Genomic DNA, 273,633 nt, shown 5'->3' on the forward strand with positions numbered 1-273,633 from the left:
CTCAACATAAATAATCTGTTCTGGGAATATACAAACGGTGGAAAAGTTTGATTCAGGGTCAGACTATAGAACAACGTTCCAAGGCGTGAAAGTCTCAACTTGCTGTTCAATCCATCATCTCAAAAATCCTTAGTGGGACAGTTTCATCTCGTCACAATCCACGTGAAATAAGTTTAGATTTGTTTCTGACCATATTTTGTAATCATTTAAAATGGGCAGCATCTGCAGTACTCTTCAAAAGTTTTGCAAGTGTGTATTAAGTGTTGTAGTTTTGCATACAAGTCTACATAAACATGAACAATTCTCACCACTGTCCCTGTTCAATGTGTGCTTTAAATTTTCTGGTTAATTGCAGGTTTTTGCAACAAATTGCACTCATTCAACGCATACACACACACACACACACGCACGCACACATACAAAATGTACACACATTTATCACAGTCAAAACATACCAACCAAGGACCCTTGCAGTTCTGCTATGCTCACAGGAATGCAGGGAAATGGGGAAAAAAGTTCTTCTTTGATAAGAAGCTGTTTTTTCATGGTGGGTTAAGGGGCTGAGAGTGAGTCTTCCTATCTTGTTATGTTTTGCATTTGTTTTAGTCTGCAAGAACATGTGATGTGATGAAGCTGGTATCTGGTTTCCCATTACAGTATGTTCTTTGGTGCCATGGGAACAGGGTGCCTGCCAGTTGCTGATGGAAAAGAAATCCTGCGCTTGAAGATGTGGTGGGGTACTGAGTTTAAATGAAAGGTGGGAATTTTCCATCTTTTCTTTTTCTCCTGAACATTAGAAAAAAAAAAAAAAACCACTGGCCTCCCCCCCCCATCATTGCAGGGATGCCGCTTGTCTGTGCTGAGGGTCCCTGACAAAAGGAATTGTGCAAACGAGCCCTTAAAATCCCTAAATGGTTGTGGTCTGCTCACAAAGGGGGCCAAAGAATGCATTGCCGGACAAAGGCCGGCCCCGGCCCCAGCACTCTGGCCTGAAGTGATGAATCCGAACGGACGCATGAACGTGGGCTGAATCTGAGGCCATGGAGGCACCACCTCGCCCCCCACTGGGCCGAGCAAAAGGAACAGACTTCAGGGATACAACGTATACTAAGGGGGCCTCAAAACAATCAAGACTTACTAACTACCCTTAACATCCATAGGCCTTGATTGATATGGGAAACACATGCTTGCTTCTCTGTACAGCACCCTCCATCACTTTTTATCATCCTCAGTGCCTAAAACTATCCCCCCTTTCAAAGCACACTTTACAAATCAGATGAAGGCAGCCATTATGTACTGATTTTATGAACAAAACAGGTTTATATTAGCAGATAAGTCTTGCTTTATGAGTGTCCAACGTGCTCCATAGGGTCAAAGGCTGTAACGAATGGCAAAGAAATATGAAAGAATAATCGGGAAATCAAAGCACTGTGAAAAATGTATAGTAAGTCTTTCACCAAAGAGTACTGTCCCTCAACAGTACAAAATACAAAGAGAACTAGGTGATTTGCATAGTTTAGAAGTGTAGAAAATGGCTTGACAAGCCAGATTAAAGCGCTTTGAGGAACATTTCCACTGTAAAGGAAAATAAGAACACTTATTATGAAACCTTGAGTGGTTTAGAGCAAAAAACTTAATAGTGTCACTATAATATATCCACTCTTCCTCTCGGTCAGTTCACTCTTTCTTTTGTTTTTTTTTGTCAATTTGCATCTCCACTTCTAAGTTGCCATTTTGGCAACCGGCCATTTGCTACCCATGTTCTTAGGCAATTGTAAATGAGTTTATTTTTCTCTATAGTACTTTAATTATAAAGATAAGTAATCTAAAAATGTTCCAAGCTAATGCTTGATTTGAGTTAAGAGCACAATATTTCTTAAAAACTTTGCACTACATCTTTTTTCATTGACTATGGTTCTCATTTCACTTGAATCAGTTTCTAAACTACCTCCTGTTTAAACTAATAAAAATTGGTTTGGACAGATACAAAAAAAAAAAACATTTTGGCAAGTTTGATCTAATGCACGGTTCCCACAAAACTGAACAGGTCCCTTCTTTGCAGCTGAAATTGTTCTTGAGCAAAACGTGTGCAAATGTGAATGTCTGTAAGAGTGGATGAGTGATTAAGTAAGTACCCTCTGTGCTGATACGTTTTTTTTTTAAACCTAAACCAACTTCCCAGCAATTTGAGCTGAACTTCACTGAATGCATCAGACAACAGACGTGAGTCTTGTCAACAAGCCTTGGCTCCTACAACAGCTGCGCTGCTGAAGATGAGGCGAGACAGACATAACAATATCATATTAGGGCTATGTTAGAGACACTCAAATCCTTGTGATTTGTCATTTTTCTGGTTTTAGACCAATCACATTGAGGAACTAAATATTTACTCATATTTCTCTTATTGCTATGTACCACAACTGGGATGTAGCAATTATTTTTTTTTACTTCCCTGTCGCTAATCATAATTTTATAGCCAGTTTAGCTACAAGTATCTCACATAAAACTGAAACGCATTCAATCTAATTGGGTTCCTTTCTGCATCAAACTAGTTTCTCCCATATTAATACTATTTTTGCATGAAACAATCTCACTAAAGATCTGCAGCTGATTTCTCAGAAATAAATAGCAGTAAACAACTTTACAGTGCACAATTAGTGTTCATATGTAGGAGGACAAAGAGTACTGGATTGGAATTATATTTTTGAAACAGTATGTGCTGCTACATTGCCAAACGATTCATGTTTGGGTGTAAAAAAAGAACATGTGATTTTATTACAGGACCTTCAAGCAATTTGTAGGGTGTTTATGCATCAGTTGAAGAAGGCTGTAGGTCAGTGTTCCCTTACTGGAAAATGAAAACAAGGCAGTGCTACTTTATTTGGCCACAAAAATAGATAAATCTGGCCTTTATTAAAAACAAATAAGTTGAAAGAGGAACGTCGTTACTGCCTTACAGTCATAAGAACTAATGCTTCAGAAATACCCATGTAGGACACAATACTTGGACAAATTAAGGTCTTCTTGTAAGAGGATACCAAATTTGAACTTTCTAGTCTACATGCAAAATGTTGGCAGACAACTAACCCTGCACACACCCTGAGTGAAACATAGCAGGAGTGAAATCACATTGTGGGCATGGTTTAATTTATCCGGGAAAGGCTAGCTGGCTAGCGTCAAATGGAAAGATGGATAGTGCGAAATACAGAGCAATATGGGAAGAAAGCCTGATTCAGACCCCACAACATTTGGCTGGAAAATCACCTGCTATAGGGTGAAAGGCCGTGACATACCTTTCTTTGTCCATCTTTGACCTGACAGAAAAAGCAGATCCTCCGATTCATACTATTTTTTAAGACGTTGTGTTTTTACAATGATTTCTGTGGGGGCAACAATTCCCTGATTTATACAATGCCTATTCAGAACAAGAGAAGAAGACAAAAAATAATACAACTGAATTTAAATACAGATTTTTTTAATTATTATTACTGCTTCCCAGATTAATAATCCTCTCATCAGATCCCCCCTCACTGTTCATTTAAAATGTGATTGACCCTGTCTTTCTTCTTCTCAATGTCTGACCTAGTATTCTCTTCATCCTTAGTGTGACTGGCGCCACCCTCTGACTGAGACCATTACCGTCCCTTCAGCATGCATTGTAGTGTTTTCGCAAAATTCGGTTTTACACAATGAACATCTGCAGAGACCTCTAGTGGACCATAGTGGACAGATACGGATGACAAAAATTACTTTCACACAAGTTTCGCTTTGCCGTGAACTTAGTTCACGGCAGAGTGAACTAAGTGGTATAAATTGGGCATAGAAATACAAGTAAGGCTACAATGGAATGGTCTATATCTAAGTATTTTCACGTGTCAGAATGGTAAAGTCAAAGCCAAAGCTAAAGAAGACTTGAAAACTGGTGTTCACAGATTCTTCCTACCTAATCTTATTGATGGGGTGTTATTTTGTTACAAAAATAGGAAAAGTTTGTTCTCCAGATTTGAAAAGCTGCTGGAGACTTACACCACAAGACCTACACCTGTTCTAGCAGTGAAGGTTGGCTTCATTAACAATATACAGGGGAACATTTTTGTAAGATTTTTATTGTAAACAAAAACTGAAAAAAACAAAAAACAAAACATTTGTTCATAGGTTTCACTTCACAATCCTAAAACTATACATTTTGTTGCAATAAACATAAGGTAACAAAGTATTAAAAGTTGAGTGTGCATATTTTCAGAAAGTACAACAAATAAGTGAAACTTCCAACAAAACTTTGTTACAGATATACTGATAAGATATAAGAAAGATTGAAAATAATAATTAACATTTTTTTCGTCTAATGTAAACTGTAGTAGTTTCTTGCTTGTTTATCTTTTTTTATTTTTCATCATTGTTGGTAGCTGAATTGTGTCTCAGATGCCACAGAGAAGGATGTTAAAATTACACATGTGTCAAACAACCAAGTGACAGTCGTCTAGTTAATTTGGAACCACCAATTATCCCTGCTTGCATGTCTTTTTGGAATGTAGAACAAACCACAGAACTCAGGAAAAGAAAAGTACGCAAGCATGTGGAGAGCAAGTAGTTTTCCACGTAGAAAAACTTCAGTAGTTGAGATTGGTGCTGGAGGTCTTGTCCATTCCAAATATTACAGAAATGTTGATATAGGTCTAGCAGTTACAACTTGTCTTCAGTAGGATCACATGTTAAATGCTATTATCTGAAGAGGATCCTCCTTTTGCGCATTCAGTGAAAGCCTTAGGCCTATATTACTCACAATAGTGGTATTTACAAAGTCCTGACTTCATATCCTGCCTGGGTTTTTTTGTCTTATTTGACTTGGGGCCCAGATTTTCTCAGCACATGCATCCTAAACTAAAGAAATCCCTTTTACATACCTCTTAAGAGGCTTATTGATTACAAAACGTGAAGAGTTGCGGCAGATTTGAGCAGGCTCAGCATAAAATGCAAGACATAAAACTGAAATATAATCTCGCCATGTTTAATTTTTAATTCGATACAAAGCCCATTCATTCACAAAACAAGGAACAAAGACAGTTAAACCGTGTCCTGTTAATGGTTAATATCTCACTTGCCACTTTGCTTTCACTTCTTGAGGAGGAACACACATGTTCACACACAAAACACCGCCTAGCTCTTGTTTTATTGCTTTTGAGTGGGTGGCGTTAGCGATACCTCTCTGATTCATACCGCCGTTTGAAGTGGGATCATTTTTCCAGCAGCATACATGCCATTCACCCAGGTATCCACCCACAGACAAAGTAATTTCGCTTTCTTCCCACCTTGTAGTTTACCTGGAAATTCACTTTGATACGTCGTAAATGACAAGGGTTCAACATTTTGTCGCTAGCATCAAATAAAATATGTAATACCAAAGGTATGACGAGCGCAGGCTAGCAGATAACAAACCACGGGAAAAAAAAGTGAAGGGTCTTAAGAAAGTATATATTTAATTAAGGCTAGAAATCAATTTGATGGATCACTATGAATGTACCATTGTGGGGAAGCATTTGTCCTTGGCACTCTACCAGGCCTATCATGCAGGTAGTTCTCATAAATGGCACCTGTTGTCCAAACCTCACCCATTTTCTAAGCTGATTCTCGTTAAAAGCTTGACTGTGGAGACGTTGGTTATGGCAGCCCACATCTACAGTCAGTTATGTCTGAAGCCTTCTTATCCAAAAAGGCTCCACAATATCCTACAATAGTATTTGTGAAAGCTAAGACTAGGTGGCAACATTGACTGGAAATAGATTTTTTTTTTTGTATAAATTGACATCAGGTTTTCTCTTATGGATATCAAATGTATGTATAATTTAAAATGTGCAGCAACAACAGCACATTGCCTTGGATAAGCATATTTACAGTTTTCTATTTGTTTTTTCATAGTCTCTTCTTAATGATCGCAATGGTCGAAACCCTTCTAATGTTGGAAAATGATCAGGTAGCGATTGACTCAACTGGTCAGAAAAATTGTCAACTTCTCCACCACATGAGCCACTTGCAGAGTGTGGCAGAATGAAGAGTGTGCACCTTGGCAGCACCATGCCTTGCTTTGCTTGTTTCCTAATGTCATCTAATTTGGGAGATATTTGAGAAATCTTGTAGTAAAACCACATGTAGCTGTGCATATGGCACCTCTAAGCTGTTATACAAAGTCACAAGCTTTTTCAACATATAACAAAATCCCCCAATGCCATGGCAGCGGGTGGCTAGTTTGAGATTGCTTTAAATATGCAAAATCTTCAGAAACAAAGGAAGACAATGTCTCTGCATTACTTGCGTAAATCCCTGTTTCTCCATATGGCATCGAAACACAATGAAGATAATAGCGTGATTAGGGCATTCCAAACAATTTGATGGTATTGTTAACAAAGCTGGTTACGTCCCATTTTCTTTCACTGTGTTTAGCTCATTTACAAAATGCAGGAATTCCACCGCCAAGCACAGGAAGCTTCTTAAAAGAGGATCTAAAGCTACAAGCTATGAATGTTAGCCGCACAGGCCAACAAAAAGTGGAACAAAAGGTACATAACACCCCACTCATTCCTTTAACACAAGTCATGCCAAAAAACTGTGTAGTGCAATAAATTAATGTCCGATTAAAAATGGCTATCTCCCCTGCCAAATTGTCATGGAGTGGCACCATTGACGCAGGCTGCAAAACCAAGCACATCACCAATCACCCACTCGCTAAGAACTGAAGACAACATTCTTGAGTAGATCCTTCTTTCACGGGCTTGATTAGGGCTGAGACCAAAGTTCTGGGGTATGTAAAGCGGGCTGCACAGGACGTTACAAAGGAGCAACGAAGGAAGGGCCACCCTGACAGCTTTGGTGGAGCAGTTTTTTGAGGGGGTACAGGGGTACCAGAGGGATGGAAGACAGAAACCGGGAGGGAGGGGTGTTCGCCTCTTCAAAGCCTTTCCGCTGGTTCTGTGGAACTGTGGATGCTGAATGTAGGTGGGGGGAGGAAGGGGGAGGCAAATGAGAGAAAGAGAGCATTAGGAAGCCCTCTCTTTGTCGCTGGGATCGGTAGGGGGGGTTAGACACTGAACGCCTCAGGAAGATTAACCGCCAGACCCGGTCGGAAGCTGAAGAGTAGGTGGGTGTGTTGCAGCGAAACATAAAGGAAGCCCGCTTTGTTTCTGTTGTATGATTGGATGCTAAAGAGGAGAGATGGAATGTAAGAAGTAGAGATTGATTGATTGGTACAGTGGACAGCAATGAAGAGAGGGAGTTGGGACGTCAGCGCTAAGCCTCAAGTTGCTCCCTGATTCTAATGTGGTGAGAGAAAAGGGTAAGAGCCAGTGACTTGAAAAAGAAATATGGAGAAAATAAGTCACAAAGGAGATGAATGGTGGGAGTGTACAAGATTGAAAACTGACAAAACTTAAAAAAAAAAAAAAAAAGAACATTGAAGAATGTTATGGTGGAGAGGATGAAACTGGAAAGGAAACTTTTTATGCTGGAGGTAGTGGGCTTTCCTTAGTATGGATTAACGGAGCTCTGCTGTGAGGAGAGGCAGGACGGGGTTAGAATGAAGGGAGGCAGGATGGGATGAAAGTTAGGGTGGGATGGGGAGGGTGAGAATAAAGAATTGCCATTCGCTTCACTCACTTCACTACGCAGGAACAAAGCATGATGGGAGGTACTTGACACAACACTCTTCCAGGCCATGTACTTGTACGCATGTGTGTGTGTGTGTGTGTGTGTGTGTGTGTGTGTGTGTGTGTGTGTGTGTGTGTGCGTGTGTGTGTGTGTGTGTGTGTGTGTGTGTGTGTAGTTTAGCTTCTCAAGAGGTACTGTAGCTTAAATGTGAAATTTTATCTAAAATCCTATCTGGAATACACAATATTTGAAAGTAAACATCCATCTATTCCAAAGCTCTTTCATGAGTCTCGACTACTGTTTTATTTATAGTGAAATATGAGTACAGTTTATTTAACTTGTTGCTAAACACTCGAGGAAACCAAATCAAATTAACATTTCTGTAAAATTTCAGAGAAAGATCTTTGAAACTGAAAGCGTAACAAAAAACCGAGTGCCACGCGGTAAAATTGTCATCTTTACAAACATGTAAATTGTTGCAGTTTCACTCGTACCATGAATTACAAGAGTCTCGAAAATGTACTTGTGTTAAGGTTTCTAGTAGTCTATCAATAACAAGACTCCTTCTTACTGAACTCCACTGCATTATTTTAATGTTTATCAAATCCTGTTTCTGTTTTGGACCGTTCAAATAAAGTTATGTTTATTTTAATGTCTCTAATTGTTTATTATTTTATGTATTTTTCTACAGGATTTACCTGCAAAGTGAGGACTGATTTTCGGAATGATGTCACAGTCGTGTTGAGCGTGTTGTTTTTTGGATGTTGCAAGACCAGCAGCTAACTGTTGTGTTGCTAACTGTGGTCAGCAACACAATCCTACAGCATTTCCTTTACATGTGATGCATTTAAACATGGAAAGAACATACTAACAAACAGAGAATGTACAGTAGTGATTTGTGGGATTTTGAATGATGAGACTGTAAACCTCAAACATGCAATCGACTTGTCTATTTCAGTGAGGGTTTTGTTTTTTTACGAGCAGTCGCCAAACTAAATTAGAACTCAGAAATCTCCAACTTTATGTCAAAAATGTTGACATCATGGGTCATTTTCTTAGATTTTTCCCATCTCAAACATCAGAAATGTCAACTTTTAAGATTATGACAAAATGGTGCAATGGTGGCAACGGTGGTAGGAGTTTGTCTAGAAATCGGTGGGTCACAGGTTTCAGCCCCCTTTCCATCCGCCGTTGTGTCCTTGGGCAAGACACTTCACCTGCCTTGCCTGATGGTGGTGGTCAGAGAGCCCAGTGGGGCTGCCCCAGGGCACTTGTGGCTACTATCCAGTAGCTTGCCGCCATCAGCGTATGACAGTGTGGCTGGTTTTTAATAGGTGAATGACTGAATGTAGTGTGAAGTGATTTGGATCCCCTAGATTTGATAAAGGGCTATACAAGTACACACTGTTTTACTATTTTTATTTAAAATAATAATAATAATAATAATAATAATAATAATAATAATAATAATAATAATAATAATAATAGTAGTGCTTTCTTTCCTTTGCCAGTTCATGTCAAATGTATGTGTGTGCTGCTGTATGTTCATTTCTTGCCCACAACAACAAAACAGTTCATATGAACCCTTCTTTAGGCTTAACTTTCTCACTCAAGCCAGTGAGATGTTGTGGCCATGTGTGTTTAGAGAAAGCCAATGTTGTGAAACCAGAGTGTGGCAGCTGAGCCCTTGGCTAGAGGTGCAACAGTTGCATCCAGATATTTACACCAGTCTGACCTAGACAGCAGGAAGGCATCTCAGGTCCAGCTTCATTATCTTTTGTAAAAAGGAATTTTCTTTTTATTTCACTTACATGCAAACAAGCATTGACAAGGAAACAAGTTGTGTTTTTAATTTCATGTCAGGCCCCTATGTATACATTCTCTCCACAAATCTACCTGAAAAACTTTGCTATGTTGTGTATTAAAAGTTATTTGACATAAAATGACTATTTGATGCACAAGCCAGCTTATCTGCATCATGTGCAAATAGTGAGGTTAGTTGTACATTAACTATGCAGTTAAGTTAAATAAACCTTTGCTAATTCTTGTATCAAAATGCAAAAACAGTAACACTAGGTTTTGCATGCTTCTGTTTTCAATGGGTGTTTTGAACCAAGCAGGAGAGAATTAAACTGCCATTTCACATTCTGTCGTGCTAAAAAATGTATTGCAGTGTAATGCAAATAAGGAGGGAGCAATTAATTAAGCAGGTATTTATTAACCACAAAAACCTCTCCACCTCTACCCATTAACTAGCAGAAAGAATAAAAGACGAAAGCAGAAAAGACCCTTGAACCAAAGGAGAAAGCCTTTGAACTTTTGCAGCAAGTCTTTTTCCCCCAAACAAAAACAAATTCTTTGCCTATCGTCTTTTTTTTTTTTTTTTTTTGTCCTGAATTTTTTTTTTCTCACTTGTTTTGGTCCTCTGTAAAGTCACTGGTCTTCCTCTTTCTAAAGCACCTACAGCCCCCAGCTTGCTCCTATTGGCTCCTCTTTGCTTTCCCACTCTGAGTGCTCACGGCTCCTGAAGTGATGCTCTTTGTGTGGGGTTCAGGGGTTTTGCCTATTAGCGTGAAGAAAGCCCTGCTGAGCCTTATCCCGACCCGGACGAGAACGCAGGGCTCTTTACCCCAACCTCAGTCCGGCCAGCCCCCTTCCTCGAACAGGACACTTTCATCCTTTTGTCAGGAGGTCAATGAGCAGACCCCCGAAGGGGAAGGAGGGCCCCCACCAATAATGATATGCATGACAGTCATTGTATGACCCCTATGGGGGGGGTCATGGTTGGTTGATGTAGGTGGGACATGGCATGGAGGGCGGGCTGCTAACTATTGATGGTTATGAATTTCCACAGGATCATCTCATATTTCTACCATGATCAAGTATGAGAAACGCCGGAGGCAGCAGAGGAAGCAACATTCTTGGGCCAAAACTCGTTGTTGTGTCATTTTTCTTTACGCTTTCATTCTGTTCATTCAACATAGAGAAAAGAAGAGTAAGGTTTTATTAAAATCTAAAAAAAAAAAAAAAAAAAGAGTCCACCTTACCTGAACAATTTTTTTTTTAAATAATTGTATTTGTTTCAAACTTTAAACACTGTTAGGTTTCCTGGCTCTAGAATACATTAATATGTTGCATTTATATGAAAGATGGAGAAGAAGTCAAAGCCAAATTCTCACAGGTTGGAAAAGGCAAAAAACAGTTCTTGGTATCTGTTACTGGATTTGAGACAAACCATTTGATCTTTTGAGAGTCCACATAAAAAAATAAGATTTTCAAACCAATTTTTTGGTTAAAAAGTTGAGATTTTTTTATTGTTTACAACATCGGTTTTATTTCTCTCCATGCTTATTTTGCAAACCATTTCTGTTAAATGTGGACAGGACCTAAAGAACCTGATACTGTACTACAGTATCAGGTATAAAGGAGATGACTCTGTGCACTGCTAATAAAATCTTTTCTGTCCACGTATTAAACTGACTTGAGCTTTGCCCAAAGAATCAACAGAGATTGTATGTGCAATCTGAAAGGAGTGTGTGTGTTTGTGTTTGTCTGATTATTGTGGTCTAGTGTAATGTTTGAGCAACTGCTTCAGAACAGTTCTCGTTTTTGTGGCTCCTAGATCCTTTCCACATCACTTCCTACTCTGCGTGAACTAGAAGTGGCATTTCAATTGATGCAGAACAAGCCCTTAGATTAAAGTGATTTCACGGCTGTTTTGCAATATGATCAATTTCGCATCCACATCTGAAACTGTACAACATGGATCCTACCGAGGTGCAAAAGTAATACAGAAAGCCTTTGCACTGCACATCAAGTGAATAATACAACAAACCTACAGATTCTTTACGTGGTACCTGCTCAAACTAAATAGTGCAAATACAGTATAAAAACTTATGTAAAAGTAGTAGCGTTGTAAAGAATTGTTATATAGTGTCCACGTGAAAATGTTGTTTTAAGATTGTGGTAATCTGCATTAGAACATCACGCTTTGAATAGTTTTCACATCTGCGTCTAATTGGAGCTTTGTGTTTCTCAAACCAGTTCAGACTGCCCTTCACTGCTGTCGAAATGTTTGAGTTTTAGAATATAATCACAATCAACTATGTTTTTTGGTTTTGTTTTGTTTTGTTGGTGGTCAGTTACAATAATGTAATTATAACATCTGTCATTAAAAATAACAGTTTATATGCTTTAGCTAAAGCATATAATGATTATTTGAGGAGATCTCAGCAATTAATGAGATACACAGTTTTATAATTTGATCCCCAACCTGCCCTCTAAAAATTTTGAACAATCATTTCACAAATCTGTGAATTTATAAATTAGTTTAACTGGTGTTTTTTTTTTCATGACATCTCAGGCTGATTATGTTAAGATTATCACCAAAAGAGCAAACATAAACACCCTAGGTTTCATAGACGATACTATTATAAACTAGTACAACCTTTACACTACAGCACCTAAAGATGCTCTTTCTGAAACTGTGCAACTGTGTTAATTAGGTGAGAATGACAAGATGGGACAGCTTGTTCTTCTCCTGCCAGTAAAATTATTTTCTTACGCCTTTTGGATGAGTGACAGAGGGACCACACTGTCAACTCTGTCTGTTCTCTTGCTGCGTGTCACCTTCTCAAGACAGATCCAAGACCGGTGTCTGCATGCGTGTGTGTGCGTGAGTGTGTGAGAGAGAGAGATGAGGATGAAGAGTATTAGCCAGTTCCCCGCTGATAAAGCTGCGAGCGTGAGCTGCCAGAGGAGAGGGGGTAATTATGGGACCTGTTGTGTTGAAGGAAAGCCAGGCCACCGAGGAGGGATTAAGGCCGTCAATCTTCTGTTTCCCTTCACTTTGGTCCTGCCTTCACCCTGCTAATTTTCAGCGTTCCTCTGAGCTGCTCCATTGACTCGGACGCAAAATTAGTAATTTCAGCACATTATGAAGTGAAGACGTTGGCTGAAAATATATATAGATGTGGTGGACAAAGACAAAGCCGATGGGTAGCAGATGTTGTAAGCTGTTCCTAAAATCCTGAACAAAACCACCTCTCCAAATAAAAAATAAAAAATGCCAATTGCTTTAGGAATTTTAATTTGTAAGGAAGGAAGGTTATGTTCCCTTTTCAGCTACGTTATACCTTTCTTTTTTGTTACACACAAAAACCCTTTATAAATGAAAAATCAGAAGAAAGCTGATGTGTATTTGAATTCACTCCTACTAGGTCAAATGAACCACGTTTTTCTATTAGGACAGTTTCTACCAGTGTTACCCATCTAAAACCTGAAATATCTTCCCATTCTTCTATGTAAAATAGATGGATTTCAGTCAGATTAGTTGGGAAACATAGACAAACATTTAGAATCTTACCAATGGTCCTCAGTTGGATTAATTGCTGGACTTTGTTTGGGCCCTTTTAGCGCACGGATTTGCTTTCAGTATTGGTCTGTACATTTCTTGCTTAACTAAACATACCCCACAGGTATGTGAAAGCCCTACACCAACCATACACACAAATGCCATTGTGCTGAGAAAAGGGAGTTCTTTGACAGCTCCATTACAAACCCCACACTAGCCAATTATCTGTTTTAGGGTGATTGTCTGCCCTCCTCTACCATCAGACCGCCTTTGATCCCACTCATTCCTCCCTGTGTCACTCTAGATCTGTGCACAGGTATAATATTTCCACCTGGGAGCCTGAACACTCCTTTTTAAAGTTCCACTTGAATCATCCTTGCTGCCTTTGGAGGCACGGAATAAACTACTTCCTCCTTCTTTTTAGCTCCTGATGAATCACGGATCATTTCTCCCCTCATCATCTTATCCTCTCTTTCTTTTTATCTTCCCTATACCCCGCTGCCTGGGCCACTGAAAATTGGGCGTCTTTGAATTATGCTGATTGCAAGTGGCAGATGGCAATTAAATAAGATGAGGAAGTAAATGCAGAGGGGAAAAAGGGAAAAGGCCCCCCCGAAAAAAAAAAAGTCTCAAAAGCAGCAAGAGGTGGACAAAGGAGAAGAGACGGGGGGAAAAAAGAGTTAGAAACGTAAAGTAGAAGGGTGAGAAAAGGAACAACAGAGGTCCCTGCTGGTGGTTTGTTTGATCAGACTGGTAGTCATCCCAGGCTCTTTGTATGGTTCAATCATCAGAGTTGATTCATCCAAATGGATACCAGAACACAGTAGTTCATCGTACAGTAACCGTCTTCTATCCCTCCACATCGTCCTAATACAAACCAGACTCCTGTAATCGTTCACACATTACTTTTCACTGCATATGCGCTTGTCAGCTTGTCCTCTGTGTCTAATTCTGTTCTGATGAGGGCGTCATAAAAGCGTCCGAAAAAGGGCAAATTGTCTGAAATTACTGACTGAATAAACTTGTAGAGCAATCTGCGTCTCTTTCTATCATAATATTATCAGAAAGTTCCCAACGGAGGAACCTTTTCCAGGAGCCAGAGTGGTTTTCTGGGGCTATTCGCTTATTCATGTTGTTTCCACTGATGGAGCCAGAGTCCATTCAGATTACCTGTGCAGAAATCTACCTCAGAAAGCAGCGAATCAGGCCTTACTAACCCTATTTTAGACAAATTATGCTGAGCTAAGATCACAGCTCGAGTTAGAGATGTGAAGTTTAAAATATTTCAGGTTGTGACATCTGTTGAGGTGCTAACTCGACAGTATTTACCTTAATTAAGGGATTTAGTTGTTTTAAAAGTTTCCAATTGGTATAAATTCGATACAGTTCAACAAATATTTTGCCTGATTTTGCACACCACAGTGGGAATGCATGCAACTGGCTGCTAAAGGCAGATGTAAAGATTTCTGCATATTAAATTTAAGGGTAAAATTTGTTTCGGGGTGCGTGTTCAAGTCAGTCAGAGGCTAAATCCGTGGAGAATGGCATCTCTTGCTGCTCTGCTTTTTGTGTATGTGTGGTACAATTGTGCGAATGTGTCCGTTGATCATCAAAGGGCAGCTGTGAAGACACTGGAGCGGCAGGGATGTGAGCATCCCCACCGAGGTGTAGCGACACACAACCAGAAAGCATCAAGCACACAACCCTTTTTTTTTTTTAAAGACAGTGAAAGAACATCATGCCACTTCTGTTCGCCTGTAACCCGGGCAACTCTGGCACCGAAAGGCACCGTGTCCCAACCCGGTGCCCGTCTTCCTAACTGACTCTGCTCATCACCCCACCAGCAGGATCTTTTCGGCTCTATCCAGCATCATGTCAACTTCGCCACCTCTTGTTACCCGGCTTCCCAGCAGGCTCTTGACTCAAACTGGCGCAAAACCGATGCCAAAGAGAGGGGCAGATCCAACCCGACGTGGGGTTTGCCTGTGTGAGGTACATCTCAATCAGCAGGGGCACAGACCAGAGAGGCCCCCTCTTTCCGTCCCTTCACCACCTCTTATTGGCACAGCACACTGTCCTCCACCCTCCTTCCACCCCTTTCAGCTGCCCCCACTGTCCTCATATGAATGCAGGGAATCGCACTCGTCTCTCCCCAAAACGAGGAGTGACGAAACAATGCCAGGCTGAATAAACACTTTGATAAGTAGACAGAGGTTGAGGAGGACAGACGACAGAGGGAACGGCAGGGCTTAACAGGGACACTGATGGCTTTATACAAGAGTGGAAGAAAGTGTTCCTTCCCTCGCACACTTCTCTCTGTGTCTGTCACCCCGCCTGGCTGCGTCTGCCCTTGCCGCCCATGGCAGAAGCAGAAAAAGTTAAGACTGCAGAGAAACTCGCAGAACAGGAGGCCGGAGACGGGAGGGTGAAAGCAGAAAGGATGAGACCAGACAAGGCAGGACATTATCACAGCAGGGGGCGAGGAGGAGAGTAAAGAGGATGATGCTCAGGAGTCGCATTCCCCTGCCCATCTCTTGTTATAATTATTTTATTCCACTCTGCTTAAACCTCTTGTCCTCATTTTCCTTCAGAGTGTTCTTGTAATAGCCTTAAATGAAAGTTTAAGCCGCAAAACCAAACCAGAAAGACGAGCAATATTTGACTGGTTAGTTGTAAGTGACAGGAGGGATTTATAATGCAATGCGACATACTTCAATGAACTTTAAAAGCAAGACCTGGGCACACAAGCAAAAACTTATTGTGAACCTTCTTCAATCCATTCAATCTAAATAACATACATACACCATTACAGTTTCAAAATGTCCTTCTTTTTACACACTTTTTCTAGCCCTTAACAAGGTTATCTCTTCATGATCTGCAGAGCTTAACAGTTGGTACAGTATTCATGGGTTTAAAAGCTTCATCTTGATTCCTTTAAACATTATTGTTGTTCTGTGACTTAGTCTTTCGTTCTTCTCGAACCGACTTATAATTCTCCAGAAGGTCTATTTTCCATACGGTCAGTTGCAAATTTTGGTCAAACTTAAATGTGTTGCCTTAGAGGCAAGCCCAAATTGGTCAAAAACGTCCCTGTCCATCTCACTTTTAATAAAGCTCAGTTCACTGTGGACATTGACACTGGTGCTCCTGCAGTTTCCGGTTTATGATGGAGGGATTGTGGGTTGTTCAAGAACAACTTTATCAATTTATTTCAATCTAAGCAGAGCTATTTGCACCAGATGTTTAAAACTATTTTTTTTTATGTGTTTGAGATGTAGTTTCTTAGGAAAATCTAACCATATATTCAAGCATGTAAGTCTATTTTTGAACCTGTGTGAGAAAAATCTACAATAAATTATTGCTACTGATAGAAATCATGGAAGGTGCAAATTGTACAATCAGCGTCAATACATCATCAGATATTGAGATTATTCTGATATGCAAGCTTCTTTTGCTGTATGTTAACTTGTTATCTGAGATAAATCTGGCGTACAATATACCATCATCAATATGGAGGATTATAATACACACACTGTTTTAAATTTGGCATACATCAAATAAAAGAGTAAAGGTTGGACTCTGGTGTGTGGAACTAAGCACCTTGTTTTTTTTCTAAATAACTTTTGTAAAGTTAATAATACCTGATTTGTCCACAAACACTTAATGGCTCTTGCAGCAGCTGTCATACATGATTGCTTCAGGGAAAGCGAAGTTGCTCACTGGTTCAGTTAGTCTTAAATAACTTGTCGGCAGATGAAACATGTTAATCATTACCATACTTCTCCAATCACAGACTCGTCCCTGTTTGTTTCATTCCTGGTAACTTTTTACAGGCAACAAGCAAGTAAGTAAGGCAAATCTTACTGATGTGTAAAATATAAAACATGCAGAAGAATATGTACATATGTCAATTGATTAAAATATCACAACCAATTTGTATGCTGTCCATAGTTAACTGGCAACTCATAATAAATTGATTGCATATTTTTATAAATGTTTTTATGTACACTTGTCTTATTCAGATATACTTTTATCATAACTGCAACAGTACCAAATATGACAAATATTATGAAGTCATTTCTACAGTAAAGCCCATAAAGGCGCCATATTCTCTAAAATAATTGCCATAGAAATATAGTCTTATGAATATACCTCCACACAAAAAACTGTGCTTTACCTTTTCTGGAAGAAAATGACCAAAAGCAACAGATTTTAAGTGGTATTAAAAAAAGGAAACAAAGTATAAAGCGTAAAATGTAACAATGGGGAGCATAATGCAGAACTAGGAGTCGTAGTGTCTAACATATCGAAGCTATGAGACTGTATGTCTGGAGTGACAGAAGGAAATGTATGAATGCAGAATTTGCTCACAGTCACTATGGATGTGTGCCTCTGAAAACCCCTGCTTGGATGTTCAATTTACATAAGTACAATAAAAGTTGACAGCAAAGTGAAATAATATAAAATTAGGTTTGACTTTTTAGTACTTGTGCAAAGCTGTTACTTGATTCTAATGAATAGTTGATATAATCTGGTTTGATTGTATCAATAATTCTAGAACTCAGCATAAAGGGACATTTTTTAAATGATTTTTATGATTCTTGATATTAGATGTGCAGGGAATAACTGTGTTCCCCCTCCTGTCTACTGTTTACATCTCCTCTCATCCTTCACACACACACAGTCGCCTGTAGCCCTTCATGCATCCTCAGCTGCCACGAGGTGTTTCAGACCGACCCACTTTTTCCTTTAAGTCCAAACAAGCCTGACGTCTGACTCGCAGCGTGAAAGCTCCAAATGTGTGTCAGCAAAAACTAAATCGATAGCACTTATGGAACAAACAGCCAGTGGTTCTGCATCTGAAATCATTTAGTAAATGTGTGATAAAATGGCAACAAATGAAAACAGAAAGACGGAGAAATGTAACCTTGCGCTGAATTTCTATTGTTTGTGTTTTTTTGTGCAGACAAGGCCATATATTCAGAAGACAGCTCTGTGATTAATTACATTTTCCTATGCGCATTGTGTCCATAAACCAGTGCTTGTGAGCCCCGTCCTGTCCTCTGCTCCCCCCTTGGGTGACGGGTGTCATTGCTGTCACTGTCACAGCTGACCCGCTCAGCAGCGGCACAGACTGAGTGCCGCCTGTTCAATGCAGACATGTCAGCAGATTTTCAGAGCCCCAGTGCTCCCGTGAAAATGTGAATGTGAGTGTGTGTGCGTGTGCGTGCGTGTGTTTGTGTTTGCCCTTGCCTACCTCTGTGCTTTCTCTCAGCAATGCATGGAAAATGAAAAGCGCTGCGTCGGGACATTCTGTGGCCCAGAGTTTCCATGTGTGGATGAGGGGGGTTTAACATGCATCAGTAGCTTCTCACTCCAATGCCGGATCTCTGCTTAGAAGACATTTAAAAGCTGAAATATTTGCCATGCGCCTCTGGTTGTTGATCTCGTCATGTACCGGAATTAAACAAGTCGCAATTACTCTCGGAGTCATCAGTGTGCAAAAAGCACTTGTAATGCAACACTTAGCGACAAATGTGTGAATTTTCTTTTGGATTTTTTTTTTCTTCCCTTTTTCAGAATGTATTTTTTTTACAGCCATGTTTTGGAAAATGGGAGCAACCGTTTTTCAGAGAGTGTAGCAGGAAACTTTCCACTTTGTACCAATAAATCTCAAACACAATGTTTTTCTAAGTAGGGACCTACTCCGACTTCGTCTTACACTTTACAAAACTATCCTAGCTAACCAGAAGCTTGTTGTATTGGTCAGTATTGCTCTGCTTTACCCATTTTAAAGGTGGTTTTAATGTGTGTTTGGGGTTAAACTGTAAGATCACTCAATTGTGTTCAAATTTTAGCTGTCTGACCCAAAATGTCACCAATAGACGGGCCCTGACACTGTCAAATTATGATTAGGAATACTGTTTTCAAAAAAGGTGAAGAACAATATAAGCCTAATATTGAAGTTGCAAAAATCTGAACGATGGGGGGACCAGGACCTAATGAAGGTGACCAAGAACCCAATGGTCACTCTTTCAGAGCTCAAGTGATCCTCTGCGTAGAGACGAATCATCCAAACAGACAACCGTATCTGAAGCAATCCACCAATGAGGCCTGCATGGTAGAGTGGTCAGATGGAAGCCACTTTCTTGGTTTTCTTTTTTTTTTTAATTTGCAAAACTGACCAAAAAAAAGTATGTTATCACAATGGGATATTTGTGTGTAGATGTTTGAGGAAAGAGAGTAATTAAGTACAATTTAGAATGAAGTTGTGACACAACAAATATTGAAAAAGTAAAGCACTGTGAATACTTCCCAGATGCACTGCATATAGGAGTGAGGATCTATAGGTATGTGTCTCTTTTGCATGTGATAGCTCCATGTGCTAACCACTGAAGGCTAAAATAAACTGCAATGCAAATATGCCTTTTAATGGGTAAAAATAATGCTCTTTTTTACCCATTATGACACATTATGACATTAACAGTTTTTTTGTTTTGTTTTGTTTTTTTCCATGTTGGCAATCCCATTTGTTTCTTTTTCCTTTTTTCAAAAATGTGGAAAATCTGTTTACCTAACAACGCTGACATGGAATCAATAAATTGCAATGCAATGAAATAAAATTGCAGAAATTGAGTTGTCACCAGCCTTGCGCAACTGTTTTATATAATTCACTCAAAAACTAATGAGCCCAATTTCACACAGTGCCTAAATTCCCTAGCCGCTTTCTTGCGATGCAGTCTGTTAACAGCCCCTTGGGCAATGTGTGTCCGTGTGTGCTCATGCAGTCTGTGTGTTACGGCGCATTCTGTTCACTTGTAGTACTGGGCTCCTGCCGGAGGAACGAGGCTTGGCGTTCGCAGCAACGCTTCGCAGCCAAACACAGAAAATGTTCTGCCAGCTTTATCTAATGTCTTTTCAAACACTTTACATTCCATCTTAACTTGCACAACAACTTCTGCTCGAAACACTCTTTCTCCTTCTTGTATCTCACCCCTGCTGCTCTGCAAGTTGTTCACAAAACCTCTATTGTTCCTTTAGGGGTTTTTGCTTATGCATAAAAATTTTTACAGCGTACCTTTGTGATGCACACGCATCCTCAGGGTAAAGCAACTGACGTGAGTAGGCCTTTCAGGGAGGGAGTAAAAATGTTTTGTACAGTACATTGTCTTCCAAAAGTATAAAATCCCTTTAAAATTCAATGTACTTTATTTGGATCTCATGCAATAAAGTAGCACAAAGTGCCACATAAGTGCTAAGTAGAAAGAAAAAGACGTGGAGTATATTTCTCAGCCCCACTTGAACTTGATACCAATAAGTAAAAAACAATGCAACTGGCTGACTTGAGAAATCATGTAAATTAGTAAACAGAGTCGATATGTGTTGAATCTGTTCAAAGATAACTATCAGTAGTGCACTTCACAAAGCTGGCAATTGTTGAAAAACAGCAACACAAATGCTATTATTGAAAAAAAAGAAAAAGTTCATGTTGCTGTCTACGTCAGGCCACAATGTAGATGGATATGGATGATAGATATGGACGATGCCCCGCTCAGATGAACAGATGACCTAAACATTTTGGGTCATACACAAAATGGTGAGTGTGGTGGAAAACACATCACACTTAACACCACTGTGAAGCATCTTGGTGGAAGTATTATGCTGTGGAGCTGTTTATTTTCAGCAGGGACAGGGGAAGCTGTCAGAGATACACGCAAAAATACATGCATTCTTCATGGATACCCATACAAGTAGAATGAAACTACGTTTACGAAATAAATTTGATAAAATAAGGAGATGCCGACCCTGGCTGTTAGCATCTTCAAACAACCTGTTGGGTTCTGGTCTGCCTCCATTAAGATTCTGTCAATGACCTCATCCAAATGGAAAAAAAATAAAATCTCATAGTAAAGAAATAGGAGCAGTTTAAATTCACATCTATACATGCATCCCACGGATAACTATTTTTTCTCAGTACGTCGTCTTTTCACACTGTCTGCTAATCCCCGATGCCAGAGACACATCATTCTTATCGGAGATCAGACTTCCGTGCAGCCAACTGTGACGCCTGGAAGTCAGAAAACCCAGGTTCACTGAGGCCTTGGGGAAAGTTTGTGAACATCCGTCAGCACCCGCAGGACAGCAGTTTATGAATCTGAACCAATCAGATAAGAAAGGATTATGACACTGATGTTTCTCTGACTGTTTGGATAAAGCCTTAAAGTTTTGTTGAAAACAAAAGTATATATATATCACGTCTTGTTCAGACAGAAACAGAGCTGCAGCAAAAGAAAAGAGTGTTCATCCACAGTGCACAGGTGCTGCCACTTGTCTCTTATCTCTGAACAAACAGCAAAAAAAAAAAGACAGTAGGAATGCAAAACGGGGATGCAACTTTGCTCAGCTCCACCACTCCCTTCTCTTGGGTCATTGTGCTTGCAAGGCATCAATCATGTTCGTGTCACCTCGCTCACATTTTACAGCCTTTACGACAATGGAGTTGAGACACAACATGGTAATCAGCAAGTCTGAGGAGCGAATGTAACCTGGTTTTAATACGAGAGGCTGACTTTAGTGGCCCTTTGCCTGATTTATACCTGACTGCAGGTTAATGGGGTCTTTGTGTCTAATCCCCTCTCATTTCCCACACATAAGACCTTGTCCTTTTCTACATTTCAGCCTTCCGTCTCCATTTCCTACATTTTTTTTTTTTGATGTTCACCTCTAAGTCTCTCAGTCCATCTGTCATCTTCCTCCTGAAGAGCGCAAATGTGGCTACCGTCCCCATTAAACGAGTCTGTCTCATTCCACTCTCTGTCTCATCATCACTTTTTTTTTTTTCTCACACACACCCACATACCATCCTAAGAAATGGCAAGCTCCAGCCCATCCAGCCTGTTGCATTCTCTCCCCTCACTTGCACCGAGCGATCAGTCATATTATTTGATGGGTTTTTTATCTCAGGGTCTGTCTTTTCGGGTCACGGGGCAGGAATCCTTATGCCAGCTGATAGGGGCCGCTCTCAAAACTCGACATGATTTATGATCAATTTTTCATCCTCGCAAAGCAAATGTCAAACAAGTTTTAGCTTCCAATCTTAAGGCAGCAAATATCGTACATGAAAAAGTGTGTTTATTTTGTGGGAGGAAAAAAGAGCCCGAAAGCCCAGCATTCTCAGTTTACTCAGGAAGAAAGTGAGTCAGCTAAAGCAGTAATCTAACAATACATGCTATGGATCAGCACAGAGTCTTCAAAGAACTCAATATATCTCAGGTAAAGGTAATGGAAGAAGGCTGATTATGTTCCCGGTGAATCACTTCTGTCCAGTTTTGGCTGTTTTGTTCTATTATCCTGCTAAAAGACCCAGAAATGACATATTTTCAGCTTTTTGTCACATTTTTATTAAAACATTTCCTGGTAGTTCCCCTGGTCATTGGAAGAGAAACAGGGCCACAGCATCACACATCCTCCACCATATTTACCAAGGGGTACGAGTTCTCTCTTTTTTTTTGCATATTGAATCTTTGTTTCATGCCAGACACATTTAAAGGCAGAAAACTTGGTAACGCCAAAATGCCAAAATCTCACCAACATAAAACATTTCACGCAGTTATTTAAGAGTTTTTTTGAACTGCACACAACTGATATTTTTGATGCATCTTACCATAAGATTTGTTCCTCACTCAACAAATGTTGGATTTTTTGTTTTATTTATTTTAAGGCTTTTAACACATCCTTTCCGGAGGTGTCGACACCTGTCTCCTGCATTTGCCCGAACTCACTTGAAATACAATGTACCATTTATCACCCCTGTGTCAGGTAATGAGGTGCAACATATTGTTCTGTTACCTAGGGCCTTAAGAAGCCCTCTCACGTTGCAGCTCCCAGGTAGGGAGCATCTCCTTTTCAAGTAGAGTAACATGAAGACAGTTCCGGCGAGCCAAAACATCCACATTTCTGCCGCTGCGGCAGGTGAGACGCTGTTTGGGAATGCAACCCGCGATGCTGGTCCATTCAGCTCCTGCAGACTGTGGTAGCACGGATGTGATTGATTAATGCCCTGAGCGCTAACAGAGCAGCCTTGATTTACATTGCAGCGTAAGTACCGTGGCTCCTGCCTGCGTCTGTGCCAGCACACATCCATCAGAGAGCCAGATCCAGTTCTCCAGCCAACCCTTATGGATTTTACCAGCTTTTTAACAACCTGGACACCGCTCCTCCCAACTGTTATCGCTGGATTCCTGTGGGCTGTTGTTTTCTTCCACTCGGTTAGCTTTTGTAATGTGAAAACTGAAGCCGGTATGTTTTTTTGTCACACAGCATCTCTTGCGATCCTTATGCAACGTACTCTATAGTATACAAGTGGGTGTTTTGCGGCAGATGCTTTGCTCTTTGAAAAGAATGTGAATGATGTGGAGACACAGCTTACCATGCTGCTGGAGCTTCGAGCTCTTCCGCAGTTAAAATCACACCACACCTATTTTTGGCCAAAACCTGAATAACAGCGTGACCTTAGACTCTGACCTTTGCACAGGGTGACCTTCTCAGCCTGTTAATGGAAACAGGAAGGTATTAGGGGTGTGGAAAAGAGAGGAGCTTGGCGGGTGCAGGAGGTCATGCCCAAAATGATGCACTCTGATGCATTGGACGCAGGAGATGAAGGGTGCCGTGTTACCCCCTCCGACAATAAGGCCTCAGTTATTGGTCTATAATTTAGCTAATTGATCAGCGCGGTAATTGTTACCATAATGAGCTGGTGTGGAGAGCGGCCTGTTTGTCGGCGTGTTTGCGTTTGTATTTTTGTGCTCGAGTGACTGTGTGAAACATCACAGGTGTGTCTTTTGCAATTTTGTCAAAGCAGGAATGTGGACGCGCAGTTATGCTATGCTTGCAGCGCAAGTTTATGAAAATGTGTTGACCAGATTCCTCCGTTTGAACGAAACAAACTTAATGTCATCATGGTTGAACAGACATGTAGAAATATAACTGATGTTATAGTGGATGCGCTATTACAAGGTGACGAATTATTTCTCTATTATTTAATGTTTATTGACAGTGATTTTAATGTCTGACCATGCGAAATGTAACTGTCTTTGTTGTATAAAATGTGCCTTTACCATCAAGGCAATTGATAAAAATGCCAAAGGAACAATTGAAGTATGCTTAACTGTTACATTTGAAACATTCTCACAGCGTCCTACTTATTTGCCACAGTCATCTTAAAATGACACATCATTGCCTCATTGCAGAAGTTGCATTTTAACAAATTTTCCACTATTTTTATAAGCTAAAACTATGATTTACTCTTATATTAGCGTAGATATATATCTATCCTTACAGAAAAGGGCTTGGTAATGTTTTTTCTTCAATAAGTGGAGTAAATGGCAAGTAAATGTTTTGTTTTGGGTTTTTTTTTTTTTTTTTTTTTTAAAAGCTCTTATTGGTTCCTCGTGGTCTTACCTCGTTTTTAAAGTTTTGAGTCATTCAAAGGGATGCATTTTGGGAACTTGGTAAATTTAGACTGAGAAGTACAACGATCTGAAACCATTTATTTAATTAACTAAAAATATCTCGGGGGGGGGGGGAATAAAAAAAATAGGAATGAGATTATTAATCCAATATTTTATTACACAGTTATAGTTACACAATCAATGACATCCCAAGTGTAACCACTTTATATTTTTGGGGTGGAAAAGCATTTTCTTCACCTTAATTATGATGCATACTGCATTTGGACCTACATGTCAATCATCAATAGATTTTGCTGTATCCAGTTGTTTTATATTTTATTTTGAAACTGTTATTACCCTTATTCTTTTGTTGCTTCGTGAAGCTGTTTTCACACAGTTAATAGCGTCACTCATATTATTCCCTCCCTGGGTGTCCAAAGTAGGAATGATCCTCAGTGAATATATTCAGCGTCACGTTTATTCCTGGAAATAGAGAAGTCAGATTTCCATCATAAGCTCATAATTACGAGCCACCTGAGAGCGCCCTCTGTTTATTCGTAAATCACATGTGGATTCAACAATATCCCACACAGCTGTGAGTTTTCAAAAAAAAAAAACACAAACAAACAAACAAGCAGTGCAATACAACGGGAGGTGTCATGCAGAATCGACATCAGCGCTACAGATAAAAGCAAGTCTTCTCATATTATTGTCTTTAAAACAATAACGGCTCAGTGCAGCGATCCTGCCGTTTACCGTGTCCAAGTAATATTCTACTGTGAGAATTCTACTCTCACTGCATCGGTTCTTCCACAAACCACATGGAGACTGAAAAATGCTACTCTAATCCTGTCTTGAAGTGCTATGGGAAAGGGGCTTAGGTTTCATTATCATTAAATAGTCTACATTTAGAGATTGATGACAGTCACGGTATTGCGGTGTTTCGTTGTGACGTTCCAGCTCAACTAAAGAGATCCCCCTCACTGTTGTTGTCCTGTGAGTGTTTTGGATGTTTAAAAGCTGTACAAATTGTACTTTAATTCATGTTCGCCACAGATTTTATTTGTAACCTCACATTGACTATAAAACATACAAATATCTCCAGTAGGCCATCATAAAAGCTACATTTGTAGCCTGTATTGCTATGTATGTCAGTGATTTGTGCTTCACACACAGCGTGAAGGGAAGAAGTGTTTCTTGCACTGCAGGATCTAAGTGAAGTTCGACTCAGGGCCTGCTGGGTCCCCTGCTCTGCCGGGTACATCCAGAACCAGAGGAGTCCTCAGATGCAAGCAAACAGATTAGAACTTATCAGGCATAACAGATGATACCAGCTCTGATTAGCACACAGAAGGGGTGCAAAGACTTTGCATGTGTGCAAGCATGTCTGTTCCTAGAGTAGGTCACTGAACATGTCAGCATCAATAGTAGGGGGTTGTGCATAGTTCACTGGTTTCGGCCTGAGAGGTGAACTAGGCTGGCAGAAAAACGTCTTATTTTGACTTTTTGCAAACAAGCTAATCACTGAAATCTGTTAACCAAACAGAGCTATTCCTGTGTGGTGTGTTTAAGGACATACAAAACCTATCTGGAAAGATTGTGCATTTTGACAAAGTGCAAGATAAGAGGGAAATCACATTTCATCTGTTACTGAAGCCGTCTTTGTCTGCTTTTTTTTCACCCTGTCTGACTTCCTGAAGGGTGCAGGAATGCTGTCTCATTTTCAGATTTCCTGCTGATAAATCCAGGTGAGTGACAGGGATGACACAGCCTTATCCCGATATTACAAGAATCTCCTGGAATTCCAGCTCCATCAAAGCTGTGGGAACTTCCCAGGCTGAAGCTACCGACATATGAAATTCTCAATCTTCCTACCTAGAGTATACTTATAACAACAAAAGGGGAGGGTCAATAATGGAGAAGCTTTGCGCTGGAGATATATCTCCTGTTCCACCTGGCTCTTAAAGAAAAATCTGTGGATTCAACAGGAAATAGGAAGCTGATTTCCATAATACAAAACTTGATATATTATAACACTCTGCTTTGGTTCCCAAACATAAAGTTAGCAATCGCAAAGATTTGCAGGACTGAAAAAAATAAATAAATAAAAAATCCTACTTCATTTGGTTGTAGATGGGAAATGAAAGAAAAGATATGAAAATGACTTCAAGAACAAAATTAGTAAATAATTAATTGATTTGACTTATATGAGTTTGACTAAAAGTCAACTTTTGAATAATAATCTATTTTGGATGTAAGAATAAATGTGTACAGTTCCTTGTAAAACTCTTTCACATTTTGCTACATTGCAATCTTATACCAGGGTATTTTGTTCGACTTTTATGTGCTACACAATAACACATAACTGCACACAGCTGAGAAATTAACAGTGGTTTCAAAACGTTTTCCATGTTGTTTTTCTGTACAAATATAGCTGTTCTGTAGAGAGAAATTGGCAAACGAGCAACATCACGGGGATTAAGAAGTGCAACAGTGGTGATGTGAATGGTTAGTTAATAAAACATCTGGAGCTTTGAACAGCTCATGGAGCTCTGTCAGTTTTATCATTTGAAAATGGAAAATCCATGGCACAACTGCAAACCTATTAAGATATGGTTGTCCACCTAAACTGAAAAGCTTGACAAGGACAGCATGGAAACTCCGGAGAGGCTGCAGAAACCCACAGTGTTTTAAAAGAGCCGGGACTGCAAGCACTGCAAGTAATTGCAATGTGACAATGTCCTACTGTAAATAACTTTGGTTTAGTTATCTATCAAACAGTGTGAGAAAATATACCAGAGATTATACAAGAGCACAGATTTTAGCTCTAGTGGATTGTGATGTCAAGACCAGGAAACATTTGGTCACAGCAGTTCTCCTCTTGCACAGCAAGTGCTGTTACCGAGGAAAAATAGTTAAACAGCAGGAACTGCAGAAACTTGTCATAAAGATGATCCATTTTTCACACCCAAACATAGTTACAGTTTTATCTTATCTGTTTTGTTGCTTCTTTTCAAGTGCCCGTAACATTTGAAATGCCATTTGGTTTCTGGGATTTTTGCCGGGCAGATGTCTGGACAAACAAATCTGCTCGCAGACTGGAGCATAGCCTGCTGCTCGTCTGGTTTTTACACAGAATTCACAAAAGTGGCTAAAGAATTGTACAGCCAATTTTTAATCTCATTATTAATTTGTGGGAAAAGCCATCGCTGAAAAGAATTTCACCAAATCCTTTACAATTTAAACTTTAATATCAGAATAAGGATTTACTGAATGAAAAAAGACATGACCATCACCTTGTATAACATGGCTTATCTGTTGCCACATTTCTTAGAAAGCTGAGTTTAACTTCACCTACTACAACGCATCCTGATTTCTGTCAGACCTGTAGAATTAATCAAGATCGCGATATTTCACTCTGGAAATGGTTACAAAGGTCTGGGCACTCTAAAGAACCTCTGGACAGCTTTGGTCCACCGATGGAGGTGGGAAAACATGGCGGATCTTCCCTACTATGCCAGTCACCAAAAGAGCACACTGACGAATCCTTCAAGAGGCTATAAAAATAATCCAAAACAACACCCAAAGCACTGCAGGCTTTTGCTGCCTCAGTTAAGCTCAGTGTTCATAATTCTTCAGTGTTCAAGAAATATTCTTTGGACTAAGGAGATAAAACTGAAACATTTTCAAAAGTAGGAGGGAGTCGCGTGAGATTTGGAATTAAGCTAAGAGGACAGAAAAAGATACTGACAGTTAAATATAGAGGTGGTGGTGTTATAGTTGGTGGCTCCTTTGCAGCTTTAGGACCAGCCTTACTTGTTATAATTGATGGAATCATTAGAAATCCCCAAAAGGCCTGAAAGACAATGTCTGTGTGTAAGACCGTAAGCACAACTAGAGCAAACCTAAAGCCATGCGAATCGCTCATTACCAGTTACTGAAAACACTTGGCCTGCTTTTTTTAGGGAGGTGTGTGTGTGTGTGACTGCATCCACTCTGCAATTCACTGTGTGTTCTCACTGAGCAGAGGACTTCAGTCAGTTATACACATTCACGGGCAAGAAAGTGCTAAATTCTCCACTTCCTGTTCGTCTGCGTCAGTCTCCACAGCTGTGACCAGACATGCAGCAGGCCAGTAGACAGCACAGCATTATAAGGTCCTCCTGAAAGGATATGCAACATAAAGGCCTATTCTTGATCCTGAGCTAAAACCTCTCTGTCCTTCCTTCTCTTAAATACATGTTCCCCTCTATTTTAGGCACCTAAAGAATGTTACCAACCAAAGATGAGCTTCCATACCTCTGTACCCATGTTGAGTACCCCACTGACCTAAAGTACAAATGAAAAACCCCTCACGTTCTCCTTCATCCTCTCCGCACCCCATTACTTATTGAAAAGACTCGTACCTCACCCTCCTCCTGCCCTCTTGTCTCCTTCCTCCTCCTCTTCGTCTTTACTGCCCTCCCTCCTTCTTCGGTAGCCCTCCTGCTGCGATGCGGTTGGCTCCTTTGATCTGGCCCAGCGCTCTAATTAGAAGGAAGTGAAGTGTAGGCCAGTGAGGTCACCATTACCCGTGACCCCTCTCATCGACCACTCCAAATGTCGTTAGGGAGCGAGACGTTCTCACGGCGTTGACCCGCTGGCCGTGATGGCGGGGGGATCTGGATTGCGTTAGGGACCCCAGTAAAAATCAGGCGCAATTTACATCTAATTTGAGCCGCTGCAGAGGTCAGTGTGCGGCATCTCGTTAGTGTCCATCTGCGGCGGGTTGGGAGGAGCAATATTAATACCGGACGAAACCACTAGGACCTTTGTTACGCCGGCACGAATGGCTAAGGTTAAAACTTCGTCATAAACAAAGCTACATGACCCAGATTTGACACTTGAAAGTTAGAGTATTTCTTGCGAAAACCCAGACTGGGGGGGGACATACTTTTGGAGTTCAGCCTAACTAGAAGCATGAGGTCTTGTGCAGAGGATTCATTATAAAAGCAATAACCTGGATTTAAAGTTTGAAACTTCTCATAAACGTAATGACTGGCCTTTGTTTGTGGCTGAGACTGATAAAAGTAAATGTAGAACTAGCGCTTTTGATCATGGCCGTAAAGTAGCAGGATCTTACTGTGTGTGTGTGTTAAGGGATAATGTGTCATTACATGAAGGATGTGAGTCACCAGAACAGATCGGCGAACACATAAACCAACAGACTTGAGGGTAAAAGAAATGGATGCTAATCACACTTTGACTCTGCTTGTTAAGGGTATTTCCTCTTGCTCACTCAAACTCCCAGGGTGGGTAAAGCTCCCAAAGCTTCTACAATCCCTGTAGCACATCAAGAGACTCTGGCAAGTTGTGTAACATTAGTTGCTTCATGTACACTCATATGCATAAAACAACACACACATACTGTACTTTGCAGAAGTCTTAAATCGTCCTTCAGTCCTTTGTAGTTTACTTCCCAGAGGCCAAGGTTATAGAAGGGCACATGGCATAACCGTTTCCATTCCTTTTCAATTGTGTTAATCTTTGTGGTTCATGATAGTGACATTCATTTCTGAAGACAAAAGAAAAAATGTAATCAGACAACACAACTGACACTTGCTGAAGATGTTACAACATCATATTTTGTACAGATGATCTTCAGATTTAGGTGGGTATCTTAAAAGTGAGCTTGTAAGGCAACAATTTATGTAGCAATTTGTCCAATCAAAAGGAGAGTTAAAAAAAAATAAAAAATAGGGCAAGCTGCATCACATTTCAGATTGACCAACTGTTACAAAAACTGCAATTTAAATTAAAAAATTCTGGGAGTGGTAGATATAATTTCTGCTTCGGCTTGGACGAGCTCTGTCCCTCAAATCCAGGCGGTTGTGCGGCACTCCCTTATCTTCAAACACTAACTAAGCAAGACTCCGACATATTCAGCTCAGACGCTGAAAAAAATTTAACAAGTCGACTGCTGCATCTAATTAGCGAAAGTAAGCATGAAAGGGGACCATTTATTTATTTCAGAAGTCATTTAGCACTGATAGAGGTTAGAAAGAGTAAAAAAACAGGGTAAAATAAACAACTTCATAGTCACAAACGATGCCTGTGGCCAACTCAGTGGTCTGCCTGCTGACTCTGCTGAAAGTATCAGTTGTCGCATAAAACTGTGCTGTGTCCTTGCCTCTGTTAAATCTGTGTCCTTCCACTGAAGCCAAGTTAGCCCTTGTTTCATGTTGCTCAGGCTAAAAGTTTTTTTTTTCTAACAGAAGTTGAGGGGTCAGGAGAAATACTCTTTCTCGATTGTTTAATTTTGTGAGCTTATTTCTGTATTTGGAAAAAGTGTGAGTTTCAGCTTGATATTTATCCATGTGGTTGTTTTCTGTTCTGACAAATAGGCAGCCCGTACATGCTGTTACATTTACTACAACACCCATATATAGTGCATACTACTGTTCTTGTTTTAGAAAGGTGATTATCCAAGGGCTCTTTTTTGTCACGAATGTATTTTTGACACAAGAACTCTGACAATATCCTGTTCTTTCTTTGAGGTCCTGTCCAGAGTAACCTAAATATTTTGTAAAAGTGAGATTTTCTGTTGTTTGTTAACCTGCCATTTCCATAAAGAGATAACATAAACTTTGACTTTTTAAGTGGTGTGGGCACGAATGTTTAGATTTGATACTTAAGAGATTATTAAAAATGATGGCACTTTGCACATTACTAAGCTATCTTCCTGTGCTAGTAGCTACACCATGAAGCCGTTTTTATAGGTTAATCCAGATTTACCTCATTTATTCCTGACTCATGTTTCAATTTAACCTAAAATGTAAACTAAAAAAGATAAAGACTATGAAGAAAAGATTGGCTGGTGAAGAGCAAAAGACAAAGCGCAAAGGATCTGTGTGAATTTTTAGCCCGGCAAAACTTTAGCTATTCCAGGATTATCTTGTTTTTTTTTGTTCCATTTGAATGTAATAAACCATTATTGTCAGCTGCTGGTCACATTTGTGACTGGAGTGAAATAGATCATTGACACAATAAAAAAAATTTAAAAAAAGAAAAAAAAACTGTAATAAGTGTCAGAGGAATAGTGAAATAGCAAGAACACTGGAAACGTACGCTGACAGCATCTCTTTTATCTGATGGTTAACTTGGCGACATGGTGACTTGATTGTGCTATAAAATTGCCCTATTTACCTGGATAATACATAATACTGCCTCTTTAAGCCAGTATTATGCCTTAAAGAGGATGGATGTTCTACAAAGTATCCATCCATCCATCCATTTTCTTTACACCCTTGTCCCTTGGTGGGGTCGGGAGGGTTGCTGGTGCCCATCTCCAGCTAACGTTCTGGGCGAAAGGCGGGGTCACCCTGGACAGGTCGCTAGTCTGTCGCAGGGCAACACAGAGACACACAGGACAAAACTATGCACACACACACTTACACCTAGGGACAATTTGGAGAGGCCAATTAACCTAACAGTCATGTTTTTGGACTGTGGGGAGAAACCGGAATACCCAGAGAAAACCCACACATGCACAGGGGGAACATGCAAACTCCATGGGAATCAAACCCAGAAGGTAGAACATATGTATGAAAATATCTCAAGTCCAAAGAAAACTTCGAAAGACCTTGAGTTAGCATCGAGGGCTTTTATCCAAACCCACTTTAGAAGACCGAAAAGTACGTCTGGGTTGTTGAAAGTAAGATAATGTCTAATTTATGAAGGGGTGGTTTAACAATGTTTCACAGACTTGAAAAAGAAATGACCATCATCTTCTTCCATGACGTCCACCAAGCCAAGCATGTGTGGTCACATGATCACTCATATCTTACCAGATGAAAACAAAGATGGGGGCTGGGGGGGGGGGTAACAGTGACACATCAAAGCTTGATGGATATTTTACTTAGGATAGCATACGAGGCATAAGAGCACATCAAACAACCAGAGCAGTATTCCTCCCCTCCCCTTCCTTGTCCCTCACTCTGTATTGTATTATACTGAAATTAAAGGGGCTGGCCAAAGAAATCCATATATCTGAAAAGTAAATGACTGCTTCCTGGCAGTTCAAAGACATTTCCAGGTTGAGAGGGCAATGATTTAACGTGCAATAAAAATATACTCCGACCAATCCACTCATTATACACTCAATCCTAAATTTGGGTAATATTAGCAAATTACTAGGTGTGTTGAAGTAGCCCAAGGTGATAAGTGATAGTAAGGTGCGTGCAGCTGTGCTCATCTATTAAAAGACAGATAGATCTTGATTTACAAAAGAACCTCAAAAGTGAGAGGGCGGCCCGTGTAATTATGATGTCTAAGGTTTTCTCATATAATCTGGGAGGAGGGGACGGCGAGAGGAAAGTATGCGTATTCACTGTTTGCTAAGAGTGTTCAGCGTCTGGCTGTCATCCAGAGAGTTGATTTAGGTGGATTATGTTAATCCATACCAGGTTCGAGTCTGTCTCCTGATGATCTCAGAGTCGGCTACGGGTAGAGCGAAGCCACCCTCGTTTATAGGGCGGAAGTTCCCTGAAACCAAGGAACACCAGGGGCTAATAAAAACAGCAAGCCGAGATAAGACCCCATAAACGCATTGCAGCAGAAGATCTGTTTGTTTGCTTCCTAAATATCCCTGAACAGTCGGGATCCTTGCTCCCGAGCTTTCAAAGAATTGCAACAAATGGAAAATAACCAGAGGTTTGGGAGGTGCTCGGAGGGATTTAATGGATATTCTAGTTTCCATAGAGGGCTGCTAAATGCTCTTGAGCAAGCAGAGAACTTGTTTCAAAAGTTTTGCGTGAAACCTCTGCGTGTTAATTCCCATCAACAAATCCCTGCTTTAAACAGCTTCTCCTTGAACTCGCCACCTCTCCTGCGCTTGCTTTCTCTGTGAGAGAATTATTATCCCCGACGGATAAAAGAGCAGAGTCCTTTGCACCTAATCCCGGAGCTCTTGTTTGATCCTGATGAACGTCCTATAGGTTAGATAACTCCCACACGTGACACACCCACTCTTTTTTAACCAGCAGCAGGAAGTTATTCATTCATTCTGATTATCAGGTCAATACCACCGCTCCCCGCCGCTCGCTTTCGATGGAATGTGGAGAGAAGGAAAACTGCCCATCAAAAAATAAGAAGACCACATGAAATGTTTTAGCAGTTATGTGGTATTGATGTATGCCAGTGTGTTCAAATGCAACAGCAGCGTTGCTGTATTTGTTTTGAGTCTTTTAAAACTGCTGCCAACGTTATGCTGGTTCTGCAGAAATGTATTTCTTTTTATATCAATCTAAACAGCATGTTGCATTCAAAACCGTTGCACGCCCAATGATGGCCAGTTTTCAAAGAAAATCTGAGGCAGCTATAGTACATTTGACAAAACATCAAATTCCGGAAAATAAAAACAGCTGAAGACGAATGAGACAATAAAAACGGCTGTGCTCAAAAGTTATGCCATTCACATAATACCTGACGTTACACATTAAGATGATTTTTTTAAACTACAGAACAGGCACAAGGTTCTTTAATAGCATCAAATATTTTCTTTCCTATTGTCCCCTTCTCCAACCACTGCTTGCAGCATGGAATCAAAAGGTGTTTCTGATCTGCAGTTGATTTCTAACAAAACCAAACCAAACTTTTAGTGGTGACACAATGATTCTATAAGGTTATTGTAATGCTATTAACTTTTATTTGAGAGCTTATACATATATTTGTTGTTTCATCTTTAAATTTAAAATCATTTTAGAAAGTGTGAAAATCTCCAAAATTACATAGAGGAATTATGCAGCATATAATTGTTTAGGCAGAAAATACAAGTACGCCCCATTATTTTTATGACAGCATAAAAAACGATACATTTTATTGAGCTGCAATTACGAGAGACCTTTATGAAGCCAGCTTCATCATTCTGCCATTTCTCCTTCTCCTTTTTTCCGTTCTGTGGCAGGATTAATACATTATTCATTTGCATTTCAAGCATATGACATGTGGTAAATAATTAAAACATTACTTAAAAAAATAACCTGTTCTAAAAAAGTTTTTGATTGTAATGGCAGTAAAACCAAGCTATTTAAAACAATAACACTGGAGGAGATGTGATCTATTTAAATAATATTTTGTGCCAATATCAGCCAAAAAACTAAAAAAATAAAACTCTATTTGGCTTTTTCTCACAGTGTTCTTGCGTTCCTCCTGTGTACACCCCTGTTTATATGTTTACGTTTTTGTGTTGCTTTTTGACATTGAATCCTGTCATAGGACCCCTGGCTACTGTTTTCTGAACTTCGACCTCCACCACCTGTCGCCTGCGGGGTCCTAGCTGCCTATCGGATCCCCCACCTCTCCTCCGCTTCCTCCCACCCTCTCCAGAGGTGAGGTGGGTTAGTGCTGAGGGGCGCTGTCAGCTGACTGAGGCAAAGCTGAATAACATCTGCAACAGCAGCAGAGACGCCCGCACATTCAGAGTCTCCTGCAGCCTCTCACCTCTGATCTCTGAACACCTGATACAGTTGAGTCAGGTCCTGACATGTTTTTCATCTTTTTTCTTTTTTCTTCGTTTTTTCTTTCTTTGTTATTTTTAATGAACAGCCTTAAGCAGTGAAAAAAAAAAAAAAACTGCAGTACCTCTGACAGATCTTTCTTTGTTGCCATAGATTATTTTATTGGACATAAACATAAAGGACACACTTTGAGAAATCACTCTCACACACACACACACACACCCAGCTGCATGGATCAAACACTTTTTGTTGCGTCATAAAACTTACAGCACGGTTTCATTTTTAACAGATTAACACACCCAATTAAACATCCGTTCTCAGGTGCGCAGGTTTTTTTTTTTTACTGCACACAGAACAGGTGAGATAGAGGTGAAACAAAACTGTCTCCATTACACCTCTCATACAAATCATTTCAAACAGGTTTTGTCTTTTGTCATGGCATAGCCAAAGTACATACACAAATCTGAGCACATAGCCAGACCTGAACATGGTCCATTTGTGTGTTAATGATTAGGGGATGGAGCAATTTCCTTGTGACCAGTGGTTTTCTAAGTGGTGCTATCTGGGTCACAGGGCCAAGGCTGCAGAGTTTCGGTGTGTGAGCATTTCTCAGCTGCTTCACGTGGGAAAGAAGTCCTTCACTTTATCATGTTTCAGACTTTATTTTGTTGTCCAGAAAATTCTAACATTGCCTGAACAAGAAAGCTTACCAGAAGTGCATCAATTCTTCCGATGTTAAGTAGTGCCAAAACAGCCACCTGTCAGTCCTCAAAACTTGCTCACTAAATACCACAGAAATTTGTTTTTTTTTACTCTAACTGGTAAGGACGATAACTGAAATACCCAAGTACAATAATGTATGGTAAGCTCTCCTCTGGGTACTATACGAGTTGTGCCATGGAAAGTTAAATTTAATTCAAGAAAATACCTGAAAAAAATACAAATAAAGTAGGTGGAAGCAAACAAGCAGCAGAGGCTGGTTGGCTCTTTACAGAGGGATCTGGGGATTTATTTTGTCTAAATAAGATTTTAGGAAAGCATATCTGAGTGATATCATGTTAAATTGCTTTCGGTGGATAAGAAGATGTAGATGTTAGTTCCGACTTACAGAAGTTACACCTTAAGAATCGATATTTAGGAACATTCTACCTTAAACCTCAAGCTTACAGTGGAATGAGCAAACGCTGCTGTATGTCGACCTTTTCTGCTTTCTTCTGCACGTTTAAGACTTGGTATGCAAGACTTATTTCTGCTTCATGTCAAGAGTTCTCCTCCCTGAGTCAGTGAGTGCATGCGTGAAGCTTCCTGTGATTAAACTGGGCCTCTGCCTGCGAGCACAGCTCTACATATTCACAGGCGTGTGAGTGACAGCTGTGTCCGGGCCAAGTGACGGCGACCCGTGTGAGTGGTGAATCGTAGTGACAGTGCACTGAGAAGAGGGAGCATTACGGCTCCTGTGGACAAGCGACCTCTGACCTGATGTGTTAGAGCATCGCCAGACAATAGGATCAAGAGCTCTATGTGCGGTGAAGAAGATTAAAAAAAGAAACAGCTTGAGGTCTTCTCCGGCTTCCCTGATTCATATCAATGTGTCCATCTCTGACACTAATGCCGTCCTAATGAGGCCCGCTGATAACGCCAGCTTAACCACAGGGAAATGCCAGGAGGGGAGAGGTGAGAGGTTAATAGGAGATGGGGGGTGGAGGGGAGGGACTAGGAGAACATCAGAAAAAACCAGAGAAGCAACCAACAAAGGCAATCACAGGTGTTTACAGGAGGAGTGTTGCTGATAGACTCGGGTTTGTTACCTGAATTTCAGCAGATCGCGTGTGAGCCCTTACAAACTTAATACAAAATGCATGTCAGAGCCCAAATGCACACATATGCGATCATAAAAATATTACGTCTAGATGTGGAGGTAGTAGTTACGAAGAGCAAACTGAATGTATGTGCGCTGAAACAGCAGGAGGAAGCTGCAGAAGCTTCTGAAACTTGCGTGAAATTTAATAAACACCATGCTGCAAGAGAGCTCTGCTGTGGGATTCATTGCTCTGAGTAAAAAAAATAAATAAATCATCTGCAGCAACTGTGTTTACTTTGTGATACACCACAGATCATCAAGGTCTGCAGAAGGAAACTGTTGGAATAGACACGGTCCTACTTTTTTATCTTTATGCATTCAGTCATTTGTTTATTTATTCATAAATATATCCCCTCCCCTCCCAAAAATAACCAAACTAAATTACGCAAAAAGAGAATTTGTAGTTATGCAAACTATCTGACCAATAAGATTTAATACTGACTGCAAAATCTAACGCAAGCCCCAAATTGAACTTGGTCATTCAGTGTTTTTATATCACCACACAACATATATATCTTTATGCAAAACCTTCCCGTAGACTTTGAGCCGGAAACGCTTGTACCACGCTGTGACCAGAAAACTCAATAAAAACATTAAGGGAAAAACAGATCAGAGAACACTTCTTATCTTATTTGTGCACTTTTTTTTATTGCATTAATGACTAATGAGCTCACAGCATGGATGTAAAAGTTCAAACTTGTCGAGCTTTCCAGTTGCGGGGTTATGCACCCAGATTTCTCTTCAAACTCATTTAGTGCAGCACTTTACTCATTATTCCTGAAAAGGGTTTTATAGTCTATAAATCCATGCAATGTACTAACCACATCCACAGGGAGCTGTGTGTCTTGTCTCATTGCAGCGCAGATGCAGCAATGTTAAATAGCTGATTTCGCCCACGTTGAGAAGCTACTGTCTGCAGTAGGATTTAAAACAGGGACCTGAACATGCTCAGTGGAACTGTACCGCACATCCTTAGTAAATTAAAGAAGAAATGTTTTGCCCTCCGTGCAAAAACTTTGTCTAACAGACAATGAACGCTGCACAGCACCCTGGACACACTATCCAACACTGAAACACAGTGGTGGCAGCGTCATGGTGCCGATTTTAGACATGCTCTGCAAGAAAAAATAATAATAAACAAAAGCCACTCGTCAAAGTTTTGACTTATCTGAGGTCTGCAAAGTTACACGTAGTTTTTCAAAAGTTTACACAAAATTATGGACTGCTGCTTTTTTGTTTTAAATTGATTTTTGTGATGTGAGAAAATCTGAACAAGCTCACATGCGTCTTGAAACATATTATACACAGATTCTCAAACGAAGCTCAAACTACAAACTTTAAACTCCCCTTAAAACTTCAAGATTGCAGCATGACATACAATAACACTGTTTAAAGAGTCCTTTTTCCACCTGTCCATATCGGCCTCTATGTACCTAAAGCAAACTCATCACTCAGGCTGGAATCTGCTCTATCTGCACACTTGTCTCTTGAAGCAGGGAGAGGCTTGCAAAGACAGACCCAAGGCTGGAATATTGACTCTCTGTTCAGGACATTATCACGGTGAGAACCCACACAGATGAAGAATGAGTTTATAGGGCGGCAGATAAGATGGCAGGTAAGCGGAAGGGTGATGGATACAGGTGGTAAGCTGTGGTAAACTGTAGCACTGCTATATAAACTAGGCATATATATATATAAGTGTTTTGTCTCATTCCGCAGTAGACAAAGGTCAGACGCAGCGATTTGCAAAAAGAATGGAGGCAGGAAGCTAAAACTGGTTAATCTGCCTTTTAAGAACAAGTTTGCCACAACGAAACTGTCAGAAAGCACGTCAGGCCACTCAGTAAGTAAAGAAGGTGCAAAGAAGGACATATAAATACACAAGAATGCATGTGCACGGACACACGCTTTGCACACTGAGTTCAAGAGGCCACAGAGTGCAGGGCAGTAGGTGTTAGATTACAGAAGCAGAGCCATCCAAAGTACCGCCTGCTCCTATCTTTATTTAACCGCTGATTAGAGCAACTCTTTGAAGGCCCCTTTAAATTGCCGTAGTGATAGGGCTCTTATAAGCGGGAAGGGTTTTTTTTTTTTTCCTTGCCTCTTTTATTGATTTCTCCACTCTTGCCAGCAATAAAAAGACGCCCACGCTCCAACACACACGGCCGACAGTTGCATCATCGTTCTGCACTTTTCCTTCCCTTTCTCTTTTCGTGAAGCACTCCAATGTCGTCTGACTTACTCTCATTTCTCTTGAAATGCAACAGGACCTGCGAAAGCGTGGCTTCAGACAATCTAGCAATAACTTTGTTAAAAAACAAACTGCTCTATGTGTAGATTAGACTCAGAATAGTAAAGAATACAAAGTGCTCAGGCGACGCATAATCATTTTCAAGGTTAATGAAAGCAGAATTTTTGTGCAGTCATGGCTTGGCCCAAATCTTTCATTACAGGCATATTTATCAAATTATGTACTTTTTTTTAAGCCACTAAAATATTTTGGAAAGTATCTGAACTTTTGTAGTGCTTTTCCAGTCATACGGATCACTCAAAGGGCTTTACACTAAAACCATCTCAAAAATCTCAAAAATCTTTTGCCTTTGAGGGAGGGAAGAAAAGCCTCCAAGCTCTTTAAATTGTGGCTTAGTGAGGAACTAGATAATATCAGATCAGGTTCTCTATGCCGTCTCAAACACATTCTGTACATGAACTGAGTGGATGTTTTGAATGCAGATCAGTAGAGATGCTGACCAACAAGTCAAACAGATTTCTGTCTGCTTCTTGACATGTGACTCAACTCCTTCATTGACATTTTCTTGGAAACACACAGCAAAACTTATATATTTTAGTAAGGTTGAAATGATTAATACTTGACTTGTTAATTGGTCTATGATATCTTAACAAAGCTTCAGTACTTGGACTGTTATGTAAGATCATTTTGTTCTCCAGCTGGTGACATATTGCTTCAATCAAAATGAACAATCTAAAATTAAAAATCATCCAAGAGTGCAACCCAGTGCCCATTCATGTAAAGGAGAAACAGGCAGACTGTCATTTAGCATGAAAGGCTTAATACACAGAAAGGATTTTTTTTTTTATATATATATACTCAAATATATTTATAGGAAACTTTATGGCTCTGGACGGAGCATCTGAGTCCTTTAACACCTGTCAAAAAAAAATGTCATAATGACAGTGACCGCCCCTTTACTCTTGTCATATCCTGTTTCATTGCCCTAATAGGACAGTCTACTGGTCATCCTGCTAACAACAGACATGACTTATGGCTGTTTGTAGATGGAAGAGAAACTGTACAAGGCCTCGATCCTTGACCTTAAGCCCTGCTGGTCAAACCCCCCTCCCACCGATTCAGCTGTTATCTTCGGCTGGGCCACTATTTCATTTGGCCATGACCTTTGTTGTGGCTCAGTTCCAAAGCCATGCACATACATGGGTTCCCCGTTGGACTGCTGCTTACACATGCATTGCTTTTGAGTTCTTTGTAAAGCCTAATCTTCTAATATCGACAATTCATGGATGTTGTTTGTACGATGCTGCCACGCATGATACAAAATCGTGTTTATCTCCCAATTTGGTTAGTTAATACTTCAGCTTAAAAACTGTCAATCTGACAGGTCCAGCAGCTGTTTCTGACTCCATTCCAAGCAAATGGATTCTGTTTTGGTTCCTGTTCTGCAGCATCAGGCCTGGAATTGCATAAATTCAACTCTGATTATTTAGAAAAACCAGGCCGACATTGAGGCTTTAGATAGATCAGATTCGGTGCCAGGCTGCAGCGAGGCTGAGAAAAACCCATTACCAACATGCAATTTCACACTCCTGAGAGCAATGTAACATTAATGATGTAATTAGAGTATTAAAAGGGAGCTAATAATGCAGTTCGCAATTTCTGTCTGAAACAAGGTGAATAAATGTTTAACACCGACTTTCACACGCAGGCTTAAATGAAAAACATCCTGTTTGATTACGTCACACCACACAATCGCATCGCTTTTGAATCAAAACTCATCAAGAAATCAAATCTGAAATCCGGCCAATCCTCTAAAACGCCTCCGATTCGGCTCATGCTCGTCTCCCTCTCTTTGGAGCTGAAGGCATGTGGTGTGACAGCAAAGTTAGAGGCTGGCACCCTGAAACAGATTAGAGGCATGTAATTAGGGATTCCTCATCAACTTATTTACAGCGCAATCCCCTGCACACGGCAGGACCTCTGACCTGACCCAAAGAGCTCTGACATGCTCCTTTAAACCCTGGACTGCAAGGACTCCTAATTGTGGTGGTCATGGAGTGGGCGGGGTGTGGCGGTGGATGTGCTATGGGGTAATATTAGGACACAGTGGGGATTAAGGCCAAAAGCTAATTCACCCAATCCGCACTTCCACTTGGCCTTACCTCAATATGTTTTGTGCATTCGAAGGAGCGATATGGGTGGACTAAAGGCTTTTTTTGTAATTCAAGGGAAGATGATTATGTTAGATGACTTGTTGCATACATCACACAATGCTTTTCAAACTTAAATAATATATATATTTTGTCTGATTTTACTTATTAGACAAACACAAAGCAGCACATGGTGTATTTTTTTTTCAAAAATTATCCAAATGTTTTGCCCTCTTTCCTCAGACACCACCGTGGAATCCAGTGCAACAATCGTCACCCTGAACAGACCAGCCTTACATTAAAGCCACGGTGATGGCTGCATCATGCTATGGACAGGATTTTTTTTTTTTTATTATTCAGTAGGCAGCAGGTGAATAAGAGTAGATGAGAAGACTGATAAAAACTCATTTCAAAGCAATTTTGAAAGAAAACTTGCAAGTCCCTGAAAAATAATGGGGCGGATATTCATCGTCTAACAGGACAACAACACTAAAGATGCAGTCAAAGGCCCAGTGACGTGGTTTAGATCAGGCACACCCAGCTTCGATCTGCCCTGATAGATGTCTCCTTGGTACAACTCATCTGTTTCAAATGGCCAAATTATTCAAAAGCACAAAACAAATCATAAACACAATCTTGTAATTGAGTTTTATTCAGCTCCTTCAGTAGTCCACTGGATCTAACTTTTTTTTTTCTTTTTAAATCACCCTACTGTCAATAGAAAAAAAAACTTGATATTGAGACTAACATCAATTTCAAGAACAACTTCTCCGTGCGGACTTTTATCCTTAAAGTAAGAGGTGCATAATTACAACCACCTAACTTGTAGTCGGCATAAGAAAGGAGTAAAAGGCTTTGTTCAGTAATCCTGGCCCTGACCTGGTTTTATAAGGTTAAATAATGTTGTCAGGGGATCTGACTGACTCAGCCAGGATGCAAGCAACCCCCTCAGCTACGGCCTTTCCTAACCCCTGTCAGCTGATTGCCACGACCCCCTCCCCATATACTGAATCAGCTGATGGACGCAGCCTTTCAGACTGCTGACCGGATCCCTCACTCTCCACAGAACACGCCCTGACATAGCCAGGGCGTGGGGAGGGTACGTCTGCTGAGACGTACCCTCCCCACGTCTCAGCAGTCCACCTGAAAACGACTCAAGCGATTTCGTCAAACTGGGAGTTTTATGCGCAATTCAGCAGCATCTGTTTTCACACGTCACCGCATAAAAGGAGCGCATGGCCAAAAGACATCACACAAAGTGATGCGTGAGCAAAGGTCCAAATGTTTGAAGGAGGTGATCACCGTAACAGACAAAACACTTTTTTTTTAATCCTTCTTGTTATCCCCTCCCGGCTCAGTCAGGTTCAAATCTGAATGGGCTTTTGGCAAGCCGGGTCCACCGTGCGACGTGGACGTTCTTGCAGTGATGAGGGCAGGATTAGAGCATTAGTATGTGGGTTAGGGACACTACACACTCCATCTGTTGTTTTGCTTTTTTTCCCTCCACAATGACCACATGCGACGCTACTAACCCCACCTCCCCCGCTTTAAGTGATTCTTCATTCCTGCAGAATTAAGCAGCCAGTTTAAAAACAACAGCAGAGACAGTGAATGGAGGGAAAGAAGCATGTTGTCATGTCTTTGCGATAGAAGGGGAATGTGATTTTCAAACTCTGGTATGGTTTTTATTTTATCTCATTCATTGCAAAAAAAAAAAGAAATAAACGTTATAGGAAATAGTATAATTTTTTTTCAAGAATCCCTCCTTCTCCACCTTTTTTTAGTTTCTTTATCCTGAAGACGAGTAGAAAAGACACTCGAAATAAATTGTCGCACAACAGCGTTTTTGCTGGCAGCACTTTGTTTACATGAACAAACTAATTACGTGAACAACAAGGAAGATAAAACCATACCTCATGAACACATTCAGATGGCTGTCACTGCAAACGTGTCAGAAAGTTACGTAACTGGCAGCGCGTTGAATTTACGCATGCAGCAGAAAGGTCACAGAGGACTCCATGTGCGCAGAGCGGCAACAGTCAACAACAACTTTGCAAGTCGCATCAGATCAGACAATCCGATCGATCTATTAAAAGCGATCCAAATTATACACAAAATGGGGGAAATCCAAGGATGAAAGCATTACCTGGTTTCCTATGAAAGACTTAGCTTATCATTTCAATCCTTAATTACGAGATAAATGTTTTCATTCACATTCCTGGAGATTTACACTAATCTTTCCCTTTGGTTCGTTTCATATTTGGTAGAAGATTAATCAGATCTAGTTATTCTTTCCTTTTTGGATAAGTACAGGAATCATATTGTTTAGTCTCTGTGGCCTTTTGCAAAGTCTTACTTGCCTGTAAGACTTACTGGGTGTTCAAGTAGCATTTTCATTATCTAGTTATTTACCAAAAACTGGTAGAGTCTGCCGTTAACAGGACAAAACAGAATTTAAAAAATAAAATGAGTTCATATGGATAGAGATCCAGCTGTGCATCCAGCTGCATTTGGAGGTTTTGCAAAAATGTTATGCGATACAGAAATCCTTGTTTCTGTGTCACATAACTGGGTATCTATCTATTTTTTAAAAGAAACTTTATTCTGACTTTTTTTTTTTTTCAAATCTAGAGAAAGGTCAAATTTAAGGAATAACTTTAAACACATTCTATATTGCACACATACTTCTAATTCTCATACTACACACAAAGGAATATCTGATTCTAAAATAGCATAAATATTTTAGAATTTATATGGACGTGTCACTTATGTAACGTATCATAGCTTCCACATTTTTTGTTTTATTAATTCAGTGTTTGCTTTTAATTTACAGTTTAATTAGACACAAGAATGAATCATTCCACATAATTGGTATACATTTGGATAACATTTAGACACACAGGATGGACTGCCATGCACACAACACATACAACAGATAGCATATATATGTGCAGCGCAGAATGTATTGTGTTCTGTTTTGTGGGGACTGTGGTTTACTATGAGTGTGTCAGAAGCATATTTTTTATTTTAGACAGATGTAATTTGGGTAAAAGTTTAAGATACGTAGAAAATATATTCTATCCCACAGCTCAAGTCAGTCATGCCACAGCAATGCCATTTGCCAAGTAAATCGCAGCCAGGACTTAAGAATGTGTCTTGGCTGCTGTTCACTTGGCATGTGGTAAATATAAAAAATGACTGAGTATATCTGCCCATGTGGCTCTACACTGTGTCTTTTTATAGAGGCAATCTTACACCACTGACACAAAAGAGGGAAAATCAAAGAGAAACAAAAGGAAGAAAGGATAAATCAGAGCGGAGGGAAGACAAAGACAAGCGATGACACTCGGGGCCCCCTCGGCCCTAAATGTCATCTTGCCTCTGCTTGGGGTGACGGAAGGGAGGGGAGAAAAGAGGAAGTCGAGAATTTACCAGAGGAAAGCTCTTTTTTTTCTGGACAGCTGAGTGTCTTATTATAGAATTAAATTTAAGCAGTGCACCTCTACTCCCCTTGGAATGCAGAATATAGAGCTGCTGGTAATGGGAGGAAGAGTTTTGGGGGATGATGTAGATCGGGAGTGAGGCTTAGGGGTGGGCCAGGCTGTGGGATAGGGTGCCGCTCGTTGGTGGTGTCGGGGTGGATCAGGGAGACGTTATGCGGGAGGCCTTGGCAAGGCGCCCAAGGTAGGGGGAGTTGAACAGGGCACAGCACAGGGGCCCCTCGTGGCACTTTGCCAGCAGTGCAATTACTCCACATTCGGAACAGCTGGCACATAATGGGTATTCGGGCACTTTAGTCCTTCAAATAGGACATGAATATACCGGGTTGTCGCCCCCTCACGTGCCTGAGCATAACGCGGTGACCACACATCCCTCCGCCGATGTGTTCCCGTCTTGCCAATGGTGCCAATCAGAGAGTGTGGGATTGATGACATCAGGTAAATCCCCGCCTCAAAGGAAAAGAAAAATACTCCTCACAACTCCTGCCGCAAGTAAGTGCAAAAGCACTGCAAGCACAGGCACACAAATGCATCAAAGTGAAAAGATCGGTCCCGTCTGTGTTTGATCCGCTGTGCTGCGCTCGCAGGCTGAGACCCGTGAGTTGAGTGTGGGGGAATTCTGTGTTTATAAAGTCAGTCTGTTTGAAACCCGTTCCAAGTTTATAATCCACCCACTGTGTGGCGGCTTTGTGCTTTCCCTCCGAGTGCTTGCACAATGTAAACAAAGTGTTTTAAAGGAAGAATTTTTTTATATTAGCTCTTAAACAAAGGGAGCACAGGAAATGGACTCTGTCTTGAATTGAAAAGCAAACAGACCCCACCGTCACTCAAGCTCCTATATGGCTTTGCGATGTCATGGAGGGGCGAGAAGCAGGGGCCCGCGCTACCGGTACCGGTAGGCTGGCGCACATGTTGAGCAAATGTGCGTGGTTCAAATGAAGGCTGCATCCGTTCGCAGCCCAGCTGACTTCCTGCCTCTTTGTCAGGTGGTGAGGAAGATGGCAATGATTGATATCTCCTGCGTGGTGACCGGGAGTTAAATCACCCAGGCTGAGAGGCCACAACCGCTCGCAGGGTCTTTGTGACAAGCATCTCCTGCCCCTCCCTCAGAGGATCACAAACAGGAAGCCAGCAGCCCATCAAAGAGGATGTGTAGGTTGAGTCGTAATATTGATAGCATTGTCTGCATTCATATGTGCCTATGCAACTGTGTGGGGTATGAAAACAGATGAGAGCCTTATGCTGAGCATTATAAAACACTCAGGCCATCTGATAGAGTTTAACTAGCATGTTCCACTTCACTGAAGGGCCAGCAAACACGGGGATGTCTATGTGCTGCTAAGTCAACACAGGCCTTCCCCCCTTTACTCTTCAGATGTGATTACAATATGTGTTTGTAGTTTATTTATCCTGCTGTATTTTCCGGCTCCTTTGTAATACGTGCACTTCTTGCATAATAAACCTACAATGGTGACTATGTATGATGAGCACATGGTGGTCATTTTTTGATGCGCAAACGTTTATGTGGAGAAGAAGTCCTGTGGCAAACGCTGGTCAGCCATGAACGAGCCACGCAGTCACTTTAAAGCCACTGGAAGCAGATGACTTCATGACACCTCACTGGTGTATTCTGTCAAGGTAGGCGTAAATATTTTGTGTTTGATTTATTGCAGCTTGATGCTTTGCCACTTTAGGAATATCATCGCATATCTGTGTTACTTAAATGGTATGTCCTCCCATTTTAAAGAGTTGCTATGAGAAATGGGCTTCTGTGCCACAGCTAGTGGTGGAGAAAGTACTCAAAAAATGTACTTAAGTAAAAGTACAAATACACAGACAAAAATGTACTCAAGTAAAAGTAAAAGTACCACATTAACATTTTACTTAAGTAAAAGTGAAAAAGTCCCGACTTTTAAAACTACTTAAGTATTAAAAGTAAAACTACTTGCTGAATGCATTACCTAATCACTAATATCATTAAGTGAACCGATCGTGTTTAATTTTAATACATTAGAAATGTGCCATTTTAATGAACAATGCCACAGATAAAGCATGTTGTGTTTACTCTGTAACATAGTTTAGACTTAGATATGTGATTCTATGCATCATAATTTCAAGGATGGAAACATCTCGTCTCCTGTCCTAACATAGCATGAACTTCACTTTTTTTGCCACACATTTATTTTGAAAGAAATCCAACTGGCAGAGGAGGACATGGAACCAAGGAGCCTCGTAGCAGAGTTGTAGTCTAGACCACTGAACCCAATACCAAATCAAAACCAGCACCCCATGCTACATGACAATAACATTAAGTGCACCTATCAAAATTGGTTCTCAAATTGATCTGAAAGATTCACTTTCCCATAAAAACACCTAGATATTAAAAACTAAGAGCTGAAATAAATTTAACCAGTATCAATTCAAACTCTTCTTCATTCTGTTTTACTTTCATCTCTGTGCCACAATACACAGAGGTCTCCTGGCATCCCTAAAAAAATAACGCCCATATTGCCAATGTCAGAAATAATAATTGTCTGCACCATTAAACATAGCAATTAACAACGCTCAACTATGAACACTGTCCAAGGCCCAATAAGCAACAAGTAACCAAGCAGGAGGAGCACCGTGTCTGTTCTCAACCTCCCTCCTGCTGCAAAGTCTGCCACCATGACAGGTGATGAAAACAAAGAGCAATGAGCATGTTCTGCGTTCTTACGTTCTTGTTTTATTTATTCGCCAATTAAATATAAAGATATTTTAATGAAATAAAATAGCTACTACAGTGTACGCAGAGCATTACAAGAACAAAGAACGGCTCTCAGTGAGGCTTCAGTACTATAGGAGTTAGTCAAGATCCGTCCAGAAGAATCGGATCGTTCATGAATGTCATATTACTATATTGCACTTTGGTCACAGCGTTGTCCCATATATGTGACACCTCAGTCAACACCTCCACACAGTAATTCAGCACAACTTTTTTTCATTGCAGATGCAACATGTGTCTCTGTACAGCTAGCTTAGCTAGCATCACATCCACAGTTCTTACCTTTCTTTAATCTTTCCTTCCAAGTGACGCTAAAAGTTGGACGAAGTCCCACCGTCTGTAAAGTGAAGCGCTGCTGATTTTACATGTCGCCATATCTTATGATTTATGCAGCGCTATTATATTACTGATGATTAGACAGAGATCGCCTCCCGCTCAGAGGAAACCACTGCGCATGTCTGGAGCTTCGCGTGCGAGTAAAGGTGGAGGCGATGGGTGACAACAGACACTAAGTCACGTTATTGCTTGGATTTTACGGCGCCACCTTAAGTCCCTGAACTTCACATTTTAAAGGAAAAAAAGAGCAACGTGACTTGGATGTAACGAGTAACGCGACACTTTTGTAGAAATGTAGTGAAGTAGAAAGTATAGGTAATTACTGTAAAATGTAGTGGAGTAAAAGTAGAAAGTATCCATTATTAAATCTACTTAAGTAAAGTACAGATACACGAAAATTGGCCACTGGCCAGAGCATATCCATTTTAAATGAATACAAAGGGATGGGTTACTAAATAAAAGCTCCAAGAAATACTGATTTGTTAAAAAAAAAAAAGTAAAGTCTAAATCATAAAAATCCTTTGAATAGATTTATTTTTTTATATTTTTGGTCGGTTTCGTTAGAAATATGTGAGGAATCAGCAGTTTGGTTCAAAACATTTTATTAAACATTTTGCAAAATAAATATTTGACGAGTGGAGAAACTGGTTTCTGTGCCACATAATTATTTTTGCTAAATAAATCTGTTGAATAAACTGGGTTTTTCCAAATTCTTTAGATTTGAGATGATAGTGTGTGAATTTGATGTGAAGTTTTTAAATCCATCTCAACCAGACGATCCTGTACATTAGAAGGATGTTGCACAATGAAACAAATAGTTATGATGTGTTCTAACATTTCTTTTCATTTTAAACTCTACACACGACAACATATAGCTTTACAGTACTAGTTAAGTTTTGTCACTATTGTCCTGCTAATGCAATGTGGGAAGGCATATGAAAACATTTTCAGGACATAGATAGCATTTCTACATGCTTCAAACACCACAATACATCAAGCGAGGTATTTATGAGTCATAAGGCCTGGGTTGTCATACATACACTCTCATGTGATGCAGTTGTGTAAAAAAATGTAAATGTTTTCAACTTGCTTAAGCTTGTTGCGGAATTGAGGTGATAAAGATTTCTTACTGGCATCTTACTCACTGAGCTTTTATTGAACTTACAGTAACAACCCTAGTTGGCACTAACTCTAACGCCTCATTACAATTTACTATAAAGCTACTATAAACTATGCCAGAATGCTGTCAAAAACAATTATGACACATTTTTCAGCTTACTTCACACCATACATCAAGATGCTGCACAATGCAGGGCATCAGATACAAGTGTTAGAAACTAGTGACTTCGTGGTACATTGAAAAAAAGCAGCTAACCTGAGTCAACGCAGATCAATAAAGCATCATGAACAACTACGTTTTTATAAATAAAGAAAAGAAAAATCTTGTCAAAATTCTGACACTGGTAGATTTGTAAAAAAAAAAAAGAACCAGATATTATTTTATCACGATTCTGTTAACATCATTCCATTGCAGAGCACAGACAATCCGATGCTTCATATCAGCAGGAAGCATGCCAAGAACATCAGCTTACGGTTCACTGTAATATGATTAGATGCACACAACATAAGTCATCGCCTCCCTGGGATCATAACCATGACTCTAATGCCCATGGGTGTGATTATGCAAATATAAGCCAATTTGTGTGTGTGTGGGGTGTGTGTGTGTGCGTGTGTGTGTGTGTGTGCGTGTGTGCGTGTGTGTGTGTGTGTGTGTGTGTGTGTAAAATTGCATGTGTGTGTGTGGAGCCTTGTCTTTGATACATTGTAAGGACCATTTTCCTGACGCATGCTATGACGCTGAGTCCCTCTGAGAACAGCTCTTTTTGGGTTACGGGTTAGGATGTGAATTAAGTTTTAGTTAGGTTTAGGGTACGACTCCGGGTTAGGCTGTAGAAATGAATATAAGTCCCTGCGGAGATAGATAAATATAACACGTGTGACCGCGTGTGGTGTGTGTAATAAAATGGCAAAGAAAATGTTTGGACCGGGATGAAAAGAGGCCCCAAAGCCTCGTCTACTTGATGGTTCCTTCACACATCTTGCCTCCACACTGTAGGCTTTTTGTCACTCCCCCATCCTTCATTGCCTTCTCCCCTCTTTATTTCTTTTCTCTTCCTCTTCTTTTGCCTTTCATACTTCGCCTTCAGGATTAGGTGGCCAAGACCTCAGCATCTGCCCCATTGGCACTGAATCCCATTGGCGGCAGCCAGCAGAGGCTCAGAGATGTCAAAAGCACCTCTTTCATGTAAACCTGCCGAGTTCACAATTTCCACTTTCTAACTTGCACTTTGCTCCGAGTCTTCAGTGATGTGACTGTCTGTAAGATTTATTTATTTAGTATTAGTTATCTTGAATTAGAATATTTACCATTGATTAGCAGAAGACAATCAGAAGAAGAGACGGCTGGATGGGTGAAACAACTTAGATTAACAGCATTTTATTTTCTCTCCTTACTACATTTTTGCAGTGCCTTGCAAAAGCACCTGAGTGATGGACATGGACAATTTCTGTCTGCAGGGTCCAAAGGACCCGTATGCCTGTAAATTCAGCAAAAGTTGTTTTTTTTTTCTATGAACACGAAGAGGTTGAATGAATATGTACATCACACATTTCAGATTTTTCTTTTTTTTTGTTATCAATTTCCCCCTAGCTCCATGCTCGTTACCGAATATATCTTCTGGGAGACTGTAGCAATAGAAAGAGTTTACAGCAGCCTTAAATTAGCATGAGTCAGTTGGGAAAATTCACCACTTAGCTGTCCTACATTAGTGGTGGTCAAGAGTATGTCTCTTAAGATGCAAGAACTTCTTGATTAGGTTGACCCACCAGTACGTTCACACATCCAACCAACCCCATGAAAGAAGGACAGCTGTTCTCTTTCACACACTCTTCTCAGGTCTGGTAACCAGAAATTACCACCTAATACAAAGCACTGACATCTCTTAAACACTCAACGTGACACAAGCAAAGACTAACCTCAGAAGCTGGGCGACTCCAAAAATTGACCCAGCCAGGGTCAGAAAGGTCAAGCCCAACACTGGCTCTGGCTGTCTGGGTGCCTTTATGACGTCGGCCGTATAGATTTACAGCCATAATCTGAGAGGTTATTCAACCCCTCAGAGCTTAACAACAGTATGGGCTTTGATGCCGTATATTGTTATGGCATCTGACCGCTTTTCATGGCTCAGAGTCGTGATTGGATTGTGTTGCTGGCTGCACACCTGCGTGTTTTCCAGGGAGGATAAATGGATTGTTGACTCTACGTGCGCCTGGGTGTGTTTTTTTTTTTTTTATGTTTCTGACCCGAGAAGAAGTAAATTCTGCCAGCAATTCCCAACCAGTCAGACTGAAATTTATACACCGCACTCCCTGTTCTGATTCTATGTCCACTTGGATCAAATGCTCCGGGACGGGCAGATTTATGAGTGAGCGTGACTCACAAGGTGAAGGTGCAAGTTATTGCTACAGAGGAGGAAGGCTGTTTTCATCACATGCTCATTGTCAACTGAGTTAGATGTCATGACATCCCTGAATGTCTCGGAAGGCTTTTTTTTTTCTCACTCTGCCTCCTTATTGCCCTTTTTCTAATAGCACAGAAACATGGAAGCTCATTTCCATTTTATTCCCAGAGGAATTCTAATTTAGCTACATAATTACTTTGGGGACCTGAAATTTGCCATTTTGGTCAGTGGGGTAGAAAAGTAGGCTAATATGTGAATTAATAGGACCATTGCTGTGTTCTTTGCACTATGTTGGTGTCTTTTCAGTTCCTTCTTCATGCCTCTCATAAAGATATAAACATCTGAGAGTTCCGCTTACGTGTTCATTTTTTTTTCTGGTGTTTCATTGTTTCTCATTGTGTATATACTTTGCAGGTCAAAGGTCCCAACAGGAGGTCACAGCGCAATGAAAGTGTCCAGACAGCTCAGTTTTAATGCCTTTTTATTGGGGATGCTTGAGCTTTTATGGGGGCTCGTGCATATAAAGGATACATAAAGGATACGGAGTTGGGGATCAAATGGTTTTACTGCCATCAAAAGCAGTAAAAAAATATATATATATACTGCAGTGCACTTCCGGGACATAAAAATGAGGCACCGTTGATAATGAGAGTTAAACAAAAGCAAGTGAAAACTACAACAAAAAAATGTAAAAGAGATGGGGTTGGGTGACTCCAACCCCATGAAAGGATTAGTGGCGTTTTCAAAAAAAGAGCATGTATGCTGTCTTGTTAAAGTATACTGACCCTGCTGTACTTTTCACATTTTGTCACAATATAACTATAAACTTAAATCCATTTCATTTGAGTTGTAGGAAATTGACCTGCACATAGTAGCCCAAAACTGTAGTGAAAGGAAAAGGTTTCATTTTTTTTTTTTTTTTTTTTCTTAAATCAACATCTGAAAATACTGACAGTTCCCAGACAGTTGTCTCGTGTAAACATGGCCTCAGGGTGGGTGGACGACCTGAACCAGTTCTTTAACAGGTTTGACCAGTCACCCAGCTGGCCCCCTGCCCAGTCCCCCCCCCCTGCTGTTGCCTCCGCTTTCTATGATGACTGCCAGCTTTTCTTCTCAGGACCTCACACCTCTGAGCTCTCCGCTATCATCCACCCCCTTCACTTCAGAGGTCTCCGTCCCACAGACTCCTCCCCCACCTCCATCTTGACTCCTTCAACACATCAGGTGAGAAACGACCTATGAAAGATCAAGATGTGAAAGGCTGCAGGTTTGGATGGCATCAGCAGCTCCAACTGCTGGTCGACTGAGTGGCATCATGTGTTCAACCCAAAGCTGGGGAAAGTACTACAACTGTGGAAGACCTCCTGTGTGGACCTCCTGTACCAATGAATAAACATCCGAAGGACCTCAGCAGCTAGTCCCGACCTCAGATCTGATGAAGACTTGAGGTTGGTCCTCAAGTATATGAGGACACAGGCTGTGTCCTTACATACCTTACATACTGTAATCATAATATGACTAAATACAAAAATGTTAAAAAGTCACAAGTATTTTCGTAAGGCACTATGCTGCTTCTAAAACACGATGCAGAACATAAGGTTATAACATTGCATATTTGGATTTAGCTTTGGATTTAGAGTGTGCAAACTGCTAAACCGTCACCATTCACAGTTGATGTGCAGATGCCGACACAGAGGTAGCAAGAAGGAGGAAAGGGAAGTGCTGGCACAGTTGGGGGCTGTTAAATTCCCCTACATTGAAACACAAAAGAAAAGGGGAAGTGATATAATCCTCTGCTGGACATCATCCAGCGACTTCTATCATCCTGTGTACTCAGCCTTCAGCATCTTATTCAGCTATGTTTATGTCTTCCTCTTGCTCCTGCAAGTGCAGAGATCACAGGCCTCTCCAGACCATCCTCGCGTAATTTACATGCTATTTTCATATGTCTTCCCTCCTTTGTATCTTCCTCCAAGTGACCAGAGATGACGCAATTAGACGCTAACGAGGCTAACGAGGCACACCCGGTAAAAAACGCAATAGTAAAAGAGCAAGGAGGCCCGATGTACAAAAACTATTAATCAGAGTAAAGCCGAAGCTCTGAGGTTTTTAACAATACCAGAGTCACCACGCTACGTGCAAAACTCACTGAACCAGCAGCTAAAGAAGAAAAACAGAAATAGCTCATTTCACGAAGGTAAAATCAAAACTCCAGTCCTACCTTTGCCGTTTCGTGGTCATAATCCATATTAGAGTAAATATTTCCACCTGGTCCGATAATCCCTTTTCCCTGAGTACATCTCACATGGTTTTTGGTTCGGCGCAGAGGCATTTCCGTGTTTTATGTGGATTCGTATTACGATGGGTCAAAATTGGTCAATTTACGTCACATGCCTTTTTTTCGCTGTAATTGGTGAATAACTTTAGTTTCCGTATTAATGTCAACGCCCTCAGATTCTATTGGCTCTGACGGTTCGAACGACATGTCAATCGTCAAAATTGACCAATGGGTTCCCGAGAAACTGCCCCGCGTAGTTTTGAAAAAATGAATGGGGAATTGGGAGGTTTTACGCACAGAGCGCAGAGCGCAGTTATTGTAATGTAATTATGAGATATATTAGTTTTTCCTTTGATCATATCATTTTGACAACTTAGGTTTCATTGCTATTTGCATTTTCATTGTTGTATAATTCTATTTGAAGTGTTATTGTGAGTTAATCTGTTCCATTTTCAGTCTATTACAAATTGTCTATTTTTTTCTCTTTTTATGAATGAATGCAATGTGGATTTTTCAAAAGAACCCCCAAAAACAATTATTAGATGTAATTACTTATTTATGATAAATAATAATTTATTATATGAAAAGAATAAATGATTAAAACAGACCCTACAGAAATAAAAACTAAGAAAGTTCAAATGGCACAAATTGTGCCAAAATGGCTCATTTGGAAGGTCCGCCTAGATTTTTATCTAGTAGCACCTCTCTAAAACTCATATGATGACTTTTTTCATGAACTTGGCACAGTAAAGGTCAGATTGTGTACTGTTGTTACTACTTTTTTGCTTCACTGCATTTTGAAAGGCATTCATATTGATGTTTTTTTAGCGGAATTGATTTTTTCTTAATTCTGCTGTTTATCATATTAATACTTTCCCATAACAGCAGGTGTTTTTAGAGCTGTACATTTCTTTTGCTTTGTTTGATACCAACATTAAATAAATCTGTAGTTCTGAGATACATTCAATTCATTTTGGATTTATTTCAGCCATATTGCTCAAAGGCTTGAGTCGAAAGTAAAGCATAATAGAAATAGAGTCGTGATTGGATTGTGTTGCTGGCTGCACACCTGCGTGTTTTCCAGGGGATAAATGGATTGTTGACTCTACGTGCGCCTGGGTGTGTTTTTTTTTTTTTTATGTTTCTGACCCGAGAAGAAGTAAATTCTGCCAGCAATTCCCAACCAGTCAGACTGAAATTTATACACCGCACTCCCTGTTCTGATTCTATGTCCACTTGGATCAAATGCTCCGGGACGGGCAGATTTATGAGTGAGCGTGACTCACAAGGTGAAGGTGCAAGTTATTGCTACAGAGGAGGAAGGCTGTTTTCATCACATGCTCATTGTCAACTGAGTTAGATGTCATGACATCCCTGAATGTCTCGGAAGGCTTTTTTTTTTCTCACTCTGCCTCCTTATTGCCCTTTTCTAATAGCACAGAACATGGAAGCTCATTTCCATTTTATTCCAGAGGATTCTATTTAGCTACATAATTACTTTGGGGACCTGAAATTTGCCATTTTGGTCAGTGGGGTAGAAAGTAGGCTATATGTGAATTATAGGACCATTGCTGTGTTCTTTGCACTATGTTGGTGTCTTTTCAGTTCCTTCTTATGCCTCTCATAAAGATATAAACTCTGAGAGTTCCGTTACGTGTTCATTTTTTTTTTGGTGTTTCATTGTTTCTCATTGTGTATATACTTTGCAGGTCAAAGGTCCCAACGGAGGTCACAGCGCAATGAAGTGTCCAGACAGCTCAGTTTTTAATGCCTTTTTATTGGGATGCTTGAGCTTTTATGGGGGCTCGTGCATATAAGGATACATAAAGGATACGGAGTTGGGGATCAAATGGTTTTACTGCCATCAAAGCAGTAAAAATATATATATATACTGCAGTGCACTTCCGGGACATAAATGAGGCACCGTTGATAATGAGAGTTAAACAAAAGCAAGTGAAAACTACAACAAAAATGTAAAGAGATGGGGTTGGGTGACTCCAACCCATGAAAGGATTAGTGGCGTTTTCAAAAAAAGAGCATGTATGCTGTCTTGTTAAAGTATACTGACCCTGCTGTACTTTTCACATTTTGTCACAATATAACTATAACTTAAATCCATTTCATTGAGTTGTAGGAAATTGACCTGACATAGTAGCCCAAAACTGTAGTGAAAGGAAAGGTTTCATTTTTTTTTTTTTTTTTTTTCTTAATCAACATCTGAAAATACTGACAGTTCCCAGACAGTTGTCTCGTGTAAACATGGCCTCAGGGTGGGTGGACGACCTGAACCAGTTCTTTAACAGGTTTGACCAGTCACCCAGCTGGCCCTGCCCAGTCCCCCCCCCTGCTGTTGCCTCCGCTTTCTATGATGACTGCCAGCTTTTCTTCTCAGGACCTCACACCTCTGAGCTCTCCGCTATCATCCACCCCTTCATTCAGAGGTCTCCGTCCCACAGACTCCTCCCCCACCTCCATCTTGACTCCTTCACAATCAGGTGAGAAACGACCTATGAAAGATCAAGATGTGAAAGGCTGCAGGTTTGGATGGCATCAGCAGCTCCAACTGCTGGTCGACTGAGTGGATCATGTGTTCAACCAAAGCTGGGGAAAGTACTACAACTGTGGAAGACCTCCTGTGTGGACCTCCTGTACCAATGATAACATCCGAAGGACCTCAGCAGCTAGTCCCGACCTCAGATCTGATGAAGACTTGAGGTTGGTCCTCAAGTATATGAGGACACAGGCTGTGTCCTTACATACCTTACATACTGTAATCATAATATGACTAAATACAAAAATGTTAAAAGTCCAAGTATTTTCGTAAGGCACTATGCTGCTTCTAAACACGATGCAGAACATAAGGTTATAACATTGCATATTTGGATTTAGCTTTGGATTTAGAGTGTGCAAACTGCTAAACCGTCACATTCACAGTTGATGTGCAGATGCCGACACAGAGGTAGCAAGAAGGAGGAAGGGAAGTGCTGGCACAGTTGGGGCTGTTAATTCCCCTACATTGAAACACAAAAGAAAAGGGGAAGTGATATAATCCTCTGCTGGACATCATCCAGCGACTTCTATCATCCTGTGTACTCAGCCTTCAGCATCTTATTCAGCTATGTTTATGTCTTCCTCTTGCTCCTGCAAGTGCAGAGATCACGGGTTAAGCATAATATGCAGAATATCTAAGCCATTTGAATACAATATGTTTTTCGTGTATCTTTACCTCACCCACCTGAAGTCTTTGTTTAGAAAAATGTTATGAGCTTCTTGAACAGAGAATAAAAATCACATTTGTGAATAGTTGCCATGTCAGTCACCCATGGAGCAGACTGAAGAAACACTGGCTCATTCCAATGTCTGCCTGATTTAAATGGCAAGGCTCTAGTTGTCAATTAAGCCTGATTTGGCACAACACAACAACACACCAACACCTGTTCATCAGAAAGAGCTCTTGTCAGGATAGTGCTATTGTCCTCAATGTCACTTTAGACATTCATCTTCTCGATTTAATTTTTTTTGTTGTTGTTTCCTGCCTATTGTGCTCACACCTATATTTTCACCATATTTGTATTTTTCCCTCTGTCTTTTCCTTTTTCCTGTCCATTTCCTTTTTTTTAAACTCATTTTCCTAAACCCCTCAAGGTCCCAGAACATCCCATTGTGTTGTCTCTCTCCATCCTTCTCACTTACTTCATCATTCTATACATTACTTCCTCCACCTCCTCCTGTCTGTGTTAAATCCTCTATCTTTCTTTGTTCTCTTCATTTTTTCCCCTTCCTTGCAGTCTCTCTCCTTACCCTCCCTCCCTCTCTTGTTCACTCTCCTTCTTTTCCTCCCTTGTGTGTGTTGGTGTTAGCTGGTGCCAGACTGTTGTACAGAAAGACTGCAGGCGGTTGATGTTCCCGCCAGCCGTTAGACACACACACACACTCTCTCTCTCTCTCTCTCCTACGGAGTCAAAGAGGACAATGTGTCTGGGCTGGGAAGAAACTGGGCAAAAAAAGAAAAAGATGCATGATTGGGCTGCCATCCGGCGGTGACTGCTGGTATTGCTGCGGCTGGGGGTCATCGAGGGGGAGACGAAAGAGGATGATGAAATACTGATGGCTTTTCAGTAATGGCAGAGCCGAGCGAGAGCCCGGTGGGTGGAGCGTGCAGCTGTGAGCTCACAGAAGCTATTATGCAAGAGAAAGGAAGGGAGAGATGTGAACAACAAGAGGCTCAGTAAGGGTGGAGCACCCGGCGGGATGATGCACAGAATGTCATCAGTGTCGGCGCCATAAACCCCCCCCCCCCCCCCTCCAAACACATGCACACACTTGATTTTTCACAGCCCCTTTAGTCTCTCGAAGTGGGGACCCCGTTTTCTTTCAGGTGGCATTACTGTGAAGATGAGGGAGCCGGGAGCGTTCCTCTTGCCAAAAAAACAGCAGTCATCACAATGACGAATGGCGATGTCCCTGGGCGAAGTAGGCAGATAAATGTCTTTAATTAATCTGTTTGAACATAGCTTCCAGATATCTTAACCGATGAAATACGACAAAAAAAACAAATTCGGTTCAAAAGATATGCAAATACTCAACTGCAAGGCAAATTTATGCAAATTCGCACGATTTCTTCAGTTGGGTTCAAAGGAGGACAACTTCACACACGTAAAGCAACTCTTAGACCGTGACTCAGACGCAGCTCTCACGTTATTCAAGAATGTGCATAAGGGCTTTAATTGCATTACTTCCTTATTGGAGTTTCCCCTCTTTTATATTTATTTTAATGCACGATGGAGGCGATAAGAGTGACAGCCAAGGGCAAGCCAGTACAGTTAGGATGGTATAACAGAACCCTGAGGAAGGCACGGATTCCAGGGTGGAAGTGTTTTGGGGTTTTTCAAAAACACCAACTACAGGTCCAAAAGGTTCTTCGCATTTCTAAAAGAAAAAAGGCATTCATCATCCAGGGAAACGCAATTTCAATTTTTAAGATGGAAGAATAGAAAATGTATTCACCCTGACCAGAGCTGTCTCCTTTATTTGTGCTTACGCTTCATTTCTATGACCCTCCACTCTTTGCTCCACAGCCACCACCCCCTCCTGTCAACACACCTGCTCAGACACACAAAAGTGACCTTCAGGAAGGGGAAAAAAATAGCAAAAATGCATATATTCATGTCTTTTTCTACAAAGAGAAACAAAGGTCAGACACTATTTTAAGCACGTTAATTAAGATAATCAAAACAGAACTGGAAAAATGCAAAGAAGCCAGAAAGCTATACAAAGCAATAGCTTTGAACTTAGAAAAGAAAATCTATACCAGGGATCTAGTATATGCTGTTTGCTTAACAACAAATTTCTACATCTTCTATGTTTCCTGCTGGTTGCACCTGATTTCACTTAAGAGGTATTGGTTGAAAGAGAATGAAAGATTCCTGTACTTTTTCTATTTTTATTTAAGACCTTGCTGAAGCTGAACCGAAAACTTGGTAACTGATCTGCTTTGTATTTGTCCATCTTATAAAATCCCAATTAAAAAGTATGAATGCTTTTGATGGCCTCTGTGTATATATTGTGTTTCTCCGTAAATTGGTGTCAGGTTAGCTTTACATTCGTTCGAGGAGTCCGAACTTTCCCAGAGCCCTGTCTGTCCAATCAACACACAGTCTGTGAGTAGCATGGGAAAATGAGCAAAAAAATAAGAGCCACAAAGAGCAATCAGTTGCAATACAATCAAGGACTTTGGGGACAAAAGGAAAGAAGACAGAAAAAGAAGAAACATTTTTCTTTTCAAGGCCCTCTGAGAAGACGGTTTAGATGTGCAAAATTTCATGGAATTGGGGTCGACAGGCTTCTCTGAGCCCAGTGGGAGAACTTATAATTTGTTTGGGGACTAAAAGAGGGAAGGGGATGCAGAACAATGGTATTGTCCCCTGTTGCACTGGAAGCTTGAGCTGCCACTACAGCCTGCCTGCTTGCAGATTGTTAGCAGTAATTTGCTTTATGTTGGGTGGAAGTGGGATTAGGGATGAAGCGAGGCATGTTTTAATTTCTCAGCGGGGGATCACATGCTCTTATCAGTCGCCAATCACAACTCCTTCGGCGGAGATTACATAACCCCTTACAGACCGGGAGCGACCACCCATGGTTGGTCTGTCCCTTTGCCAAGTTGTTTACATCAAAAGCAACTGGCATTTTACATAAAAGTCTCAAGATCTAAAAGAAATTTCACTAGGCATATGCAGACATAAATAATCCTATTCAGTTACTGGACCGCAACAAAAGTGCTGGAAAAGCAAGCAGAAAATCCAGTACAAACTTTTAACTGTATGTAGCTGTAGACAGCATTCACTGTGCTTGACTCATTACTTTTTTGCATTTTATAAATGTACTGCATCCATTTCTAGTGGTCAGATAAATATTTGATCACTGTGGTTAATCAGAAAGTAGGCAATGCTGTCAGTTTCCCTTTGTGTTTCAAGCATCCAGCATGTTGAAGTGAGTAAAGATTCTTCACTGTGTGACATTCTGTAATGTGATCATTGGGTAGTAGCTGCATCGGTTATGTCGCAGTAGTGCACATGTGCAGCACACATGGCACATGGGAATGGCAACATTTTTCTGACATGTAAAAGCAATTTCTTTTTCCAAAGTCATCATGTCTTCCTTCCTTGAAACAAAAAGGCACATATGCAACAGTGTGACAGTCACATTTTTTAAGGCATTTTGCATGGAGTGCAGGTTGATATGCATTACCTAGTATTTTCCTATTTTAGTGATGAGCAATGCTTTTTAACATGGTCTGAGCGCCATGTTAGGTGGTAACAGTTATTATTACTGAGTGACTAAAAGACACTGAAATTTTGAGTTTCTGGTCAGGAAGCTCTCTAGCTCATCCCATCGAGAACCGGTGGCCAAATGTCAAAAAGAAGGTGGGGAAAGAAAAGAACATTCTGGCAAACTCGGAGCATTGCTAAAGCAAGATCGGGCCTTCAGAAGTCAGAGTTTGGTCAAGAAGCCGATACCCAGAATACCAGGTTGACTTGCAAAAGCCTAGAAAAGAAAGGATGACACTATAAATATGTGTGCTTTGAAAAACATGATGCATTTCTCAAGACAAGCTTTTGAAACTTGATGATCATTCAAATTAATTATAAAAGAAATATTTGACAAACAAGCAAATTTAGCAAGCATTTACTAAATTTCTATGAGTCTCAAATCTTTGGTGCAAGTAAAGGTTTAGAAAATATTCCAGACATGAATTCTTTGATTCCCATGAAATAACATTCATTTATAATATCTGCAATAAGAAAGATCAATAACTCAAACAAGAGAAGAGCAAGAGGAGTGTGATATCAATAGCTGTTGATCAGATTGGTTTTACCATAGCACAACTTTAGTCTGACATTCAGTTTGAAAGAACTTAAGCGCAATGAAAAATTTCCCATGAGATCCGTAACTGAAAATCTGTCCGTATGTGTCCCGCTGACTGATATCCACCATCTTCATTCAGTCTGACTGAAGAAGGGGAGGGGAAGAGATAGGGAGAGAGCAAGCAAAGTAAAAATTAGACACAGCTAATGTAGCCGGACAGTGGCTTTGTACTAGTCATTGTGTGGTGTGCCATGTGATAGCTTCCCTGAGGCCTCTGTGCCCTTCGTTGGAGGTAATTTGCTCTTGTCACATTCGGTTCATATCAAAACTGTTCAACAGTCCACATCATATGAAGAGACTTCTATAATTTCCCTTCTGCTTTCCCGCGGCTGCTGGTCAGAGGCCCCCCGACGTGGGGCTCAGGATAAAGCAGCCCAGTTTATGAAGGGCAGCTCGGTTCAAAGAGTCCTCCAAAGGTTCTCGAGCCAGAGCAATACAGACAGCTGTGAGGGGGCCTGTGTGAACAAGAGGGAAAGGCCCAGGGCAGAGAGGAGGTACATATTTTGATGAAGGGGACTTTGTAACCACCCATCATTTCTCATTGCCCCGTTAAGAAATAAGGGGCTCGGCTCATTTTTCTTTGGGGTTCACGCAGATCGGCGTTGTCATGCTGACAATATCAAAAGAGCGCTGTCTCTCATGCGGCAAACACTCCCGTTGTTCTCCTCATCCACATCTATCAGTAACACTTTTCAGGAACTGGGGGCCATGGGGGCTTTTATTCTGTCTCAAAGCTCTTCGAGGTCATCTCTGATATTGAACCCTGAGTGCATTTAGACTCATCTGCCATGTCTGCAGCATCCGCTCAACTTTGATCTTCCACTTTTCTCTCTGCCGTGATTGATATTTGCATTGCATTAACAGTGAAATGCACATGAATGCGGGTCCACATGTGAATACAAACAGCCCATCACAGACCTCCCAGAGAGGTCGTAACAAACGGAATGCATTCTGTTCAGAAGATGAGCTAGTGCGTTGCATGGAAAAAAAAAAAAAAAAAAAGCAAGCTCCAGCATCTATTCCAAGGAAGTAGATTGATAAGAAGTGTAGAAAATAAAAAGAAATAGAAATGCAGCAAGAAATAGGGCAGTACAGGAAAGTTAACAGACAAAGAGAAAGAGAGCTGAAGTTGAGGACAGTTTACTGCAGCAGCAAAATCTGCCTGAGTAGAGCGGCTATTACTGTAATGAGAGCAACCGCATATGTGATGTAATGCATGTGCGGCACGTGCTGATGTATAGGACAAAGAGTGGGAAGGAGCCCCAAAGGGAAAGGAGGGGCTTGGATGACAAGAAGAAGCGCAGCACATAAAAATGAGAAGCACTGAACAGGCCTGGAGACAAAGAAACCCCCAGTGGGAAAATTAATTTACACAGGCTCCTCCCACATCTGATTTGCCTGCTTTGTTGAGTCTGCAGGTGGGAAAATAAGACGTCTTTGCCCACTTCCTTCATCCTCCCACTTTACAAACCCACTCTGTACAAAACACTCCACTCCAGTTCACAAAAACTACATTCACACACACTCATTAGGATAATGAAAGCTGTGACAAAATGAGAGAGTCAATTATCAGATTTTGCGATCATAACTGAATGCCGCTTAGCTTTTGCTCGCTGAAGTACACACACTGCCACTTCTAGACTGGAGCACAAGACCCAGATTAAAGCATGCATTTATCAAATAGGGTGACGGAATTATGTGGCAGTCCTGTAAAGTCTTGAGGTAATATGTGGAAGATTTATGAGCACCGTTAGTACACAATCCTACAGTTCTATATTCACTGGAAACTGGGACATGTGAACACAAAAAAAAGTGTCCACAGAGCCACTCTGAACAGCTGGTGGTTAAATGCTTTTTTAAGGGCACCTCTAAAAACAACCATCCTTTTTCAAAAAGCAAAATATTATTCAATATTGCGAAACAGAAATATGTCAAACACAGAAGAAGCATATGAGATAAAGTAAAATTTCTTGTCTCATTGACCTCAATATTTTTGAATAAAAGAGAACAGATCTTGTCGTCCCAATGATGACATTCTTTGAAGAACAGGGTAAAAGTTATACTTTTAAATGAAATTTTACTCTATTTTACTGAAGTCACATGTTTTTTTTATGTGTATTAATGAAAGCATAAAAATGAACAATAGATTTTATTCAGCCATGAATAAAATAAAAATGATAAAACCAATGGGAGAATCAGGGATTTTACCCAGTAGCGTAGATAATTGAATATGACTTTGCAGAATCCCAAAGAAAGCAGTTTTACTGATTGATTCTACCTAACACTTTTATAGACAAGTCAGTTCTCTAACATGTGTCTAATGCAACAACACTAGGGAGTGGGCCCAATGGACGTTTGCAGCTGAAGAGGGAGTTTTTGAGAAAGTCAAAGTATCACACATGCAAATTAGCCAGTTTGTCGTATCAACAGAGCTGAGCGCTGGTTGATGTGTTGTTTTTCCTACCTCCCCTCCAAGTAACGACTGGCAGGTGTGCTCCTGCAGCTGACGTGCATCTGGTGCAATCAGGCAGAAGCATAAGAGGAACAGCCTGCCCAGACTCCAGATACTTCCACAACATTGGTGGTAATTAGGCCTCCTCTCATTGTACTCCTCACTTACCTTCCTTATCATTGTCCTTCTAGGAAACCTACCTGGGTACTCATTCACTCCTGGTTCTGTGTCTTTGTCCTCCAAGCCCACTCTAGCAATCATCTTCAGCTACTGTCATGCATCACTTCCGTGTTCGTCTGACAGATCACCATGGTTGGTCCTGTTCAAACTCTTCCTCTGCAACCTCTCCACTCACCTGCCTGTCCAACCTCCAGCATTCCTCCGTCGGTTTCACATCTATATGATGGAGAGGAAAACAAGGGGAAACATTAACATCAAGGCTCCACCACCAGTCAATCCTAGCCTCTGCAGACAGACCCACCTCCTTATAGGAAACCTCCATTTTCCTCATGTCTTTTGTCAGTTTACTTCTAAGAATTAACGTCTTACTTTTCATTCTCAGTGATGTCCCAAAACAGAACAAAACAAAAACTATTTTCCCATATCAAACTGTTGAAGTGCCTGTTTCACAGATGTTTGCGAATTTAGTGTCATGGCACAAGTTTATTTAGTGTTAGCAGATTTACATCTGCCCCTTAGCTCCAGGAGTGGTGGTAGATCAAAAGGTTGGGGTTCATCCAGCTTCCAATGGGTTGCTGGAACCCCACCTCTGTCGCTTTGCCACTGTGTCCTTGAGCTAGACACTTCCCCAGATTTGCCCCAATAAAATCTATAATGTAGTTTACAACCATGACTGACTGCAATGTAAAGTGCTTTGGAGTTATAGGACAAAATAAAGCGCAATACAAGTACAGGCAAAAGTTTTTTTGTTTTTTTTTTGTACAAATTGTCTAAGCAAAGTTTGGTTTTAAGTCTTTACTTGAACGCCATGCAGTCGAACTCCTGCATTCTTATTCTAGAAACCCGAACAAAACAATATCAGCAACATCCTTCTTCTTCTGCTGCTTCTGATCACCGACTGCAGCTGAAACACAAGACACTTGTCTGCGGTATATGGCTAACATCTCCACAGTGCAACGACACAGAAGCTCTTTATTATAAGCAGCCCAGGCGGGAGATGACCCGGAGAACTTCGAAACAGTGGGGCCTCCTGAAGGCGACCATCCCAAAGATATCCCTGCTGCTGGCGCTGACACTGTGAAAGCTGCGCAGGAATTTACCGTGACAGAGGAAACAGCCTCAGGTGGAGGTTCACAGACAGAGCCAGAACAAACACACATGCAGACCTTAGCAGTGAACCGTGCTGAAGCTTTCCTCCCCGTAACCTTGAAGGTGGGATTCAGTAGAATGTAAACCTTTTGTCACCTTTTGATGTTCAAAGTGTTCACAGCCCGCTGTGTGGGGGGGCCACCTTGTCAGCCCACAGTGAAATTAACGCAGGCATTTCTCCAAAGGGTTGACACGTGCACTTATTTTAAAACCGGAAATTTTTGGTGTCCAAAGATGGAATCTGTCGCAATATGTTACGTGTCTGAAAGTGTGCAAGTTGTTGGGTTCCAGAAATTCTGTTTTTTATTCATGCTTGTCATTTTGGGAGTGACATGCCCACTCGTGCAATTGAAGAAAAGTCCCTGCTAAAGAAGCCCACCATGCCATGATGCTGTTACCACCATGTTTCATTGTGGGCGATGTGCACTGTTAGACTTTCCACACAGCATGGTGTTTTGCATGTAGATTAGAAAGTTAGATTTAGAATACTGTTAGAAGAGCACCTTCTTTCAATTGCTGGCTGTGTCCCTTACATGGCTTGTGGTTCATTTTAAATGGGAATTCAAAAGGGATTTAATTTTGCAATGACTTTATTGTTGCCACTTTTCAATACGTGTCACATTTGTAAAGTGCGTAACTCATCATTTTTGCCTGTGAACATATTTTATTACCTGAGCTGGCAATGGATTTCTGCACTGTGTCCAGTGTGCCTCTTGGTTTCTTCTCTTATAAATTAGATTATTGAGAAAGATTTAGGAGGAGAGCCAAGTCACACCTGAACAGTGTCCAGTGGGTCGTTAAATGCTTCAAATATTATTTTATAATTTAAACGTTAATGAAGGATTTTATCCCTGACCTACAGCATTCCTGACCTACAGCGTTCCTTAATGTTCTTTTAAAAACCTCTACGGCTTTCATAAAATATCTCGATTTATACGCAGATGAAATTGTACACATGAAATCTCTAATTGACTGACTTCAGAAGGGAGTCGGTTCGGTTACGCTAGATTTTATTTATGGGTGCCAAAGTTAAGGGGTTGAACACATACGAATGCCAAACTTTTCCTATAAAAAGATTTTCCTATAAAAAACTGTGCTTTATTGTGTGTTTCCTTCCGATACACAAAAATGCACAATCCCATTAAAACAAACCAAGATTGTGGTAGTAACCAAGGTTGTGGTAGTTATGCAACAAAACGCGAAACGGTCAGTTGAGACGAGGGTGCTAAGGCACTGAGGTGTTCAAAACGATAAATGAGAATTTATGAAATAGAGTAATTCAGCTTCTGTTTTTATCCGGGACTCCAAAATGAAATGTGTCAAGAAACCATAATATGGTACGTTTGCTCCCATCAACTGAAGGGGCCTATCAGTAGGAGCCTGGCCAGAGTTATACATTAGCCACAGCAGATCTTAGACAGGACCACTCTTTGGTTCTGATCAATCAGAAAGGCATGCCTCCGAAGGAAGTCTGAACTCTAATGACCTGGCAGTGCCGCTTAAAACAAAACGCATCCTGCCTTTACTCTCAGGTATTTCCGGAGCGTACCTTGAAGTCGCGTATCGGCTTTCAAATTGAGAGTAAGTGAATTTAGGATTCCACGCACATGACTGCTTTTGCACAGTCCTCACATATGCAAGTAGTATGTTCGCTCACATGTGTTTCTGATGAGTCAATATAGATCTGCATTTCAAATAAAGATAATGGGAAGCAGAGCAAGAGTGAATGAAAGGGAGAGAGCGGGCGAGGGGGTGGAGAATGGTATCTATAGCTGAGGAAGGGCGGGGAGGGGGGGGCGGCATTCCTTAGGCCTGATGTAGGAGGTAAATTAAAAATATCCCTGGCTGCTTGGAGGGGGTCCAAGGGCGGCTGACACAGACCACTCAGTCAGGGAGCTCGCTGCTGATCCACTAAGCGCTCACTCATGGCCAATTATGCCTCCTGTGATGTGTGTTCCACACACACATATACATACACCCTCCTCACCCGCGTTCACAAATACCCACTACCCAACCTTTACCCCTGGAGCAATAGTAGCCAAAGAGAAAAGGCTGTCAGAAAGTCAGGATCAAACCTCCAATACAACACTGGCTGTCACATGCCCAGGTGATGATTAATGGCTTATATTCTCTGACCCAGAGAAGAAAGGAGAGCAGAGAGTGAGCTACAGATGGGAGTTCTCAACTCATTACGAAGCACAGCAACATGTGTTGAGAAGACCAAGCATCCTCCCGAGTTCGCACAGCTCGGGAGCTGGCACCGTTACGCTATTATTACGCCACCGAAAGATGAAAGTCAAATCTTCTTAGAGAGTGAGACTGTCAAGTTTTTTTGTTTGTTTGTTATTTTTTGCTTCCAGGCAAACTTAACAAATTAGATTCATGGGGGTTCACCTGGGTTCCGCTTTTCTTGGAAACAGCCAGAAGTTCTCACTTCGTCTCCCACACACACACTAACAGTGAGTCTTGCTGCTGGCGTCCAGCAGCGTTCGGCGGTGGAAACCAAACACGGGCCTGTTTTGACTGGATGTGATCCTTGTTTCCGGGTAAAACGCTGCCAGAAGCAGATTGATGGCTCTCACCCGGAGGGGGGGCTTTTACAGGAAAATCCGCCTTGCTGGAATTCTTCTTCTTCTCATGCCGGATTCAAAAACGCAGTCATGGTGAGCGACAGGGCAAAGTACTCCCAAAGTGATGATGAAGGGATTGTTGCTGCGCATGTCACACGTCTCTTTTAAACCTTCACGGCTCCAATTTTATGCCTAAAACAATGACCAAAGGACAAAATTGAAAAAATAGTTTGAGGTTATTACAACTATAAACAATACATCAGTATTCTGGTTTTTGCTGGAAATGATAAATGATCTTTGATGTTACTATTAAACAACAAGGATTATGAACAAGCATGCAACTTTGTCATTTTAAAGGCTCCTAAACCCAAGCAGGGTAGAACAAATCTGTTTAGGAATTTCAGACTTTTTCAGACGTTATATTTTGTTTCCAAGAAGTCAAAGTTTTCTCATTGGAGGTCTTTTAAAGTTTTTCTTTGGACATTTGCCGTTTTTATTTTTATTTTCTGCCTGGTTTACAACCTGACCATAACAGGATATTGCACAGAATATGTTGAAAAAAGTGAACAAAGGAAAACTTTCATGCTGAGATCATACGTCCAGAAGATTAGCATGATCTGACATGCATAGCTTTTGGAAAAAAGGACAAAAATTCAGCCAAGACCTGACGCAGGATGTGTGTCAAGCTTCAGCTGATCATCAACTGTAAGCCACGTATTCAGCTAACAGCTCTTTGGAAATCAATGTCGTACATGTTTCATTTTAATGGGGAAAATTATTTCTTCACATGATATGTTGGTGTGTAAAGGTATTGGGCCCATAAAAGTTTATTATTGCTTGTTTTGCTTTTTTGACACACTTAAACTGTTTTTTCTTTCTTTTCTTTTTTTTAGTCCAAAACAGTAATCCACTCAGTGCATGGCTTTCCCTCCCCACCCTGGGAATACATCCATACTGGCTGATAACATTATGAGGTCATCATTCTATATGGACAGTACCATTACACAGAGAATGACAGCCCATTAATTATTAATCTTTTTAAAAACAAAAGATAAATAATTAAGCTGCAACCTAACACTGATGGACTGACCATTAAGACAACAATAAATGAGGCATGCAAGCTTAGCTACACATTTTTAATTTCTGTTTATTTTGAAATTAGGTTGATTGATGACCTTATTCCACAATTAAATGCTCCAACCATGTGGGAATCTTTTATTTTATTTAAAAAATAATAATAATTTTGTTCAACATGCAATTTGTAAGACACTAAATCTTAGTCCACGAAAACGTCTTGAAATAAGCAAACGTGAGTAACTAAAACCAAATATTTCCATACACTTTATGAAAAAATAATAACCTTCTTTTTGACATTACATCAATCTTAGTTTTTCATGTTTCAGATCAGTTAAGATGATTTAACTGTTAATCTTCACAAGATAATAAAATATCACTTTTTTCACAAACTTTCTTAAAATTTTATAAGCGTCCATATTTTGCACCAAAACATGTTAATCACTGGGACACAGAAGGAGATCTCTGCCATCTAAATGGTGTTGATGACTAGACGTTACCACACTGTTTAAACTTGTAGACATTTGCTTGAACAAATGAACTTGACACATTCAGTCAACTGGGAGGTTGAACCCAAGGATGCATGTGACTTCTGGAGGTCCCCAATTCTCTTGGTGATATTCTGGTTGATTTCTTTACAATTTTCTTGATGTCAAACATGGAATCGGTGCGATTGAGATTGAGCCTGTAATTACATCCGAAAGTGTTCCTTGAGTTCTGGCAAATATTGTGAATTGGATCGCCCTCGGTTTCTGAACTGGTCAGAAATGCAATGAAAATGTCAAGTTACAAATACCTCGGTAACACTTTATTTGAAGGAGTGTGCCTCTTTACCTCCTATACCTCTTATACCTCTTTTAAAAATCTATTAAATTAGAAATTTCTTTTTTTTAAATGACTTTAAACAAGAACAGTTTAGTCAGAATTGACCTCAGACATTTACAGATTCTACGCCAACATGTTGGTTTCTGCTGTTTATGATTTGGTTCAATAGAACTGGAAGATGTCACATCCACAAGTGAGAGAGAAGAGGGTATTTTGACTTCTGATTTCAATAATGTTTACTTTTAATTTGTTCTTCCAACTCTACCATTACTAAAAAAGTACATGAACCATCCTTATCCTGCACTTAACTCTGGGGGGAAAAAGAGATGATGGTCCAACTCTCTGAACCCCACTCCAGCCCTAAGGGCCACAAAACGCCTACAATCAGCTTTGACTGCCCACAAAGAGACATGTTAAAGTGCTGCCTGAACATATATGTACATATTCTACGTTCATTCCCACAAAGACCTTCAGTTTTTGACCACAAAATATACACAGACGGGCAAAAAAAAGGCCTTTTTACAAACATGTTACAGAGTGCCTCATTCAGGATATGTTCTGGTGTACCAGTTGTATACGCATACGTTAGTTGAATCCATATGACTGAAAAAGCCAGTCTGCCACATTCCTCCTCAGCAGCAGCATGACAGACCAGTTGCTTGTGTAGAAAATCAATAGGACAAAAACCGTGATATTAAAGAAGCACTGAAGACGGAATGAGATAAAATCAATAAGAATAGGGAGGAAGGGAAGATGGAAGCAGTAAAATATGTTCCTGTAAGGTATTTTACAATTCTAATGCGAAATACTCTGAGTTATTCATTCTTTTTTTTCTTTCTTTCTTTTTAGGAATAACAGAAGATTAAAAAAGAAAATCCTGAACAGGAACTGGAGATTTATATGAATAAAGACGAGAATGCGAGAGCATAGAAGAGGGTGGGGGGAGGATGAGATGGAGACGGAGAGTGGTGACAGTGATAGAGAACAAGAGGACTCTTGGGACAGCAGAAGAGACAAGTTTATCGATCCAGGACAGCAAGCTGGCTCACATTTCACATCCTCAGCAATAACACCAGCTCTCTGCCATGGAATTGAGCCCTGCATCCCGTCTGGACAGGGTCACCTCCACCCTGTATGCATCTGTCTTTGGGTGTGTGTGTGTGTGTGGCTTTCATTGTGTGTCTGGAAGAGATGGGGCAATGTTTGGAGGAATATTTTTCTTTCAGTGGTTGCATATGAAATATGTAGTGATAATTTAAGGTGCAGTTGCTACGCCTGACAGTGTATTGTAAGAATCTCAACATGCATTAAAAGCAGCTGAAGAAAACATGCACGGCTCGTCCGGTCGTAACCGGAAATCCGTATTTATTCCACTGTTGTGCAACTCAATGGCATCCAAATAGTTTATTAAATCAGGAGGCGCATGCCAACCTCACCAGAGGAAGCCTGAATGAGTTGCATCAGCAAAAGTGGCAAGCTGGAAATGGGGACTGGACTTGGCTCTCAAAGGCCTCCACTGTCATCTAAGAGGGCCGAACCGTGTGACAGACGACCGAACATGTGGCATCTTCTTGACCCCGTGACCTGTCAAACCTTCCCCTATCTGCCCCTGCTGTGGCTAAGGGATGGCCCGCAACCTCAGCAACCACTGACCACTGGGACTCCTTTGTGCCCAGAGTCCGTCACATCAGGAAAGGGCGCCCAGAGGTCACATAGCAAACAGGTGAACTTTGACTCTTCAGTGCGGATCCTGGGAGCTGGTATTTGGATATGGTGTGTAGAGACTCTGATAAGATTGAGACGTGTGGACAGATGAGAGATAAGACTGATACATTAACGACGGGTACATCCATGAAAAAAGGCCACACAAAGAAGATAAAATACTCCAACTTTCATCATGCAATTGTCTCTTGATAACCTAATTCCAAATGGATAATTCAGGTAATGTGATATAGACAGCATACACACCAACTCTGTGAAGTATAAATTTGCACTAACCAGAATTTTACATACTCCTTTTTCTTCTCACTGTCTGAAGTTAAATCAGAACAAACTTCTCTTGTTTTAGGTCAGACAGACTTGCCAAAATGATTTCTATTTGGTAAATGCAACAGTGATGAGAGAGAGAATACGTGAGAGATATTCTCATCAAAATCAGAAGTTGACATACAGAACGATTGCTATCTCTATATTGAAAAGGGAAAGCACAAAAAGACGATGTCATGGGTTTCAAAACCTCTGATACTTTAACTGATACATTAGAGTTAATTGGAGGCACCGTTAGACAGAGAGGGGAAAGTGACAAAAAATCAACCAAGACATCAGGAGCTATCAAAGTCTGGTTCAACATCGAGAACAATTTCCAGATGCTTTAAGGTTCATCTATCCAAACAAGTTCAAGCAAGTATAGATATGATGGGAATGTCCAAACTTCATGGCGCTCAAGGAGATGGATTCTGTGAATGTGTTTTGGTTTGAGTGTAAATGGATCACAGAACAAAAGCAAAAGACTCTGCTGATTAAACCTGGTAAGGCAGACTGTCCATAATGAGCACCTTTACATTTTGGAGGAAAAGGGGGCTTTAGTTGTTAAAATCCGATTACTACCTAATGCAGTTAAGATAATGATTACTCATGAATACTCACTCCAACCCCTATTTAAAAGAATATGTTGTTTTATGGAACTGTTGGATGTCTGAATGTCAGTTGATAAGGAAACCACTACTTTAAATTCAGTTGAAGTGGTCATTAAGGTATGTTTGTTCAATTAGTCTGTCACTTATGTATGATAAGTTATTTCCAGTCTTGTCGAGTGTTTCCAGGAGAAGCCTAGCGTCCAGTTAAGAGCTTCTGGACCTGTCTCCAAATACTTTCAGCACCAGTTGGGTTTATACTTCCCTGACAAGCATGACCACCCACCCAGCCAAGTGCTGGCATTTCCAGTGAGCAGTTTCAGACTATTAGCCAGCATCAGATTCTCAAGCTCCAGAACCTCGTGATCAACATGACCAGCAGGTCCTGGATTTAACTGAATGGCAACTTCCATTCGCCATCTCCCCTCCGTTCGCAGGAACAATAAAAACTCTGTGTTATGTAAGGAAGAAGAAATATGGCTCTTTGGGACTTTTTATGATCATTCTACTTTGTGCTTCTTTTCTTCCATGGAAGTACATTCAAAACGATTAATCATGAGGAAATTACAACTTTAAGTATAATCTTAACAGTGTGTATCTCCAACAACATTCTGTGTCAAAGAAAAACAAAGCTGATGTCTCTTGAAATAATTTAAGAACGGCTAAGTTTGCTCCGACGTTCAAAAAATGGCAAGAAATCATATCAGTTGTTCTTCATAACTTCGCTGCATCCTGGAGACGTTTTCAAAGAAGTGCTGCCCAACAGCGGCACAGTCTGAACTTCTGAACTCAGACCGATCCAAAGGAAGGAAAAAAAAAACCCACAAAGGACTCATCACACGTGTACCCTAAATCCGCAGCCCACTTGTACCACAGACTTCAGAACCCAGGGGTCACATCTTCAGCTCTGCTAAACTAACATCTTACTGACTCGGGTCAGAAAATAAACACAAGAGAAAAGAGCAGCCACAGCGTGACTTCAGTCCGGAGCAGACGCTTTTTACTGGCGGTTTATTTTCATTTGGAGCCACACGACTCAGGCACAATCAAAACATCCACGTGCAAAACTAGATGAGCACACACTCAAACGTAAACACAGGCATTAGTGAATAAAGAGGACATTTCTATTTCTCCAACAATGTTATGAATTAACACAACTGTACTGCAACAGTAGTCATTAATCTTTTTACTTATTAGAGAAATCGCATACATGGCTCTGTATGAGATGGACCAGTTCAAAGTTGCAAAAAAGAAAAAAAAAACTGCGAACGGGAAGACATTTTTAATGTTTTTGTTTTGTTTTTTGCTAAATATGAACATTTATTTTGTATTGAGCCTCCCAGAGTCAAACATTGTGCAGAATTACCCGTCACTGCATTTACTTTTATTTGCATACCTAGAGACTGTAACAATTGCTTACTTTTATTTGCAAAACAGTTCAAGCTCAGTCAGACTGGATGGACAACATCTCAAAAAATCACCATAGATTCTCAATTTAAGTCCAGACCAAAGATTTTGATCTGGACTTATGACAAAAACATTATAAAAAAATAATAATAATATGATTTGATTAGAACCACTGACCATTGACTATTGCCAATTTTATTTGCTCTCTGTGCTTAACATTTTATTAGTTAACCTGCACAACAACTGCAGACCAATCACTTTTCATATAGCACTTAGTCCCACAGACTGATTATGACTTGTAATTTGTGATCAAAACAAAATAGAAGATGAATTTCTACATTTATCTATCTACGTTAAAGATAAATTAATTTATTTGACCCATACAGCTCCAGTTGTTGCAATTTTCACATTTATAAATATCAGTTTTAGGTCTTTTAAGCACTTTTGGCTTTCCATAAATGGCTCATATTTGACTTATTTTGGGCTTCTGCTTTTGCTACATGTTAAAGTTTTCAACTCCAAAAGCAACCCTGGCAGTTTGCCACAGGCCTCCTGCCTGTCGTATAGGATGCTGTGAACAGGGTGTTATGTATTTGTCTTTAAATATGGAGACAGTCGCTGCGCTCACATGACTGAAGCGTACTTGGCGAGGATCTCATGCCCTTCAAAATGCCACACTGGTCAAGGATATGACTGTTAACAGTGGGCTGGTTTGAGTTTTTGAGCACACAGCAGCGTGTAAGTGTGTCACCTGATTCTGGGAAGCTATTACACCCCATGCCTTTGACACACTGACTAATTAGCACAATGTACACAGGAGTAGGGCAGCCTATAAAAAGCCCAGCTGGAATGGGAGCAGGGTTGTCATTGTTGTCGCTGGAAGTGATAGCATGGACCTGCTGCACGGGAGCTGGATGATAATGAAGCGCTGGTGCCAGTGAGGAGACGGGGAGGGAGGGAAAGAGTCAGGTCCGTAGAAGAGAACTAATAATAGCAGACAAAACTGCGCAACTCCCAACACACTTCTAGACACACACGCACACACATATGCAGACACACCGGCTTGGCACCGAGCTTCAACGGTAACCTGATCAAGCCACCGCAGAAACCGAAGCAATCAGGAATCAAAGCAAATCCTCCACGCGTACAGTAGGAGTGTGCATGTGCAGAACAAATGTCAACGCATGGGGAATGTGTACGTGTGAGAGCCCAGGGAGCCAAACATAAATGGAAGCAGAGCTTGGTGGAAACCACTTTTTGTCTCCGTAAAGCGAGCGAGCGCATGTCTGTAATGTGCCCTACCGGGGTGGAAATAGTGAGCCTTTCCTTCGGCGTGAGGAGATCTGCCTCTTTTACCCCAGCCCTTCATACGCCCCCATCGTCTTTGCTCCTCACAGAGCATCTGAAGCCCATTCTCTGCCTCGCATCTCCTCTCCTTCACCCGCAAATACAACAAAATCTCCCTCTCTTTCTCTCTCTCTCTCCCCCGACAAGACAAAAGACTTCTTGCTCCTAATTGTGCCCAGCTGTCACAGAGACGAAGGAGGTGAGCAGCTCAGGAGAGGAGAGGAGCAAAGGGGGGGCTGGTGGAAAATAAAGCATAGACAGGCGTAGAGAGGAGTAGGTCGGGGAAGAGGAGCTGAGGAAGAAATGAAAGATGTGTTTGTTCAGCACCGCAACGCTGACAAGTCTCTCTTATCTCTTGCCCAGCCAAACCATATGCCCCTTTGGCCCAGAAAAGAAGGGTGTGTGGACAGAAAGTTGAAGTAGAAAAAGTTAGGGGTGGCCCAGGCATTATGTAAAAAAGGCACATTTTTAATAAAGAGTTCCTTTAGGTAACCAGAGGAAGAAGAATGAATAGACAATAACAGAATGAGGATACCAGCTTGAGCTGTGGGAGCTTCTGCCATGATCCCCCACGGCATCTCAGTCCCCCCGTTGACCACACACGCCGCCTGGCACGGCTCTGACACCAACGCCACACGACACAGAGTCACCATCAAAGCCCCAGACACTCCAGCAGTGGGAGGCATCACGCCTGGCTGCGTGGCAAAAAGAAAAACCCGAAATAAATTTGACTGCACACAGGCTTTTCACTCCCGGGAAACAAAAGTGGACACAAATTGTGAATGTCAAACACAGTCTGGAGCGCTACTGTAATTTGGGAACGGTCCTGTTTAAAGCAGTTTTCTGTTACCGGTTACCGATATGTTAAGTCAGAGGGCGAAGTAATATACACAGAAGTATCCGTGAGAGAGTGGGCTTGTATGTGACCAGTCTCACATGTTCAACTCTCATTGAACCACATGTCCGAATCCCCCTTGTTTATTGACTAGAAACTGATACCTTTAAGGACTTCATTCATGCTACATTACAAGAGGTAAATTCAATAGCTCAGGCATTATGGTTGGGTCATATACTTTCTTACCATGAGTTTTTTTTTTTTTTTTTTATGTTGGATGTCTTTGTGAGCTGTTTTCCCCTCACAGAAGACGCTCTGTTTCCCAGAGCTGCGCTGCTCGGCAGTTTATCAGCAACACCTCCAGTTATAAGTGCCCAGAGGGCTGGGGAAGTCGGTTTTATTTTATCCAGTGTGAGTTTTATGCAATTTTAATAGTAGCAGAGGTTTCATGTGCATGGGGACTTAATCTGATTGATTTTCCAATGTGGGAGTTCACTTTACAAAAGCACTATTAAACGCAATACTGCTTCTAGTAAAAGACAACAGTATTCATTCCCCTTTGAACATTTTCGGGGCGCTTTTATACATAGAACACAAACTCCAGCGTATTTCATGAGGATTTTTGAACACAGAGGGGAAGGAAAACCTCTGTCTCAGTCTTGTCTTTAGCATCCAACAGGTTATTGGACTGTGTGTTTACTTACATCCATCTCCCCATTAACTCTGACCAGCTTTCCTGTCTCAGTTGAAAGAAAAAGTTTCCCACAGCATGATGATGTCACGATCATGTGAATCAATATTGTGTTTGTTTTCCAATACTCATAGCATTTTGCACATATCTTATATGACTCAAGCATTTAATTCCACACATTTTCTGTGTTTTCTGCAGTTGCTTTGACATGGAGTGGCAAGTTTTTGGTTACCAGAGTAACCAAAGAAGTTTATAGTTTGAGCTTCACTAGATACAATCAGAGGCAATTATTGTTAAGTGTGATGTGGCTTTGTGCCCAGGGAGGTATTGGCTTGGGGGCGGGGGGTCACCTAGATATGAAAAAGAGAATGTTTTCTGCTAGTTGTGCCTCCTGAAAAAATATTTTAGGTTATGATTCGATGTAAAATCAAGGGTTTTTTTTTTTTTCGGTGTCTTTAAGGAGACTGTTCTGTAATTACCCAGTAATGGTTTAGAATTGTAGCATGAACAGCATTCTTCTGTTCACTGGTCAAACTTTGACAAAATTAGCCGTCACTGATGCCGTAAAATACAGTTGGCAAATTGTAAAAGCTTCTATTCATCTTTCTAGATGAAGTTATATCAAATCAACATTTCCCATTCTTTACATTTATGATAGGTTACACAATTGTATAATTATTTTTTTGTTGTTTTTTTGCAGAATTGATTTGACTAGAAGACTCATTTATTGATCAACTGTGATTGGTTTCAAGTCATACCAAAAATCCAAGAGGCAGAAGAGACGTTTTCAGTCTGAAGATTAGAGCCTCTTCCTTTGAGAAGAGGATTTCTATATTTACTTAGTCCCAAGAGATATGTGATATATCTAGTCACGCCTTTAAACATGTTTCATACCCATTAGGATCCATAATTAAGTCAGATCAATTTGGTCGTTTTCTTAAAAGGATATCTTCTTTGATCAAATCCCGCCGAGCTGTTTGGTAATTTATCACTTCTGCCTACGATTTGCGTTAGGAAACTCAAGCCTTTTGGCAGGGAGGTGTTTAAAGTAAAATAGCTGTCGCAGCGACTGGTCAGCATCAATATAATGACTTTCAAACCAGAGCAGCCTTCGCTAAACTCGCTCTGAGGCCCATTTTGCTCCTTTTATGTTGTAATCATGTCATTCTGGGAACCTTTTGACTTAATTTATCTGTCACCCAGTAATTCCGTTTCCTAAAAGGAAATCTCATGGAAAGCTTGCCGGACTTCTGTTCGTGACAGGCTCTCACCTCTGGCTTAATGCGAACCAGATGTGTCGGAAGATGAATTGTCTCCACTCTTTCATTCGCTACCGACGGATGCTGACCAGGGGGAGGTGGGGGGGGACGGGGTGGGGCGTCACGGCAGCACCGGGTCCACCTTCCTCCATCTCTCCGCCTTGGGGACGCTCAGCAGCTCCAGCGTTTAACCCGGTGATTAATCACGCACACGGCGGCAGACGTGCAGTGCCGAACACGGCCAATCACCTCCATTAGAGCGGGGGAGCTCCGGTGGACACAGAGAGCACTTTGTGTCGGGATACACGGGTCATTGTCTGCTGCGACGCCCGGACCGGTGGGGAGACATGAAGCCGGGCTTTGTGCGCTTGTTTTCACAACCTCGGTTAGGTTTCCGAAAACCCGCATGAGAGGAGGCGCATTTCCCATGTTATATATCCTGGTTTGGTTAGCAGGATTAGACGGGATTACAATAACATATTACTTTTTCCTCTCTATTTAGTCTTCCTTTGATCAATTAAAGCGATCCCACCAATTTGCTATTTAAAAAAAAAAAAAAGAAATTGATTATTTAAATTGTACCTAATTTCAAGACCTGAGTGGTCTCTACTGCCCTCTAGTGATTAAGGAAGAAACTGTCGTGCTAAACCAATCATCCATACATTATGAAGACAACTCAAATCATCAGGCTGAAATTGATCAGGTTTATTTAGTAATAAAACTACCTCAATCAGATATTGGTGTGTTTTCTTGGGTGTCAACTACCTGGACTGTGCTTGCATAGATATATTTATATGCTTATGGCTGACATGTAAGGGCACAGAGTATAGAGTTTTTAAATCATAAAAGTTAGAAATGGTTCTAACTTTTAGTTCAGTTCAGTCTTGCAACACCTTCAGAATCATAAAGTTAAGAATCTCTTACACATCCTGTATTATATTCCCTGGTAATTACTCCAATATTGCGACAATCTACAGATCTGGACAGTTTATTCTATTATATGAGGGGCTTTTTCAGCTCTTTATTTGAATATCAACAAAATATAATGTTGAGTTGAAGGCATAATATTTATGACTATATGGCATTGTTTGTGTTATAAAAGCATGCCTCAATTTAAAAAAGATTTTGTTTCAAAATAACTCAGTTTAGACGTGCCAGATACAACACCGGAGGAAACAGGTTCTCCCTGGCTGTATTGTGTCTGTTTCCTTTGCTTTGCTGTGCATTGAAGGTCAGCTGTCTGAAAGAAGGCTACACATACAGAAAATCTGCTGTAATATTTATGATAGCAAAAAACATGGTCTATATAACACTGACATCTAGAGGTGTAATTTAAAGGACTGTCTTGTATCCCTATTATTACACGAAAGCTCACTTGGTAATTAGCTTAGCTGTTCTTTTTCCTGTGTACTGACTTAACTACTTACTGTGTGGAAATGTTTCCAATTATATATATAAAAATGTGTTTTTGTTGTAGTGCATATTCTAATTTAGATTGTTTATTTAAATATATCACCTACATATATAACTAAATGCATATAGTGTGCAAATCAGCTACAGTGTATAAACATAATTGGTGATAACACTGACCTCTAGATGGGGGCAAAGTTCTTTCAGTACCACCTTTGGTATGTGTAAAATATGCATCAACAGGCATAACTGAATACTGTATACGCCTCCTAAACTGAGTAGAAGATACAGAGTTTGCAATGGAAACTGAAAGCTCGTCAAGATTTCAAAATAAGTATAATTTAGATGTCATTCTTCCTTCCTTTCTTAACGCTTTATTAACAGGACTGTTATTTTCTAAAGTAACTGTAAATATGAATAATAATGACATACACTTCTGCTTGCATTACTTTTGTCTCATGATAATATGCTAACAGATTACCATCAAAAACAATCTGATGGTGCATGTTAGTCCTTCCCATTGTGTCGATGTCAAAAGTTAAATAGAAATTTCCCCGATTGCAATCCATGTACAGACAGTAAGAACTAGCGAACCAATTGTTTTTGGGGGCAGAGCCAATCAAGAGAGCTGTCAAAGACGTTTTTCATGAACCCAGCAGGAAGATGGACAGCAGTGTCCCTGATGGAGACTCTTCAGCCTGGCAGACATACAGGCGGGTCCAGTCGGGTGAGCCACTTGGCACTGGTCGTGCAGCTGGCTTTCTGGTGGAATAGGAGCTGGCACCGGGAGCAGGCTGGCCTCTCCTCTGGCAGAGATGCAAGGCAGAAACAAACACGCAGACTCTGCCACACTCCTGCAGAGGAGCAAACAGAGGCTGGCAGGGAGGGCTGCTCTTCAAAAGCTGCTGTTGTCTGGAGATGCCTTTCATGTGAATGGGAGCCTTAATAGGCGTTGTGTGATGGCTCTCGCCGCACACTGGGCACCCAGTGAACCTCTTCTGTTGGGTTTTAATTAAAAAACAATGTTTGAAAGCCACAATGCACTTGGAGGGACAACACAGTGACTTCTTGGTGGCCCTGGTGCTGTTTGTTTTGGACTTGTAGTCTGGCTCCCACCGAGTTTACCACATACACTGGGAGGTGAAGACATTTTTTTTTAAACTATGTCCCCTTATCCAGTAGAAGGGGGGTATTTTGGTTCAGCACAGCGCAGTTGCATTACTAAATATCGTCAGCTACTGTACTGCAGGCAATAATTGTTAAATGTCAAGGTTAAACTAAATATCCACATCCTTGTGAACATAATTATAAACAAGTATAAGGCTGAATTTCTATGCATGTTTTGAAAGGAAAGCATGACCCAAATTCCATGATTGCTGAAAAGACGCCTTTTTTTGACTAAAATAAAAATCAGTTGATCCCATTAAAGATACAAAAACAGTTTTTTGTAAAGTTTAGTTGAGTTAAATTCAGATTCACTTTTCACAGAAATAAATATTTCACTGAAATATTCATAGCTTAGTTTATTGCCGAGCACGTGAACAAAGATTCACATATTTTTCATGCACCTTTAATTAAAAAAATAAAACTCTTATTTTTGTTGTCCACAAACATTTTCAGCTTGATGATTTTGTACCATGTGGCAAGATGTTAGGACACTACTGATGTAAACTATGACAGAAAGTTTAACTACGGGTCGGTATGAGACTGATGATGCGATTGTGCATATTTATTTATGCGATTGTATTTACCAAAACATTGCATGTGACTAAATTGGATATTTTTTTTATACTTTTAGTGCATCGGTTCTTGCATTTTTTTTCCCCACACATCGACTTCTATTGGCCGTTTGTCTGCTTGTTTTCTTTTTCAACTAAAAGCTGCTGTGACAGGTGAACTTCCACCAGTGACATCAATGAAGGTCTGTTCCCTTTCGATAACTTTATGCAAAAATGCCAGTCTCTTTCTACTTAGAATATTTAAAACAACATTAGAAGAGTCTTATTTATAGGCGAGGCAGGAAGTTCAGTAAAAAATATAATAACTTTGTAAATTTAGACGTAGCTTTAACTGCTTATTGTGTGGAGTTACCTTTTTGCTTTTTTTATACTGTAATAGGTGCAATAATCTGACGTTGAATAGAAAATGTTTGTAGTGTCTTTTCTGGGTTATTATAATGTGTAAATCTAACCAATGACGGTGACAGAGCAGCTGTATCTACACTACAAATATACACACATTCACTGCTGCTGACTCAAGTGCAGTAGAAATGTTTTGGGTGGAAATAATCATATCCTCCTGACTACCAGGAAAAACAATATTGTCCAATCACCATTTTTTTTAAAATCCCACAGTCTTTGTAAGGTAATAAAATGTTTTATGCACTTACTTTGTCTCTTCCCATAAAATGTGTTATTACTGATAAATGCCATTTTTATGAATTAGAAAAAGGTATGTACAAAAGTCCCACCCCTTCACATGTGGTATCATTGAAAAGCCCTAAATGTCCTCTCCAGATACCAAAAGGAATTAATTAAGTAGAATGCAGGGGGTGGGAGACATTCAAGTTTAGAAATGTCCTCTACAGAGGACAAAAATGAACTACTGTAGTCAGGAGAATATACCAGCTTTTCTATGCACCTAAAGCGCCACCTGGTGGATCATAAGGACTTCAGCATCCAACAATCTCACAAAACTGGTTTCTTTAAAGCTGAGAGGACGATTTGACACTGTTCAATTTGCAGAACAAGCAGTTTGAAACAGAATAACAATTGAAATGTTAATGTGTCAAAACAAATCTTCCATTTTCCCTGCACTGTTCTTTTCTGCTCTGCCTTGGCATCGTTCTGGGAAAACATCAGCAAAAGACCAAATCTTGGATACAAAGAAACACCGACTTCTCAGGACAAAGATAGGGGACATCTTACAGGAAAGATCATTTTTAATGGTCCCAAATTTTCCGAACAACTAAGTGTACACTCTTGAAAGGAAAAGAAATGAGAAGATATGACAAAAAAAAATCATCACATCTAGAATTCCACTCAATCTTTAATCAAGATGGGATTACAAATTCTCCAAAAAATCTGCAGTTTCAAAGGGCAAAAAAGGGTAAAACTAGCTCACCTACTGAGGTCTTTAAAAACCTGTTCAAGTGTGACTGAAAACGTCCTGAACATTTAAAGGCAGGTCTTTTTTTTCTTTTGTTGTCATTTACAAAAAACAGGTGGAAGAGACAAATAGAGAACAAAAGGAAAATCATGAAAAAAAACTGCTGGCTTTTTTTTTCTCTCCAGAGAAAGAACGTCCACTGAGGAGCAACAACAATGATGACATCGAATGACAACAAGGGCAGCTGTTTGCCTCGTGCTGCCTCCCATCTGGTCCTAGAAACTAACTTAAAAGGGAACAAAAAGCAACCGACGAAGAGAAGGAAACGAGAGCAGAAGAAAAGGAAGCAGAAAGGAACAGTGAGGAAGTGAACTCTAGGGAGGGAATGGGGTGCAATAGGTGGGTGTGGGTCTGAATTGGCTGACCCATCTGGATCGCTGTGATGTCCTTCCCTGAGTGGGGGGGGGCAAAGGGTGGGGGCAGTGGGTTATGGTCCGAGCACATATGCTCTTGTGTGTACATTTGTATTAGTATGTGGTTTTTTTACTCCAGTTGAGAAATCACCAAACAACAGCGAGGCTCTCTCGTGGGAGCTCCATCATCCACCAAAGTGTTTCACGTCCACTCCACTTCTCAGACGGTGTTTGTCCACTCCTGCTCTCCTGATTGGCACTTCTATGAACTGGGAGAATCTGAGGAGGCTTTATATCCATCAGCAGTCTGCTCCTCGTTGGGCCGCCCTCTCACAACGAGGGGCGGCTTTCATTCATTCAATTTGTCTGCAAGTTTGATCATTCCTGTGAAGAGTCAATGTTCCGAGACTGTCTGAGCGGAGCAAAAGCTGCAACAGTGACTCTTTACGAGCTCAGTTTGGATTTTTTTGTGGGCGGCAGAGCATCCTCTTTACTTTCTCCGTCCTCCTCTTCTTCCTCCTCTTCATCATCATCCGGATAGTCTACCAGTCCCACTAAACCTCCCTGCAGCAGACAAGCAAAATGCCATAAATCAAAGGGCCGTACATGAGGAGTTTATGATGGAGTTCAGCAGTTGCTGTTGGCTTTAATCGGTGTTTCCTCAAAAAGCTGCCGCTAACAGAACTTTTATTTTGGTAACATGTTTGTCTAAACGGCATGTGATTGTTTTTTATGTGTGTATTATCTGTTAAAAAAAAAAAAACTGTAAAGTCGTCCAATGACACTGCTCGTAATTGCAATTAAAAGCAGGTTCTGTGTGAAAACTAACAGCTTAGGTGTGAAGCTTCATAGTTTTTACAAGTTTTATTCACTCTCTTATCTAGAGGGTGTTCAAAAGCCGTGCTAATTAGTTTTTGAAGTGTTTAATTCCTCAAGTTTTTTTTTATTTTTTTTAAGTTTTAACAAATACCTTTGTGGTTACAGCTGTCATGGGGGGTGAGCTCCGTGCCCCTGAACCGGGGGACCCTGGTGATCCTGGAGAACCTGGGTTCAGTGACGCTGATGAAGGAGGACTGGCCAGGCTGGTCTTAGTGGATCCGGAGAAGGAAAGCTTGAAGCTGGGATTCTGCCTGCCTGACAAACTCGACTTGCCCAATACTTCTTTATCCTCCGTGTCTTTCACTGTGGGTAAACATGACAACGTGAGAAGTTATTCTCACCAAACTACTTGCATTTTTCAGGGTGAGGAAGAGACTAAGATGCGCTTTACCCTAAACGAGAAAAACACAGGAATTATAGACCAGCAGTTTGCACATTAATATCTAGACATCGGCTGGGTTACCAGTATGAAAATACTCAACGGTTTCAAAAGTCCAGGTTTCAAAATTGCTAAAATTTGTTTAAGATAAAACCCCAAAACACTACTAAAAATACATTTTTGTAAAACAGTGAAATTGCCCCTCAGAGAATCTCGCATGTCTACTAACAACTAGGGATGTTTCTTCAAACTGAGCCTATTTTGGTCCACTTTAAAAATGGATGAATATATTTTGAGCTCATGGATTCTATTTGAAGATTTTATTTCTTTTGATTAATGGCAAACAAATATATACACCAAACTGAAAAGAATGCATGTACAGCTGTTTGGTAAATACAATTAAAATGCATTTTAAAAAATTAACAAAAGCTCTTTACTCAATGAAATCAAATTCTGATTTAGTTTATTAAGGATGTTTTTATTTATAGTTTTCTTTTGTTGAAATACACACTATGTACACACATACTAGACCTGCAACAAATTAGTCAGTGCAATAAACGTTAGCTATAAAACATTGTTGACACATCATTTAGAATCACTTTAGTGTCGTTTACTTAAGAACTACACACTGTAAGAAGTTGTGGGGACTGCATCATCTCCATCGTCTTCCAATAATCTATTAAGTGTTGCATTGGTATAAAGATGTGGTAATTTTTGACCAGGCTGGCTCATAACTGATGTGATCTTTCGTTTTGTTTCTCTTGGTTACCAATGTGGTGGGAGTAATGGTTAAATAACGCCAGGGTTTCCATCTAATTCAGCACTTTCTCTGTTTTTACTGTTTAGAATAATCAGGATTAACATGCTGCATGCAAAGTCAAAGCAAAGATTTTGTTTTGATTTTATTTCCCAAAAAATATGTAGTTTGAGTTGTAGTTTAAAGACTTTGCAAACAATAATTTATTTTAGGTTTGACTTAGGAATTTAGATTTGAAATTGAACTGACCAAAACTAAATGTACTCCTGTTTTAGAAATCTTTATTATTCACCATGACCTTTAATATACCATTAAAATGGCTAATCTGCAGAACACATTTACTATAGCTGGTCCTCTAATTTCTACAGCATACAATAATCTTCAGGCGTTCTGCAGAGCCATTTTCTTATACTTACATTTCTTTCTCTCCATGAATTTGCTAATAGGTTCCATGAGGTCTTCTTCGCTCTTCATCTTGTCAGAGGGAGGAACAACGGCCTCGCCATCCTCAAGGTCGTCTTCATCTGTGTTGAACCACATCTCCTCCTCATCCTCTAACGTCCGCGCGTCGCGACGGAAGCGGTGGTTCCGCAGGATGGAGCGCATGCTGTCGAGATTCAGATGGGGGGGGGAAAATTAGCTCAGGAATAAAAAGTGTTTAGCAAGTCTTTTTTTTTTTTTTATGACCAGGCACCTTTTAGTTGCCATGCCAACCACAAAGAAAAAACAGATAAACTGTATAAAAAGTAAATAAGAAATCATCTAGGTTCTGTTTGAACAGACTCTTACAGCCGGTAATTATGAATGAGTAACAATTTTCAGCATTGCTTTTCATTTTCCATCTTCAAGTTTGTGTTTCCACAATCTTAGTCATCAATGTACCCGAAGTATTGAGATAAAAAAAAAGTCAGCAGAAAATTATGAGGAAGAAAATAAGCAATCTAAAGCAAAGCATCTACTTATAATTGTACATATTCATGCTTTTTAACCTCTGAACGAAGAAAGAGAAATCACAAAAACATTATTAACTTTCAAGACAAAAACAGGTTTTCCCAACAATTCAGTCTGGAGTAGCAGTAATAACACTGCCGCGCCTTGATTTTCTCACCTATCCAGTTTGGGGTTGTCTTGTCTCTCTCGCTGCTGTTCGTATCGCAGCTTTAGGCCTTTGAATGTCTGGACGTAGTCTACATCCTCCAGAGACTTCCAGTAGTTCTCCACAATGTGAGCGGTCAGAGACTTTATGTCCTCCTAGAATGGGAGGCAAAATAAATCTATTAAATCACAGATGAAAAGAAAAGTATAGAAGACTGATGACTGATGATAAACTTCTAAGCACAACATACATCATATTTGTTGAACTAACTTTAATATCACATGAGTAATTAGATACTATTGGAACTTCTATTGCCATAAAAAAACTATTTCTTTTGGTTTCTGAGGTGGGTAATCCATGAGAAAGTGTTACTTTTTTGGTTATTTAAACCCAAGAGAATACTTCTTTTCTCAATTTAATTAATTTGACAGGAAAAGTAAACAAATTTTTAAATAGAATTTCCAATTTAAGCAGAAGCAATTTTGTGGAAAGTATTTCACGTGGGAACAATACTCACCACACGGACATATTCAAACATCTCAATCATAGCTGAGTTTAATAGGTTGTAGCGCGATCCGTTGTTTCGGAAGGCTTTAACGACGGGCTCAAACAGGAAGTTTCTCATGATGTACCGATTGTAGAACTCGTCCTTCAGGCCTACAATCCTCCTCATGAAGCGCAGGGCACCTGAGAAAAAGGAAAGATACTTTCATGCAGAGCTCCAAACTTGCACAGCTTAGGTACAAATAGCGTTACAACTCACTGGTGTGGATTAAGGGGAAAACACAAGCATTTGACACGCAAGCATCAATACATCTCTTAAGTTTCAATCACAGCAATCCACAACAGGAGCAGCAAGAAGAAATCCTTTCAGAAAACATTCAAATATCCAGCAACACGAAACTAACAGAGAAACTACAACCAACAGAGGCACAAAAATCTGTTTTCTTTGCACATTTTAACTCAAACTCATACGGCATGTCTTAAAGGAAAGAACAGACACATGTCATTACACATGTGTCAAATGTATAAAGGTTAACAAATTTTTTATGACTGAAATCAATGTGCCATCAACGACCCAACACATAACCAATATCTGAGACACTTGCTAAATACAATTCACCCTTTACCCACAATTCAGTTCAGTCATGCATTTTTTTTACAGCAGAATGCAATTTGATGTGATGTGTTAAACTGGCACTAAAGCATGGAATCATGTCTTACAATGAATCGAAGAAAAATTATTATTTTTGGAACTACGTTTCACAACAAAGTTTTGCGTCATAATTTCTATACATGTGCTTCACACCTGCATTTAAACTCATGAATTAATCCGCTTCAGTGCAATGTTTAACAACAGCAAAACATAACACATTTTCATCACTCTTTTAATTGCTCAGTATTGAGCAGCTGTTCTTTTACATTATGAACAAGTTACTCAACCAAAAAGAGATTCATTTACTGGAACATTCCCATTAGAATGAATGGTATTGTAAGCGAAAATACCTTCCTGTCATAATAATAATCATGACAGTAAAATGACTTAGCTGTGGTGAGAATTTAAAATGGAAAGAGACTGAAATTATTCAAAAATAATAGTGAAATACAGCAAAACAAAAATCCCATCGGTCACGGTGTCAGCATTGTAATTTCCCCACATCTTACGCATTAAAGTCTGTCTACAGGAATGTTGTTCATGATCAGGGTGAAGGAAACCTTAAACACTTTTCCAACATTTATCATCGCATTCTGTAGTTTACTATGAAAAATGCTGCAGTTCCACAACAGCACAAGTAACACATTTCCTTTTAAGTGGATCTTTCATCTAAACAGGTCAAATTCTACGGGCAAATTTTTAACCTGATTATTTATATTTCTTTCAGAAACTGCATCTAATAACACGAGTCAAACATATGTATCACTACAACGGTAGGAATATTCACAACTCATTGTACGTAGGTTACCAGGCAATGACTAAAATATTCATGTTGAGACTTACATAGTGCCAAAAAGGCGTGTTGAGAGGCAGTGAGAACCAGTACCCTCCTTAGGATATCTTTGTTGATGATGTAGTTCTTGATGTGATACGTGTGATGCTCAACACAAAACGTTAGCAGCTCCAAAATCAAGGCAAGCAACTGGGCTGTTTGAAAATCATCTACAGACAACAGAAAATGCAGACAACTAAATAAAAAAAAAAAACGCAACATTTGTAATAAAAATGCACATTTGCCAGATCTTAAAAATATTCAGTACCTTTGCTTGGTTTTTCTTCTGTTGTGTTGGCTAAGAGTGGAGCAGAGAGGACATGCATACAATGCTTGTAGAAAAAGCTCAGGAACTCTGTCTTTTCTGTTTTCTGGGGAGAAAAAAGAAAGGTTTTAGCATTATTTCACTAATTTCAAATGTCCTGTCTGTCTACTTCAGATCACTTGCAACAGCTGAAAATACGTAAGTTTGGTAAATTCAATTCTGGTTGTGAGAAACAATTTCTGCTTGTAAATCTATTTATTGACTTCTATATTAATGCCACAACTACAGACTAAGCAAAACATGTAGCTTAATAACCCACAGTTTGTTGGTCAGCAGGACAAGTAGCATTGTCATGTCAGTCTTGGAAATGACTGTAAAACGTAAATATTATTTGCGGAAAGCAATTATACAAGAATCCAGCATGTGTCAGGTATGTAAAAATGTATCCAAAATGGCAGGCATAGTGGCCGTAGTGATTAGGTTGGGAAAACTGAACTCATTCAATTAGCAAAAGTAACTTCAATTTATGGAAAATGTAACTGTATGTTCTTACATTCTTTAAATGGTCACAGAGTCTGCTATGAATTAACTCATGGTATATTTTCCTTCAAATTAATAAAAGTTTGTTTCTGGACATAACCTCCACAGCAAAATTTACTTCATTTCTCATTTTCACATCCGTCAAAGCTTCTCACCACGACAAAAATTGTGCTTCTACTAAAACATTGTTTTATAAAACAGATCTTGCCCCTGCTTTGAGTAAAATTACAGTCGTCTAAAACCTGATGTTGGGATGGGCGATGTGGACAAAATATTTCAATCAGAATATTTTGTGGTATCTATCGCAATAATGACAAAAGAGATTGTTTTTAATCCATCACACTCCTTTCTTAACAGTTTCAACACGTTTGATAGTGATAGAAGACATATTAGCCAGCCCTTAAAGTGAAAGCTGTGAAAACTCACATTTGCGGTTGCCAGCATGTTCTCTGGGTCCAATAAAGTCCGCAGCAAACCCATTAACTGGACAGCGCCGCCAAGTTCTGGGTCGGTATCACAGATCATGTGTTCTATGATCAGGTTGATGAGAAGAATATCCTGGAGAACAAAAAAAAGGGTTGAGTTTAAAACCACTTGTGGGAAAGTGCTATAACTTTCATTTAATTTCAGAGTATTTTTCATATAGACTCACATCATCATTTTGCTGAGACTCCTGCATGACAAACTCTCGTACCATGGAGGGGTTATACTCCACTAGATAAGAGAAAATATCTGTGGCTGCCCCACGAACCTGAACGTCATCCATTCCCTGTTGGGCAAAGAAGGGTCTGTTAGTCATCAGCTTCATTATTTCAACAAATAAAATACTATTCTAAAGATTAAAATAGAAAACGAGAAAAAAAATTTAAAAATGGAATTAAAATTTCAAACTGCTTTAAGTGTTTTTCTGATCTAATCTCAGCAGGTGATCAGGCTTATGCAATTAATCATTCTTATATCTTTCAAAGTCAGTTCCAATTAAAACAAAAATCTAATCTACAATAAACTTTTTCATTTTGCCTGTTTTGATATTGATCAAAATAAATACATAAACTTCAAAGCGCGTTTTTATGCTTTAGGCGTACTAGATATTTGATTTTGCTTGTATGCATAACTTGATGTGCTAAGGTTTATTAATTTTTAGAAAAATGCAATTCAAATAGGCCAAATATTGTTGGAGCGTTGAGCCAAAGATTCACATTCCTCCCTTTCTGTCTTAACGTTTACAAAGAAAAATACGATGTGAGCTCCAAAAGAAGTGGTGCCGCAGAAGAGCCAAAACACTGCAGCTAGGGATTAGTCATGAGGATCAACAAAACCAAAATGTTGTGACGGTTATGTTTAGAAAGACGGACCCAGCGTAGCATTTACTCCACCAAACAGAGCAACTAAAACACGCCGCTGTCCGCTTGTTTAAAACAGGATTTAGAAACTTCACTGGTGAAATACGTTTATAGTAAAATATGAGACAAACTCTTCATTCTGAGAATATCAACTATCTTGCTGTATTGTAGTCCTTGACAATAACAATACCAGCTGAATTCAAATAAAGATGCTACTCCTAAAGCTTTTTAGCCACGGTGAAAAAAACATGTTGCAGCTACCTTCAGCTATCACTGACGCTACTTTAAAAAAAGAGATTAATTAAAGAAACAAACATTAAGACGTACATCAGGAATGCCAGATTTCCATTTGTGCCTCTGATCCTTAAAGGAACAGTTTACACCAATTGGAGAAAAGCTACTAAAGATGAAAAAGTACAAACTTCTACAGACAAAATATACTTTTGCTGTAGCAACCGTTTTTACAGAGTGAAACAGTATTCCCTCACTCAACAATAAAGTAATGTATAAGTGACGGTTCGAATGTCACTGTTGATGTTTTGTGTATTCCCTCTTAGCTACAGCAGCAACATTACAGAGCAACATGACTGGGAGGTTTAAGGTTGAAAACATCTGAGGTGGAAGATTGAAAAATGCTAGATTTTGAAGAATTAGAGCATGTGAATGTCCCAAAACAGAAAGCTCGTGACATCCAGTACATTTCTGCTCCATGATTTAACATCATAAAAAATATTTCACTTTCATCTTTTCTCTTTGAGCTTTATAAACTTCATGTTGCAAGGCAACTGCAAACACGCATTCAAATCAGTTCTACAGGTTTTATTGGTCTAAATACTTTATTTCAAATTTTTCGCATGCTTTGTTTTTACTTTAGGAAAATGTGATAAATTAACGACTGATGTTACTATAAAATCTAAACATCAATAAATGTCATTTTACTCACCAGTATGACCTCTAGTGCAGGTAAAATGCCCATGTTTGACAAAGTCTTGAAAAAAGCGTCTCTGTTTTGAGGTTGTAATGTTTGTGAAAACGCACAGAACTCCTTTAAAAAGTTTACCTGAAAGAAATACAAAAACATAATTATTTGAACCATGAAGAAAAAAAACGACATCTGTCTGATTTGCATTACAAGTTGATAATTACTAATTCATTTTTTGGCATACCAGTTCTTGTCTTTTGTCATCATCTGTAGCCTCATCTGTTAGCTGTGCAAAGAGGTCTGTCAGGAACTTCTCATCATCCTGACATTAACAGGGCAGAGGTTATGAAGTGGTGAGTAGCAAGTAGATAATATGATCACAACATCACTTTCTCCTAAGACAGTCCAACATGCAACACAGCAGCTGATTAATCCCGATCGTGAGATGTCGCTAACAGAAACAAAACATCTTACAGATTAAAGTATATATAAAGGTTGTTTTTTTTATTACTTTTTGATCATGTGTAATTTATCAGAATATAATGTGAGGTTTAAAATGTTTAAACGACAAAAATAAAGTGATATTAACCAAAGTATTCAACCTGTTTAAACAGTAAAACTTTAATTTAGCTTTATGCTAAAAGGTCATATGCACAGTGTCCCTGAGTCAACAGTGAATGTTTATATGCGTTTTAGTTTGCCTCTAGCACAGCCACACTGATTTACACAACACCTCTCCATCTCTATGGAGACAGCAATACATAAACACTGGTGAGTTGACATGGTGCAAAAACACAAAGGTCATTTGATCATAAAAACTCAGATGACTTCATGCTGAGGAAAGCATAACAAATGTGTGTGTTCTACGTGTGTTTAAACGTTTGTATCTCACCTGTAGCATGCCCACTATCTCCACCTTATTGAAGAAGATGAAGGAGTGCAGGGTGGACAGCATGTTTTCCTCAAATACAGAGGGCGTGGGCAGCACCATGTCCTGAATGTACTGCACGCGATATGTCTGGTGTATTTTCTGACGCAGTTCAGGATCGGAGATGGGGATCACCTCCTTAAACCGCGCCGTCTTAGTCAGAAACTCTCGATGCCGCCGTGGCTGCGGCAGCGCTGGGTCGAATTCCAGGCAGCCGATGACGTCCATGATGCACTCGTCAGAAAACATCACCTCGAAGAGTGCGGTGCGATTTAGCAGGAAGATGCCTTTAATTATTTCGTACAGTTGGTGCAGTCCTTCTCGGTTCTCCAAGTCCTCACACACACGAAACAGTTCCAGAAGCTTGCGAATGTAGCCTTCGTTCTCCACTGCCAAAGCCAGTTTCTCGCGCCGCAGCGGCGACGGGAGCGAGGAGGCCACCAGCTCAGCGAGGTCCTCCAGGCGGTTTAGTTCACACGGCGGCAGCTCCAAACCTGGGGAAGACATGTCATCGAAGCGCTCCTCCTCAGACTCGTCCACGACTTCTTGCGTGATGTCCACTGAGGGGTCCTTTCCTTGCACCTTGATGATGAGGCAAACAAATGAGCAACAGATATTAGAGCTACATAAACAGTATATTACATTTGAGCCAGTTGCAAAGAATGTCAAGACATTCACTAGGCCCTTTGATAAATTTGGTGGTTTTTAACTAAGAAGTAAAAGAGAGAAGAAAATGATTATGCACATTTAATCGTGTATCGCTAACCTTTCATATTTTTGTTTTACTGAACATTAAACTACATGCTCTTTGTTTGTAGGCAAAGAATGGTTGAATTCCTTAGTTTTGATGCATTTTTTTGAACAGGTAAAAAAAAGGAAGACTGAATGATACTAAGAAATCTTGCGGTGGTGATATGCAATGACAATATCAGCCGCAATATCTGCATGTTTTCTGCTTGCCTCTCTTTCTCATATGTTCTTCCTCCAGTCTGTGACCTTTACCACTTTGGGCAATGTCATTTATGTTTGTTTTGAACATCTTCTGCATGAGACTGTCAAACTGGCTAAATATTATGTTAACAAGATAAAAGCAAGTTCATAACACTTAGAATATACTAGCTAACAATTTTTGCACTTCAAACCGTCCTTTGAGATATGCATATTACACATGCGATGATATATGTGTGATAAATTGAGTAGCATTATAATTTTTTTTAATTGCCCTGCCATACATCAGTGAAAGCAAACCAAAAACGGGCTGATTTTAATTTCCGCTTCACTTATTAGTGCATATCCACTACACACAATGACAGAAAAGACAAACACGTACAAAAAATAGTTACCTGACATATTTTCTCCCAGATTTCATCACAGCCAGCCTTCTCCTGAAAGCTGAGTGCTAGATCATAGTTCTCAGCTTCTGACCATACTATCAATGTGTCCTTTTTAAAAGAAAAACAACCCAAATTTACAACCTGGACTCATCAGAAAAGAACGTTTCTTTTTCAACCAAGTACTGTGTTGTGTACTGACCTGCTGTTTCTGGTACGCTGTATTTGGGTTGATTTTGGACTCCAATAGTAGTGAGCCTGCCAGATTAAAAAGGTGACACATATGTGTTGAAAATGTGCAACAAAGCCTAAAAAAAGAAGCTACTTTTAAAAAAATGCTGTTACTGTACAGAAACAAAGTACTTTATTAATCCCAGAATGGGAAATCTCAAAGTTGTAAAATCACAATCAAAACCACACTGTACAATTAACATAAAAATAATTACCAAAAAGGTAAACATTTGTACAGGGGGGGGGCGGGGCTATATAGAATCTGGGAGGTTTTTTTTTTTTATTCACCCTTCAGTTGTTCACTTACCATCACTCTCTGCTCGAACCAGGAGAGAAGTGCCTTTTAAACGCTCCACATAGCATGAGGAGACATGCCCGGTTCCACGGTCATCCCACTGTCTGTCCTCGTTGAGGGTATAGACTTTGACTCTCCTACGAGTGTCCGTCATCTTGGCAGGTGATTGTAACCGGTGTTCCCTTCTCCGAACTTCTTTGAGTCTCACAGTAGGGTTTCCTCACCTAGTAACACAACTGCAGTTTTACCCCCAACACCTGTCCACTTCTGAAGTGTTAAAAGTCTTTTTTAAAAGGGCTTGATCTTTACTTTGAAGATCGTCAGAGGGTTTTCGTAGCCTTCTCTGAAGGATTTTGCATTTACAAGTTTTTTGTTTTAGTTTTGCCAAGCCGAGTCGAAACTTATCTCACCAGGGATACAGGCAGTGCGCCTGACAGAAACAGCACAGAAACCATTGTGGCAAGGTAACGACAGTATAATGAACTGAACGATGGACAACTGACGTCTTCGTCTGTTTTCTACAAAAAACAATGGAAAGACATAACAAACTGTACGCCTACAGCTGAGACAGACACATTCAAAAATAAATCCAGCTCAACAAAACGACACTGGTTTCCTCTCAGTACAGTTTGTACGCTTGCAGGTAACGTTAGCTAACTAGTACGCTCGCTGCCTACGCTCTATATATTCACTATAGAGCTACAGTCTAAAGCAAACTCACCGCTGTTCAACACCGATAACATTATTTTTTACTCGCGAACAACAAGCCCTGCTTAAATCAAAAACAGCGTCTCCGCTCTTCTTTAAATATTACGCCAGCTAACTAGCATTAGCTGGTGTCTCTTCCCCAAGTATTCCGCCATGTTCTGGCTCGGGGCCGCGGAGAGACCTCTCTCTCATTTCTAATACTCAGACATCCCCCAAAATTGTGCAGACTAACAAAGTGGAGCAGAATAATTAATCCAAGATAGCGCTTTACATTATACTGTTATTTGCCATTCATTTCAGACGTCTTGCTCAGATAATTGCTAAGTGCCCCCCTTGAGTTTTCAGCCATCTTGGGTCCCTTCACAGGCAGTACGGGGTTTCCGACACTGCAACAACAGGGCAGCCCGCCACATTTAAAGAGACAGTAGCAAGACAAAAAAAAAGCAAAAAACTAATTTTCTACCATCGATTTCTTTTCCCATAAAAATGCTTAGTATGACCATTCGACCATTTGAGTAATATCTTCACTTGCTTTGGAACAGCTATATTTCTTTATAAGTCACAATAGTAAATTTGTATCTTTTAGAAAAAGATCTTTTAGAAATGTAAAAGCAGCAACAGTAATGTACTTACTGTGATAGGTCATATGGGCCGTGCAGTATCAAGCTATAATATCAATTTAACCATAATTCTTTCATTAATCTACCATCACAAGACAATTTTGCAAAAGATGAGTTGTGGTACAATGTGAAAACATTTAAATAAATACTAACACTGAAGAAAAGATGGAGGATCCTCCACATACAATAATTGCAGATTAAATAGACTGAAGTCAGAAAACAACTGTTTATTTTGTTTAACTCAAAGATAACAGACAATAGTTTAAAAAGTCTGACATTTACATTAAACAAAAGATAAAAACAAAATTTCTACCATAATGGCAATAAAAAAATGAAATGAGAAATAATAACCTTATGAATGTTTTCACTTCACTCTAATTCAGACATAAATCACCTGCATGTAAAGCCAGCAGTGAATCCAGAAACAAACCATCTAGCCATAATGTAAAACATTTCCAAAGGCAGGTACTGAAGAGAGAAGTTATCCCTCCAGCCATTACCCCAATTCTCAATGTGTAACAAATTGGAAATGCATGTAATGGAATGACAAAAAAGATCCTAGGCATAGCAAATTGTCAATATAAAGCCCTGAAATGTTTTTATCACCCCACCACATTTTCCAATGTATACACAATTTACAATGAAACCCTTGGCAGCACGAGGGTGTTGTCCTTGTACACATATCTGAAGCACTCTGCAGTTACAGGGGTTTAAACTCCTTTCAGGTGCATGTAGAAGGACAACATGTCAAACATGCTTTTACTTTGCCGCTTGCTGAGCCTGGCGCCGCAGCAGGACATATATCTTCTCTTTAATCCAGTCTTTGTTGTAAGGTTGGTATGTCTGCGTGTCAGCTCTGTACCTGTATTAAAAACAAAATATATATATATTTTTTTATAGAGAGCAATCAACATTCCACAAAAAACGTACAGCCTGTTCTTCTAGTAATCCATCCTTACACAAGACAGCTCAGATCTGCCAGGTCATCGATGAAGTCAAACAGCTGACTAATGTCGTAAGTAATGGATGGACTGTTTGGATTCATCCTTTTCAGATGCTCTTCATACATTTTGCAAACACCTGGAAGACAAGGCACAATAGTTTTAAACAGCAAGATATGGAAGGAAAATATAATAGTGTGCTAATGAAGATTAAAGGAAAACAGTAACAGTGTCCTGATGTCTGTTGATATTGAGTAAATTAAAATTTTCTTTGAAGATGTTGATAAAACATGTGTTGTGGAAAAACCTCTACAACCATGGTGAACTTGGTTTCTGTAGTACTGAAAACACTGAGCACTAAAAACATATCTTTTTGGTTTATTTAAATTTAATCTGGTATATTTTATCCTCTTTGCATACCTAAAATTATTAAATCCGGGCCACAGGAAATATTTGTAGTTATTTAAAAATACATTTATTGTCATTTTAAAATGTTGGAAAATTTAGAAATATTGAGAGTAATTTTTTTGTCTAAAAAGAAAAGTGAGTTAGTAAATACGATTATGTACCATAACGAACCGTCAGTATTGCTGAGCGGAAAACAACAAATCGCGTACGATTTCAGTACATACAGTAGTGGCGTTAGGACTCCATTTTAGGCTAATAAAGCCTAAAGACGTACATTTCCTGTAATAAGTTCAATTGAGGCTGGTCTACTTCCAAACAGAAGTTAACTATACTCTTGTATAGTTAACTATACTATACACACACCAACTCTTTGGTGTGAAACCGGACTGAGACTTGCTCAAAAAGAGAGTCTGGCTCCGTCCATTCAGATTATTCTATAAAATTTGATACAGGTCTTCATCTCTTAGTAGACAGTTAACAGGTCATTTGCATTATACAACAATAGATTTTTAGAATTCGGTCTCACAGAACCAAACACTGTATAATGTTTAATCAAATCTTCTCTCGTCTGTCGCCCTACAGATGCTTGGTTAAAACGTGGGTGAACATCGTGTTGCTACAGTTCCCTTCTATCACTTTATAGTATACCGATTCGGCATCAAATTTCATTTGTATAAATAGTTAAACTTAAAAAGAGAGGAAAAAATATACCTTCCATGCATTCGTTTACCGACTCGTAGTCCGCATATGTGCGGCCCTCTGGTCTCTTGGTCGGCTGGACAAGCAAAATTGTGTGCGACTGAAAAACACAAGTTTAAATTTAGTAAAAACATAATAGTATAGCAATGTGCCACAAATGATATAGTCTAAAAATGGATTTCATTATTTACTCTAATGCCAAAGATAAATAAGGAGGGCTTCTGACAGTCATTTCCAAACATTACGAGTGTAGACCATTTTTGGTTAAAGACAAAACGCCACGACTCTGAATAAGTACATACAACATAAAAAATACAACAGACACCAATCCAACAGAAGCAAAATTATATAACAAGTATCCAAGCCGTGGGTTAATTTCAAATTTAAATCAATCTTGTAACAGCAAAAAAATACATCTGACAGATTAAAATTAGTAGCAAGTATTAGCGTCGCAGCTTGCTAGCTTAGCAAAAACAGAATAACTAGCAGTGTCGCTTATTATCAGTGTTTCTTATATTTCAAACCTCAGTGGAAGCAACACTTACCATATCTGCCCTCACTACAGGTCCTCCAAGTTTACAGTGGAAGCAAACAAAGCAGGGAAAATGAATCGCTTAATCTACTTTTCAGGTTGCCCGAGCAAAGCAAGGATTCTAGAAAAAAACACTTGAAGGAACTAACGCAAATGTGTTTCCGGTTGTAAAACATTACGGCTTCAAAATAAAAATTTGGTTTCAAAATAAAAGTAAAACTGAAGTCAAATGAAATGGTAAAATATTTATTTTTGTAGCAACTGGAAACTAGTTAAGCTAAATAAGTTCTGATGTAAACCAAAAAGTTAATGCTAATGCACTAAACTACGTACGGATTACTTGTCTTTAAGAGTTGGAAGCTTACAATCTTTAATCATTTTCTTCAGAGGAGATTGTTAATATTAATACTGACCTATAATAAACTACTCATATTATTTTTATATAATTATTTTTAAAATTATAATAGATCTAAAGACTGAATGCACAAAACTTACTTTTACCAAAGTATGAAACAACTTTTTAAATTATGGTTTGCAGTTTTTAATGCAAGTGTTTGATCCCTTTTTACAAATTTCCCATCTACAGATATTGCATGACCACACTATCACAGATAAATAACACCAATTGCAGGAGCATCAAATAACACTTTATTGATTGGGCCTACTCACAGTTTTACGGTATGTCAATGATCAATCAACATCACAAAGGCATTTGCAGAAGAAAACAAATAAAATGTAAAATCAGGACAAAGATTTGTAAGTATATATCATTTATTATGATAAAATCTCATGTTGATTTGACATATAGACCTGTGGCATATGAACAAAATCCTGTCCATCCACATATTCCAGTATTAGGTAGTAAAGACATATTTAAAACTGATGGGAAGAACAGAACCTAAAAAGTATAAAGCATACAAGCCAATAACTGGGTTTGTAGAATAGCGAGCTTTTCAGTTACTATTTTGAATGAATTCAAATAATTGAATATTTCACTTTACTTTTATTATTTTCAGAAACAGTTCTAAAGACTTCAAGAAGCATTTTCATTTGAAAATATTGATCGGAGCAATAAAATTGTACGGTACTGCTTTGAAAAATATTGTAATAATTTACAATCTCTTCAAATTAGTTTAAAATAATCTCTACATAACAGTATATATATTGTATCTTACAATTCTTTTTCTATTCTGCACGCTGAATACGTGAGCGCTGAGCCCTTGCCCTTGCAATGCTTCCAAGTGATCCTCTTCCAGACGCCCCCCTGGCAGGTGCAGGCCCTCTTGAAACGCCCTCGCACTCCCTCCTGCAATCTTCCATTGACCTGAAGTTGTTGGCATTGCCATGGCAGCCTCCGTACCAGAACTCCTTGCATTTGCCAGTGCTGTAGTCATATATAAACCGAACCATCCAGTTGTCACAAGGACCTTCATCACGGGGCAGGAGGCAAACGTTCCCGCTGGATGGATCAGCAGGGTGAGATGGACGCAGCTGTTAGGAAAGAAAAAAAAACAAAAACTAATGATGGCTGTGGTTAAGGTTAGAATGCAGGAAGTGGTGTATGTAAATTGACATTAAATACATAATTTTTTAAAAATTCTGATATAATTATATGGGTTTTCACATTTGTTTTCTATTTGTATGCACTATAAGAAGAGGACCAGACTGGAATGAAAGGATGTCATTTTTGAGTACAAAACAATAACATCATCTGCTATAGCTGCCAAGAACACCTTGTGTTTAACATTCATTCATCCATTTTCTTACACCCTTATCCCATTGGGGTCGGGAGTGGTGTTGGTGCCTATCTCCAGCTGTCAACTAGTGAGAGGCGGACAGATTGCCAGTCCACCGCAGGGCTAGCATACATTCAAGCCTTGTAGAGCTCTGCTAATGAGCTAATATTGAAGCCAGGTGTGCTGAAGCAGAGAAACATTTAAAAGTTACAGGACTTTGTCCTTTGCGAACTGGAGGTTGAGACCATTGATTTAGATCAATTTGCTTTGCGAATCCAGTACAGAAACAAATAAGAGCAAACCATCTGTGGAGAATGGTGGAAATGGCTACGCTTTATAAATTTCACCTCAGTGTGTTAATGTAGGCCACACATTTCCTTCCTACCTCAGTCGTTTGAAACTCAGGACATCCGGCCCTTCCGACTCCTGGAGCTGGAGTCACTCCATCCAAACAACAGCCATATCTATAAACAATTTCTCTGTTAGAAACATAATTTCTCTGGATGTTATTAACTAGTTTCAAAGCTCAGATGAAGACAGCAGGTTACCTGCTCTGAGCACAGTCATGTGGGCAGCCCTGGCTCCTAAGTCCAGTTGCAGAGGTGTGGCCATCAGGACAGCAGCCGTACAATGACTGAGCACAGTGAGGACCGTACACAGGAGGGTAGGGACCCCTCTCACTGTACGTGTCTGGCCTTGGAACTAAAGCAAGAAAACATGACATCAAACACAGCGTACTCATTATAGCCACCTAAAATGCCATAGACGTTTTGTTTCGATCTTTTTTTGTGGTCTTCTGCATTTGCATATTTGTTCAACATACTATTGATTTAAATTTTCACAATGGATTAGATCAGAAATGTCAGTGGTTTTGCATTTTTGTTCGAAAGTTTAGAATGCAACAAAATCAAATAGTAAACCATGTCCACACTTTGTTTTTCTGGTAGATTTACCAGCCTGGATGCTAAGAGGCAGAGTGACATTTTTACAAACCTGAATGATGTCCCGGAACATGTGGCACAAATCTTCTTGGGCTTTCTCCGGCCTCTGGATTTTGAACACTCGGAACCGCTAAAAAATATTTGAAAAACTTATCACACGAAATAAATGCAAAACCGAAGGTTTCAAAAGAGGTTTTTTCTCACTTTGCACTCCTGGACAGGTTTGTGTGTTGCATGACTCTACAGAAAGAGGTCTACTAGCTGCTCCACATCGTTCTTCTGGGTAGGGATTGAGATCTGTATCAAAGCAGCCGACCTTCCTCTCTCTCACGCCACCGCCACAGCTTCTGGTGCACTGCAAGGACAAAAGACAGAGGCTAACAAGGTAGAGATAACAGCAGCAATAATGATGGTGAGGATGTTTTCGCTTAAACTTACAAGTCCAAACTCGGTCACATGCCAGGAAATGTGCGTGTGACAGGCAGTTCGGCGGCAGGTCTGGACAGAAGCAGGTCTGGCCAGTCCTCTGCAGGCGTGGTCAGGCAGGTGTTCCCCTCTCGCTCCCACACAGACCACCTCCCTCGTCTGCTGCCCTTCCCCACAGGTCACTGAACACTGACAAAAGGCAAAACCACATTCCGCTGAAATAAATCCATTTATCTTTTGTCGTCAAATTAGCCAAGAAGGTTACAGCGTAGACCCTGTAAAAACATCTACGAATGACTGTTGACAGTTACTGAGAAATAGAAAACTCTCAGCTGAAAGAAAATGTAAAACTGTTAAGAGGATATGAGCAAACAGCATTCTAGCAGGAACTCAGTCACTTAGGCCATATAGCCTAGGGAAAAAAAAAACCTTGCTTCGTACGTCAGTTTTACAACAGTCTAGCTTAGGGTGATGGTTCACCAAACGATGTGATAGATAGACCATAATTTGGAGTGAGATACTAACCACACTGAAGCTGGAGACGCTGTACTCTGCAGCAGCACAAGCATGTCTGTTGCAAGGCTGCTGACTGAGTGGCCTCTGCAGACGGAGGGCGATGCAGTAGGACTCGTCCACCACTCTGGGGTTTGATGGGTCCTGAACCAAACACTCCACGCTGCGGTACTGCACGCCTCCATCGCAGGAGGCAGAGCACTCGCTGTAGACTCCAGCCCTGTAGATGTATGTAAGGGTCTCTCTTGGACCCTGTCATCACATCAAATAAAGTCAGGTGATTTGAACATAACACTTCAATGGAGCAGACTTTGGCATCGGAAGCTGAACAATTTTGTTTTATGATGTCTTTGGGTATTTGCACTGGTTGCCGTGTAGGTGGTACTGTATGGCCTGAAGTCCAATGAAGTGACTTTTATTCAAATTTACACAAAAATATAGCAAAGTTAAAAAGTGAAGGTCTAACCAAGTCAACCAAATTTGAGTCCTACCCCAGGTGTTTGGTACTCCGGACATCCAGCCATTCCAAACCCTGTAGCTGGTGTCACTCCATCTAAACAACAGCCATATCTGAGGATGAGAAAGTCTTTCTGTTATAGAAAACATTTAACGAGTACAAAGCAACTTACTTTAGTCAAATACTGGTTTAAATGGCAGAATCCAGAGAGCACATTACCTGCTACGAACACAGTCATCTTGTGTGCAGCCCTGGTTCCTGGGTCCAGTTGCAGGTGTGTGGCCATCAGGACAGCATCCATACAGTGACTGGACACAAGGCAGACCTAACACGAGAGGGTAATAATTTCACTGAATGTTGCTGTTCTTAAATCCAAAGTAATCTGCATTGGGAATAACCATTAAATCTATCGATATCGAGTAGAGATCCTGGGATCATTTAGTGGAAAATAAAAGTTTTTTTTTTTTTTTCTGAAATCTACTTAAAAATCTGATACTAACCATAGCTTTTAGAACATGCAAGAGATCATAAAAAAGTTATTTCTTAGGGGCCCCTGGCCAACCAAGTGGCCCTGAGGACTATTTGACCTCTCAGAATAACTATTTTAAAAACTTAAAATGTATACAGATGAACTTGACACTTCTTTGTAGGTCCACGAATAAAAGAAAAGTTGCAAAATTAAAAAAACTTCAATAAACAAATGTTTATTCATAAGGAGGAAAAATCTTGCTATTTGAACATCATAATTTCAACTGCAACCGTCTGTGACTGCAAATTATTCAGTTAAAAAGTAAAAAAAAAAACCTGAAACAAACCTGACTGTTCCCCTGGAACATGGGGCACAAACCTTATGGTGCCTCTACCAGTCCCTGAGTCCTGGATGCTTGGAACCCCTGGAAAGAAATAAGGCTGTAATGGCTGAAAAGCACAAATATTCCAACCAAAACACTCCACAGTCAACGTTTGGCTCACTTTGTGGTCTGTTACAGGGCTGCGCATTGCATGTTTCGACAGATGTGGGCCTGCTGTCAAATCCACATTGATCCTCAGAGAAGGGATTCAGATCTGCATCAAAACAGCCAACCTTCCTCTCCCTCACGCCACCTCCACAGCTTCTGGAGCACTGCGGATTTAAGAGGAGTTGTTAATGCTGACGTACTCATGCGGATTAATTTTTAATTTTTTTTTATGCATTTGCAGAGACTTTCCTCTTAAACTTACAAGTCCAAACTCGGTCACATGCCAGGAAATGTGTGTGTGACAGGCAGGTCGGCGGCAGGTCTGGACAGAAGCAGGTCTGGCCAGTCCTCTGCAGGCGTGGTCAGGCAGGTGTTCCCCTCTCGCTCCCACACAGACCACCTCCCTCGTCTGCTGCCCTTCCCCACAGGTCACTGAACACTGACAACCAATTACAGATTCAACCTGACTGTCTATGTAGTTATGTTATAAGCAAATGTATTTACATTAGTGCTTTAATTTGTCATATTCTTAGGTTAAAAACACAAACTTTATTTATTTTATTTGTACATTAGCATAATAGATTTACATAAATGAATGCACATTTGTGAAGGGAAACAATTATAGAACATTGAAGAAATGTTTTTCATATTTTTCTCAAGTTAAAAACCTTTTCAGTCCACTTTACTGTGATAACTTTGATCAATTCAGAATTTGCCAAATTAGAAAATGGTCCATCTGTGACCTATGAGTAAGTAAATATCAGTGTAAATTCAGCTGGTTTATAAATACAGTAGAGGTTTGTTTGCTTTGTTTTTTCAGTGGGGACAGAGAAGGTGGTCAGAACAGGGACATCTAAGGATAAAACCAGAGTGGAGGTAGCAAGCAGAACATACTGCCAGAGTCTCAAAAGAAGCTAAGTGGAGCTATGTTTTTATAGAGAGAAAGTTCAAAAAGTCCTCAAACGGGGACTTAATGCAAATGCACACCACACTTTTCAGGGTTTCATTTATTAAATTTTTTTTTTTCAAGGCACTGTAAGCAAAAGTCCAAGACGGACAAAGAAAAGACAGCATTAACCTTATTCTAGCTTCTATGACACCTATCAAAGGTTCCACACTGTGAGATACAAACCACACTGAAGCTGGAGACGCTGAACTCTGCTGCAGCACATGGATGCATGTTGCACGCCTGCTGACTCTGTGGCCTCTGCAGGCGCTGCGTGATGCAGTACGACTCATCAACCACATGGGGGTTTGACGGGTCCTGGACCCAGCACTCCACGCTGCGGTACTGCATGCCTCCGTCGCAGGTGGCAGAGCACTCCCCGTAGACCCCGGCCCTGTAGATGTACGTGCGTGTGTCTCTTGGATGGGGGGAAACAGCAACAGGAGAAGAGGAGTGGACAGAGACTGTGTCGTTATCCAAACCCATAAACTCTCTATGGTCCAATAGCTGGAAAGAGACAACACATCAGCAGTGTGACAAATACGTTTAGGTGTGAAGTCTTTGAAATGGAAAACTACATAAATGTGTCACCCCTAGATTGAACCACCAAATGTCAAATTTTAGCGTGTGGATTCCTCAAAATAATTTTTGTTTGTGGAGATACAGAAAATGGTTACTTTTTTAAAAAGTGGGCTTCAAATCTTACCCGACAAACTCCATCCACACAGATGTCAGTGCGCCCCACATAGCATGGGGTCCCATCCACCACTGTGGGCCTGTGGCGGTAGAAGAAGTTTTGTCCCCTTGGTACACAGTTTAGCTCACATGGATTAGAAGCTGGAAAATTAAAGGAGTAATCAGCAACACACTGAATCAGGAGCTTTACACACTTCCTTCCTGGAATACTGTGTAATTTGAAACAAAGCATTGTACTCTGTAATCCCCACCATGTTTGTCGTCAACATTTTAATTAAACTTTTACGTAGTAGAATATTTATGAAATATTAATCCAACTCTATGTTAAAAATTAAGAAGCAGAAAAGTTTCTGGAAAACCTTTTCTTTCTTCTTGATGGTGACGGCGACAGATTTTAAGAGACTCTAACAGAGACTATACCTCCATAATAAGGCACCCAAGTGTGTCGTTTTCCTTGAAAGTCCATTCTGTCAAACTCTGAACATTGTTCCTCCCTGAAGTCTCTTGATCCAATGGGGCAGGCCTGTCACAACAAAAACAAGCACTGTATATCTAAATATTCCACATTGTGTTCCTGTGTGCACTGAGTTTGTTTTTAAGGAAGTTAATGTAATTACCTGAGTATTACAGGTGAGGAACGATTTGGAGGATCCTACACAGTTGTGTCCTCCATCTGTCCTGCAGGAGAGAAATTATATTATATTATATTATATTATATTATATTATATTATATTATATTATATTATATTATATTATATTATATTATATTATATTATATTATATTGGTCTCACTGTAAGTGTTTAAATATCCTACCTTGAAGTAATACATCTCCTGGTTCTCATTGCCACTCCGGTGCCGCAGGTTCGGCTGCAAGGGCCATAGGGCCCAAACTCTCCCCAGTAGTCATTTACCGGCTGTGTCACCTGCCAAAAGGAATGCATAAATAAAAAATGGAAATGCAGTTACATTTCGGAAAACAAAAATAAAAAATAGGGTTTTTGTGATGCTTCTGGACCACACGCTGCTTTCCTCACACCAAATCCAAGCCGCCGCAAACCAACAGGCCAAAGTGTGAGAGCACAATGAGACTAAAATAGAAGCTGGAACTTGAAACCACAAACCAACCCCTGTGTGTTGCAAAATGAATATACAAACTCGCTCCTTGGCATATAATCACAATCATTTGTGTGATGACAGCAAAAGCACACTTTACTCTAAAAACTTAAAGTACAAGTAAAATATTTTAGTAAAATTGTCACTTTTGTTTTTCTTCGTGAAATTGTCTTATTGTCCAGGATATTTTAGACTGTGAAGGTTTGAGGGAAAACAAAACCTTGTCTAGACGAATTAGTATTGTTTGTAGAATTAACCCTGAATCTGAACAGGTCTGAATAAAAGGGAACTTAAGCTTCTAAGGACAAATTTAAGATTTACAAAATGTAGACTAGCTGACTAATAATATTGAATTGTGATGCTTTGGTTTGTAGCAGCTGAATTGTGAGTCGGTACCCAAATGTGGCCTTACTGACGGATGGATGGATGGATGGATGGATGGATGGATGGATGGATGGATGGATGGATGGATGGATGGATGGATGGATGGATGGATGGATGGATGGATGGATGGATGGATGGATGGATGGATGGATGGATGGATGGATGGATGTCACTGACATTAGCAGTGATTACACAAAAAATATATATATTTTCCCTTTAAATCACACAATACCTTTTTTCCTAGTGTGGAGATAACTAGCAGTACCAGGTTGTATGTACAAAAATACAACAAATCAAATCATAATTTTTATTCTGCAATTTAAAACTTCACATGAAAAAAAAACTACTCATGTTGCTTTATTTTAATTTTAAAAAAGTAGTCCATAAGTGATAGGTTTATTTTTCAGTTTACTATTAACTGTATGAAGAACTATTATTGACTCAAACATGCAGTTAGCTGTATTTAATAAAATAAAATAAATAAAATAAAAATGAGACTTACTGTAAAAGCAGGAACAACCAGCTGCAGGATGCCAAGGACTTGCAGGATGTTCATGTTCACCAAAAGCCTCTCATAAACTATCAATGAGAAAAGCTGCTAAATAACTCAAATCTTAAGACGTGCAAGCAGGCATTTGCAACTTTTGTCATAACTGATTCACCATAATTTTCATCCACATCTGGAAGTGATTTTTTTTTTTGGTGATGCTGACTAAATGTCATTTACACAAGAGAGAGGTGAAAACGTGTTTAAAGATAATGCTGCCTTACCTTGTTTAAGGGAATCCTCAGCTAGTAGATCAGCACCTCAGAGGAACGTGGATCTACAAGATGAAAGACGGCACAGACACACTGATTTCTATCTTCTCATCTGGCCTGCTTGCCAAAACCGCAGCCCAGAAAGTGTCAAGTTACAACCATTCAAGAAGACTTTCTTTTTCCAGAAAAAAAAGCTTTTTTTAGCTTTTGTTTTTAGCACTATTTATATACGTCCCCATAAAAAAAGGATTTGCCCCGTTATATGCAGAGTTGCATGCACCTTTAGAGTTTCATTTTTAAATTGAATGTAAGATGAAAAAAACATAAAATGTAGTTTTCAAATAATTTAATATGCAAATGGATTTAGCAAACCAATTTTACCCAGTCTGAAAACATAATTGCATCTCTTGTTAAATCACAAATCACCTGAGATTGGCGATATTCTTTGGTTTAATAACATTAGCTACACCCAGGCCTGACAACTGTAGAAAACACCTAGTCTGACCAGATGACGCACTCTGGGCTAAAAGATTTTGAAAACAAACACATCATGCAGCGATCTTCAGAAATGTAAAAGCAGATAAGAAAGGAAGTCATTGGCATCTAAAAAAGTGGAAATAGTTACCCTCCAAATCATACTGCGAACCTATTTCCAAGGATGTCCTGGAGCATGGCAGTGGTAGTATTATAAATGAGAGCTACTTTGCCTCTTCAAAGCCTGGATGACCTGCCTTAATTGATGATGCCATGAATTATTCCTAATCTATCAGATAATCCTAAAGATGAATGTTGGATCATAATTTCATGACTTTAAGCTTCTGCCCACTTGGGTTAGACAGAAAGATGATGATCTGAAACTGTCCATCTCTGAGTCTAAATTAATGTTATGGTGCCATAGTCACTTGAGATGCTGTGGCAAAACCTCAGACAGGCCATCCAGGGTTTATAATCCTCAGATTTGGCCGTAGTAAAAGAATTAAATGTGGACCAAAATCAGTCCTCGGTATCCAATGTACTCATTGGCAGCTATGGCAAACACTTGATGACAGTTGTTGCCTCCAGAGTTGACAAATTTTATTATTAAGTTTAAGGGGAAAATTACTTTTTCAAAAATGGCCAGGCTGGTTTGAATTGCCTTTTTCTCTTAATAACTAAAATTATCATTTGAAAACTAAATTTCCTATTTAATGAGATGGTAACTAAAACATTTATTGTAAGTGTGACCAAAAAAAAAAAGGAAGAAAAAAACTGGGTCATAATTTCATAATGCTGCTATTTGCAGGCGTTTAATCCAACAATGTTCAACACACCAAATGACTTCTGACACCTAACATTTATTGGTTGCACATATGCTTGTTGCAGATTCAACAGTAATCACTGGATATACCATAAAATCCATCTTAAAAAAACAAAGTAAAATATAGCTGTAACTTTCCATTGCTTCCCATTGATTTATTCCTTAATGTTTTTTACAGCTCATTCTGACCACCGATTGTCCCTTTTGCACATCTCATAACCACTAAACACAGCCCATTAAGTCACAGCAGTGGAGCTGGGGGAGGAAAACATTGCTTTTATACTTCGGTTAGTTTATTTTCGTTGAAAACCGCAGGGACGCAGTCTGAAACATATATCAAGGGAAGGCAGAAGACAGCAACATTCTTGTGTCTTTCTGGCTTAAAAACATTGAATGCAAATTTTTAAATCTCCAAAACTAGCAAGACATATTGCTGACTGAAGCACATTATGACTATGAAACACGAACTGGACCAAAGTGGAGTCTGAACTTTAAATGTATATCTGAGTACAAAGCAGTTGCAACAACACAACAATTTGGACAATGGTGTTTACAACAAATGCATAATTTATTACTATTGCAGCTTTCTATACATAACTTTTTTTTTTTAAGACTTACACATTGCGGTTGTCAGATATAAACTAAAAACAACAATTTTCACTTCAATCAAGCCTTACTTCACATGTCAACAACTTAAAAATTGCGTCTCACACAGTCGGAGTCCAAACCGCCACCCCACACAGTGCATTCATCCCACAACTGAAAACAGGTTCCATCCCTTCCGCTGTCTCAAAACTGCCGGCTCAGCTTCTGCATTTCCTTCTCCTTGGCTTCAAAGGCGCTCTTGGTGCTGAACAGTTCCTCCACCGAGTCCACTATGTCCTGCATTTCCCGGGCCATTTCGGCGTAGCTCTCCTTCAGCTCCTCCTGCTGCTGCCTCAGATCCGCCGCCGCCTGCATCAGCTCCGAGGCCTGAAAGCTGCACTGGCTCCGGAGGTCCTCCACGTCCGTCAGCAGCGTCTCCATGCTCTTCAGCACCTGCTCCAGACGGTCTGCGGCCGACTCGAACTCTGCCGTGTCCTGGAAGAGGGTATCGAAGTTGAAGTTGTCCTGTGACTCCAGCTTGATTTCAGGCCCTGAATCATCCTTTGTCTCTTCCATCTCTTCCTTCTCATTCTCCTCTGCTTTTGACGCTTTCTCCATGATCCTCCTGATGCAGAAACTCTCTATCAACCAAGAGTGATTTCACCAAAACAGATATCTGTAAATAAAATGTATCATTTAGCTTCAAAGAAAAGCAGTGAAATAAATATTGAAAAGGAATGTAAAGTAGCAGGACTGCTTCTGCTTGCTTGGACTCTTTTAAATAGTGAGGAGTTTATCCCCTTACAGAGTGGGGTAAAGAGGCCGTTCTGTGTAATCTCATTCTCTTGTGCACCTGCGTGTTCAGTGCGTTTGTGCACAGGTGTCAGTGTATTTCTGTCCAAGTGCTCGTTCACTGCCGTGCAAAAGAACCATAATCCAGTTTTGGGCAGCGGGCCCAAGCAATGCCCCTACTGGGGCTCCGATGAGCAGCAGGCTGTACGCGAGATTATGTAGCACCTCCTTCTCGTCTGACTGCTTTTACTGTCTGAGGGGAAAGATTAACCCCGTCCTCGGACTCATAGAGCTACCTGCGGCTGGTCTTAAAACACACACACACACACACACACACACACGCACGCACACACACGCACACACACACACACGCACCCCCCCCACACACGCACACACACACACACACAACTTGTGACCTCTGCTCTACTGTGAGGATAATTCCTGTGAACTGTGGAGGAATTACAGTCACATTACTTTAAGGTTTTGTTACAGGTGCTTTGAGCATCCAAAAGCATTCTCTTGAAATATTTTCACCTTTTGCTACAGTGCCATCACAAACTTCAATGTATTGTATTTGGTAGCCTATTACCTATTTTTTTCTTCACGGCATTGTTAGCATAGTATAGCATAGTATAGCATAATTATGAATCCTAATAGAATACACTGCAGTTTGAAATTTTAATGCCAGATAACAAAACAGTAGAAAAAATAAAATAAAATAAATAGCTCAGTAGTTACAAAGAACATTCCAAGACCTCTTACATACTTTTATATCCTCAAAAATTACAAATGAATAGTTTTAATTTTCTGTTTTAAAAAAAAAACAAAAAACAATGGAGCACAGGGTTCCTTCAATTAAACAGAGCTTAGTACACACAAGTTAGAAGTTTTAAGATATATTTTTTGTGCAAAATATAATTATATTAACTCTACTTACTTTTTAGGTTGTACAATCCCAAGTACTTTCCTTGTTCACAGCGCAAATCTGTCCAACAAGAAAAACAAACAAACTGCAGCGATATTTAAAGTTCACGTGTCCTAGAACACGTTAAAGAGCCAGCAGAAGAAACTACCCTTTAAATGGCTGTAAAGATAACGAGTTTACATGATGAGCTCGCCTCCCCAAAGCTCTTATCAAAACAAGACAACTTGCTCTAAGGAGGCCAACGCCAGGGGAAACTCTTCTTAATCTCCAAGTGGCTCAAAATAGGGACGTTTAAGTTTTAGTTATATCAAAAGGAATGATTAATTTATCATAACAGTTTTGGTTCCACTTAACCCATTTCACCCCACCGGTCACAATAGTGACCAAGAATTTTTTTTCACTTTCAAGGCCTCTAAAAAGCTTCCTGATTAAATGTTAAGTTAATGTTCAGCAAACATTGAAAGTTTAGAGTGTTTGGATAATACTTATGCAGTATCACATGTTTAGAGTAAATCATCACATGAATAGAGCTGTTTAAAACTTGGTTGCACCTTGGCAAAAAGAAGACTGAAACAAACCTCCCAAAGAAGAGGCTAGCAATGTATGTTTAAATAAACATACAACAAAGATTTTTGGTGCTCATCATCTTTAAAGTGTCTAGTTATGATATACACTTTTGCATTTACAAAAATTAGTGTGGTGTGTGAGCAGGATGTGTAAACATGTTGACGGTCACAATAGTGACCGGTGGGAGAATACGTTTGACCTAGGTGAGCTTATTTAAATACATACCATATTCTTCCAATTCCTAACTTCTTCCTTTTTAACATTCATTTTGAATGTGATTCTTGATCTGTTGGACTTAGTGATGGCCAGACAAAGCATACAACAATGTAGTTGTGAGAAAAATGGAATGCTTACTGATTTTGATAGTGGTGGATTAGACATGGACTATATGGGGAAGATGCGTCATTTTAAAATGCCTGATTTTGAATGCATATGATCAGTTCATGGGAAAAGAGGATAATCTGACCCTTCAACAATCATGTGGCACTCTGTTACCACCTGCAAAAGTTTATGATGAAGGGACAACTGTCTCTCTGATGCACCCTTTAAAAAATAAGGAGGATCTTAATGATGTTCCGACACAAGATGAGAAACTGCTGATCCACTAGAAAAACAACAATATTTTCATAGAAGAAACAAAGATGAGAAAGAACTATACAGAGACTGATGTCAACTAGATCAATGAGCACATGAGAGGTGTAGACCTTCATGACCTAAACCCCTCAAGCTGCAGAGTCATGATCAGGTCCAAGAAGTAGTGGTGGCCCATCCCAAAAGCACACTTGTACCCAGGGTGCTGGTAGCCTAGGAGGTTGGAGTTTATCTTGTACCTGGTGGGTTGCCTGCTGGAACCCCCACTTTGTCTGTTAGTCATTGTGACCTTGATCAAGAAGACGATTCACCCACCATGCCAGCCGGTGGTAGTCATAGGAGCCGGTGGTGCCAGTGATTGACTGCCTTACTCCTGTCAAACTGTGCAAGGGAAGTTGTAACTACAATATAGTAGCTAACTGCTATCAGTGTGTGAATGTGTGTGTGAATGGGTGAACGACTAAATGTGGTGAAAAGCATTTTCAGATCATTTGGACTTGATAAAGAACTATACAAGTACAGGCCATTTACCTTTCAGATATTATTTTACAAATGTGTCCTAGGAAGAACGACCGATTTGGTCATCAAGGGTTATGGCTTATTATCTTAAGCAAAGGTTTGGTACAAGGCCAGTAAGTCATGGAAATAGATCTCAAATGGTCACTTTTCTTCAAGTTATGACAAGATTTGACCAAGACACTTACTGGTCAGTCAATGCAAGAATTGTTTTCAAAGATGTTGCTTTTCCACCACCCATGCTTTGGAGAAATTCAAGGCTTTATTGCACATTGAGTGCTTCAAGAAAGAACATGGAAAGTAAGGAGGGGATGAAATAACCCAAAATTGAGGAATACCAAAGTCACCAAATGGTGAGAAGGAGCCATACAACTCTCCTTTGATTCCAGGCCTTGGGGTCCGGTATCCTGCAACTTTCAGGTGTGTTCCTGGTCCAACACACCTGAATTAAGTGGATCACCTCCTCAGTATGCAGTCCAGTTCTCCAGAGTCCTGCTAGTCACCTGATTCAGGTGTGTTGAAGCAGAGGCGGATGGAAAAGATGCATGACACCGGCCCTCAAATCCTGGAGTTGGAGACTCCTGGACTAACTCTATTGAGTCTTACTGTATGACAGTGTGACAAATGTTCATAATTTTCAGAAATATAAATGAAAACCTCTACTGTTGATGTTATCTTTATGATTTAGTGTCAGTGATGACACTAGAACTGACTAAAGTTCAATATAATTATGCATAAACACTCAAGCACTCAAATTTACCTTGGTTTAGATTATACAGATAGTCAAATTTGTACTTTACAGAGCAAATGTTGCACTAAAGTAATGCTGTGGCAAGATATATTCCAATAAAGAAATAATGTTCACATATTATGATCATGTCTATTTGGAAAAAGCACTTTTAGCTCATCTTAGCATAAGAACACCATATTATCCCGCCGGTCACAATTGTGACCGATTACATTAAACACACTTTTTAATATATTTTTTCACCCTTTTTAAAATTATTTTCCCTTGATTAGTTCAAAGGGCTATCAATGACATCTGATTTTAATATTTTCATGTCTGGGAAAAATTTGGGATGAAATGGGTTAATATTATTTACTGAAAAAAAGGAATAATGTTTGCATAAGATTTAAAAAAAAAGTTTAGTCCATTTTAAATATGTTGTATATAATGCAATCCAGAAACAAGAACATATCTTTTATTTTTATTTTTTTTAACAATGGAATAGTTTTAGTACTAAGACAGATATCTAGTGACAGTCTAGATATCTCACAATTTGACAGGTTTACCTGACCTGATCAAACTTCAACAAAACATCACACACTACCAATTATTGGTTGTCCTATGACTGAACAACAGTAATAAAAAATTTGCTAAAAGACCTCCACTATGCTTTTGAATGTTTCTGTGTTATATTGAAAAATATAGAATTACAAAATATATTTTTAGACAAACCAAAATGAAATCAATCACCTCTTACCGGTTTCCGATGCTAAGGATGAGTAACCAAGGTCAACCCTCAGAATGAAAGTGTTGCTAGCTGACGCTCTCTCTCTCACACACATTCTCTGTCCCTCTCTCTCTGTCTTCCTCTCTCTCCCTCTTACTTTTCCTCTTTTGTCTTAAAATGAACCTCAACATTTGTCCTCTCGCCAAAAGAATCCTTATACTGTAGATATTAGCTATCTTCAAATGTTTACATTTTTATAAACGTACATAAATGTTTAAAAATATGTTTTCACTTTATTGTGGGCAGTAAAAATCACACAAATATTTATACTTTAATTGCCGTATGTATAGGTTGATAAAATGTGGAAAGCAATATGGGATGTGAATGCTTTCTGGAAAACTCCTGCTATTTAACACAGGTAGTTCTTTGAAGTTATAAGTCCCATCCTGAAGAGACGTGATTCATTTTACAACAAACCAAGTGGTAAATATTAAATATTTTTATATAATATTCATTGATCTGATGCCATTGTGAGGCAATAAAATGCATCATATCGTGAGCATCTTATCTGTATTTCAGCCTAACTGTTTTGCAGTTCTTTAAAGTTTCCACGTGGGGGCGCCCTAAGGACTCCTAACTTTCAATGTTTCTCCAAAACTGTTAAAGGAGATTTCTGTGCGGAGGCATATCCACTTGAATAAAACACACTACCTGCTGTTTTTTTTTTTCTTTTCTTGTTTGTGTGTATTTTATTTACCTAACCATGTGAGTGTGAATATGAACATTTAAAACAAAGTAAAGATAGGCTGGCAGCAGTAAACTCTCCAAGAGGTCGTGCCCAAGCTTCATGAGCCTCAACATGTGTAACTATTTAAGTGTCAACATGTGGATTCTTGTGTGCTTCTGTGTATTGAGAATGCTGTGTGGGGGTTCAGGGGTATGGATTATTTCGCTTGGAGTCTTATTCAGAGCAGCCAATCAAGCGTGAGGCACAGAGGAGAAAGGGGGCATTGTTGTGGCCTCAGAAAATAGATTCAATCACAGAGTCTCAACAGGAACACGCTTCCAACAACTGCCCGACCCTTTCAACTCATGACTTTGCTTTGTAGCACTGTGAATGTATGTATCAATTCACTTGCGGTTTGAATTTATATATGCTTCGTGTTAGTTATGCAAGTAGATATCAAAATAGACCACAGCTTGTTTGACGAGATTACTTGGTTTCTGCTTCTGGATTTAAACTCAAAATGTAACCATAAAAAAATACTGAATGAATTATCACCCAGATGCTCATAGGCTCTCCTCTGGAGTCTTGAGTCAATGAGGGAGTTACTGCAGTTCCTTTCCCCTCATAACTATTTCTGGTGTCAACTGGAAATACATGTGACCAAGATTTATGTATGTCCACTTGCTGTTGTTGAGGGGATTGTGGTCAATACTTGAGACTTGAGGCACATAAACATACAAAACCTGAATGCTTGAGCATGGTTGAGAAGGCCAAAACAAGAGCATCTCTATCCTCGCTAATGTAAGTTCTTCAAAACCATAGTCTTTTAACTCATTGCAGCTGCCCACATGGATGACTCAAACGTCTTTTAGAAAAAAAGAAACATTTAAATAGTCAAAAGACACAAAGACTTAGGTATTTGGTCACAGTGTTGAAAGGATATTTGGAGGATCCAAGAGGGGCTTTCAAAGAACTCCACACTAACTGTCAAGAGCTGTGGTGGCAGTATCCAGGATGTAGGATTATACTGGTACTGGCACAAAGCGAATGAAATTCATTAAAAATGATTCACCATAATAAAATATCTAAGGTAATTGTTTAAAAAAATGATGCAAAGTTTCAACCTTTACGTGTGGATTGGTTTCCTTAAGACGCTGCCGTTTCCAGTAAATGGGTGGGATCCTTGGTCTCGTCCCTTCAGGGAAGTAGGAGTGCATGAATTTCTAATGCCTCAGTCAGACCTCCCATGCTTTGATTTAAAGCCAGAGCACTTCCTCACCGCTGAGAGAGAAATAACAATGTGCTTTTTTTTTTTCCTGTGCTCTGCTCTGAAACCAGATTCTTACAAAATGTTGCTTGAGGCGGAGGACTTTAAATATTTACTTCCAGAACAGAACCAGATTGGGGAAAATGTGTGATTTATGGCATGCAATTTTGGCAGCTGCCAAAAACAAAATAAGTTGACTCATTTTACCGGTATGCTATCACTTGTGCTGCTTGGTTTTTTGGCTATGAATGCGGTCTTTTAAACTCTCTCTAACAATGCGAACTGGTCGGCGGACCATGTGAGAGGGGAATTGGAGACAGGAGGGCTGATCCAGATCGAAAAACCTTGGATGATAGCAGAAGTTTCCTTGTCCCACTCCTGAGCGGAATGCATTAAGCCGACTCTCTGATGACTCGTGCTTTTTATAAATGTCTAATGTGTCCAGAGTGTCTGTCGAGTGAGGCATTCGGGCCTGTTCATGATAAGTGATACATCTGACACTGATCTACTCACCAGCCCAGAGCGCTTCATTGTTTGGGTCCCCTGCTGCACCTGATCCAAACAGTTTTCCAGAACTGAACTCCCCTCACAGAGCTTTGATTGTTTCATATTCCTTTCCACATTCTTGGGCCCGTAGCCTATCCTTTGTGTACACTTAAGCACATATGCAGTCGCACATTGCAGTAACATTCACCGCAAATCTTCTTTTTGTTGCCTTTCTCAAAAAGTGGTACCGGGATGTTCAATAAGTACTGTCATGTGGATTTCTCAGGAACTGGCTGCCCAAAAGCGAAGGAATAAAAACAGGGAAACTGAATGTTTCATTTCCTTGAAAATCTTCAGTGCTCTACTAATCCATGTGTAATACTGACTTTATGCTACAGACTTTATGCTATATTTGCTCAATAAATCATTGCTTCATATGCCAAGGAGCAGCAATTCCTATGAGCAAAGACTTGGAAACCTTACGAAAGTGATTTCTCCTGTTCCTGTTGACCACATTTTTCTTAAAAAGTGTTTCATTTATCATTCTCTGAACAACAATGTGATTCAAAAGATCTATAACATATTTGTTCTGCCCACAAAAATAAACCTCTAATGTGTTTTTCTGCACAACATTTTGTTTGATATAAACACCTATGTTTTCTTTTGATACAATTTTTGGATATACTGCAATGTCTCTGCCAGGACCTCATTTACCCAAATCAGGCTGGGAAATGGGTTTTGGACCCCGGGGAAATCTGGTATGCCTCTTCTGCTCTCACAGCTAATTAGAGTGTGAACTAATTGGATGGCTAACTTTAGCAAAGGGACAGCCTAGTTCCTTCCATCTGCTATCTACAGAGGTGGGGATGGACAGGAGTCTGCTGGTGATGTCCGAGCTCATTCCACAATATTTCAGCAACAACTTTCATCTGGGAAGCCCGTATCCAGATCCAGACCTAGAGTTAGCGTCTTGTTTATTCCTATTTCCAAACGTTTTATTCTGGTGAATGAAATCAAGAAGTCCTCTGAAACCCTGTCTGATCGAGACACGCAGCACTTTTGAAATATTAATTGTACAAACGGTGCCCTCTTTGTGGGAGATGGGAAAAAAAAATTGACAAAATTGAGCCAGACATTCACAGATCGTTTTAAGTTCAGGATGAGAAACTAACAGCTTCTTACTTGCAACTGCCCCCACAACTGCCCCTATCTTGTCTTTGTATTGCTTCAAAGGTCTTGTCTCCTGTAATGCATGTGCACTGAGGTTAAGTGGGTGAATGGGGCTGTTTTCTTCTCTGACTCATGTGCTTGTGAAGTAAGAGGAAGACGTATGGATAAAGACGGAGACTGTAGGAAGCTATGGATCAGGTTTCTGAGAAACTGACTCGCAGGTCACACACAAGTAACAGCTGGAGAAAACATGGAGCACATTAGGATCACTAGGTTACCAACATATGTGTGTATTCTGCCTTAAATATAATCTTGACAGATGCCTGATTCTAAGTTTTTGTGGGAAAAGAAATTACCACGACCGCTCACTCTCAGTACTGTCTCATACATATAAAACCAGGATACTGAAACTCTTGAAATCAAATTCTGTCTTATGTTTTAGTGTATCTCTGACACTCACACACCAGTTAGCACACCATGGTTAATGTGGGGTTCACTGTCTTAGAAAATGATTGATCCGGATGCATTCGACTAACTGGTATCACTTCACAGCAAAAGGAAACTCAAACAGTGGTCCAAAATCCTGCTACTGCAATAATTTTTTTTACATGAATTGTGTTTATCATTTTTTGCTTGTTTTTAACAAATTGCCTGGAGGAAGAGAGAATTTCTCTGGGTGCCACAGTACCTGTGGGGTTTAAATATTGCAGCCAATATGTGGATTTGGGGGTCAGTGGAAATGCTCACTTTAAAAACTATTGCCAAAAGTGTTGGCGATGGCATGATCCCAATGGGCAACCAGACTTCTGACTTGGTGTCAGTGAGAAGAGGTGAGTGGATAAATGGAACTGAATAAATAGAGGTGTGGATCTATTTTTACATTCCCTTGACAGCTGGCAGTTTCCAGGATGATTCTTTCAGTGGATTCTCATTAGGTCTGGACAACTTTTACACAGGTTAGTTATGTAACCCAAAAAGCTTTAAAGAAAAAAAAAACTGAAGAAAATCATTAGTACTTGGTGCATTTTTCTTCTGCGAACAAAGCGATTTGTCAAAATGTTCACTCCAGAAGGTCAGACGCTAATGGATTAAGTGCCTGCAGGTCTGTCTGTGCTCCTACCACGCTAACACCTTATTACATCACACCGAAAGGCAGGAATCTTTTCCATTACCTCTTTTCTATTGAATGTGATCTGTGAGCTCGCATGGGAGGAAATCTGAATGCTAAATACTGATAAAGCATGTTCTGAATATTATCAGATTTTTTTCTTGATGTGTATCATGACTTCTGCTTGATCTGCCGGCAGCACCTTTCAACCACCTGCTCATTCTCATAATGCTGAGTTTGTCTTGATACATGTATGTTTCCAACAGATTCTGAGGGCATGATGACAGACTTACAGTGGAGTCTTCCTGTGCCGATCAGATAATCTCTATCTGCTTTTCTGTTTCACAGAATGTGAATACCTATGAGGGCGAGGCTGTGAGCAGACGTTCGGGAGATTCAGAAATCTCTTATGCCGTGAAAACGCGTTTGTCCACTTGGAAATTTCTGTCTTTTTTCCTAAATGATATAGATCCTCAAACAAACTTTTATCTTATGCAAGGATAACTTGTGTGAAAACAACAGTGCAGTTTTGAAATGGGTTTCCTTCATGAAGGCTTTCCAAGCTCACCTGGCTGTGTTTGAGAAGAAATTGCTGAACCTGCACAGTCTGTTTGAGGTCATTCCTCAACATTCAAAGGTGGAATTGCTGGAGTGCTTTGAATTATTATTTTTGCTGCATAACCCAAGTGTACTTGGAAAAAGTTCAACTTTTGTCAGTTCAGTCCAAGGAATATTCTCCTAAAAGTGTTGGGGATCATCAAGATCCTTTTTGGCAGATGCAAATCGGACCTTTGTGTTCTTTTTGGTCAGCAGTGGTTTTGGCTTTGGAACTCCCCGATGGAGGCCAATTTCCTTCTCTCGAATCATAAACACTGAGCTTAACAGAAATAAGTATTTTAGATCTCTTGGTTCTCTTGGGACGTCCTGGATGTGTTGTTGACAGTCTCTTGGAGCAATTTTAGAAGACCAGCCAGTGTTTGGAAGGTTTACCAATGTTCCACAGTTTCTCCATTCGAGGATACTGGCTCTTGTTGGAGCCAGTGTTGTTGAGTTGCAAGCATTTCCAGTCTTTTTTTTTATTTTATTTTATTTTTGCCATCTTTTTTTAACCTACAAATACTTTTTTTATGACACTCTGTTAAATAAATCCTTTTCCACTTAATTTTTCAGTTAAAGTTTTGCAACTTCAAATAAAACAATCACAGTAACAAAATCTGGTTAATATTTCTGATTTGCTTTCTCAAGGAAATAACCTTTATTTATTGAAATGACAAAATTAACTTTTTTTTCCCCCCAGCACCATTATAGGATTCTCTGTATATTTAACATCCCACTCATGTGCCAAAAGCAGCACCCCTCCCCCCCCCCCATTTTCCCACCAGCATTGACAGAGTGGGTGCAAATGGGCAGTGATCTGAGATGGCATTACACACCATCTTAGGCATTTCCTGTGGCGTTTCCTGCTTTCTCCACAACTTCATGTGCTAATGTCAATTAATCCAGCCAAATTTAGCAGTTTTTTGCCAGCCTCCAGCACAACAAAGGCTTTCTCTCTCTCTCTCTCTCTCTCTCTCTCTCTCTCTCTCTCTCTCTCTCTCTCTCTCTCTCTCTCTCTCTCTCTATCTCGCTCTCTCTTTCACACACACTCTGGACTGAAAAGAACAAAGTGGAGCTTCTAGTTATTCACAGGTGATGAGATTGAACTTTGGGAGCAGAGAAATGGATTTAACATTCTTACGCTAATGTTAAATCCATTTGCAAATATTTGATTTAATTGAGGTAAAAGAAAGGTTGATAATATGAGAAAAAATGTTACAAATTCAGTAACCGGCATTGCTATTTCTTCTGTTTCTATCATGTCTGTATGATTTGAATACATGCTCTTGTACACATGTGTCATAAAATGATTGCTGCCACAAAAAGACTCTGTCTAATCCATAATATGTTTTGTTGTGGCTGTCCTCATTTTTCTGTCAATTACACCCTGCCTGTAGGAAAGCTAAATCACTGCTCCTATTTTTAGCATTTCATCTGTCAAATTGCCCTTTGACACAATAAACACCAGACATCATTTATCTCATGCAGCCTGACACAGATCAACAATGTTCCCCATAGACTGCCACAGACAAGATCTCTCTCAAACATTCTCACGGCATATATCATCATGCAAGTCAACGGAGTCACCACGCGAGAAAAACTGTGGAATCAGACTAAGTTCAGACTTGAAAGCTTTCTTTTGGATAAACCTCAAAGTTGGCATGGCCTAGATATTTCTGACCTTTACAGCCCTTTAGGTTTCGGCTGCTGGAGGAAGTACTTATCCCTTTTGTATATTGTGCTATTCTCCATATGTGCACTTGCAAATACTGCTGACAGTACCTTTGAGTACCTTGTTTTCTTTCCATAGAAAGTAATATTGAAATGTGCAACTCAATTTCATTCCTGGATGATACCATTAAAGTATAGCTGTTCCTGCAGGTGGCTTTGTTTACTTTTTTTCCCCTTCACATTTAAACTACCACAGGGGCTGTATTCACAACCCGCACAATTAGCTAAAATTTGCTACAAGATATTTATTTTTAACATATAGTAGTAAAAGCATATCCCCAAAAGGTGGTAGACAATGGCAGACAACCCTTTCTGCTGTGCTGTGTGCACTAATCAGACATTGTTAAATGTGGAAAATCTCTATCTGGAGGGCAGGAAGTCATTTTGTGAGTCCCACAGTTGAAGTCATTTTAGATAAATGGCTGTTTACAACAGTCATTTCCTTGTGTTGCTGAATGTCACATGATACTTCTGCAATTTCAAAACTTGTAAACTTGAAAATTTCATTGGAAAATGTTTAAAGCTGCAATAAAACCAGTAAACCCAGTCAGACACATATTAATGAGTTAAAGACCTGCAGAACATACAAACAGAATGCATTTTTTCTCTGCCACACATAGAGTTTATTACAGTTCTTTTAGTAGAGCATCTGCTCTATATGGCACTTCCATATAACTGAAACTGGTTGGGCATGCTTCTACAGGCATGTAGAAAAACAGTTATTATCCGACAAGATTTTTTTTTCTTGAGAACAAGACACTGACACGTTGGGAGGACAGTAATGTTAACAGACAGCTTTGCTCTCGTTTGCCTTTCGAGAAGCTACCTGAGGGGGTAAATCCTTTATAATGTTGAGGATTTGAATAGTTTCGGTTGGCAGTGAAGTCATCTTGATGTGAGAAAGGTGATATTTTATTGAGAACTTGGACTTCTCTGTGGCATAATCATTCAGGGTGAGATCTCATCCACAGTGAGGGTATTACTCACCAGACGAAACCTGAGATCTTTAAAATGAAGATGTAAGGGAAGGATTATGTTTATGAACAAAGCAGTCCAGACAAAAGAAGATGGTTTACAGTGGAAAATAAAAACCACATAACCGCACAATGTGACCCTTCATGATAAGATTTCAATAAACTTGAACTTGGGTTACAACGACTCAATATCCTTCATGTCCTATATATATATATATATATATATATATATATATATATATATATATATATATATATATATATATATATATATATATATATATATAATTTAATTCGTGTGATGTGTGTGTAATTTATTTTGGTAACATCTTAATTCATTTTTCAAAATAATGGTACTGAATGCGATTAGCAGGTGTTTAGCGCTAAGCTTCTTTTTAACTGTCGAAGTTGTTACGCATGCGCAGGCCATAACGCCAATTACGCTGAAAAAGCAATGACGTATAGTTGCAAAAGTTACCAGCTGGACTTCAGGAGTGAAACAGGGAAGTGAAGTATTAAGACGGACTTCGGACCTCCTATTTTTAAAGTTAATGAAAGACGTCATGTCTCCAGCGGCTGCAGGGAGTCGAGGACGCGAACTCCCTCCGAAGAGATGTTCAGAAAAAACACGTGAGTGATAGCATACCAGTTCTTTCCCTATAATGAGCAGAAACCATTTTCGAGTGGAGCGTTTAATGAATTACTCCGGGGCACAAGCGAGAACAAGAGTCTCGTGTTATCTGATCCTTAAAACAGGTGTGCAGGGCAGGTAGAGCCCAGGATAACGGAGATAAAAGCTAACAGATGAACGCTGATAAAAGATAATGGGGGGGATTTATGGTGAAACAGGTTGCAGGGTGACCCTGCGGGGCGGTGACAGCCTCTCTCCAGGAGAGAGTGACTGCTAAGTGCTGTGAGATGAATGGAAAGAACGAGGAGTTCAACTTTAATGAGGGACAGTGGTGAGACTTGATAAACTCACCCTTTATGAAAATTATCTTATATAACCAAGACAGCAGTTTTCAAAAGCACTGTCTCACTGAAGATGGTGTTGAGCTAATTACACCGACTATAATATTATAAAGTATTTCCACTTTTTACTCCTGGTTGGACTTCAGCCTGGTGATGAAACGGCAGCAGATGGATGAAGGAAAAGGACAGTTTGTTTTGGCACCTGCTGAAGATTTCCACACTGAATAACTTCAGTCTTCTTAAAAAAATAAATAAATAAAATACTGAGGTCACCTCATATCTCATGGAAATGTGTGTATCTGTGATAAAAGAAAAATCGGCACGAAGAGAAAAAGTCACTCGGATGCAGAGAAATCAGATGGAGCATACACTTAAAAATTAAATAATCTGATTTATTTTAATTAACAGTAGTGCCTAATATGACCATTTACCGAATAGATGCTAAGAAAGTAGTATTGTCTGCTTGTTTAAAATAGGCGTGACTCTGAGACCACCTTAATGCAAGCTGACTAAGACCAGGTGGAAAAAGAAGCAACTTCTTTGTCCAAAGATCCCAGTTAATCATTATTCAAAATTAGTTTTCAACGATTTCAATCTAGGCAAATCTGGCAGATTGCATCGAGTTATAGACTTGCAGCATTCCCGCCCTGGACGAGCTCATGGCGAGACTAGACAATCACTTGCATTGTGTAGTTGAGTTATAGCAGTCCGTCTTAGTGTGTATGAGGAGAGAAAACTCTCCATAGGTAGGGGGAAAAGAAGAACCTGGCTCAGTCCTAGTTTATTCGAAAAAACACATTTGACTCTATACAAAAAAGAAACTGAATAACTGATGTAAGAGGACGTTCTATGTTGAGAAAGGCACCACAGCCAAACAGAAAGCCAGACCAGATGTAGTTATGGAAAGAAAACAAAAGCTAAAATAAGACATGAAGTCGACAGTTGAAATAACCACAAATAATGCAAATTGGAGAGTAGTAGAAGAAAGTGGTCAGTCTGTTCTCAAGCAGTCTTATTTCTCTCTTTTTAAAATGTATTTCCATTTTTAGACCTTATTTTTAGATGATGTGAAAAAACTTGCTTTCAGTTGTTTGATCTGCTTTTCAGTCGAGTCATTTATTATCAAACTGTTGTGTTTTCCAATACAACAACAGAAACTCCACAAATGATGAAACTGTACTTATAGCCCAGTTTTTAATACTCTGTCTTTTCCTTTCTCACTTACAACAACCTGAAGTCTTCTGCAGTAGTTGTGGATTTTTTATTTTCTCCAATGGAAAAGCTCTTTGTTCATGTCAAAATGGCTTCAGTTCCATTTTTCATCATTTTACTTGAACTGCATATTTGACTTCTCCTCAAAGAGGCTCAAAGATATTGAGGTCAGATGACTGAAATAGCCGCTCCAGAACCTTCACTGTTGTTTTGTGCTGTTGTCAGTGACTGGTCCACTTGGCCTTGTGTTTTGGAGCGTTGTGATGTTGGAACAGAGGGTTGGGCCAAAGTTGTATGGGGACTTAAACAGAATTTGATTTGTGGAAAAAAAACATCACCTCCATTAATAGCATTTCTTTACCCATCGGCTGAAACTTATTTGTCAACAAACTGAGCTCAATCACAAAGAGAATATTTGTCTTGTAGCATCAGATTGCAAATGTATTACAACATCCATCAAACAATGAGAATTATTCTTTGCACTTAGACAAAATAAAACTGCCAGTTTCCTTAAATTAACATATTAAAACTTTGAGTTGATTCATGCTGAGACCATCAATTCAAATTTAATAGTATTCTTACTCTACAAATTGTTTCAAAATGTTTTCAGTTTGTGTTTATGCAACATGATTTGCATTGTATTTCTAAATTTTTTCAGCCCCTTATGTGTTTGTCCAGCCAAAACACTGTTACCATATAAACAAGAAGGCAAAGCGCAACTAAACATTTGTGCTTTATTGTTGTATAGCGTTGTCATGAAAATTGCGACTTAGTGTTTAGTGCTTTCTTCTAGCTCTGATGAAAGGTCCAAGTATTTTGCTTGAACAACTGATGATCCCATAAAAGTGGAAAGTGTTAATTCTCTAAATTAAATGAAGGATTCACTCAAAAGACTTGGTCTCAAGGATTTCTAAGTCCTTAAATATTTTTCCTCTTGCAGTATGACCCTCATTGTAAAATAAACCCAGAAACCCTCAATTGTTAGGCCATTTCAGTAGTTTGGTTTTCATGATTTAATGTCTCCACTCATCGTCTGATGGACTTTGTCCTTGGGATTGTATTATGACGGCTTCAGGCCTTTCTTTAAAGGCATTAGGTTATGTCTGGAGATTTGGACTGCTTGGAATCTTGCAGCAAGTAGTAGTGATATTATTGTAAGAGATGCAAAAGGAAAATCTCAAAGAATGTTTTCTTTTTCCAGCAGAATGATTGGAAGGAGTATTTATTCCCCAAAATAAGTTATGGTAGATATATTCATCTCTGCTGGATGGAAACAAAACCAAAGGGTTGGCTCATTTTGTGATGAGTTGCACCTGTCCAGCAGCCTTCTCCCATGTCCACGGATGGATATTTTTACTGGAGGGCTTTTAGACGGAAGGCTCCACAGGATGCATTTGGTCCCACGCTGTATCGGGTTTCTGTCCCTGAAGATTAGCTGAAATCACTCCACAACCTGCGATATCTATGTTAAGATCCAGGTGTTGTGTATGCGTGTGCAAAATGCATCTTCATTTCTTTTGAACAGTGATGTTTTAAATGTTTGTGTCTGCATGCAATGATTGTGTTGATGTATTTTTCGCTCCATCCAGAGACTTTTATCTCGGTTCTGCCTGATGCATTTCCAGAAAGCATGTGGAGTTTAAACACACTGCAAGCGGAAGAAACCCAACTGTGTTTCCATGGGAGGTTTGGCACATACGTGGACTATTTTGGACCAGATTAATTAGTTTTTGAGGAACTTGTGCAAAAAAACCTCGCATTTGGAACTGACATAAAAATCAAAAGGCTTTGTTTTTTTTAGGAAGTAGATGAAAAGTTTATTAGTTCCACATTTCTGCTTCTTGTCTGTCAAAAGGACTTCTGTATTACCTCCAGTTTTTGTTTTAAGGCAAATCATGGCAATGGTAGTTAGGTTTTTTTTTAAATTTCTGCATTGCCTCAGAGGTTGGGAGGAGGGCAGAAGGTCTTTGTGTTTGGGGGTCATGATCTTTCACCCGTTGCTGGCTTCCATCCGTGGTGCAAGGTCACATGCAGGAGCTGAGGCGTGAAGACGCTAACAAGATGGAGCAGGCAATGGAGGACTGGAGAGTAGACCAGGAAAGGTGATAAGGGGAATATATTTTTCTCACTTAATACCTTGAAGGACTGTTTGGAGAGAGAGATAAATGCTTGCATTGGACTAAAACTGTTGAAATGCAAAGATAAAAATAAATGCAAGGGCAAGCAGAAGGGCCACCAGAGGCTCCCAGCTTCTATCAACACCAACATTTGTCTCAGTCAGACTAGCAGGGCTTCAGCTGCACAGCTGAGTGAGCTTTCCTTCTTGTCATACAGGAAAAAGGAAGTAAGCTGTGCTAACAAGCCGATTTAAAATTAGCTTCTGTTTTTATACAACACTGCTTCACAAAATTGTTCTGTCAGGTTAAAAATCAGGAAATGTTGTTGACCTCAAGAGGAGCTTGTGTGAATTCTCAGCGTCATCTTCCTTTCATGTAAGGTAAATTTACCTCTTCCAGAAAATATTGATATTTTACGCTACAGCCTGAGGGGCGATCAGGTTTTATAATACATGCTTAGTCCGTAAAGCTGTGTGATTTTAAATGTTGATTATATTTTTACTGAGCAATATGTGTGTCCTTAGGACACACATATTGTTATTTATTATTGTTGTAAGTTTATTGTTAACTAGGTCACTGGAGTGCAATATGGACAAATTTCATATTCTGCAAATAAAATATACACATTTTTTTTGGATGTCTACTAACCTCTTGACTGATTTTTTTTTATTTTATTTTTTTTAATCAAATTGTGTTTATTGTAGCTTGCACTAAATGCTTAGTGAGAAAGTACAGATTTTTTAAAATCTACTCTAATAATTTTATTTGTTTAGTTTGATTTTTGAACATCATTTCAAGACTCCAAGTGGAGTCACGCCCCAATCGTGGGCACTGCTACTCTGGTGTGATTATAGTATTACAATGCAACATAATGCTATTATCTTAGTGTATTATTTCTACTTGTAAAACAGATTTAGTGAACAAGTCCAATCAGATTGTTGGTTTGCCAGGGGGTGGGGGGCGAAGCAGCTCCTCAAGTTTCTTCTCTTTTCTGGATCACAGTCTTTCAGCTGACATCTTTACATTATATCCAACTGTTGCAGTGTAAGCGCAAGATGTTTCAAATTCAAAATATACTGTCTTTGTGATTTTATACGGTTGTTAATGATGTAAGTGCTAAACAGGACAGGACATAGAGTAGTTTGAGTAGCATAAGGACAATAACTGCGGGAGATTTGTCTCTACCTGTCTCAACTGTCATGCAAAGCGTGGCCTTTTCTCATGCAAAGCTGGGTGGTAGCTGCACACTGTGCAGCCTGGAATAGACATGAATGTCAGTGTAAAGAAAAGGTCACACGATTTCATTAAAAGTTTATCCTGACTTGATGTGATCTGTGTTCATTTTGGCTTATTTGGGTTTGTTCTAATTATCTTGTGTGTTTTTAAAAAGTGTCATCCTGTTGCCTTGATGGGTGAGCTCATGCAGTTCAAATGGCTGCTTCCTGTTATAATTTCCAGATTGTCTGTCACTGTGTGTGTGTCAGTATACATGCACTCCAAAGCACAAAAACCTGATGCATATCACCGTGTGTTTCCTGTTGATGTGCATCGGCGTGCATGTACGTTCATGGCTGATCGTGTATCCTCATGTCCAGCCAGCGTATCACTGGCCCAGACGGGAGCAGAAGACGAACATGCTGGGACCTGCTTTGTGCTGAACTGGGATATTTTTGGACTGTTGTGTTGCTATGACACAGGCTGCTAAGGAACTCTCCTTAAAAGACCAATTCGGATTTTTTCTCCCCTCCCTATTAAGTCTTGGTTACTTGGTTGTTTAGCAGTAACTTTCTCTTTTTACTTTAGTGTAGAATTACCATTAAGTCTCGATAAAATAAAAACTTGTGAGTGGGTACAAGCAACTCTTGCAAGAAAGTAATTTTTGCATTAAAGGGATAGAAGACACATTAAAGAAGATTGTCCTGGGTGTGCTCTGTATTTAAGTGACCCAGCTTCAAATAAATTTAGGCACATAAACCAAAAAAGAAATGAACTCATCTACACTGCAGACTAATAATAAATCAATGAAGAAAACTTAAAAAATTCTTTGTTGTCCAGATGAGTTTTTTATGCTTTATTAAAAGTAAAATAATGCAAGAAAAAAATTGTCACTACCACCTTGAATATTGAACCCATTAAAATTATCATATAATAATTAGAACTGAACCAGAGATATGAGGCGTTTTATTTTTTTTTAGCAGTGTTTTTATTTATTTCCGTTTTTAATAACATAAGACGATATAAAAAAATCTCATCCAAATACGTCTTTGCAGCTTTCTTGTGTGAGAGCGCCTGGTTGGGTCATAGAAAATACAATTTCCTTCATTGACGATAAAAACTAATCTCAAGTGTTTGTCCCTTTTAAAAAATATGTTCACAAGTATGAGTGGTATTGCCACCTTGACCTGGTAATACTTGTGATAAATGCGTTCAGGAAGAGAAGAAAATGTCACAATTATCAATTGGATCCAGCTGATTTTCTCAGCTCATCTCAAACCTTGAAGGAAACTCATACTTTTTACCATTAACTTACCTTAATGTAATTTTTCTTTAGAAATAGCAGGTGATCGTTGTTTTCTTTTTCCTGTGCTTATTCAGCGTTTTCCCTGTGCTAGTCTGCGTGAGGCTGCAGTAAGTGTGCGTCTGGTTTAAAAGACTTTAATCACTAAAGCCACAGTAAATGGGAGCTGTCAAAGGAACAGCTAGGCTTACAATATAACTGGCACACCCATGTATAACTCAATGCATCTGCTCCAGTTGTTCAGTGAAGCATTTATAGGTTTATTTGCGCTTGTATTATTCTACAGGTTGCAAGAGATTCTGTGCATCTGATAACTGCTGTGTTTTTTTATTATTTTTTTTATTTGTTCAGCTGAGACATTCCAGGAGTCGTACCTATAGGCTGTTATTTAAGTATTCATGTCTGCTTGAGCCTTTACTTTAGAGATGGGCTGTAACAACATGTTGTGCCTAATTACATGGTTTGTTACATTTACAGAGAAAGTCTAGCCTACTGTCTCGTCTTTTGTATAATGTATAAATGTTAACCTTGTAAAATTCTGCAATATGTTGCCTGAGACTAGCTTCACCTGTCTGGTTAAAATGAGCCTGAAATTAGAGGGGTGGCAGAGGTGTATATCCATACCAGGATGGTTTTCTGCGTGTTGGGTTGAAATAACTTCTTGACAAATGTTATTTTCTCCGTGTGGGGTTTTTGTACGTGACGCATCAGAGTAAAGGGTGGCATTCCTGGTTTGTAATTTTGATTCACTATTGCTCTGAAATTTCTGATGGATGGACTACAATTAAATTTGTGCAGACATTCATCACTTTGAGTGGTTTCTCTGTAGGATTCCTTGTATTTTTGTCAACTTTTTGATGCATCATTTTCCAGTATAATCATGCAGGTTGGTAGTTTATTCCTTGGAACGAATTGCATGAATAGAGTGGCTATTAGTTTCTGTAAACAGCAGTCTTTGTGTGTGTTCCAGGCAAAAGCTAGCTTTCTGTAGTAGCCAGTGTAAACAACTAACATGTCTCCATATAAAATGCCAGTTTATTTTTAAATAGCTTCTTGCAACTGTTTGTGCTTCTTTTCACTACAACTTAAACATCTCACCGCTATGTTCAATATGTCAAATAGTTGGAGAACATTAGCATACGTTTGATTGCATGTCTTTCTAAAAAGAAACCTGCACCATGACATTAGTTTCACACTCAATTTCAGCTGCATATTACATTTATGTTTTTATAGAGACAAGATATTTTCTTTCTGTGTTAGACCAACCAATGAACCCTCAAGACATTTGGGCTGGTTGCTCTGATGACTTCACCATGATTCATAGGGCCTACTTTATATTAAAAAGCCACAATCATCTTTGCGTCTTGAGGACAGACTCAATAAAATTACACTTCTTTTTTTTTTTATGGTGGCCTTTAAAATATCAAGCAGAAAAGGCATAAATCTCTTCCCAAGCAGCATTTTAAACATTTTCTGACATATGAACAAATGTGTGTGTTGGCATTTAAAAAAAAAAAAGTCATTACTTGCTTCAACAGTATTACTCATAGGAAAGAAATATATATTTCTTGTTTTTTTCCTACTTTTAATTGCATGTCTTTGGAAATGCAGTATTTCTTGAATGCCAAGAGTGAATCTTTTTCCCGTTATGCAGCACACTTATGAAATGAACAAAACATGTTTGTCTTTCATTGGAAAGATTTGAAGATGGAACCCAAAGACAACAAAAATATATATTATCAGAGTTGCATCCATTTGAATTTTGTGGTCAATTTCTGGTCCACAAAAATGGCTGGAAATTTAGCTAAGTATATTATCTCTAGTTAATTAATATGATCCATAAATCTTTTTTAAAGGCTGAGATCTTGACTTTCAGTTTTGCGTCTAGTTATGTGTGCTTAAAAAGTATTCTCTTTGTGTATTGGTGTGTGTAATTTAGTGTATTTGCAGCTGGAGGGCATTTACATACTATAGGAGCAGTCAAAGTATTTATGGGGCTATAGTGCAACTGACAGATTTTCTTGCCTAATTGAAAGTTGCTGTATATTTATTATAATGTATAAAATAAACCTTACATTGCTTTGTAAGGGAACGCCACTGTTCATAATGATGAATGATGCTTTAATAATATTAAATTTTATATTCTTTAACTAAACATTTTAATGACAATTTTGTAGAATTTGTAATGGGAGGACATTAATAAACAATGAAGCCATTGAACATTAAAGTGGCATCTTGCTTCTCTGTGGTTCCCATTTATGACATGTTTATCAGTATAATTGACTGGTTGTGATCTGCAGAACTATTAAGGGACAGGGAGATGGAGAAGAAGAAGAAAAATGGCCAAGTGGGTCAGGGGTCACAAACTTGCCATACCCAAAGAATGTCCCTTGACAACCATTGACATTTTTATATCTGTGGGGCAAATTCTTAGCTATAATTATCAGTTTGGTGACTCTAAGGTGAGACAAAAAAAGAATTCCTCTGGTTTTATTTACATACATGCTAAACTTTACTTGTCAGCGGTAATTAGCTGGGAATTGGGCTCTAAAGTGACTTTTTAATGCCCAATATTATATATGCAGAAAATCATTAATGGGTGCTGTTGCATAGGATCCAATACACTTTTACCTTTAGAACTGCCTTAATTCTGGTGACATGTTGAGAATTGGTGACTACATAGTCCAATGGAGTACATTAAACTCAAGGAACCAGTTTATTTGATCTATGTGAAATGGTGCTAGCATTATCCTGCTAGCAGTAGCAATCAGAGAATGGGTGTAATGTGACCATAAAAGGATGGGCTTGAAAAGTCTGTATGACTTGCACAGTGGTTACTAAGTGATCTCAAGTGTACCAAAACAACGTTCCCCACACAATTACATCGCCAGCAGCAGCCTGAAATATTTATATGTACAAGAATAGATCTATGCTTTCTTGCCCAAAGTTGACTATACCATCTAAATGTCATTTCTTATTGTCCAATTTTGGTGAGAATCTTATTTTCTACAGTAACATATTTTACTTTGATTGGTTGGATTGTTCTCACTTCATAAGACCTGGTTATTTCAATGGGAATAATATGGGATTATTATGCAGGCAAATGAAAGTGGTTCCAAAGATACCTAAATTAAAAGATCTGGATCTTTTAATTTATAAGATCCGGATCCCATTTCCCAACTGTTGTCAAACTCTTGCCTTTGAGTGCTCCTTTGGCTGATAAATTGAATCTGCAAGGTGCATAGGTCATTACACAATGACATTTCCAAAAAGCAGATGAATTAGCCATATTAATTGTTTTGTGTTTGCAGCAGTTTCAACATGCTGTGGATGCAACACATTTTTTTTGTAGCTATAATATATTTTAATGTAAAACAGTCTTGAAGTTATCCCTTTGGCTACTCTCGTGTTTTTAAGCCTGGCCACAGTTTCATGTAACAGTCAAAGCAGATGATGGGTGCAAGTCAGCCCACTGTTTATGCTTCTGAGCTACTCGGAGAACTGAGTTCAAATGCTCAATTATAACCAATAGCACTGATGTCACTGATGGCCAGATGCCCGCTTCTCTGATGTTATTGTGGGACGTGAGGTGTTTGAGCAGCTGATATGAGAACAAACATAAAGCAACTTAAAGCGAACATATTGTTTTGCAGTAATTTTGGAAAGTAAGTTTTTTATTGTTTTTTTTTTAAATGTGCCAAGCCTGAGTAGGAGAGAAATTGGTCTCCTAAAATTTGTAGAACTGGATATTACATTACTTAGTCTGTATAGTTTGTTTTACAGCTTGAACACCTAATTTAAATTCCTACATTTTGTTGTGTTCTACTTCTGTTGCCGCATAATGAGGCCACCAGAAACTTTTAAGTTGAGTTAGTATGTGAATGTGTGCCATTGTTGGCTTCTCCTTTCCTCATCACCAGTGTTCTCCCCAGGGTCTCCTCTCTGTGGCTTGTTTCTTTGCCCTCTGATTTTTGTTATGTCTGCAGTCTCTCCAAATACTCTGGACTATTTCTGGCATCCATTCATTTTAACATCAGAAAAGACGCAAGCTTAAAAAATACAGTGAGCAGTTAGAAGATTGTTTCATAATGTATTGGACGGTAAGAAATGTAAAACCTGTGTTTTAAAATTAGTTTTTTTTAAAATAAGTCATAGTCTAATTAATCATAGTCCCTTTTTGGATAAAATATCTGAATTTTATTCTAGAGTCCCCCGGTCAAATATGCATCAATCTAATTGGCTGATTTGTGTTTTCCCAGTCTGCTGGGTGGAGTGAGCAGCTGTATTTGGACATTGCCAAGGGCTGTATCAGAAACATCAGTGATTTCATTAGAGGGTTAAACCAATTATCTATCTCGCAGAGCACTAGGAGTAACTTAGCAAATGCAGAGCTAAAGTACAAATATAAGAACGAACAGTTTAAGTTGGGTTATTGGTTGGTATTAAACTCTTTTGCCATCAGACAGTTATTTGACAGCAGGCTATTTAGCTGTTCAGGATTTCAAGAGGAACTTCTTATTAAATGACACATAAAAGTTATTTCATAGGTCACAAAACCAGGTCTTTTATCAGTGCTGTGTAGACTTTTTGTATCTGCTGCGTAGGGTCAAGAAAATTCGATTGCAGTACAGTTTTTGACATAATGTTTTTCTATTTATTTACTCCAAAGTCATTAATAGCAATGTTTTGGGCATAAATTTGGATGTCATTGAAGTGACATTCTTATTGACTATTGTGGAAAAACATGAAAAGTGGCCTAATGGAGAGTAATTTCTTGAATCCGTATTTCCCTGGTCCTTCTTGGTCTTTATACAGTTTCAAATTATTCTAAGGTATTCAACTTCTTGCACTGTTTCCAGAAATGTTATATCTACAGGTGTGATGAACCGGTTGGAAGCACTTCAGTAATCATGTTTTGTTGTCGGCAATACTACTGACGCATTGCACTGCTTTAATGGTGCATTGCTATCAACAGCTATTTATTCCAGGTGACAAACAAGGATGAGAACCCAGCTTATCACCACATTGCTTCATCACCCTATTTGTGATCCCTCTCATCACCTTTTAATAACTCAGTTCAGAATATTAAACTTTTGACATCTCTGTTAAAACCTGGCTTTAAACCATGTCATGTTAACACACATTGGCTGCTCAGCACTAAGCAAGTTCAAGAACATTCTAACTCATCCCTATCTCCCTCTGCGCAGTTAAACTTTCTTTAAACTTTCAACGCTCATAAGATATTCAGCACCAAACAATGAAGCTATTAGCCGTGTCTTTGTGTACTTGCCACTATGTATAGAGTCCAGAGGCGGGGGGAGGCACAGATCTGGAATGAAGCGCACTCCAACGATGGCAAGCTACAGACATTAAAGTAATTTATTTAACCGATAGAGAAAAGAGAAAAGCCCCCGTTCTTCCAGGTTTCTTTTTTTTCCTTGTGCTCCCCCTTCATCAGACGCTGCTACTCGGCAGCTGTTCCTCTCACTTTCTGCCCTCTATCCACCCCAGCGTACCCTCCTAAAGACTCCCCCCACCTTCCTCCAGCAGGCTCAGCATGATGGCTTTGTTTTATTGTAGTGCAGCATTTGGCAGGGGAAACCCCCGTCTGCAGAGGGACAGGGGTCCGGCTTGTCCTGAATGGTTGGATGTAGGGAGGGTGAGCAGAGAAGCAGAGCAGAGGATTAGTGGCGGCTGTTGGACATTTGGTTTCTACATTAGCTCTATTATTTTTTTCTAAGCTGTTAGCTTTGGCACTTTCTACAGAGAGCTGCTTTTTTAACACCTGTTGGAGATGTGAGGTAATTTTTTTTTGGACATATGACTTTGTGTTAGTTTTAGCCACTGGAGAGTTTCTACTTGTTTTTATGCGTTGCTTTTTATTATTTGGCCAACAATGTATTTTTTCTAAATAATTTAAAAATGTGTGTATTCCACATATCTTTTTACCCAACCCAGAATGTTCTGGCAAAAACAGAATGGACATCCCCCCTAATTTAGTCATTGGCTTTCACATTTACTACGCTCTATCCCAGATCCTTTGTCATGCTTGGCAAAAAAAACCCAAAAAAACACGGATCACGTGTCATATCCGCACTGTATTCCAGGTTATCTCCACACGGGCAAAATAAAAAATCCCTTGTCAAGGACAGGAAGGAGAGGGCATTTATTTATGTTGACAAAAAACTGTTTTCCTCCACAGACGAGAAAAAAATGTAGTGGGACAATAAAATCAGTATTTTATTACTACAGTGCCCAACAAAAACCTCTTGACCAACTGCCTCGCTCAGCAGTAAACCCATTTTTTTTTCTTTTTTATTGGTGTTTTTTTATTTAACTTTTAACAAACAGGATCTGTTTTCTCCATCATTTAGAGTCCGTTTCTCTTCATCTTTTGTGCAGCCCTTTGTTCACTTTGCCTTTGCGTTTTCAGCAATAATCTGAGCTGCAGATGTGCTTTTAAGTTTGTTCCCAACTTGATTACTATGTATGATTTTTTTTTTCTTTCTATAAAAGTAAGTAAGCGCAAAAGTGTGTTGGACACTCCCCAGTCAAATTCTGTCGATGTAAATGGAAGCACAAATAACCTTCACCTTATGCACTTAGAACCTCATCATGTTTATACTAACATTCTGAGTAAAATACACAAAAAGGAAAAGCAAAAATGGGAGGTATTGTCAAAACTGCTTTTGTTTGAATGAATTAATTGTACAGAAGCTGTGAAGAGCAGATGTGAAGCCTGTGCTACATTTCGTAATACCTGGATCAGCGTTGCAGATCTTTGTGGTAAAGCAGTTGGTCACTGGTTTGAAAACAAAACCATACTGGTTTCCTGTACCCTTGCTCTGCCCCACTGCTTCACTCCTGGGGCCTCTTGGGTTGGAAATATAATGATGAGAGCTGTTTACCCTGTAGAAGCCATTTTGGGCTGCTCTTGTCCTCAAAGGAAATAACTCTCTGGAATGGTCTGCAGAGATTGTTAAATTACAGGAATGTATGTATTGCCCATTTGGCAAACATTTACTTACTGTTTAGAAACTCTAGAAGGTTTTTAGACCCTTTGAAACATTGTTTTACATTTTTGATAACAAAATTCATCTTGTCCTGGTTGCTCCGGTTAGGTCTACAAAATACATATAAACACCAATTTGATTTAATTATGGAGAAAAACAGTTGTACTTGACAGTAATCTGATTGATTGGCACAAATGCACAAGATCTCAGAAAGACGTAAAGAGATTTGGGAGATCAGTTCGTTGTTGGACTTTATAATTGACAAACTATAGCTAATGTGAGCTTGACTGATTTTGCACCAAAGTCTAGCTTATTAAAACTCACTTGAAGACAGAATTCAACTGCAACAAAGGGACTAGACTTCATCCCAGTGACATTATCCTTTACTGTAAAATGGACTTGGGCAACATTATTCTGTAAGAGAGATGAGCGAAAACAGACCTAAAAAGCTTAATCACAATAAACTGAAAGTTTAATGTGACTGTTGCCTGTGAGTTTATGCTCAAACATTTACAAGTTCAGCTGATAGCCTTTCAACTTTCAATATTATGATGGCCTTTTGAAGGATCTGGCTTTTTTTAAATGTATTACAGCTGACATGAAGTGGTTTAAGATTATAACGAGCTGCTCAATTCCCTTTCCAAGTCTCCAACATTACCACTCTCAATTTTTCTGCTTTGTGCATAGGGGTTTGAAAATCGATGCAGTTTTTGATATGATGTTGTGTGAATTAGTTTGCAAGAATGTCTTGGCAACAGGTGGCATCAATTTGTAGACTTTGTCACTCGGGCGCAGAACAAAAGCAGTGGATTTTCCTGAATGCTGCCTTGTGTCTGGTTGCTGGCTGAAATTCTTTGTACTGCAGGCTTTCTGAGCTGTGTGTGTGTGTGGTCAGCTACATATGTAGACCAGCCATTGTGCCCTTGACCCTCAGCAGATGTGGTCTGAACAATGAGCTGGGTAAATAAAAGGAAGTGGCGTATAAATAGCCTCTTACGTCTGAGGGAGTGGACTTCACGTGTGTGTATGTGGAAAAAGAACGATCCCGTTTGATATGAATGAATTGTATTTTCGGAAGTTGCTGAACTGAATGCTCCACAGGTGGTGTTTGCTAAACTGTCAGTAATGTAGACTTCCCATCAGTTTTGTACATAATGTGGCTCTGATCTTATCAGCTATTCAAAAGAATTGTTCACCATTGTTCTTTGATTTTTTTTTTTTTTTTGCAATATGGTGTCCCTCATTGTCACCTATACTTTGCATGCAGATTATGTTCAGCTGTGAACTTCAACACTTCTCTAAATCATCCGAGTGAAAAGTGAATGCGGAACAAGACTAAAAATAAAGCAACCTCCTCACTCCAACTCTCTCCTTGGCTTTCTTGTATCTAGGCCACATATAGATCAGTGTCCTGATGTATTTCATGTTGCATCACACAGGAATGTATTATCCTTTGAATCTTGCTCAGCATTACATGATTACTACTCCTTAGTTATAATCTTTGTTGGGTACATAATTGCAATGTGCTTGAAAGTTCTCCAAGCTGATTTCTTATTTTACATTGACTGTTATATTCCTTTTGCACTGACTGAACAAATGAAGTTTGTATTGTTTTCACATGTTTCACCAAGTTTGTAAAGCTATTGGGGTATTTAAGTGTGCTGTACTAGAGCAGAGTTATCGACTACATTTGTAATTTAATACATTCACGACTGCATAAAAAAAAAAAAGTCAATTCAGCACTAATTTTCTGTATTAGATCATTATCGGCCAATACTAAACCTGAGATATCTGTATTGGTATTGTGAAAAACATGGACCGGTGCATCTGTAGTTATTTTTTTCATTTTGACAGACTAATCATTTACATGCACTATCCATACATTTTAAGTATATTAATGAACATGCAAGGAAAATCTTCTGGTGAGTAATTCTGGCAAGTAACTGGCTTGTTAGAAACTAAAAATCTGACTGGTTTTCCAGTTAGTTACTAGCTGACCCAAAAACAAAAACACTCTGGATACTGTTGCTGAACGCACAAGACTCAAAGTAAAAGCGATTAGCATTTATGAATTGAATAAACAGCTGTCTGATATAAAAATCACTAAATTTCAGTCTTTCCTCAGTAACTGCACCCACATTGATTGAGGGGTGCTGTCAGTACAACCTAGCTAATATTCTGCATGCCTCAGTTAGGAAAAGACAGGATTTTTAAATTTGGTCAGAGCCGAACAAGTAGAAAATGAGCCTTTTTCTGATTTTGCAGTAGATGTTTAACAATATTGTGTACAAAGGGCAATTTTTTTAATTTTTATAATTTGATGTGTTTGTTGTGGTTTAGAAATGATTCATGTTTTCCTTCTTTTAAAAAGTTGTTTAAGTTATTTAAAATGGCTGAACATTAAGCATATTTATCTTTGATCATTGAAGTTTAACTTCTGTTAATTAAATGATTGATATCAGAATGTAAATATTTGCTCTCTCTCTGATATTTTCAGTTACAAGCCATTTCCTCATGCCTCTCTTCACATTTATCTCTGGTGTCCCAGATCCTGAGTTCTGTTACAGCTCCACAGGGATATATGAGTGCGTGCATGTTTGTGTGTGTGTTGCAGATTTAGTCTCTGGTCTGGATTTGGGCAGTTGCTTGATGTTACTGAAGTCACTGATGGCCTACATTAGCTGCACACTTCACAGGAAACATGGCACAGTTGATGGACACTGCAGTGAACCTAAAGGCAGATCAAGACTGAGAGACCTGGAGATCATTAAAGGTAGAGTTCTGGTGAAGAACGAAGGAGAAGGGTGTCATCAATTTTGCGTCTGGGTCTTGGTGTTTTCTTTGAAGAGCTTTGTAGATTTTTACTGCAGTTTGTCTCCTGTAAACGCATATAAAAAGCATATTTTTTTCCAGTTTCACCTAGTAACTATTTTGTTATGAATAGCATTTAACCATAAACTAGAACATAATTGACTGGATGTACTTCCCTGCAGTTTATGCATTTTCCTTTATCGTCACAATCATAAGTTTAGTTCGTTTCAATGTTTATTTCCTTGACTTTTCATTAATGAATGCAGGAAACCCAAATAATAAAGTTCTCCAAGCATGTGTTTTTTTTTAGTCCAGATGAAATGTTGCAGACTTATTAAAATTTAGGTTAAAGCCAATTCAGGTGTAGAGTTGATGCTCCAGTGTTGTTTAAGGGGTCCATCTTCCATTTGGTGATATCTGGGTCAACTTTTGGCATGTCAGAATCATCTGCCCTTACTTTTTACTTTCTCTAAAGCTGTTCAGACATCATTTAGTTAAACTGTGTAATTTTTGTAGCCTGGGCGTCTAAATGCTCTCACAGTAACACCTCATATTCTCTCTCTGTCATCAAAACCAGTAGCACATGGCCATCACATTCACCAGAGATTGGTCAGACAGAAGCTTCCTTTCAAAATGCTGGAGCATGAATTTATTAAGATGAAAATACTCTTAAGTATGCTTTTTTTTTTTTTTAACCCTATCAACCTTGGTTTTATGTACTTTCCAAGTATGCAAGTACAGCTTTGCTTGATTTGTGGACAAATTAATTATTATGTTTTAAATAAGAAAATCCTTCATTGCCAGTGCACTTGAAAATATTTGCTTTAGTTGAGGCCAAATAAGTCGAGCCTTCTTCAGACAGTCTTTGACTTGTCATCGTAGACACTTTCTTAAAAAAAATAAAACAAATAGATGCATACCTGAGATTAAGGTTACTCCAATCTAGATTATTGTAGATTTTGAGTGTGTATTTTTATCCTGTGCTCTTTAACATGCCTTAACACAAACATTAGAAGACTTTTCTATAAGCTTTCGTTGTTTTCCACTAATTGTAGAGGATCAGGGTTTCATGTTTTAGCTATACTCGCGTGACCTACATGGATCTTCGTGTCTGGTTTTTGGATGGCTCACTGGAGATTTGGCGTTTGTTCACTCTAAGGTTTACAATTAATCTATGACTTGGTGGTTGCAAAACCTACAATTTACTTTATTATGGGGGTGGAGTTGAAAGAGGGTGAAAGACATGATGGAAAGAAAGTGAAGGAGGAGAAAAGATTTCAAGACTGAATCAAAGAAAAGGGCAAAAAGGAGAAGCAGTTGAGGAGGACAGATCGGTGATTCTTAGAGAGGGGTTAGTATTTGGGAGAAGAGCAATTTTCTTTTGGTATTGTATATAAAGGCCCCTGCTTGAGTTGGACAGCTTTCATTGCCCCCTTTGTGTGTGCTGACATCTTAGGTTCCCAAAGAGAGAAGAGGGACGGAGAGGGCTCGGCCTCCAGGGTTTTGCGCTGGCATGGGAAAGGCAGAGTATTAGCCCAATATGAATATGGGAGAATATAAAGCCCCCACAGGTCAAAGGGAACCTGCCAGTATGCACTCCTGGCTCTTTATCCTTCTCAAACCCACATCACCACACACACAGACACCACTATCCACAAAGTGGCGCCTGAATGTAATGGAACAATTCCTCGACTGTGGTTAAAATACAGACAAGTTTTCTCTTCCGTACTTTATCACAGTCTGAGTAATGATGTGTTTTTAGGCTCCTACTTCACTAAATGGTTGAGTTACTTCCCTTTTATATATATTTTTTATATCTTTGTTTATAATTCTAAAAAATACTAGAGTAATATTTCCCATTAAGCTTTAAGATAATATTGGGAATATGAATATATGTTTAATATTTTAAAACTGTAGGATGTCTTTAAATGCTTCTTGCAAAACTGTACATGCAAAGTTGTAACGATTCTTTTCTAAAATCACTGTTGTACAAATCAACCTATCAGTTTATATTTAGGACAAATTGAGTGCATAATTCTTTATAGTTGATTTAATATCATGAAAATTGATGGGATTAATGCATGAAGTTTCGATTAAAGTTAAATATAAAATCTTTTAAAACTGCACATAAACAGTAGCAGCCATTAAACTTCTGGTATTTGTCTTCAGAAACTGCACAATCCATAATCTTTTCCAGATTGTGTGACTCATACAGTCAATGAGGTGTATTAACATTTCTTTGCTTGCCAGTCTTTTCCACTTTTCCAAAAGAGCAAAGCTCTTACATTCATTTAATTTATTTAAACTGCAGATCTAGAAAAATTTGTCATGAATAAAGTAAGGTTATGTCTTTTTCATCTTTAATCCTTGAGGGCTTGACCAGTCATGGGACCATCAAACCATCTAGTCCTCATATGGATAAATTCTGGATAATTCATTGTACCTACTGTTTATTACATTTCAAAAACACATCAACTGTAATCTACTTGGTGTACTATAACATAGTTGCAATTTCTTGCAATACTGATTTAGTGAAGACAGAAGTGTCACAAAATGTCAGAAAAGAAGTGAATGCATCTTTTGACATTTTAAGCATAAAATGCACACGTCTCTGCTCAAGCAGCATTTAAATAGTGTTCAGACAAACGGAGGATTTTTAGCATTTAGGAAACCACTCATCACCTGCTTGATTCACCTGCTTCAGTGGTATTACTCATGTGAAATTAATAATTTTTTGCTCCTGGCTTCCTAACATTTTGAGAATAAGATTCCTCCGAATGCAAAAGTTGTCGCTGATGACTAGAAGTTGGACAGGGAAGCCTTAAGCGGATAGCTTAATTTTTAGTGGTGCACACAATAATAGCAGAAAAGGTATTATATGACAGCTAGACATGAAGTCGAAAATATATATGTAAAATGGACGGAAAATAATACTACAGTCTTCAATTTTATTTTACAAATTTGTAAATGTGTATTCTGCCTCATTTACTTTGATTCCATTAAAAAATGAAATTTTCTTAAGAAGTCACATACTTGGTGAGCAAATTGAACACTGAATCCTTTCGTCATTCAAAAGCGGATCGAGTCCTGATGAGTGGTGTGCAAAAGACGGTTCTACAAAGTATTGACTCAGGGTGCTTCCCTTTCCTTCCACTTCACAATTATGCACTGCTTTGTTTTGGACCAACACTTTAAATCCTAAAAATTAATGCTTGTGGTTGTAATGCGACATGTATACATTTTCAAAATATCTGACTACTTTGCTACTGCACCCGGATTATAGTTGGTGTCCATTAAACTACCATATTCTTTGCCACCTTCATCATTATTCAGAGCACAAACTGACCACATTCGTTGACACGTATGAAATCTAAAAGCTGTGAAGTGTGGGTGGAGGCGGGAGCGGCTAGGAACACTCAGAGTGAGATCACTGTAGCGAAGATTCTGAACAAAGGGGACAAATGATGGACTCGGTCGCATTTCCTCTGATGAGAAGATGCAATCAGAACCTTTAGTGACGTTAGAATGAAAAAACCGTTGTGTGAGCATGATTCACCTGCTTAATTATGTCACGTCCTGTTTGGTCCTCGTTTGTAAACAAGTTACTGAAGATAGGCGGGAAATGGGAGGAGGGACCCTTCCTGTTGTTTTGGGATTGTTTTTTTTTTTTCTCTGTGCTTTTTGCTCCTTTTGGATAAAACCTCCGTCATCCTTTCAACGACACCTTAGCGTCCGAAAGCTAATACAGAAAAAAATAGATCAACGATTCTTTTTGACTAAATACAAATGTTTTGTGGATTAGGTCACCGGTATGGACAGAACCACCTCGCTAGATAGGATACGACTTGTTTCCTTTAGTAGTCACCCAGTTAGATTTACCATGTGACATCGTGTGCTTAACATTCTTCAGGCATTTGAAAAGGATGCAGATTAAACTTTCACCGGAAAGACATCATTAAACTTTTTCAATCCATGAAAGGGACAAATGACACTAAACTGTAACTACACTTTACTGAATACAACTTGCTACTTAAAACCTATTAATTAAAATGTTGTAAATTAACAACAAAAATAAATCCCCAGACTAAAAATAAAAATAAATATTCACTCTAAACATATTGTAGATAAGTTGATTCTAAATATTTAATCAACCAAATAAAGTTGCTATAAAGTAATGATTATTCTATATATCAAGACAAGCCTCTTGAAGAATATACTATATATATATATATATATATATTTATTATTATTATTTTTATTTTTTTTAGAAAACTAGCCCAGTTAGCTGGGTTACGTTTCACATAATAAAAGCGAAATACGAGTTGTGAAAGGTGTCAGCCATTAATACATTTCATTGTCAAAGTTGACCTGTTAAAGTGCTGTAGAAGCTGTTTGGCCTTTTATTCACACAAATATAATCTATAGCCGGGGCTCAATTAATAATTCACACAGACTTTATGGTTAACAGAATATTGGGCAGACTACAATCCTGCCTTAAAAGATCCATTACTATTGGAGATATTCCAGGGAATGACATTTGCAGTCAGTTTCTAACCCATATAAATTTTGTTTTTATAGTCACCCCTCATTTGAGTGAGTTGGTTCCCTCGAAAAGATTGACCACTCAAAAAGTAATTAAGGCATTAGAGCAAGCTGTGTAGTTTTCTTATCAAAGCCAGTGTTTCCCACCGTTTGTTTTTGCTCCAGGGGCACTTGCAGTTTTGTTTTCCCTGGAAAAGACAGTGAAAACGTTGAAGTGAGAAAGTCGTGCTGACAGGGCCAGGAGTTGCTTTATCAATCTCAGGAAGCCTTGCTACCAGAGGGCAGGAACTGCCACTGGCTCCAGGAGAAGGGACTTTCCTTTTTCCTGCCCCACTAGGATGCAGAACAATGACCAAATAAGTTATACGTTCATGGCCATTTGCTGAAGTTTGTGCTGTTGCTAGTATGGGTTCGTGACGTGTACTTTTGTTGTTTGTAGTCAAGTTAACCTCTCCTCCAGAAACAAATGTCTGCATCGGAGGCATGTGGATATTAAAGTTGGTTTGGCAGAAAAAAGACCCTGAACTGCCTCTGCAGGCAGTGCGACCCACTTGTTGGTGTATTTTTGGGGTTAGACAAGACAGCTCATCTGTGTGTAGTCCTCTTTTGCATAAATGTCACTTTTTTCCCTCACCCGTCACCCTCCTCTTTACTGCTAATCACTGTTATTTCACATTAACAGTTCGTCACCGCTGCTCATCTGCCGTTTAGCCTCTCAGCAGGTTGTCACAGTTTCAGTGACAGCTCCTCTTGTGCTTTCCAGTGTCACTTGTGTCACCTGCAGTGCTGGCAGCTCTCCAGGTACTTGAAGCGATTGCGCTCAGCAAAGTGAGGGAGGACGGATAGAGCAACTGGCCATTTGGAAAAGTGGAGAGAGAGAAGGATAGACTAGTTTTGCTGCACTAATTGGTCAGGAAGTGGGCTGCTTGGATGTGCAAGCTCTTCGCTCCCTGCCGCTCCCCCTCCTCTCCCAGTGGGCAGTCAGTTCTGTTGCGTTGTTTCCATCTGTCCCCCCTTTGCTTTCCTTTCAGTGTCTCTTTCTCTTTGAGCTGACCTCATATTGTAGAGGTGTGGGACGATAACAGCAATTACTACCTCTTTAAATCATTTGGCCTTATACTGAAACTTTTCAGGTTGTCGGACATGGATCTAACATGCGAAAGGATACTGGGATACAAGCAACTGAGAAAAGGCTAACTGTGAGAATGGTCTCTCAGAGGTGAGTGGCAGGTTGTGTTTATGTCTGGCAGGGAATTGTAGAGTTATCAGTAAATGGTAAACTGTAAAATAGGTTGTACGCTGGGATATTAGCTCATACATGCGAGCTTTTTCCTTGCTAAAAGAGCCCAGGTCTTTATTTAATCATAATTGCAGATGTTGTTCTTGCCAAACCAAGTCTGACCAGCAATTACACACGCTAAAGTTTCAATTTGGCAAAAGTCTAATGGCACCTTTGCATACTTGTCTAGCTGGACAGCTTGGCAGCTTCTGCAGTCTGTGTTTAAGCCTGGAAAACATGTTAAAATGTGTTTGAAGAGTTGAGGACCAAGCAATTAAAATGATGCTGGATCAATGTTGGTCTTGTAGTTGAAGGTCTAATTTAAACAAACTTAAAATGTTTTGGTTGTAAAAATATATTAACATTTAAGATATTACTTGAACGTACAATCTCTCTTGAGTCCCAGCATTAACCAATGAGACTTATCCATACAGGTAAAGTTTGATTAGGAGAGATTATTATATACCTGGTTGATGAATCGTTTCATTTTTAAGGTTACTGCAATGACGCTATACTCTTGCCTGCAGTGTTTTGTGTAGGAGTGCACAAATGTGTGTGCTCTCCTGTGTGGTGTGTCCTCATTTCAGAAAGTCCTAAGTGGAGCACCCAGCTTTCTGAGGGTCATAAATTTAGATACAATATTCTAGAGACTACTTTATCACCCCAACACAGTGGTGCAATAATGCTTACTTGTTCGACAGGTTTTGAAAAGTTCTTTATAAATAAAAGGAAACATCATTCTTGAAGAGATGAGATGCTCTTAAGAGATAACATTGTTCTTATCTAACCTGCATTTAGATTTTTTTTTCTTTGAACATAATGTGTGGCTTGCTCTTAAAAACACAAGCAATTTAAGAAATGCGTGTTTACATCGGCCTTTGGGCAACCAAATGATTTCAGATTGAAGATTATGCAAGCTTTCTAGCACGGTGCATTGACCGGTGGGAATACTGTTGTAAAAGGATCGTCGACAATAATTAGGTAGGTTGTGCACAGTTACTGCTACAAGGCAGGCTAGATTTATGATTTCATGTTGTTTGTTCTACATCTGACCCTGTCCAAATGTCCCAGCTAACATTAAGTCTGATTGGGTGTGTTGTTACCTGACAGGAGTGCATTCATTGATCATATTAGCGTTACTTTGTTTGAAACAAGTTATTTAAGCTTCTGTTGCTTTTTCATCATCTGGAACCATTCTGTTTGTCTTCTTCTAATCTCTGATACCAACAAAGTATTTTTGCCTTTCAGAAGATATTTTCTCATTTTCCAGCCTTTCTCTGCAGTGGTAATGCATGCAAATCCCACTAGATCATCTGTTTCTGGAAAAAAAAAAGAAAAAAAAATGTTGTCTGGCAACAACTGTGCCTTATTCAACATCACTTAAATCCCTTCTCGTTGCAAATCCAATGCTAAAACTTCATCAAGTAATGCAATGAATTGTTAAAATGCAACAATTCATTGCATGTTTAAGCCTGGAAAACATGCTTAAACATGCTATGTTTAAGCATGTTTAAACATTGCATACTTCACAATCACTATTTGTATTGTGAAGTATTTGAAGAGTTGTACCTAATAAGATGGCCAGTGAGTGTATGTCCCTAATGGAGGGAAAATTCCCCCTGTTTGGTCTCTCTTCCTGGAGTGGGACCCCAGTCCTGTATTCTAATCTGAGGCCAAACACAGCTTCCTCCATATATCCGCCACACATGCTCATGCACACAATGATTGTGTATACTCATGCAGGTTGTTACCCTTCACCCAAATACACTATTTTTTTAGTTGCTTAATGCAATAATTTTTGTTTTTTTTAAATGCCCTCTTCTTTTAATGAAGAGGACATTAAACCTCCTGAAACAATTACAAAAAACATGGTGGATACGCCTGTTAAAATAACAAATTTTGCTGAAGTATCAATAAACTAAATTATAACATTTGACACTGGAACTGGAAGGCATTTTAAATATACAAAGTAAATAAAACTGAAACAAATAAAATGAATAATAAAATCTCTAAAACTGTCCTTCAGAAAAAGAGCTAGCACCAAGCTGAAGACTTTTGTCGTCCTGTTTTTAGTCGAGTGAGAAGCTAAAAACTGCAAGTTGTACAAATGAAAGCTTATTTTAATTTATTACATGGTAAATGTATTTATTGTGTATTCCAACAGGTTGAATGGTAGCCCATATGTGTTTCTGCTTCTTTGTCCATTGCTCATTAATTATCTTTCACACTTCACACCTACCTTGCTGTAGACTTTTAACTTGTACCTTAAATACTTTTCCCAGGTTCTGCATTAGCCATGGTACCACTCTGCTCTGTCATTAGCTACAGCTGTTCCTCCTGATGTTACTTTGTTGGCGTAGCTGCTAAAGTGTTTGTCTTTGTCGCTATTGATGTTGTTTAGTCTGCTGGAATGGGAAATATTTTTTTTGTGTGTTCCTGGCTGCTTGTCTGGCAAAGTTGGAGGTACTCCTCCTCTTATGTAAGCTTTAACTGCAGTCAGGTTGTTTTGGCCTGTAGAACTTAGAAATTCCTGGACTTGTCCTGGCACTGAAAGTGGACAGCTGAAGCCAGAATGAATGCCGTCCAGGAGTCTGGAATGCTCATAAATATGGAAATGAAAGGAAATTGGTATTAAAGCAAGTTGTGAAATGTAGAGTTCACAGAAATAAGACATATAATTTGTATGAGCTAAACCTGCTCTTCATCCATCAACTCCAACGCTGCGCAGTTTTGCAAAAGTCTTGTAACTGCACTTTAGTGGACGCAGATCTGTGATCAATCACATTTACAAAAATTATCAACTTAATGCTTCTTCTGGTCACCACTTTTGGCAAGAATTCTACTGTAATGTTTGAAAAGAAAGATAATAAAAGAGAATTCATATCAGTTTGGATGGCCAATAGTAGTTGGCTTGGTCACTATGCGCAATAATCAGCAAATCAAACTGGTTTTATGACTTGCACAACGTAAAGTCAGAATTAGGTCAGGTATGATCCTAGATCCAGGTTCTGACTTCACAGCTCTAAGTAATACAGAATTAGAAGCTAGTTAGCATTACGTTACGTTAGCTGCAAGTAATGAAGCTAAAATCCTGAGGTGGCCCTAATAGGAACAAAAAAGAGAAAATTCATGTTATTACATAATTATATATTTTTTTAAACTTTCTTTCATATTGTAATGTTATTCCCTCACCAAAACTTTAATGCATTCTTGAGAAATCTTTGGATATACCATGGTGACCATTCAGGGGTGTATAAGCGCAGATTCCCAGCCAAAATGGGAGACTTGATAGGTATGCTGTGAACAAACACCTGTTGGAACTGCATGTCTGCTGAGCTTATGTTGATATATTCAGGGGTGATGTATTAGCATATTTTCTCATTAAATTTGAACCATTTAAAGCACTTGAAAACACACATTGACAAAAAACACAGCTTTGACTAAATCTTAATTTCTACTTGGAAGTATTACTTTATGGGTGCTTGCTGATTGTTGCATGGTCGTTGAGCTGGTGCTCATCTCTGGCAGTCATTGCTCAAGTTAGGCAGGATACAACCTGGACAGGTTGTCATGGTGTGATGTTGAATAAATAAATAAGAATTAAAAGAAGAAATTGCCTGTTCGTTTTGAGCAGCTGCAACTAAAGTTCTGCAAAATACTGTTTACATTTAGTGGACTCTGCACTTGGCAGCAAGGGGAAGTTTGCTCATATTAAGACAAATAACATGTCTTTTCTGGTGATTTTTACACAATGCTATAAAACTTGATTAAAACTTACCCATGGTTCTGTTTTAAGTTTTGCTTGATATCTTCTACCTTTACTGGCTGTGTGTTCGGTTTGTTGTCTACAGTGATTCAGACTAAGGAATGATTCTTCAATCTCAAACAGATTAAACGGTTGATTAATTCAGATGTCAGGTTGCAAAAAGAAAAGCTGAGTGATGACGACACTTAAAAGAATCTGTGAAGATAAAGACGGACTGTGCATTTTTTGCAGATGATCCATCTCAGGATTGACAGTGTCACAGAGGGAAGGGGAAACCATATATAAATGACCCCTCCACCCACAAATCCCCGCCATTAGTCACAGTCTCCCTCGCTTTCCGGATGCTTTTTTTCTTAATATTCACACTTCTCTTGTTACCACAGAAACACTTAACCTCCTTTTAAAACTGAAAATTTGAAGAAGCTGTCTAACTGCGCGCTGCAGTTGGGTCCTGATTTCACACTCAAATGCAAACACGGTCATTCACACATACTGCAGTAATGAGCTTTAAATTAGCTTGCCGCCTCTCTGTGGGTTTAAAGCCCCTCTGTTCAGTGCACAAGTAAAAATGGAAAGGAAACTGAGTTGGTTTTGACCATACAAGGGGCTGAAATACTTTTGGAAAACACATTTTGTGAGTGGGGAAGTGAATGTCTTTGTTTTATAATCATGACAATCTGACAACATGCAGTTAAAATTTCTATGCACTATAAAAACCTCAGCTCTTCCTCTGGATGAGGAAACCCAGTTTAAGGATGTTTGCCTCCTTCAAAGGATCCAACTGCCTTGTTTTAGCTTGTCAGTGTTTGAGGTCCTGTTGAGGAAATTACCGAGTGGTGAAGGATGAGAAGTTGAAGGAACGTGACTCTGGTGTTGAGCTGTAGACAATGGTCCAATGTTGGTACTGTTTAGGGAAATAAATAAGGTACCAGAGGTAGAAATAATTTGGTGTTAACTTATGGGTTTAATATGGTTTTATCACAGTACTTTGTGGTATGTTGTGTTAATACAAACTATTTTTTTATTTACTTTTTTGAAGAAACTGTGGCTTTGACAGCATTATACAGTTATCATAGTCCCACAAACACAAACACTGCTCTTGAAAAATATTCCTGTTTGTAATACGCCAGTCCATCAAAGAAGTGATTTCTATCACTAAACTGCACACAGCAGCGGCATTTAATCATATTTACTGATGCTCTCATTGAACAGTGGAAATAATAGTAAAATTGACAATCTCGACAATACAGTTATGTGGGGGTTAAACATCATTAATTGGAATTTATCATGACAATACAAGAAATGTATCATGATAAATGATGAACGATACAATAAATGCACAACCCTCACTATACATAAAGAACATTTATCAAATTCTATATTTTTTTTTCCACCTTTTTGTTTTATCACTCTGAATTCCCTTTTCGCCCCAGAAAATGTATCAAACCCCTTAGTTTCTTCCTATGAAATGTGTTTAGTATCATTTCAATCATCAAGGAGTTGAGGCTTTGGGAGCAGCCACAGGTCATCAGATAAGGGGTTTCTGCTGTAGCCTTATGTCCTCAACAGTTCACGCTTGGGCAAGCTGAGGAGTTTTGAAGATCCGTGTGCATGTTTGCTAAGCTTGTGGTGCTCATTATAGAAGGCCTGCGTGTGTGTGTGTGTGTGTGTGTGTGTGTGTGTGTGTGTGTGTGTGTGCGTGTGTGTGTGTGTGTGTGTGTATTTCAGAAGAGAGGGAATTGCAGGTGAACCGTTTGGATTCAGACTGAGGTCCTTCGTGGGTCAATGGATCCTCTGACCGTTTGAGAGGGAGGTCATGATTCTTGGGCTCTGTTCTGTTTGTGATGGTCGTCCAGGGGGAATCTATGTAATGGCACTGGTTAGGAAAAAAAGAAGACTGTTAGGACCCCTTCCTGCTGTGACCAGTCCTCGTCTTTATGGGGGGGAAAAACAAATAGTCAACACATTTGCTTTGGTGTACGAGACTGAGGATTGGGTGTCTCGCATGTGTCATTTTGATGACACTCTGTCTGACCTGATTTATTGTAGCCTTTTCCTGTCAACTATGTGACTATTTCAGAGGATGGATCAGTCATCAGCACAAATCAAATTGGTGAATGTAGATTTAAAAGAATAGTCAGACTATTTTTCACAGCAAATATTCTTTTATATCAACTCATTTTTTCTGTGTTAAAGTGATGTCAAAGAATAATTCTGTTTTTTATTCCTTTTTTATTAATTCCAAGATTTCCATGAGAAAACTTGCTAAGCCCGGTGGTTGGGTGCTAGGGCAGTCAGTCATCCAGTGGCCCGTTGTGCTTTTGAGTTAAGAAATGTTTAAAGTTGACATGGAATTTGTAAATATCATTTGATAATCATATGTTATTGAAAGATTGGATGATTAGTACCTAAATACCAACTATAAAGTCTTAAAAAATGCAAACATTTTAAAAAGACTTAAATAAATAATGATTTTCCTAGTGGGGGCACAAGTAGAGCCTGGTGGCCCGCCAGGTTTATAAAACACTGGAGGAAACCCCGATTTCAGTTCCCTAAACTCCAAACAGTAAACTTTTACCTTTTCTTAATTCTTGTAATATGAGTGCAATTCCATTTTGCTTTCTGTAACATTTTGGGTGTTTTGTAAGTTGGACTAAAATTGAAGCAAGGCTCAATGCAAAAGAAACGCATAAAGGACATTCTCATCAAAGCAGCTAATGCTTTATTAACATCATTTTGAGTAATATATCGACATTAGCCCATCTTTAAATCCTACAAGGTTTTTGAGCTACAACTTTATTGAGTTTAATCATAAAAAAAAAGCTTTCTTTCTTTGGCCGCCTTCTTTTTGGGAATGTTTTATGATCATCCTGTGCTGGTGTTTCTCTATTCTGCAACACAAAAAGCAGTCCAGTTTCTCTCAGTGGATGAGGAGCTTTTGTCCAAGCCGACTCGCAGCCTATTGATCACTCATAACCCCCTCTCCTTCTGGTGAAGTGTGGATCAGTGTGCAGCCCATGCAGTTGTGCAGCAGCAGCAAGAGTTCAGCTGCTCTCAGTGTGTGCAACAAATACACCTAAAAACCTTTTCTTGCTGTGCAAACTTTTAGGCAGAAATCTAAAAGTTCAGCTTAAGCCTGATCTGACTTCAAATGAAACGGCAAAATCTCACAAAGACAAATGAACTAAAATAAGAAGCGAAGAATGCACAAATTGTGGGACTCCCGTCTTCTTGTAATTTGCTGCACTAGAACGAGAGGAGGAGCCAGGGGGAGGGGAATACACAGCAGGGAGGGGAGCATGAGAGAGCAGAGGCCATTCACTATGACACACACATGCACACACTCCAATGCAAACACATGAATACTTTGAGACACACACATGCACGCTGTGGATGCAGGGGAGAGGGAGGGAAGGAGAGAAGCTTTTAGAGATAGAAGCAGGCAGAGGAGATCCTTGGCAAGCTAAAGAGGGCGAAAGAAAAGACCTGGAGGAGTCAGTTCAGAAGAAAACCTTTCTATTTAGGACCAGACCGCAACTTCTAGAAAAGAAAATCACAATGCTTTGGAGAGTTAAGAAAATCTGAGGATTTTTTTTTTCCCCTGGAACTTCTAGGAATACTTTTTTGTAAAAGTCTGGATATGTGACCTTCTGTGGAAATCCTGTTTCCTTCTGAACTTTCTCGCCATCACTTTTGAGAAACCTTTTGTCATCACTTCATCTGAAGAAGGGTCAAGCCACAATGCCTACTGGTAAGAACGGAAATGTCCAGCTACAAAATATGCATTTCTTTTCTTAAATGGGTATCAACATGTTTCTGTTGTGATGTGACTTGATTTCTATGCCTGACATTTTGCTTTAATGGTTGTACATTTCTTCACTATATTAAATTTTGCTGTCACAATATCGCCCTAAGTGCATAATTTCTGTGAACTATTTTATTTTTTAACATATCTTAAACATGTTGCTTCCCTCTTGCTGCATGTTGAGATGCCATTCAGCAGCCTGTGACCTAATTTAGAGCCTCAAAGGGCAGCAGCTGGCAGCAGGCTGCAAATGGGTATGAAGCAGAAAAGAAGAGGAGGGGGAATAATTACTTTTTAGCGCAAAGTCTTTGGTTTTGAGGTGCTGGAGACAATGGAGTACTCCGTATTTCTCCTCCCACTCTGCATGTCCGTGGGGAGGGAAGGGTGCCCATCCAAAACACATAAGTGCACATGGCTCGGGGGGGAGGCGGGTGGTGATGAGATCCCTTAAAAGTTCCTACTTTTAGAGTCTCTCACCTGAGGGGCCACGGATGACACCCTACAGCTCCAGCTGAATAAGACTTTTTTGTTGTTGTTTTTTCCATTCAGAAATTTAGGCTAGCACGCCACAGTCTCAAGCAAGACTGAAGGGTGTGAACAGCAAGCGTATCATGGGTGTCCCGTGGGCGAGTACAAGGCTGTGGGTGTCTGAAAATAGGGACAGCATGCGGGTGGATTCTTCTCCCACAGCTACTCGACTGTAACTACACTGCACATTCCTGAGTGGTGTCTCTGTGGTGTCAAAAACACAAAGACATCTTTGGACACTTTATTTTTCATAGACGGTTTTATATTTTAAATGTGTTGCGGCTTTGTTGAGTGTGTTCTCTTTATTATGTGAAAATGTTGTTGTTAATTAGTCCACTAGCTGCACGCATGTGTTTGCTTAGGTTTTATGAGGCAATGAAAGTCCATATTTATGTTAAAGGGATAGCGCAGTGAGATGGAGTTGTGTTAAACTGTAACAATCAGTTAATACCTTACCTACAGTGGATAACTCTCATAATGACTTTGTTTAATGTAAATTCATATTTTTTGGATCAGAAGGCTGAAACTGACAAGTAGTCTTAGTTGCCAAAATCAAGGGGACCCCAAATTTCAGAAACATCCAATTATTTTATGCTAACACTATGAACCATTAAACCTTTGATTTGCAATGGACGGTGAGTTAAAAGCAAGCTAATATTTACACAGGAAATGGTTTGGAGGCAGTATGCCACCAATAATCTTCCTGTGTAAAACATGTTCTGAGAATGATGCATATAAAGTGTCGCAAGTTTGACATAAATAGTAAAGTGTAAAAATAAAAAATATGATTGAGCATTGTTTCATTTTAATTTTTCCTTTTACATCGGAGATTTTCTGTGATACTTTGCATATTCCAATCTCAATGTGTTTTATGCAGGACGCTCATTGGTGGCACATCGTCTCCAACCTCATTGTAAATAATCACCAACTTCTGTGTAAATAAAGATTTAAAAGGTCACAAGGCGATGTTTTCATAACTTTGCACTTTTGAAACTGGAGTTAAGACATTAGGCATCTGATTTGATCTTAGCCCCTCTTGGACTAGCCCTTAGCTGCAGTTAATATGGATTTATAATAAATCAAAATGCAAGGAGAGCAATATACTGCAGATAATTAACTGCTTATAAATAGAAACTAACTTTAAACATCCCAAACCTGTGCGCATATTTACTGTAAACGTCTAGTGGTTATGATGAGTGTTTATACTTCAGGAGACAAATGTAGTTGTTAATTGGTGCACCAGGTGTGCACTTTGTTTACTTTGGTTTATATTAGAGCCTTTTTAAGCATGTTTACTCTTCTACCTCCTCTTGCTTTGCTCCAGCAATTCATGCAACATTTGCATTGAGTATATTCCCCAAACCCGCACATTTCTTTGTTGGTCTAGCAGTAAGTTCAGTGGAAACCCCGCCTCGTTTCCAATCCTATGTTTCACCCCTCTGTCTGTATGTGTCTAACCTCTGGACCCTGCGTTCGTCTGCCTCTCCTCGCTGCATTAATTGGGCTGCAGTGTGAAATCCAGAGCGACACTTTAAGGTCTTTAGCGTCAGTTGCGATCAAGGCTATGTCTCTATTAGAAATGGGGACAGATCTGAAGTGGAATATGCAGAAAATGGGAAGTCGAAGATTGATGAGGTTTCAGAGCGTAAAATTGTTGTGCTATTAAAGTTCAATTTTTAGGATGTACTTTTATAAAGTTAGTGGTTCCCTGGGTAGATTGGTTGGGCTGAAGCAAAAGGCAGATTTCAGAAAAAAAATGTTGAGTGGGAAATGGGGAAAAAAGGGAAAAATATGGGAGTGGGTGGTGTTTGACCTTCGGCCTTCTTTCTCATCTTTTCTTCCTACTTTCATTCCTATGGGACATCTACCCCTCATTCCTCGCTCTTACTCGCAGTTACTCATGTCCCCAAGGTTAAAGACGCTGCCAAAGTGAACACAAAAGCGACGGCATTGCAACTGGTTTCGGTTTTCCGTTCAGAGTTCTTGAGTTTCTAGTAAGAAGTACACAGGATGGTCAAAGATTGAGTTGCCATCTGGAAGGCATACCGTATAATAAACAAAATCTTGCAAGCAACTTTGAGTAATGTGCAGTCAAATCCTGTCTCGTCCTCACACTTTTTGTTTTTTTGTCAGGATCCCTTCTTTTCTTGCAAAGGCTGGTTGAAAATTTAAGGATGGTCCTGTACTTAAGAGTAAATCCATTTGGTGTTTAAACAGCTGTCAGAAAGATGCTGTTGGGAACTGCTTATAATGGGAAGCTCGGCCAATCACAGTGTTCAAATATGCATATCTCTTGCAAAAGCAACCAAGTCGCAACCATCATTGGGAGAAATAAAAATGGAAATCTTATTGTTTGACCACCTTTTTATTTAATTTACTTTACTTTGGTTAAAATTGCAGTAAATAGCTTTTTATGAGTTTTTTTTGTGGAGACTGTATGTTTTTATGTCTCATAAGCTTGGAAAGCAAAAAGAGCCTGAGGAGAGGGAAAAAAAACAAAAAAAAAACTTCACCTAAATGTGAACATGGGCCGTGGTGGTCAGTACCCACATTATGTACAGGTTGGCCAATGGTTATTTTCCTAAATAGAAAAGAACAGGCATGGTCTGACTGAAAGGAATGTCTGGTGGAAGCTGAATTGTGAAGTTGGCAGGGTTCCTGTCGAGAAATACCAGATGTGTTTTAAGTTTCATAACAAAATATGTTGATGGTGAAAAAGAATGACAGGAAGGGATGAAGAAAAGGATCGGAAGTCAGTTTATGACTGATTGTGAGTGGTATGTGTGAGCGTATTATAAAGGTGTGAGTGAGCAAGGTGGGATAATTTATGGAAATAACTGTGAGGGAAAGTCATTTAACTTGTTGGTGTGGTTAATGTCTTGGCCTCTCTCCACTAAGATGCAGCTCAGAACTATGGTCTTGTTTTCTCTGATGCGTTGCACTCTGCTGCATGTGCAAATTAATCTTCATAAAAAGCTGTTGGATTACTTCAGTGTTTGGCTAGCTTTGGCAGTTGGTGTTTGGTAAAATCAAATGTTTAATTAGAAAGACTAATAGAGGTTTTGTCATATGTTTCTATTCTGTTTTATGAGTGCAACTGCAACAAAGAGGAACACATTTTAGTCATTCAGAAAAACCACCATCAATAAGTAGTGACTGGGATTTTCCTGCAGGCTGAAAGGTTTTTGGAAACTGCCTGTTTGTCTTTGAAGAATTTAATTTAAGTGATGTTTGAAGTCGCTGCAACATCTGAAGACAACTACACAAATTTCACTATAAAGCTTTTGGTCTTTTCCATGACTGTCATAGTAGCTCAAATCAGAATCCAAATAATTTAAAATGTTCTTGCAATAAAATCTAGATCAAAACGCTTGTACAATGGTAAAGTCCCAGTATTTCAAATCGGAAATTGAGTGTCTTCTAGCGTTTTGCTTCCTGAAATGGCATAAAAATAGTGAGCAGCTTGAAGGTTCATGAGAAGATCAGGGTGGTTGCATCTGAAATGTTTTTCTTCCATGTTGTTACCCTTTGTTTATAGAAAATCAGTTTCACTCTTAGTTTTCTTGCAGTGTAGCCAGAGTGAAATGGGGATCTAATTACTGCATTTAGTTCTCAGAAAGGTGCCAAATGCTGTTGTGTGTGGAATGGACATTTTTAGCTTAAATTATATTAAAAGCTTATATCTTTAGTCTTTTTTTTTTTAACTTTGACACAAAATAATTTCTGTAAATGTATCTTTTTATAACAATTACGGTGCTTTGAGGATGTGTACCGAAGTTGAAATTTGAATTGGAAAAAGTCTGCGTTTAACAAGCACCCACTAGGTTTATTTTTAATGTGGGCTGTGAATACATAAAATGTAGTAAAGATGACTGATATATGAACGATTTAGTAGTGTTTCAGATTATCTTTAAAACAAGGGTCCGGTGCATTCATTTTCTCTATTCTGACAAATCAGGAGAATTCATTGTCTTAATACGTCTAGCACTTAGCCACAACAACAACTACCATGACTGATTTGTGCAATAGTAATTTTAATCCTAAAGTGCAGACCAAAGTAGTGATGAGAGCTCTCAGCTGCACAATGCACAAGGTTACCATAAGGCTCCTCACAGTTTCATCTTGTGCCCAAATGTCTCCTGTGGATCATTTCCATATATTTCTAACCCTGTGGTTCTTTGGGCATTTACAATGCAAATTCAGCACAGACCTTTGTGCATACAAGTTCAGGACATGTTACTTCATTTGCTCCACGTCTGTCTCTGTAATGCATTTGTCTGCCTCTAAAATGTTTCCTGTCTTGCTCTTTCATTTGAGTCTCTTGATGTAGCCAAACCAAGTGGGTATCTTCTCAAGTGGCAACCCTTACAGGATGAAGTTCCCTTCTTTGATATTCTATGGACTGTGTTTTCTTGCCAAGGGATCCTCCCTGGGAATCACATGTTGGAGTTGTTGCTAGAGCCACCATGCTACAGATTGTCAGTGTGTTTTTCCTGCTGGAACCTGGTGATTAAGGAAGCCACTTGACTTCAAATAAGCACTGGGAACAGTTTTTGCTCTGACATTTTGTGTATATAGTAATGTTTTTACGGAACAGCTTCACAGTTTAAAAGACTGCATGAGATGGGTATTACAAAGCACTCTTAGAGCTTTTTTGAGCTACTTGTGAGGCCCCCGGGGCCGTAAATAGAGAGCAGTGCTCTCAGCTGTTTGCTTACCACTTCACAACAAAGAGCACTTCAGGTGGCTGTAAAGAGTACGACTGAAGTGAACCAGTTAAATTTAGCATGAGTCATTAAACTTGGCTGGACTGGTAGGGAGGCTTGTCCGGCTGACTTGCACCAGTGGAAAGGAAATCACTGCGCTTCTGTTTGCAGATCTACAACTGATTAGTTTTGCGAGTCTGTGTGTTGTGAAGGCCCTTTTTGGTGTATATACGTTGACCAGTCTTGATGAGAATTGCTAACAATGATGATGAAAATGACAGTGACTTTTCTAAGCAAGAAGATTTTATCATAGAAATGTCCATAGACTGTTTGGGAGCTTTGAACGTTAATTATGTGCACGCTTTAAAAATCCATGACTACAGGCCGAACTTGCACACGTCAACAGTAACGACGCCTGTAGGTGTGAAATGTGATGTTTCTCTTAAGAAACCCTGCTGTTATATAACAACAACCAAGATGTTTATCTCTTTATCTGGAGACATCAGTCTCATGTTTAGTCAAAGCGACAGGCTTTTTATATGGAGAAAACAATGTTTTTTTGTGATCATGAGATAATGACGGCAAGAAACTGAGACTGTTTTGTGTAAAACTCGGTTGTATCGTTCAGCATCACTGCAGTCACGTGTAATTGTTTTCGGCAATGCTCCTTAATGCAATATAATCAAAATCAGCTTCTACATGCCCCTCTTAATGTATGATAAAGAAGTAATAGTTTTGTTTTTTAGTGATGTCACACTGAATTATTCGCATAACAAAAACAAACTAGAATTGCAAGCAGTTAAAAAAAAAAAGGGGGGTGCAAGCCCTGCTTAACAAGTCTGCCCACCTCCCTCCTCATGCTGTGTTGTGCTGGTAACATCGTCCCTGCCCCAAGTTGGTTGGCTGGGTGGTTGCCACCAGGATAAATATAGTCCTCTACAAACTACAGTATGCTTTTCAGACTCACTACACCATAAAAAGCAAAGAAATGTTAAATACAGTTTGAATATGATGCCAGAAATTAACCAGTCTTGCAAAAAAATTATTGGATTGATTTAAAAGCTCTCAATGAGAGTTAGACTTCTTATTTTTAGCAACCCCTGACCTTCAATCTTCTGTTTGTATTATTTTTCATATTTGATTAACATTCTAAAAATAACAGCTAAACTCCATTCTGACAGAGGCCTATGGCCATTTATTAGAACTGTAATGTCAACATTGTGCTAAAATGTTAAATGAATTGACTAAAAATACAGAAATTGTTTAAAGACGTCATTTATACAAGCCATTTCTAAATTTGATATTTTTTCATACTAAATATGGCTTCTATCTGGTCATGCACAAACTTTCTTCTAAATCAGTTTGTTTAATGCAGTAATCTTTTTAAGTATATGGAGTGGAAAGATTATTACTTCTGTCACTGTCACTTACTATATTTAAGTTAAATAAACTCTAGAGAAAAGTCCACATACTTGACCAACATAATTTCCTTGTGGCTTCTCATAAAACATTTCTTTTAATCCATTTGCACACATTATAATAATCAAAATAAATGCTTCAGCTTTTTGTATTCTGTGTTTACCGTTTGCCAGTCTTCCGTCTGTTTCTTTCTGGCTGTCGGTGTTTGCCTTTTAGCTGAGCCTAATGTCGAACATATGCAATCCTCGCTCTTTGTTTGAGTTCAATGAAAGCCAGAGATTGATGCCAGGTTGCTCAGACACTCGCTGTATTCACTCTCTCTCTCCTTTGGCAGGAGACACCGACCTCGCACACAATCTTTAATCCTCACGTGCACATGCAGAGACAAACGACGCGCACACACTCACACATGCACAGAGCAGAAACAGTCCCTGCCTGCATACTTAGGACCATAATTAGAGATAATTTACATGGATCAAGTTGAAAATAATCTGGATAGCAGGTAACTAAATCCTGGTCATCCTTATTCTGTGCTTGTGTATGTGTGCGTTGAGGTCAGACTGGGTGATGTGTGAGAGGGGAAAATGGCCTGTTCACCCAGGAAACGGACAGGGCGTGCCTCAAACATGAAGCTGAAGGGTGGGAATGAAGAGCAGGGCAAACATAAGATGGGGCAACATCTCTGTGGTGTTTGGGTTTTTTGTGTGCTCACACTTTAGTCTGCATGTGCAGGATTCAGATTTGTACGCTCTACCTAGTTGAACGTACAACTAGGTAGAACCATTGGTGATAGAGCCATCAAATAATCAGCTTTGGTATAGATTGCGGAATAAATCATTTCTTGTGAAACGTGCACTGAAAGATTTGTCAAACGGCAAAGGAAATGGGTATTTGCCTGTTAAAGTCATGGAGTGCAATTTAATCTGTCTCTTTGTGCATTGTGTGCATGAAAGCAGAGTGTGGCTTACTGAAAAGCCACGTCTGTTTGTGTTTGTGTGCGTTGTTGATTCACTCCATAGATTTGTTGTTCTTTCTGATCTTTAATTGTTAGAAAGTGGGTCAGGGCTGGGGTTTGAACATTTGGAGGACACAAAAACAAGCAGTAAATCCTTTTCAAACTTGTCAGAGGGAAACTAACACTTCATCCCACTTAAGTTTTGAGACACTGGAGTTCCTTCCTGCTTTTCTTGGCAGGGGAATAGAACTATAAAGAATCCTGAATCATTATCCATCCATCCATTTTCTGTACTCCCTTGTCCCTTAGTCGGGACCAGGGTCGGGAGAGGTGCTGGTGCCCATCGCCAGCGAACGTTTCGGTCGAGAAGCATGGTACACCCTGGACAGGTCGCCAGTCTGTCGTAGTCTGAATCATTATCTGTAAAATAGTTCAGGTTTTTACTAGAAAGTCTCTGTTTATTTTTGGTTTGCTCTAACTTATAGCATCATAATGGATTTGGGTTCAGCTTCTTAATATTTGTGTTGAGTCCAGTCCGTGATCTGCTTATCAGAGACCAGTCCAAGTGGAAAACAGGCATTGCTGTGGCAAAATGATGGGGTGTTTTGAAAAGCGGGTAGGGAGCTGGATTCTTTGAGCTTGTCCTCAGTTTCACGTTTCATGTTTTGAACCTGAACCTGTGATCTCAAATGCTTTGAAGTGAGAAAGGTTGAGCTGGTGCTGCTGGCATTGATAATCTTCCTGGGTGTCGCTGTTGGCACAACACAGCAGCTGCTGGTACACCAGTAACGGCCTTTTTGAGAAGTGATTTCTGTTTTAAAACATTGAATTTTGAAGTTTACTTCAGTTAGACTGACTGTAATGGCCGTTGGAGGTTGGTAAACGGTATTTTAACGAATTTCTACAAACGGACTCTGTTGTGAACCAGTTCAACACAGGCTAGATGCCAGAGAGACTACTGTAGGTGCACGTAACTTTGAAATAGAGCTTTCATTCATAACATGGGTTGCTCTTAGCATGCAGTGTTCAAGCAAATCATCACCCATACACTTATTTGGTAAAACAAATTAGAATTCAGAAATGTTTGGTCTCCTTCATGTTTATTTTCTAGGTGGGGTGGCGACTGTAGACTTTTTTTTTTTTTTTGTAAAAGAAAAACACTTTTGGAGAGATTTATGGTAGCTCTCCAAGTGGCCCACATATGGTGGGTGGTCAGTGTAAACGTCCGTTAACTGTGGTCAGGAATGAGGATGCTAAACAGAGGCCCTGTAAAGATGTTTAAGTAGCACTTGCAGTTACAGAGAGGGATTCATATTAGCACTGGTACTATTTTTTTATTTAATTTGAATATTAAATGTTTGTTGGGCCTCAATATATGTTGTTTTTTAGATTTTGAGAGGTTTTTGTCCAATAAAATTTTAGACTTATAACATGCAATAATACCCTCCTCATGAAGGAGCTCTGATGTTGTAAGCAATGTATTTATAGAGCCTCCCCACTGGTAAATGCACAATGAGTTAACTTTTCATAAAGAATAATCTGATCACTACCCTCTGTATCAAAACAATAGAGCTTTATATATATATATTTCTAATCTTGGTGTACTATTCCTGGAATTAAGAGCAAAATAGGTTTTTTTTTAGTTGTTTTTAGTTGTTTTTAGTTGTCCTTGACAACTAAAACCTACCTCTTGCTTTACTGTTTAAAGAGCAAATATATGAAACTAAAATTTTAACCTCAACTAAAAAGTTAAACGATGCAACTTACACAGATTTCTTTCTGTAAAACCTGAACTAGACATTTGGTCTTATATCACATGGTTGTGTGACATCACATCCTGTTGGTTGTTAAGCTGGCTTAAACTTCAAAACAGTGACAGGAATATAACTCTGCTGCTTTTGTGATAATTCCCAGATTTATCCTAATCCATATAATATGAACAGCAACATTGATCTATGATGTTGCACAGTTGCCATTTTTCAGTCTGCACAGTCCACAAAGGTTTCACCAAAGCCTGCAACTGGATAAATAAGAAAAATGCTTGGCCTTTAGACTTAAATCTAATGTTCTTTTTTTCTGATTTTTTCTCTTTAGACGATTATAGCTACCTGCCTGATGTGCTGCCTCCTCTTCCCGAAGTCCCGGACTCCGGCTCAGACCTGAGCTCCGTTGACATCCCAGCACGCTGCCTCCGCAACCCGGCCTTCCGCCACGCCTCCTCGCGTTATTGCTCCGCCATCAGCATGGACTCCTCTCCTGACAGCGCCGAACGACCCATCAGCTACAGCTCCACGTCCTCCTCCGCCTCCTCCAGGGACAGCCACTGCTCTTTGGGCAGCCGTTCGACTCTTGTCGCGGTCCCTCAGTGTAACCCCGTCACCCCTGACCGGGACTCCGGGGCGATTCGATTGGAACTGGTCCCGGCCAGGCAGCTGGGATGCGAAGAGGAATATGAGGGAAACAATGGAGACGGCAGCAGACAGACTGCTACAGAACATTTACAACCTAAGTTGAGTCCAGAAGTACAAGAAAAGATGAGCCCGGTGCAGGGACCCAGGACGTATGTGGACCGGGTGGTGCAGGAGATTCTGGACACAGAGAGAACCTACGTTCAGGATCTGCGCAGCATCGTAGAGGTAAACTAGTGCTTATTTGTAACATCATACATAAATTAATTCAAAGTTCTTTATGGAAAAAACAAAAGGACAGAGATATGACACATTCAGAATGTGAAATACATCAGAAGAACATTGAAAAACAAATAGACGTCACATAAAGATAAACCCTAAAATGAAAGTTAAAGACATGATGGAAATGATGAAGTTATATTTGATCTATCCAGAAAAGATGATGCCTCTCTGATGACCTGAGAAGCCTAAATGGTACATACATGGCTAGAAATTCTGACTCCGTACTGAAACCCAACACAATTCAGAGCTGTAGACATCAACAAGACCTTAAATCTGTCCTTTTACAAACGGGGAGCCAGGGGAGTGATTTGTGGCCCGTTGAAATATGATCCAGGTTTCAGTAACTTTAGTAGATAAAGCTCAAGTTGCCATAGCACTCTAAAGTTGTATGTCATCAGCATATATTTTAAGAGATATGGTGCTCTATGGTGTTTTTGAAATGATCTACTTTGAAAATAAATGAGAAGGCCAACGATGATTTATTCACGTTTTATACTTTTAATGTTTACAAGATAAAATATGGTAGGTTTCCTTTAAATAGTAAGAATAAATTCGCTTAAAAAAAAAATATATATATATATATATATATATATATATATATATATATATATATATATATATATATATATATATTTATTTTTTGTGTGTGTCGAGCAGTGTGTTGAAGTTTAACCCATCCTTTCGATTTTATGGGTTTTTTTAACACACTTGAGCTCAGCTTGTTGCCTGCAGGAAATTTGTATGGTCACCTGTGTGGGTGGGGATGGGTCCAGTCATATGACACCCTGTACCTTTGTCCTGCATTCGTTGGCACACATCCGTTGTATGCATACACACTCAAGCGAATGGATTCATTTAGTGTTGTTGGCTTTGAACTGCAAGAATACACATCGCCTCAAGACTGAGTTCAACTGGCTTTGTTGAGGACTGGGTGCATCAAAGCTAGCACTCTTTCCCATTACCTCCCATTGCTTTCTGAATTTTGTTCAGTTTCTTTGTTGTGGACTTCAAACACATGCACTGCTTTTCTGCTTAAGCATTGTGTGGTTATTTCTACTGATTGGTCCAAAATGACAAAATCTTTAGTTGTTCTCATAGCTTTATTGTCAGTGTTCTCCTTGCCCATCTTCCATAAAGTCCAGATTTGTGAAGCACATGACTGATGATTGTCATGTCAAGTGATTGAGTTGCATTCTTTGGTCTTCAGGATGCATTTGTTTACTAATGTTCTCAAACACTTAACAGCTGTCTTTTACTGGATTAAATTACACACAGGCAGACTCTCCAATTCGATAGCTGGTTCTATTGGATCTTACTTTGCTGTGTGAGATGAAGTCTATACACACCACACTTTTTAGATTTTTTAAAAGTTTTTCTAAAACCATCTATTGTTTTCCTTCTACTTATTTTCATTCCAAGTGCCGACTTGTGACAAAATAACTTACTTTCAATTCACAGACCAATGGCAGAGCAGCAAATTCTGCATCTGAGGTTTCTTCTTTCTTGTAGCAAAAAAGAAAAACAAAGACACACACAGCAAACTGCCCAGTGCGAGTTGTCCTGCAGTCTGTGTTGCAGTAAATCCCTCTGCCCAAAATGCTTCCTGCAAAGGAAGAGGGTGTGACAGCCTCAGCACAAATATTTACCCAGGCTCCCCTGCGTTCACCTGTGTATCATCTGTCAGCAGCACTGCCGTTGCAAGTTATTCTTGCCCGTTTTTCCTTTTTTTTCTTCTTAGTGATGTGCCTAATGATTTTAAATATTTCTGTGTGTGCATTTTTTCATCTTTTGTGAAGTTGTGGGTTTTTTTTAACCAACTATGCTGTGTATTTGGTGTCTTTTCACTTCTGCGTGACCAGTAATTTCTTCCCTCCACTATTATGTGCAACCAGACCAATCCATCACCAGTCGGCTAAGTTTAAAGTTTTAGAAATTGTTTGGATCTTGTTTTCCCCTTCCTACTTTTTGAACTGGGGCATTCAAAGTTGTCCATCACTTTGGAAATAGTCTGCAGACATTTCCTGGCCTATGAAAATACTCGAGTGTGAAGTTTGAGATGTTTGCACTCTGCATTGTGTGGAGTAATCACTTCCTACTGTGTCGCAGTGTTAGGGTTATGTTTGGGGAAAGACTTGCTCGAGGTTAACGGTTAACACATGAAAGAATCAGCTTTGTACTTATGTCTGATGCTCAGAGAAGGGAGTCAACCTTCAGGTGTGTGCATGTGTTGGTCTGAACGCTAACCTTTGTTGAGCTCACTGAGGCGGAGCATGTTGATATGAGCAGGTCACGCCGGGTCAGATCCCTAACCCTGTGGCTAATAAAGCATCACCTTACATATTACTGCTGAAAGTCAACAAATCCTAAACATGACCTGCTGACACAGCCCTCAGCATAACCACCAGCCTGTCCATAGTGGATTTCCAAAATCCCAGTCTATGCCTCAAACCCTTTGATCCTGACAGTGTCAATTTTGTCAGGATGGACAGACTTGATGAGTCTCCATCCCACTATCCAACTATTGATTGATTCTCCTAATTAATGCTGATCAAGCTGACTTTAACTTGTGATGCTCTGGAACCTTTAAGACAGTATGTTGAGCTGGTAAGTTGTTCAAAGGTTTGGAGCTATCAATTAATTAATCAATTAGAGGTTATTGATTGTGCTTTCCCACCAAACTTTTTCCTTTCTTAAGCCATGATCAGCGATTTATTATGCCTTTTAGTTCAACTTATATGTCAACTTTTTTTCTCTTGTAGATTAAAGGTCATAAAATAAAAGATTGACTGCCAAAGTTGTAATATAACTCTGAAAATTGGATGTCCCTCCAACCATCCTAAGCTCAATATCCAATATGGCTCCCACATGTAGTCAGAGCTGCAGCAATAAAATGTCTTACTCTTTTAATAGTTTGTATGGTATTAACCCCAATGGACACAATCTATATGACATTTTTTTTATGTTTGAATTAGGGTTGGGACTATTTTTGATTAGTTAATTACATAGATTTTAATGTACTAAAATTTTTTTATGCAGTATATTGCTTCTCTCTTTTTTTTTCCACAAAAGTTTCAAACCAGAATCTTCTGTATGCATGTTTCTGATACACCCGTAAATCTGACATGCAAACACTTCTACGGGGATCAATGACGACTTTGCCCATCCGAGCGTTAAGATTTGCTTCAAAGAACAATCTGATGGGATGTTGGAAAAGACCATTGTTGTGTGCAAGTTGTTCAAAAAGGAGTTAGCCTGCCACTGAATCTACTCAAACCTAAAATAACATCTTGGTGCAAAACGTGTTGTAGCAAGCACAAACGTCCCCAGTGCTAATGTCGGTGTCCACATTTTTAAAGAAGTATTTCTTCAAAGAAGTTGCACGAATAACCCTGGGTTAGCACATTGTCCCAATCTGATAATTTAATAATCTAATTAACAGGCTAAAAACAATAAACATAGATTTTGTTAAGCTAATTTGTCTATCCCAAGTTGGAACTAGACCACATTAGTTATCTCAGATTTCCAAGGCAAATCAAAGTCACACTTAATGAATTAATCATTGTCTGCAGTGGTGAAGCATGAAATCTTCTGTGTATCAATGTTAAATAAAATGGAGACTGTCAACCTAATAAAAAGTTGTGAAGCCCATTTAAGATCTACACACTGATTCAAGATAGCTTTTCATCCATTGACCTCAACAAAAGCAGATGAAAGGACTGATGTTCTTATTGCTGTTCTTATTACTAAAGAACAAGCAAAACAACAACAGGAACTTGAGTTAACCATCAGAATAGGAAAAAAAAACAGTCAACAAATTGAAGAAAATGAATAGGGAAACTCCCTAAACCTTCCCTCTTCTTTGTGTCTTATAAAAGCAGCTTTATGTGATGAAATGATTACTGGGTGTTTCTGCAAGTTCAGGACAGTCTTGTTTTTCTTATTTTCTCAGTGTTGTAACATCTTTGCAGGGTCTGGTTACAGAAATGGTGTTGAGTTTGTATCTCATGTTCATCCAGCGCATCGTTTGTATTACCAAAGTGTGCGTAGGTGTTTGACCGGTAACTGGTGGGGAGTGGTTGCCAACGCTTGTTTTTGGGATGAAGTCAGACCTGCAGGAACAGATACCACCAGAGCTCCGACTGAGAGCGACATGTCAGAGACACTTCATAAAGGATGTTTACTCTGGATACATCTGTCCTATCTGATATCACTACATAAAGTTTTTACATTAGTGATCAACACTTGTATGTTTTCTAATGAGCTTATTTGTGTCTTCTCTCTTTGACTGCCACCTTAATGCAAAGTGACTTAACATGTACATTCAGTCAATGCTGTGCAACAAGAGTTTCTCGTGTAGAAAGTCCAAATGCAACTTGCATGGAAACCTTTCCACCTGCCCTAGTTTCTCCACGTCTCACTTTCCGCTTTTAGGGCAGAGAGAAGCTGAAGGCTTTTGTTTAAACACCATCCACACGCATATCAGCACCCATCAGTAACGGATGCGATTGAGGCAGTGATAAGATGTGCTGAGTGAAATCTTCCCAAGCTGACATGTACCTGTTTTTAATGAAATCTTGTTAAACCTGTCTTTAACTAATTTGTATCAACATAATAGCCTGCACCATCTATTCATCAAACTGTTTACAGAAAACAGAAATTGAGCAGGCTTTTAACTTTAAAAGAAGCCAAAACACTATTCTGAAAGCTTTCTGAGGGTTGTTTTGGATTAAGGGCCACAAAGCTCCCAAAGAATGCAGGAAAATATTTTTTCCCCCAAAAAATAAAAAGTCATGCCATAGAGGGTTAAAATGTTTCTGCACAATTATATATGAGAATAGACAAATCTCTATCTCAAATGGTTGGGAGCTTTTAGATGAAGAAAGCGAGTGGAAAAATGAAGAGATTCACACCAGACTGGGGACTTATTAACTTTAATACATGCAGTTATTGGTGGAACAACCATGACGTTCAAAAGTTCACATTTTTAAGAGAACTTTAGATTTTAAAATATTTTTTATGTGACTCTTTAATCTTTGATTGATGTAGGGGGAAGGGAAGGCTGAAAACCTGAAACAAAGTCAGTGAAGTTTAAGTGAATCAAGATGTGAACTTTAGCGTTTAAAGTCCCTCTCCTGACTGCTCTGCCTTTGTCTCTACAGGACTACTTGGAGTGCATCAGTAACCAGTCTCGACTGGCCCTGAGCTCGGAGGATAAAAGTTCGCTGTTCGGTAACATCCGAGACATCTACCACTTTAACAGGTACTGAACACACACAGGAACCCAATGGATTCAACCTCAAGAAATAAGTCAGACATTAAATTGTAACAGCGGAGACTGATTGATATCCCTGGGAGCCTAGTTGACAAAGTCTGCACCATTTTTAAATTCTGATATCTTGGAAGAAAATCATCCTTGGCTGTTTTCTGATAACTCTCCAGAGTGGACCCATATCAGTGTGCAGTGAGGATCTCAATAAAAAATGTTAATAATTAGATTATCTTTATAAAGAAAACCTGACAAAAAACAACTAATGGTCTGAAATATCATCATAAAAAAGAGAAGCCTTCATGAAGCATTATGAAAGGTTATTCATCAAATTTTCTTAAGACTTTCAGAAAGTTTTTTTTTTTTTTTTAAGCTTTCAAGCGCCACATTAGGTTTTATTTCGGACATTTTATTTCTGATTGCTGTGAAGGGCTTTTCATTACTACTAAGTCATATTGATGTGGTGTCTACTTAACAAACAGATTAACCTTTTATGATTTAGGTCATTTAAGATTACCAAATGTATTTTTCTTTGCTGACTGTCAAAATATTAAGAGATAATTATATTTTTTGTTGCTTTTTTTCAAAGTCCAATTGTTAATGACTTTAAACAATTTGGAAAAGCCCAGATGATTAAGTCATGGCTTTGTAATTCACGATATTTTAATTAATTGGAGACAGATCTGTGGATACATTTAAGGACAACACCTCCAACCCTCTGCTTCCTTACATGAAATCTTTGGAAAACAAAAGCATGCCAGCCAAAGCAACAGGAAGTGAATTTTGAACCTTTCCAAGTCTGAATCCTCCTTCGGGAATAATTTCTAGATGCCTGTATGTGCCATGTTCATCTGTTCAAATAATTATACACATGTAGGAGAGCAATGGAGACATCTGCCATACTGTTTAAAGAGGAGGTGGCATCTTTGTTTCAGAGATTATTTTTATACAAAATGTACATAGAAATCCCAGAACAAAAGCAAAATGTTGGCTGAAACTTGTCATTATTTAGACTGAGTCCAATATTAACATGGGCTAAAAACACTCGATGATGAAGAGGTATTTAATTGAAAAGCAACATGAAAAGCGAGCCTGAAAAACTATCTTCACTATGAAACACATGTGTATGGGAACATTATCTTGTGGATGAAGGAACTGCTACACTCAGAAAATAAATGGCACTATGAGAAAAGTCCATAATGTGGAGATACTTCAATAATATCTCAGGACATCAACTGGGTAGATGAAGCTTGGACACAAATATATTTTCCAGATGGACAATAAACTTAAGCATGCTGCCAAATTAGTCAAAATGTGGCTTCAGACCTCAATCCCTTACATTTACTGGGCTCACAGTGTGAGGAACTATTTTAAGTGCCTCACTATAAAATGTGCACCATAAATGTTAAATCAGTCAAAACTAACTGCAAGTAACATTATTTTGACAGTGTTTGAAGTAGCTTTATGGTGTGAAAACAACCATTTTTATAAGTATTCAGAGAGCTAATTTAGACTGACAGGAATATTGTTTGGAAACAACTTTTGCTGCTTAAAGACACACCCAGAGTCTCTGTTCTCTTTCTGGCTCCACAAACGACGTCCAGCTACCAGAGAATCTTGGTTGAGGTGCTCGCTGATGTCCAAGTATAGCTTTCGATCAGCAGTCAGGTGTGTTTACAATATTTTTTTGTGTGCTTGGGAGTTCTAAATCCAGAAGATGTGGTGAGTGGAGCATCGCCCACGGTGGTCTGGAGAAACGACCGTTTTCTCCCACCTATTCATTTCTCGGCAGTTGCACACAGACGAGCTGGCCCGTAAAAGGAGGAATTAAAGCAGTTTCAAGCGGTCATGATGACCTCATGCTTTCGCCACAGAACAATAACCTCAGCAGCAGTCCGTTTTCCTCAGCGTGCAGTAATACACCCATATAACTTGTCACACGGGAGCTGGTTGTGTGAATACATGGAAGTTCTTTATTTGCTCAGTGCTAGTCGCCATATGGCCTACCTCCTACTCCTGAAATTGAGAGGAATTGCTTTGGAGTTTAAAGTTTATAAAATCAGGAAAATGACAGCATGCACAGTTCCTACCTTGCTTCTGACATCTGTTGTCTGTTTTAGGGATCTTCTTCATGAGCTGGAGAAGTGCAATGCAGACCCTGTGGCCATTGCAGAGTGCTTCGTATCCAAGGTAAATATGATCCTGCATCTTTTATTCCCCTTCTCTCTCTTTTACCTTTGTTCACATCTCAGTTTTCAGTTGAGAATACTAATGACTTTCACTTATTCAAGGAGTTAGTTGTGACTGTGCAACTGCCTTCTGCAGTCTGATTGACAACTTTTGCCATGCAACCTTAGTTTTATGCCAACGTTTCTTCTCTAAGAAATACAAATCACAGAAAATTACAAACATTAAGAGGCGAGGTGTTCATAGGTAATACTATGTTTCAGATGCAGCAGGGGTGGTCAGGAAGGCATTGACAGCTTTACAGGAATGTATAGCCATTATTTAAAATGCAGTCATCGTTTTTCAACAATAGGAATAATAGCAATGCTTCTGTAAGCAACTCTACTTCAAGAATTCCTCTGTTCATGTGGTTCAGCTGTTCTTCTACACCCACTCTTCATTTACTTGGGTCCCACAGAAGTGATTGCACGATCATGTCCCGTGATAATGTATTGCATTCCAGCACTTCCTACTAAACATATTACATTCCCTCCCTGCCATACTGCAATTACTCCCACAACCACACAGCCACTGTCTGACCAGATACAAAAACGAGAAACACCCATTCAGCATCACTTACTGTCAAAATACAGCAGCTGTTGTTGAAACACTTGTTTTTTTGGTTTTTTTTTTTATTATTGCAGCCCACAGCACTTTTTGGGTAATTAGTTGAAATCCATAAACAAACATCCTGTATCTTTCTGATTAATGCTGTAGGAACTCTCAAAACAAAATTTTTGTCAGAGAAAAAAAAATGCTGTGGTAATCTTTTGGTTCCAGATAAGTGCACTACTTACTGGACCTAATATGAGTCATATGATGTTGACTGTTTTTTTTTTTCTTTGTTGTAATTGCTGCAATGTGGATCATTAAGGCAATGAAATATCTTTGTGGTGTTAAAAGTTGCTTAATTTAGGAGTGAGGTTGAATTATGGTGAGTTGGAAGAATACCTCCACCATTTTGCAGTAGTACAATATTACAAAACATCTGAAATGTCTGCACCACATTTAGATGGCATAAAACCAGCTCCTCGCCTCACGACTTTCAAATATTTTATTTTTTTCTCTTTTACTGGGGCTTAACATCTATCTATTTGTCAGGTTCTCTACAAATTAAGCTTTATTGAAGGTTTGGTTCATACCAATTCTGTTTTCATTGTATGATGAAGAGGCAGTTTATGGTTTAGCGCTTTGGCACAGTCAGGAAAAGTTTGGAATTTGTTTGATGTATTTTCCAAATCTGGATTTCTGTCTTTATTTTAATTATGTAAAGCACTTTGAAATGCCTTGCTGCTGAAATGTGCTATACAAATAAAATTTGATTTGATTTGATTTTGATAAGTGGGAAGAATCAAAATAGAGAATGGTAAAATAATTCCGAACTTTTAAGCAACAGGACAGAGCATAAATGTATGCATTTATTAGTGCATCATTCTATCTTGTCTTTATCCATCCTTCTATCGTTTCCTGGGATGTTTTTTGCAGGTTGTATTTAAAGTTGGTGTTTCTTCAAAGCCACAAAAAACTTTTGGATTTAAATTGGAAATGTCCTGTTAAAGTATGTAATTTATGCCTGAAAATTATGCCGAAACCATTATGCTACAACGTACATTCTCAAACACCAAACTATATTAGTCTTCTAATGATTAACTCTGCTTGCATGGATTTGTCATTATGGTCTGGAGAAATGAGTCTCGGCTTCTGCAAGTATTTAGTCACCACTGACCGTCCCCCACTTTGCGTGGTATTTAGAGCTGTTGTTTTCTATGCATGTGTGACTCCATATTTTTCCAGACTGATGTCTTGTAACGGAGCTTGCTTTTTTTTTTTTTTTTTACTTAATGAGGGTTGCTAAGACCCAGAAAACCACTCATAAGCATATTTATCTTCAAGTTTTAACAACTAAGAATCACAATCCAGCACAGTTTTTGAAGAAGATATGCATACCATTGTAAATCTGTCTCAGATAATTGGCGTTTTATCCTCATGTTCTCTTCTGTTTGACCTTTTTTGCCATGAGTAAGCCTTTCAAAGTGTTGTCTGGGCTGCTACATACTGATTGAAGCACAAAGAGAACAATTACACAAGGAGCTAAAACTTTTTTTTTTTTGATTTACAATGTTCAATGCCTACTTGCTGACTCACTTTGATCGGTCTGTTCTTGGGAAATCATTGCTGCAGCGAAACCTTGGGCTTTATTACTTTGTTATTAAAGTGATGAGTGGGCTGTGAAGCAGCATGAATCTTTTTTTGTTTCCCTCTGTAGTGATTACTGGCTTCAGCTCCAACAAGTCAAACTCCTTCCATATAATTTGTCTCTTTATACTGCAGAGGAAGATGTCTCCTTTTCCGCATGGGTACCAGCTGCACACAAGTGTTCAGAACTCTAGCATGAAGAATCAGCATGTGGTGATTATATGATTTACCATGGCTTGTATATATTTCTAAAAAAGGGAAGTGTATTACAGATGTGAGTTATTCCAAGGTCTGCTGGTGAACTGGTTAGATTCAAAGAGTTTCTGTAGATGTGTATGCTTTTGCATTTCAGTGTCTGCAAACGTTGCAAAATTTGCTTCCATAGGGCCACTTATGTACTTTGCGGTCTTGTGTTTTTTAGCTGCAGAGGGATATTAAGAGTGTGCATTTGGGGAGTGTTTGTCATCAGAAATCGAAGGTGGCACATCTGGTTGTGTTTAGGACCAGTCTGTGGCGGCAGCATGCTGCAGACAATGAGGAGGAGGAAGAAGGAGCTTTGCTTTTCAATTTAGGACGGTTCCCACGAAGTACCTCAGGCTAATAATTCAGAAGAGTTTGAGTTCCTATGTTGGTATATTTTGGTGGAATACATTGTTTATATACTTTGCTTTATATATCAGATTAAATTGGAGATAAAGCTCAAGTTTTTTGCATAAATGTGATGTCTGCAGAATGTTAATTTACTATGGATTAGATGCTCATAACTGTCTGTTTGCTTTGTATGTTTGCATGTGTACAAAGGATAGAACAGGCTTCTGTCATCTGCCCTCTGTTTGTGTTTATTCCTGAAATCTTACATTCTGCTCATCTCACACACACAGGAAAACTAACAGAGTTAACATGGAGTCCTAGTTTCACAAGAGAAAAGAGTTAATCTCAAAACTTAAAAGGACAACATGGACAGACAGAATTAAAAATGTCCATAAATGACCTTTCAGGAAAAGATGTTGCATAAACAGAAACAAAGTGAAATCTTGACTGATGTGAAGGGGAGACCTTATTTCCAGCTTTGATAAAGTCACGCTGCCCCTTTTGATGTCTTTTGATGTTCAGAGAGGTATGCAAGGTGGGAAAATGTATCAGTTAAAGGGGCGGCGATGAGGAATGAGGGGCAATTTAATCCGCCCGCTTAGAGCTGTTGGGATAAACTGCGAATTAAAGGCTGGAAGCTCTGCTAATCATAAGCTACAAGCACGAGTTTCAGTTGGGATGAGTGAGCAGAGGAGAGTGGAGGCCTTGTATGTGGGCTCTGACTGTGCAGGGCAGTAAACATGAAATAAAGAGCAAGTCATCAAAGCTGAAATTAACTGCAGATAAGGTAAAACTGGTGATAAACGGAGCAAAATTATATAGATACGAGTTGTTCAAAAGCTAAATAACTTGGATTGTTGCTGATTATATTTTTTTAATATAATATAGGGAAGTGTTTAAAATGACAAGCATTTTAACACAATTAAAAGAATTGACACACTGATTGGAATCTTGTGGCCAATTTCTGATCTCTAGTTTTAAACCAACTTTAGAGATTTTCAGGGAAACCTGGCAGCAAAATTGCAGACCACACAACTAGAAAAAAATCAATACTACCAAGCACAGATTAAATTAAACGGTTCTTAAATAAAGATGGTAAACTAAGCAAACCCATTAACTTGTGTTTATTCTAGATGCACTTTTTTTTTATATTTCAGAAGTTTGTTGTTATGCCCACCTGAGTCTTTGGTATGAAAATGCGTTAGTAATTTATTCTCTCCTAACCACAGGTTTAAATTACTATTAAATGCTGCCAGAGAAACATTGCTGGTGTTCGATTTCCTTAAATCAGTTTCCTATTAAATATCGCATAGTAGGCAACAACACAAACCGAGTAATGCAGACCTTATGTTCACCCTGCCGTTTCAACAGTTTGTTGTTGCAGGCTTAAAACTCGCAGACATCGTCACTGCAGTCAGTCATAAGAAAATGAGATCATTGTGAGCATTTCATCTTATATTTTAAAGCTGTAACTTTCACCAATAAAAATACATCAGCCTTAAGTTCACCTTAAGTTGTAAAAGAAGATAAACAAAAACATCTGGAGTGTCCACATTTAGAAGTTGCTTTAGTGGACGGTCTAAATCGTTGGGGAAACATTAGGATTGTGAATGTGAAATTTAACTATGAGAAAATAAGCATAGAAGGGACTCGACGACATTTCTGATCTGAATCATAAAATATAGTGAAATGTGCTGGAGGCTGTAATGGCAGCAGCAAAGTCAAACAAGACTATGGCGAAGGACCTATCCAGCTAGATAAGATGGAATAAAATGGTTTTTATTGTCATTGTAAATTCCGTGCACAATGGTATTTGGAGAGGCTGCACAGTTTAGTCCATTTTTAAATAAATAACATATGAAAAATGGTAAAATATCAGTTCAGAAGGCATTTAGTGAACTGAAGCCATTTTTGAGTTTCCTGTACACAAAAATAAAGCATCTTCAGGTTACAGGAGTGGAAAGCATTCTGCAAATACAAACATGTTTTTTTGAGAAATAAAGACTGTTCCATCAATCTTGTTTTGTAAGAGAGAAACATTTTGTTTTTTGAAGAGAACATTTAATATGGAAGGAACTACTAGATGAAGATTGATCAACTACAGGCTTGTGGAATTTCTCAGAGGAAGAACGTTATGCTTTCGGTGACCTCCATTATTTCCAGATGGCATGCATTTATTACCTAAGGATTCTTGACTTTACTGAGTATTTGTAATTCAAATGATGCATTAAGATGTTTGCTCTAATAAAAAGGAAAAGCCGAGTTTTCAGAATTATTTACCCAAATTGGATTTCATATCTAAGGTTACTATTAGTCTTTCAACTAAGTCTGGTCAACAGCATAGCATGGTGTCAAGTGTCCCAAGTGTTTCAGGATGTTAGTTGGTATTGTGTTCAATATGGCAACTTATTTTGGTCAAGACTTTGATTTGTCCAGAGACTAAATTAGATCAAGACTCCCCTTTGTCCAAGGTTTAGTTTACTGATGAGCTGACTCTCCTCATCTCCAGCTCAAATGATACAAACTCTGTTCTGAACCAACACATTTCCTATGGATATTTTGTGATTATACGCTGTTTGCTGCAGATTTCCTAAACTTCATCTCTTCCTGTTATGTTTTCTTTTACAGAGTGAAGAGTTCCACATTTATACCCAGTACTGCACTAACTATCCACGGTAAGAAGTTACTTTTCTCTGAGTGTTCATGTCCGTTAGTGCTTTCACGGCTGCAGGTACAGAAAGAAGTAGAGATGCTAACAGAAATGGTATCAGTATTTCACACTCAGAAAAAAATAAAACACTAAAATCTTAGCTGAAGCTACATCATCTCATGTTTCTGCTGCTTGGGTAAAAGCATGCTGTTTGGGATGCAGCACAGCTAGCTGCTGCAGAAAGTTGGAAAAGTAGCCATTTGTAACTACCATTCGGAATTGCTTAAAAAAGTTGAGGATATTTTATTTTTCCTCTCATGAAAATGATTAAGCAAATAGAAGTAGTTGAGTTTCTTTGTTGTCATTGTGAGCATTATACAGTAAGTGTTCAAAGACCGGTAATCTTTGAAAGTTGTACCCTAACCCATTTAAATGGACTCCTGTATGCATCCAAAAGGGATTTTTACATTTCTTTGCATTTGTAAAGCAATTTTCTATGAACTTCAGCTCCCCTCCTGGAAGTGTTGTCATCTATGCTGTTCTGGAGATTTGTGTATGGATGTTGTCCCACCCTCATCATCTACACATGCTTTATTGTGAGCGCCATTCAGTAAAGTACATTTTGCCCGTCTGTGACAAGCTGACACTCTTCAGCAGGCCTCCTACGGCAGGAGTCAAAGTGTCTGCCATCAGATGTGCCTCGGGGTTTCTCCACCTTCCTTCCTGCTCCTTTCTCTATTTTTTTTTCTCCCTCCATTCTCTTATTGTGACAGATCACATGCTGACAGATGGGGTATTAAAGTTGTCACCTTATCGTACCTAATGGCGTTAATGTTTTATTCCACTTTGTGCGAGCACCGCGGTGCCTTGGGACACCCTGGGGGAATAATCTGGGGTATTTTTGTGTCAGTGCGAACGTTGTGAGTGATAAAATCGGCCTGAAACGTAAGTTTATTCTTTGTGCTCTGACAAACTGCTCCGTCCGACACACCTTCTCCTCAGGCTGCAAATCTTCTTACCAAGAAAAGCACAAGAGAGGACAATGCCTGCAAGTTACTAATTAAATGCTGATTTGTATGCTGTCATCAGCTGTTTATGGTCGGCCTTCTCCCACATCCACACCACAGCTTGCGACCCCAGCGGAGGTCACACACAAGGAGACGCTTTGCACATAAACGCACGCTCACTAAGGCTGTGGATGCATCACGGCCATCGGGATCTCTAAGGTCGGGTTTCCTCCAGAACAATGTGAGGCCTGTGTTGGAGCCGCACTGGAATGGAATTAGACATGCAGACATGCACATACACACACACACACACACACATACACGAGACGAAAAAGGAAAAAAAAAGACAAGTTCACAACTGTCTTTCTCTGTCTTGTTCCACTGTGCCGAAGAAGCTTTTTATTCTTCTGTAGGTTGCACAGCAACGAAGCTATGCCAGGCAGTAAATTTGCTTCTTACAAGGTTGTAAAGGGCTGCTGTTTCAGGGGAATGAGTTGCAAAACTTGGTTTAGATTAGCAAAGTCTAAAAGCATTCGACATGTGTCACGTAGTTAAACTGACATCCCACACTGACGTATGGCATCAAGATCAATAAGTGTATATGCAGTCAGTGGAGAAGTAAAGAAGTAAATATATTGTATGATTGAATGTACTATGAAACAAGACAGGTTAAAACTGTGTGCTTTGCAAACGTTCACTACTTGAACTTTTAACCACTTTCTCGCATTAAAACCACCAACCTCAATGGATTTACTGGGATTTATATTCTAAACCATCACAAAGTAGCACGTAATTATGAAGTGGAAATAACAATGGTGAATGATTTTCATATTTTCTTTACTATTAATCATCTATAAAGTGTTGTATGTATTTCTGCTCATTACACTGATCCACTTAAATGAAATCAGAAGATGCTTTCTGAAATACATTTTTTTTTTTTAGAAAACAATGTAACACTTTTCTCCAACTCTACAATAATGTGCCACTTCATTGTTACGACCACAAAATTGTTTTGCAGTCGTAACATAGAAATATGTGAATAATTTAAGTAATCATTTTGTTGCTTTAGGGGTCCATGCGTATCATTAAATGATATCAATTGTAAATGCTTGACCCATTGTTTAAAATCTTAATTCTTGTGGTTTTTGTCAAATTTTCTTAAGTTCATCTTGCTTGTATTGTGCTTTTTAGGAAATTGTTTTCAGTCATCAGATGTTGTCATTTTCTGAATTGTCACTCAGAGAATATGTCACAGTTTCCTTCGCCCAGTTTGCCGTCGGCTTCTTCAACTCTGACATCTTATTCACTGAGATTTGTCTCCACAGGTCAGTGGCTGTGCTAACCGAGTGCATGAGGAACAAGGCGTTGGCCAAGTTCTTCCGCGAGCGCCAGGAATCTCTGCGGCACTCCCTGCCCCTGGGCTCCTACCTGCTCAAGCCAGTGCAGCGGATCCTTAAGTACCACCTCTTGCTGCACGTAAGTCTGTCTGCCAGTTGTCGGTTTCAAAAACACACATACACACACAATGGCGTGCAAAAAAAAAATTACCTTTGTTAGAGCAGGAACAAACTTGCAAGCACAAACTAATATCTTTTTATCCATATCATTGCAAATGTCAAGCTTACTTGGCTTCAAGCATGACTCTGTTGGAGAAGCCAAATGTTCCAACATATGGCGCTCAGTATGACTGTTCTTGTGAATGCCCATGTTGTATTTCCTTTCTTATATACACTAAATTAGTGAGCATTCCTGTGTGCGTGTGTGTGCGTGTATGTGTGTGTGCATTCGCTAACTTGAAGCTCATTTCTATGTGATGGTACAGGAGATAGCCAACCATATGGAAAAGGACACGGAGACCTACGAGGTGGTGCAGGAAGCCATCGACACCATGCAGAGAGTGGCCTGGCACATCAACGACATGAAGAGGAAACACGAACACGCCGTCAGGCTGCAGGTAAAAGCTTTCCGGACCACTCTTTAGCTTAAAAAGGACCGTTCTTTTCCTATCCTGCTGAGCAGTCATGTGAACTCGCCACCAAAGCCCCGATATTCCTAATATCTTACGCAAGACGCCCTCCTAATGATGGCCTTGCATAAGGAAGGCATAAAAGGCAAAGCTTGTTTCTTTAATCTGCCGGGAGACGGGATGGTCTGCAGGAATGCAGGAATGTGTAAAAACATTATCGACACACAAGATGTATTTTCAGTTTTTGTTGGGCTTTATATAGAGATGCATCAGTCAGGCTTTCACTGGTTGAAACTAATTTTAAGTCTTTTTTTAGGTTTGACGTTTTAATTCAAGTTTTGACTGATTTGAATCATTTTAAGGACAGTTACTTGTAAAACAGATGGAGGTAGGAGATATGAATTCCAACGAAGGAATTTTAAAGAAAATTAGAATTTATGCATCAAAGCATCTTTTTCCTAACTCTAGGAGTCTTTTGCCTTAAGCTTACAGAAGTGCATAGACCAAAAGTGTTAAATTTTTTATCCACCTATTAAATAGTGAAGAATTAAGATTTTTGGTTTTTGATATGCTGATTACCAATCAGAGCTATTCAAAGAAAACTTGTGTATCTCCCCTTTTTATGTTCCCATTATATATTTTTTACCACTCAAATTTTTTATGTTATGTTAACTTCTGTGCTTTAATGGCATTTATAATCTATTTTCTCCACCTTTTGTCCATTATGTAAACGTGCTTAATGTAGCCATAAGTGCTCATTTTCAGCACATTAATAAATGGGCAACAAAAGTAGAATGCATCAAATGACTTAGACTGAAATTACAGAAAATCCAAATTGAAACATTTAGCAAACAAACATCAACCTTTACATTTAAGTCAGATGGAAAATGTAATTACTCATTTTAGATAAAAAAAAAAAAAAAACTTTAGTTAAGGTTTTTCTTGTATCATGAAGAAGTCTCACCCTCGATTGTTGTTCTTCCATTGTGTGATTATTTTTCACAGACAGTCCAGAAATGTTCTATTCTCATTGCAATTACATAATTGCTTTTCCTGTTTTGTGTCAAAATAAACATGATTGTCTAACTCTGTGTCCTCACTGCAGGAAATCCAAAGCCTCCTGACCAACTGGAAGGGCCCGGACCTGATTGGATACGGGGAGTTGGTTCTCGAAGGAACATTTCGCCTGCAGAGAGCCAAGAATGAAAGAACCCTCTTCCTGTTTGACAAACTGCTGCTGATCACCAAGAAGCGAGAAGAAATCTATACATATAAGGCTCACATTCTGGTCAGTGTTGTAACTTGAAGTGCCCCCCAGATACTCCAAGTACCAGACATTTTCTGCTCTGTAGCAGCATTTCTAATACAGCTTTCTGCTCGTCTCCTCCAGTGCTGTAACCTTATGCTGGTGGAGGTCATTCCTAAAGAACCATTGAGTTTCAGTGTGTTTCACTACAAGAATCCCAAACTACAGCACACAGTTCAGGTACAGCAACACGGTGTCCAGATGCAAATGTTGCTTTGATTGTAATTACATGTTAGGAAACACTTTGCAGCTACTGGCAACATTGTGCAAGAGCCAGAAAGAGTGAGGATAGTTTACAGCTTTGTTATCGTTTTGTTGCACATTAAAACTCATTAAAATGAGCTGCTCAGACATGTTGAGTGTCTGATGGCTAAAAGCTGTGATATTTGTTACCTAACCGCTCTCTTTTGGGCATTCATTGGGGGGGCGTGGGGAGAAATATCTAATGTGCAGGAGTCGTATTTTAAAGGAATCGTGTTGCCCCATTTGAAGTCCATGTATGACATAATCTTACCCATGTTTTTGTGCTCTAACCTCAGGCCAAATCCCAGCAAGACAAGCGTATGTGGATCTTGCACCTTAAAAGGCTCATACTTGAAAACCATCCAGCGAAAATTCCAGCCAAGGTGAGAGGAGCTCACTGCAGACTGAGTAGGATTTGTTGGAAATGTCTCCAATATGTTCCCTTTATCCTGTCCATATATTACTTTACATTTTCTTGTGCTCTTATCTTTGCTTTCTGTTGCTTGATTTATTGCCTCTTTGTCTTGCTGATACTCTGCCTATAAAAAAATTGGGCATTTATGTCCTTTGATTACAATCACTGAGCATTACTGTTGTACAATGCTACTTATGTCTAGTAAAAACAATAACAAAGTACAATTAGAAAAGTATTTAAAGATAACAAAAAATACTGTACTGTGCATGACTGATATTGCTGTGAACTTATTTATCTAGATCTTACTCGGTGTATCCAATTATACTTAATAAAATACGGAAATTATGTTGTAGTAAGAGGCAGAAAGTTGGATATCGCACTTTATCACAGTTAATTTGCAATCCTTTACAAAAATGTCATTCCCTTGAACATTTTCACATTTATCAAATTACATCTTCAAATCTCAATGTATTTTATGTAATATAACACTACATAATTCATAACTAGGAAGCTTAAGGTAAACTTTTTTTTCATTTTTAACAAATAATTGGAAAAGTGGAATGTATAATAGTATTACAATTTTATGCAATTGACTGTACTGACTGCTTTTTAACCACTGAAGCTAAAGCAAATTAAAACTGTAATGTGGCGCCACCTAGTGTAAGAAAGCCCTTTTGTTAATCTTATAATGAAGTAACCTTTTTTCTATATTCATGTTGTAAAATTTCAGGCCAAACAAGCCATTTTGGAGATGGATGCAAAACGTAAGTCCTGCCTCCATGGAATTCATGTCAAGTTTTTGTATTGTAGTACTTATCTATATACTTGTGGACATATTTTTTTAAATATTAATTGTGATCTTTGTTGTTGTTTTTTAGACCACCCTGGGTTTCACTACAGCCCTGATGGTGAGAAGAAGGATTCCCTTCAAACCAAGGAAGGCCCCACTCCTCGTCGAGGACGGAGAAAAGGTGATAAATTAAAAGATTTAATAAAGATACTTATCCGAGAAATATTTAGGAGGTAATTCTAAATGTTAGTTAATATATCTTCCCAGAGCCCCTCTCCAAATTACTGAAGAATGCAAAGCAGAATGCTGCCAACAATGACGGTGAAAAGGTGAGACACAGTCAAACAATTAAGACCAGTTTTAATTGTTTACCCATATTTAAACATGTTGCTGCTTTTTCTCCTCCCCAGCGTACCAGTCTAGGTGCTACCCTGCTGTCCCCCGTGTCCCAGCTGGCTCTGGGCACCATTGGCCGCAGCCGCAGCTTGATCAACCAATCACAAGAGTCCCTGGACCCTGGAGATCACTACGAGCACAGCGACAGGGAGGAAGGGGACGAGTCGCATCAGCAGGATGCTGACGATGAGGATGACAGCATTCTTGTGAGTTTATGTCGGATGAAATCAGATTGAGCAGACGCTTGTGTCCCAAGAATTATTCATTATGACTATTGTGCCCCAATGTTTCTTTGTTTAGGGTCGTGGAAAGAGACTGAAAGTTCCCGGCAAAAGCAGCAGAAAGAGACTGAACCCTCAGGCGTCTGTTGACAGCATAGAGCAGTGGAAAGCTTTTAACATGAGTGCCTCAGACCTGCAGGTGGGATAATAAATCAAGGTTGAAATGTTAACTTGGCATCGGCATCCATTTGTTAGGGCGTCATTTTGTCCACAGATGAAGTTTGGCACATATACATTTATACTTCTGCTTTACTTTTTTTAACTTAGCGAGCCAGGGAATCCCTAGTAAGGGACGGAAGTCACCATCCTCCACTACTCAGGACCCCTCGTGTGACAGAGGAACCTCCAGACTCTCCAATTCCTGCTGTAGTCGTGACAGAAACGGACCATTCGGTGAGGAACATTTGGGCTGATCACCGGGCTCGCAGGGCCATGTTCCCCACCCGACAGAGAACAATGCAGCCAGACGATGAGGAGGAGGACATCTACCAAATGTTTGTTCCCACAGAACCAAGCACAGCAGATCCAGAATCTCCCTCCGAGAGACTGGAGGCTCCGTCGTCACCCAGAACAGCCCGGCCTTGCAGCTGGCACGTTGAACAGGTGCCCACAGTTCAAGTTGACCCTCCCGCTGATAACAGCAGAGTCCTGAGAAGGGCAAGCAGTGCAGGAGAGAAAGCCACAGAGGCTCGAGAGCGACCAGGGAATGACGAGACTGGTCACAGCAATTTGGAAGTGATTCACACCGAATCATCCAGCAATGACATATCTGGGTCTTCCTCAGCCGAGCAGCTGACATTGGACGATATTGAAAACGTGTATGACAACATAAGCTACGAGGACTTGAGGAGCATGGGTCTCATCAGGAGGGATGCGGATGAAATCCAGATGCAGAAAGAGTCGGCGAGAGAGCAAAGTGCTGCAAAGGTCAGAGAGTCTCTCATTGAACCAGACAGTTCATCAGAAAGCAACCGGTCCTCCACACAAGACATGAAGCCGTATGGGAGCTGTGATCTTAAGATAGTTGAAGAAAATATATATGACACCATCTGTTTCAGAGAGCCACCGTCAGTGGAGCTCAAGGGAAGCAATGAAGGAAGTAAGGAAAAAGAAGAAAGGGGCAGTTTATCATCAGAGCAAGACTTGACTCAAAGTCTTGCAGAGTTTGTTTCTGAGGACAGCCTCCATTTGAGAAAGAATGAAGAATCTGACGCATCTAATCTTGTCCTCTGCTCTGCGGAGCCAAATTATCCTGCCTCTGCATCTAAAGTCTCTCCTCAGGACTCCAAGAGAGCTGATCGGATGTCTGAGGAGGTTGATGAGCTTTGTAATGACTTAGAAAACTACATGAAGAACACCAAGAAAGCTGAACGACTTCCTGCTGCATTCCCTGTGAATTCCAATGAGTCGCCTAAGAAGATCTCGTCTGCTAAAAACAGCCCTACAAAAAGCTGCCCTGTGGTTGCTGCTCAAACTGCCAGCCCTACACGCACTAGCCAACCAGCACACCAACCCAAACCCCCACCTGTCACCTCCACACAATCATTCACCATCCCAGTCATCAACCTTCCTGATTGTCAAAATGAAAGTACCACTGAAGAAGAAATCCACCGTCCTGCCCCTGCATCCCGTCCCCTTCCTGCCACCCCGGAACCCCCTCCAGGCACAGTGAAGAGCATCCGAAACAGATTGGCGCGCCTCAGCAGCGGCAGCTTCCGCCTTGAGGATGATGATCTGGTGGAGCTGCCGCAACGGACCGCTGCTCCAAGAGAGGGCGACCTGAAGGACCTCCAAAGTTTGTTTCCAGGGGAGCTGGCAGGACTGGACTCCCCCCTAGCAAACTCATCTTTCCTGCTGGCTGAGTCTGTGGACTTTCCCCTGGAGTTCATGGACAAAACAAAGAGCCGTGTGTTCTTGATGGCGAGGCAATATAGTCAAAAGATCAAGAAAGCCAACCAGCTGCTGCGAATGAGGAGCATGGACCCAGGAGATTCCTGCAGTCGAGCCAGAGCTGAAAGGAAACAGAAAGACCTTGCCGCCATCTTGGAGGAGAAAAAACAAGGGGGTGCAGCTATAGGTAACAAGAAACATTTATCTTATCTACAAAATGGCTGCTTTTTCTGTTTAATCTGCATCGTTCTAAACATGTACACCAAGTTTTGCTAGTGCGTTCTTATTACAATTTCTCTTGTTTAGCAGATTAACAGAATTCAAAAATAATCAAGTAGTTTGTCAAAGATTATATAAACTAGAAGATTACTGTCATGGCAAAATAGGGCTTTTCCCATTTGAAAGACATTTTTAACTGTATTTAGCATCTTATGTTAGTGATTAGCATCACTAACTGTAAACAGTCTCTCTAGTTATTAAGGATATCTTTTAGATTTCCGTATATGACAAAATGTTTCATATTCAACTTAAAAAGAATAAATCAAAGCAACTTTGCCATATTTTGTTCTGTCCTCCTGAAATTTGCTCAAGATCGCAGAAATGAGCTAGCTCTTTGCTTTAGCAAGCTGAATGAAGAGCCTGTATGAATTTGGTAGAACATATTTCCTTTTAAATAGCTTGTTACAGCATTATCCATCACACTAAAGCTGAAAATTGCTAACTTTCATGATTCATCCATCAGCCACAACTTCTTTGCTAAAGCTAATTAGCATGAATGGGTAGAGTTCATGCACACAGCACCCACTGATTGAAAATAGATTGCATATTTGATTCAGAGCGGCTAAAACTGAAGGTTGATTGATATCTTGGTGCATCATTTCATCCTGCTTCAAAACATGCTGTTGGAAGGAGATTTTTATAGCTTTTATTTTTAAATTGAAACAAAAATGGGGTAGGTCACATGTGGTTAGTAAGAAGACATTCTAATGAGGTCAGTATCTGTGTCAATGGCTTCTTAACTCAGCAAGTTCTACAGAGAAATTGTATTTTTAGTAAATTTATTTCACGGAAATAAAAGTGTCAGTGTTATCAGATTTATTCTATGACTTTAGTGTTGCAAAACGTTGCATATTTCCCTATATGAACAAAATAAAGTTTTCAGTTCTAATGTTTTATGCCTTCTATGCTACCCTCTCAGGTGCAAGGATAGCGGAATACTCTCAGCTCTACGACCAGGTGATGTTTAAGGACACTCCTCTTTCTACCAGTCAGACCTCCGCCTCCTCGCATCACTTCCACCCAGGCCTTCCGTCCTCTCCGTCAATGCCGGAAACTTCTCTGGATGATGACTGGCTCCACTCCATCTACAGCAACGGCGAGCTGGTGAACTTCATGTCTTCATCCAGCGGGGGAACAGACGCTCAAATGTCCTCCAGCTCTCAGCACAGACTCACCCACACCACATCCGTCCCTTCTCTCAAGACCACCCCGCCCAGTACGTCACAGAGGTGGAGCTCGTGCATTTCCGCGCCGAGTGAAGAAGAGCATGTGTACAGTTCCATAAAGAGAAATCCTTCCTTTAATGCTCCCAACACAAAGTCTTCCCTGTCAGGTCAATCTCAGTCAGCTGGTTCTCTGACAAACCCCCAGCAAGACAACCACCGGCAGTCTGGGCTCAGTTATAATGGACCCGATGTGGATCCGTCCACAGACAGACCTCGTGGACCCAGTCTGAAGCGTGCCGGTCGGCAGAGCAGCCTCCCAGACCAGACCACCCTGAGGCAGTCGGACCTCACCTTACACGATGGCCAGCAGGTGGTGGTCCTGAACCGCGCTTCTGCTCTGAGTGGCATCCTCAACGCCACTCAGAACTACTTGGCCAACTTTAAGGACAATGAGGAAGATGATGACGACTACGTTGAAATCCGCTCAGAGGATGACAGTGAAGCCGAGCGCGACAAGTTGAACCAGGGAACCACAAGATCAACTCCGAATCGGAGCGCTGTCCAGTCCCGGAGTTTGCCGTGCACTCCGGTCCACTCCTGCCACCCGCTGAGGCCGCTGGAGCGTGAGCACTTGGAGAAGTACCTGTGGAGCGAGCCGCAGCAGAACCAACCCAAGATCGTAAAGTCTCTGAGGGAGAAGTTCCAGTGTTTGAGCTCCAGTAGCTTCGCATAAGGCTACATGGAAACTAAAAACCAAAAACAACACACACACCACATATAGTTTGAAAGGGGACAGTGCTGCTTTGTGTCAAATATGCCACACCTTTCACTGACAAGAAAAATAAATATTAAGACAAAAATAATACATCTATCAAAGCAATCCTTGGATTGCAGCTTTATTTTTAGCGAACTGTTACAGATATATTAAAACAGTATAGGTCACAAGTAAAGGTCAAAACAGTACATCATTAGCTTTTACATGAACTTCCTTCCGAAAATTTGAAGAGGTGGAATTCATTGTGACGAATTATGATTTTAAAACTTTTAAACTGCTTTACATCTGAGCCTTGTAGAAACATTTGCAATCTATTGTGTTGTACACATGCAGTAGTTCAGGATATCTGTTAATTTTGCTCTTAAGGACGACTGTACCTCTCGTCATCTTTACATCTTTACTAGAGCTGAAAGCGCAGTTACCGCTCGTCTTCTTAATTGTGCTATTATATAATATCGAACAGTTGTGAACAAACTGCTTTTACAATACGAGATTTGTGCAACTCAAGATGTGCTGCTCAGGCTAGCTAGTCACTTTTAGGATCTTTTAACAAGCAGGAAATAAAGACAAATATTTGGGGGTATTATAACATCCAGTAGGTTAAGTGTACTTATACTTGGAAATTTAGTCTATTTTTAAAATAGTGAGTCAGTCTTCCTCTGACTTTGGTCACCAATAGGGAGTCATGCTTAAAGAAAAAGGATATATTCTCTAATAAATAATGAGTATATATTTCTTTTAAAATTGAGTGCATCTCTGAGAAATGGTTCTTACATGCAGTAGATTATGTAAGTAGATGCCGTTTTATTTTCCTTAAATCTGCTCATTTTAGTTTTGGTTTGAGTACGGACCACAAGGGTAAACAGGTGAATTGGTTTTAAAGACTTACAGTACTGTATTTGGTGTCTTTTGTTTCTTCTTTATTCAAATGCAAATGTATTTAAACTGTTTACTTTATGGGACACTATCGCACTACTGATTTCACTTCCTCACTCGCAAAGAAAGTCACGTTACAATAAGACACTTTAAAGTTCACAGTTGTTTTGTTAAGAATTTTATCCCCACAGTTGTTTGATTTCAGATAAAATGATGAGAAACACGATATATGACTTATTTGTTGAAATGCGTTCCTGCTGCCTCACCAGTACCGCGAGCCACAAACTGTAAATTAGATTTAAAGATATTTATTTTAAAAACCAGCTGTGCTTTCATTTAGGGACTCAAAATCTGAAACAAACTGTGAATATTTTTTGGAAAATTGTAGATTTTAATGCACTATTGAATCACAAATGACTTAAAATAAAGAAGCACATGGAGAAAAGGCTAAATAAAAACATCAAATCCAAAGTAGGGAAATGAAGTATGTTTTTGTTTGTACATTGCTTTGTTTTTGTTTTGTTTTTTTGGTGGTAATTTTTTTGCACTTTTTTTATTTTACATCTTATTTGTAAACACTTTGTAAAGATGTACATTTTAGGAGTTATTCTTGTATGCCATAGATATGCTTTATAATGCTTTGACGTTTAAGTTAAGTTTACTGTATTTTTGTAACTGGCTAGTAATCATTGCTCAACAGGACAATGTATCTGAGGTAATAAATTCAGATTATTCTCCTCTTTGTGTCTTTTTGTGATAAGTGAAATAAAAAGTGAGACCCATCATTTAAAAACAAAGCCGAATCTGGAAACCTGGACACTGCAACATGACGATGACCCCAAAACATAAAGGGTAAATCCAGCCATAAAGAATGAGTCCAGGAATTGCTGGTTTAATGCCCAGATATTAATCGCACTGAGATTAGGTCTCATCTGAAGGCCGCAAGATGAATCTCACTAAAGTTGTTTCAGCCATTGCAAGCTAGTGATGCCTCGTTTACATTCAATTAAATCATTTTGTTTTCTAGAGATAAGAGTAAACATCAATCTGAAGATCTTGAACTGAATATTTGTCATACTATTTACACATCCTTTGCAGCTGGACCCAAACAAATCACTTGACAAATAACAAATTTTATTTTTGATAAAATATAAACGACTGGAAATAATGGTTCCTCGTCAATGTTTTCATACCACTTAAGACTTTTATTTATTTTTTTCAAATTTCAAACCACAAACTAATAAATTTCATTGGGATTTAATCTGTCAGACCAGCACATTAATGCATCATCATGAAACTGAGGGTCGATCCAGACATCACCAATAACAACCCTTGGGTTGACATGGTGATTGGCTTGCAACAGCATCTCCTCCATATTCATGCATCGGACTGCTCTCTGCAGCAGTGTGTGGCCTAAACGTATAAGAGACATCCCAATTAAAAATGTTGAACCACCAATGTAAAAATAACCCAAATAAAGAAATAAAAAGCAATATTCACCCCCACCGAGGGACAAGGGTGCAAGAAAATGGATGGATGGAAATTTTAACATGTTAATTTTTCTAAGAACTGATCAAGTGATCAAAATTGCAAGGTATACATTTGCAATTTATACCTTGCAAATTTTTTGTAAGGTATAAATTGCAAAGGAAATTGCAACAGAGGGCGCTAAAAACCCAATAGTAAGTGGTAATCTCAAATAGAGCAACCTGGGAAATGGAGTTTACAAAGATAGTCACGCTAAGCCGTTCTTTTCTTATTTGATAAACTAACTGATCGAACGTAAAATGTCAACAAATATTAAAGGCTTGGATCCACTCCTCAACTAAAAACCATCGCATTGAGGGAGTTGAGAGTATTTATACTAATTTTCTTCTCGAACCTTCTGGTCGGTAATAGTTTACCCATAGAGCATTGCGACGCTTCCTTTCTTTTCTGTGGTGCGGTGGTCCAATATGTCGCTGTTAGATGGTCCGTTAAACGTGCTCGGCCAGAGAACTACTGGCGAGTCTGTTCGCACTCAGAATGGTAGGTTGTTGTTCATATTAATTCTGTGCTGCGGTTAAACCTTGTGAATGTTTTACAAGCCGAGAGAGTTTGAACTCAGTTTTTAATGCATAACACACGTGCCGCTAAGGCTAATGCTAACTAACTTTAATGCTAGCCTAAATCCGTTGTTGCGTTCTATTTCACTTAACTATCAATATCTTTTACTTTGAATAATTGCAGCATTTTATCGTAACACAACCAGTTTTAACTGCAGGTGTGTAATCCCATTTTAGTACCTTCCACTCACTGTCTAATGAATGGAGGGCTATGCTAATGGGGAAGAGAAACACTGTCATGGTCTGAAGGTGTGGCTAGCTGATTGTGCGCCCCACTAAATAAGCTGACAGAACAGTTGAATCAGAAAGTTACTTTTCAGTCAGTTATGTAAAAATGTGTCTTTAAGAAACTCCGATGGTAGCAGAATGGTTTTGTGCTTTTTACAGTCATGGCTGCAGCATCCATCGCCAACATCGTCAAGAGCTCCCTCGGACCGGTGGGCCTCGACAAGATGTTGGTGGACGACATAGGGGTCTGTATAATTTTTTAAACGAACGTATCCACGCAGAAATGATTCCAGTATGCATGGGTTGCTTATCAGTCCCGACTTTGTCATCCTAACAGGACGTCACCATCACCAACGATGGAGCTACCATCCTGAAGCTGCTGGAGGTGGAGCATCCTGCCGCCAAGGTCCTCTGTGAACTGGCTGACCTGCAGGACAAGGAGGTTGGAGATGGGACCACTTCTGTGGTACGTGCTAGCTGTCAGTATTTATTTATTTTTAATGTGCATGTTATCGTCAGGTAATTTCCTGATTTGTAAACTATATTATACAAATAAACATCATACTCTATTAACCAGACTGGGTTTGTCTGGAATGTTTCTTTTGGGTTTGTGCAAAGAATTTGCTTTACAAGATTAAAAGAACCTCAGCCAAACTCCGTGAACTCATTAATGAGCATGTTCATCAGAAATCTGTTTATTTCTGCATTAATTTGTGCCTTGTACACTCTTGACCATTTTGTAGGTTGGTTCTTAATGAAATTCTGAGGTTCACAAAACAATTTTCAGTAACTTTACTTCACTTTTATTAAACATCTGGGTGTAAAACAGAAGTCAAAACCTCTTCAACATTTTTCTTCTCATTTCTGCGATGCAGGTGATTCTTGCTGCAGAGCTGCTTAAAAGCGCAGACGAACTGGTGAAGCAAAAGATTCACCCCACGTCTGTCATCAGCGGATATCGCTTGGCGTGCAAGTAAGACGAGGATATTAAATATGAGACTGCAATGAAAGCAGATCAAGATCATCTTTACAACTGCTTATTTTTGATCTTCCAGAGAAGCGGTGCGCTACATAAATGAGAATCTGACTATCGGGACAGATGATCTGGGAAGAGAGTGTCTAATCAATGCAGCAAAGACCTCCATGTCTTCCAAAATCATTGGAGTGTATCCTAAATATTTGTCTGATTTAACAAGATGTTGTGATGGTTTTTAAGTGTCGTGTGAAGGTGGAAAGCAATTCAGTTTCATCTATGTGCCTTGACTGTGGGTCCTTAGTGATGCGGACTTCTTTGCTAACATGGTGGTGGACGCTGCCATGGCCGTGAAGTTTGTTGACGGAAAAGGAGTGGCCAAATACCCCATCAACTCTGTGAACGTGTTGAAAGCTCACGGCCGCAGCCAGAAAGAAAGTTTCCTGGTGAATGGATATGCTCTGAACTGCACAGTTGGTTCACAAGGTACGTATTCTACTGGATTAGTTTGGGTGCTATTTACCAAGAACTCCCTTTTTTTTTTTTTTTTTGCTGCTATGTCTTTTAGTGATGTACGCAGTGATGTGCATGGGATACAGTAAACTGGTTTTGAAAAGAACAAAGTCACAGTGGGATGAAAGCTGTGATGCTTCTTGTAGCCAGATAGTAAACCAGAAACTGTTATTGAGACATGAGACTATTCTTCCTTCTTCCTTTTTTTTATTTTTATTTTTTGAGTATTTCTGCCATTGAATGCTTGTTTTGTATACCCACAGAAATGGTGAAGCGCATTGTAAATGCTAAGGTAGCCTGTCTGGACTTCAGCCTGCAGAAGACCAAAATGAAGATGGGGGTCCAGGTCGTCATCAACGACCCAGAGAAACTGGACCAGATCAGACAGCGGTACGTTTATGGATCGTGTCTGTCTTCCTTCTCTCATCTTTAGGAATAATCCCATTTTAATTTGCTGTGGTACTAGTCCAATAGTGCATACAGTGATACGCGTGGGAGAAAACATGAGCAGCCACAAGTCAAGGCAGCAGCTTCTCTCTAAGCTGCAGGGCCACTAATTTGAGCTGGACACATTTTGGATGTGTTGATACAGTTGACTAGTACAGCACTGCTTTCCTGGTTTTGCTCTGCCTTAAATTCCTTCCAGAAATATTTCAAATATATATATAATAAATAAATGAATAAAATGATTTGTTTGTGTGGTTTTAGGGAATCTGACATCACCAAAGAGAGGATCCAGAAAATTCTGGCTGCTGGAGCAAATGTTGTACTGACCACTGGTGGCATTGATGATATGTGTCTGAAGTACTTTGTGGACAGCGGAGCCATGGCAGTGAGACGGGTTCTCAAGAGGGACCTTAAACGCATCGCCAAGGCAACAGGAGGTACGAGCAAAGCACGTTGTCTTGTGTAATGGCTCTGCATGTCTTAAAATATTTAAATGAAAAATGTTTGCATTTAATTTGATGTTTTTGTGCATTTTTAGCCACTGTCTGCCCCTCCCTGTCCAATCTGGAAGGAGAAGAGACATTTGAAGCCACTATGCTCGGTCAGGCTGAGGAGGTTGTGCAGGAAAGAGTCTGTGACGACGAGCTCATTCTCATCAAGAAGTAAGAACATTAACAGTCGGGCATAGCTCCTAGGTTTGGTGTAAAACAGTATTAAATAGTTAAAATTTTAAATAAGTTTCTCCATCTGAGGTTGTTTTTAGTATTTGTGGTGCATTCATTGATAACTTGATACTAGAGGTGCACCAGTAAATCGGCCCTGACTTCCTTAATTTTGGGAGATCAGTGATCAGCCAGTACTTACACATACTCTCTACCTTGCCAAAGGTCTAAAGACCATCTCAAAATCCTCTTTTGCTCTGCTGTGAGAGAGGTTTAACTGGCAGACTGGTGCACCAGGTCATGTCTGCACATTTGAAGTTAACAATAGTCACCACACTGTTGCCAACTCGGTGAGATTCATGCTATATTTAAAATTTCAGACAAAAAAAAAATCTGCATCGGTCAAAATTGGAATCTGTAGGTCGGGCTTTTTAAAGATCGGCCACAAAAAAGTGCAATCAGTGCACCTCTAACTGATATCTAAAATCTTTAGTGTAGAGTTGTGCTGTCATGCTACAAAGGTTTCAGTCTGAACCTGTCCCAAGAATGAATTAAATTCAGGAACTTGTCTGCTTGACAGAGAAGATACTTGATGCAGTTTTCAGCTGAAGGCAGATTTTCCGTTTAGTAATTTCACTGTTTTTCATTCCTTCAGTACAAAAGCCCGAACATCAGCCTCCATCATTCTGCGTGGAGCCAATGACTTCATGTGCGACGAGATGGAGCGTTCACTGCATGATGCTCTCTGCGTGGTCAAGAGGGTCCTAGAGTCTAAGTCTGTTGTACCAGGAGGAGGCGCTGTTGAGGCAGCTCTGTCCATTTACCTGGAGAACTATGCTACCAGCATGGTGGGTTTATAAAACCCCAAGCCTTCACCAGTAGGGCTTCCTTTAAACTGAATAAACAAACTTTTAAACATCTGTTGTTTTCTGTCCTCAGGGTTCCAGAGAGCAGCTGGCTATTGCTGAGTTTGCAAGGTCTCTTCTCGTAATACCGAAGACTCTGGCTGTGAACGCAGCGCAGGACTCCACCGACCTGGTGGCCAAACTCAGGGCTTTCCACAATGAGGCGCAGGTCAACCCTGAGCGCAAGAATCTCAAATGGTGAGTTTATAGAGTTGTTGCAGAACTGAATTCATTGAAAGCAGAGTCCTTACACAATTTGGAAAAGTATTTTAATTCAAGATTTTGTGCCACTATTTAATTGCCTGGAAGTTGTGTTATCATCACTCCATTTGTCTGTCTTCCATAAACTTGAAGTAAAGTTTTATATGTATACTTAAAAATGTCAAAATCCTCTGAATTCTGGAAAGTTAAGTCTGGAAATTGGATCTAAAAATATGTGGGGTCTCTGTGACTGTAAGAATGCTCATGAGTTGAGCCACGCATTAATGTAACAAAGAACTTGGATGCAAAATTTGAGAGGGTATCATATTTCAGATGTCATGGTTGCAAATTCTTCATGTCACTAACATGTTTAGCCTGTTAAACAGAGTTCCTCTGCAATTCTATGATGCTGGTGCATTTTCTTAGGTGTTAAGATGCTTAAACTCACAAAAATGGTGGGGACATAATTTAAAAATGTCAAAATGTGGGTTAATTATTACCAGTTTCACTGCAGTGTCCACAATTATAATGTTCTAGTATTACTCAGGTTTGCTAATAAAGAGAATCAAAGCTGTAGAAGGTTTCTGTAAAATAGCACCTTTTCTATTTTGAGGCTTCATGTTAAACTTTTTGTTGTGTAGGATTGGGCTGGACTTGGTGAATGGCAAACCCAGAGACAACCGCCAGGCCGGAGTGTATGAGCCCACCATGGTCAAGACAAAAAGCCTCAAGTTTGCCACAGAGGCCGCCATCACCATCCTGCGTATCGACGACCTCATCAAACTGTTCCCAGAGCCCAAAGAGGGTGGAAAGTCCTACAGAGATGCTGTAGAATCTGGATCTCTGGATGGTTGAAATATTTCCTCGTCTCCGTTGGTTCAACATCTGTATTTATAAATTACTGAGCTCTTCATGGCTGTTGCTCTAGTGTATGCCATGCATTTAGCCTCTTTACATTTCTCCCACTCCCATCATCTTTGGAATTTATGCTTCCAAAGGAACTGTTAGTGACTGTTTTGGTTTTGGACACAAATAAAGCTTCAGTGGCTGTAAATGACTCTTTATTCATTATTATCAGCACGTACCTATCTGCATTACAGTAAATTGTTAAGTTTACAGGAAGCACTATATTAAAGAAGGCAGCTAATTATTGGCACTGACATGTTTTATCTGCACAACTTTGAGGAAAGATGTTCATCCTACAAGCAGATATTGGAATGTTGAGAAATGCAAACCTTTCTAATAAAGGCTTAAATCATTGCAGCAAAATTAAAAACATCCTTACAAGACATTGTTTGTTTAGAAGCTGTACTCCAAGTAACAAATTGAGCTTCACAGTTTGGAATTTGTTTCTGTAGCCTAATGAAGCCGACTAGTCTTAACCGCTGTAATCTGCACAGGTTTAAGAACCCTTTACTTTCCAGTTCAGACTAAATATTTTAAGATCACCAAGTCAAACACCAAAAGCTGCGAAATTCAAATTCACAGTGATGATGGCTTTTTATAGGAGACGGGGTAAGACCACCACATTACAGCATGCTTTACATCACCCAACAATGTAAACAGATTTTATAATCCCTTAATTAGCCAAAAATAAATCAAGTGCAATCTAAGCTTTAAAAGGTTTGTATCTCAAACCCTCTCCACACACATGGCGACGCCCATCCCTCCTCCGATGCAGAGGGATGCCACGCCTTTTCTTCCTCCAGTTCTGTTCAGAGCATGCAGTAGCGTCACCAGGACTCTGCAGCCTGACATGCCGATGGGATGGCCCAGAGAAATGGCCCCGCCGCTCACATTCACCTGAACAACAAAACGAGAGCTTTCAGTGGTACGTCAGCCAACTGCCTGCCCACCACTGGTTTACAAACTAGACTAGAGCCCAGATACTGATGCCGGTCTTTACTGTTACCTTGTCTTCGTTCAGGCCGAGCTCCTTAATCACAGCAAGAGACTGTGCAGCGAATGCTTCGTTGACCTCAAATAAATCAACTTGATCCAGCTTCCAGCCTGCTTTCTCCACCTAAACAGGAGTAACTCAAAATTAGAAAAAGAGTTGAACAACAAAATAAAAGTTTTTCGATTTAAGACATTTAATGTTCTGTTGATATCTCACCGCTTTCCTGATGGCCGGTATTGGCCCGGTTCCCATGACAGAAGGGTCTAGGCCTACCTGAGCCCATGAAACAATTTTGGCCATGGGTTTTACGCCCCGTCTCGAAGCCTCTGATTGGCTCATTAAAACAGTAGCTGCTGCTCCATCATTTATGCCTGCAGATGTAGTATTAAATCAGCTTTATGACTGTACAAAGTCCCATTTTATGTTTGCTTATTGTTCACGAGTAACTCTGGAACCTGAGGCGTTTCCAGCTGTGACGGTGCCACTGCTGTCCTTAACAAAACACGGTTTGAGTTTGGACATGGTCGCAACGTTGCTTCCGTGTCGAGGAAACTCGTCCATCTTCACCTCGACAGGACCTGACGGACAGAGTAGCAGTTGAAGACAGAATGGCAAAGTGGTCACTGTGCAACTGAAAAAGTCTGGTACCTTTTCTGGACGGCACCGTGATGGGGACAATCTCCTGATCAAAATGTCCTGCCGTCTGTGCCGCCTCGGTTTTGTTTTGAGAATTGACAGCAAAAAGGTCCTGCTGCTCCCGACTGATTCCCCACTGCTTCGCAACGTTCTCGGCTGTCAAAGGTTGGCGATCAGCGTTAAATAACTTATCGACAGAGTACACGAGGCTGACTGAGTTGCTAAGCGTCTGCATATGGACTGAGACCTGTGATTCCCATGTGATAGCTGTGGAAGGCGTCGGTCAGGCCGTCCGCAACCATGGAGTCTTGCAGGGAGGCGTCGCCCATCTTCACTCCTGCTCTCATTTGCAGAGTGTGAGGAGCCTGATTATAGACAAAAGAAGCGATTGATTTTATTGCACAACTTTGTGTTGCTCTGTCCTTTAAAACTTCAATATACATACATTTGAAAACTTTAAGGAATATGAACACTTTGGAGGGCGCTATATATTCACATCCTTCTACAATGATTTCCTCATTACCAACCCTGCTCATGCTCTCCATGCCTCCTGCTACTACCACAATGGACTCTCCAGCCTGGATGGACTGAGCTCCCAGACACACAGCTTTAAGCCCAGAGCCACACACCATCTGGCAGCTCCAGGCAGGGACAGGGTACGGGATGCCAGCGGCAACGCTGGCCTGACGTGCTGGGTTCTGCCCTTGACCTGAAAGAGAGTTTTAGAAGGTTTTTTTTTTATTTTTTATTATTATGTAGGAAACAATACTGCAAGATTTGTTAAATAGTGTGAAAACTCTAAAAGGTTTGCCAAACATTTACCTGCAGTGAGAACATGTCCAATGATAACCTCAGAGACCTCTTCTGGTTTCACCTCAGCCCGCTTCAGAACATCCTTTATCACAGGCGAGCAAAGGTCACGCAGAGTCAGCGAGGACAGAGCGCCGCTCAAGCAGCCTTTATAAAATTGACAAGTTATTAAAGTGTTGTAAATAATAAGTGGGGTGTCTAAATCTATTTTCGGTTTTGCGTGGTGAACCAATCTTTTCAACCATATTTCGTGTTAAACTCTTTCTTAGGAGGTAAAATGTTTAGATCTTCACTGAAATGGCCTGTACAAAAACGATGTTCATCACACTCTAAAAAAATGTGACCTTTTAAAATTGTTCATTTGGAGTTCTAAATAGATATTTTTATTTATATCCACACTCTGAAGCCCAAAGTAGTATAAAATCTCAGAAAAGTTATTGATTATATACCTTGATATCTGATGTACAGCACTTTTAAAAAATGTATCCTGAAACTTTTAAATAAACACGTTATACAGTTTGATATTATATGTCTACATCTATAATGTCTCAGACATTAAAGCAATGTATATTTTTCTTTGAAGCAAAGTTCTGCTAAAGGGTTGTGGGACCTTAAGTAGCATCTCTTGTTGGGTTCTGCATGTAGAACAAAAATCAGACAACCTGGTTTCAATTTATTATAATATTTCAATTTATTTATTTATTTTATTTTTATTTTTTGCAAAGAAGTTAAAAATGATGTATTAGTAGCCTGAATGTATAGGAAACTGCATGCTACTTTATGTGGTTTATCTTTTAACAGAAACGATCAGTTCAAAAATAATGAACCTTTTGTCCCTACAAATGTCAATGTTTCTGTTTTGAGTTGTTTTCCTTCAAATTTTGATTCGCTTTTATCTAACAGCAAGCGGCTAGGAATACTTTAATGGGAAAAAGTTAATTAAATCAGATCAGAGAAGAAGTAGATGTCGTCTCACGTCATGTATTTGGTAGCCAATACTAGCAGGCTCGTGTTCCATGGGACTACAGCTGCCGGCCAATCAGCAGCTAAAGAATACTCCAGATATAGAAGCCAACCAATCAAAACTCACCAGGAACCTTGCGAGTTTAAGTGCAGGACAGAACCTCTTTGCTTAATTACAAACATAAATAAGACATAACATATAGCACTTAGTATAAACATATGCATAAAATAAAAATAAAACTCTACACAAATGAGTCTCTTGTGCTCAACACAACAATAATAGTTTAAGAATGTAACAAATTAATAGTTACAATGTATGAAAGTCCAGTTTTAACAAATGACTGTAGAACATTAAGGAGGCCTGGCTTTACCTATTGGAGTCCGGGCGGCCGAAACGATAACAACAGGTTCGGCGTTCATCCTGAAAGGTGCCGGTTTGAAGCTGCAGTCTTCTTTCTATTTCTGCCTGTCCACTGACACGGCTCTGTTGACACTGCATGAACGTTTAAATAGGAGGAGTACAAATGAAACCCATGGAGAACACAGCGCCACTGTGTGCTTGGGAGGATGAGCACAAAAGGTCTGCATAAGGAAGAATTAATATGGAGATCCAACATTTCCACAATTTTCCAATAAATAATTAATAGTAGTATCATCGACTGATCAAATACGAGATAGACAACTTGTTAAAAAACAAAATAAGTTGTCAATGTAAATATCTATTATAAAAATCTATTTATATTTGTATGCATTTCACTAATTATTCTAGGTTACATTTTACAACAGGAGTAGTTTATTTGAGAGCTTTAAACAGAATTGGTGGGCGTGGCTTCAACCACTCTTGTTAATAGGATTGGTCTAAAGCTGTGCTTGTCTGCAGAGGTAAATCAATTGTTATGATGTAATAGCCAGTGACAGTATATTTTATGGTGCCCCACAGCACAAGAACTGAAATAATGAAACACAATGTGTCCTTCACATAATCATGAATTTAAACTGAAATACATAAACATTTAGTAAATCTGCTACCAATTTTTATATCAAAATAATATACCAAAATTAGACCTATACTATATTGGGTAACACTTTATTTGAAGGGGGGTGAATAAGACTGACATGACACTGTCATAAACATGAATACGCCTTCATGAATATTTATGACTGTTGTCATAAAGCATCATTTGGTAAATTATGACACTTTTAATACAAAGTGTTTATACAAATCTTGACTAATACAAGTCTTAAGCTGCTATTTTTTATGATTCTTTTAATAATGAAAATGTAAAACTATTTATATATTATTTTTTCATATCAATTAGTTTGTTTGGACTCCCTTTCCCCAAAACATCAAATTAAGCTTTCCCAAACTTGAAGCTTTAAAACTAAGTTCCTGATTTTTATTAATAATTGGTTTCACTCTATAGTATTAAAAATCTTTATTTGTATTTGGTCAGTACATGAAAAGGGCTGAAGAATAATATGGACATCGCATATGAACTACTAACATTTTAACAAAATTGTCAAAACTGATTTTTTTTTGCCAATGAAAATAAAAACTACTCAAACAAAAAAAAAAGAAGAAAACTCACAGGCCAACATCTAAAAATTACCTCCTTGAATATTGTGAACCTAATGAAATTTTTAGTGATGTTACTGACTTGACACGTTACACCAGACGGCCTGATTTCAGTGTCAATAGCTTAAACAGCGTAGCCGTGCTCAAATAAACAGAGTGAAAGGTACTAGTTTTAAATCATACATTCACGCAATTCAAATCTAACATCAATCCTGTTTATATCCCCATTAAGCAACACAAATGTGACAAAGGCATCACAACAGGCAAAGGGACAAGGGTGAAAACAAAACTTCTTGGACAACGGTGCTGTGTTACAGACTATGTATTTGCTGCCTTGTTTTTTATACTGTATAAAAAAAAATACAGAACACATTAAGTACATTACAAAACCGCGCCATCGCTTGTGTTGGAGTCCAGGCCGTTCTGGGCATGACGTGACCCTGCAGTCCTGGCGCCCTTGGTCACCAGGGCAGCCTTGTCCTCGTTGGGATCGGTGGTGGAGTCTGTGTCATTCGAGTGTTGAGTCAATGATGTCTCGCTGCCTGTTGGAGAGTCCACACTCTCGTACCCTGCACTCAGCTGGCTTCTGAAACCGGCAGGTCCTCCAACTCTACCGGACGCAGTCTGACTTCCTGGCACCTCCTCTGAGTGGTTGGGGAGTTTGGTCTCGGTGTCACCGGGGCTGGAAACCACGGGGGACATTGGAAAGTCTTCTTCGGCACTGCTGACCTCTCTGTACAGGCTAGGCGTGGTGGTCTCACTCCTTTGGGATGAGTTGTTATTGCTTGGACCATTGGAGACCCTTCTGTAGTCTTTGCCTCCTTGTTCGGTAGGAGCATTGGCCTGATCTGGCTGAGTGGAGGGTTCGGCAGATGAGCTGGAGGTAGAGGGTGAAGTCCTACTGGGGCCTGCTCCAGCTGAAGGACCCTGAGACTGAGTGAGCTGCTGACGGGATTCTTTCAACTGTTGCTGTAGGACAAGGATGGTACTCTGCATCCCTTCCACCTCTTCGTCTAGCTGGATGATAAAGTCATTTAGCTCTGGAAGTGATGATATAAAAAACAAAAAGGACATTTTAAAACTTGCTTGAAATATGGTACAGAGGGGGAAAAAAAAAAGTTTGCTCTTACCGTCTTGACTGCTTTTGAGTTCTTCGCTGTACTTCTTCTGCAGGGCCAGCTCAGCCTCCAGCTGCGCGATGCGTCCCTGGGATAGCTGCCTACCCAACTCCTGGTTTTCCTGAATCAGCATCCGACATTTCGCCATCAGTTTCTTCCCTGTTTGGCTGCAAGGGAAACAAGTTTCACATCACACGGTGAACAAGGAGACAAATGCAAAAGGCAGGCAGACACTGATGATCTGTTCCCACTGCCTGTGTCAGCCTGTCGCCGCCCCAGAACCCTAATAGAAAGTATCCAGTTTCGTACTAACCGCATGCCTAATCAGACCTGGCCTCAACATGAATAGGAACTTTTTGAAAGGGCTTGTTGAATACAAATATATGCAAACCATTTAAACTCATCTGAACCAATGGAGACAGTATGAATAAAGAAACTTCCAGCTGAAGGGCCCTGAGACTGGGCCCTTCAGCTGGAATACTTTAAAAATTCAAACATTTTGACAAGTAAACTATTTCAGTGATGTTTCAGTCTACCTCAACTTACCACAATGCACATGGATGAAAGATGAACATTGTACAAGGCAAAATCACAGTAGCTTTTAAATTTTTTTTTACCCTTCCACCATTACTGTGTCTAAGTATTGGGAATAATTTGAGCAATGTCACAGAACATTACATCCACAAAAACACCAAGAAATGCTTCAATCTACGTAAATCCGTACCAATCAGTATTGTGCACGATAAATGATGCACAGATTCTGTGAAGTATTCCCTTTAAATACAAAACAATGAAAATGTTAACAGCACAATCAACCAGCATAGGATGCCGTTTGTTCCAAGGTTTCAACAGATCAAAGAGAAAAATATATTATAGTTGCAATTATCAAGACGGTATTTTAAAACTGACTAGTATATAAGGCAATAGTGATTGTATTGCTGCAAATGGCTTAACACATATATGCCTATGGTACTGTCCCAATGAGTTAACGTGTAATAAAGACAGCAGCAATTGTGTTCAATGTTAATCATTAAGATTAAACTGAATTACCAAAACCTTGTTATTGTTATCAGTGTACTATACTGTATATAATTACTTGATTGCATTAACAATTTTGGTCTGTTTTTTCCTCCCAAAAATGTTCTTTAAGTTATTAAAAAATAAAAATGCCAACTTCAACCCAGAGCCGCATGATATCAGCAAAACAAGAACATGCAATATCATTCCTAAATATTGAAACCGACTGGGAGTAACCCACATTTCTTTTTCCATCATAATGTTGACCACAACTATCCTTGAGTCCTTTACTTTATATCTGGCTTTATAGTCAAGTAAATGTAATGCTTTTTAAAAGATAAAAAGAGCATGAGAACTTCACAAGTTAAATGTCCGAATCACATATTTGGGAAACTTAATTTCTAAGCTGTGGAAGAAATGATTTGGTCAATCACAAAAAACACACAATACCAAACAATGTATCCTCGTCAACTGATAACATGAAAATCTGCAGAACATTTGCACTCACAGTTTGACAACAGGAGAGCACCTACAGCAGTGTGTTTCTGTAATGAATTTCAACTGATCTGCAAACTTTTACACAAGCGTAAAAGATGAGTACCAATGGTACCTCTTGATTTCAACACACACTGCTGTAAGTGTTTGCTTTAAGAGAAATGAGAGATCAAATTAAATGGCAAGGAAAAGAAACAATTCACAAAATAAAACATTTAAATAACACTCTACCGTGTGGCGGCCCATATTCAAAGACATGGGCGAAAGGACCCTCATGCCTGAACCATAGTCCCTTTGTGGACGAGGATCTGGCTCCGCTCACAGTCTTATATCAGTTCTAATGTCTCTTCCCCCAAAAGTCTTACTTTTATTCCTAGTAACTTTCCTCTTATGAATGGAATGTGTCTGGACTGTCCAGAAGTCTTTACAATTCACAGAAAGACTAGCAGGTAATTGTGTGATGTGATCCACTGTTAAATGTCTTTACAAAAGCAAGTGTGGAAGCTTTCTTTGAAATGTTCAATTGATGTTTTAGGCTAGGGATGCTCCCCGCCTGACACGACCTCCCCCATAAGCCCTTTATTTTATGTGTGAACTGTCTGGTTTGAGCTGAGGGGTCGGGAAGGGATCATCCGGTGCAGGCAGTGAGCGACCACCTCTTCGGAACAGTCCGGACTCCTTCAGGCCCTCGGACGGTGAGGGGCGGGAGCTGAAACACAACTGTCACCTGACCATACTGTCTTTTCTCTTTAGATAATGTGATATGTAGCTGCCACAGTACAAGAGAACAAAAGCAGTTTTGTTTTTTGCAGTGACTGGCTTTCTGTAAAGTCTGAGTCTTGTGACCAGTACAGCATTTTGTCAGCCTTCCGCCCCACCATTGTTCCTGCATGCCTGCAGTGAGAGTGAGGGTGGGGGGCGTGAGGAAGTCTTGACTTTTTGTTTGAAGGGGGGAGTTATTTTGATTGTCTTTACCTATCAGGTGTAAATTTCCAGGCACTCAGTTCATTTTGGGCCTGCTCCAGTTTGTCTTTAGTCTGTTCCAGTTCAGCCTTCATTTTGAGGAAAAACAAGTTGATGGCTGGATCCACCATGGACGACCGCAGCTGGGCCACACTCGGCTGCTGGACTTGCTTGAGGTACTGAATCTGGGTCTGCAGAATGCGACAAATGCAACTTAGTCACTAGTGTAGGAGTACAGCCATGAAACTTCACTCATTTCATTTGACAACAGTACTCTACTACAAACCTGACATTGAAAATTAGGGTTTGGAAAGCATACAATTATGACAGTCATGAATGTTTGTTTTGATTGTTCCAACCCTCCTTATGCACTTCAGCAACACATCCACTACAAAATTTATGAGGTGTAGACATTAAAGCCGATGACATCACATCCAACCGGTCAAATATATTACTGTTATGGGAAGCATTAATGTATTGCAATCTACATGTAACAGTCAACACAATATTGCATCCAAACACTTATTTGTAAATGGGAAAATTGCACAAGCTGATATTCAAATTTAAGAAACTGTGCATCTGTAACAAAAATAATCTTGCAGCATAAACATGTTTATTTTGTACCAGTTTTGCGCACCACCTGGATGACAATTCAGATCGAGGTACGTAAATCTCCATAGTAATTCTTTTAAAAGAAAATCCACCTAGAAGCTCATTTTACAGCACTTTGCTCATTCATCATTTGCAAGAATTACTCATTTTACACCAATCTGAGATTTCTATGGATGAGTGCTATGTCTTCAATCAATAAAAGCCTTTTAAAATACCGTAATGTATTAATAATTGAACATAAAAAAAAGGAATTGTACGGTTCCATGAGAACTGTTTGCTAATAAACAGAACAAAAATATGTCTGTCCAGAGTGAAAACCAACATGACAGCCAGCACTGCAAATGTTTGCACTCATATTATTGATGGTCAAATTTCAAAGTCATGAGAGAAATATCTAAGGCTTTTCTCAACCACCAGTTGTCAAAATCAATCTGATAGTGCATAAATTAGTTTTCTGAAAGGTGTTATATGTTAACATTTCATATTATTAGAATTACTAATGAAAATGCATCAGCATTTATTCAGCCATCATTTGAAGGCCAAAACAGGAGAGTTCCAGTCATTCCAGTATAAAATTAAGTTCTATTTTTTGAATAACAAAAAAAAAAACAAAAAACATTAAATATAATAATGAATAATGTTAAAACTGATACATACTGTGCACTCTTGCATTTCCTGCTCCTTGGTGGCAAGTCGCATCACTAAGATGTTCTCCCTTCGTGCAGACTCCTGCTGCTGCTGCTTGAGCTTTTCCTCAGACTCCTTCAGTCCTGGCACATCGTTGGCTACGGTGTGGAAAACAAATGCATCATCAGGCTGAATTTCACGGCTAAAAATACTAATGTAATAATGAGCTAACATCAAATGTACTTACAACAGAGCTCTGCATATTTTGTTTCAAGGACCTGGACATATGCATCGTGTTGCTTCCACCTGTAAAACACAAAGAATTTGTTCAAGTCGTTATTAGAATACTTAAAAAGAAATCAATTTAGATATCATCTTGCACATAAAACTGAGAGAGTGTTTACCTTGTACATAGCTCTTCTCTGGTCAAGGTTTTCATGTCAGACTCACTCAGGCGAACCTGTGAGAAGAGAAAAACAGCGACTGGTCAAATAATTCCGTTACCATTTTAGAAATAAACGGATCCACAAACAATTTATCTTAATAATAGACCAGCGGGACAGTACTAACCTTTTTGGGAAGAGGCTCCTCGTTGGTCATTGTGAGCTAGAAGTAAAGAAATAAGAGAAAACCGATCAGCAACCGAAGCTCTATTAGGTCAGTACATCGTCTTTTCAGTTGCCAAGGGCTGGATGTGGCAACACAATAAAAACGTGCCATGTTTGAATACAAATACATAAAATACACAGTGAAATATAACGAGCGTGTGATGGAAGATAGATAATGCACTGCTGTTCACCTATTCGCCACTAAAAGTTACCATAACCAGATACTAATCGCTGTCGAGCCAAATGTTCGGTAGTGTGGCAGTAGCCAGCAGTTAACAGCGACACACAGTGTAGAAGCTAACCAAGGTTAACTACTGATTGCTAATGACATTTACCAACCTGCTGAATATTAAAAACATTTAAAACACCGCTGATGTAACGCTACGGTGTTTTTTAACGGTCACTTATGTTACGTTCAGTTCTTGGCTCCTGTTCGACTCCTTGTTATCACAAAATGGCGCTGAAGGAAATGACTCCCTCCCTTACGCTCCTTTTCCTGAAACTAGCGGGCTCTTGGCTGCGGTTACCAGGCCTAACGCCATCAAAGCACTCACCAGGCCTGTTCCTTTCGGTGTTTCCGGAAACACTCGGCTTTAATAATTCCTTGCAGGTCCAAATGTAAGAGATACGTTAAGTTTCGCAAAGGAAATTTGCAAGTTTCAGTCACGCTTCGGTGTCAGGACTCTCATCTTCCTCACCGAGGACAGAACAGAATGGCTCTGAACGAGCTGCGGCTGTGTTGCACTCAGGCTGCTGCGGAGCAATGTCAAAGAGGGATTACAAAGGAAGATATAACACTCCTACTTTTTTGTTGAAAGAAATTGAACTGCATGACAAATTACTTTTTTCTCTCTCATTTTTCTCCTTTTAGGTTGTCAGTGCATTAAAATTTTAGCACCCTTCGGCCCCGAAAAACAAAATTGTTTTATGAATTTTATTTAGATATAATTTATATATAAATACAAATGTGAGTATTAATACAGAGTATTTTCAGAATAGCTTGTTAGGCTAAGACTGAAACAAACATGCGAACGTATTTTTCACGATACATTTGTAACCAATTTATACTCATTCTAGACTGGTTTAAGGAACATAGACACTTTTTTTTCCAAAAGAAAATCTTTCATAATTAACTCAAAATATTCAAGAGCGAGTTATCATCACTGTGTAGACGATCTCTGATATTACCTGTGACGTAGGGAACGGATAGTTCCATTTCACATTGTGGGTTCCACGTTTTCATTTTTATTTTATTTATCTTTTATTTGTTTACTATACCGTTTACGATAGGGTACAGCGTTTCATAATATAATAATGACATAATAAATTCCTAAGTTTAAAACAGTTATTAAAATCTCCAAGTTGCGCTCACGGAATCAGAGTGCACTCTAATCAAGGCCATAGGAATGCAGTGCGAGTTATTTCAGGCGATAAAAATGGGAATTGTCAGAGTTTTTTAATCCTAAAAAATTTTAATTCTACCGCGGAGTTCGTTGTGGTTCTTTATGATGGTATTCGCTGTCCCCACGCAGGCTTATATAAATCCTACGCACCTCACAAACCCCCATATCTGCTGATAATAGTACAGTCTCTTATGCTGTCAACTTGAAGTTGTACATTTCAAGGGCAGTTTCAATTACTTATTGGATTGCGCACAAGTTGTTGTAATCTTGCACAGAGTTATAAGAAACATGCTTTGCAGAGCTGGAGAAATACGCAGGTAAGGCAGGTGAAAATTACCCATAAATAATACCACTGAAACTGCATAGGGAACCAGTGGAGCTTTTGCTAGCGGCAGTCAAATGCTAACTTGTAGTAGTTGTATGTCGCGTGCTAACAGTTAGCTTGTCGGATGCTAAGTTAGATTAGCTACTCATTTATGTTAGTTTACGGTGGACAAAAAAAGGATTTGGGTTAATTTGTGGTTATGTATTCTTATGTTTCGGTGCACTTGTAAACTGAAATGCGGCTTTGTAAAAAGAATTATAAAAACGTGTAGCCGATGCTATTTGCTAATTTAGTTGATGTTTATCCACTTTATATAACCAGAACTAAATCAACGTTCATCTATAGTTAATTTTCTTTAGTCCACAATACCCCGCAAACTTGCTTATAACCCTAGATTGTTGTTGACAATTTTTACAAAACCTTTGTGTTCAGTTTTGCAATTATGTGATCAGCTTTCAAAAATGTTTTAAAACTTAATCCTGCTTTAAATTTTTTAATAATTTTTACTGACATATATTTTTTTATGTTCCTTGGTCTTCCAGATTGCTTGCTCACCAGTCTTCTTCTAAATAAAATCCACTCACAGAACACCTGTATTTATACTGAGATGTCAGTATAGACTTGTTTTACCAATTAGGTTGTCGGAAATGATTGCTCCAAATTTAATTTGGAGGTAACTGAGTAAAGAGGGCTGAATACAAATTCACACCCCTTTGACTTAATTAAAAGCAAAAAACACCTTGTTTTCCTTCTACCTCACAATCAATTTGTGCTTCATTTGATCAGCCTGCCGCATGACGTATCTGATTGAAGTATTCAGTTGTAAAGTGGACAAACAAACTGGAAAAGTTCAGTTTACATATGCCATCAACAACTGGTTCATTCTTTCCTTTGTTTTGTTTTCTTTCCAGATGTGCTGTCAGCCTCAGCCAAAGCATTTGTAAGATAGCTGCATCTAGGCAGAAGCACACACTTCCTGACCTGACATACGACTATGGAGCACTGGAGCCTCACATCAATGCTGAGATAATGCAGCTTCACCACAGCAAGCATCATGCCACATATGTTAACAACCTTAATGTTACGGAGGAGAAATATGAGGAGGCTCTCGCAAAGGGTAAAAATGGCCACCTGAAGTCACTCAGGATTGCATGAATGCAGATTTAAAATTAGGATAGTTTTGGAATATTTTCCAGGGGTGCATATTTATGTTTCCTCAAACATCTCTCTGTAATCGGTATGGGTCTTACATTTTGACATTGCTGGTGTGTGACTTATTTTAGGAGATGTGACTGCACAAGTTGCCCTTCAGCCTGCTTTAAAGTTTAACGGAGGCGGCCACATTAACCATACCATCTTTTGGACGAATCTCTCGCCAAATGGTGGCGGTGAACCCCAAGGTGAGGCAGAAACACAACCTTATTTCATTTGTTTTAGTTTTCCAACTCTTTTGAAAACTTATTTCCTACCTAAAATAATAGTGTGTATTGAACATGAATACATCAGTAGGTCAAAGTGATTTTCTAGTTGCAGAGACATAATTTGAGTGGTTGTGTTTTTTGTTTCGTTTTGATCTCCCTGACCTGGATTGGTCAGGGAAATGTGCTAACTGACAGTGTGGGAAAATTTATTGCACTTCCTTGGTGGCTTTAAAATACCATAGCTTTCTGAAGCATATTAGCTGGCGGAGGACACTTATTGCTCACTGGCTATTAACTTTGCATCCTGCAAGTCAGTTTTACTGAGACTTATTTCTGATCATGGATGTTATTGCTCTAAAGCAGAAATCTGTATTTCAGGGGAGCTGATGGAGGCCATCAAACGGGACTTTGGCTCCTTCCAGAAGATGAAAGAGAAGATGGCAGCTGTAACGGTAGCTGTTCAGGGCTCAGGCTGGGGATGGCTCGGTTACGAAAAGGAGACCGGACGACTTCGCATTGCTGCTTGTGCTAACCAGGATCCACTGCAGGGCACTACAGGTTTGTTTAAAATGGCTTTGAAGTTGATGAGATGGGGCTATCTACTTGTAGTATTTCATTGTCATGGACATTTATTTTTTTACCCCCTAAGGTCTCATCCCTCTCCTTGGCATTGACGTATGGGAGCATGCCTACTATCTCCAGTACAAGAATGTGCGCCCTGACTATGTGAAGGCTATCTGGAATGTAATCAACTGGGAGAACGTGCACGAACGTCTACAGATTGCCAAAAAGTAGAAAAGGCTCCTTAGTCATTGCCCAGTAGCACCTTTGATCAAAGCCTTTCAAATAATGGATATGAAAAACATTTTTGGTTAAGCAGCAATTGCCGCTCAAAGATGTCTGTAGCGTTCATAAAAATAAACGATTCAAAGTGCTTTGCTGTTTAAAACGAACCACATCCCCCTTAATTAAGGAAAGAAATGTGAAAACCAATTTCTGGTCGGTCACCAGTCGACTAATGCAAATGCAAACCACCAGTCTTGTTAAAGCGCACAAAAACTGGCCACCTTCAAAAAGCTGTCTCTTGTTTTTCATACCCAAGTAACTGGTGCCACAGGGGTGCATACTGAAAAAGGTGTGTCTATGTCCAAATAAGTGACACTAGGATCAGACAATGTAACTGCTGTCCATGTTTTAAATGTAATATAATAAAATAGTGTTTCAATTGTACAGGCTTGACTTCTATGTTTTATGAATTGTCCTGGACATTACACTCGCTTGTCCATCCTCAAACTGGAGAATTCATACTGGAATCAGATGATGTAGGTCATCTGTAATTCTGTATTGAGCTTTTCACTACTGTAACTCAATCTATTTTGTAGTTTAAGCAATATTTGTGTCCTCGCTGGAGTAGACTGGGTTGCCATTAAGTTGAGGTAATGCAATGTCCACGTCGGTACCAGAAACAAAATGTTTTCTTTCAAGAGGTTGCATTAATGAGATGATCAATAGTAATTTGTTTTGGTCTCTAAGAGTGGACTGTTTTGCCTGTGAATTCTCCACAAATTAGGTAATATGGGGAGGTTTACATACTTTGAGAGAGTTTGCAACTTCCAAGTATAATTTTCATTAGTCACCTGAGATTTAATTTTGTTTTTAAAAGGCGCCAACTCAAGTCATCTCTGGGTTTTCTCTTCGAAAATATGTTAAATTGTGTAGAATCTTACCGAGTTCAATTTCACATTACATTAATTCAAACCTAATTACAACACATTAGTCAAAATTGGATAATCATATGATACGATTATCTAAATAAAATAAAAAAATTCTAAGAAAGTCCAGCTACTTTCATTGAGTCAGTGAATTTGTTCATTCTTGGTAGGCAAGCAGCAGAACAGAGAAACCGCCCACTTCTAATAGCATTAAACCTCCTGAAGATCCCGGACAAGAGTGAGCAGTGTTTTCTGCATCATGTTAGCGGTTCTCCAGAAAGCAGACAAAGTACTAGATGTACTTTCGATGGAAATGGTCCAGAAATATTTTCCGTCTATTCCTGGCAAAACACATGAGAATGTTCTCCAAAACACCTTTCATCAACAAACTGTAGCACTGTTGCTAAAACTCTACTCAAACTTATAAAAAGTGCATATTGTGTGAAGAAAATAGAGGCCTTACTTTGTGCACTACTTCTTTCGGCCACCAGTCGGCAGTGTTTCCAAGCTCAAATTTACAAAAGCACCACTCATAGTAGAGGCTCATACCAGGTCTGTCGATTCAGTTACAAGCGATCATGCAACTAATTGTGTGGTATTAGTTGTTCTGTAATGGTTAGTTTCAACAGAAGACATTCAAGAGTTCAACTATTGTTTTCTGACACTGTGTCCTTTAATTAACAGCTTAGTCAGTTGGTTGCTACGTAACAAATTGTGGTTGGAGAATCATAACTAAACTAGGCTGATCAGTTTCCTTTACGAAGGCAAAGTCTAATCTGGAGAAATAAATTCAAGATTTGCAATCATCCAAACCAGAGAAGTTCCAAAATTCAAATATGGTTATGCCTCAAAAATGAAGGTTCACTACCTAATAAGAGGATTACCAGAAGAAATATAGCACTCTTTTATTTATTTATTTATTTTTTTTTTGCCGAGGCTCATTTGTGCAACAAAGCAATTTAATTTTAACAACATGCAGGATATCTAACCTCTGGAATGAGAATAGGAAAATGTTGGACAAATATTTGAAAGTTATTTCCTCTGAGTTGCCCAGATTTAGTTGAGCTTATTTCAAAGCCACAACACACATATCATTTGAAACACAAGCTCAACTGCTGGTGCTGCTGAATCTCTGTGGTATATGGAGGCATGCAACGAAACTGGCGTGAGGGTTTGTTTTGCATCCATTTTTTCACTGTCAACACATGAGTTCTGAAACTACCCCAGCTAAGCTGGACACACAGTTGCTATTTTTCTGCTTTAACTGATTATTTGTCTAAATTATACAAAAATAACTTAATACGCATGACATTGCAATCATAGAAACTGCTTTGCTCCAAATTCCCATGAAAATATCCTCTATTGACCTTTTACATTAGTCATAAGAAGCTCTCTTGTGCAGGAATGGCATTTTGAGTCTTGACGTTTTTATTACCTTGAAGTGTCATGTTCAGAGTCTTATCTGAATATCTGTCAGTACACATGTTCATATTCAGATAATCTCTAGAAACTAGTTTACAGATTCAGAAATAACATTACTTTTGTTTAGGTATAGATTAATTTGTTAAACTCTGAAAACTGTCTTTTTAGTCAAATAATGACACGTGATGAAAGTTTCTGTCTCTTAGGGCAGCGTCCCAAGAGTTTTGAGAGAAACTAAGGCATTAAAAGAAAACAGCAAGAAGCCTTGCTCTGCCAAATCTGTACAAGGACTGATCACCCCGTTCAGATTTGGTTATGGATAAGCATTTCTGTTATTGAACAAATGTTGTCTATAATTGAATAAAATAAAAAAATTCTTTTATGTTTTGCCTCTCTTGTATAACTCAGTTTCAAATCTAAAATGAGAAACCACCACAATATCCGATGACCTTGACCACAACTTTCCATTTCTAGTGAGCTTCAAATATGAACATGAGACATGCTTAAAATTTCCCCACCAGCCAAATTGGAAACAGAACTGTGGCAGATATTGAGTGATGCTGTCAGTTCTGAGTGAACAAACAGATTTCCGGACCACACTTTTGTTTTTTTTTTATTGTTTCGGTTCTGGTGGGAGAAGCTGACTTACCCCCACATGGTTCCAGAACTTTGACTTACTCTTTTTTTTTTTCCTCCTAAAGCTTTGTGCTCAAAATTATGCCTCATACCCCTTCCTTTAAACTTCTTAAACTTTTGACTGTAATGAGGTTTATAAAAACGTTCTTAATATTTTTTTGAATATTACATTTTATTACAGCTTAATCCTATAAATGTTTCATATGGTTGCCCTGAGCGTTGTCGTTGCTTATCTAGGTTCCGTCTGACAGGCTTCCAACTTGTCAAGTTGCCCTATTGCTTCTGAGTGAACTATACCTACACTGTTTGCCTTATACACAAGCTGCCATTGTCCTAGTTGGACTTGAATAGAGTCAGCATTAAAGAAGTAAAACTTTCCAGGGCTTGTCGTCCACTGTTCCTGGCAGATAGGGTGTCAGAGAAAAATTCAGGGCACCCGTTTGGGTCTCAGCCCGGGTCTGAATGCTCGACCAGGTGCTGAGTGCCAGGAAGCATTTCAGAGGCTGTGGGACTCTATAGGAAGCTTTAGTCCTGCAGTCTGTGGATGATTGATTCATCCATGGCTGTTGAAAACACCACGCAGACAGATGCACATTCCCAGGAGCTGGAATAAAGTAAAGGTGTGCACAGTAAATTTCCGTAACTCCGCTTTGAAAGTCTCTCAGTCACTTCAGAAAGTCTGCCTTTAAAAGAGAGGGAAAAGATTGTTTTAGCAACAGGGTGTGACTGTGTGTGTGTCTGTTAAATTATTTGTAGTTATGTAACAGCTGGTCTTTACTCCAGTGAGTCCAAAGGCTTGGGACATCCTTTAGGCAGCATGGCGGGATAAATCACTGCAAAAACCGAGGTCATTTTGGTTCATGTTGGATTCAGTCAGGCTTGGAAAGTCCACACGGAAATCTCTGAGTTTTCTTTCTGAAAAATAGAAGGATTCAATTGTTGCAAAATGTGGTTCATACAGGGATCATAACTGCAAACATAAAAAGCCTTGTATCCATAATTGAACAATCATTCTGCAGGATCATCATAATCCGTGCATGAGCTTTTTTGTAACTTGGAAGCAAAGGAACCCTGATCAAGTTTGTTTGGGAATTCTTTCTTTCCACGTTTTTTGTCCTTCCATCATTATCTGATGTTGTTTCATACATTAGCGAACTACTTATCTAACGTCGTTTGGTGTGTAATGTGATAATAATCCTGTTGGATTTGACCATAAGAATGAAAACATTTTCCTCCAAAGAATCCGTGTCTCTTTTTCTCCCGCTGTGATGAGAGTCAGCACTTAGCAGATCCTTTTTGGCCGCCGGTTCAGGATGTCAGCGACGAGGAGGAAAGCTCAGGGAAACTGGATGATTCCCAGCAGCTAGAGCACCATAATACAATAACCGTCCTTCATGCGCAGCAGACTGGATCTAATCCTGGGAATGCTCTTGCTGGTCCAAAAATGATCCCACTTAAAGTGATGCATCCGTCTCTCCCTGGAGGTGGTATTTTGCACACAAGAGATGGGCACATAAAACGTAATTTCAAGTCATTAGCAATGCCTGGCGACTCATTCAGTTTCTTATAGATTCTCAACTCGTGAGCCAGGATTTTTAAAAGATAATTTTACTAAAATAAAAAGTCAAAGTGATTGGTATGCTTATTTATGAGGCCAGGCATTCAGTAGCGGAGCTAGACTTTTAAAGTTGGGGGAGCCAAGGGGGGGCCAGGACTACCTCTGGGGGGGCAAAATTTAAAATGTGTGTGTGCATATATATATATATATATATGTGTGTGTGTGTGTGTGCATATATATATATATATATATATATATATATATATATATATATATATATATATATATATATATATATATATATATGTGTGTGTGTGTGTGTGTGTGTGTGTGTGTGTGTGTGTGTGTGTATGTATAATTTAAAAAAATAACCAAACTGAATATTTGGTTATTTTTTAAGCCCCTCTGTCATTTGACATGTTATAATTAACACCTTTGACTGGCGCACATGGAGACATGATAGACTTTACGCTAAGAGTTCATCCCAGAGGAAACTAAAATCAATCAAATAAAAGATCCTTTCTGAATATCATCTCATGGACACTGAACTAAATGCGTCTTTCTGACCGGGAGCTGACAGCGTGTTGAAGAGTTATGGACACCTTGGTTAGGAAGCTCTGTTTGGACAGGTAACAATATTTCGGGTCGGACCAGAATTATTTGCCTGATGGTGGCTCGGGCTTCTAATGAGTTTACATTTTATGAGTTTGCAGTACACAGAGAAAACCTAAAGAGAATGTTATGATCTACTTATTGTAGTTTAAGTAGAGGAATAACAGCTGACTGTTGAGAGAGGAAAGAAATTAAACTGCAGATCCGTTAGGCAGAAACAAGCGCAGTGCGCTGGGCAATAAATGCTCCAATTAATCACGCATGAGATGACAAACGCCAAATATACAATATATGGTTACACTGCTTAGTTAATGGTGTTTTAAAAACAAAACCAGTAAAAACTTAACTGAGTTAACATGTCAGATTCCCTCCTCACCCTCGTCTTGATAAGAACAGAGAGCAGTTCGCTGGTTTCTGTCCAGACTGTGATCAGCTGATCACTTGGTGCGCAGACAGTTTCAACTTTACGCACAGAGAACATCGTGGAGCTCATTATTAACCAGACTAAGAACAATATCAGTCAGAGGATCATCTCTGATCTGGACGCTTTAACGGACCAGAGGCTTTGAAGCGCCTAGCGCAGCTGATCCGCTTCTCCTGGTTTTTCTCCCGCTGAGGGATCAGGAAACGATCAGAGTTCTGCCGTCTTCTAATCACGTCATTTCGTGAATTGTTACCTGATTTCAAAAACGTTCTAACAGAGAAATAATAAATGTTTCGTTTGATGACTACAAATTGGAAATATAATGATTTTTTTCTTTGACGGACAACGAAAAAACTCTATAGCGCTACCTCTCCTCCAAACTACGAACATTGTCGGCCCCTCTTCGGTTTTTTCTCTTTTTGCGGAGGTTCAATAAATAACTTATTGGTGTTTTACCATCACCACCAGGTATGAAGTGCTTTAGCATTTGAGTTGCACCACAGCAGCATAACTGAAACACCCAGGAGAAGAATATCAGCTTGGAGGCTGGTATCGCGCCTGATAAAAATCTATTTATTTATGTCACATGGACTTATATAAAGTTTTATACATTTTCTTTTCATATATTTGTTTTTCTTCTTTAGATATTAGGTTGGCTTAGAATGATTCCAAATAATGTACAGGAATAACCTGGTGCTGTTACATGTCAATCATCAGGGGGGGCCACTGGGGGACCAATCAGATGACAGGGGGGGCACTGGCCCCCCCTCTGGCTCCGCCACTGCAGGCACCTAACATATGGAAAAAAGCTGTTTCTTTAAATATTCATCTTGCGCCAGTGTAATTCTTTAAGCAGACACACTACACATTTTTAGTTTCAGTAGAGTTTTGACACACTATAAATTATTCAAATGTGGATTTTGTTTTGGGTAAAAGTTGGCCAGGAGGTTAGCAAGCATCTAGAAATGATAAAAGGATAGATGAACTGCAAGGATATGATGAAAAGAATGACTGTGAGCATAGTTTGCTGGAGAAAGTACAGTAAAAGATTAAAAACCACTTCTAATAAATTGAAGGGGCAAGTACTTCAATTTATTAGCCTATGCTAAATTTTAAAATGAAAATCAAACAACCACTTTCCTTTTGTACTGTTTTTCATTATTAGTGTTTGAAGATACCTATTACCAACAATGGCAAAATCCAAATTTTGCAAGAGTAAATTATGAGTTGCCCACCAAACTTTGGTTAATATTTTTAACTTGTATGTTATATTTTGTATTATATGTTATATGTTGCTTTTTTGTCAAAACAGTATTTTTATGAGAGAATATATAAAGTAATACATATATACATCTGTCATCCTGACAGAACTGCCGCATGACACCAATAGCCCAAACCTTAACAATCGGGATGGTGTTTTCAGGCTTGCAAGCTTCTTCCTTTTCCTCCAATTACAATGATGAGCATTTTAGGCAAACACTTCAATTTAAGTTTCATGAAACCACAGGACACGCATCCAAAAATTAAGGTCTTCTTCCCTTACCGCATTTGCAAATTGCAATCTGGGTTTTTGTGTTGTGTCTAAGGAAATGGCTTCAAAGGTTGACTGGTTATGGATAATGACTCCCTGTCCAACTTCAACCTTCATCTTCATAAGATGCTGTTCTTTTTTTTTTTTTTCCAGAAACACATTTTACACTGGATAATGTTTATTTTTGGACACAGAACCCATCTTTTTCCAGTGTAGTTGAGTGGTTTCCAACCCTGGTCCTCATGGCACACTACCCTGCATGTTTTAGGCATTTCCCTGCTTCGGCACACATGATTTCAATTGATGGCTGATTAACAGGCTTTTGCTGAATTGTAATCATCTGAAAGTGTGTTGATGCAGGGAAACATCTAAAACATGCAGGGTAGTGTGCCTTGAGGACCAGGGTTGGGTAACACTGCCTTAGAGTACGTCATCACAGGTTTGTCTCTAATTATTGTAAACGCTGCAGTTTAATAATTTAATCTACTAGAAGCTTAAAAAGCCATTAAGCCATCTTCTTTGCTGTCACAAATTGTTTAAAGGCATATATGTATGTAAATATATGATATAAAGTTTGAAAATATATATTAAAATATATAAAGTTTGAATAAAAATCATGCAGGCAACTATCTTGTTCATTACTCTACCCGTATGCAGTCATTCTAATATGAAAGATGTAATGTTAAGTCTCATATACGACAGTAATAACAGAATGCAAGATTAAAAAAAATATGTATATCTCCTTGTAAGTGAGTGTAAATACCATGATGCATGTCTTTAATTTTTTTCACTCTTCAAAGGGGCAGATACGAGCAGCTGTTTCTGATTTGAGAGGGAGAATGACAAATCTTCTAACATACAAAATGCTAACATGTAGAAAAAAAGTACCAATAAGAGCTGATTTAAGGTCTCCAGACTGAAACACAAAACTGTTATAATTATAGATGTATCCAGTGTGCACTCTGTTTTTGTTTGAAAAACCTAAAATTATCATTTCATAACACTTTTCGCCTGAAAATACAGTTTGATTTAAAAGCGTTGCAGTTTACCCCAAAAGGTTTCATCATGAGAATTGCAAGTTTATCTTTTAACTGAAGCTAAAGCTTGAGCAACATTCACATCAAGTTGATTCACAGCTTCATGATTCATTTGGCTCACTAAATCTATATTGCCACTTGAGGCCTAACTTCTTATTCTTTTGAGCCATTTCCAACTTTTCCCTCTGCTCCTGCAGGGTTTTTACATCCAACGGTGAATGGAAACAGCCTTGACGGTATTTGGCAGATGCACAATTGTGAGAGTCTAAAAGGCTAGCTTAGGTTCTTCGCTCAAATTCTTATACTTGAAACAGATGGTCACATTAGATTTCGAACATAAAACAGAACAACAAAAGAGGGTTTTAATGTAATAAAAACCCAGCTGTATTGTAGTTGTGCTTTTTAGAACCTGCCTGGCATTAGAGCGTTCTGCTAACACTTGCCACAATATAATCCAAGAACAACTATCCGTGTCGAATTAAAAGTACTTGTTATGCGGTTAACCTGACATGCTTATGTGAAAACTAAAGTTAGGTTTTAAAGAGCACATAGGCTAAGGACTATATACAGGGTATACACTATGTGTATACATGCTTTTTGTAGGCTTAAATAAGCTTGTAGCATAATGGGACTTCCAAGATGGGACATTATTCTCCTTACAGGTTAAGATCATGTATAGTGTTGCAACAGAATAACACTGATTTTCTGTTCAGACTTAGACTAACTTCTTGCCAGTTGACAAATCCAGAATGTGGAATCACTACTTTTATGACAGGCTAATGCTTTAATTACAGAAAATCATGTTTAATGATGGGATTATTGAAATCCTCATACTACAATATGTCTTTGTTATGAAAGATTTGATCTTTAAATGTGCCATTGTTTAATTTTCAAAGGCTACAGGAGATTTGCCCTTTCATTTTGTGCATTACACTTCTCCCATTTTTGATAAGGTTAGATGAGGTGGCTTTAGAGGCTCATTATAAAAGCATCTGTGACAGTATTTGTTGGCTGCTGATTTTCTCCTGTTGCTGATGTAATTTGCTCTTCCAGGAGGGAATTACTTTTTTTTGCAAGCAAGCTAGAGACTCTTTGGAAGTAGAAGTGTTTTCCGGGGCCCCGACTTTGACAGGAATGTGGCAATTGCAGAATCGATTGATCACCAGAGCAAGAGACTCACAGGAGAAAACCCTGTTTGTGTTTGTCAGTTCAAATTTTTCTCATCACCCTTAAAAAAGGACTATGCTTTCCAATTTGATGTGAAGGACATTTCATCAAAACATTTTCCAACTGTTGCTGATAGTATTTGGAAGACTGTATAGATTTGAGCTGGTAGCAATTACTCACAGGTTTAGGGGTCAGGAAACTTGTCATGTGCAGAGGAGAACGGAAGAAAAAAAAAATAGAGTTAAAGGAATGAAGTTATTGTTCTTTATCTTGAAGGGTGTGGTAGGGTTTGTGTGTGGTTTCTGTTGGGAAAACTAATTAGAAATGTCATAATATTAAACAGCATAAACATTACACACTAGTTCTGTATATTTCAATACAATAACTTGATAAACTCTAGCATATTGAATCAGACTGATTAAGTGAACTTGAAGTTGACCTTTGTAAATTAACATACCGCATACAGCTATGCATCAAAGGCAACATGCATACTGTTATTCATCCAGTAGCCTATGCGGAACTGTCATGTTTGGGCAGTTTGACTCTGGTGCAGGCCACAAATACGGACACGGATGAGGTAAGTGAAAAGAGTTGCTTATGAGCATAACAGAATCTTGCTGTAGAAACGGTGGCAGGAAAGGGAAACCAGCTGGGTCCACATTGGGGGAAGAGGTAAATGATTAATATGGGTGTGCAGAATAATGGAAGATGTGCAGGCTGAGGAAGAGGAAGGGCTGGGCTTGCTGCTGATCATGAAGATGGTGATCCAGGGATAGGTGTGTATGTCCACTAATGCTGAGATTGGTTGAGAGCAGGTGAGTAGTTCTGTCGATGTTGGTTACTTGTTGGTGTTTCCAGGAAAGGCAGTGGAGCGTGGACAGACAGGTGAGCAAACGATTAGGGATCCGGAGCGATGATACAATGAAGCAATCCAAGAAGCGCTGTGGGACAGGCAAAGGTGAGCCCAGAGAAGTCGGTGACGCGTGAGGCAGATCCCAGGAGGACGTGGACTGACTGCAACTTACCCAGGTGAGATCAGCGGCACGGGAGGATGATCCAGGAATCCAGGAAGAGGTTAATCAAAGGAGGACACGCTGCAGGAGGAAGACAAGTACTCAAACTGAGATTGGTAGAAAACAGTGATTAAGCTGAAGCTGGATGTGAGAGAACCATCTGGAGTTGTGGAGAACCTGCACTTCTAAATGCACCTCCTGGTTGCGCTTGATGAAGACCAAATGAAGCTGCACCTTCCCGACTAAACCCGCAGAGAGATGGTAGGAGGAGAAAAACAGCTAAGTCAACATGAGCACAACATAACAACAAAAATCTCTGCTACAAGTTACCAATCAAATCTGTCATGCTAGCTAGCTGCTACTTTGCATGACTTTATTTAAACAAGCTACATAAATTGCTGGCAGGTAATTGTAATATTATTCAATGGACTATTGCCTTTTCCCTACTCTTTGATAGGTAGATAATCAGAAAAGACAAGGAGATTTTCATGCCCTGAGTTGGCGAGGATGGAGGGATAAATGAAGCCTTAGCAGCTCTTGGAACCTGTAACATTTTCAGATGACTGCCTACCTGCCTACCTCTATCAGTAGCTAAAACAAACACTTTTATGTTGACATGCACAATTTGTCTCTCCTAATCAATTAAATTATAAGATGGAAAAGCATGATCCCTGTCTTAATGCGTAGGATATTTGAGCCTTTGTATTAGTTCCAGTTACCTTCCAGTGTTGGCCGTCAGAAAACTGCCTGGTGCGGTCATGCAGCTGATGTCATCGGAACCGCCTGCCCCTAAGTGAACAGAATTGCAATGATATGTTTTTGGACAGGTGGCATGTGGTGAAACATCAACTCTTGTTACCTTTAACATCCAAGGGCTGCGACAGCAGAGAGAAGAATATAAACACTGACTAAAAATCTAAAACTTCAATATATGCTCAGATTCAATAAACACAGCAAACGTGTCTCGCCAGACTTCATATGTCACACATGATGAGATCATACTGGAGAGAGTAGACGTTTTTCTGTATTTTTTATTTTTTTTTTGCAAGAATCTATCAGGATCCATTCACCCCTCTCGCCTGATATATTCCATTGTCTGTCCAAGCACATCTCCACATGGAAAATTAGAAGCAGAAAGTAGCATGGAAAAAATGACTGGGTCACAACAGAAGGTACTTTACAAAGAGAAGAAAAAAAAATTGAGGTCAAAGTTTGGAAAACATCATTTTCCCATAAAATCCTTTCCATCTCTCGTCTTCTCCTGCTTCGGGGCCTCACAAGAGTGAGTGCTGAGTGAAATGGTGACTATAGGAAAAGCAAAAAAAAAAAAAAAAGTTAGAAACCAAAGCCATTAGGGGATTATTGATTAATTTCAAATTCTTGAATGTGGCATAAGGAGCTCTTTGCTCCTGGGGAATAAAGACAAAAACAGAAGGGAAGTGTGAGAGGAGCTGATGGATGATGAGGACCCCCATTCATCTGTGGGGATAAATCTTAGAGGCACAGGTCAAAGTTACCTAGGAGGGCAAACAGAGTTCATGTCCTAGTTTCCACTCGTGTGTGTTTATCTCTCTCTGATTGAGATTTTTTCTGCCAGGGGATTTTCCATACTTACTGCTGTGTTCAGGAACAGATGCATTGTTGGCAGTTAAACTAGCAGTCTGGTAGAAAAAGAGGCTCACGAAGCATTCTTCCTCGTTTCCGTATTCACTTCATACTCACACACTTTCTTACTGCTTCCCTTTAATATGATCCAATTGACTCGTCTATCTGCAATTTGGCTTAAGGTTCTTTAATGGTTCTTCCCAATTTCACTGGCTTCAACTATTTGGTGACATTTGTTTTAGACTGTTTCTTTCTGCAGAAACGTCTGATAACCTATGCAAACTTTCACTGTTTGTAAAATGAACTCTCGCCCGCAGTGCCTTGCATAGTTATGCATTACATTGTGGTGGTCTGTTACATTAAATTCAAATATTTAGCATTGTGTAAAATATTTCTCTCTTGAAGTTAGTTTCACACTGGTTGATCACGATTCCAAATATATTTTTGGTTTTAGGACCTTTAACGAATTACCTAATAAAATATAATATAATTGAGATGTTTATATTTCAGTAGCTTGTTTTATGAAGTGAAAGATGTTATATGATTTATGCAAAGATTGATGATTCTAAGCCCTTTATTTTGATTAGTTATGATAATTTTCTGAAAATGCATCATTTAAAATTATAATATTGCACATCAGACCAATAAAAAACATTTTTAATAGTGAAATGTGGTCTTAATGATATTTTTTAATGCCATCTGAAAGTTTATTTTTCAAAAGTTACTGTGAATTTGACAAATGAGACTCATCAGAACCCATGTCCTAATTCACTGAATATGACTATTTGTATGTTTAGACAGAGTTTGGTCAAGATCTGCCCCATAAAAAGGGCTTCATTCCCCTTTTGGAAATCTGATTTTCTCAAGGATTTAGAAGATAAACAGCATGCAAAGTGGAAAAAAAAATCAAATCAACATGCCCACCTTGGAATAAGTCTATGCATTAGTCACGGCCTGATTTCTACATGTGTCATCTATGATTCAGTCAAATTTTTGTTGTTTAACATCATCCCAAAGGTAAAATTTTGCACCTGCCTAAATAGTAAAATAAAATAATAATAATAATAAAAAAACACACAACTTTGATTGACTTTCTTTTAGCAGTTTTCCATGACCTAGTTTAAAGAAAAAACATGATGGGATGATGGAAGAACTTTGCAACAACTTAGGAAAAGACATTTACCCTGCAGCAAGGATCTGGTCATACTTACATTCAGCTGCTGTCTGTGTTTGTAGCTCCGGCAACACAACACATACTCAGAATCTTACACCACAGAAATAACATTTAGTTTGACCATTCTATTCATATTCAGATTGTATCACAAAAGCAATGCTATGTATAACATATATTCTCCTTTCTCGGAACGAGTTCGCGGGCTTTTTGTGGGAGCCTGCTTTCAACCTTCTTACTTGTTCTTCAAAAATAACGTTGCCAACTTTCTTCTTTCGGGTCACTTCACTCAATACACAATACTTCTTGTGATTATTTAAACAGACCCTTAGCTTGCTGTGAACCCTGAAGAACCCTTTCTTATTTGTAAAGAGGGCAGCTGGTGTTTGTACCTACTGCTGCCTTTTTGTTTTGACTGTTTTTCTGCGTTCTGGTCCACCTCTGCTGCTCTCTGCCCTTGTTAGATGATTCAGCATCAGTTTAAGTCATTTTGGCGCCTGTGTGTGACCTCAATCTTACACATATGCTTCAGTCTTTTACTAACCCAGGCAACCATGAAAAGCTTCAGTAGTCAGCAGGGCTAACTGTCAACATATGCACACATGCAAAAAACAGATTTTACACTGAATAAAAATATATTGATGGGTATAGATAAACAAAACCCACTTGATGATTACTTGCAAAGCAGATGCAATTTTAAAAGCTCACAAGAATGAGTGTTTTTTTTTTATTGAATGTGCAAAGTATTATAAATTTTACACAGGGAAAGCAAACTATAATGATTGTATGACACATTTCTGGTTTTATATAGTCAGACTCTAACCTTTATTTAAAAAGGGGAACATTTGCATAAAGAATGACTGAGCTTCCATCATAAATATTTGGTTTCATTAGAAGAGGTTGAATTTCATTCCATTTTTCACGTCACTCAAATAAGAAACTCCAACCAGCTTCCCTACCTCTGCTGTCAAAACTTTCAAAATGATGCTGCCACCACCATGTGTTCGGGGTGGCATGCAGTGATCCTCCACATATTATATTTTACATGTAGGCCAAAAGAAATTTGGGGAAGATGTCACCCAGAGTCTTCCCCTAAGAGGAGGAAAGGATAAACAATTTATCAGCATTTATATGGAGATTGCGGAATTTGGTTAGGGTGAATACATTTTCAATAATATTCAGATTTATTGAATAGGTCTGTCTGAAGCTTTGTAGTTGTTTTGAGATGAAACCCTTCAATGCACAGGGTTTGAAACCTTTGCAAGGCACTACATTTCAGAGTATCAGAGGTTGCAGTTAATCTTTACCTGCTCATAAAATCCATTTAAGATAGATTCGTTCTCATCACTCCCAGCTATGTCATAATTGGACAGAATGATAGCAGGGTACACAAACTCACGGTTACTCACTCTGTTTGGCCCTTCTGAATTAGAGTTTCGAGTGCTTGACGATTTTAAAGAGCAACATAGGAAGCTGTGCCAAAAACTATGAATAACGCCACTTTAATAACCTGTCACTGTAAAATCTCTAAATATGTTTGTCTTTATGTGGAAAGGGCTACAGCTTCTGATGATATGGATACATTTCAAAGCTTAATAAAACTTGCAAAACTACAATCTGAAAACATTAAATGGTCATGAGTGGTCTTATGAACTTAACGTATCAACAAACAGCTGCTTTTTTACAGAGTGGACAAAGAGGGCAGATTACTTATAATCGTGTCTCGTGCCATTTTTTTATTGCCCGATGTTTAATATCTTGTTAGCTGCGGTATCTCCCTAAATTCTCAGCCATGCTCCTTAAACGAGTTTCAAACTAAGGGAGTCAGACTATTCCCTTTTTTTAAGTGGGTAACATCTGTTGGATATGACTTTTTAGAGTTTTGCAATGCTCCAGCTGTTACTGCAACACGTCAGGAAAAAAAAGAAAGGGGATGTTGGATGAACTTCTGTTGTTCAAGACCCCTGTCTGCAAGCAGTAATATTTTAATGCTAAAATTTACAGTTTAATAAGTCAGGTTGAAATTACTTGCCATGTTCTCCCTTTTAAGGTTATTCTGCTCTTCCTCTAATTTGTTACAATCTTATTTTTTTTAGAGATATTACTGATATCTGTAAAAACTTAGCTCCATGCTATTGTCAATATGCAGGTTATGTAAAAGTAGTATAGGTGTGTATATAACTTTACCAGGGTGAGGTAGGGGTACATTTTGACTATCACCATTGTTAAAACGAATCATTGCAATTCAGATTTATTTTTTACATGCCACTATTGATGTTCTTTTTTTTAAACTCATTAGATCTCAATGGCCTGAAGTGACTTAGGAAAGTTTAATTTATCTAACAAATTTTAACACCAGACCAAGATATTTTGAGTAAGTACAGTTTTCTGGACCTTCTTACCAGGTTTTCTCGGAAAGATCAGAACGGCCTCTTATATCTCCACTGCACCCAGTATCAGCATCAGTTCTCTGCAAGACTGTGTGCTAACTTCGCTTTCACAATCCGCCTATGTTGTACCCCTATCAACCCAGCAACAGCATCATTAAGTCTGCAGATGACACAGCTTTGCTCAGGTTAATCATGGGGGCTAGAGAGAGCGAGCTCACCGGATCGAGCAGAGTCAATAATCGGCAACAGCAGAAAAACTAAGGAGCTGGTTATTGACTTTGAGAAGAGAAAAACGGATATTCATCTGTTGTGTGGAGAGGGAGTCAAGCTTCTGTTTTTTGAGAATGGAAATGCAGAATAATCTGACCTGGGGGGCAAATACCAAACAGCTACTAAAGAAGGTGGAGTACAGACTTTATTTCCTGAGAGTCCTCAGGAAAAACCATCTCCTACAAAAGCTGCTCTTTGCTTTCTACATCTGCTCAGTCGGGAGCATTCTGATTTACTATATGTGTGTGTGGTTCAGCCCCAGCCTGAGAGAGGAAATCCCTTCAGAGGCTTATCAGGTCAGCAGAGAGTCTGATCGCCTGCCCTCCCCCTCACCAAAACACGCGGCTCCAGATCCCTCAGTAGGAGATGTCAGAGAGTCGAAACTCTCACAACCTGTCTAAATAACACTTTTAGGGTTTGGCTCGTCAGGAACTGACTTGCTGTGTTGGTGAAATTGACTGAAAGTACATTTTCAAAATATCAACTGCAGGTATTAAACGTGCTTTTCAATTAAGCCCCCATTTCTGTTTTTAAAGATAGTTTTTTTTTTTGGTTTGATGTAATATTCTTATTTTAAATGTTTCATCACCTGTTTAAAAAAATCATCAAAATTAAGAGATATAATGGTATTTAAGCATCAGTTCTCTCATTAATCTAAATGTTTCACTTGGTGTTACTAAAATTAATTGACTTTTCATATTGAAATTTATTGTCTGTAAGTCTGTAGATATAGTTTTTTATTTATTTTTTGATAAAATGCACAACAGCAAAATGAAATGGTTAACATATCACCGTCCCATATGCTCTATTTTCAAAGCAGATGATGCTGATCACCCTTTGGGCAGGCTACAAATAATTGTAACTTTCGCTTCAAACTCCCCTTTTCAAACTTTATTTATCAGTTAGCTGTGCCACAAGACTGTACTAGCTTTTTAAAATATGTACATAGTACTAGTTTTCTTACCATATGAATTAGTTTTGTTTCTATAATATTGTGAGAACATGGCAACATACAGATTGGTATCTCTTCTTTTATAAAACTAGTACATCCTTTGCTACTGCTTTATTTGTTTGTATCAAATGTTCCATTAATTCTACATTCACCACAATTTGAAAACGGCTACTGTCAACTCTATTTCACTTACTACAGCACAGATATGTAAAAGTTATTGATGTTTTCTTGAAGCAAATGGCTCCTTTGGGACCTCAGAAACCATATTTATGCATTTAACTTTTACATTGTTGAAACTTAAGCCTTAAATTGAGATGGACTCACAGTGTCAAAGGTTGTCCTCCCCGCGGCAGTGCTGCATGGATTTAGATTTACTGTTGGATTACCGACAGACTCTGTTCAAAGTGAACCCTGAATGCACAACATCCATAAAGCTTCCATGCTGAGCTCCCTCTTCACAGCTCCTGTTTGCTGGTTGTTTCTTGGCTCAGCCAGTCAGGACAGGCAGCCTCTGTTGTTATGTGACTTTTCCATACAGAGTTTCAGCCAGTCAGTCTGAGACAAACTCATCTTGCTGTTTCGCAACATCTCCTGGCTGCACAATGTGGATGTTTTTTTTATTTTTTTTTTATAAAATCTGAGTGGTTAATAAGACTTTGGGGAAAATTTTGCTATAAAATGGCTTTTCAGTGTGTTGTATTTGTGTGTTTTATTTATTTTTTTAAATTTAGATTTAGTGTTGAGCTGCAACTAAAATATTTGCCAAGAGCACTGAAGAGCAATGCTTACTATACATCTTTAGTTTTGGATTTGTACATGAGGGTATTTACGGAACAAAGTTCTCTTCAGATCATTGGGACAAGGTGTGTTTATACGTGAACTTTATTTTTGTATTTACAGTGTTTATCTGTGATGTCATTGCTGGCATATGGCGAGCATTTGCCAGCGAGCGCAGAAGTAATTACCTTTCTATTTATTCCACAGCTGTAAGGGTCCTTCTGTGTTTGAATAAATCCTTTCCCTAAAGTGCTTTCCAAAGGCAGTTAAGTGATAATTAACAACATATTTGCGAGCACAACTACCAGACTGATTATGTTTTGTTTCAAATAAACATCTATAAAATCTTTTGTCCTCAGTGTGTGACATAAATAGAAAAACATCTGAACACCAGAAATCAAAACAGTGGGGACAGAAGATGGGGGGAAATGGGCGTGAGCAGAGAAATTATTGATTTTACATAAGAATTACATACCAAGCTCTGCAAAAATATTCATAACACTTGAGCTTTTTAACATTTTGTCATTTTAAAACCACAATTTCAGTGTTTCTACTGGTAATTTATTGAACAAATCAACACATAGTAGTGCATAATAGTGAAGTAAAAAAAAATACAACAAAAACAAAACATAACATGGTTTTAAATGTATATTTGCAAACTTATATCTGAAAAACTTGTGTGGATTTATATCCAACCAAATACCCTAAATAGCATTTACATTTCAGCATTCCAAGCATTCTCACTCATCGCTTTGTCATTAACCATCTAAAAATGGAGAGAGTTGATACTTATATTAGATAACTACAAACCTACCAAGATGTGGTTTTCCATCTTAACCCTCCTGTTGTCCTCTGGTCAAAATGACCAAAATTTGTATGTGTTTTCCCTATACAAAGAAAATGAGGACAACAGGACACCATGAGACTTGACGTTAATAAAAGTGGCTCCATGACACTTTGAATTTGGCTTACAGGGATTGGATTTAAAAGTAACATTGTTCTTTTATTCTTTTTAGTTTTTGTACAGTGAAACTAATAGACAGATCTATATAAAAATATCGCCCGTGTGTTTATCCCACAATTGTATGACATTTTTGTTCCAGTTAAATTGCTGACTGCAGTCAAAAAGGGTGACGTCAGCATCAAGCTGTGGAGATGATTTTCTTCTCCATGGACAGTAAAACTAGTCACTGTTAAATGGAAAATGGAGGGAGCTAAATTGTGCTCCTTTGTGCATGAAATGCGCTACATAATTAAAAATTGATTTGACTTGACTCAACTTTAATATTCAGCATTTCGGGAAGCAGACCTCATTCGGGGCTGAAAAAAGAGTTGGGACTGAGTTAGAGGTTCACCTTCCAGCAGAGTAGGAAGGGAAAAATACAGCCAAAGCTACTATAGATATGTCAATTAGCAGCTAATGTCCTGATTTTCCAGTCCTGACTTTTTTGCGAAAAAAAAAAAAAAAAGAAAAACATTAAGAAAAAAGGTAATTCTCTAAATATGCAGAGCGAGAGATATACCAAAGGAACTTATTTGCAGTGAAGGGAGTTCTACAAACATTTACTAATTGGGGCTGAAATACAACCACATTCCACAAAGATTTGTTTTGGTAAAAATGTATCTATTATGTGACAAAAATAAAAAAAAATACATTTATAGGGAGTATGGATATTTATGTAAGGCACTATTTGTGTGAAATCGGATACACTCAAGGCTAACGCAGCTGACATGGCACCTTTTACTTTATGATAAGGTGTATTTGACATGCACAATACACCGTGAGGTCATATGAAAAATAACTCCACTACATGTGAGCTCTGCACTTTTGCGGATGTGCCACTTTAGGTTAAAACAAATGCTGATAATTATTTACAATCACACCGTGTTTAGCCCTGTCAGGAGGCCGAGCCTCACTCTCCGTGAAGGATTACGTCAAGCTGCAAGGCACCTTCAAAAACCTAGAAGCAAATGGTGACAGAGTCCATCTGAATAACATCTATAAACACCTCAGAGGGAAAAGTCAGTGTGTCACATTTTCTCTGCTTCATAAATGAACTGAGAAAAAGGAATAACAAATCCAAACCGTTTCTCTGCCAAAGTCGAACGCTGATGAATGTCTGCTTTATTTTGAGCAAACGTTAGTTATCCCTGACTTTATAGTGTGTTTATAATTTAAGCTATTGTGGTGATTTCAATGTTTTTCGCTGTGTGCACAATATCTGGTCTGACTTTCCGTAAAATTACCAGAAACTTCACCACTAGTTGAATCTTTTTTTCCCTATTATTTTGAATAAAAAAACAAAAGTGTTTATACCAGAAACCAGACAGTGGAGTATTTTTCTTTTTATTAGGGTGGAGTATGGGATTCATTCCTTATTGTGCTTCATGCAAGACTTTTATGAAAGTGTTTATTGTGTTTTATTCAGAAATTAACTCAGTGCAGAACTGATGCAGACTTTTGGTGAATTTCTAAACTTCAAAAAATTATTTTTTTTAAAATTAGTGTCAGAAGTCTGCTTTCTCAGCATGATGGGTGTCATTTTTGATAAAGGAATATTTCTGTGTTTTAAACCTTTGTCATTACAACAAAGTATCCAGGAACCCAGGAAGTGTGACTAATATCAACATTTCTTTTCAATGCCTCTCTAATTGCTGACCAGCTTTCTGCATGTTTCTACTTCCATATTTTGATTATTTAAGTTTTTCCAAGTCTTTCAGGTTGGAAGACCTCGTTGCCGTCATCCTAATCTTTAGCTCCCTTTCTCCATACGTTCGGTTCGATGTATCTCATTTGAATCAGATTCAATCAGCCCTTTGACTGGGTCATCCATAAAATTAATATTAATACCAGTCAAAAGAAACATGACGGTAAAACTGGCATCTAAAAATACAAAAGTAATGAATAGTATTTAGTTTTACTGTATGCCAGAGTGTGCTTGTTTCTTCTCTTAATTAATATATTTGTACAACAAGATTCTATTTATCTAAATGTGTAAATGACAAAATGTCAAGATAATAGGATAACTGAGGTCAAAAAATAGATTCAACACAATTCATGGGTGGTACAAACTCAAGGAGATTGAATGCTGGAAATGTAGAAAGGTAGAAAAAGTGAAATGATTTATCAGGGTTTAATTTTAGTCATAAAATATATTTAAACCGGATTGTTTGGATCGAATAAACATTCATTCTGTTATTTTGTTTGGAAACTAAAACCGTATCTTTTATTCTGATATAAATTTGCTTGGACAGAACTTGCAGTGATAAAATCGAAAGGTTTTGTAGATTCAGCTAGTTTGCCTGGACTTCCTTTCTATTTGCTTTATGAATCTGCTCACAAGACGTTTTATTGTGTGCTTTTGGCCAGGTATAGTAGTATCAGAGCAGTTTACTGCCCTCGAGGAATTATGATGAACTCATACGTTTGGGACACTTAGGTTGAAAAGTGCTTTAAAAGCAATCCATTCCAAAACAATACATTTTCAAAATGTAAAAAAAGAAGCTCTGCCAGCTTTATGTTTACTTTTTAAAAAATAAGAAACCTGCTGGCACAGACTTACCAATGATGATCTCAACAGAGGTGGAATTTAAAAATGATGTCACAGAAAATCTGAGCAACGTTGGCTTTCAACAAGAGCGGTGGAGCTGATTTAACGAGATTTACATGCCAAGATCTGGAACACACTGTCATATGAGCTCATTATCAGTTAGATGGATGTTATGTAACGTCGGGTTCATATTAAATCCTCAACTTTTTGACAGTGAACGCACTTAAATCCTTCTGGTTAAGTTGCTGTGTTGCCTTCCTTCTTCGTATTTTGTAAAAAAAAACAAACTGCTTTGTGTATTTTAAGGTCCAATAGGCAAAATATTTAACGTTTTTATGGGAAACCGAACAAGCGAGGACATTGGTGAAGACAAACGCATCAGGAAGCCGACTGTTTTGTACCAAATGAATGGATGTCGTTGAGTAAATCATACAGATATTTGGAACCTAAATACCTTAAGATTTTTTAAATAGAAAAGTTTAAAAAAAAAAGTTAAGTGTGAAAATAAGTGTGAAAATGTATTTGCACCCTAACAGATTTCCTCTGTTTTTGACAATAGAAAGCAGCTTTCAAATTAAGTTTTCATTAAAGCTGCAATATGTAACTTTTATAAAAATAAAAAAAAGACATTTATTACAACTTTCACTATGTCGTGACAGTATAATATGGAACAGATAATCTGGTATCTGCAGACATACGTAGCTCCTCCATTAACACATTGAGCATTGTGTACATGAATATGATTGACAGCCCAAGACTTTCCTCCTGGCTCTGATTGGTGTATTTCTGCAAATAGCACTGGGAGAAAGTAGGGGAGATTGATTTTGCCACAAATTATCTGTTACATATTATACTGACACAACATAGTGAAAGTTTGAACAAATATGTAAATAAATTTTTTTTAAGTAAAAGTTACATACTGCAGCTTTAACGAAGCTTTTAGTACTGGTTTAATACTTGTTGTTTTGATATTGAAAAGTCAAAACACAGGTATACGTCAGTGTTTAAGTAGCATATCTAAAATATGAGCCTTTATGCCCTGAGTGACCTAGACAGGAAGGTATGAATGAAGAATTTAGCCACAGTCAAAAGCTGCAGACGGCCATATAGGGAGGTGTGCCGTTAAAGACTCTGCCTCAAAATTTAAAGGACACAAGTCATGGTGCATTGCCAGATATAGGAAGCTGTTCACATGTTGTCTGAAACCTACAAAGAGACAATGTGACTGTAGTTCTTTGGGAAACTAGGTAAACTGGGGAAACTTAGGGAAACTATTAGCTTATCCACTGCCTTCCTACGCAGTTCTACTTGACATTAATCTCACTTCAGAGCTCAGTCTGGGCTTTCTCCCATTGACTTGGATTCCCTGCAGTAGAATTTCTACCGGAACAGAAGGAGAAGTTGCAAATAATGATGTCAATTTCCTGCACTGTTTTAGAACTGCAGTATGGCTGTTTTAGCAACGACAGTGGCAGAAGTGAATGAAACCTTTCAGTCCGCAAATATTGAATTAACATTAACAGCTGTCTCGTTCAGCTCGGCACAAATTTGTTTGCACGAGGGGATTAGCTGTCTTCAATGCAGGCAATTTTATATGTCACTGACAAACGTTAGTGATTGGGTAAAATTTAAAACCTCAACAGAGACTAAGCCTTCTAAGTCAGAGCTTGTGAAAGGCCCAGACCTTCTGTACAAAGCAGAGCATAAGACAAGCACCTGTTTTTTAACCAAAGCAGAAAACTGCAGAAGTCTTAAGGAAAAACCTTAGAGGCATATTTACAGACAACAAATGAACCTTCAGTACATTTCAATATATTAACATACCTGGAAAGGTAGAAAACAGTGTAACAGCCCCTAAATGATAAGTTCACATAAGAAACACGCATTGCAAAAAGAAGGAAAGTACCTGATGGTCAATAACGCATTGAAAAATTAATAATACTGGATTTACTTCATCCACCAGAATATGTTTGCCTTTCACTTTTACGATAACGACCTGCTAATTTTGTCTCATTCGTTTGCATTGGTGTTAGTCCACTGACGCAATCAAATTAGTCACTTCCAGTGCTGTTGATGTGTTTGTTGAACATGTTAAATGTATTCATGGTTTCATGTATGGGTCAATCTTCAGAAAATGACTGAAAATATGTTGTTCAACATTAAAGGAAGAATCTAATGCTATAGAGGATCTATATGTTTAAAATAGCAAAAACAGTCACAGAAATAAAAGCAACTGAAGCTGCTTCCTGTCATGTCTGAGAGCTAAGGAAAAGTCTCAGTTCATTTTGATCTTTGTCAGATTTATTTAATAAGAGCTTGTCAAAGCAGCTGTGACTAGAAGAAATCAAAGTCTGGGAAACAATTACTCATGCTCCTAAAATATGTATTTGTTAACTGGGGACCAATAAAACAGTGTATTGTATTAAAAGACGCTGGGTTTAGGGGGGGATTTGCTCGCGTTAAAAAGTGAAATGTCTTATCTGAATTAGTAATCCACATTCATGTATGGACAGCATACTGTCACAGCGTGTTTACTGACTTACAGAAAATGTGAAATGTGAGTCAGACCTCACACAAAACCTCAGAAGATGGTCTGTGGCAGTCACTGTCGAAGCTTAATGCTAAAGAAAACATCTTTCACCAGCTGAGTTAATGTCTGAAACTAGCGACACTTTTTTTAGCCTGAAGTCAGTCTGAACACTCCAGTCTTAAAATAATTCGAACTGCTGACAGAATCAGGACATTTCCTCAGCCTGACCAGGTTACCTGGTAATTAACTTTAAACATGTCAGTTTGTTTTTTTTCTGCTCTGAACTGTGTGTGTATTTGTATGTGCGTGTGTGTAAAGCATGAAATTGAGTTATTCTTTTAATTTGAGAGTGTGTTTATTGTTTAGCATCATGTCAGAACATTGCTGAAATCATGAGCAAAGATTAGAGATCCTATTTCATGGCAGTTTCTTGTCTTTCATTTCTAATCCTCCATATCACCATATTGTCACAGTTTTGTGTCTGGATTTTTTATTTCCTCATCAAATGCAATGCAGCACTGAGGTCTGTATTTCTCATATATTTCCCATGTTGAACTTTGTTTTGCTCTAAGCCTTAGCATAAAAAGCATTAAAAATCACATAGATTGGACTATCAGTTAGATGTTAGGTATTCCTAATTTTATCCTTAATTACACATTTTCTGTGAGATATTTTGTAGATTAAAGATCTACAAAAAATTTTTAATCTGCAAAAATTAAACATCATTTTTGTTTGGTTGTAATTAAATCACCAGATGTAAAAAAGAAGTTAGACTTTTAATATGTAAAAGTTATTTTTAAAGTACTGAATATTTAATGATGTCTATATTTTTTCCACAGGACTATGTCCGAATATTTATGTATTTGTAATATTTCATGGTAAGCATTTTAAGCATGCACCTTTAGTGTAATGTTTTTCTTGTTAAGTATTCCACAAGAAGAGACAAATAGAAACAGGTTTATAGTCTGACAGCGCTCTACATTAAGCACAATACTTATACTGAAAACCTAAAAAAAAACTACACTGCTTTTTTTTCTCTTTAAGTATCTGTTTCTCAACTTTTTCTGCTAATTTTCTTCTTCTGTATTTTATCCTGAGCTGATTCTCGTGATGATTTCAGCTCACTAGAATGGAGCTAAAGTGTTTTCCAGCTCACATTGTGTGTGCGTGTGTGTGTGTGCGCGCGTGGATGCGTGCGGGCGTGTGTGTGTGTGTGCGTGTGTGTGACTCACTTCAATCAAAAAGAAGCAAAGAAAACGGTGACATGTGGAAAAGGAATGACATCTACATTCGCTCAAAACCACACTCTTTTCTCTTCCCATTAATTACGCAAATTTAGTGTTAAATTCAAATGCATGGACGTGAGCTCTTTCTTAAGAAAAGGAATCACTTCAAGAGGAGCTGTCTGGCTCTGCAAGGACAGTTTGAGAAGGAGATGAACACATGATGTAAGATCCACGTGTGGAAAGTCAGCAGAGCCTGGACTCAATCAAGCAGCAATGGCCTTTTGCTCCATTTTTTATATTAGGGATCAGCACTTCTTACACACACATCCAAAACTGCTTCCAGATAATGTGACAACCACTCAGAAACAGCTGACTTATGATTTTTCTCCCTTTATTGATGACTGACAAAAATGGCAGCATTCCTAGGTAAACTGAAAACTCAGTGTTTTGTACACGTGTTGACTTGAATATATAGTCAACACTTCATATTATGTGGTTACACAGTCCTTGCTTTGATCTCCCTAAATTCTCTTAAGACTTTCCCCTCCTTCAGTCAAAAGCAATAGCAGTGGCAATACAGGAAAGAATCTGAACATTTTAGCTCGCTGACTCTCATCCTGGCTCCTGCACACTCAGTTGCAACTTTCTCCAGTTCGTTCAGAGGTGTCATGCATTTAAGAGAACGAAAGAAATTGGACCTTGAAATTCCCAAACCAGACACGGTTTCTCTCTACGACACCTTGAGATCCTGTCCATGGTCACCACAAACTGGGTGGGCCCTGGTAGCATCAAAACCACAGATGAGGTGGTTTGCGCATCTGATCGGGATGCTTATATTTGGCGGTTTTCTGGGTGCTTCCCATCTGGAGAAGAGCCCAGAGCAAAACCACAACTTGATTAAGGTACTATGCATCCCTTCTGGCTTGGGAATGCCTTCTGAGTCTCCAGTGCTATTGGATAGAGAGATGTCACGACTTTAGAACCTTTCATCCCCAGGAGTCAATTCTCACAGCAAGCAGCTGCCAACTCCACAACCATTTGCCTTTCAAATCCAGATTAAGATCATTACATTCAGTGGTCACCTGGAATCTTGAATTGGTTTTTGGCTCTTAGTCATTTACAGTAGGGGACCGTACCATAGGGGGCCGAAGCTTCCAGGATAACTTGAGAGCTTCATCATGTACTGGAATGGTTTTCAATGCTTTCTTTCAATTTTAGGGTAACTTTGGTTGTACTATATTGTATTACAACATGACCATAAAACACAACACACCTTTTGTCAGATGGTTGCAAACTCTTTGAACCAATGTACATTGTGATTTACAGGTGAGTCCTTGTTTTCCCTGATGCAAACACTGATACAATACTTAATATTTCTATACTCTTCTGCCATCACAGATCAGTATTTATCACTGGAAGTGCAGCAGCCAAGTGTTTTTTTTTTGTCTTTTATATAACAACATGAATTCTGGAGTTTGAAAGTGATTTAACAGCCAATCTTCAGGTAATTATAGTTGATGACAAACGAGTTACATAGAGGATGGATAGATAACTACATCTATTGTACTTAATTGCTTTGTCCTGTCGACGGTTGTGGGATCAACACTTTTCAGTAGCCAGAGGCAAGGAAAATCTTAGTTAGACAGTTAGGGCTAGGGAACCTACAAAGGTCATTAGTCACAACAAAGGCATGGATCACTGACTGCTATAAGTTAAGTGCTTCTGCTAAAGGTACAAGAAGACGGAGAGACTCATTATGCTTTCACCAGAAGGTCATTCTGCAGCTGTGATACTGATCTCCAAAACAGATTTCAATTGTGCCTGGTGAAAATAACTGGTGTGCAAAGGGAGTCTGTCACAAACAGTCAACTGGAAGAGATTCATTTCATTTCCTGGTTGTGGACCAAAGCAAAAGGCAAATGACATCAAAAGTCTAGCTCCAATTTATCAACATGACAGGCAGCATGAGGAAAAGCATTCTACTTCTGCTTGGAAACGAGTGCAATGTTGTGATGGCTTACTGTCTGACTTGTTGTGGTGGAGTTGATTAATGTCGCAAGTAAAACTGAAACGCCTTTGTATTTGAAAATGGAAATTTCTCTAAAACATGGTTCTTCATCGACGTATGTGATTTTACACTGCTGTGATAAAGTATCTGGCCTCCGTAGAAAGCTTTTCCATGTTTGCTTTTAGTCACATTTAAGTGTTTTAGATCTTCAAACAAAATTTCAGATTGACTAAGAAGACTAGAGCAAATAAAATGCAGGATTTTAAATGGTGATTCAGGGGAAAAAAGCTATTCAAAATAACCTGCCTCAATATGGGGAAAAAAATACTTAATGTATTTTTACCAGGAGGCCAGAATAGAATGGAGAACAACATCTAAAGCACTGCAGGCCTCATCTTAGCTTAGGTCAAACAATATATGAGAAAAGAGACTTGGGCATCTATGCAAGAGTTCCAAGTGCTGACCAAAAATAATTTAAAAGCTCACCCCAAGAAATATATTCTGATGATCCACATTAACACATTCACAAAAAGAACATACGTCGGAATGTTCTGTCAAACATGGAGGTAGTGTTGTGATGGTTTGGACTATTTTGCTGCTTCACTATCAGAACAACTTTCCGCAGCTGATGAAAACATGAATTCTCATCTCTCTCAGAAAAACCCCAGAGGAGAAAAATGAGTGGAAATGCATGTCCTGCTTTCAGGCCTTTCTAGTTGTACCTTTGACTGCTCTTTCTCTCACTTGTGTGTAGATTTATGTCTGAAAATTCTGCACCAGACAACGTTCTGCTTTTCTTCCTTTGCTTACATCTGCTCCTATTCTCATTTTCTGACCCAAAAAGATTTGCATGGCCCATCTTATGTGCAGGAGAAGGGTTGTTTTTCTTACTGTGGTTGAAATGAACGATATTTTTCCACCCAGGTCAAATAGCAGCAGCCAATAAAAATGTTTTGAGGGCAAACAGACATGCATCACTCACTGAAAACACACGATAGCAGAGACTTACACCCTGTCCAAGCATACCTGGAAAGAATGCATACAATGTGCACTAATAGCCCATTAGAGTGATGACTAATTGGTCTACTGCAAATCTGAAAACAAGCACTAAAACGCTTAGATTTTTCTCAGGCGAAATACTTTATCCTTCTTAAGAAGTACACAGTCCTGCTCATAATAAGCCTTTTCTGTTATTGAGGTGAATGCAGAAGAAAAACACAGCACAGTCTGAGTTTAAACATCTTCTGAATATCATAAATATCGTTCCCAGAATCAAATTTGACAGAAAAATGGTCATGATTACTTTTAGGAAAGATCTGAAAAGAGAAGCACGGGTTAACGCTTTTGAACTGTAGAGAAACAACAATCCATCTGACGCCTGAGAAATAATCTCAGAATCCCATAAATGCAGTAATGATTCCTTGGCAACAATTACAAAGCAGACCCCTTCAGTAATCCAATGCCGTTGGAAGAACTTTTCCACCCAGTTTACTGTGGTGCTGACCCGTTCATAAGTGTACACTTTGCTTATTGTATCATGGTTATTTATGACCGATTAAGAATAATTAGTGTTTAAATGGCGCAGTCAACTTGAAACACCACACCTGGTTTGGGAAATAAAAACGAAAGCCAGTCCATGAAAGATTTCATCTGCATGTATCAGAATGTTCCAACAAACATATTAAGTAATTGGATTACGCCTTATACAACTGAGGAAAGAAAACTGGTTGCACTTGGTTTAATACATTTTCTTCTCTAAGAGTCTTTCCGTGTGTAACACTGAAAACTAGATCAGTTTCTTGGAGTGGTAAAAAAAACAAAAAAACGGATACATGCCGTTGCATAGAAAACTCAGTTGCAAATGAAGTTTGCATAATTATAACCTTAATTAATAGTGCAAATGCTTTGTGATGCCTGTGACTAATTTAAGTATTACTGTTTGGAAAGTTTGGTGCAAGACTGCACCAGCTTTTGTAGCCTGACACAATTTACCACAAACCACAAATCGCAGTGCAACCTCCAGCCAACATTATGCCTGCCCACAGCCTGTTTTATGTGCTGCATTTTTTGATGATGCTCTTTTTCATGTTTGAAGAGCAGAAGTGACGTGTGAGGCATTGTTTCCCTTATTGAACTACATCCTCAGCACGCCATGAAATTAAGCTGACGGCTGTTTATGACCCATTAATTTAAAATCGGTGTGTGAAAGCAGCAGTCTTCAGTCAGAGGACTCTTCTGATTCACAGCAAGACTGACCGCTACGAGAGGTCTTCCATATACAAAGCATCATTATCCACAATCATTCTTTGAAGATATTACATTTAATTTCCTTTTTGAATAAATGAAATAGGGGCGCACCGGTAATTCAGCCAGCCAATAAATCAGCTGTGATTTTCTTAATTTTGGGAGATTGGTGATGGGCTGATACTTGCATGTGGAATCGATTTAGCCAATCCTCGACAAAGGTCTAAAAGTCAGTCACTGTCCTCTTTGGCTTTGTCTTACAAATCCACTCATCAGGTCAGGCCTGCATGTCTGCAGTTAACAATAGTCAACCCACTGTTCCAAACTCAGCAACCTTCTTGCCATATTTAGCAACATTTCAGACAAACCCATGAAAATTTAAATTGGCAGGTCAGGCCTTTTTGAAGATCAGTAATCGGCAATTGGCCAGAAAACTGCGATCCGTGCTCCCCTGAGAGGAAATAATCTCTGCATTTGAATTTAATTTTAACTTGATTTTCTGCACTGCCTGTCTTTCCCACATGTTCAAAAGCATTGTGAAGGTAGATGTGCGTAATGTTTCAGAATTTGGTAGCAGACGAAGCATAATATAACTGTTGTTTTTGGATTGCAGTTGTTTGTCATAGCACCTTTATTCAACGTCTGACATTTCCTGAGCACATAATTAATCTTTTATTCTTTGTCCGTATACATATAAAACTTACATTGTAATATTAAAATTTTCAAGGAGATACAAATGGGGGTATTGAAAACAGTATGATGGGCGTAGAACACAAATAGTAAAAAAAAAAGTCATAGCAATACGTAATACAAATACCATAGATAGAAAATGAACAGACCTATACACATCTCTAGTGCTTGTTTGTACAGTTTATCTTGCAGTTTCTATTTTGGTCCAGTGTCACTGGATTCACCACATGTGGTTTTGCTATCAATGAGATAAATAACACTGGGTAAGGACCTGTCTCTGTTAATAGTAAAAGAACACTTTGTAATACTGAGTATGCTAAGCAAGACCAAACTTCTTTTCTCTCATATACAGACTGCTTTATATAAAAAGTGCATTGTAATGGAATATATTTAGCAGTTAAAAGTACATAGATGTATTTTTTTTTGAAGCAACATTACAATATAGTGGTGTTTTTGTGCTTGTTGGTAAAAGTCTGTTTTTAAAGGACAAAACCAGCAGGTGAGAGCCTGTAGCAGGATGCTGAGCCGTTAAACTTCATGGAAAATGTCTCCTCCTCAAACAAAGTTACCACTTTCCAGGGATGGGAACCCCACATTCATACCAGCCCACAAATGGATGTGATGTACGCCGGCCAATGACTCCAAATGCAACTGGCTCCTGTCTGTAGGCGCGGTAATATCCTGTAAAATAGAGGATTTACCAAAGACCAGAATATTATGGGGTATTCAAACACTTTTGGTGAAAAAATTAAATAAAATCAATAGTTAATATTTGCTAATATTTTCCATCTAGCAAAATACAGAAGAAATCAGCTAGTGAATGGTTTAAGATTTATTTATTTATTTTTTTTACAAAACTTGCATATTTCAGTCTGCCAATACAAAGCAAGTTTCCATTCAAATTTTATTTTGCATTTGTGTGCATAACATAGATTAAAAAAACAACAAAAAAAGGAATTCTTCTGTCTTGCAGCCTAACTATTTATAGTCAGTCTGCATGGAAAAAATTAGAAGTCACAAACCATGTGTGCAGCTGTTTGTGTTTACCTTGTGCTGAAGGCAGAGTTTCTGAGAGGTAGGCTGGCCCTGTTCTTCCGTCCTTGTGGGAGTCCACAAACTGGCAGTGGTCCTCTCCTTGGCCCAATGTATCTCCTATACTGTAAAAAGGCTCTGGGGAGTGGAAATTATTCAAAAGGTTGAATAAATCAAGATTTTTAGAAGTACTCCACACTTCTAAGTTAACGCGTTACCTCTCAGGCCGTCTCCCATAAAGATCTTGTAACGTAGAGAGTTGCACAGAACGACACCCACAAACTTTCTGTACCACGTCCGCTTGACATACTGACTGCCCTTACAGCTGCTGTGGACTGGGTTATATTTGAAGGTAAAAGGAATCCAGATTGGTTCTCCACCTGATGAAATGGAAAAAAACAAAAAAAAACAACAACAAAAAAAACAGAAGAGGAGTTGTGGTGTATTATTATCTTGGCTGCTGCTGAAAAAGTGTGAAGAATAGTTGCTGTCTCCACAACATGTGGCATTTTTTTAAGCTGGCAGAATGAAAACAGCATCAAACTCAAAGCAAACATCTAATATTAGCAGATGTTTTATTAATAAACTCGGAATGGTGTGTCCTAAAAGAGAATTGCACATACACACGACAATGTGCCTTGTTTCTTATGAGCAAAAATCTGTCAGACGACATATTCCTGGGGGAGTTGTGGTTGTTTTTTTATGTCCCTTAGAACATAAAAAAATTGAAACAAACAACTTAAAACCCTGAATTGTTATATTTTTCCCCTCAAGATTTACAGCCTCTGAATCTTAAGATGTTCAACAGTGAACATTTGATATTTATCTTCATTTATAATGTCACTGACAAAAAACTGTTCGACCAAAATTATACATAGCCCCGACAGATTTAGACTTAACATTATTTTTCACTTAACCAAGGTGTATGTTCCTGATAGATTCATTATTAGCAGAATGACACAGTGCAACAATTAAACATTAATAATGAATAATTTTAAGCTTAAATGTCTGGAGTTGCAAAAGAGCTTGAACTTGCATCAACATGCTTCCATCCTGAAGGTTCAGGGTGAAGTGTTGGGGGGGGATAAATTTATATCTTGGCAATCTGTTTTACATGAGTATCTACAGTGGAAAAAATAAAGACTCGCCCAGACTCCAGGAAAAGGTTCCTAAAGGGGAAAAGTCTGAAACATGACTTTAGTTTTTCTGCTTTTCTAATTTCTATTCCCTAAGTACTTCCACAATATATTAACCAAGTCTTATAACATTTATTTCACTTTTAATAAATTAGTACATGAGTTCACATCTCTCTTTTGTCAATTAACATATAAATGATTTTTTTTAAAGATACTACTTTTTAAATCACATATTAGTGAAGAGACTCACCAGGTGGTCTGTCAATGAGAAGAGGATCATCTGAAAGGAGAAATATGACAATGTCATTCAAAAACGAAAATGAACTTTGAAATACTGAAATGAATATGGAAACAATGATCACTAATCTCTAGTCTCCTGTTCACATCTTGTATCTTCACTATCATACAATACAAACAGCATAGAGAGCTGGTTTGAATATTTTAACACTGACCAAAAAGGATCTCCATATGTATTTTTTTGCAGACATACCTGACTCAGTGACATAGGTTAGTGTCTCGCTGAATGGTCCCAAACCAAACACATTCTTGGCCTGCACTTTGAAGTAGTACCTGCATTCAAGAAGAGCACAATGCTGAGATTTAATGAGGGATTCAGTGGCTCCAGTGTCATTCTGCCCGATGTGTTATGACTGGAAAAGATAATGAGTGCAGCAGATGACTTGGCACGCTTTCGTTGCTCTGATTCAAGGGCTTAGAGAAGCTGTTTGCGGAAAGGACCCTAGGGAAGTGGGAGTTAAGAAAAAGGTGATTGAGAGTGAAAAAGAAACATTTACAGAGATCGACTCAACAGATAAGCGTACAGGATGAATATAAAAGTGAGGGGGGGGGGAATCCTGTGGAAAGAGTGAGGCAGTTAAATAGATTTTTAATTGTTGCGCGCAAATGGAAAAATAAGGACGCGAGGAGAGTAGTCAACTGAGACATTTCTGACTGAGAGCTTTAGTACATGTCACACATTTTATTGCCAAAGGGCAAAACAAACTCATGCATTGAGCGCACCCTGTCTCTAGATGGGAGATGAATTATAAAGTCCTCTCACAATGAAAACACAGCAGATAGCTAGAAGCGTTTGCAAACCTTTCCACTGCAAATGACTGATTTATGCAGTACTTTTCTGACTCTGCAACATTGAGAGGCCTATGTACCTATGTACATGAATATACTGTATATTACTATACGGTCCATCACTTTCTACCCAAAAGGTTTCATCATATGCAGCCACAAGCCTGGATCCAATCACTACGGCCATATGACGACATTGACCAAAATGTTTCTCAGAGCGAGAGACAATAAAGCAATGCAGCTGCTGAGAGATGATGTAATGTAAAAGGCAAAAGGAAGGAACTGTGTCCAGCGAATGCGAGACAGAGTGTTAAAACAGAGTGCAAAATGCTACACCAACACAATCGAGTCATTTAAGACTGATGTTATTTGGAGTGACAAAATAATTGCATGTGCAAGTAGTCAAGAACAGATTTTATGAACATGCGTATCCAATTATGCATCACAGGTTTACCACAAGTAAAAAAATAAATAAAAAATGATTGAAATGATTGTTTTCATATCTGTGTTGTGGTGATCTCTGAGTGAGAAAAAACATTGTAAAATGCTCTGCGGAACTTAGAGGAGCCTAAAATAACACAGTATCAGTGAGGTTCATCTATCATTCTACCACTTAGCCAGTCCTATGAAAAGTAGGAATTTTCCGAGTGAGGATATGCAGGGAGGTGTAATACTGCTGTGGTTGAATACTTCTGGCAACCAACGGGAGCTTTCAACTTAAAAAAAAACACAATACGATCTTTGGTATAAAGTAGCTGCCAGGAAGGAAAACCCAACTTGAAAACTTGTGGAAAACACCTGCATGCAATTGTGGCGCTTGGTGGCAGGTGTTTGGTAAGAGCCAAACTATATTTTTCAAACAGTATGTGGGTGTAGGTATGAGACAAGACCAGGGTATATTGTACATTTCACCACACAAAGCCCAATTCATACTACTTTATGCTAAATTGGATGAATATATTAGTATACAATATAAATATGTGTTTTAGACTTTTTATTTTTATATCTTTCTAAGCCAAAGAACAAAGTGAACAACAAAATTATACAGAAAGTATCCATAAAGGGATATTTATTTAATAACCAATCAATAAAATTGGAAAGCAAAACATAGTGTTTTGATTTAGTTACTTGGATGGGCAACATGAGATTCTCATGGAAGAATAATCTTCAAGGAAAATTACTTTGTTTCACAGAATCATGGTATATAGATAGGTATTTCAAACAAACTCATAATACAATCTAATTGCTTTCATAGCTACTTAAAGTCAAATATTATTATTTCACTCGTGCTATGTCTAACTTAGATTTATTTTATTTTAAATGCAGTTTTTTTATGCAAGCCCTTGAATTATCCTGTGTATGATTATTGCAACATAAATGAACCTGTCTTGCCCAAAATCTATACCTTGAAAAAGTCACCAAGTTTGTCTTTCTTGTAAACAAGGGAAAAATGTAGCAACATCTTTTCTGCTATCCAAGCAGTAGTGCACAGGAGCATGTGGGTAAGAGACAACCCTGCATTTTTAATAGCATTCTCTTGCACGTTCTCCAGTACTTTTTTTTTCTTTTTTTTTAGGAATTACAGTTTTTGCCATTTTGAAGCCATACCACTACATAATGTTGGTAGATATTGTCACATGCTTAATTGACTATTATTTAATGCTAAGTAGAATATGGTAAATGCAGACATCAAAACTGATCAAACACTGTCAATATAAAGATAAGTAAGCTGTGCTGTTGTAGACAGTGGGGTAAACTTTAAGTGGACCCTGAACAAAAATCTGCTAAAGACTTTCATAGGCTTTGAGTTTCCAGCAGCAGCTCTCTTGCTTACATGATTGAATTGTTAAAACAGCAGAACAAGGTTTTGGAAACTCTGACACCAGAAACAGACACAGCTAGCTGTATCTGTTAGTGAGGGTTGGATAATAAGTGCTGTGTTGACATTGTTCAATTTTCTAAGCTCCCAAGAGAATTTTTACAGCCATGTGTCGCATTAGGTTTAAATCTGTTTCTGTGCCTGCCTCCATTTACCCAATTTACTCAGAAGGCTTTTCTGAATTTTACAGGGTCCAGCTCACAATCTACTCTGAGCTGCATGAATCTGGTTTGACATACATGCACTTTTATAAAACGCTGGAATGAAAACCCCACAGTGAGATCAGCTTACACTGTAAAAATATCAGAACCGAGCAGATCTCTTTAAAATCTGGCTCTTCTTTTCATGCCTCCCCAGTCGCAGGTTGTTCGGTAAATCACTTGAACACCAGACATGAACTTCTCGCAAAGCAAATATGCATGAATTGCGCAGGGGTACAAACACACACCATTACATCTGTTACCTGGAGTTGGGCTTGAGATTTTCCACAGGCAGGTGGGTCCCATTGGAGATTCTGGACGACCACCTGTTGTTGAGGACGTCGTCATAAGAAGCACTGTGGACCATGTAACCTTTAGGAAGCAATGCAAAAGTAAACTGTAATCCTTTTCTTCGAAACACTTACATTTTATATTTTACTTTTGATGACTACTCAGAATTTATTTGATAGCAGCTACTTAAAAACAGAATAAAATATACGCATACTATTATGACCTGCCAAAACGCTTGAAAGGAGTCTTGGGTTTCTTTAAAAATGAATAAAGTTTCCCATCTTGCTTGGCTGCACTGAGTATTCCCTAAACGCTACTCGGTTTCTTCAAGTCACGTGACCCTCAGTTATTCATTTGAAAATTGTGGTAACCACCTCTGCAACACACTCAACTACCGATTGAGTCTATTGGACCTCCTGACTTTTCCATCTGTTTTAACTGGAGCTGCGCCAAAACAGCTGGGCACTCTCTGCGTAGAAGGAAAATACCAGCGACTGTTTTTCTTCTTTCACATTTTTATTCCCTCTCTGATGTACATCGGCCTTTATAAGATAGATAGACGGACAGACGGATGGATGAACAGACAGAAAATATCTAAAATTACTCCACGTGTAGTTGTAAAGGGGGCAAAATATGGAGAAGAGAAACCTTTTCAAGAGACAAGTTACATGCAAAGTTCAACAGGCTGAGAGGAGAGGAAGTTCAAAAGAAAGAGAAAAAGAAAACACAAGCAACAGTACACCATCTATCTGTTTTATGCATCAGAGGATGAAGTCGTCCACAGCATGACCAGCAGACTGTGTTTGTCTGCCAAAGGAAACACACTGTTCCTCAGTGTGGCCAGACTGTTACCCTGATAGCTCAGAACGCCTCATACAGTTGGTTGTTTTCTTCCGATTTTTCTTTGTTACATCCTTTCCTTATGTCATAATGCAGGTTGACAGATTTTATTTATTTATTTTTTTTATTTTCCATGTGAAACAGTAGGAGTAAAGCAACCATTTTGCAATGTGTTCATTTAGAAACGATTTTTTGGTTTTCGCAGAACACTTCTGGGACCAATTCTTCAAAGTGAGTCATGAGGAATGCCTAAAAGCATGTTAAATGTATTTGCCAAACCGCAGTAAAGAAGAGGTTGATGAAACAGGTTCCATTTAGCTGAACACTGGGGCTCTTTTTTTGGCTCCTGTTCTTAAGAGCAAAACCTCACCTGTGGAGCTTCATGCGGAAATATAAACCGACGTGACAAGGCCACGGGGATGGTCTCCACAGCAGCACAGACATTCAAGAGTTTTGGAAGCAGACGTGTTTTCAAAGTACATGGGGCTCTGCTAATATTAAACAGGGACATAGCAATGATTACACTGAAGGGTATGCTCCTATGTCAGTGGATGTGCCTCACCTTCCCAAAATTCAGCATGGCACCCTCTGCTAGTTATGGAATTGAGGATTACACAAACATACAACATAATGGTTAAGATGTAGTGCATTAAACAAATTTTTTTTAATTTTATTTACCTTTGTTAACAACTAATAGCTGTGTGTGGGTAAAAAGAAAGCAACTATTTGGTGTAAACTCTGGTAAATAGAGGTGTTGCTAGTAGAGCCAGTGATTCAAAGTTGACATTATGTTTGTTTTCGTCATTTGAAATGTGGGGGTACATGAGCAAGTACAGCTTTGTTATTTTGGGAAATAACTCCTTACCTGACACCATATCATCCTTCAGAGGTTTGGCCCAGTCCAGGATGATAAAAGAGTGACAACCTTCCATGGCAACCACGGTGAAGTTTTGAGGTTTGTGTTTTGGAGGCTGGTTCTGATTGACTGCCATGCGGTCCTTCTCCATCAAGTTTTCCAGGACATCTACTTGAAGGTACTCCAGAGCCTCCGTTAAAGAGCAAGGTGCACCTGGGTCCTTCTGGATGTAGTTCACAAAAGGAGCTGAAGGCCAAAACAAGGTTATTTATTTCAGTGAGGCATGCTGATATTGGATGTGTCTTAATACAGACATGTCTTTTTTAAAATAAAACTCTAAATTACTTTTCCAGCATTTCCAGATGATGTTCAGGAGATGAATAGTTAACATTATAGTTCAAAGTCTAGGTCCAAAAACATCATAACTGAAATATACAACTTTAATTTGTATCAGTTACAATCATTTTCAGGATAGCTAATAGATAAGCTCTGAAACAAATTATGACAAAAATATTTTCACCTCAGATATTGAGAATGATTAGGGAATATTTTTGAGTAAAATTTGTTCAGACAAACCAGAAATCAAAGGCTGCAGGAGTCTCTGTCAGACACTTTCTTTTTTCTCTAAAGCATGTCAGGGGACTGGCAAGCTGCTGATGTGGACCTAAAAATATTAATCTAATAAACTTGGAGGAGGAAGTCTCCACGTTGAGCCAACAGACTCATCTATCTGCGCTGAGGCCAGACACTTCGAATTTTATGATTTCCATTTTTAACGTGGAAGAATGATGGCTTTCACATGGTCATGTGAATTATAAATCTGTGGGTGTTCAGCATCGTTGCATCATTGCAGCTCGCCTTTGGAGCAGATTCATTCATATTGTATTTATAAGGACATGGTCATAAATTCTACTTTTTAAAAGGCTCCTCTCAAATATCAACATAAACGAAAGTGACAGTATGCATTTAATCTGTTTGTAAGTAAAAAACAGCCATTAGTCCAGGATAACATACTGTAGAGGTTGATGTCAATGGCCCCTCTCTGCAGGGAGAGTGATAAACGTCCTTGATGGACCAAAATCTGATTTTATGGTAACCAGATGTCTCGTCACCCCTAAAAATTGCTGGATGTTGTTGAAATTTCAAAAGTCAAAGTCAGTTTGATAGCCATTAAATATTACAGAGACAGCGAGAACAGTTGTGCAACACCTTCTTTCACTTCACAAGAGGTTTCTCATGTGCAATTTGCACAAACAGTTGTGACATACTGGCTTCTTTTCCTAAGATTGAGTTTAAACATTGGCTCTCCTCAATCAAACAGATACATCAACACAGATGCATTTAAGAACATTTAAAAACATACACACTATCGAAAAGAGACAACATTTTGATCTCAAGGAGAGAATTAGAAATTTAAAAAAAAAATCATTCTTTCTAGCAATAAGTGTTGGATGGAAAATTAATTTTCATTCCCTGAATAAAAAAATGTGACACATTTTCCCTGCAGCAAAATTCAGATAAGGTAATAAGTACCTGAATGTATTTTACTTGTCTTGTGGAAGTAGTTTGCCCCAAAAGAATATAAATCTGACTTATTATTAATCAATTGTATTCATCGTGAACACAGAAATATTGTTGATTGAAATTCAAGCCTTTTCAGCAGTAAGGCTTGAGTTGTGTCCTTTAGGTACTAAAAAAAGACTTAAGCAATGAGCAAGAACTGCAGGAAAAATTAAGCTCATATTAACTGCTCACTTTATTAATACTCTGACCAGCTACATCACATTCAGAGCCACTTAAATCCACTTGAAATCTGATGCTGAATTTGAATTTCAGTGAGCCTTCATCACCACCTCTAAATACCTTAATTTAGTGAACTGCGACCATGTCATTAACTGATTTGCCATTTGTGTTTGCCATTTAACAGGAACATCTAATGACATGACTGGTTAATTTATTTTTGCTGAGGGATTCAGAAGTAAATGTTTTGAGTACCTGTGAAGCGCTTCTTCCCGCTGAGATCAAACTCTGATACAGGCCCTCTGTTGGACACCCTCACTTGTGGCTCTGTAGTTGGGATTGCTGTGGTAGTGGTAGTAGTTGTGGTGGTAGTTGGTGGTAAGGTGGTTTGGACCAACAGTTCATCTAGAAATCGTACGTGTTAATCAGTACTTAATAAATAAATGTACAATATTTTTGCTCAAACTAAGCATTTATCTTTTGTAATCTTAACAATGACTGTAAAATGAAAACGCTGGACTAGTTTACTCTACTGTGGATAGATGGGTGAGCTTACTTTGCTTGTAATCAACATCTAAAGCTGTAATTTTGCTACCCATATTTTCCGTGCGTGCAGCAAAAACGATTTCACAACTCTCCTAACCAATCAAACCTGTAATGTCATTTAATAAACTCCTTCCTCTTTCATCCCAGTTTATGACCTGGGCTGCACCAGTGCACAGTGCTGCTACATCATGATCCACATACATGCTGACCAGCACGGTGCCATGGCAAGAAAGCGTTAAGAATATTTCAAAACTCAGTGAGACTTTTCTGGCAAGCCCAAAACAGAAAAAAAAAAGAATATTATGAGCAACTAATCCCCTAAAGCGACCAAGTAAATGTAAGTTCTCACACAAAACAGGCCCTGCAGTTTTTCATTCAGCTTGCTGTTTGGCAGAAGCTAGGTTCTAGACATTATATAACAACAGAGATTTGAAACTGCAAAATACATTGATTGAAATTATAAGCAAGGACATTCATTTTAGCTTAGGAACAACGTGAGGCTTTTGGAGTAAAAAGTGATTCAAAGCAGGCCATAGTGGATGTGATCCAGGACCATAGTGATGAACTTTGATCAAGCAAAATGCTTTCACGAAAAAATAAAATAAAATAAATAAATAAATGAAGACCACAGGAAAGGTCAACAAAGTGGAGAAGGGAGATGTTGGCAAATCATTAAAAGAGAATTGTGTGACAGACAACAAACAAAGAATCATGCAGTGCAATTAGTCAATTCAAGCCCTGTGGTAGATTGGTCCGAAGCCAAACGCAGCCAATACCTTTGTCAAGATTTAAAGCATCAGGCATCATGACCACTGTAAGCATAGGATCCATTTCCATCCCTGAGGATTCCTCTGTCAGAGAAGTAGAACAAGCTGCAACATCAATCTCACAATTGATTTAAAGTTTCTGAACCAATAATAATAACAAAATATGTTTTCATTTAAAAACAGCTTTGCGCTTGTTATTTGACTTGTTTCTATGTGATGTAATTGCATTTATTGTAATTAATCCAGACTTAGATTTTATACAAATATGCAGTACATAACAGGAAAGTCCTGTTATATGTTTATGCTTGTTTCTTGGCGTATTGTCACACCAATGACAATGTGCAACTGAAAGATTGTAGAGCGTTTAACCAGTCTGTGCTGTGACCGTAGCCAGCTTCCACATGCAGAGACTTACATGTGGCTTCTGTGGTCTTACTTAAATGCACTCAGATCTGTTATACACACACCAGATCACACACTAATACACACAGTAATGGGACTCTGTGGATACAGACAGGAAACATTCACAGTCTTGGCCTGGGTGGTTTCAAGTTCAACTGAGTGAAGTCATACTTTTTGTATGCTTATTATTTTTGGTGATTAATTTGACTTCCAATTGGTCAAAAAAATCTGTTAATGTTGTCAGTGTGTGATATTTGACTAATGCAACAAGATAATTTACTAAGACATCTCTTGTCAATGTACCTGCATTGACCCTAATGTCCTCACCTTCAGGATAGCAGTCCAAAATTCCTTCTGGATCAAGAATTGGATATCCAAATTCATCTGTTTTGGAGAAAGTTCCTGGTGGACAGGTTGGGTAGGGCAGTGCAGTGCTAAAATCCTCCATGGTCCAATCTGCGGTTGGTTCTAAGGTGGTAGTGGGAGCCAAAGTAGTGGTGGTTGAAGTTTTGGGAGGAGGCACATCCAAACCAAGAACAGGTTTTCCTCCAATCATAAGGACCTTGTCTTTGGGGTTGACCACAGGCTGGCTGTCTCTGCCATGACCGAACAAAGCAATACCTTCCTGGCTTACGAGGGGGCTACCCATTTGGTCTGGTGGCATATGATAGAGGAGGAGAGAAGAGTGTCTTTTTAGAAGTTTCAAATGTAAAAACTGTATCACATTTAAGACTCTACACTCATGTTGTAAAATAAATGCAATCAACATGGAAAACCAAAGCTGGTTATAAGTATAAACAGCTTTAAAAGCTGTTTTCAGAGACTTGTGATTGGTTTGCACCAAATCACAGTAGTTTGAATTGGTACAAATTTCTCAGATCTTTGAGGTTTATATGATACTTAAATGAAAAACAAGCAACAAAATAATATCTACAGTATATTACCAAAAATGGTGCGTCCATCTTCTCCAAGGACAACTCTCTTGGCTTTGCCTTGTGAGTCCTGAAGAACTTGCCCATCTTGGTTCATGAGAACGCCTTTCTCCAAGTCAACCACCTGCAGAGAATTTTTATTTTTTTTACCAAAGCATACATTTGATGTATACCAAGATGGGAAATAAGAGTTCACTAAAGCCCACAGAAGTTTGTTACCCATCTGGTTCCATCCGGCCCAGTGATGAACTTGTGTCCAATAGCCTTATTGCTTCCCTGAGTGGAAGTGGTGTCTTTTCCATTCTTTGCCGTCAGATTGGGCTTTCCATTTTTACCTACCAGTTAAAAAATTGGAGGCAGAGCTTACTATAATCATTATAGTTTAACACACTTTATCATTTAGAAATTAACCTTTAGTTCAAGTACATTCCTATACATTTAAAGTGAAACAGGGTTTAAAAATAGCACAAACAGTATTTTTAAACACATACAAATACCAAAAGACTTTACCGTTTCCATTGCCTGGCTTGAATCGTCCTCCATTGTTTGGGCTCCCTCTGACTATGGGATAGCGAGTCCTACCCCCCTGATTCCTAAAAGTGTCTCTGGATGAAGGTAAAGACGATCCGGAATGTGTGTTTCCACCAGTTAATTCTGTATCTTTCACAGTAGCATCACGATCAGCGTCACTGGCAGAGGTAAGGACTGGTTTGGGCATGTTTAAGGAAGAAGTTGAAGATGAGTCGGGTGTTGACCCACCAAGCCGAGAGTTCTGCACTAGATGTGGTCTGACAGAAAACCTTGATCCAGCAAGCTGCCTGTTCGCTAACAGAGAAGACCGTACCCTCCCATTCGTTCCTACGCCAGAACGATGAATACTTGGACTTATTCCAGTAGAAGTTCCCGCTCTTGCTCTGGACGAAGTTTCTTTTGTAGCCACGCTCTCATTGTTTTCTTCATGTCTATGGACAGATGGTGAAGCAGGATTTGTCTGGACAGATGTTTGATCTGTCAGCTTCCCATTCCTCTCTGTACTCAGTGTATCAACATTTTCCCTCATATTATCTTCACTCTTAGATATTTCTTTATGGGTGACCTCACTGAAGTCTCTTAATGCACTTGATTTCTCAAGCGAAAGGGAGCCAGAATTTGAAGACATTAATGTTTCAGAGGAAGAAACTGTTGCTGGATTTCTGGTGTCACCAGTTACGGCATGTTGATTGGGCAAAGAAGACTTCCCAGAGTTCAGTACAACACTATTTTTCAATGAATCAGGTCTGGATGTGATCTTCAGATCTTCAGTGGTCTCTTGCTTTAAAGAAACTCCTGAAGCTCCAGCTGCCCCTGAAACCCTAGTTGGTGTCTCTCTTAAGAGTGGTCTCCCAGCACCAACAGATGATGACACCCTTGTTAAAGGAGTCCTGGCATCCTGCCGGGGATATGAAGTCCTTGAACTCGAGGTAAATCTGCCTGGATATTGACTTGCTAGCCAAGGAAATCTTTCGGCAAACGAAGAGCTAATTCTTGTACGAGGACCCACAGTTTTTTTATTACTACTTTCATCTTGTCTGTCTTCTTCCCTAATGTCTTGTGTGGTTTGAGCTCTGGAGTTCAAAGTTGACCCCTCAGCTTTACTTTCTATATCATCTTTATTAGTGTAGTCAGTGTTTTCAGTTCTCTTGCTGGGAGAAATGTCTCGATTAGATGATGTGTCTGAACCCCGTGAGTTTTTGTTGTTTTGTGAAGTTGAAGAACTATGTCTTTGTGACACCGATTGAGAAGAATCTGATGTATCTCTATTCAAATTGTGGATTGGACCACCATGTGATGTGGATGCTTGACTGTCTTGTGATATTTTAGAGTCGTGAGACCTTGACTCTGATGTGGGCTGTGATTTGTCAAAAACCGATAAGTCTGATGTTGTGTGACTGTCCAGTGTGCTTCTTGAAGTTGACATGGATGATTTTGGATCAGAAGGATTTGAGGTTTCTTGATTTTGACTTCTTTCTGTTAATGTAGACTGGGTTTTATCTGATCTACCTGTATTTGATATCACCTGATTCTTACTTCGGCTTGGTAGATGAAACTGAGTGGTCACAGCTGGCTTATAGCCATTTAGCAATCGAGTTGAATTCCCTCTAAAGAAAGATCCAGGCTGTCGTCGTCCATGACCATATCTTGAACCAAAACGAGAGCCAGCGTTACTGCTGCGCTCTGCCATGGAAGAGCTGGTATCTGTCAGTGCAGACTCTGTCTCCTGCGAATTGACAACGACCAAGGGCTTTCCGTGTGTTAAACTGTTTCTAGTTGAAGTTAGGTCGGGTTTTTGGTGTATTTTTGCGGTCTCGTGGTTTGTTGACTCGATGCTGTCCTTTTTACTTGGTTCTGATTCTGGAACATGCGAGGAAGGCAATAATGAAGTGTGGGACAATGACAATCTGGAGGAAGAAGAAAACGAGTTCTCAGAAGAGGAGGAAACTGGGGATGTTGCAGAGGATGATGAGGATGAAGTTGAGGATGATGAAGATGAATCAGCGGATGACACAGAAGAAGTACTTTTAGATCCAGTTTTTTGGTGGACCCTGATCTTGATTGGCCTTCTATTTGGTCGATAAGGACGCTTAAATGCAGATTTGGTCGGGGAGGGTGTCAAAACCTTCAGGCTGGGTGTTTCTGTAGTGAGGGGCTCAACATCATAATCGACTTCCTCCTCAGACAGAGGGGAGACATCGTTGTCCAGCTCTTTTGTCTCTGGCACAACTGTAGTTGTTTCTACTACAGGAGATGGTGTTGTGGGTTTTTTGTCATCTACCTGTTCTTCATGTTCTCTCTCTGCTCCTCTTGTTAAGCCTCTGTTTGCTGTGTTCCTGACTGAACCCCTGATAGAGGAGAAGATACTGTGATAAGAACGTGTCTGGGAAAGTGGACGGACACGTCTGTTGGTATTGTGTGGCTTTGGGGTTGTAACTGGACCCTCAGGCACCTCTGTGGGCTCGAGGTCGGATTTCCTATCAGTATCCTGTTCGATTATAGGTTTACTAGTTGTCGGAGTGTCCTTGGTTTTTGAAAGTGAAGAGGTTGTACCACTGGCTGGCAGAGACAAAAGTGAAAACGATCAAGGAGTTATGATGTGCGATTTTCAAGGATAAATGCATGCATATATTATGTAGAGTCAAATGTGTTTACACCGTGGCATGGCAACACTGAAGGCCTTGCTCTGTGGTCCCATTCCTCTCCTGTTGGTGGCTCTGATCTTGAAAATATAACGCTCTCCTGGTGTCAGGCCATCAATGGTGGCTTTGGTGGTGCCCTCCCGATATGTTATGCTTTTCATCCCGAATGGTTTAATAGCAGGGGCATAGGACAAAATATACTCTGTGTGGACAGAAAGCACAAACATTCAGCATGAAGCTTTAAAAGATCCCTCCGATTTTAAAATCCAGAACAAAAGGAGTTTCCAGCCTTGGTGATCCGATCAATGAAAAGTTCAGTCAACTGAGGTGAATTCAGATTAGTCATATGAAACCTCAAAAAGAGTTACACAAAAATGTTGTTCAGTTATAATCATGTAGGTTCAAAGTGTCATTGTTTACGAATTCAAATAATTCTCTAGCTGATAAAAAAAAAATATAAAAATATGTTTCTAAAATGTTTTCTTAGATGCAAAAATGTTAAAGTATCTTGACCTTTTTCATCCAAATACAAACTAATCCCTTTCCTGATGTCCCTACACCTACAAAAGTAGAGTAAAGTGGGCCACAATGTCTTGACTCTGGTACAAATATTATACTATTACATCTAACTATAGTAGCTTTTATGGCGCTGCGTTGTATTATTGTCAATCTTACTAAACATGTATGTAAAATGATCCCAATCTGCTGTGTGTAATACAGACTTATACAGACTTTGAATCCATTTATAAGTTTTTTAAATGTCTCACTTGATGAAATTAGCTTCATTAAGAGAATTTCAAATTCAGATTAACAATTTTTACCCATAATCCACATGGTTATAAAAGTAATGCCAAAGGACAGCAGAGATTCAATAAAATTATATATGGCCTTTCTTTCCAGCCTGACCTCTTATCCTTCCGTTTGGTTCTTCTGGAGGATCCCAAGTTGCAATCACAGCAGTTCCTTTTCCTCTTAGTGGCTTGACTTCAAAATTTTCAGGTGGCCCAGATGGCGCTGTGAAAGAGTGGAGAATAAAATAAAATAAAATCAGGAGCGAAAAAAGCAGAAGAACGTGATGCATGAAAGGTCAAAGCAGGTTTCTGAAGTGTGTGAGAAAGTATAGCTTGGACTGAACAAAATACAGCTGCCTTATATGGACAGAAAATGTCCCATGGCAGTTTGTATGGAGCTGCAGATGCAGATCTGAACTGGAAGCCAGGCAATAAATTCTGACATTCCAGTGAACCACAGCTCAGGAGCTCCTGTGACATAGCAGAACCGCTCCAACTCTGACAGAGCTGCAGCCAGAAATGTATATCAAGAGACTTGTATGCGGCAATAGTAATGAGGTGTAGCATGAAGGAAAAAGGAGAAAAGGCTTAACAGGGTTTTTTTTTTTTTTTAGCAAATGCTGTGACAATACATACCCGACTCGGGAGTCCGCTGAAATACTGAAACGCTCCATTTGCCCTGTTTTCCTCCTTGAGAGATCCTGACAGAGAACTCGTACATGCCGTCAGCGGACAGGGTGTCGATCATTATTCTTCTCTGGTTGCTTTCCTTGTACTCCCAGCGTGCCGATTCTCCCTTCTCCCTGAACCTGACTGTGTATGATCTGATTAAAGAGTACATGAAGATGCTCTATTACAATGAGGGTACATTTCAGCTCATTTTCTGCCTCAAATTCTTGTCTGTCGTTTAAAAAAAATAAAATAAATGGAGGTTATACACAGCAACAGTTTTTAAAAGCCCACCTGGATGCCCCGGGGTCGACTTTACTCATTTCAACGGCTGGGTCAACCCAAGAGATGAGGACTGACTTTGCAGACATGACCCTCACACTGATGTCCTGGGCCTCATATTCAGGAGGCTCTAAACAACACACAGTTTCGCAGACATCAAGTCAAACATGTTTAGGTGCAAACAAGCTCATTTACTTGCCATAGGGACTTGCAAAAGTATTTATGGCACTTTTCACATTTTGTCTTTTCACAACCACAAACGAAAATGATCTTATTTCGATAAAGAGTAATGGTTACTCTAGAAGACTAACAGAGAGCACGTCATAAATCTGTTCTTTATAGACGAACGACGAACAGCACGACAAAAGCCTATGTCGAAAGACAGCAACAATAACTTCTGTTTGTGGTTTGCCTCTAGACATACAAGGCAGACAGTAGCTGTTTGAAATAGGGGTCTTTGCTCAGATAAAATAAACCAGGCCTTCGTGAAAAAAGTCATGCATAGGAAATAAAAGCAGTCTTGGCAGCTTCCTGGTGGTCAGAGTTGATGTGAAGATCTGTGGAACAAAATGCAAGGCACTTTGGTGAAAATTTGCAAAAGACTGCTTTGTTTTGGTCTAATAAATGACATAAAATTTGTGGTTTTTGTGACAAAGAAGTTCAAGTGGTATGGATACTTCTGCTTGGTTTTCTAAATGAGCTTAATCTGGGTACCTGGTGGGGAAGTTTTGGCTGTAGCTGCTCCATTGTTGGGTAGACTCTGCCCAAGGGCCTTCTGTGCCTGCAGTGACACCACATGAACGGACTCAGATGCTATGAATAGAAAAGGATACCAGGCACGGCCAGGGTTTACACTATGAACACTAAAGATAGCCCAAAAAAATTTTTTTACCTAGCAATCTTATCACAGAAAAAACAAAACAAAACAAAACAAAACAAAACAATCCCTGGTTATCAGTTGTACAAAATGTAGGTTCTCTTACTGAGTTTTTGTGCTTGTCGGGTTCTCTGGTCGGCCTGAGGCTTGGTTCGCTGCTGGCGTCTTCTTTCTAACAGCGGGGTTCCTGGCAAAGCTTTCTCAGGCTGTCTTGGGCCCGAGGAGGACTGAGGCGCCCTCCTGTGTGTCCTGGTGAAGGCCGCACCCGCAGGCTGAGTGGTTCTGTCCACCCTGGTCTTCCGTGCTGCAGCAGAGTTGCTTCTGACTGCCGTCCTGACAAAACCTGCTGGTGGACGATAATGAACTTTAGAAAGAGCACTTGAGTTCATCCCACCTTTGAGTCCTCGTAACTTAGTTCCATGCAGAGCACTGACTTGAACTTCCCTCTGAGGCCTTCTTGAGACTCTAATATGGAAAATGACTGCACCTTCTGTTCCATTCACTACACATTTGCTTATTATTAAACACACATATTCCATTCATCCTGAGGTCACCGTAAACATAGTCATTTACACTAAAAGGAAAAGATGTAGAGTAACAATGTGTCCTCCTGTCATCTGTCCCAACTTCTGCTGTTCTGCTTTAAATTTGTGACTAATCCTAGTAGCCACTGCGCTTTGGGAAATCTTTTACACATTGACTCTCACTCCCAAACAATCTCCTTCTTTTTGGCCGATGAAGGGGATCATCTGGTTGATGAAGTGGTAAGCTAAAGACCTGCCAGAAGACGCATGAAAAATAAAAAAACTTTCCACTTTTCTTACTCTTGTTTTCTTTTTTCTACTCTTTCATAAACATTTCCTCATTATTGTAATCAGAGGAAAAAGAAGATGAAAGCAAATGTCCTATCAAAAAAGGAAATGCAGAACAGGATGGATAGTGTCAAGTCAGCAAACATGACAGGTGACATTTGAAGAAAAACAAAAGGGTATCAGGTGAAAATCAATGTATTTATCCAAAGTCAAAGATGTCCAGAAAATAGATTGTTCAATGTGTTTCAAACTGGAATACTGTTTTATGCTTTTGGTGTCTGTATGTCGCATTTCCTGCCAGCACAGCTGAGCTGATTTTTCCATAGAATATTTTGCTGTCTTACATATCAACCTATAGAAACATAACCTCTTTATTGAAAGACAAATAAAATACTATGTTAAAGAAGCCTATAGTATACCATAAGCCAATGCGTCATTAAATATTTAATCCTGACTTTACCAACATCTCTGATGGCACTTATTCTCTAAAACCAGAACCAGAATCAGGTGGTTTTCATCAGCTAACTTCCAGATTGCCATCCTCTCTTTCTCTGGTTATTTGTCACACTGCATAGTTTGGCGCTGACAAACAAACCATTAACTCCAAAAGTGCGTTTAATTCCTGATCTCTTTCTTTTTCTTTTTTTAGCCTTGATGGCTTAGGGTGTGGCAAAGCTGGCATGACAATACTACTGTTGCCTCAGCGGCGAGAGCCACCTCAGTCAGTTTGGCATCAGATGTTTATGAGATGAGTTTTCTTTGCCTTGGGGCTTTTCAAAAACTATCTGGCTGTAACTACTGTCCATGACATTTCACCAAATCCAAAAACAACCTAAATATTGCAAATGTTAAACTGCAAGATTTAGGTCTCAGGATACAGTGTGTTGCTCACTTTCCCCAAAGGTTCAGCTCCAAAAACAATTTTCTGCTAAGGAGTTTTCCTACATGCCCAGATAATCAGTTGAGGTTTATATGGCAAGATAGATTATTAATGGGCCAAGAGGGGAACAAAACAACTGCACATAAAGTACGCAACACTGATGACATATGATGAATGAGTAATTATTTACCAGTGGTTTGCCACCAGTGATTAGTTTGGCACATAATCTGAAACATTAAAAAGCCAAACTATCCAGATGAGCATGTAGCATCCAATTGATAGTTTACATTTGCACAGTACATTTACTGCAGCTGACCTGATAAATGAGCTTAACTTTTGGCATTTTAGTTTTATCGGTTTCTGAATGTATTTGATCAAAAATATATTCTGATACATATTACATAATGCACTGGATCCATTATAATGCATCCAATGCATTACAGTGACACTGGATGTCATTGTGATGCAAGGTTTTTTTTTTAGCTCTTCTGAATTGGTGATATGAATTAACATTGGATATTTTCAAAGCACAGGGTCAGTGGTACATTTGGACCAACCGGACCTGGATGTGATTCTCCTTGAACACAGAAGTTGTTTCCTTTTCTCAGCTAAAATGAAAAAAGTAAATTCTATCATTTGTTTTACTGAAATCTGCAAAAGAGTAACGTAAGCATCTCTTTGGGGGCATATTCTCAGATTAGCTTTCTTAAAAGGTGATTAAACATAATTACAATTTATGATTATGCTGATCTGTTTTTCTAGGATCCAAGGACAAAATAAACCCTCCATCGTTAAATAATGCATTTGCCCTTCTTCCTAGCCTGAGTTATTTACTGTTACGGCATCAGTATCTCTTACTATTTAACCATTAATTAGTGTCATAAACATTTTTTTGTCTAACATTACTTTGACATGAACCCAGCAGTTGGTTAACTAAAGCCGCTAAAGCAAAACTGTGCAACAACACTCGCCCACAGAAAAGCATTTCGGTTAGCCTTACTAACACTAAAGACTGAAATGTGATTCTTGATTCTCTGCTCCTCCCAATGAAAAACTAAAAGTGGTTCCTATAATCCCTTCAAAAGCCAAAGATGTAAGACATGTAGAGAAACCAAACCGGAACAGTGTGAACATCTGTCTGGTCATGTTAGTCTTCCAATAACAAGTTCCTATTATCTGAAACAAATGGAAATAAAAAGAACGCAAATTTACCCTCAAAGCACTGATGAATGGGGGTTATAACCTTCTGCATCAGAGTTCCACAGGTTCCTTACAGATGTTAATGTGACAATAAGCAAGCAGCACATATGCCTGCTACTAAATTTCACACCAGTTTGCCTTCGACTGAGATCATTGTAAAGGAAATGTGATGTCATTTATATAGCATATACCATTACCACACATTCTTACTCGATGTTAAATTTTGGATGACCCAAAGGGAAAATATACCTGGTTAAAAATATAGGAAACAACGAGTCAGAGGATATGAAGTGGGAGGCACCTCCAGTGCCGAGCTGAGCCAATGATGCAAGGTGGCATAAGTAAATCTAAGCTTTCATGGAGTTCAAGCCAAATTTTGAACCTAAAGTCTTACATCTCACAGCTGAAAAAGAGATTTCTGATATTTGGTGTGTTCCTTAGCTGCTTCAATGCATCTGGTTTGAAGCGTTGTACATCCAGTGATGATATACTGCATACCCTTGTTGTAACTACTGTAGTCTTTCAATCATTTAGACATCTGACAAGACATTTGGTCAACACAATTTCCACTCAGTATATTTTCTCTTTGGACCATTCTCTGTAATGTCTGTACTATTTATGAAAACTGCAGTATATCAGCAGTTTCTGACCAGCAACCATGATACATTCACAGTCACTTAAAACCCTTTTCTTCCCTCTTCTGATGCTTGTTGTGATATTAAGCAAGTAATCTTCACCACATTTTTGTACATGGACAAATGCAATTAGTGCTTCTGCGTTAAAGAAAAGCAGTTGAACAAAATGCACCTAATAAAGTGACCAGTGCAAACAATTCTTCTTTGAGGTAGAGTTTACCTGCTGATGCGTTGTTCACAGGAGCATGACTCAACACAGCAAATCCGTCCAGATTGATCCACTCTGGGTCTGAAATGCAAAGAAGAAACTGACTGTATTTGTTATGCTGTCAGTCGCAGAACAAAACATTTCTCTAACCTTATCTAATCAGTATACTGCCTGTTGTTCTTTTCTGGTGAGCAGGTCAATTCCTTTTATGAGATACTGAAAAAAGTGGAATGTTTATTCTAATGTCCTCTCTCCATTATTCTCCATCTTGCTTCTTCTTGCCCATAATAAGTCAACTTATTTTATTTATTTATTTAATTTTTCTTTGCTCCGGCAGTGGCTGGCCAGACATATTAATGATGTGGAAGCAAAGAGAGCGGGGTTATTTATGGTAACTAATGTAGCTTTCATGCTTCTAAGAGAACAGCATATGGACCCAGAGGAATTTCTGGAGAGGCAGCACTAAAACTTCAGCCCAGTTGCCAAAGATTTATGGCGAACCTCACCGGAGCTGGAAAGACCGCAAGGACTGCCACAACGTACACTGAGTAGCACACACAAACCAAAAGGCATCTGGAGTTGAGTTGCTGTTTTCAACAAACTAGAGACACAATACATGAAGATGCATGACTTCACTACCGTGCAGCACTTCCACGACCACACACGCTCATAACAAGTCACCACAACACAGAGGATTGAGTTATAAGAGTAGGGCCGGGCTCGAAAAACGGCTTTCTGCAGACTTTGCGTCGCTCATGAAGTTTGGCTCTGAGCTGTCAAAGACTGGTGCAAATGGAATAATGACAAAAGCAGACGACGCTGTCTCAACAATGCAGACTACTGGTTTTTGTGTGGGAGGACCAAGAGCCCAAAATATCCTTTACAGGATGGGGAGATAAATATTCCTTTGCAGGTCTAAGATAAGCACTAAGCCGATGGCTGTTGATCACTTATATAAGTCATGATCCAACTTTGTTTTTTCTGGCAAACCTTCTCGAAAGTACGTCCAATTATGAACTAATCCACTGAAAATAAATCAATCACATATGCACTCTAGTGTGTGTGTTTTTTTCTCCTCAACTTCTTGTGTTGACTGAGCATATAAATTTGCTTGTCCTCTTATCACTGTTGAACTTGAGAACTCAAGATTTAAGAATAAAGAAAAAATGTCTCATTTATTTTCCTTTCAGTATCAATATTTGGACATTCACTCCAGTTTTTCATTGCTAGGATCAACTAACTATCTCACATTGTCGACAATGCCTCATTTAAACTTCATTCGTCTTACCTACATCCTCCACTGAATGTGGACGGCTCTCTTTGTTCACTTTAGTGAAGCGATGGGACCTGCTGGGTTTGTTGGAGTTGAAGACGAAGCGGTCCACGGGTCTTCCATCCAGATGGATCGAAGGCTCCCAGCTCTCCCTGAAGACTTTGTCTGCAGCTGTGTGCTTCCCGCTTTGAGGCCGCAGAGTTTTTTCTGCTGCAAAACAAGATTTTAAAATCATTTTTGACTAACTAAATTTGCCCTAAACAGTAGCATCGTGACGGATGTGATAACCTTTTGTTTTTAAAACATACTGTATTGGTTCTGAAATCCAATTTTCTATCCTAACTTCACAACAGTTTCCAATTTATTTATCATTCTTTATTAAATGTAGAGAGATACGTTCATGGAGGCAGCCTTAGGAAATACCAACTAATCAGATGCATAAACAACTGCAGACATGGTTGAATGCTGAAAGTTCTGGACAATAAGAAACCTTCCTTTTTCCTATTGACTGTGGAGCTTTCACTTCAGAATGAAATCATGTATTTAGTTTGAAATAAATTGTTAAAACATCTCTGGGAGGTTTGGAGATATAGAAAATAAACAATCTCAATTGGTTTCAGGCTTCAGAAATTACGTAAATGCTTGAAACCCGTCTGAATCAACAAATGAAAATGACACTGACACTATAAGCCATGCAAAAAAATATATATATATCACTTCAGGTCTCTGAAAAACCTTGATATGATTTGCAATTAACTTTAAATATAGCACACCATTCCAATGAGTCAATCATGAAGAAATTAGAAACTTTTATTTTACATGATAGTTTGGCCGCACAAGTTATTTTGATAAATGTAAAATTCAGTTCCCATTTCAAGTCCTCAGCTAGTGTGCAAATATGTCAACTGAACCTCTATTGATTATACATCTGGGATGAAACGTAACTGTTCTGGATGACTATTTTTTCAGTTCAATTGTGCATTATTTTGAAGAAACGCTGCCTACCTCTGAACACCAGTTCGCACAAAGTTCAAACCGTTCATATCCGACACATACATTTGTACATTAAAGATTTCATGTGGAGATTATTCTCTCATTAGCTCAGTTTCCACTTGGTTTTCAAAAATACAAAATCTGGGCCAAATTTTCCACTTTGAGTGATCCGGCCTGCTGACTTCATCTGTAAGACGTTTGATCGAGTGCAGGTGGGATGCATTGGTTTTTTTTTTTTTTTTTTTGAGTAAAATCAGCTCCCTGCTCCAGATGCTGCTGGAAACCCCAACCGATGAGAGCAGTGAGAACAAACCAAAACATTTATGCAATTCATGGAGAACTTAAAAGTCTTGTGAGTCTCATTGTTTAGTTTTAAATGCATAAACAATAGCTTTATCGTTTGGGATGTGAATTTTTTAAGCATTTTCAAACTTTAACATGTTTTCCAGTATTCTGATTCACAATCACTGCTTTTGTTGTGCCTCATAACAAGCATCTCAAAGTCTCTTGCTTACAGGTGTTTTCCTGTTTGGGGAACTTTATTGAACTCCGATGCTTTGTGGAGCTTTAGTGCTGAAGGATCCCCTTATCATATTTTTTTTGTTCCCTGTCACCCTGTTCCCTATAGATCTGAGACTAAAATGTACATGAAGCAGTAAAAGAAAATAAAAATAAAGCAGAACTTCTTGCCTAATTACTTATTCATTAAGGATTGCAGGTGGGTTGGGGGGGCTTCACCAGCTGTTCGAGTCGCTCTCCTCTAGCACACCTTTGGATGCATTTCAGTCGTTTCTGTTTCCAGTAACCCTGTCTTATTACACATACAAGTATCTACTCCTCTGTCCAAACTTTTCTCTCGGTCTCCTTGGAAAATGTATGATGCAAGGGGAAGGCTAATATGTCTAATTAAATCAAGACTCCTCCAAACTCTGCGAATGCATGCTTGTCTTCCAACTACAAACATTTTTGGAAGCAGTTAACTGAGGAGATGTCGCATTAATGTCTGACAGCGGAGGGCTTGGCTGCAGGCCGTTGCTACAGGAGACAAAAGCAACACTTTAAAATAGTCTCTGCTCTGTTTGTGACTGATACAAAAGCACAAATAAAGAGTGATTGAACTTGATGGGGGAAAGTCATAGGTATGCGAAGCATGTAGACAGGAACTCAGGGTGTGCCATTTTATAACCTTGTGTGTAGGTTAGATTGATACAGCACACATGCACACCTGATGACCCGCAGACAGACCGGCAGGCACGTGTAGGTGCATGAATACTTTGGCACAAGAAACCTGAGCAGCTCAGGCCTGAGGTCAAATGACTGCTGTAGTTCTGAAATTTATTGGTGCTTGTGCAGCTGCAGTGAGATTTTAAAAGAGAACCCTCTGACCCAGCCACAAAATCCCACTGACCCTTCAGTTACCTCAGAAGAAGTCATGATCAACCTTTTAAAACACATTTTGCTTCCACATAGATTTTTGTAAGAACCAGGAATATAAAGGAATCTGTTTATGCTTTCTGTCATTGGTCAAACCTTGAATAACAAATAACAAAATTGTTCTTTTTTATTGGTTCTCCACTTTATGCTCTCCTCGAGTCTATCAAGTTTACATGGCCAGCCAAGTCTTGGTTGGTTAGTAAATTGTGCCTTACGCTTTTAATTTTTTTTTTAGAAACTGGATTCAACAGAGTTCTTTGAAATCCCTAAAGATCAGATTATTTGTGATAAAATTAGATAATAATTTTGTAAAACTGGATTTGCCTCTGCCAGAGTAAATGCCCACCACAGCTTTTAGACTTTCATCGTTAAAAGAATTTAAAGTCATGTATCATTTTTCTTCCACTTCCCAATTATGCACTAGTCATCTTGATTATTTTGATCTAACAGAAAAAAAAATCATCATCAAATAAAATTATGGTTGCAACATGAGGAATGTGAGTAAGTTGAAGGCAGTAATCTTTTTGTAGCGATGCTGATGCTGCACAAATCACGTTCAGTCACAGGAATCTGTGTTTGTGTACTTTTTGATGTTTGGTGCCATTTTCAACAATCACGGTAAAAACTAAAAAGCTAGACCTTCAATCTGATTGGATGGATTTAGCTGCACAGCTTTGTTTTCAAGTTCTTATTTGAGATATTGCCATTAGTATACTAGTAGTTGGTCACACTCATTGCATTTTTTGGTTGTGGGGAAATTTTCTGTGTTTTTTAACCAAGGGTTTGTTTCTGAATGATTTGCAGATTTTACATAGCTACAGTATAACTACATAAAAATTGCATCTGCAGTGGAAAATAACAAAAAGTATCTTAGAAAAGAAAAAATACCCAACTACTTCCATGATGTTTTATCCACAGAAAACTCTTTCCTTCTTTTTTTGGCAGTGGAATAAAACCCCAAAGGACTCTCCACATATCACTTCCAGTGAGACACCATGTCTCTCTTTTGCACTGTCCACACCCTTTAAGAAAAAATTGTTAGACCTGGCTGTCAATTTTGAAGCTACTGCCAAAACATGTTTTTCACACATTTTTCTACACACTGATTTGGTGTGCTATCTCAACTGTATCCAAAAGTCATCATGATAGTAGCTAAAAAAAAAAAAGTTTTATAAATACAAAAACAGTTTACACAGCTGTTAGACTCAAGTTTTTCCTCAAGTAAATCAATACAAATTCAAAAATTATTAATTAATCCCTTAGGTAAATTAAACATTCTAAGTCATTTCATCCGAGTTGCTGTGTTTGGTGATGCTGGGAGCTGAAAGGATCAACAGTGGTCAGTCAGTTTTGCAACAAACCTGAAGAAGCCCCTGACTGAAGGCTCTTAATTGTCACAACATGATAGCAGCTTATTGGGACTAATCCAAGCAGCAAAGATGATGCTTCACAGTAGCTTGTGATAACCCCATCTATTGTTGGAAAGCCTTGCTGATCCACCTCATTTGCTTTTGTTGCTCCTTTTTAAGTGTCTGTCTGGTTGTATGGTTAGAAAGCAGAAAGGGAAACGTTGGAGTTTTGGTTATGACCAAATTATATTGTGATCGATCAACAACAAAATTTGAAGTTTTTCCTTCTCTCTCTCCTCTTTGGTCCTGCTCTGCATCCATGAAGCCTCCTTTTCGACTTCTCTGGTATTCTCATAGTTGAAGTGTTGTTAGATACTTTGGAGATATTTGTGAGCTCCCCCCCAGTTGTAAACAAAACACACCGGGTGAGCATTATTACATTTTTTACTTTATTACATTAAAAAAAAAATCTGTTCCATATTTTGTCTACGTCTATGACAAGAAATGGACTGCAGTCTGTTTGCACTGCATCCATCTAGTTTTCCAAACATTTTTTATGAGTATTGGCTGACTATAAATGCCACATGTGCAATTTTGATGCCAATTGCTAAAGCACCTGTGTTTCATCTTTCTTAGTTTATGCCTCATTGAAGATTTCACCCATTTCCACTTCATTCTTTTCCAACAGGCAGAACAGACTTCCCGTATTACCACTGTTTCCACATGGTTTAGACATTTCTGCACATCCGTCCATTTTCTATGTCAGATTTTTATTTTATTTTTTTTCTCTATGCCTGCTTAATCCTGTGCTTAGTTGTGGGAGTGGGCTGGTGATCAGACAGTTTATTATAACGAGACTAAATGTAGCATATTTTAAAAGCATTTACACCCACATGAACATTTTCACAATTTAATTGGCAGAACACACAAATGAGTACTTGTAAGGCAGAATTGAAATAATGCACATAAAAAAAAGTTTCTATAAAGTTCTGAAATGTTTGCTGTGAAGTTGTATCAACTCTCTTTAATCTTACTCTGTCTTTCGCCTTGCATGAGTAAATACGAGCCCATCACCCTCATTTTAGCTTCTCTCCACTGGTTCCCCAAACATTTTTTCCTTTTATTTGCTTTTTAAACTCTCCAAGGTCTTACTCCATCCTGCCTCTCTGGGCTGTTCAATCCTTTTATGCCCTGTCTTTCCCTCTGGTCAGGTAATCAGCTCCTCCTCAGAGCTCCAAGACCAAAAGTAAGCTTAGGGGATGTTGTGTCTTTTCTATTACAGCTCAGAAGATATGGAATAAGCTACCTCTGCAAATTAGACATACCGCTTCTCTCACTGTTTGAAAATCATTTCCTAATGCTCTCCTCTTTGCTGAGGCAGAGATGTGCATTGACGCCACTTAAGATGCTGATTCTTACCATAGTCTGTTGTTTTAGGTTTTTTATTGTGCGACTTCTCTTACCCCCGTTTTATACTTCTCAGTGGTCACTTTTATATGTACACTTTGTAATTTCAGGAGGAGAAAGGAGGCTCCAAGGAGGCTTCAGCAGGCTGCAAGCCAATGACTCAAATCAATCTGCAGGGTTTCCTTAAATAGAAATTACGAGAAAAAAAAAATAGTAAACAGAATCTTCCAGTGACTATTTTAATCTCAATATAAAATACATGTGCTGAATAGAAAACTTTAGTGAACAAACATCATCTAAGTGTTACAGAACACGTCTGACAGGTCAGGGATGTGGTAGTGGAGAAGCTCGAAGAAGAGCTGGGTAATAAAACAATACATCAAGCTTTAAAGCCTCACAGAGAACTTTTCAATCCATCATCAAGAGATGGAAAGAACATGGCACAACTACAAACCCACCAACAAATGGGTGTCTACCTAAACTGACAGAATGGGCAAGAGTATTAATCAGAGAAGCAGCCAGGAGCCCTATAATAACTCTTGAGCTCTTGGTCATGCTCACTTAAAATACTAATTTTCTGTAAAAGTATCAAGAAAAAAAAAACAGCATTGCTGAAGGAATGCCTCAAAAAGTCCTGCTTCCAAACTGCGACAAAAACACATGGAAGAAGGTGGTCTGGTGCCGTGTTTGGGTGGAATATTAACATGGTGGTGGCAGCGTTATACTGTGGGGATGCTGGTAAGAACTACGGGAAAGCACAGATGGAGATAAATACAGGGTGATCCTGGGAGTGAACCTGTTAGAGATCGGCTAACAAGGAAGAGGTTCAACAGCGCAACAACCCCAAACATTCAGCTGGAGCTCCAGTGGGATTTAGATCAACATATATTTAAGTGCATTAAGAATGAACTTGATAAAGTCACAACCCAAATCCATTTAAAAATATGAGGTAAGACTTGAAAATTGCTGTTCTCATGAATTCCACTGCGAATTGTTAGACATGCATACAGCTGGTGTGTGAAAACTTGTTCTTGTGATTGCAGCAGAGGCTGTTTCTATGCGGCTCTGACGCAGGGCAACAGAATAAAAAGTCAAGTTACGCTTTATTTGCTTTCATTTATTAAAAAATGATCAAAGCTATGTGTGTTTCTCCTTCCACTTCATGTCTGTGAACTACTTTGTGTTAATCTGTGACATAAAATCTCCACAAGCAAAGACGTTTGTAGTTCCGATGTCACAAAATGTGAAATAGTTGAAGGGGCGCGAATAACCTAAAAAGTACTCGTTTCTGGGATGCCTTGTTGGTGCTTATTTTTGATTTAGATTTAGTTTGTCAATCTGCTGAACTCTGGAAAGGAGTTTTGTTCATGCTTCAGAAATGACTCTTATTATAATAAAGTTAGCACTGAGAACATTTTTAAATTTTCGGATGGAAACTTCATTTTAAAACTTTTATTTCCTCTTTATTTTTTCTTCAAGCAGAAGCAGGCCGCCACAATTATCGGATAAAGTCAAGTTTCCCAAGCAAGTGTATGTTTTGTCAAAACGGTTTGCTCTCATTTCCAGTATTTACTCACTAATGAAGGGTGACACTCTACTTAACTGCCTGCCTGCACCCTGAGCAGGCTGATCTTTGTTACGCTCTGACAGGTGTGCTCATCTTCCAGGTGGTACTTGTTTGAATAGCTGGAAGGACGCCCAGAGATGACATCATCGCAGGATTTGCTCATGCCAGCACTGGTAGCTTCGACAGGCAGCCAAGCAGCAGGGCGGTGGGGTTACAGGTCAGAAATGATGCCAGTGTTAGAATTTTCCTAATTCAGTGGAAAAAACTTGGAAGTGTAGATGGAGGTCATGCCTGCAGACGTTATGACAGAAAGTCTGTTCTCTCGCTCTCTCTTTTCTTTCATGATTTTTGTTCATTCTGAAGGTTTTCATTGCAAAATGCCAAGTACCTGCAGAATTCCAACATGTTAAGGGAAACAGTGAAATAAAATTCCATTTGCCTGCAAGAACATGATCCCATCTTTCCAAACACTCTCTGTCTCGCTTATTCTCCACAAACTTTCCATAAGCTTTTAGAGTAAAGCTGGACAGATAGACTTGACATTGTTGTTGTTTTTTTTAAAAACTATTTTCACAGTTCCTTGCAATGCCAGCCTGAGGTGTAAACACCCAGAAGGTGACACACAAGTGAAGGGGGCACTTGTCTACCCCCAGTAGTTATTAGTCAAGTTGTCAGGTCACCAATCCATTAAAGATACAATCTTTATAGTTTAATAGTTATGGTAGTCATCATAATTTAAAACTGTTTGGTAGTAGCTGCTTGGGTCTTTACAGTTTATGCACTAATTGACTGTAAATAAATGTAGGGGTTGAATGAAAATGTTCTGTGTTTACTTGTAAGCAAAAGGCTTCTCCCCAGCAGACACAGCAGTCAGATCAAATCAGAAAGTCTGAGAAACAACCTCACCTTAACTGCATTTGTAACTATTCTACACCCTTAATTTCAAGTGTCATTTATTTACCTGAAGAGATTCAATAAACTCTGTCACATATTTACTTTCTCACTAGTTAACTACTGTAGTGCACAAAGCTTTACATATCAAATGTTCGCAACTTATAGGAGATGCTAGTTGTGTTGCTGGAAAATGCCTTCTGGTCAGATGAAACCAAATGTCAATGTTTCGGCCCACATGCAGAGTAAGGCCATCTGCGATAGAAAAAATTGACATGGCACATAACTCTGAGCCCAACCTCCACATAGTGAAACATGGCCATGGTAGCATCATGTTGTGGGAGCCCTCTTTCTGTGCAGAAACAGAGAAGCTAGTCGGAGGGAGACGTTAATCAAAAAAGCAGCCAAGAGGCCCATTATAACTCTAAAGGGGCTGCAAAAATCCACAACTCATGTGGGAGACTGACATCCGGTCTTCATGGAGAAGCAGAAAGTAGAAAGACGAAAATAAAAAAAAGTAATACACAGTTTGACACAACCTACACAGCAGACAGCAAACGTGTGGGGGAAAAAAAACAGTGCTCCGGTTCGATCAGACCAACATGATGCTTTTTGGCCTCCTTACAAGTAGAAAACTAACACCACACTAACATCAGTTTGAAACTGGCCAATGTGAAGATAGATGAAGTTGAATTCGGCTGTTGAGTAAATTTGAGAAGCATCCTTATTGCCAGAGTTCATTTGCAGCTTTCATATTCTGTGATGTAATGAATTTGGGGAATTAGATCACTAATTAGCTAAATGCACACTTAATGAACAAACTGTGATTGATCAAGCTTGGACATTTGATAAACAACATTAGTGATGCTGTGATGACTGGTGGGTAATAGGTGGTAAGTAGGACCCCAAATGAAACACCACATTGGGTTGGCTCTGGCTCCTGAAAACATCTGGATATTCTGCAATACCTTCATTCATCTACTATACTCCTGTGAAGAACTGAATAAGAAAACAATAAGTTACACCCACATTTAATTAATAAGTGGATTCTCAAGTGCACCGAATGGAGCAATAACTCTGAACATCTGCACTGTGTTGTTCAGATCAGAAGTGTTGAAGTCTAAATGTGCTAAGTTGTTTTCAGGTGGGAGAACATATGAGGGTTCATTGACAACACTTAATACCTAAAGAAAAGGAAGACCACAACAAAGAGCATCTGTTCAAGAGAAAGCGCTGATCTCATGCACCAAATGCTCACTTTTGAGACCAGAACAAATAGAAACTCGCAGATCAGCTCACAAGATGTGTGCTGGATATACTTTAGAAGGAGGGACGGAAAAAGGAGAGCATGGTCTTTGAATCCAGCCAAAAGCATTAGCGTCCTCCTGTCTAATACTCTCTGGGCTTCATGACTTTTTTTTTTCCTTCTCTATTTTCAGGATATTTTTATTGTCTGGAGAATGTACGGCTCTGTTACTGAAAATGGATTTTGTGGAAAACACTTTAGAAATTTTTAAGACGTCTGCTACTGCAATTTAGTGCATACTGAAGTAAAAATGTGCAGCACAATTGATAAATGACTTGTGTGTTAAAACCATTTGGGTTGGGCTCGCTATCAAACACATTCACAATAAATAACCCATGAAAGATTTGAAGGGTGACGGACAAAAACTTCACACCACTTTCAGCCCGAATAGTCACCAATCTGGCATAAAATCACCTAAAGGAAACAATTTGACCTAATCAGTGTATTTTGTGGTGTAGGCTGAAATTTGTCACCTCCTAACCACAGCAGCCACTGCAGTTACTTAAACAGATTGATTAGAGCTTTCAGTAACTGTACTCTCCTACATCAGATTTTGAAACTTAAATTAAAATATATAAACTATTCCGAACAACGTTTTCCATTTTCAAATGCATAAAAACTTAAATATTATAATAAATAAAAGTAGTCCACTCGTTTTTTTTCCCCCCCACGCAGAAATTATCACCTTGAACAATCACGCACAGACATAATGAATTTATCTATTACAGAGAACAAAAACTGTTTGCATAAGTCTCCAAAAAAATAAAAGGCACAAGCAACACAAACTCATCCGCTAAGCAGTACACAACTGAGTGCAACACCTGCACCCCCGTAAAAAAGGCAATAAAACAATTTCTCTTACCTGCCCATCCGCACTGTGGAGCGCAAAACGTAAAGAATAGCGCCAGAAGCGTCCTTCTTGCGGCTGCAGCCATTGTAAATGTGGCGCTCTGCAGCTGCGGAGTGAAGGAACAGCTGGATGCAGAGGGCAGGGACGCGCCGACCCTCCCTCTTCTTCCCGCAGATGGAAACCCTGCTGAATCCCGCGGTGTGATTTATCTATTAGAACAAAAATGAGTTGCAGAAACTTTCAGAAAGTTGCAATTCAAGTTGTGCGATTCAAAAGGAACAAATTTGACGAGGGAAAGATAAAGAGACGGCAAACAACTAAAAGAAAGAGATAAAAAAAACAACGCTTGTTTTTCTTTGGTAAATAACGAACCGATAAACCTTCACTGCCAGTACTCTTGTCTTTAAATTCTTGCAGGTGCCCCTGCTGCATTTAACTATGCTTACTATCTGACAAATAATAAAACCAGCGGAGGTTCATATTTATGAAAATGTCTCCCTCTTCAGAAGGTGAGAAGAATTCACTACTGGAAACATAGTGCGGAAAAGCTTCTTTGTCAACACTTCCTCAACTGCAGCCAGAAGATGGCGCTATTAGCTCATTCAGAATTTGTGTCATAAACCGCCTGATGGGCATCATCATCATGGATGCCCCTCTGGGAAAAGTGCCACCACTTGCTATTTCCAACCTCTTCAGCAGATTTTAACAACAATTCAAAGACATGGCATTAATTGAAATATTCTTATGACAACGCTATTGTTGGTTGTATTAAACAGGGAAACAAGGATGAGTACTGGTGTCTGCTTTTGTATTTTGTAATACAGTCTGGGGGAGATTTATTTGCCTTTCAATGCAGCTAAAGCAAAAATAGATGGTGATGGATTGTAGGGGGAAACAAATCACTTCCAGCTCTAGTCTACATCAGTGTTTCTGAAATAGAGATCAGAAACTCCTGCAAGTATTCGCGTGATGCTATGTAGCAAAAGTGATTGGTCCACAACTTGAGGAGGGTCAGGTCCTATAACATCTGTTATACAATCGGGAGGTTTACAACTCTAGATTTTGTCAGCCTTGGCGAGTGAGATGCATCTGACCTTGGTATGAAACTCACCAGGCTGGGATAGGTGATTGAGGATGGCGAAGCAGTTAAACATTTTTTTGTGGAAATAACTCCTATTATCTCCAGGAAACGCTTAACAAACATAATAAACCCACAGAAGTTTGATTCTCACTGAAAAATCCTGGAGGTCATTCTTGCCAGCTGTAGTTAGACTCTGCAAACACCACCGCTGTAGGTCCAGGCTCCCAGACAAGAATCTAACCCGATCTCTGCATGTGATAACAATCTGGACTCAATATGTTGTACGAAAACATTTTTGTGCAACATTTTACCCATTCTAACAGTTTGAAATGTTTTATTACATGCTTTTTTTTTAAAAAAAAGTCATTTGCCTATTCTACTCTATTCTATTGGTCCTACAAAGAAACCTTTTTGGAGGTGATTTTCTTTCTAACATCTCCTTCAGTTGAGAAGTCAAGAAAAGTTTATATAAAGATTACAAAAAAAATGTGGTTCAGAAGTAAAGCAGTCAGAAAACTGAGAATTTGGACACAACTTGGACAACTTAGACTTTAAGCTTCACATTGATTTACAATATAATTAGGTTTTCAGCTTCCAGAGGTCCTGGTTTTTGTTCCCCACTCTAACATGCAACACGTAGATTGAATCCTAAAATATACATCTAACATTCATATCGATTGACTAAAAAAAACACATGACAAAAACTTGTTTTGATTTGTTGACTTTGTATTTGCAACGGGACGCTGGTTGTAATTATTTCTGAAGCAGACGATGCGCAGACAGAAAAGCAACGAGGAGATAACGACTTCTGTTCTCAGGACCGTACCTTTCATTACCTCATTTCTGATTCTCAGCACCGTGTTACAGCCGCACGCACACAAATTGCACTGCAGCTCACCGAAATAATGCATGAGTCAGCACAAAAACGTAATGCATTTTTAAACTGAAAACTCTCAATGAAGCAGATGGTTGTCTTGTGGTTTCTCTGCAAAGCAGCAAAAAAAAAAAATAAATAAATAAAAAAAAGGGGAAAAAAGCGCCAAAACCTTGTTACAGCTTCACACAAAAACAGACTGAGTGAAGACAGCTGCATTCCTCCAGAGGTATCGCTTCAGCCAGCTCAGTCTACAGGCTGCAAAGGGCTCGGACTTGCTCTACACATGCTTGAGGCTGTTTGTGACATGTCATCCTGATTGCCCCGAAATGAGGAGGCAAGGTGCTGATAACAAAAGCCTTCTCCATGGATTTATAAGGTGGCTGTCAGGAAGGCTTACACAGGTAGGCATTAAAGCAGAGCGAGTGCTCCAGTTCTATCAACATTTTATTTAATATGGTTTTCTTTTCTTTCTTTTTTTTTGTTGTTTGTCACATTTGTTTCACTTGGATGTCAAAAAAAAAAGAAGTAGTGCACATCTTTCCCATTTGAGAACTCATTTTAAACATGCCTTGTCTGGTGTTGTTTCTTCTGTTAGTATATCTATTTCTCACTCATGTAACTTTATAACAGATTATTTTTTGGAACACTATGGGTTGTTGTTTTTGCATTTTATTTATCTGTGTTCATATTTTATTTTTTTTTTACAGCCCAAGACTCTCATAGTTTAATTATCGAATAAATTCAGTGCAATACTCTTAAGACGTCTTGTTGCAAAAACACTGTTGCGCAGGTGTACCTATTATGCTCAAATTTATTATACACCAACAAAAATTGAGTATAATTTTAATTGTTAAGGCCCATACAGTCATGGGGAAAAACAACTAAACTGGTCAACCACCAGGAGACAAAAGGTCTCTGCTCAAAAAGATCGATGCTCATAGAGTGATGCATCCAAACATAATAATGGTAAGTTTAGTGGAAGGAAAACGAATGTAGTAGAAAAATGTATAATAGAAAGTGGGATAACAACATCCCTTAGAGAAGAGTGAAGCAAAATCAAATCAAGTTGAAGGACATTTCACAAATTACTGGGCTAGTGCTGGAGTCAGTGCTTCACCACACACAGATATGTCCAGAGCGTCCGTTGCTACTGTTATTTGTGTTAAAACTCTCCCGACAACAAGACACTGACAGAAGAAACAGAAAAAGAACTGGACTGCTACTCAGCTGTTTCAAGTCCAGAGAACATTTTGCATTTCATTTGCAAGTCAAGGTCCGAGAGCCTCCAGGAAGAGTGAAAAGGCACGTCTAATTACCTCGAGGCCCAGTGTGATGTTCTCACCATCAACTGCTGATGTAGACCCGCCGGGTTTTTACCAAATCCAGGATGCAGATGAGCTAGTGGCTACTGTCAGTGCAACCGGAGCCTCCATAGCACCTCAGCAAAGCCACAAGCTGGTCTCCTCCACTAAGTAACTTAAGAAAGAGCCCTGACAACATATGCTGTGCAGTACATGGACTTATGTTTCCATAAGTAGACATGTCTGTTTGGATAGATAAAAAGCAATATTCAACTTTTCTGAGAAACTAAAATTAATGATTTTAGTAGCTAGAATCCATACTCATCAAATTTAACATCAGTTATCGCCATAAATATATAACTCTATGTACTGCACGTCTACATATTACCTATATGTTGCACTTTTTAAAATTATTTACTTTCCAATTTGCTGAGGTGTTCCTGCACAAACAAATGAGATCACTAAAAGGACAAAAGGAAATAACTTCTACTTTCCAGTTCCATAGATTTGCAGAAATATGGGGAAGCGAGGGGGTTGTTGGGAATCTTAGCAGTTTCACTGATTTATGGGTTTTATGATGCAGGTTACTTAGACATGACCCTTGTTTTTGTTAGAGGCTGCTATTACACAATTCTTTGTTAATCGTACCAGGTCTGTTGCTGATGAAATGACTGGGTGGTGAACCAGCCGTTCCAGGATGCTCTTGTCTTTGTTTTGTGACTCTCAAAAGAAAAGGGGGATGATGTCTCTTTGACGTTGCCTGAAACTTGTCCAGTACACAGAAACAACATTAGAAAACAACATTTTTATGCCTTATGTTAGAAAACTTTATTTCTAACTATATTCACTTGGATGTTGCACATTTGTGTTGGAAATTAATAAACTCTTGTTGAATCTTTGACGTTCAGTTCTAAAAATCATAAAAATATTTTTGACAGGTTATTTTAAAATAATACATAATTTTAAAATGCTACAAAAAGCAATTTAACAATCAGTTTTTCTTTCACTTTTTAAGACTAAAAAAGTGAGTTCTTTCGTTTTCATGACAAGATCTCTCATATCATCAAGGTCAATCATCTTTTCATTTTCTCCAGCTAACTCAATCTATACAGGCTCCCTTTCCATTGTGGGGATGCTTGCAGGGGCTTTTATTTGATTCAGTGATTGAATTCAAGGCTTTATTGAAGGTCTGGCCTTATCATATTTATCAGAACGTTATACTTGCTGAGATCAACCAGGCAATATGTTGTTCATTTTTCAAAGACCTAAACACAGTAGAAGAAATGTTCGTACCTGCTTTGCTGCTTCTGATTTGTGAAAAATAAAAACATGTACAAGAAAAGTGTCATATTCCCTCCCAGCTGTTTTTCATATGTTCACTTACTGACCAATGTAGCATTCTGTAATCAGACTTCTCAGTGTAAATATGCC

The 273,633-nt window shown here is 39.2% G+C and overlaps 10 protein-coding genes and 1 non-coding gene across 17 annotated transcripts; 4 read left to right on the top strand and 7 right to left on the bottom strand.

Moving 5' to 3' along the window:
* Positions 1-81,778: 81,778 nt before the first annotated feature.
* Positions 81,779-94,431, bottom strand: smek1 (SMEK homolog 1, suppressor of mek1 (Dictyostelium)). The gene is made up of 15 exons (XM_081602367.1): positions 93,343-94,431; positions 93,007-93,062; positions 92,817-92,915; positions 91,438-92,055; positions 90,790-90,867; positions 90,567-90,683; positions 88,933-89,049; positions 88,707-88,838; positions 87,744-87,846; positions 87,487-87,645; positions 86,005-86,174; positions 85,500-85,642; positions 84,808-84,998; positions 83,347-83,558; positions 81,779-82,940 (listed from the first exon to the last, which is right to left on the bottom strand). The coding sequence occupies exons 1-15, from the start codon at positions 93,482-93,484 to the stop codon at positions 82,821-82,823; spliced, it is 2,457 nt and encodes an 818-aa protein (XP_081458493.1). The 5' UTR covers positions 93,485-94,431; the 3' UTR covers positions 81,779-82,820.
* Positions 94,432-94,870: 439 nt separating this feature from the next.
* On the bottom strand, positions 94,871-97,410 carry erh (ERH mRNA splicing and mitosis factor). Its single transcript, XM_008397622.3, has 4 exons — positions 97,252-97,410; positions 96,719-96,806; positions 95,618-95,738; positions 94,871-95,520 (listed from the first exon to the last, which is right to left on the bottom strand). Exons 1-4 carry the CDS (start codon positions 97,252-97,254, stop codon positions 95,418-95,420), a joined length of 315 nt encoding a protein of 104 aa, XP_008395844.1. The 5' UTR covers positions 97,255-97,410; the 3' UTR covers positions 94,871-95,417.
* Positions 97,411-97,991: 581 nt separating this feature from the next.
* paplnb (papilin b, proteoglycan-like sulfated glycoprotein) lies at positions 97,992-106,290 on the bottom strand. The gene is made up of 19 exons (XM_008397623.2): positions 106,182-106,290; positions 105,913-105,989; positions 104,727-104,836; positions 104,530-104,590; positions 104,333-104,435; positions 103,923-104,053; positions 103,403-103,723; positions 102,533-102,709; positions 102,284-102,434; positions 102,127-102,204; positions 101,531-101,636; positions 101,346-101,424; positions 100,867-101,106; positions 100,354-100,530; positions 100,120-100,270; positions 99,968-100,045; positions 99,523-99,676; positions 99,360-99,438; positions 97,992-98,729 (listed from the first exon to the last, which is right to left on the bottom strand). Exons 2-19 carry the CDS (start codon positions 105,964-105,966, stop codon positions 98,424-98,426), a joined length of 2,556 nt encoding a protein of 851 aa, XP_008395845.1. The 5' UTR covers positions 105,967-105,989; positions 106,182-106,290; the 3' UTR covers positions 97,992-98,423.
* Positions 106,291-107,425: 1,135 nt separating this feature from the next.
* LOC145549744 (uncharacterized) lies at positions 107,426-109,932 on the bottom strand. The gene is made up of 2 exons (XM_081602466.1): positions 109,781-109,932; positions 107,426-108,727 (listed from the first exon to the last, which is right to left on the bottom strand). The coding sequence occupies exon 2, from the start codon at positions 108,667-108,669 to the stop codon at positions 108,256-108,258; it is 414 nt and encodes a 137-aa protein (XP_081458592.1). The 5' UTR covers positions 108,670-108,727; positions 109,781-109,932; the 3' UTR covers positions 107,426-108,255.
* Positions 109,933-121,424: 11,492 nt separating this feature from the next.
* On the top strand, positions 121,425-186,345 carry LOC103457475 (pleckstrin homology domain-containing family G member 1). Of its 3 annotated transcripts, none has more exons than XM_081602139.1 (17): positions 121,425-121,586; positions 160,694-161,235; positions 166,449-166,549; positions 168,676-168,745; positions 174,197-174,243; positions 176,551-176,701; positions 177,048-177,179; positions 178,297-178,479; positions 178,582-178,677; positions 179,037-179,123; positions 179,886-179,919; positions 180,034-180,126; positions 180,213-180,274; positions 180,356-180,547; positions 180,642-180,761; positions 180,890-182,699; positions 183,711-186,345. In XM_081602139.1, exons 1-17 carry the CDS (start codon positions 121,508-121,510, stop codon positions 184,688-184,690), a joined length of 4,779 nt encoding a protein of 1,592 aa, XP_081458265.1. In that variant the 5' UTR covers positions 121,425-121,507; the 3' UTR covers positions 184,691-186,345. The 3 variants fall into 3 exon arrangements, with proteins under 3 accessions (XP_081458265.1, XP_008395846.2, XP_017157817.2); XM_008397624.3 differs by lacking the exon at positions 121,425-121,586 and adding an exon at positions 142,983-143,360; XM_017302328.2 differs by lacking the exon at positions 121,425-121,586 and adding an exon at positions 150,524-150,937.
* A 1,118-nt stretch (positions 186,346-187,463) lies between these two features.
* On the top strand, positions 187,464-192,696 carry tcp1 (t-complex 1). Its single transcript, XM_008397627.3, has 12 exons — positions 187,464-187,636; positions 188,101-188,186; positions 188,279-188,407; positions 188,817-188,914; positions 188,997-189,107; positions 189,219-189,400; positions 189,691-189,817; positions 190,136-190,311; positions 190,413-190,536; positions 191,192-191,384; positions 191,476-191,639; positions 192,284-192,696. The coding sequence occupies exons 1-12, from the start codon at positions 187,564-187,566 to the stop codon at positions 192,495-192,497; spliced, it is 1,677 nt and encodes a 558-aa protein (XP_008395849.1). The 5' UTR covers positions 187,464-187,563; the 3' UTR covers positions 192,498-192,696.
* On the top strand, positions 187,878-188,015 carry LOC145549861 (small nucleolar RNA SNORA29). Its single transcript, XR_014085713.1, has one exon. It is a non-coding gene; the product is annotated as a small nucleolar RNA SNORA29 (small nucleolar RNA).
* On the bottom strand, positions 192,687-196,473 carry acat2 (acetyl-CoA acetyltransferase 2). The gene is made up of 9 exons (XM_008397625.3): positions 196,323-196,473; positions 195,001-195,135; positions 194,706-194,887; positions 194,426-194,543; positions 194,191-194,334; positions 193,998-194,120; positions 193,759-193,913; positions 193,555-193,665; positions 192,687-193,445 (listed from the first exon to the last, which is right to left on the bottom strand). Exons 1-9 carry the CDS (start codon positions 196,369-196,371, stop codon positions 193,275-193,277), a joined length of 1,188 nt encoding a protein of 395 aa, XP_008395847.1. The 5' UTR covers positions 196,372-196,473; the 3' UTR covers positions 192,687-193,274.
* Positions 196,474-197,372: 899 nt separating this feature from the next.
* wtap (WT1 associated protein) lies at positions 197,373-203,732 on the bottom strand. 2 transcript variants are annotated; one of them, XM_008397628.3, is made up of 8 exons: positions 203,522-203,732; positions 202,930-202,965; positions 202,764-202,819; positions 202,607-202,665; positions 202,390-202,517; positions 201,133-201,311; positions 198,658-198,812; positions 197,373-198,567 (listed from the first exon to the last, which is right to left on the bottom strand). In XM_008397628.3, the coding sequence occupies exons 2-8, from the start codon at positions 202,957-202,959 to the stop codon at positions 197,909-197,911; spliced, it is 1,266 nt and encodes a 421-aa protein (XP_008395850.2). In that variant the 5' UTR covers positions 202,960-202,965; positions 203,522-203,732; the 3' UTR covers positions 197,373-197,908. The 2 variants fall into 2 exon arrangements, with proteins under 2 accessions (XP_008395850.2, XP_008395851.2); XM_008397629.3 differs by lacking the exon at positions 203,522-203,732 and adding an exon at positions 203,307-203,415.
* Positions 203,733-204,528: 796 nt separating this feature from the next.
* On the top strand, positions 204,529-207,069 carry sod2 (superoxide dismutase 2, mitochondrial). The gene is made up of 5 exons (XM_008397631.3): positions 204,529-204,687; positions 205,607-205,812; positions 205,979-206,095; positions 206,495-206,674; positions 206,766-207,069. Exons 1-5 carry the CDS (start codon positions 204,659-204,661, stop codon positions 206,909-206,911), a joined length of 678 nt encoding a protein of 225 aa, XP_008395853.1. The 5' UTR covers positions 204,529-204,658; the 3' UTR covers positions 206,912-207,069.
* Positions 207,070-236,565: 29,496 nt separating this feature from the next.
* Positions 236,566-269,373, bottom strand: fndc1 (fibronectin type III domain containing 1). Of its 4 annotated transcripts, none has more exons than XM_008397634.3 (22): positions 268,956-269,373; positions 259,162-259,353; positions 257,886-257,954; positions 254,245-254,484; positions 253,976-254,074; positions 253,274-253,391; positions 252,947-253,134; positions 252,426-252,533; positions 251,533-251,721; positions 248,857-251,436; positions 248,566-248,681; positions 248,359-248,470; positions 247,742-248,068; positions 247,022-247,096; positions 245,955-246,104; positions 243,969-244,205; positions 242,236-242,344; positions 239,301-239,380; positions 239,061-239,090; positions 237,893-238,054; positions 237,690-237,812; positions 236,566-237,323 (listed from the first exon to the last, which is right to left on the bottom strand). In XM_008397634.3, the coding sequence occupies exons 1-22, from the start codon at positions 269,026-269,028 to the stop codon at positions 237,208-237,210; spliced, it is 5,493 nt and encodes a 1,830-aa protein (XP_008395856.1). In that variant the 5' UTR covers positions 269,029-269,373; the 3' UTR covers positions 236,566-237,207. The 4 variants fall into 4 exon arrangements, with proteins under 4 accessions (XP_008395856.1, XP_008395855.1, XP_008395854.1 ...); XM_008397633.3 differs by having other exon boundaries at positions 254,245-254,481; positions 259,162-259,356; XM_008397632.3 differs by having other exon boundaries at positions 259,162-259,356.
* Between the last annotated feature and the right edge of the window lie 4,260 nt (positions 269,374-273,633).

This window comes from Poecilia reticulata, chromosome 21 (genome assembly GCF_904066995.2).
Source record: "Poecilia reticulata chromosome 21, P_reticulata-male-v2, whole genome shotgun sequence".
NCBI lineage: Eukaryota > Metazoa > Chordata > Actinopteri > Cyprinodontiformes > Poeciliidae > Poecilia > Poecilia reticulata.

What these genes read in the sequence shown, in the direction of transcription:
- smek1 (XM_081602367.1), bottom strand. Translation starts at nt 93,484, where the DNA reads ATGACGGACACTCGTAGGAGAGTCAAAGTCTATACCCTCAACGAGGAC. An exon ending in GGTTCGAGCAGAGAGTGATG is followed by an intron (nt 93,063 to 93,342) that starts GTAAGTGAACAA and finishes TTAATCTGGCAG; the next exon opens with GCTCACTACTATTGGAGTCC. An exon ending in TCTGGGAGAAAATATGTCAG is followed by an intron (nt 92,056 to 92,816) that starts GTAACTATTTTT and finishes CTCATCATCAAG; the next exon opens with GTGCAAGGAAAGGACCCCTC.
- tcp1 (XM_008397627.3), top strand. Translation starts at nt 187,564, where the DNA reads ATGTCGCTGTTAGATGGTCCGTTAAACGTGCTCGGCCAGAGAACTACT. An exon ending in TGTTGGTGGACGACATAGGG is followed by an intron (nt 188,187 to 188,278) that starts GTCTGTATAATT and finishes TCATCCTAACAG; the next exon opens with GACGTCACCATCACCAACGA. An exon ending in CTGCACAGTTGGTTCACAAG is followed by an intron (nt 189,401 to 189,690) that starts GTACGTATTCTA and finishes GTATACCCACAG; the next exon opens with AAATGGTGAAGCGCATTGTA.
- sod2 (XM_008397631.3), top strand. Translation starts at nt 204,659, where the DNA reads ATGCTTTGCAGAGCTGGAGAAATACGCAG. An exon ending in AGAGCTGGAGAAATACGCAG is followed by an intron (nt 204,688 to 205,606) that starts GTAAGGCAGGTG and finishes TTTTCTTTCCAG; the next exon opens with ATGTGCTGTCAGCCTCAGCC. An exon ending in TGGTGGCGGTGAACCCCAAG is followed by an intron (nt 206,096 to 206,494) that starts GTGAGGCAGAAA and finishes TCTGTATTTCAG; the next exon opens with GGGAGCTGATGGAGGCCATC.
- acat2 (XM_008397625.3), bottom strand. Translation starts at nt 196,371, where the DNA reads ATGAACGCCGAACCTGTTGTTATCGTTTCGGCCGCCCGGACTCCAATA. An exon ending in GGCCGCCCGGACTCCAATAG is followed by an intron (nt 195,136 to 196,322) that starts GTAAAGCCAGGC and finishes AATTTTATAAAG; the next exon opens with GCTGCTTGAGCGGCGCTCTG. An exon ending in TACCGGCCATCAGGAAAGCG is followed by an intron (nt 193,666 to 193,758) that starts GTGAGATATCAA and finishes ACTCCTGTTTAG; the next exon opens with GTGGAGAAAGCAGGCTGGAA.
- fndc1 (XM_008397632.3), bottom strand. Translation starts at nt 269,028, where the DNA reads ATGGCTGCAGCCGCAAGAAGGACGCTTCTGGCGCTATTCTTTACGTTT. An exon ending in AGATGGACGCACCATTTTTG is followed by an intron (nt 248,069 to 248,358) that starts GTAATATACTGT and finishes ATATGCCACCAG; the next exon opens with ACCAAATGGGTAGCCCCCTC. An exon ending in AATCTCAAGCCCAACTCCAG is followed by an intron (nt 239,381 to 242,235) that starts GTAACAGATGTA and finishes TCTTGAATGCAG; the next exon opens with GTACTACTTCAAAGTGCAGG.
- LOC145549744 (XM_081602466.1), bottom strand. Translation starts at nt 108,669, where the DNA reads ATGGAGAAAGCGTCAAAAGCAGAGGAGAATGAGAAGGAAGAGATGGAA.
- paplnb (XM_008397623.2), bottom strand. Translation starts at nt 105,966, where the DNA reads ATGAACATCCTGCAAGTCCTTGGCATCCTGCAGCTGGTTGTTCCTGCT. An exon ending in GTGTGGATGGAGTTTGTCGG is followed by an intron (nt 103,724 to 103,922) that starts GTAAGATTTGAA and finishes GTCTCTTTCCAG; the next exon opens with CTATTGGACCATAGAGAGTT. An exon ending in GCGTCTCCAGCTTCAGTGTG is followed by an intron (nt 102,710 to 103,402) that starts GTTTGTATCTCA and finishes ATTGGTTGTCAG; the next exon opens with TGTTCAGTGACCTGTGGGGA.
- wtap (XM_008397628.3), bottom strand. Translation starts at nt 202,959, where the DNA reads ATGACCAACGAGGAGCCTCTTCCCAAAAAG. An exon ending in AGGAAATGCAAGAGTGCACA is followed by an intron (nt 201,312 to 202,389) that starts GTATGTATCAGT and finishes CGCATTCTGCAG; the next exon opens with ACCCAGATTCAGTACCTCAA. An exon ending in TGGAAATTTACACCTGATAG is followed by an intron (nt 198,813 to 201,132) that starts GTAAAGACAATC and finishes TTTCCCTTGCAG; the next exon opens with CCAAACAGGGAAGAAACTGA.
- erh (XM_008397622.3), bottom strand. An exon ending in GGTAAACGAATGCATGGAAG is followed by an intron (nt 95,739 to 96,718) that starts GTATATTTTTTC and finishes CTTGTCTTCCAG; the next exon opens with GTGTTTGCAAAATGTATGAA. An exon ending in GCAGATCTGAGCTGTCTTGT is followed by an intron (nt 95,521 to 95,617) that starts GTAAGGATGGAT and finishes TTTTTAATACAG; the next exon opens with GTACAGAGCTGACACGCAGA.
- LOC103457475 (XM_081602139.1), top strand. Translation starts at nt 121,508, where the DNA reads ATGAAAGACGTCATGTCTCCAGCGGCTGCAGGGAGTCGAGGACGCGAA. An exon ending in CAGAGTGCTTCGTATCCAAG is followed by an intron (nt 168,746 to 174,196) that starts GTAAATATGATC and finishes TTTCTTTTACAG; the next exon opens with AGTGAAGAGTTCCACATTTA. An exon ending in ACAAGGGGGTGCAGCTATAG is followed by an intron (nt 182,700 to 183,710) that starts GTAACAAGAAAC and finishes CTACCCTCTCAG; the next exon opens with GTGCAAGGATAGCGGAATAC.